Genomic DNA, 218,474 nt, shown 5'->3' with positions numbered 1-218,474 from the left:
TGACAGCACGAAAAAATTTCGGGGGGGGGGGGGGCTGAAGCCCCATAAGCCCCCCCCCCCCTGGCTACGCCCCTGCCTGCCGTAAACCAGCTTAAACGGCGTCATCTGTGTGGTTTCTTGCACCGCCGTGTTGTAAGCGAATGTTACGTACGGCAGGACGGCATCCCACGTCTTGTGTTCGACGTCCACGTACATCGCTAGCATGTCGGCGAGGGTCTTATTCAGCCGCTCCGTAAGACCATTCGTCTGCGGGTGGTAGGCCATTGTCCTCCTGTGCCTTGTCTGACTGTAGTTCAGAATGGCTTGGGTGAGCTCCGCTGTAAAGGCCGTTCCTCTGTCGGTGATGAGGACTTCTGGGGCACCATGTCGCAGCAGGATGTTTTCGACAAAGAATTTCGCCACTTCGGCTGCGCTACCTTTCGGCAGTGCTTTAGTTTCAGCGAAGCGGGTGAGGTAGTCTGTCGCCACGACGATCCACTTATTTCCGGTTGTTGACGTCGGAAAGGGTCCCAGCAAGTCCATCCCGATCTGCTGGAATGGTCGGCAAGGAGGCTCGATTGGCTGTAGTAATCCGGCTGGCCTTGTCGGCGGTGTCTTGCGTCGCTGACAGTCTCGGCATGTTCTGACATAACGGGCGACGTCGGCGATCAGGTGCGGCCAATAATACTTTTCTTGTATCCTTGATAGTGTCCGGGAAAATCCTAGGTGTCCAGCGGTCGGATCGTCATGTAGGGCGTGCAATACTTCTGGACGAAGTCCTGACGGGACAACAAGAAGGTAGTTGGCGCGGACTGGGGAGAAGTTCTTCTTCACGAGTAGATTGTTTTGAAGCGTGAAGGAAGTTAATCCACGCTTAAATGCCCTGGGGACAACGTCGGTGTGCCCTTCCAAATATTCGACGAGGCCTTTTAGCTCCGCGTCTGCCCGTTGCTGTGCAGCGAAGTCTTCCGCGCTTATCATTCCGAGGAAGGCGTCGTCATTCTCGTCGTCTTGCGGCGGCGGGTCAATGGGGGCGCGTGATAGGCAATCGGCATCGGAGTGTTTTCGTCCGGACTTGTAGGTGACAGTGATGTCGTATTCTTGTAGTCTGAGGCTCCACCGCGCGAGTCGTCCTGAAGGATCCTTTATATTCGCTAGCCAACACAACGCGTGATGGTCACTGACGACGTTGAATGGCCTGCCATAAAGATTAGGGCGAAATTTAGCTGTAGCCCAAACGATGGCGAGGCATTCCTTTTCGGTCGTAGAATAGTTGCCTTCCGCTTTTGACAGCGACCGGCTAGCGCAAGCTAGCACCTGTTCGACTCCGTTTCTCCTCTGGACTAGAACGGCACCGAGGCCTAGGCTACTGGCGTCAGTATGGATTTCCGTATCGGCGTACTCGTCGAAGTGCGCAAGTACCGGCGGCGACTGCATGCGTCGTTTGAGTTCTCCAAATGCGTCGGCCTGCGGTGTTTCCCACTTGAACTCGACATCACATTTCGTTAGATGTGTTAGCGGCTCCGCGATGCGTGAAAAGTCCTTGACAAAGCGCCTATAGTAGGCACACATGCCAAGGAACCTACGCACTGCCTTCTTGTTGATGGGTTGCGGGAACTGTGCGATTGCAGCTGTCTTTTGCGGGTCTGGACGGACACCAGATTTGCTGATTACGTGGCCTAGGAACAGAAGCTCATCGTAAGCGAAGCGGCATTTTTCCGGCTTCAGAGTAAGCCCTGACGACTTGATGGCTTCTAGTACTGTCGCAAGCCGCTTGAGGTGATCGTCGAAATTCCCGGCGAAGACGACGACGTCATCCAAGTAAACGAGACAAGTCTGCCACTTCAGTCCTGCTAATACTGTGTCTATGACGCGCTGGAACGTTGCAGGCGCCGAACACAGTCCGAATGGCATAACCTTGAACTCGTAGAGGCCGTCTGGCGTGATGAAGGCGGTCTTTTCGCGATCCCTTTCGTCGACCTCGATTTGCCAGTAGCCAGACTTGAGGTCCATCGATGAGAAGTATTTAGCATTGCAGAGCCGATCCAATGCGTCGTCTATCCGTGGGAGGGGGTATACGTCTTTCTTCGTGATTTTGTTGAATCGACGATGATCGACGCAGAAACGCAGGGTTCCGTCCTTTTTCTTCACTAAAACAACTGGAGACGCCCACGGGCTTTTCGACGGCTGGATGATGTCGTCGCGCAGCATTTCGTCGACTTGGTGTCTTATAGCTTCGCGTTCTCGCGTCGAAACTCGGTAAGGGCTCTGGCGGAGTGGTGGAGCGCACTCTTCGGTTATTATGCGATGCTTTGCGACTGGGGTTTGTCGAATCCTCGATGACGTCGAAAAGCAGTCTTTGTATCGTCGAAGCAGACTTCTGAGCTGTTGCTTCTTAATCACGGGGAGACTTGGATTTATGTCGAAGTCTGGCTCGGGAACTACGGTCGTCGGGGTAGATGCAACAGAATCCGAGAGGACAAAGGCATCGCTGGTTTCCTGTATTTCCTCGATGAATGCGATCGTCGTGCCCTTGTTGATGTGCTTGAACTCCTCGCTGAAGTTTGTCAGCAACACCTTCGTGTTTCCTCCGTGCAGTCGAGCGATCCCTCTTGCGACGCAAATTTCACGGTCAAGCAGTAGACATTCGTCGCCTTCGATGACGCCTTCTACGTCAACGGGTGTTTCGGGGCCGACCGAAATGGAGCGAGGCGGGATGCTCACTTGATCTTCGAGCACCCTCAAGGCGTGGTGACTACGAGGGCTCTCCAGCGGTATCGCTTGATCTTCCGACAGCGTTATTGACTTCGACTTCAGGTCGATGATTGCGCCGTGTTGGTTCAGGAAGTTCATGCCGAGAATGACGTCTCGTGAACACTGTTGGAGGATAACGAAAGAGGCAGGGTAAGTCCGGTCATGAACGGTAATTCTTGCCGTGGAGACTTCAGACGGCATGATGAGGTGTCCTCCAGCATTTCGAATTTGAGGGCCTTCCCACGCAGTCTTAACTTTCTTCAACTGGGCGGCGATGTGTCCACTCATGACGGAGTAATCAGCCCCTGTGTCGACTAAGGCAGTGACTGCGTGGCCGTCGAGAAGCACGTCGAGGTCGGTGGTTCTTTGTCTGGCGTTGCAGTTAGGTCGTGGCGTCAGATCACGGCTGCGTCGTGTTGAACTGAAGTTGGAACGTCGCGTCGTCAAGTCGTCGTTCGTCGGTGTAGTCTTGCCTTCCTGACTTCGTCGGGACGGCGGCGTGTCGTTGTTATGTCGTCGAGATCGTTTCGTCGTCGTCTTCGTCGGCGGCGGAGGATCTTCGTCAGTTCGACGAACAGCAACCGCACCTCCATCGGTTGATGCTTTTAGTTTTCCGGATATGGGCTCGCTGACCGGCCCCGGGCTGGGCCAGTGTATGGTCGGTGCTACGGCGAAGGTAGCGGCCTGGTGATGGCGAACGGGACGGCCGTCGAGGGCTCCACTGAGTAGCGGCGAGGTAATCAGCGATGTCACGTGGGCGCTCGCCAAGCTGTGGACGCGGCGCGTTGACGGCGAAACCTCGCAGTCCCATCTCTCGGTATGGGCATCGTCGGTAGACGTGACCTGCTTCTCCGCAGTGTTAGCAGAGCGGGCGGTGGTCAGGAGCACGCCAGATGTCCGTCTTCCTCGCGTAGGTGCGCTGGGCGACGGGTGGTCGTGCTGGCGGCGGCGGCGGCGGACGACGAAAATGTGGCGTGACAGGGCCCTGGCGCGGTCGCGGAGGGGGTTCTTGACGGCGTGCGACGGCGGCGTAGGTCATCGCTTGCGGCTCACGCTGCGGCGATTCAGGGGCTACTCCAAGTTGTTGTTGGAGTTCCTCACGCACGGCGTCGGCAATCGAAGCCACTTGAGGCTGTGATGATGGGAACAGCTTTTGTAGTTCCTCCCGCACGACAGCTCGGATAGTCTCGCGTAGGTAGTCGGCGGCCAGTGACTGAACTCCGGCGTAGTTTGTCGAGGTCGTGCGGCGGTCGAATTGCCGGTTTCGCATCTCGAGTGTCTTCTCGATGCTGGTGGCCTCGTGAAGAAACTCGTCGACGGTCTTCGGTGGGCTTCGTACCATTCCGGCAAAAAGTTCCTCCTTCACACCACGCATCAGCAGGCGGACTTCCTTCTCCTCGGGCATTTCAGGGTCGGCGTGGCGGAAGAGACGGCTCATTTCTTCCGTGTAGATCGCGGTCGTCTCATTAGGTAGCTGCACCCGGGTTTCCAATAGCGCTTGGGCTCGTTCTCGGCGTACGACGCTTGCGAATGTCTGCAGGAAGCTGCTTCGGAAAAGTTCCCAGGTCTTTAGGGTGGCTTCTCGGTTCTCGAACCACGTCCTGGCCGCGTCTTCCAATGCGAAGAAGACATATGGCAGTTTTTCGTCGCTGTTCCAGTTGTTAAACGTAGCGACTCTCTCGTACGTCTCAAGCCAGCCTTCCGGGTCCTCGAAAGTTGAACCAAGGAACGTCGGAGGCTCCCTGGGCTGCGGTAGCACGATGGGCGATGCCGGGGCTGCCATTGGCGTGGACTTGGTGGCAATCTTTCTTGTGGTCTCAGGCAAAAGTCCGTGCTCCGGGGGAAGTTGTTGAAGACGGCGGCTTGCTCGATGGTCCGGGACTGCGTTGGTGTTGTCTTTGCGTTCCGGGCTTGGATCACGGCTTGTCGGGGGCGTCCGGTACATGGACCAAAATCACCTCCACCAGATGTCACGTGGTGGTGACGTTAAGAACACAGTAGCAATACTGTGATAGAGAAAACTAACTTTTATTGGGCGAACCTGTGCCCACAAAGCAGGCTACACTTATAGCACAACGATAGCGGCGAACACGGTCGGCGATCGTCGAAAATCTGGGGCGCGATCGGAGATATTTTGTTCGCTGCGCGTTCTGTTCAGTTGCTGCAACGTCACGAATGACGAGGGGACGGAGAGAGCAGCCAATCAGCAAGCGGTGAACTCCCCGGACGTTGCGTTGCCTCGTCTCTCGTCTGCTTGGGGACCATATACTATAAACCGAAATGGTTTTCGCTTTCTAATAAATCAAATGTCTGTATCAAAAATATGTAATTTTATTCTCAAGCCTAAACACGTTCTCAAATAGTAATGCGTACGACTATTACAATTTATTAGAATTAGTTTTTCTGCAAGGTCGCTAGGTGGTGTTGCGCACGGCGCGAGAAAAAGAAAAAAAAAAAGAGCGGTCTACTCGGCGCACTTTTCAAAATGTCTTCTCACCGGAACGTGCCGCTCGGCCCCCGGGTTTCGGCGCGTCAGAGGGAGCTCCTCCTGTCTTTTATGGAGGAGCACCCCGCCCTCGTGACGCCGTCGTACCCATTGGGGCCATCGTTCACAAAGGCCGATAAGGACGCGCTGTGGCTCCAGCTGAAGGCGCTGCTGGATGCCGAAGGCCCTGCACGCAAGACCGTGCAGCAGTGGCAGGCCTTCTGGCGGAAGCAGCGATTCTACGCGGACCAGGCGCTGGCCCTTCTGAGGCAGCAGCAAAGGTGAGCGTGCGCGGATTAATTTCAGCCGGTCGTCTCATACGCTCGGTTTGTTATTTACAGGGGCACCGGAGGCGGTCACCTTGCTGGGTTCCACGGCCGCATCCTGCAGCTAACCGGAACCGCGCGGGTGGATGGTGGGCGAGCCGCTGTGTACGGGCGGTCGGAAGCGGTAAGCACTGGCTTAGAATACTATTATCGCCTAAGTGTTTTGAACTAGCACTTTGTGACCGTCAGAAATTCGGCAAGCGAGGTTCAATGCGACGCGGCCTACGGTGACAAAAAGCGTATTACGGTGTGTCGTTTGTCGCGACACGGTGTGTAGCTCACGTTAGGCGTCGAAAATATGCGCTTGCGTGTCGCGTCGAGACGGTAAAAAGTGGGTTCATTTGCCTACATACGTTTAGGAAAAGTTCACGCTAGGGCGGTGTTGCTTAGACCTTTGTAGGAAACGGTCGAATCTGCAGGGGTGAAAGGACGCCCGTGAAGTTAATTTTGAGGCATATTAGAGAAACCTACGTGCTCGAAACTGTTTGAGACCATCGACTGAGGGCCATAGCCAGTGTCTGGCGCACCAAACACGGCGCCCCCCCCCCCCTTCTCGAAGGTCTTTGTGTGGATAGCATGCTATGTTTTCAAACACCCCTCGAAAAGAAAAAAATCTTGCTGCGCACTACCCCCATTACGTGCAGACTCGCTACATTGAACCGTATCAGTTATGATTAGTAGCTGCTGGCACAAACATCGCTGTGCGTGCAGAGAAGTTTTGTGACACATTCTCAACACATGCTTACAGTTGGTCCCCCCAGATGAGAGCCTGCAGGCGCGAGCTCTCGCTGGGGACTTCCGGCGCCCTCAGCCCTTCCAGCCATTGCCCGCCCAGCCTAGAGTTTCGGTTGGCGAGACGCCCGGCACCAGTGGCTTGCAGGTGAATTTGCACACATCACATTTCTTTTTTTTTTCGTTTATTGCGCTTGGTGTGCATAAAGCAGTGTCTTACTAGAACGGGCTTTTCAGAGCGTTGCACGCGGTGCCGGTGGTGTGGCCGCGCAGGATGCGGGCCAGGAGTGCCCGAGTGCTCCAGCTCGTAAGTTGGAGTTGCCTTGTCCTGTTAGCTGTACCAATATTAAGTTTAATGGAATCACCCATCGGCATGTGATGCTTCTCACCGTGTCATTCCTTTTAAACATAAGTTACATAGGCTTCTGCTGTGAAAAAAATAGCATAACTTGTATGCTTTCAGCACCACAACGCCAAAGGCGCCGCCGAGTGCCGCCGCCAAGTGCCCGAGAAGCCCTCCCACGCCTAGTGGAACTGCATACCCGGAGCAGCGAGCAGCAGCTGCAAACCAACACGGTTCGTGAATACTATTTCTGTGCACTGCGGATATATCTCAAAAAGAGATAGGATGCAAATGGATGTAGCCGAGAATTTTTCTTCAATAACTTTGAAGTGCAATAAACAGCCATTCTGCCTTGAAATTAAACAAAAACATTATGGTGAATCTGGGCAAATGGAACATAAGAACATCTATGGACGAATATTTGCTATTTTACAATATTCGATGGAGTGTCTTCCTATTAGGTATTTTCTTCAAAATTAATTCGTACCAAACATTTACTATTTGCACACTCCTACAGAAAACCAAACCTAAGTATGTAAGGAACTAAATCCTCAGCATAGTCACCAAGAACAAATGTACATTTTTGCAATTATAACGTTGCATATGCACGCCTTCTTCGATCATTGGTTGGGGTATGTTTTGCATGCTGGAGGGGGATCAGGACAGAGAATCGCCGATACTGCACAATCGCCCGCCAGGCAAACTGGTGCGTAGCCCTGAAAAGGGCTGTTTGGTTTCTTCTTACGAAGAGGTGCTTGGAGGTGTGAGATGCGTTTGAGGAGGTGACAGAAAATGAATTCTGACACCACTACGGTCTGTCCGAACAACGGGAATTGGTTGTGCGCTGAACTCGGCACCATTGACGGATGCCGCTGGGTCAGTGGATTTTCAGCGGAGAGGATGTGTTGTGCACGCTGAGACTCCATAAACAGAAGCTCCCAGCGAAGTGTCGGTAGCGAAGAATTCCGAGGTGACATTGGCGACATATTTCTTCGTTTCCAGGTGATTGCAGAGCTCCGGGATGCGGCCACCCGCCAGGCTGTGGCCCTGGAACAGCTGGCAGCAGAGGCCAGGCTCCACAGGGAGGCTGCAGAGAGGCAGGCTACAGCCCTGGAGGCCATCCTGCAGCAACAGGGCCAGGCTCTGCAGGAGCTGCGAAGCGTGGGGGTGCTGTCACGGGCCATTGCAGCGGCACTGAGGCGGCCTGCAGAATAATTTAAAATTGTGCTATATTTTTTTTTATCTGCAGCAAAGACTGCTGTAGTTTTTTTTTATCTGCATCAAACACTGCTGCAGTTTTTTTTATCTGCAGCAAAGACTGCTGCAGTTTTCTTTTTTATCTGTAGCAAAGGCTGTTGCAGTTGTTTTTTAAGTCTGCAGTGCAGATTTTTTAAAATCTGCAGTGAATGGTGTTGTGTACAGTTTTAAACCTGCAGCGAAGGTTGTGTATAGTTTTAAACCTGCACCAAAAGGTGTTGTATATAGTTTTAAACCTGCAGCAAAGGTTGTTGTGTATAGTTTTAAACCTGCACCAAAAGGTGTTGTGTATAGTTGTAAACCTGCAGCGAAGGTTGTTGTGTATAGTTTTAAACCTGCACCAAAAGGTGTTGTATATAGTTTTAAACCTGCAGCAAAGGTTGTTGTGTATAGTTTTAAACCTGCAGCAAAGGTTGTTGTGTATAGTTTTAAACCTGCAGTGAAGGTTGTTGTGCATATGTTTAAACAAGCACCAAAGGTTGCCTTTTTTGTATACTTTCAAAAATATCGCATTCCACATGAGGGCACTTAAGAACTTGGACTGTGCACTAGGTTTTGTGTCGCGACTTCTGAAATACTTGCGGGAGTTCGTTTTTGTGTATTGCTTCGACTTTGTTGTGCTATGTGTATGTGTCTGTGCAGAGGAGAGGCAGGCGCCTCTTAACGTCTGTACGTATATTAGAAAATGACTCTTTTTTTTTCTTTTTACCTTACAGTAAGGGCAACTTTCTTTTACTCAACTATATTATATTGCGCAGTTCTGATAGAATTTCAGTTCTAAGATGGCGCTCGTGTCGAGCATTTAATTTCTTAAAGCATGATTCAGTATTCCGACTTGCCAGCATTGCAGTCCCGATTCAAACAGGCTTTTTCGGACTACCCGCTAGTTTGTGGGGTGGTCCCTTCGGCTCGGTGACAAACTCCGACACCGTGTCCCATTCACAGTTAGGCCGCTGCTTGTGCATAAGTGTTAGGCAACATACTTCACAGGAAGGATAGCAAGTTATTGTGTGCTAAAGAGGACAACAAAGAAGCACATGCCATATATGCTTATGTTATGCTTCTTACCTTATGCATAAAAAATATGCACAGTTCATCAGGATGGCATTGTGTACAAGCTTGTGCAGCCATAGGGTCATTAATGAAAAGAACATGGTTTTATTGAGATGGGTAGCTAATGTACAAGATGTTATCATGCCAAAAATATTGCGCCAGACTGGAGAACATAGTAAACTGAGTCGCAGCGTGATGCTCTGGGGAGGAAACAGTGCATTGTATTGCTTGACGTTGACTTGATAATAAGTGACTAATAAATTCACCGTGGCTAATGAGCCCATGCCATTAGTGTGTGTGTAAACTTTGGCATACCGACAGCATTCGTGTCACTTTCTTTTCCCACCTGTGGAAAAAAAAATAACGTACCAAGCAGTTGCAGCATTACATTGGCTGCTGCCGACGAGGTCGCAGCAGGCGGCGGCGTACCCTCCGGAGGTGGTGAGTATGCACTCCGCGTGGTCCTTGGAAAAGGTTCACCACACGGTTGCGCTGCTGTAGGCCCCTCAGGTACAGCTCCTGCGGTTGTGGGACACGCATGGGTGGTGCTGGCGGGTCGACCAGATCAGCATTCTGCTGGGCAGCTGGAGCAACGTCACTGTCGTCGTCGTCGTCCTCCTCTTCCGGGGCAGGCTCACGTGCCGCCAAGGCTATGTTGTGAAGAGCTGCACAAGCAGCAATGATGGTCGCTGCTCGATCGGGGTTGTAGAGCAGGGTCCGGTAACGCTGCAAGCAGCGGAACCTGCTCTTTAGGACTCCGATGCACCTCTCCACAACATTGCGCATGGCGGTGTGCTCCTTGTTGTAGAGGCCCTCAGGGGTGCTGCCAGCTGGATGCCCCGGCACTGGTGTCAGGAGCCACGGCTCCAAGGGATAGCCGGAGTCTCCTGCGCAAGGGCAGGGTGACAGTTTAAGTGATATCTACTTCATTGTGGCGCACATTTGCAGCACTTACCAAGCAAACATTCGCCAGGGCGCAGTTCTGCTTCGAGGTATGCACGAAGAGGGTTCCTACGCCACACCCATGAATCATGGCAGGACCCCGGGAAGCAGGGGTTGATGTCTTCAATCTAGAGGTCTGCATCGCATGTCTGCAGATTAAAAATTAGTGCAAACAGTTGTCGTACAAGTCCTTTAAAGCACTTTCTTATATGAACTTAATTGAATATCCGCACACTGTGACAGACTGTTCGAATACTGCTATGAGAAAATCTCGGTCGGACATGGTTCGTTTCGTAGTCAAAGTTTCAACACGCGGACTTGTTTTCGCCAGGGCACTGTCAGACAAGCCCGCCGGTTAACTGCTCGGAACGTCACAAATTGCTGGCACCCCCGCGTTTACCCACATTACTATTACGTGTTTCAGCTAATGTCCCGCAACAACTCCAACATGAAAAATTGCAGGCACAAAACCGGAATAAAAGAACTCCTTTAGTGCTATTAAATGGCAGATGTATTGCAAGATGTAGCGCCCATCATTAAACGTGTGCAGGACGGCAGCACAGGACAGCGAGTACTACGGCATAATCCAGCAGGAGCGGCGTTTTGAATCCATCGAAATCGTGAATCAAGCTTCGGGGATCCTCCGCGTACCCGCGATCGAGCAACGTCAATTTCATGCGCTGTGGAGACCGCTGAGCCGCAGTGTGTCCCGCGCCGCAAGATTGCGTCACTGTTCCATCGCGATGTACCCTCGAAAGGAATCAATTCCTGTTGTGGATAGATAGAGAATACCGCTCCTACTACATTCTGTTGCAACAGACCGAGTGAAATGGAAAATTACTGCGAGACAAACGAACAAAAATATATCCCTAAGGATACAATGCAAGAATAATACTTACGATCATGGTGTTCATGGCGTAGAATCCCTTCCTCGACATGTAGCTCTGTGTATCCCCGGGGCTCAGGCCTTGGGGCTGCTTTATGGCGATGAGAGTGCCATCGACGCAGCCGAGCACACCGGGGATCCGTCCGAGCCGCGCAAACGCCGCCTTTGCTCTGGCCTTCGCGGCTGTCGTCTGGGGGAAGTCCACCCACCGCTTTTGCCCGCCAACGACAGTTATGGCGTTTGCCACTTCGTGGATGGTGTCGCTGACGGACGACTGCGACAGGCCGATGAATTCTTCACTTCCGACGCCCCGCTGGAAGCTTCCCGTTGCAAAAAACCTCAGCGCGCACAACACCTTCCGCTCGGTAGAAATTCCGCTGGCTCGCTGGCACCCGATGATGGGGTCGAGTTCGCCGCACAACCAACGCACCGTTTCTTTCGAGAAACGATAACGACGCCGGAATTCACCTTCTGTCATCTCTTCGAACGCATTTCGCACCTCCACCCGCTCTCCTTCCTCCTCAAGCAACGCCAACGCAACAACCGAAGTTTCCAGCGCAAGCGCCATTTTTCTCGAATTAAACTATGGATTGGATCCGAACGTGCTAGTCCGCTGCCGAAGCCGCCTTCGGGTCTAATCCAATCTGTCAGCCGCGCCATGCCAAGCCGGTCGCGTAACGAACAATGATCGCTCCAAACTTCTCAACTCCCGTCGCGTTCGGTCGAAATGCTCGGTGGGCGGATGATTGACAGGAGGGTGTTGCCATTTTGACGTCACCAAAAACGGGGCGGCGCCCCGCGGCTGCCGACGTCGGCGCGGAGTAGGCCAATCGCGCGCGCCGGTAACCGAACGAACGCGCCGAACAACCATCTCCGATCGCACCCCTGATCAGCGGTTCAAGCGCGTCGGCTTTTATACACAATCGTCGAATGTTCCAGACTAATCGTTGGGACCCGCGTGCCTTCCATAAAGTTCTACATCATTCGCGTCAGGCGAATAAATCAGATAACACAAGGTTCGGCAACAACAGACTGCGGATAGAAGCATCGATAACTTTCCAGAAACTTCGGATACATGCAAGCGCGTCCCGCGCTGTGCGATAAGATTTGTTAGGCGGTGAAACCTGGTCGCCCGATAAATATAAATACACGTGTCAATACTACCTACATTTCAGAGTTTCAAAGCTTCGCTAAAATATTGTCTGGTAACCTCTGATAATTTTGCCTAATAAATATTTGTAGTTTCATAGTCACCTAACTAATAAGTATCACCCGTTCTTTTTTTTTTCTTGCACTGTTCAAATTGCGCCACATTTCTTTTCTCTTTGTTCGTTCTCTTTTTTTCCTCTTTGCCTTTAACAATTGTATAATTTTTGTCACTTCCGTTGTTATTTCTGTAACACTACATCGATTAGAGCATTGTTTGTTGGGTTTTTCATTCATTATCATTTGCTTTTCTTGCAACTAATATATTGTTATGCTATCCACAGTTACGCTGCCCACAATTTTACAATTTTGTTGTAGTTACTAACCCAGGGTCCCGTTTTCAGTATTATTACTTTGGGACCCTCGACCCTCGTCAGTATATTACATTTATGTACCTACGTTTTGCATATGAATAATTCAACTTCAACGTCCCCCCACCCCGCATTTTTTAACAATTGTCGTTTGAACAACCTCCGGAAGGCGAATGCTATAGTTTTGATTTCAAGGAACATGTGCACTCCTAGCGGTTGCCGGGCATCCTATAGATCTGGTGTAACGAAGTAGATGTTCGCATTTCTTGCCTCTCGCAAGTTTTTAGAAATAGACAAATTTTAGCGAAGGGCAAGGACATCCTTTTTGTTTAGTTATTGTGAATATGCGGCAAGTGGGTCAACTTCGTGCGTCCGTTGAGCTTGGTCGAGCTTGCCTCCTCTCTCCCTTGCCACTCACTCGCTCAGCGATATCACAAGTCGGATCGCGCTCGGTCACCTGCTTCGGTTATCGTGCGAAGTATGAACTCGGGAAAGATAAGACAAGAGGCGTGCAAAGAACGGAAGACGGTCGGGCGAAGACGGCTAAATCGGGGCGTCACGTCTAAAGCGACTCTGCGGTGTTCTATAACACCGGGGTTAGCAGCTCTGCGAAGTTTTTCAGTTTTCCTAAAGACAACAGGTAAGTGCGAATATTTCACACTATTTTCTGAACAGATAGTCATGTTGTTAGACTAAACCATCTGTGCATGCATTAGAGCAGACTGGTATAAGAGCAGTGTTGCCCGACTCGTTCGTCATGACAGCAGCCCATGTGCTTCCGGTGAAATACTTGTAATGAAGGGCTTGAGTGCGTGTTTGTCGGGCTATACATTTTGTTGACTCTACTCTGTCGACATATAGAGCCAAGGCTAAAGCATCTTATCAAATCTTATCACATTTCAAGAGCAATGACGGCAAAACGATGACCGCGCGTGATTCCTTGTCTGATGCACCACTACTAAGATAAGAAGGTTTAAGCTGTCTATTTTTCTTCTTTTTTCTGCAGATTTATGGTGTCGTAGTACGTGGAGATCAGTCTTTATCCAGTACGAAATGTGTGAATAAAAAGGAGAACGTTCCGACTTTTACTCGTGTTAAGTTTTGGCTGACTGAGAAATAGGCCAGCGTTAGTTGACCCACTTCACAACTCACGAACAAAATTAAGGAATGATGGTGCCAGCAAGTTATTGTCTTTATGCTAAAGCCCCTACTATATCTGTAGAGCTGGTTGAGCTGTGGCCCTAAACTTCACCGCACGTTAGGAATTTCAAAGCGACTATGCCTTCACAAAATGACGAAATGTCACATTTTAGCTGCGAATTTTGGTAGCTAACGACGGTTTGCTCAACGTTTTTAGGTTGGTTTACTGCATAAATATTTCTCATTATAATTGCTTGGCGCTGGTGTGTACTAGCGATGTCCCAGTGCTTTAAAAAAAAGTGAAAATCACGCAGAGAATCCTTTGGGAGTTGCCTAAGTATGCGTAAGCATTGTGCCACTTGCTCATTCCACGCAGCCCGGTGTCATCATCGATGTTGTGAAGCTTGATCCAGCGAGTACAAACGACAGCGCAGCGGCGACACGAATTGGTGCGGACAGCGCCGCAAGGAGCATTGATGACGCAAGCAAAGTATGACAGGTGGCGGCGTCAGGTGCGTTGATGACGTTCCAATCGTTATAGGCTGTTATCGCTCTTTAGCGCCTTATCCATCCACGTGGAACCATTATGAGTCGTGGCCGAACGTACTCGGGCGGCGGTTTCGTATGGCACCAGAGTGCGGGTCGAACATTGAAAGCGATCTGCGACGCCGACGAAGAGCGCCGACTGCTGATAGCTTCGCGCGCTGTGTTCTCGCCGCTTGCTGAGCGTTGAAGAGGGAAGCGCGGACCCGCCGTGGTTGCTCAGTGGCCATGGTGTTGGGCGGCTGAGCACGAGGTCGCGGGATCGAATCCCGGCCACGGCGGCCGCATTTCGATGGGGGCGAAATGCGAAAACTCCCGTGTACTTAGATTTAGGTGCACGGTAACGTACCCCAGGGGTTTGAAATTTCCGGAGTCCTCCACTACGGCGTGCCTCATAATCAGAAAGTGGTTTTGGCACGTAAATAAAACCCCGTAATTTAGAGGTGCGCGGGCCCGTATCTTCAAAAGTGATCTACGAAAGTGGCTGAGTGCGGCGCGTGCTGAGAGCTGCGTGAGCGCTGTGTTCTCGCCGCTACGTTGGCGTTGAAGCGAGCGGTCAGCGGCACGGAGGTGAATTCGCTCGCTGCTGCGGGTGCTATGTTGAAAGCGGTCGTCTTACAGGACGTATGGATGGAGGGATGGACGGACGGTTCTTATCGTTGGGTAAGCACGGAAATGCTTACGCATTTGATAAAAGCTTGCAAGGTAAACGCGGCAGGAAAAAGCGCTTCGTAAACACGGCACACTTCAACGAGTTCTGCTCCGATTTCGCCAATGTCGCCGCGTAGCCAGTGGACCTGCAAGAGAGCACGACGCATGCCGCCGGCATGAGAAGAGGGAAAGAAAGGGTTGCGCGGCAACCCTACTCCTCCTCCCGGCTGCGCGCCCTCTACCTTGTGACCTCATCAGCGACGTCATGAAGGCATTGTTTGTTATATCATTTGCATAGGCATTGTTTAATATAGCATTTATATCAGCTGCGAATGTTCCATGAAACAAAACCACTTATCTTTTTGTTTTACATATTTAGTGCTTTGTGAATAAATGTACAAATATACGCTGATTTCGAATGATGCCGTAACCGCATATCGTTATTCCAATTACGCAAAGCACGCAAATAAATGTATGAAAGCAAATCTTGCGCGACACTTCTGCCGGTTGCGTGAGACTGTCTATATAGTTTACGCATTTGTATACGCCACATCATGCTTAAATTACATTTATTTGCCACACAATTCGAACCAATTCGAACACAATCGAACGTAGTTAATATAAATAAAAACCAAAACATATCCTTACGAAGGAAAAATTTAGCTTACCGAAAGGTGCCATTTCGATAAACTGCTCACCCCAAAGAAAGCTTAAATTGGAATATGCATGTGGGCGCTTCGCCACAGAACACGCGTCAGTGAGGTCGGATACTGAAAGCGTAAGTGAAACCGAAAGGAGACCCTCCACCGGCGCCTTTCGTGAATGTCACATCACGACTGCTGCGCATGCGCACACAGTTCACACCGAACACCAGTGGCCAGATGAGCGCTGGTAGTAGTGTTCCGCGTCCCTTATAAGGCAGCATAGAGTTTCTCACTACATTACCTAGAGGGAAATCTGGCGTTGCTGCGCTGTGGTATGCATGGGAATGCCGGTATATTGTGGGTTCGGATTGGCATCGTTCTCGTAGAGACAGGACACCTTGAAGAGCGCTTGGCAAGTACCGTTCCGTCTGTCACAATGATTCATTTTCTACTAGAACAGCACGCGGAAAGCTGTTTTAGCTTTATTATTACGCGAAAACATGTTTTGCTTAACTATGAGAACTTGTTATTGTGTGTACGACTACATGTTACATAATGAGTATCAGCGGGCCGATAAAGTTGAAGGACAGACGATGAGGTTCGCGCTCGCTTTGCAACAGTTTGCCGTCTGTTCTTGCATTTCTTCCCTTGGTCATGCATCGTGGGTGAGTAAAGATGTAATATGCGTGAATGGAAACATTTTATGAAGATTTTACTTTGAGAACTCGTTATTTGCGTAGCCATATCCACGTTTTAGACGAAGCCTCTTACAACACCAGCCAACACGAGCCTCGCAGACACATGTACCGTCATTCCCATGACGGCACGGTGCCCCGTTAAGAAACTCCCATAGACGGTGGTGCCAGATTACCCTCTAGGTGTTATAGTGAGAAACTCTATGTAAGGCAGTGCCCATTCTTCATTCAACTTCTGTGGCTCCGCCGCTTCGCTCCGGCGGCTGTTCTGGCGCAGCGCGTGCGATCTGAAAGGTACGTTCGCAAGCAGGCGCATGTAACTAAAACCACTTTACCATCTGCGTCCGTGGCGGTTTTCATTTATTCCATCAGTATTCATATACGCGGCGGCAGTGACACTTCGTTATATTGACATCGTGTATAAGCACACTTCGTGATATTGAGTCTCAAAATACATGGTGTTCTACGGACAAGTTATGTAAAGAGTCGAGTACTACGTTAACCGATAATTTCGTTCTATTAAAGTTAGTTATATTGAGGCTTAACTATACTGATGATTTCATTCTTATATCACCATCGTTCTTACCTTACCGACCGCGGACACAGAGCGCGGAAAATACCTATTGTATTTGCCGTTTCAATATCCACTAATACACGCTATCGCAATAAACCTCTTCAGAAAGTCACGCGGGCCCCTAGCGGCAGCCCGCTGAGGAGCTCAGATGAAAGCGCGCCAGCTCCGCTGTCGTCTGCTACCGCCATGCGCCCGTTATAACGGGCGCAAGCAACATCAAGCGTTTTCTTGCTGGTTTAGGTCAGCAATTAAGTGCTGTGTAAGCTTCCAAAGTTTTCCCCGCAAATATTAGCTCATATCGCTACAAAGCTAAAGAAAATGTAAGTCAACACCTTCTTACGTTGTTTGCTACGTAGATGTACGTTTTCCACTTCAAATTCTAAAAAAAAAAAACATTTTGCGCTTACCGCAGCTTCGTTCTTGCTCCCATTTTGCAGAAGGATCGATATTTTTTGGCCCGGATCGTTCAATGTAACACTTGCCGTTGTTACTTGCATAGTTTGTCAAGAAAGAACTGCGAACTTGTGTACGCCTGGACCTCTCGGACGAACCCACGAGTAATTATTGTAAGCGAATCTCGAAGACCATTTGTCTGCCGTAGTGCAGACGGCGTAAGTGAAATTACAGTCCGTAGTAAAACAGCTCCAGAGAACACGAGCGACCAGACGAAGAAGAACGACACGTACAGAGGGCGCTTAAATTACAGGCGCGTCTCAGACATTATTAATTACCAGGAGGCCAAAACGAAGGTAAATTCGTAGCTTTTTTTTTGACAGACCAATCAAGCTTAATATGTATAAATATAATGTATGAAAAACGCCGTCTGTGACTTTTACATCGTCTGCGATGCGGCAGAGCATCGCAGACGCTTGATGCTCGCTATCTTTAATTGCTCGGAGGTGCGTCTGAGAGGTGTAGGCGAAGCCAAATTCGCAGTTTTTTTTCTTGACAGACTGGAGAAGTGACCATGCCAAGTGTTACAATGAGCTATTCAGCTTATAAAATATGATATTTCTGCAAAATTTTAGCAAGACCGGAGCTTCGGTAAGTGCAAAATCATTTTTCTACTATCGTGTGCGTTTCATAATGGCTGCTCTGAGCTTCACCGCAATACAACTATGCATTATTGTGAGATTATTTACTGCGCGAAAGTAAAAATACCGACAAACGGAATCCCCAGGAGAGCTCACGAGGTTATGATAAAGCCGATGGTGCGGGATCTCAGGTGGGGTCCGTGGACTGCCAGAGCGTAGCGGTGGTATTTGTCGTACAAGATCGGCCCGTCCGCGATTCTCACTTCACGACAATACATCGTGTACGCTTTACTGTATTACACAAGGGTTATGCGAAGAAGCTATATAAGCGCCTTGCGTAAGACAGACAGAGAGAGAGAGAGAGAGAGAACACGTGCGGAGCAATAATGCTGAGGAAAGCTAAACTGGGGTATGACCTAGTCTGCAGCATTCTGAGTGTGATCGCCTGACACCTGGAGGCAGTAAAGTAAATGTAAAATGCTTGTCGAAGGTTCCACAGCATGCTCATTAGCTGCTCGCAACCGACAACCCCAAATGATATAAGCCAAACTTCGGGAACAAAGAGGAAGAAAAGGAAAACGAAAAATTTGCGTGACCCTTTGTTCACGTTCGCATTGACGGCAGCGTTACGGCGCACCCTCTCGCCAAAAGACGGCACCAGGTGAACGCGCTGCGCTGCACGTTTCTGCAAAGGCGTATTACGGCCGCGTTTCGGAAATGGCGCATTGCACACGCAACCACGACAGTGTTTCTCCACCAGCTTGACCAGCTTCTCCACCAGCAGCGTACTTCATCTTGAAAGAGGCATCGGGGCCCTGGAAGAGGGGTTCCACCCGCAGTAATCAATGCACACACCTTATTTCGATAAAGTTATTGTTGTGTCTCTCTCATTGAGTGGACGGGACAGTACGTGTGGAGCGTACAAAACTTCATCGCTTTGCACGCTAGGGAGGCACTCGATTTACCACTCAACACAGAACAAAGCATGTCAAAATAACTAAAATAAAAAAAAAAACTGGATTGATCACGCGTTGCAGGAATCTGTTCTTGCTCAGATATCGTTTGGTATGTCGAGACCACACGACCCAGATGGACACGTTGCGCTCGATCATGCATATGCATGCCATGCATAACGACGGAGTAATGAGAGAGAGAGAGAGAGACCTTTGTTGTCTTAAAGGATTTACGTGCAATGCTCGGAGCCCCTTTAGTCCAAGGCCCCGCTGGCCTCGGCGTCCCGCTTGACCTGTCTTATGAAGGACTGTTGTCCCGCCGGGTCCGAGCTGGTTAGCTGTGCCTCCCATTGCCAGACGACGAAACGACCGCGACGCCATGACGGCAATAGAATCACTGCGGCAAAACTATGATGGAACTACACCGACGCCATGATGACGATGCAGATATTGTATTTGCATGACGAAGACGATGGGACGACAACGGTGGGAAGACAACATGATGTGATTGGTAGAATGATGCCATTGGTATTACTACGACGGCACGATAAGGACGGTGTGACGAAGAGAGTCGCGGAGTGACGTATAGACGGCAAGACGACAGCACGATCACTACGCTAAGGTGATTACGATTGTATGACGTCAATAGTAAGGCAATGCTGAAATGACGACGACGTCATATGGCGACAATGAGACGACCATGATGGCACGATGGCTATTCGATGACGACGATTTCATTGCGACCGACCCGTCGTGGTTGCTCAGTGGCTATGGTGTTGGGCTGCTGAGCACGAGGTTGTGGGATCGAATCCCGGCCACGGCGGCCGCATTTCGAGGGGGGCGAAATGCGAAAACACCCGCGTGCTTAGATTTAGGTGCACGTTAAAGAACTCCAGGTGGTCGAAATTTCCGGAGTCCTCCACTACGGCGTGCCTCATAATCAGAAAGTGGTTTTGGCACGTAAAACCCCATAATTTAATTTTGATTTCATTGCGACGGAATGACGACCATTGGATGACGACACTGGAGTAACGAGGAAGGTTTGACGACGACAGTGTGACGACCATGTGGTGCTGTTACTAGCGTGATATAATCATATCTTCCATTTCTGTGTTGCTGTCACCTCCCTTCTGAAGAGTATAGACAGGCGCCGTGCCCCTTCCGGTGGCAGTTTCCAGCCTGCTCCTCGCTTTCCCTTTCCTGTTAATGGTGTATATGTTTTCAAGACTAATAATAATCGATGGTATCATGACGACGCTGTGGTGGTGAACATATCTAACGTTTTGGCACACGTTACGTGAGACACATCTGTAGTAAGCCCAGAATAGCACCAGTCACCGGCTGTGTTCTCTACGGAATTTAATTTAGAAACAACAAACGGTGACAAAGCATCCTCACTAACAAATAAAATCCTCCAAGAGCTTCCTAGCTTTTATAATCTGGGTTTAGCACGTATGCTCGGTTTAACCCATAGTGTTTCTCAAAACTCTGTGCCATAGTTTAACCTGTCGCAGAGTAAAATGTGCCAACACCGTCGGCTGATCCCTCCCAGAGGCAGCGAACAGTGGCCACTCAGGTCACGCGGCGAGGTCACGTGATTGAGCCCCTACCCTGTTGGGCTACGCGATTGTCCTCGCTTCGCCTTTTAAATATGGTTTACATAAAACACCACTCAAGAAAATTCCAGAAGATTTCAAAGAAACGAACGCGCACTTGGACGATCATTATCGACGTTTTCCACCGGAATATCTTATTGATTTTATTTTGGATTTCATTATATTCTTATATTTTTTTCTGCCAGCTTCCATCCGCCATTCTAACGTCAAGACGAAGTCGCAAACTCTGTGCTCGCCATTCGCGCATCGGCCTACACGGTGCGCTTTCCTGGTGCGCTTTCCTGAATGCTTGCTGGTCGTCAGGGGGCCATCGCCGTGCTTTGCGCCGCAAAACTTGTGTGTTGTGGAGGCCTATACCCAGGAGGCTACACGGAGAGAAATGAGAGAGGGAAAGAAAAGCACACAGAAATGGTGTTAAGTAGAGGAAAAGAGAAAACCGATAAAAAGAAAGCCGAGTAAGGAAAATGTGCAGACACCATCGATGATGGTAGGTAGCGCTTATCGCTTCATTGCGCCTAAAGAGCAACAGAAAGGTGGATGGGGAATTTTTCATGATGACCTACAATTTTTTTATTGACAATTTTGCTCTGACTATAGTGTTTGAGGAGTTACTTAATAACTAATTATGTCATTAGGCCAGATACAATAAAAGGCTGACTTACTCCAAGCGACGGCAAACAAAATTTCTTTGGTTCTGTACAGCTACGTGGCAATCGCATATATTTAAATTTTGGTACAAGTTACGTGGGACACCATGTATATGCGGGGTCGAGAATTAAAAAAAAGATGTATGAACTGTGACAGCCTACCTTTTATAACCAAGTTAGAAATAGCAAGGAATGCAGGACATCTGTTTGCCTGAGCTGTGCACACACTTGACAACCTCTGAGATTTAAAATTCGTAAAACCCGCCTAGCAAAGATAGGGGTCCGGGAGAGGGGGGGGGGGAGGGGCGTGTTAAAAGCTCGCTCTGGACGCGTGTCTTTTCAATGATATATACGCGCTTTTTAAGGTTATTTTTTTTAAGGTTATTTAACTCTCGACGCCGCACAAAAGCGACAACAAACCTTGTGCAGCACATAATGACAAGTAACACTCGTTTTAGATTACAGTAGGCTTTTTTCGCGCCTGCTTCTAACGCTTGTCCGTATAAACTTGCTCTAATGAAGTGCCTCCTGCGGAATTATTTCACCATGAATCGAAAAACTTCCAACGGAGGCGGGTTGAGGGAACGAAAAAATTGGGGAGAGTTGGTAGGTATGGCTACGTATATGCGGGGATGTCCCGACTATCGTGCACGAAGATTTAATCTGAGTATCCCCAAGCGACGGCAAACAACATTGCATTGATTCTATCCAGCTACCTGGCATTTGCATGTGTTTAAATCTTGGGGTATGATAGTTGGGGCACCCTGTATAATCCCTTCCGCACAGCACGCTTCCGAGGCGTTCAATTCCGTGTCTTCGACACGTATAGGCCGTCGTGCCACCATCGTGCCGTCATCGTGGTGCGCATGCCCGTCTTGAGCGGCAGTACCACTATATAGCTAGACTCTCGGTTACCTGCTTTCGAATGCTTCCCAATTACACCTTACATAATTTTGTCAACCCACGTCGTTGTGTCATGCTGTAGACCACATAATAAGGGTCTACGATGGTGACCGTGATGTAGGTTGACGACACCTACCAGGGTTGGTGACGTCGTAAACGATGCAGGCGGCGGACGCACTGCAATTCACGGCGATCTCGGGCGCCGTGTACCACTTCCGGGCGGCGATGTCGTAGCGCTAGACGAGCGGCACAGTCTTGTTCCCTGTTCGAGGAAAAGGAAGTGTAGTGTAACCGAGGTGTGACGCGCAAAAAAAAAAAAAGTGCCACTTCTATGCACCGTAATTCTTGCCTTTTCCTATTATCTCGGGAACTACTGCTAACTATAGCGTCCCGTGTCCACTCTTGCGCTCGTCACATCATCTAAACCGGAGACAACTATCATGCGCAACACGCAAAATGGGAACATCGGACGAGCTCCGTTATTACGGTAAAATCAGGCAAGAGCAGAAACAGCACCCGGACAGGCGTCTCACAATGCTGGCGTAAAGAGCAACAGCTGCCACTGCCTTTGCAGGCGTCGCACATACATGGCGGGCAACGCTATGGAAGCTACGCAAGAAGCATACGGCCACCAAAATTTATCGCTCTGCGCGCTCCGTCTATACTTCGCTGCGCGCCAGGAGGCGTTTGCTCGCGCGAGCATGCATGTGAGGCTGCCACGACGGGCTGCAAATAAAAAAAAGAAAATTGATCCAGAACAACGCGTAATACCAGTCGTATGAGTACGTGCTTTGTTTGTTTCTAAGGGTAAGTTCATTTTTTAACGCGATAGCGTTAAGGAGCTCGTGTCGCAGAAAAGCCGGTGTCGTCGGTGTCGGCGTCGGCGGCGTTGGCCGTGAGCGATAAATCCCAACAGGCACTTCATGAATAAAAAACAACTTGCAAGATGGGCTGGGTGGGAATCGAACCAGGGTCTCCGGAGTGGGAGACGGAGGCGCTACCACTGAGCCACGAGTTTTTTTTTTTTGAGCCACGAGTATTTTTTTTTCTTTATTACCGGCTTGGCAAAAGAAGGTACAATGTGAGTATTACATGGCCATAAAAACAACTAGTCAATGCCGGATCAGTGTGGTGTGATAAGAACGGTGTAGGCTAGTCACTTTGTCCAAAGCACTTAGCCAATCAGGAGGGTCACTCTGTGCACAGAAAAATTCGCGTATATATAACACACTTTCAATGAAATATTCATGTGCAGGGGCCTGAACAATGCGCTCATGTCTAATATCCATACGCGTTCGCCACACACTGTGCATGCACAAAAGCATTAACAGATCGACAGGCACTCCCTCTGGTTCCGCGCATGGCAGGAAGCGTATTCCGAAAGCACTTAAGGGCAACTCCTTTTTAAGGCTACGTTTTAGAATATCCCACAAAAACACTGCGTCATGACAGTCCAAAAAGATATGCTCAATCGTCTCCGGTTTTTTGCATATAAAGCAATTCACAGACCAAGGTACAAAAATGCCTTTGCTTTGCAGCCACGGTTTCACTGGGAGAGTGCCTGTATGTAGTTGAAAAAAGAAAGATTTAACAGAAGCTCTTACCGGCATTCGTTTAACTCTCTTAAGAACATCTCGTTCTGAACCTAAAACAAATACTGTACGATACAACGGTACAGGCAAGAATACATCAACAAGATCTTTGTACAACTTCTTACTAGTAACAACGGCCAAATATTCACTGGAAAATCTTGCTTTTAGTATTCGGAAAGATGCGACCACTTCACGCAAAAAAGCACTTAAAGGCATTGGCCCCGTATGCATGGACGACACTACATAATCAGGCAATGAATCACGCAGTCTAGCTTGAATCATTGTTCTCAGAAAAGCATCCTTTTGATCACGCAAAAAAAGAAACCTGCTTACAATCTGTTTGAGGAACAAATGTGACAACCCCAGCCCCCCATTCAACACTCTATGGAACAGATTACTACGACTTGTACGTTCCCATGTTGAGGCCCAAATGAACATCGCAAATACTCTATGTAGCTTTTGCACAGACATCCTCGTCAGACATAACGCTTGCATCACATAAAAGATTTTCGCGACTAAAAACAAATTACACACTGTGGCTCTTGCAAACATTGAAAATTTATGCCCTCCCCATTTGCCGGTCTGGGTTTTCATTCGCACTACTTCATTGTCCCAATATTCTTTGCTATCTCGATAATGTGCGAGGGGGAGACCTAGGTAGGTGCCTGGAGTTACTGCCCATTTCATGTTACAAAAAGTCTCGGGCTTGTATTGCCAATTCCCATGCCAAAAACCAAGACACTTGTTCCAGTTAATAGCACTTCCACTTGCAGTACAAAATTTTACAGCCTCCTGTACAACCGCTTTAACACTGTCATGGTCCGTACAAAACACTGCTACATCATCAGCATATGCTAAAACTCGAACTTCAGTTTTATGAAAAGTGTAACCCCGAATGTTTGGGCTCTTCAGCAGCCGCAAACAAAAGGGCTCGAGGTAGAGAGCGAAAAGCAGGGGGGATAAAGGGCAGCCTTGTCTCACAGACGACAGCACAGGAATACCATCACTTAGCTGCCTATTAATTATCAGCTTCGCTATACAACCATTGTACATCATTTTAACACCTTCTGTAATAACATTTCCAACATTGATATGGTCTAGGATCAAGAACAGAACTTCATGTACGACTTTATCGAACGCCTTGTGGAGATCTAATTGCAACATGGCCACGCGCCCATACGTTCCGTCACAGCATTCAAGGACAGTTCTAGCTGTGTGAACATTGGTAAAGATTGACCTGGCTTTTATGCCGCATGTCTGATGTGGCCCTACAAGTGACTTAATAACACTTTGAAGGCGACGAGCTAAAATCTTCATGAATATCTTATAGTCCACGTTTGTTAGACTGATGGGACGGTATGATTCAACAGACTGTAACTTAATCGGATCAGTCGTTTTAGGAATTAGTACTACGTGGCACGCTCGGAAGGATGGAGGACTTGTTTTCGTTTCATAGAATTCACTAATTAGTCTTTCAAGTGCGACTGCCATTTCTGTTCTAAAGGCTTTATATAGAGATGCACCGAGACCGTCTGGCCCAGGTGACTTGTTAGAACTAAGCTCCAGAATCGCTGATTCAATTTCCTCAGCCGTAATACTGGCTTCTAGAGCACGCACAAGGTCATCCTCTAATCTCGGCATCAGCGATAGGAATTCTGTTCTGAAGTAGTCAGTGTCCGGAGTATTAAGGCTGAAAATATCTGTGTAATGTTCGACGAATGCTTGTTTGATTATTTCTCTTCGATTTGTGATTTCGTTTTGATAGCATATTTCCGTTATCTCTTTCGACAAAGCGTGCCTTTTTTCATCACTGAGCGCGCGTTTGGTAGGCGTCTCTCCGGACCACAGTTTCTCGTTACGCGCCCTTATCACTGCGCCACGGTACATTTCTTCGTCTATTGCCTCGAGCTTACTTTTAGTCTCTTTAATTTCCCTTGTGAACAATCCCGGCTCGTAGCACTCCGTACTTAGCATAAAATCTAGAGCACTCTGCAGCTCTTTAACTCGTTGTTTTTCTTTTCGCCGGAGCGCACATGACCTATCAATAGCGGCTATTTTAATATCGCATTTGAACTGCTCCCATACTTGCATAAAACTTCCGGAGTTACTTCGCAGCATGTTCGCTATATAATCCTTGACTTTAGTCACGTACTCTTCATCTTCCAGTAATTTATCATTAAACTTCCACAAGTCCCAATTAAATTTCGCAGCTATTCTCTTCGTACCGATTGTAGCCATGACTAGGCAGTGATCACTAAAAGAGACATAGATCGTCTGGTAGTCAGAACATAACAGCGAACATTCGACAGGAACATATATACGGTCCAATCTAGCATGACTGCCTCCCTGAAAGTGAGTGTACATTGCCTGGCCTTCATGCGTCGATATCAAGCCTACATCTTCAAGGTCGTGCTCACCTACAATTTCGGACAGTAACTCGGCGCTCCGATCTCGAAAGGAACGGCTTGTTGTCCTATCCTCTGGTCTACAGACGCAATTGAAATCACCAAGCAAGATCACCCGCCTCTCAGTAAGCAGGACAGGCTTCACCTGTCGGAAGAAACTCTCCCTTTCAGCAATTGCATTCGGAGCGTATACACACACAGCTCTCCAAGCCACTCCATCCGATTCAAAATCACACATTACAAGGCGCCCACTTTCACGCGAGAACACAGTATCAACAGCCCCAATACCATTTCTTAAAAAAATAACGCATCCACCCGCTCTTCCAACAGCATGACATACGCAAACGCTGTATCTGCTACGATAGACCGCTACCATTCTGTCTGTTTGTTCTTCGTCTTCAATTTTAGTTTCCTGAACCGCGAGCAAATCTATTTCGTTTTCTAGCAGAAGGCGGTTCAGTTGCAGTTGCCTTCTACGCGCCGACAGGCCCCTTACATTAAGCGTAGCAACACGTAGGCTGGACGTGAGTTTGGTAGCCATCTAAGGAAAAGGGAGACGCCGATCAGTCTACTCACACATCAAACAGGGTGAAACCATATCCATTAAGGCGTTTGAGCTTAGTACTGACCCGATCAAAGACCGGGCTTCAACCGTTGTGGCAAAGGTAGCCTCCGCTAAGGCGGAGGGAGAGCAGACGCAGTACTGCGTTCCGGTGGCAATTTCGGTTTGGGCTTGAACGGTCCGCGGCGCGTTGAAGGTGCCTTCGGCGGAGGCTCCTCGCCGCGTTCACCGACCAATCTCGGTTCCTGATTATCCGAGTCCTCGTGAGCCCGCTTCACTGCTACACTTGACGCGGCGGGCATCTCGGTATCGGCGTCTTCCTGGTTGTCGCCCTGCTGCCCAGTCGTAACCAGGCTTACAGCTGTCACGCTATCCGCTTTTTCCGGAAGGAACGCTGGCTTCGATGCGACGGCCGGCTGGGTTTGGTCCTTACCGGCTTGGCTGGTATCTGCAAGGGGTGCGGGTGCGGTTTCCTTGGATGTTGACTCCTTGGTGGCATCATCTCCCTCACTTCCGTGGGTTGCTTCAACCGCGTCTGCTTCATCCATGATGTGTTCGGCCACTTCATCATTTCGTGCCTGGCCCGTAACATTAGCGTAGCTACGCACGCACTGGCTCTCATCGTGGCCGAAACGCCGGCATAGCCCGCAGCGTGGCACCCGACACTCACGGCGTATATGTCCTTTTCCACGGCACCGAAGGCAGAGCGGAGCCCTGCCAGGAACATGGACGAGAGCAACGTCCTCACCAACACGCAACTGATGGGGCAAGTCCTCGATGGTAACACCCACCTTCAGTTTCAGTGTAACCGACCGTGTTGTTGAAGCCTTGTCAACGCAGCCTTTAACCCTCCATTTATCGCGGGTTATTTCAGTCACTTTTCCGAACGCTGCTAATGCCACTCGCACGTCGTCGTCTTGCACACCGTGGAGCAGCCAAAACAGCTTCAGCCTGACACCTCGGTTGGTCGGGTCAATAACCACGCAGCGGTGGTCTTTTACATTGAAAGCTTCGGCCTGCAGAATCTTTGCCTTCGCTCCTTCGCTGTTGAAAGTAACGGCCCACAGGTGGTTCATCTGATATGCCCCAAGGGCAACCACATCCGGCAGCAATGACAGACGCGCTAGGGCGTCGCGAAAATGCTCGACGCGATATGGCCTGGCGGTGACATCACCATGCAAAAATACTGTGTTCAAAACACTCGAACCTGATGGCAGATGGGGAACAACCATTTCATAATCCTGGGCAGGCATTTCAGTGCTCCTGATACCGCGACCCGGCTGGGCCGCTAAAGCCGCTCCTTGGGAGCCCATGAAGCACACGTCCGTCACGCTCGGTGGCCGGAAGTCGTCTCCCACTGAGCCACGAGTTCGATGCTTCGAAGCGGTACAAAAGCGCCTCTAGTGAATGTGGTGTTGCCTTAGCAACGAGCTGTTTCTAGGCTCAGGCGTGCGTCGCTTGCTCAGGCGCACATTTCGTTGCCGCGCCGAACGCTGCGTTGCTCGACGCTCACCGCGTCCGATGCGGGGCGCGTAATGGCTGCGCCGTAGCCCATTGTCTTACACACCTTGGCGGGTCGACGGGAACGCTGTCGCGTTCCACTCTTGAAGGCGAAGCTTAAGCGTCCTCCAATTTTTTCTTTCAGAAGAGAGCTTACAATAAAAACATTTTCTTAAAATCGCTCAAAAAGCACCTCTTTCTAAGTGAGAACGTAGCCTCCACAGAGTTGCACCTGATGCATGAACCAGAGTGCGTACACTGTAAAATAATTTGCACCCTTAAAAGTTAAAAATAGTGTAGATGTGTCTATAACTCGCAACCTTAAGGTGTCCGTTGTGTAAATAACACCCTGAGGGTATGAGGTATATACAGATTTACACCTTTCTTACACTTCTAAAGGTGTAAATTATTTTACAGTGTAGACACGGCCGCTCCGTTAAAACGCTCAAGGGGAGATCGACGGATAACCATCGTGCATTCGTCAGCGTTTAAGCGAAGTAATAGATAGGCTTCGCTTGACGTCTGCTGTGCTTCCGCTCAGACCAGTGTATGCATCACGGCGCATGCGCACAGCTGAGCAGCAGGAGCGTGTGCGCGTCCAACGCTCACGCCAACACCGGATGGCAGAACCCTGCGCTTTTATGCGAAGCATACTAGCCGCACAACCACGCTCTTCCTTGCTGCGCCGAGTGCGGCCGCGTAGCTACCATTGAGGGTATGAGCCATTGTTCATTGCTGCGCGTCTCATATGTGGGTCTATTCTCTTTTAAGTTTGCTATGTTTGTTATTAAGTTGCTTCTATTTTTATGCGTTGCATAATGCAATCACTCAGTTCAGCCCTTAGGCGCGGCCGGGCAGCCACCATTGACCTTTAGCGCAACCACGTGACGTGACGTCACGACAGCCGGAGGAAAAGCTGGGCCCCAACTCGCGCAATATGCAACGCATTCTTGGCTTAACCAAGCTAAGTCTGGCCATTTTTATGTGAAGCATACTAGCCGCACAACCACGCTCTTCCTTGCTGCGCCGCGCGCGGCCGCGTAGCTACCATATGATGTCATAACAGCTGCAAAAGCGGAGGCTCAACTCGTGCGCTCGCTTGCGGCCGCGTAGCTACACTATAGCCGGGTCTCAGCTCGTGCGCTCGCCTGCATGAGTTGTTTCTTCGTCTAGCCGAACCAAATATAGCCAAGCAACAGCAGTTCACCAGGCTAAACAGTGGTTCAACAACTAAAATAAAGGCTAGTATGCTTCGCATCCTGGGCTTAACCTTAGCTAAGCCACAGCCATTTTTTTTCATGTACTTCAGAACCAATCCATGGTGCGGAGCCAGACGCATATAGCGTTTCGCTCGCGTCTCTGGAGATCTTCTGAACCTCTGCGCTGGAAACGAGCATGCGTACGTCGATACCGTGAAAGCACGGCAACGGGGAGGACCAAATCGTGCCCGGAGCACCTGGAGGGCCGGTAAATTGCCTATCGCAATTACGATCTTGGCTTCCTCACCCTGGAAAGCAGCTGCACTCGCGACAGTTAACGTGTAGCGCGCTTCTGCCGCCTTGTCCTGCAGCCGTCTGCGGTTTAGTGAGCAGTGGGTTACTAAATTTTGGGTGAATGTGCAGCGGATTGTTTAGGAGTGTAGCGCAAGCGTCAGTCAGAGGAACAACAACAGTTGTCGCAGTGAAACGATTTCGAACTCGCTCAATCCGTTCTGCACAGGAAACAGGACAGCGTTCCGCCTTCCGTTGATGGCTTGATCTCAGGGCGAGATGAATCGTAGAGCAGACGAATCGGGTCCGACTCTCAAGTTGGCGCAAACGACGCTTGATTTTGCGCCATGCCAACGTCCGCGGTTAACACGCGCATATGAACACGTTGCCTCTATAAGAGAACAGTTAGTGAGGTTGGCTTCTCTGCACAGTAACTCATAATGCGAAAAAGCCAGCTATGGCGAGCTAGCAAGACTGTTCTCGACGTGCGTGCTTGGTGCTATATTCTCTAAAAACCATCGCGTGGTAAATAAACCGTGCTAACTTTCTTTTGTGCATTTTCGCCACTTCATCACCGCATGAATTTCGGTGGGCCGTGTAGCAATGCGCTTGCTCACAACATTTAACAGGAAATTTTTTTTACAGCCGAGTTGTGCATGGCTAGCCGATTCGTCCGTCGGTCTACGTGTCGCCTGTACGCCGATAACTCCTCCGGCGCAACCCCATGCGCATGCGCGAAAAAGAACAGGGAAGAATAGGCGCGCCATTGGCTGCGCCAGTAGTGATGTAGTTGCTCTCCGTCGCAGCCGAATGCGCGCGCAGCAGTTTCTCTCCGGCTTCCAAATGGGCAGGACACGTGTCATACCTACTGCTGAGCAGCAGGCAGCTTTCGATCAGCAACTCCGCGAGCATAAACGGGAACGAGCTTGTCGACGCCGCGCCGATGCTGCAGCCCGGGCACAAGAAGAGGCTCACGTAGCCGAGCGCAAGCAGCAACTGCGTACCGAGGATACGGCAGCCTACCAAGCCGTCGTTTAATGAGCCGTCGGGATTAACCCAGTGATAAACACCGGGGCTGCGGGTTTCAGCTTCACTGGTTAACCATGTGTACGGGGTGTTTGGGCGATGATTTTTTTTCGCGTATATAGAGACTATCGTAGGGACTTCTGAAAGCTCACGTGAGCGCAACAGCGAATTTATGGAAGCGTCCTCTGGGTTATTGACAAAAAGAAAAAAAAAGGTTGACAACGCCGCGCGCGATTCGAACAGCTAGGCCCATTTGCCGCTCTTACCACTGAAGCCTCCAATTGTGTAGATACAGCCTTGAAGTACGACGGCGGCGAAGTTGCTCTTGGCGCGGCGCATGCTGGGCAATTCTGAGCAGTGAACTTTCCTCAGGTCGAGCTGCTCCACTGAAAATCGTTAACGAAAAGAATTGAGAGAATTAGAAAGGTTGAGCGCACGTAACGAAACCCGATGCAGCGCATAGGGCGAGTTTCTTTGCGCTTTGGAATAGACAGAATTAAAAAAAAAAAGCTCCCGGATCCCCATTGCTCCAGTCGGGGAATGCGAAGCCTTCACGTTCACTCCGCTGGTGCACTATGCGGCCTTATTGCCGGTGAGCACTGTGCCTCCAGTTTAATGTCCAACCACAAGGAACAAGGTTCCGATGGATTTTCGATGTTTGCGCCGGCCGGCGTCACGTGACGTCGGACGACGTCGGTCGTCGGCGGCCGGCTTTCATACTTTGCCAGCCACTTTGGGCGTTGGCGCTGTGATCTGGCATGAGCAGACTTGGGCGTTGAATGAGCCTCACTCCCCAGCATCGCAGTGTTCTTGACAATATTGGCCTACGCCTAAAATCAATAGGAAACGTATTGCTCGCGGTTCGGGCTGCATACTTCACTGTGCCCGCACAGCCTCATGACGTCATCGCGTGCACCAACCAATCGGCGCCGCTTCGCGCCCTCCCTGCTCACGGTGACGTAATTGTAGGCGAACCGAGCGATCTGTTCGCGCGTCGTCGTCCGAAGCCGTTGCTATAGTGGCTGTCGCGCACAAAATCGCTCTCGAAGGGTTTGAGCTTTACTTGAGGAAAGTCGCTGGGAACCGTTGTACCCGCCGATGACGTAGAGCATGCCCTTGTGGGCGACCGCCTTGAGGCCACTACGCGGCGAGGACATGGTCGCCACCCGGGTCCAGACGTTGGTCGACGGTTCGTAGCACTCCACGGTGTCCAGAACCTCTCTGCCCGTGTAGCCGCCCACACTGCGCCAGAGAGAGAGAGAGAGAGAGTATAATCGTAATCGCCATAACCACTGTTAGGTACGCGGCAGGCATGTAGTACTATTTCCGAGGTCAAAGCGAGCCCTGTCCTGCATGCGTGAGCGCATACGAAGAACGTGGAATACCCACGAAGAAAATGTGACGAGTGAGCCGCGGTGCGCGATACGACTTAAGAACAGTGAAATAAAATAAAAGCGGACCAATCAAAGCAAGACAGGGTACGTTTCAGTTTCAGTGCTTGTTCAGTCTTCTTTCGCGCCACCAATCTTTAGCCGTCCCTTACAAAGTATCCATGCCAGTCTGCCTACTTCTTGATGATGCAAGCGCTCAAATGAAATGAAATGAAATTCCCATTCCCCCATGACTGTCGTGGTGCGTGCCATCTCTTCGCTTTCAAGGCCAGTCACTATATCATCATCATTATCATGCTTATAAGGTCACATCGCAAAGATATTCAACCTGCCGGAACCGGAGAGGAAATCCACTTAGCCCAAGTGATAGGGTTCAAAGACGATGCGAGCGGGTGTGAAGAGCAACTGACGGTAGTTGGGAGCAGACCTCAATAAGTCGACTACTCGTATATATTAGCCCGCTCTAGATATATTTGTCGTCGCCGGCAATCAGAGAAAATACCAATGGCAATCACCACAGTCGTCATAATCATTGGTTAACCACTCGTCGTTGGAGTCCATGAAGAGTTTCGAGTCGGAAGTCTCAACAGATTCACCGATTCGGTGAATAATGCATGCAAACCTACATTCCTTACAAGCGATTGGGAAATAGATGAATCCGAAAGCAGCCTCACATGTAGATGCGTCCACATGCCGCCGCGGCGCTGGCGTCGCTTCGGACGTCTTTCATTCCGGCCACCATGAACCACTGATTTTTCTTGACGTCATACCGCTCCACTGTATTGGTGCGCAAGCTGCCGTCGAAACCGCCCATGGCGTAGATGTAGCCCTGCGACATGACGCCCCGTTTAAAGAAATGCTGCAGTTTGACAAAAACGCCTGCATGCCTTTCCTCTTCTCTCTCTCTCGATAAAAATGAATAATGGTGTCACTAAAGTAGTTGCATCAAAGCTGTAAAGCTGTAGTTGACGCTGACGTAACCAGCGCAAGAGTGGACACGGGACAATAGTAAGGCAACAAGGACAAGCGCTGACTTCCAACTATCGTTAGCGCTTGTCCTTGTCGCCTTACTATTGTCCCGTGTCCACTCTTGCGCTGGTTACATCAGCATGGAATACCAACTAGCTCGGTCTGACACCTTGTAGTTGATGACAGGCACCGTACTCTTTTCCACTATTATTCACGGATAGACAATATACCAGGCGTTTCTTTTTACGCCCAACTCTTATCTAGGCTCCTGCTGTTCCCGCTGATAAGCTCCGTTATGAGAACATTAGGGACAAAAATATTTTCAGCTATAGTATAATTATCAAACTGTGTAGTTTAATTGAATTAAATCGAATCCGAGGAGTGGCGAAGGGATGTCTGCTTAGCAGAAATCCCAAGACCAGCACCCCATTCAAGATGTGCGACCTTAAAATGGGTTAGCAATAGTATATGTTTCGAGACGACATTGCCTAGAACGCAGAGGCAATATTTAGCAGATTTCTGCGATCGCGAAAGTGGCGCTACTCTGCATTTCAGCTAAGCATGCGTACGCTACATCACTACTCCATCCACATACGTCGCTTATATGAAAAAGACTCTTAACAACCCCTCGCCCCCCCCCTCCCGATATTTATACGGATAGTCTAAAGCTACGGTTCACCAAAGCTCTCTAAGGTTAGTGTTTTGCAGCGCTGGTAAAGTGGCTGCTTGTTGTCGACCATAGTATACACTTGCCTGGAGAGCGGCGACGCTGACGTAGCAGCGCGAGATATTCATGTTCGCCTTGTCGCTCCATTTGGCCAGAGAGACGTCGAAGCAGACGACAGAGTGGTAGCACTGGCGGCCGTTGAAGCCGCCCACGAAGTAGATGCACTGGTCGATCACTGCTACGCCGTGGTACGCCCTGCATGCGGTAGACGTCGTCGCAGAGCCGCGAGTACCTTTTAAATACGATCATTTCTTTGCGTACCCAGCCCGACCAAGTTTCTAAATCTGGCTATATTGCATCGAAGCTTCATAAAATTATCCACGCTGTAGGTTTTGCACCTAGGTAGTCAAACTCCAATGGCATAATGTGACGAATACTTTAAACGCGGCGATATGTGCAGCGGCATTTCTTTTCGCACACTGTAAATTAATTTACACCCTTAAAAATGAATAAAGGTGCAAACGGTATACCACTCGCACCCTTTTTAAATTGCACCATTAGCAGTGAATAAGGGCGCAAATTATTTTCTTTATTATTTATTTTACTTTACGCCAATGGAAACAAAGCTGGATCAACGAAAAAGAAAATGTCCCAAGGCTGCGATGCTGGGTCCCCGCTAATGTTCATTACTGCTTCACAATCTTAATGAAATGGTTTCAGCAGGACCGGTCAGATGTAGTATCACAGATAACATACTTTTTTCTTTCGTGATGGAAAATCAAATCTAATACCAGATGGAAAGACCGAACGTGTAATCTTGCATAGACTTGACAAATCACCGCTGTTGCCCCTGACATCTCGGTGCGCGCACTTGTGATTTCCCCGCACTTTTTGCGTGGCTAGACATATGACGCACAAGAGGCTTCAGACAAGGTGATACGAACTAGCGCAAACACTATGGTTTTGGTACAGCAGACGTCAAGCGCTCGTCAAAGCCGTTTGTCATACAACACCAAGCCGCTTGCACTTATTCCCCATTATTTGGATGAATGACCTTATCTCCCACAAAAAGAATTCCATGGTGGGGTTCTGGGTATAACATGTTGCGCGCAGACAACTTGACCAACCCTAAAACCCATCAAAGGCACCAAAATGAAGGCGGGCGCTCGCATGTGGCTACACAAGTGGGTAGGCGTCAATTTACAAAAAATGTATCTATACGAACGAGAAGTAATACATTTTATTAAATTGAAAAACAAGTAGGCAGTGTGCACAAGGAAATATTAAATTTGTACGTGAGCATTACAGATTAGCTAAAGCATCTTATACTAAAAACTAAAAAGAAGAAAAAAAGCCATAAGATTGCGCTATATTCAGTAGAGCACAAACTAAAAAAAAAGTCAAATACAAACATTGACAGGAACTAGCATCTGCGTACTATTTATGAGTGTAGATGTCTTTGCCAGCGCCGATTCTTGCTAGCACGTTCCTTCGCCCTGCCAACTGTGCCGGCTCCCTCATTGCCAGAACCTGAAGACATTTTCGCCGACAGAACTATACCTGCGACAATACCTGCGACAATAAGCATGCGAGAATGAGCTGACACGCTACCTGGGCATGGTGCACCGGTTGCCCATCACGCGCCACTTGGCGGTGTTGCAGTTGTACGTGAGCATGTCGTTGGTGGCGCCCCCTGCCCAGCCGCCGAAGAGGAACAGGATGTCCTTGGGCACGCGAGGCGTGAGCCACAACCATGGGGACAGGTCGACGCCGGCAACTTCGCCAACCGCCATGGACCGCTGGGACAGCGTCTGCGGGGAAAAACGTTTTTTTTTTCTATTTAGGGCAGAAAGTTGCGATAGTTGGTAGCGAGCGTAATAAGGCATGATTACTAGCGTAACGAGACCAGGGACTACGGTCCGTGTTCTTTCCTTAGTCCCCCGTCTTGCTGCGCTAGTAATCGTGTCTTATTCACGAAACGTTATAGGCAGGTACTCGGTTAATAAGCAGGCCGTGCGGATCTGGAGGAAAGAAGACGTGGGCTAAAGCAATGTTATAGAGTTACAACTTGTCCGAGTACGAATTACTCTTCGCGGAAATGCCGTGTTACCGGATCCGTATAGACGTACGCAGCAGCGTTGGCGGCGCCATCGTGTGGAGGAGGGTTTAAACCAGCCACTTAAGACACGGAGTGGCCTTAGAACGACAGAAAGCTGAGCTAGTTGGTAAGGATTCATTATGCAAAAAAGAAGTGAGGCGTGCAGACAGGACACAAGAGTAGAGAAGTGGACAAGAGTAGAGAAGTAGTCGGCGTTCGTGTTGTCCACTTCTATACTTTTATGTCCTGTCTGCACGCCTCACTTCTTTTTTGCATAATGGGTGACCGCTAGATTCGACCGCACATAATGGTAGATGTAGAACACGTCATTAATTTCTGGGGACCGAACTAACAGACACACAAATACGTACGTCGAGATCAATGCGTCACCAACCGCGAGGCCAAAACAATTTTAGACAGCGCTTTTTCCGTAACCGTGTAGATTAGTGGCTATGGCACTGCGCTGCTGAGCTCCAGGTCCCGGGTTCGAACTCCACTGTGGTGACCGCAGGTGGGGACGGAATGCAAGAATGCTCGGTTGCCGGTGCATTGGGTGCACGTTGAAGAATTCCAGGTGGCCAAAAACTAACCCGCAGTCCCTCACTACTGCGGGCATCGTAAATATATTGTGGTTTTGACACAGATGTTTTTTTTTTGACAGCAAAAATGTTGATCAGCAATAAAGCAAGCCAACATCCGCTGTTAAGATATTCAGCAGCTGACCTGGTAAATTGCATTCAGCACCTCCAAGCTGTCTTCGTCACCCTGGACTTGTGGGTGATTGATGATTTTCTCGAAGTCCCTGCAACGAGGCGTGGAAAGAAAAGGGGCCGTGACGCGTGCGAAGCGAAACAGCGGGTGACCCGGCCTCTGGTGTCCCCACGTGACACGATACTGCAACCACAACTTCCGATACGATCCTAATACCTTGCACCTAAAGACGGAGCACGTGGCGCACCCAAATATGTCGCTTGCGATTCGAGAACCGGCCCAGGAAGTGCGATGAAATTGAAGGGACTTGTTATGAAAGTAGTCTTGATAGTCTGGGCCTTCCTGCAGTAACATATGCAAGGTCCCTTCAATAGATCCATTTCTAGAAGAGTATGGAACCTATAGTGCCAGCTATAGAAGCATGTTTTACAATAAAGCGGGTTCATTTTCTCCTGCTGGCTTGCACAAGCACTATTCCTAAATCTCGGCAGTCAAATACCATTGCAGATTCTTGAAATTTCCACGAAACAACACCTAAAAGGCGCAGAAAAGAAGGTAGGGGTGGAGGGAGGGTGGGCATCAGGCACGCATATATTTATTAAACCTCGCCCTCAACGCAAGCTTTTTTCAGGGTAACATACGTACTTTGTTTCCGCGGATTTAAGCTTACATGCAGCACAAAAGCAGCAACATACTTGGCATAGCAAACACTGACAAGCAAAACGTCGCAGCTACATTGCTATCATCGATTTCGATCGCCTGCTTCAGGAACTTGTCTATATTTATTATAGATCGAAGCAAGTACTGCACTTTTGTCCTTTCAGCAACAAAAGATTTCCAACGGAAGGTTCTGAGGCAGACTAGCGAAACTTTCCCGCGAGTGGCATTTTTTGCAAAACTTGGCGCAATATTTGTCAAATCTTATAGGTCAAGCCTAAATTTGTAAACATTATGAAAAAAACGTCACGCAGAAATTCCTCTGGGAGTTTAAGTAGGCAAGCATTCTATCACTTGCTCATCTACATGCAACCCGTTGTCATTATCGATGTTATCAAACTTGCTACGACAGGTGTCAGCGACAGCTCTGCGGAGACAGGAACTGCTGCGGACGGCGGCGCAAGGTGAACTGATGACGCAAGCAAACAACTGCAGGTGGCGGCGCCACGTGCGCTGACGACGTTCCGATCATTTTAAGCTGGTATCGCTCTTTAGCGCCTTATCCACCCGCGTCGAACCACTATGCGCCGCGCGGACCATATCCTGAACAAGATCCGCGATGCAGACAGCGTGTGCCGACTGCTGATAGCTTCGTGTGCTGTGTTCTCGCCGATTCGCGTTCAAGAGGGACGCGCGGACACACATCTTGAAAGCGATCTGCGAAAGGGGCAGGGTGCGACGTGTGCTGAGAGATTGTGAGCGCTGATCTCGCCGCGTCGTTCGCGTGGAAGCGACAGGCACTACCAAGGTAAAGCCTCTTGCTGCTACGGGCTCTATAGCTATATTGTATGCGGGACTCCAAAGAATGTATGCGCTTTTCGCTTCACTTTGCTGAGTGTTTGAAGCCTGCTTTACCTCCACCGCGGTTTGGCCCGGCATCTCCGGGATCGACCCATATATTTGTCTTACGTGACGGACGATTTGCTCCTTGGGTAAGCACAGAAATGCTTGCGCATTGAAAATTCGGCTGAGTTGGCAAGTATCTTCAAATAATGTGCACGTTGACCTTCGCTTTTGGGGTCCCTTAAAGACAGTAGCTTTCGATGCTGTTTGTGCTTAGACGCGTTTGCATGAGTTCGACTATAGAGCATTGTGTTTATTACTATATCACAGTAGTGCGCTACCTGAAGGTGCAGAGCTTCAAATGCTGCGCGATGGCTGCGGAGCCGAGCGCCTCTAGGACACAGTGCGCCCACGATGCTCGATGCCCACGAGAGCGTTGCGTGTTAGACCGCTTAGGCGCCCGTTTCTGTGGAGGGCGTCAGAGTCGGAGTCCCTCGTAACCGAGCGGACGGGCACAGCGAAGGATGGAAGAGCGAACGGTGATATATCGAAAAGCGCGGGAGCAGTAAAGCGGAGTGGGAGGGTATGGCGAAAGCGTGAGAAGAAAAGCGTAGTGCCGAGCATGACGAGCTCTGCGGCGACGACGGCTACGAGATGGCGTCAGAATAGCGCGCGACGTATGTTAACCGATGACGCCATCGATAACGTACATGGAAACAAAGCACTGCATGAGCGGAGGTCTGTGTGCGGCGGCTACTGCGAATCGCGGCCACGCGTCACTCACGCGCTGCCTCTCGCGATCTCCCGGTCAGAGAGGCAGTCGCGCCACACTTTTGTTTTGTTTTTTTGTTTCCTTATACAAGAAACTTTGCTCCGTTTGTAACGTGCTGCACGAGACAGATTGTCCACGTCAGCCAATATGTCGGGAAATGAAAACACGTATACAGCTGCGCTTAAATTTCGCATTAGGGATTGTCTTAGTTGTCGGTGAATATTTTTTCCCATGCTGCTCCGCCCATGATCGCGCTATCGGATTGCGCTGTACCGGCGTTATCAGTCACGATGTTCGGCGCACTTTGGTCGGGATGTCGCAAGTGAATCCGGTCAATGGTAATCGCGTCTTATAATCGGGCCCGGTGACTTCCATTAGACACAAAGGGCGGTGAGGATTTCAATATGTTGAAGGAAAAAGCAAGTGTTCTTCTGAGTGGAAGAGTTATCAAGGCCTCCAGAAAGTTTCACGGCGCCTCCCTATGTAGGGGTAATCCCCGTTCACGCGACTGCGCTTCGGCGGTAAGATGGCACGATCCGCTGTGTGTCGCGTTTCATTGTGTGTAATTGTGCGTCATTGTGCGTCATTGTGCGTTTCATTGTGCACGTCTTCCAGATTGACGTTCATTGTTGACACGCCCTTCTTGCCGCAATAATCTGCATTTCATTCCTCTCGTTCCTACAACAAGCGTCAACTAGAACCCCCTTTCCGGTTTCTTCGTTTCCCTCGTCGATGCAAACGGATGCTTAACAATTGTAAATGCATCCCTATATACTACAGTCGGTGACGATGTAACAGTTCAGTATATAGAAGATTCACCCACAAAAGTGCGCAGTGCCTCAGTCGAAATATATTTTCAGCCTCGTCTGTGACGTCATGAAATTGATCGAGGCCCCGTGCACGACGACAATGTCGTCGCAACGTGCATCCTTCGCTTTTTTTAATGCTTAGATACAGAGTTGCCAAAATGCTTCCGGTTAAGCCATCCGGAACAACTAAAGTTAAAATAGTCTAAATATATAGAACTCCTCAGCTGAATCCAGTTTTGCTGTATACTTAGAAAGTTTAACAAGTATATTTTACTGCTAAGCACAACAAGAAATCTGCATACATGAGCTCGACGAGTGGGACATGTTCCTTATATCTGAACACATAAAGAACATGCTGCTATAGTATACTACGCGACTGAATACGTGTTTTCTCTGGGGGTCACGAACACAGTGCTGCCACAGCGCGGATGAAAGGATCTGTAGACGCGGGGATGACGTTGAGAAGGCACGCTCACGTGACGGAGCAGCGTGCGAAGCGCACGAGCGGCAGTAACTTGGCGAGGTAGCTCTTTCTTTTGTCGATGTCGGCGGAGATCCACTTCAGGATGGCGTTGAACTTGTGCACCACCTCGCTGGTACTGTAGAGGCGGTCGTCTTCCAGGATGGTACGCAGCTCCTCTGGTGTCAGAGCCTGGAACTGGGCGCTGCTCTTCCACACCTGCGCAACGAACAGACCACCTCCAATTCTTACACAGAAAGATGCCGGAATACCTCCGGTTCCGCCCTTTGAAATCATCACTAATAACCGCAACATTAGGAGTATAGGAGAGTTTTGTTTTTTCTTTCTTTAAATGGGCTTTTACGTGCTAAGACCACGATCTGATTATGAGGCACGCCGTAGTGGAGGACTCCGGACATTTGAACGACCTGGGGTTCGTTAACGTGCACCTACATCTAGGTACACGGATGTCTTTCGCATTTCGCCCCCATCGAAATGCGGTCGCCGTGGCCGGGATTCGGTCCCGCGACCTCGTGCTTAGCAGCCCAAGAACATAGGCACTAAGCACCCACGGCGGTTTAGGAGAGTTACGTAGAAAAGTTATTACAGGGAGCTAGCACTGTGGTCGTTGAGCAACCTTAGGCACGATGTGCAGCACGTGAACTTTTCTCTTCATGTGTTTAAGGATTGCAGACGTTCTTATGGCTTGAATTTCTTAAGCAACCATTTTTTTTTCTCTTATAATGCGTGAAGGCGAGACGTTTCTGCGCGCATACGAAATGCGAATGGTTGCATTTATGTTGCGGTATTTCGTTGAAGATGATCCATTTCAACGTTCGTACCTCGTCGAAATTGCGAAGCAGATGCCGAAAAGCTTCTTCGGCGAGGTTTTCGTATCCGCAACGGGAGGCCAGCTTGTAAGTGTCCAAGCAGCTGTCCGGTTCGAGATTCTGGCTGAGGGTGTTCAGGCAGTGATTCTTAATCCGGAGTATCTGCGTCGTAAAGTGTGAAGACGCCGTTGAGCTTCGTATAACTGCACACCGATAGACGTGCTCTTCGTTTGTGTACACTTTCGAATTGAATAGATTGGTTTTTAGAGGTTTAACGCCCCGAAGCAATACTGCGGCTATTTGAGGCGGAGTAGTTGAGGGCTTCGGATGTTCTTTAACGTGCAGCCAGATCTACGCAAGTTTTCGCGGGTTTGGCTCCCAGCCGCCGCATCAGGGATTCCTAACAGCCGACAGCTAACGCCCTCGAGGGATATTAAAGATCGGCAGTTGCATCCTAAGGCGAAGCATTGAAAGCAATAGAGAGAGAGAGAGAGAGAGAGAGAGAGAGAGAGCCAGCGCCTCGAGTGTGTAGGCGCTGACTAACACTCCCATGGTTAGTTCTAGCAGTAAAACATAAATATCCCATGAAGTGGATGGGGGAAACGGCGCCGCGGTAGCTCAGCTGGAAAGAGCATCGCACGCGTAATGCGAAGGCGTGGGTTCGTATCCCACCTGCGGCCAGTTGTTTTCTTTTCATTCATTTTCATTTCCATCAATTTATCATTTCTTTAATTCACTTAGTAGGTACAATTGCCCCTTTGTTGTCTTAGGTGTCTGTGTTTGTTGGCTCCCTACGATACGGTTTATAAAAATCGGGCTCCTCGGTTCCCTTTCTTCTCGTAATTTAATTTAATAACACGAAGTCTCCGCTGCCCACGACTGACCTTCAGGTTCTCGGCGAGCTCGAGCACCTTGGCGACATTGTGCAGGCCGATGCTCTGGTGCAGCGGAAGGCGGTAGGCGAAGTCGACGAGCACCTGGATCATGTCGCTGTCCAGGTCTTCCACTGTGACCCGGATGGGCGGGGCCCACTCCTGGTCGGGACTCATGCCTCTCTCGGCGAGATTGAAGAGCTCGCAGCAGCCAGAATACCTGCACATGAACGCAGCGACAGCATGGTGCTTCAGCATTGTGTAACGACGATTAACAAAGCGCAGTCCTTGCAACTCCTTTTTATTTCCTGCAAAAGTGGTTTATGGCTAAACATGCGTGTCATTCATTTTACGTACCTTCCTCAATATGGACGGATTGTACGCTGCAAGCACCACGGGAACTTGTTCTTTTTTTGCGCGCGCCACGTGACTTCGGCTCGCCCTGATCTTGCATTTCGTCGTCGTCAAGATAACGGTCATCTGCCATCAGTACGTGAGAGTTTTTCGGCTAAATTTGAAAAAGTCGCAAAAACAAAACGCTGGATCATTTTGAGGGGAATGACCCAGTACAATATCTGCTATTTGCTTAGCAGAGGATTGCAGATGTGAAAGTTTGAGTAAGAAGCAAAACCGGCTACATTAATGCGTCTGCGAATTTGCTTTGATTCACGCCGCACAGGTATCGCACTACAAATCAAGGAAAGATTTTCGCTTCAGAAGAATTTTTAGCTGGGCGATTTGGCATTGTATTCTTCAGGCAAGCAGAGCGAAAAAGTGATTTATGACGTAGATTGCAGCACTGTGCCCGTCTTCCTTGCCTTCGTGTGAAATCTTTTATTTTGGACTGTCCACCTGGAGATCTCTACGTTGGTCTCTGCGAAAGGGAGGACGCTGAAGAAAATGATATAGCACAAGAAGACAAGTACAAAGAGACGTCTGCTAGACATGCGCCAGACCAACCTAGGAAATGTTTTGCAACCAATGTCTCAGCCTCTAGCCCTATGCTTCCGTGCGTTTGCGTGAACTCGGTTCTATCGAGTCGGTTGGCGTGGCCGTTCCACGTCAAAGTGAGTTGGGCGTGCGAGAAAGGGCCTGCGACAGTACAAAGCGAGGCCGCACACTAGCTTAATTTGCTTACGAACAATCGACGCGAAAGAGTTCGTTCAAAAGTTGGGCTGGTCCAGACCGACGCGAACACATTTACACGCATTTTGTTGAGCGGATCCAGCTAGTTATATTCCATTCCCAAATCACCACAACAGACTGTTTTCCGTACCGAACAACAACAAATTTCGGTCCGACATGCCGATTTGCTATAGACCTTATCGCGTTCACGTAAGCGTAGCTACTGCAAGGTGGCTACACGGCTGGAGTCGGCGGCACTTTTCTCACGAGCAGCTTGCAGGCGAGTTGATTCGACCATTTGACTGATCGTTCCCGTGCGCTAAGTTTAGCACGAAGCAAAAAAAAAAAACATTGTTGCAGAAGCCGTTGAAGAACGATTCTCAAAGTAAGCGAATAGCCATATGCGGACTGCAGAAACCAAATGGACACACTAGCAATAGTTCAGATGCGTTCTCCCGATGTTGATAACGGTGTTTGATGGACACGTTTATATATATATATATATATATATATATATATATATATATGTGTGTGTGTGTGTGTGTGTGTGTGTGTGTGTGTGTGTGTGTGTGCGTGTGTGCGTGTGTGTGTGGAAAAAATTATGGTGGACACGGGGGGGGGGCAGAACAGTGTGACAACAACGGAGGCGATGCCGCGTCAACGAGAGCAGCACAACCAAGACGGCACGACGACGGTACGACGACAACGTGCCGACGACTGCATGGCGGCGACTGCACAACGCGTGCGATTTCGTCTCCGCTCGTTGGCTCCGCGGAGAGCCAGATACTCATCCGGCCGTCCGCTGTAAAATCATGCGCATTCGATGCAGCGAAGGAATCGGTCTACGCTAAGCTGCGGGGAACCGGCAATACGAAACGGCGCACCTGGACGAGAGAGGCGCACTGCCGACGAACGGACTCCGCAAGCAAGTTGGGCGGCGGAGAAACGCGTCAGAGGTACCGCCACTGACCACAGCCATCTAAGCCTTCAGAAGCAACAAATCTCTCGCGTGAAAGCGCCTGTGCATCGGCCCCATTGCACCGGCGAGGAAAATCTCGCCGCAGACTACAAAGAAAACAGGCGAAAGAGCTAAAGAAAGTCGTTCACTTTAAAGCTACTTTCTGAACCGACCTTTTCCTTATACGTGTATATGCACATTAACTCGACAAAGCATAGGATCGAGCGGGCTTATCAGGCCGATATTGGGTCGCCGGGTTAACGTATCCGGTCGAGGAGAGCCGGCGTCGGGTAATATTTAATGACCTGAATGAACCCTTTGGAAAAGACCAGCAGGGATGGTGGTCGCTCACTGGATTACCTGTTGGAAGAGAGTATATACGCGGCGGCGCGTCGTTATCTCCCAAACTAATACCCCATGTTTCGCACGGCCCGCTTCAACGCATCACGGTCCAGCACAGAAACTTCAAAGTCGTAGCGGTTCAGCTTGAACTCGCCCAGGTCGCATTCATGAATGAAAAAATATTGTGCTATCAGACCCACTGAAACCGGCTTCGTTACTTCGTCTAAACGCGACAGTTGCTGAACCGGGAACATCTAGGCGGACCCGCCGGTCTACGCGACCCGCACGTCTACCTCGGGTCCACATTCAGAACGACGCAGGCGACTCGTGACTACTGTGCACCGACTTTATCAACAAGGTGCGGCACCCGAAAAAGCTGTACTCGCACAACCGCTATGCAGCTGTGAAAGTCAGTAGAACATCAACAAGCACGGCGTTATAAGCGCGACAATCCGACAAGCGCAAAAAGGCAAGCGGGAACGAGACTCACTTGGCAGCCATCACGAACCGGTGTGCCCAGATCTCCGAGCCGTCGGTAGCCCGGAACACGACGTCACAGAACTTACGCTTCTTTCTCTAGTCTCGCAGTCCTGGCATGGCCCTGCCCGCTGTGGCCGGCGCGAAATCACGCCGCTGGCCGTAGCCTTTGAAGAGCAGCGCAGCCTCCGACCTCACGGTGACCATGTCGCCACCTCCTGTCCTGTCGGCAACGACATCGACGTCCATGGGCTTCTCCGCGGCCTCGATGGCAGAGCACATATTTGGCTATAGCTGCGAAAGCGCGGTGGTCAGGACAAGAGGACCAAGCGAGCGAGCTGGCCACAGGCAAGCACCACCTGGCCGGTCACCGACCGCCACACCGCCGTCGCGCCCAGACTGGGGCGCACCGGTCTCACCGAGCGGACTAAGCCATACGCCTTGGCTTGACGGTTCAAATGGCCCGCTACCGGCTATTTGCACGCGCTGCGTGCCACGTATAGTTCTCGACTTCCTCGTCTTCGTCCTTCGTTGTTGTTGCTGATATTTTTGCGAAAGCATTATATGTGGCTCATGAGGCGTGAAGTCCGGCGTAGTTGTCTGTGTTCGCGTGACCAGCGATGGTGTGAAAGGTCATCGAACCCTCGACCTCTGGTTCGAGTCAGAACCACGACCTTTGGTATGAAGGCGAAGTTAATTATGGTAGTTAATTAAAATATTGCTAATTATAAGGCACTCGAACCTATGACTTTGGGGGTTAATTAAGGCAAAGGTAATTAAATCACGGTTGATTAAGCCATTCGAACCCACGACCTTTGCTGGGAGTCCAACCCTCAACCTTTGGGGGAAGTTGAGCCCACGACCTTGCGTTGTGGCATAATGTCTAAGCATCGCGCGGTGGCTGCAATGCCTTCGCATTCATCCACGTATAGGGATAACTAAGTGCCCTTGAATTTATGGTTCTATTGGCTAAGTGATTTTCTGAAAATCTGTCTTGGGGCTGTGGCCGTTTAAGATTCGTGTGATCAAGCCCGAGACTCTAAAAAAAAAGAGATCGTAGTCCGCGCTCTACAGGAACAACGGTGACCGCTGCGTGACGAGTTCGTAGAGGCTATGTTGAAGTTATTGCGGGCGATGCCGGACTGCGCACGTTTACAGTGATACTGTTAAAGGAAGTCGCGCGACGGTTTTTTGTGCGTCGGCGTGGTGGATTTCAAATGTAACTGCAACGCAACCTGTGTCAGAGCCCCGACTTCGCTTATAGAAACGCATTGTTGAATCGTTCTAAAGTAAATGTTACGTTGCGTACATCTCATTCGAATGACAACCTATATGAGCGTTTTTTTTTCAACCAGCAAATTTTTTCTTTCTCAGATCACCTTATACCGGCTCAGCGTTAATACTGTAATACCATACAGCTGCCGCGGTGAACGCTGGCATCGTGTTGCTGTAACCAAGGCAGTTTCCTTGGCTATAACGCAGCACTTGCGGGAGCGGCGACAAAGACCAGCCAGCGACTACAGCACGCGAGCGGATTCGAGCGACGCCGTGAGCCAAGCAAACGTGCACCTTTAGTCCCGTATTGAGAGATGCGCCTTAACTTGAAGCTCATGCTTAACTTGGCTTATAGAAGACACCTGCAGCGTGAACATGCCCGAGATACTCGTTGCGTTTCCATCGGCGCTTTCATGTCAGACGTTACCAATACAAGCATGAGCTTCAATTTAAGGGGGCGTTTCTGAACACGCAGGTTAGTATACTTCCAAAGGACGCGATGACGCAGCTTCGTTGTCTTTTATTATCAATTCTTAGGTTGGCACAACACTATGGATGCATTAATCAACAACACTAAATTGGATGCATTAATCAGAAAAGCCATCAAGGCTGCGCTTGGTCTGCCTATGACTACGTCAAACGATATGTTGTTACGACTGGGTTTGCATAATACTTTAGATGAAATTGCTGAGGCTCAACGTTCCGCACAGAGGGAGCGGTTGCTAGGTACACCACCGGGTAGGTATATATTAGAGTCAATTGAAGAATCGGTGGCTGTGTCGCACGATAGGGCGCCCCTACACGAGTTGAACGTGAACCTTAGGGCAAATATCATGGTTCGTCCATTTCCGCGGAATGTGCACCCCGTGCACAATGTAGGGAGGCGGGTCGCGAGAGCTAGGGCTTTGTTACGAGAGGCAAAGGATCAGGAGGAGGAGTCTGCGTTTGTTGACGCCGCATGGATTAATGGTAAAAATGCTTATTCGGTGGTGGTAGTAGATGGCAAAGGGAGCGTTAGAAATGCTGCTTCCATTTATACCAAAGATCCGGGGGTTGCTGAACAGGTGGCTATTGCTCTAGCACTAATTGATTCTAGAAGAGTTTTGGTGTTTAGCGACTCGCGATCTGCGATTACAGCCTTCTCGAGAGGACTTGTTGCGGAACCGGCTAACAGACTGCTGCAGGGTAGGGATATCACTTCGCATACCGTTACTTGGTTCCCGGCGCACATGGGGACAGTGGAGGGAGCCCCGCGTAACCTCAACGAGGTGGCGCACAGGGAGGCACGAGGATTAGTGTGCCGTGTACTCCCTGAAGGGGCTGGATCTCCCGCTCCTGAGTACAGGGACCAACTGTTAACCTACAACGAAATCACCAAGCACTATTACTTAGGGCGCAGGGCATTCCCGTTGCCACATCCTAAATTAAATAGGCCGCAGGCGGTTACATTAAGGCTTCTGCAGACACGGACGTACCCTAACCCTGTCATCATGAATAAAATTAATCCGGACTGCGGGGTTTCAGTCTATTGTAGTAAGTGTGGGGGTTTGCTCGATTTACAACACATGCTGTGGCGCTGCTTGGCGTTGGCCGGTGATGGTTCTCGAGGTGAACAGTGGTGGCAGCGAATGCTGCACAGTGAAGTGCTGGCGGACCAGCTCAGGGCTGTCCAGAGGGCCCTTGTGATAGCAGAGGGGCTCGGCCTCTCTGTACCGACGTGGGAGCGGCCCGCATCAGTCCCAGACTGATCCCTCAGGACCTCAATAAAGTTCTTCATACCATACCATACCATACAACACTATGCAGAATTTTTTTTGTCTCAACTATACTGCTTCCTTTGCGTTTCGCTAAATCCGTCCAATTATACAATAACATAAACGTTGCCGCTGTTGTTGGTGGGAATCCAACAACAGCGATCCAGTTGCTGGAATCCAATCCAGCAACTGGATCTTACAGTGCGCTTTGGCGGCTTCAAACATGGGTCCCTACCTTTCATTCCTTCTTTTCCTCCTCCTCAAGCATGTACCGCCCTCTCCTTCCCCTAAAAGAGCACGCGGAACTGCAGTAGAGCATTTGCTTAACGGTGTTTTTTTGCCCCTCTTCTGTCGATAACTTTCACACTATATGGCGCATACGCACAATCGTGGAGATGTCACCGGCGTCCCCGTTGTCGTCGCCCCTGTGTCTGTTTCCGTAGGTGTGCCAATGTGAACACATGGGCTAAATAAATGAAAAAAATAAAAGTGTGCGAGGGAGCGAATCTTACTTGCGCTTTGCAGTAACAAGGAGGACATTGTCGGTCCACGTCAATGTCCCCCGAGTCGATGTCAAAGTTGCCTGAGTCGTCCCTGCACACGACTCCCGGGACCACTCAGAGCGCAAGCAGGTACTAAGAGCGGCAGAGTTTGTGACGTTAAAATCTTGCTACCGCTTTGAATACGTCACCCTTCGGACGAAATATTCTTGCCACTGTCAGCGTCTCGAAGGGGCAAGCAGTCGCAGAGGGAGCCGTCAATATTGTTTTGTAGCAGCATATATAGCAGGAATACGTTGCCAATTCTATTCTTGTTCCGTAGACATGCGTCCATTTTCATCCTCGTTATTTTGCATTGTGTGCTTAGAATTGGTGCTTAGTGCTCACGGGCAGCTCGACGACGTGACACGCACAGCGGCGCCAGCTACGTTGGTGATATATGTTAACTAATATGGCAGTATACTGTTTTGCTCTTAGCCTATCGGTGACGCGCTCTGTGGTTATCCCTGGTCTAACGGCTTCGTGTAGGCCATATATATGCTGCTTGCAGATTATGTCGCGCCCAAAGACGCCGGTGAGCACAAGAAACACAGTTCACTGACCGCCAATGCTAATAGACGGGATGTGGTAAACATAACATAATGCATCGGCTTGCATAACAACGGCTTATATAACATCGACTTGTTTACCAGAGCCACTGACCGGTTCTGTTGTGCAAGAAATTTCGCAAAGAAATGGCAAGCAGTACCGAAATATCCAAACAACAGCAAAGAAAAGCGCTAATAAAGCGCATATCTCGTTTAATAAAGACAAGCTTTCTTTGCCTTCCTTCCCCCGATTTTGGCGCCCCCCCTCGGCTGGTTTAATTATCGCCGAGCGATAAGTGTACCGGCATCGACGACAGCGTAATTACTAACTAGACCGATCCCGGATCTAAGTTACGGTGTGTTTGAAAGCTTGCATCGTGCGGGGACACAAGATGGCAGGAATGATGTCACCGGTCAGCACGTTGGCACCTTATTTACGATTGTATCCCGACGTCTGCTATCTTGATTAGTTCTGACAAGGTGTGTGGGAAAACGCACTTGCAGAATTTCGCATATCCCCATATTTTTATTCGTTGTCTAATGCGAGAGTAATAAAAGAGTGATGCAGGACCCATGTATTTTTTTGCTTTTTTCTTGGCGTCAATTATTTTACGACATTCAACACCGCGGTCGCTTGTAGCGCATCACGGTTCACGGTTTCCGGAAAGGCGACGGCAGGCTTGCAGTTTGCGAGGGTCGATCGTGCTGCTCCGCGCCGCACGACTGATATGTGGCGGAGGCCTATGCTCAGGATGCTACATGGAGAGAAATGAGAGAGGGAAAGAAAAGCAGTTTAGAGAGAAAATGGGTGCTATAGACGAAACAACGAGAGCGAAAAAAAAGAAAGAAAAAGGCTCAGAAACCATCGACGATAACTGTCAATGCAAGCGAACAGCCGAACGCAATAGGAATCTATTGGCTTTATTAATGGAATGAAACGCTTGAATGCGTACATTTGTTGCAGTGAGTATACTCGGTAGTGTAGTCACAGGCGTTAGTCAGCACATCTGCAGAAGGTGGCTATAACGTAAGCCTATTCATCGTATTCATCGGTCTAGCCTATTCATCGCTCTAGTCGATTAAGAACTCGTCGAGAGCCGTTGGCGCCGCGGGCCTAGGTCGTACAGCGAGGCTCTATAGAGGCTCGCCGTGCTGTAGTCGCAAGCTGACAACTAGATTCACTCTCCACAAAGCGATTCGGAAGCCAGCGAATCCGGAAACGGCCTCACATGTAGATACGTCCTGCAGCTACGGCGGCGCTGGCGTCACTGCGGACGTCATTCATGCTGGCCACCATGGACCACCGGTTTGTCTCGACGTCGTACCGCTTCACCGTGTTCGTGAGCGTGTGGCCGTGGAAGTCTTCCATGGCGTAGATATGGCCCTGCCAGGAAGACAGGACGACACGTTAAGCGACTGCCAACTGGCTGCAAAACCTCACTCGAACTCATTGGGTTACAAATCATCGCAAAAAAAAAGCAGCAATACTAGCAACCACAGAGATAAATTAACAGCAACGTAGCAGACGACAGGCTTCGCTAGCGGTGTGCCGCGCAACTACACAAGAAGCCGGATATGACGCAGGCTTACACTATACGTGAGTGAAGTAGCGAGAAGCCACAGTGGTTCTGGTGGGGAAGTCTGCGTTCTACGTCACTTCTCGCAAACTCTAATCGGGCGGCTGGGTAGGAGGGGCTGTTTACGGCTTCGGTATGAAGTTTCTCACATAAAATCTATCACTACAAATATCACTGCAAACATATGCCAGCAACAGCGCCAACTACCGCAATACTTGGCGGCAATTAGTATTGGGGCATTCGGGCCCATGATCAGCTAATAATCGCAGCAATGAATTTTTCGGGTACAATAACCATAAATATCCAATTTTCTTGAAGACAACGTTATGATAGGTGGACCTGCCTTCGTCAGGGCAACAACGGATTTTCTTAGCAGCGTTTGTGTGCGCGTTGCTCACCCTTTCCCCACCCTCGACGGAGGAGGAGGACAAGGGGCCCGTGCGTAGAATACGGTGAGAGAAGTGGCTGGGGCTGTTTAGCGGGGATTGAGGTGAACAGGTAAGGATTCTTTCAAGGAATGGGGACGACATAAACAGCACCATAACGTTCGCGCTCACATCGCGAGAAACCTGTCTAGCTATGTTTCCATAGTGGCAGTTTGTTCCGTACATCTGCACCAATGAATTCAATAACTCCCATTGAATACAGCCATACATTATACAGTTACTGCTCAATCCAGTATCTCGACAAACAATCGTGTGCTGCAAAATGTTCCCTTCTGATCTCGCATCCTATTTAGAGCCAAAATTATTATTGGAACACGCATTTCACGCCAGCAGCGGCATATTACAACCTGTCCACTGTCTCCGTCGTAACAACGTCATGGCCGCTCACTTTACAAGCGCCTGCGTCCAGTGAAAGAAGGTGCGCGGCTTGTGTCTTCGGTAGGTGACCATTTGTCTACGGTAAAATAAAAATAATAATCGGCTGTGTAATGCGGGGGAGGGGACGGAAGAATATGCAGAGACCATTCGGATTCGTAGCAGTCTTTAAAGACGAAAACATCTTTACTTTCAGGAATGTGGAAGCAGCTTTTTTTTTGTTGTTGTTGTGTACAAAAACCATAAGGTAGTACATAGAGTAAGCACTCATTATCTATTTTAATTGAAATATCGCTTTATCGTGATTCGCAATGTATTGCATGCAATTTTGACAGCAATATTCGAAGCGTAGCTCTACCGTCCAGCTCGGTGTACCACACCCGATACCCTTTCGGTTCTAATAAGCTTGCGAATAGCAGCATATATTCTTTCCCCTTTCGCGAGAGCAATCATGCAACACCACTTTGGTGTTGCGTTTAAACGAAGTGTCGAGAAGTGTCGCTTCTATCTAGTAACAGAAGAAATTAGAAGGGAAAATCTGTACGACAACACAAAAGGCAGTATCTTGCTATTTGAGGCTGAAACCGGTTGCCTAAGGACAAAAACATACCCAAGCCAATATTCGCTACAGGATGAGGTATGTGTATGCTGCAGCAAGAATCCGGAGACCAATCAACACCTTCCAGAGGCGCTTGGAAAAAAATGTTGACGGAAGCATCAACCGGTCAGCAGCGTAGATAAGCAAGAGACGTTTAGAGTATTGGTGGGAAAAAAACAGGGCAGAGCTTGTCACGACCAGGTCCGTTACAGGCACAGGTAAAAGTTTTGAGGAACAGAAAACAGGTTAAGGAGATGTGTGCAAAAAAATGCTAAAACGAAAAGCATGTATAGCTTGCCCGATCAACTAACGCAGTCGCAGCCCCGATTCAAAGGGGACGCCAATAAATATTCATCATAACTGTCAACGTTCTTTATGTGTACGACAACATACGGATATAGCTATAACCACAGTTCGCGAAAACTCGCACCAACTGCATGGCTTTGCAGTTGTGCTTTGCAGTTGTGATTTGCAGCTAGTGCTTTGCAGTAATAGTAAAGTGGCTGCCTCTCTTCGTTCATGCTTGCCTGGAGGACGGTGACGCTGACGTAGCAGCGCGCGAACGCCTTGCTCGCCCTGGCGCTCCGTCTGGCCAGCGGCACGTCCAAGCAGACGACCGTCGGGTGGTAGCAGTCGCAGCGGTCGAAGCCGCCCACGAAGTAGATACACTGGTCGATCATTGCGGCGCCGTGGTACGCCCTGCAGTGGACGCGTCGGCGAACGTCTTTTAATGCGCGATGTATAGTCAACAGCGAAAGTTTACGGGATGCGTTTTATAATAATAATAATAATAATAATAATAATAATAATAATAATAATCTGTATTTCCATCACAGCGATGGTGGGGCTGTGGGCAAAAGCTGCTGAACAGCTTGGCAAGAGCCCACGGTCCCCTCTGAGATAAGGCAATACAGGACCATACATGAAACATACAGGAATCTAACAACGCAAAATTGATTCAATTTAACGCATTACAAGGAAATCAATATTAAAATTGCTCAACGACATAACATATCACATGGCGCAGTTCGCGAACTGTAGTAAGACCTAAATCAATTTCACATTTATTCAGCTTATTAGGAAGTCTAGGCAAAATATACGATAGTGTACCCATAGAATAGTTAGCACGGGGGATGACCACCTTCCAGTATTCAGACTGACACATAGTTTCTTCTTCATATGTGAGTTCCTGCACTGTTAAGGCATGACACTTCGTATTTAATGAATCACTGTGTAGGTGGCGAAGGCTACTACGTGCCGGGGCATTTAATTCGAGATTGTGTGACCACGCTTCGCGAGAATTCAGTTTCTTGGCAGATCCTGCGCCCGGCAAACTTTTGCGGTTGACTGTGCTACCAAACAGCTTTTGCAAAATCTGGCTATACGCTATCTGGCATTACTACGTTATCAAAGCAATCTCCTTCGCACTCACAACCATTCTCTTGCATTGTCTAGCTATCTGGTGACGAAACTGCGCCAATGGCTGTTATGCGAGTTCGCAAACGTTCTGTAATCTCACTATCCTAACCAAGGTAATGGTTGTACGGGTGCATTAAACGCGTTTGCCATCATAGAATGCGAATGTTGCGTAAAAGCTTTCGTCAAGACCACGGTTTCTCAACAATACGGAGCCGCATCACTTCTTCCCCTCGTTTGACATGCGGCCGCTTGCATCTGTTGACTTTTTTATAGCGATCCCGCGGGCGCCGCCATGTTTTATCACGTGGTGGCGCGTCCATTGCTTGCCTCAGCCGTTTGTTTCCTCCGTGTTTACAACGGATGTGCATAACGCAAGTGCTCGGAGCTCATTACGCCTTGTATAGGGCGTTTCTACTAGAAGCGGGGCTAGAAATGTACAAGCTGTCTATACTTTCCGCTTCTGAATCAGGATCAGTGTCTTTCGCTCTTAGTTCTTTATTTGCCGAAAACTTTGAAGCAGCGGCTTGCCATATGTGTTCGACTCAGTAACGTTCCTCGCTCAGTTGCGGTATATTTTTTTCTTGAAGCGCACCATACTTGGAACGTAGATGTTCTATACTCTTTTAATGACTTGAAGCAAAGCAAGCTTGCCACTCACTTACTCTGTGGACTGTCACGAAAGTAACAGCTTCGAACATTCGTATGCGTGAGGCGTAACCCATGCTTCGGCGCATTCATTAGAGCGCACCCACTCAATCTTCACACGTGAGTGATAGAGTGGGCGTGATTGTGAATTGGGTGGTTTCTCGCACGTGGTGTAGATAGCGCGTGGGAAAGCTGCTATAGCAGTGAGTGACGCTACTCCTTTTGTTACTGTGTAAGGAGCGGCTCTAAATATTGCCGACGCTCCGGGGTCGAAGTCCTTTCTTATTTAGTTAGTGATGCAATGCTGGCGGATAAGTGAAATTTCTTGTAAATCCACGAGCGCAGTCGTTCATCGCAAAGGGCCGGGAACAGTATCTGTGTAGCAGCGGTCCGTGAATTTGGCCACACAGGTTCATTTCATACCAGTTACTATATTTTGGCAGCCATATACTGCACGCGTCATCTTGCAGAATGAATGACGCACAGTGCGATAGCCACCACGCGATTGCGTTTCCGACAGCTGGTCGCACAGTAGCAGTGTGAAGCGGCAATGGTTTCGAATTCGCGCTTTCGCCTGAGGCATCTGCGGTGCAACGCCGAAAGCGCCATCTCGTTCGTCTGGAGCAAACTGCTCCGCGAAAAGAGTCTACACGTAATACTTGTGCGTTTGAGCCTCTCAGCTATAACGGCGACCTCTTTCTGTAGCGTTATATATGAGGCGCGCTGCTTTTCTCCGCAAACTGTGCGAAGACCTCGATTGAAACAACCTGAAAGCAATGTATGGCTTGTCGTCGAGCGGATACCAATTACCTGGACGCAGCGTACTGCTTGCTTATGACGCGCCACCTGTCGGCGCGGCAGTTGTACGTGAACAGGTTGTTGTTCGCGCCCGCTGTCCAGCCGCCGAAAAGGAAGAGAATGTCCTTTGGCAGGCCAGGCGTGAGCCACAGCTTCGGGGACAGGTCGACGCCGGCAACTACGCCCGCCGCCATGGACTGCTGGGTGAGCGTCTGCGCGAATACAGCACGTTTTTACTCGTGTGTTTGATTAGCAAGACCTGACGTCCCGAGATTTCGGAAACGCGACAACGCTGGAGAGCCTGACCGTCTGCATATAACGGGCTAGCCGCGTCTGCGTGGACAATAAGTAACCTCGTAGGTCACGGCAAGGAATTAAAAAGAGCCAGGAACTGTGCTGCTGTTCTGCCCAACACAAACAAAACAAAAGACGCGTGTGGCTTTGTTGCGTGCTGCAATTACAATCTATGCCACGGGACGGCGCCACCAACGCTGCTACGGGCGTTTACGTAGCAGCCGCAGGGCATGAGGGCCGTGGCGGCGCGAGTACTTGCGAGACTGCGAAGATCTTAGCGTCTACACAACGCGTTAATATGCAAAGTCTTTAAGTATGGCGCAATGGTACTTTTGACGAAAATGACTTGCTAGCTACGCAAAAATCTACTTGATCAGGAGTTTTATGCACTTTGGCGGACACAATTAGCGCGAGAAAGTAAGAGTCGCCAAACGCAGCGTAATTGTCAGGCTGTTTCTTGTGAAAACGGGGGCTTCACGTTGTGTCGAGATCCCTGCCCTTGAAGTATGAAATTAGCCGACCGACGGTCGAATTTGACGATGTTATCTCGGAACAGAAGCGCACTCCAGGCGGACCAAACAAAGTACAGTCATCGTCAAATATCATTGTCTTAACTTTTCAAATATAAACACATATCATAATCGTTGTAGCAAGAAAGTTATTGCTAAGTGGCATAACCTTCCTGGGCAAACAGTATTTTGCGTAGCTAGCACCGCGTGTTTATTAAAATTATACGGTTAATCTTAACTTCGAGGACTCTGTACAAGCACTATTCAAGCGCGGGACAATATTACAGACGCATCACGCGTGCCCCTGTCACTGACAGCGCTAGCATATATTTTATGAATTACTAATTCGCAAGAAGATCTTCGTAGTTTTCGGTAGTGTCTACAGGTTCCGACCAACGCTCATATGGCACGTGTATATGCGCGTGATCGCAGTACGCAGTGGCAGTGGGGTGCCGCATACGGTAGTCGAATCGCGACAGTACTGTTTCATGTGACGTCACGGAGAACAAATTGAGGCCACTTTCGTATCTCCCAGCGCAGACCTGCCAATGCAATGGGAAAAAAGTGCATCAAATCAAGGCGACGCACCTCTCAGCGCTACAGTGAGTCCAACGTGGCCACCGAGATGACGCGAGTGCAAACCACGTATCACGTGTCACGAGTAAATATACCTGCACTTTCCCGTGTGGTTGGAGCCATCCTGTTCAGATCGCATTAGACTGAATTGTGCCTGTGAATGCAGCCACGTCGCGATCAGCACGTCATCATCTGTATGCCCGATGTACAGCCATGTGCTATCAGTAATGAAGCAAGCGCCCGATAGAAAAGAAGAGCAGCTAACCTGGTCGATCACGTCCATCACCTTCAGGCTGTCGCCCAGTACTTGTGGGTGAGTGGCGACTTTCTCGGAAGTCTCTGCAACAAGACGCGAATGCTGCTGCATAGAAAGCAGAGGAATTGAAGTACGTATAGTAGGCGACCCGGCCTCGATCGCCACACTCCACTTTGTGTGGTGATCCCACACGTGACGCGCTATCGAAAGCACCCTTTTTCTGGCTCGGCGCTTGTAAACGCGGAACAGTACACGGGGCATCGTACCTTTAGAGCACCGACTCGGTGGCCACTAATCTATACAGAGATCGATCCATCGCGCCCAGCGATCGCAGAGGCAAACCGCGCACACCACGCCCCGTCCCATATTATCGACAGTGAAATGGCCTTAAAGGTGAACCATTTCAGCAACCCGCCGTGGTTGCTCAGTGGCGATGGTGTTGGGCTGCTGAGCACGGGGTCGCGGGATCGAATTCCTGCCACGGCGGCCGCATTTCGATGGGGGCGAAATGCGAAAACTCCCGTGCGCTTAGATTTAGGTGCACGTTAAAGAAACCCAGGTGGTCGAAATTTCCGGAGTCCCCCACTACGGCGTGCCTCATAATCAGAAAGTGGTTTTGGCACGAAAAAACTATAATTTAATTTAATTTTAACAATTTCAGCAGGGTATAAAGTGTAGCGTCCTTCGTTTTTTCGGGGGTTTTACTTGCGATGTCTACTTCCCCAAACAAGCACGAAGCGCAACCACCTTCACGGTTTCATAATTGATGCCATAGGTTCAACAAAGCCTGTATTCTTAATTTAATTTAGCTCCGCCACATCGCGAAAATCCAGTGCAAGTTCTGTGCACCAAAACCGCACTGGGATTCCACCTCCGCCGCGAAGTCAAGAAATCAAGTAAAATTCGAAGCGCTGCGATTCGATGCACGAGTGGACAAGAGGCGTTCTTGCCACGTCCACGTGTATGTAGACGTGCGGCTTATGACGTCAAGAGGGTGCGCTCACGTGACGGAGGAGCGCGCGAAGCGCACAAGCGGCAGGAACTTGGCGAGGTAGGCCTTCCTCTGGTCCACGTCGGCGGTGATACACTTGAAGACGGCGCCGAACGTGTCCTCCACCTCGTCGGGCGCGTGGAGCCGGTCTTCCTCCAGGATGGCACGCAGCTCCGTCAGATCCTGGAACTGGGCGCTGCTCTTCCACACCTGCGTCACGTGTACAGACACCCCCCTCCGCTGTTTGCAAACAAAGGCGCCGAAGAACTTCCGCTTCATTTATATCACCAGGAACAGCGACACAGCCAAAGCGGCATGCCAAAATCTTGTTTTGTGTGAATGTAACTATACACTCAAGTTTTTTCAAGTTTTGTGAGTGAGTGAGTGAGTGGGCGAGTGAGTGAGAATGAATGAATGAATGAATGAATGAATGAATGAATGAATGAATGAATGAATGAATGAATGAATGAATGAATGAATGAATGAATGAAACGCTCTACAGCGCGCGTTTTTCATTTTTGGCATGAAGAACTACTCTAGCGAGCGTTCCGAAATTACAGTATTTCGAACGTAAAATTTTCCCAAGGTCGATATCTCCACCTTCTCAAGCTATACCTTTTGCACGGTTAGAAATTGCAGTTGGCTTTAAAGACGAGCTGCAACTTCCTATCGCTTCACCACCACTTACTTGAGAGCAAGGCACTGAGACGATCAATCAGATGCGTCGGTATTTACTAATTGTAAATACCGACAACACTATAGCTACTGTGCGTGAAACAAGGGTCTGCATACATACGTAGACAACAGCTGGTACAAAGGGTAAATCGATACATTCCGATGCCGACATCGAGTATTTAATTCTCAGTACCGGTGCGAGCACAACATTTCTAACAAAATAAGGCCCCAATTCCTCAGTTACATGCTCCTTAAGCATTAGAGAAAATTAGTGAAGTGAGGTAACATTATGAGCAATTACTGGGCACATTGCGATGCCCGGCGCTGCTAAGAAGCGTATATGTCATTAACAAAGTTTTGTCTCCAAACCCCGACTTTTAATAACAGGATTGTTGTATAGTCGTCACAGAAACGCAGTTATTGTGGTCCGAGCCCGCAAAGAACTTCCGTGTTCGCACCTCGTCGAAGTTCCGCGCCAAGTAGCGAAACGCTTCTCCGGCGATATGCTCGTATCCACGGCTGGAGGCCAGGCGGCAAGTGTCGATGCAGCCGTCTGCTCCGAGGTTCTTCTTCAAGGTGGTCAGGCAGTAATCCCGTATACGAAAGATCTGCGTCGTAAACGTACCGAGGTGCGACAACTCGGCTGAAACTTGCCGAGGTTTACGTCGACAAACGTTTTATTTAACGTGGAACAAACTCAAGGTGCGCGTTTAAAGAAAAGGGCGACGCGGTCGTCCTGGACAGTGCACTTCGTAGTCAGATTCGAGAATTCTATATTGCGCGGAAACTTCGGGCACGTAAGGCCATTTGCTCCAGTTGCACTGTATCGCTATCACAAAATCGCGCTATCACACTAGGGCCGCTATATTGTACACGTTCAAAAAGCCGACGTTCGATTTCGCCTAACGTGATTGGACTAGATTCGCCTAGGCCGCGATATCGGCGCAGCCTGGACAATCGCGCGAGGGGAAATTGAACGTCCGCTTTTCGAACGTGTACAAGATAGCGGCCCAGGTATCGCTATCAGATCATATGATCGATATATCGATGAACGACCATCTGGGTTTCTTTACCGTGCAAGTGAATTTAAGCACACCTCGTTCTCATCGAAATGAGGTCGCCGCAACCAAGGAACCAAGCCCTCGACTTCGTGTTTGTATTCAGGATGTTGAAGCATCGACGCTACAGTCTTTTCCAGTCGGACCAGAAGCACCAGAGACGTCTGCTCGAGTTCATACTCGCAGGATGACAATACACGCTCATTCTTCACAACACAGCGGGTTGCACCATGCATCGGAATCCCAGGACTTACCCGAAATCGACTTGATGATGATGATGATGATGTCCTGGATGAGTTTGGCGCTTACCCACTCGCGGGGATTGGCCAAGAGTCGGGCAGACTTTGCTTATGTGTTCAGAAAAGGAGGTAAAAATCTAAAATTTTGTTACATGAATTTAGGCGAGGGAAAATCGAAACGGTTCAGTAGATTGTCATGCTACGTAGAGGAGAAAAAAATAATAATAATTATCTTTAATATATCAGTGAGGCAATAGAGGAGGAATGAATAGAATAATATGGTCATCAATGAAATCGGTTTGATTCAATAAGAAATTTTTCTAAGGCGAAGCACACATTCCTGTGTGAGTGCCCAAGCACAGACGCTCCGAAAGACAGCAGTACCGGAGTGTTCAATGGCAGACCAAGTTGTCGCACTGTAATTTCTAATGTCATTTTCCTCATGGAGGAGAAACGCCGGCATTCCAGTAGGTAGTGCTCAATCGTCTCTAATGCATTGCAAAAATGGCACAATGGGGATATTGCCAGACCAGATCGGTGCATGTAAAAATTTAGAGATGGGACTCGACAACGTAGTCTCGTTAATGTAACCTCCGTTTGTCTTGTTTTGCAAAACTTCCTGCTCCAAGGGAATTGTAAGTGGCGTAGTTCCAATGATGATTTGAGGTTCGATTGAGATGTTAAAAGGATGTATCTTCTGAACCTGGCGGACGTGATAAAGCCCGTTGTTGGAAGAAGGGGACGCACTGGGCCGCTGATAGAAGCCTTGGCCAAGCTGTCTGCCACCTCATTCATAAATATGCCTTTGTGGCCAGGTACCCATATTAATCGTAAACTTCTCAAATGACTTGGAGCCAGTGAGTTCAAAGTTTTCAATATGTGTGTCTCGCCGGGAGCAGTAAGTGAGGTGCACAGCGACAAAGAATCTGTGATTATTACCGCCGTTGACCTGGAAGACTGTAGCTTTCGTAAAGCTAGGACAACAGCTAGGAATTCCGCTAGGTATATTGGAGTGAAGTCGGGAAGCCGAATAGAAAAAGACCAGTCCAATGATGATGAGAAGATTCCAACTCCTGCCTTTTCATCAATCTGCGAAGCATCCGTTGCTATAATTACGTTAGTGTGGAGTTGATTTAGGTGATCCTGGACTAAGCCGTTAAGAATATGCGAGGGAAGCTGCTTTGCATTATTTGGGTATAGGTCATCATAAGTAATAACTAGTGAATTTGAGATGCTGTTTTCCGTGATTATATCATTTATATTTACGCCTAACGGATTCAATAATGATTGCGATACAATGACTTGTGGCGTGTGAAACCGTGGCCATCTGACTCCAAAAAATTGGACTCGTTGTTTGATGAAGATGGACTGAGACCTTCTTAGTGGGGATTCATAGAGCCTTATAAACGCTTGAACGGTGAGTATTTTAAATCTCATTTCAAGGGAAGGTAATCGTGCTTCCTTGTAGAGTACAGCGTTGGCTACAAACTTTGGAAGCCCCAGACATAAGCGAAGCGCTTCCCGTTCTAGCAAAACCAGTGGGCGTAGCTTGTAAGCCGCGGCGCCGGAGAATAATACACAACCGAACTCTAGTATAGGTCGAATGTACATGCGGTAAATCATTATGAGTGTGTCTCTGCGCATGCCCCATCGATAATTACTTACCGTAATAACGGGCATCCGACGCCGATTCGAATTCTTCTTCTTCTTCTTCTTGCAGAGCCGCTTAAGCTGGTCGAAGGCACAATGGCTGGAAAGAAAACGATGACGCCACGTGACGCAATGGTGTGTACGATTATTCATTATTGAATATTTTTAATATCTTGTCTTTGATTGAAAAAAATATTTAAATTGTTGTTTTTATCCTACCGTCCGTTTCATAGCCTATTACCCGTAGTGGGTGGAGCCATATCACCTCGGATCAACCAACCAACCATTTCGCGGAAGCTTGAACGGCTTGAACACTTGTCTTAACAGAAAAGCACTCAGGCATATCTTTGTGCTAACTTGTACTAGTGATCTGTGTAAGCGACTTACAAACTGTGTGGCTAACTATGCAGCTGTGTAAATGTCCGAGCCACTACGTGACTCATAACCTCAATGAGTGACTAAGTAGTGACTATTGACTGTTTGAGCAGCTGGGTGACTTTGAGCGACTAAGTGACTGTGTGAGTGACTGTGTGAGTGACTGTGAGTGTGATAGACTGTGAGTGTGATAGACTGTGTGAGTGACAGGCTGTGATAGTGACAGACTGTGTGAGTGACTGAGCGTCAAAGTGACTGCGTGAGTGAATGACTGTGTGATTGACTGACTATGTGAGTGACTGTTTGAGTCAGTTATTAACCCGGCAGCAAAACAGCCGGGCCGTGGAATACGCTCGACGCCACCACAGCAATGCCGCCATCGAGCGGTCCAGATTCGAAACAGCGACCTCTCAACGTCCTGCCCGATGATCATAGACAGGGTAGAGCTCTCATATATGCTTGCTAGCGGCAACGTTCCTCTACGCACGAAGTTTCAAGGAACCCGTTCACCAGCACTGCAGCCCCGACTTCGTCCACCAGCACCGCAGCACCCGATTGACCTTTAGCTTCTCGGCGAGTCCGAGTGCCTTGTCCACGTGGTGCTGGCCGATGAGCTCGTGCAGCGGAGTGTGGTAGGCGAAGCCGACAAGCAGTTCGATCATGTCGCTGTCCAGGTCTGTCATCACCGCGCGGGTGGGCGGGGTCCGCTCGTTCATCCGCCTCTGCTCGGGGCTCATGCCTTGCTTGGCGAGAGTGAAGAGCTCGTAACAACCGGAGAATCTGCATTGCGAGCGAACCGACAGCTATTACATAGTTCGCTAGCATAGGGCGCATAGGCTGAACAAAGGTAATTCTGGCAACGCTTTCTTTTTACGAAAGTTCGTTTTCGGTTCTTGCTCCAGCGCCTCCAAGCCAGAGAGCAAACGGTCAAGTCAGTCAGCCTACTGATATAGGTTTGCTTGACCGAAATCCGGTAAACACAGGCGGACTGGGCGTTTTATCGGATGGACGAGAGGCGTAAACGTGAGTGGCCTGACAGGTGGTGTCACCTCATGGCGCAGTGCTGTCCTGTGACACGGTGGCATGACACGATCCTAGGCTGCACATGTTCGTGCAGGTCATGAACAGCATGCGCGTGTCCTACGACACAGTTGATACGCGCATGCTGTTCATGACCTGAAAGTAGGAACAGCGCTAATTGAAAGGCGGGTTCTACTGTCACCATCAGCTGCAATTAAGTGGGTTGATCAGACTGCTCCCTCTTCCGAAGCTAGCGGTGGAGCTGCTAGCATGAACAAAAGAAAACAAAAAAAAAACAGTTTTTGACCCGACTTTTTTTTTACTTGTGTAAACTCGGAAGAGTCGGGTCGATTCTCCCTGTTCGGCAGAAATTCGGGCATCGAGTTCACGCGAACACATCGTATTGAGGCGAGTTTGCGTCAACCCGCACGAATCCCTCGGTAAAAGAACACGTAAACGCGTTCGAGTCTGAATGGCGGACAGTGAGAAACGAGTGCGAGGCGGGTCTCCCAAGTTAGTCTCATGCGTCGCGCTGCCCGAACGCGACACGAGATGGCAGATAAACCCGACAAAGTCGTGGCGAATCGGCTTTCTGTCGGGTCCAAATCTGTGGTCGCCGGATTCATAGAAACGGCAGAGAGCCTGGCGAAGCGAGCGTCGTCGGTGAAGGCCGTAAAATCAGTCCGACTGCGAGGGTCGGTTGATTTGCTAGCCCCACTTGGCGCAATGCATGCAAACGTAATCGGACCGTGAACTAGACACGTTCGCGTTGCGAACTCGACGAAGCTACAGCCTGCTGGCGGACTCGATGTAGAATCAGCTTCGTTACTTCGCGTGTAAACGGGGCACATTGCGAACCGCGATTACCTCGATGGGCCCGTTGGCCGACTATACCCGCACGTCTCAGGTCCACGTGTAAACGATGCCGCTATCACCGATGACTTGCCGTCGAACTCCGACATAATAAGTAATGAGCGACGCGGAACAGCACCCGGATGCTGACTCGTACAAGCGCTGCGATAGTGAACGTCTGCAGCGCGTTCGCAAGCCCCCCGCGCCGTAAGCGGAACCATCCTACAAGAGAGAAAACTATGCTGCGAGAACTGCGCGCTCACTTGGCGGACATTACGAATCGGTGTGCTCAGCAGATCTCCGCGCAGTCGGCGGTGCGGAACAACACGTCTCAGAACTGGCGGGCTTTCCTTTGGTCCCGCAGTCCCGTCATGGCCCTGGCCACCGCGCCCGGGGCGAACTGGCGTGGCCGGCCATATCGTCGCGGAAGATCTGCGCCGCCTCGAACGAAACGGTGAGCATGTCGCCGGTTTTGTCGGCAGCCTCGTCGGCGCTGGTCACGGCTCTGACGGTAGCGCACACCTCGGGGATAGCACGAAAGAACCCTGGGCGCAGGGCGGAGCGACCAAGCGGGCGCCACAGGCAAGCGTTGTCCGACAGGCACTTCCTCTCCAATCGACGGAACCAACGCTGGTCCGACAGAGCCGAATGGGTGGCGGTACCGGGGCTTGGCGGTTTAAGTAGCCCGCTATGTACCGGCTATTTCCACGCGCTGCGTGGCGCCCAGTTCCCGCCTTACTCGTCCTCTTCTTCATTGCTGCTGCCGTTATCTACACGGCGGCCCGATGATCATTTACGCGTATGCGTTGCCGAATACCACGGCTTAATTTATATTCCCATAGGTCTGGTTTGGCACCTTCTCCTAAATGTTTTTTTACTGCAATGAACCCAAAACTATGGATCATTTCTTTATAGAGTGTCGTAGGTTCAATGTGCATAGATAACGACTTCTAGAAGGTCCCTTCCGCCAACTTGGATTAGCCGTTACGCTACCTGTCATTCTGTCTCTGGGGGCGTCGGCACTAGGACACTGTAATAGGAACGTATGTGATGCCATATATAATTTTGTAGTGGAAACAAGGAGACTTCCATGCTAATTTTACTGTTTTATTTTCCACAGCAAGAAACCAAAAATATAAACTACTAATTTTAAGAAACTATAGCATGAAAATTGTTATTAACGATTAGAATTCATTTAATATCTCATTTTCAGTAAAAAAATAAATACCTATTTAGGTATTTATTCTTTTTCGACCCACTGCCGCCCGATTCATGGCCAATGCCCCGTAGTGGGTTGTGCTATATAACTACAGGCTCCAAACCAAACCAAACCAAACCAAACCAAACCAATGATCAAGGGAAGCGGTCTTGATTCGAGAGTTCTGAGGCTATACGTCAGCTTCTCGACATCCGTTCCAGCTGTGCCTCTTAAGGTTCCTGTCGGATAAGATTCAAGCCGCTAAAGAAAGTTCGTAGTGCAGCCCGACGTACACGACGACAGTAACAGCTGGGTGACAGAAGCTTGCAGAGACGACGTTGAAGTTTCTGCTCGATGCAGAACAACTGCAAGTTTTTTTCTTAGTTTTGTTTTGCTTGACTTCCCCGCTAAATTCTTCCGAGGAAACTTATGGGTAGATGTGGGTGCTGCGCGCACTTTTTAGCGTTGACCATTTCCGACTTAGCTGTCGCTGAGGGAGAGAAAGCCAGAGAATAAACTTTATACAAAAAAAAATAAAGAAAGAAAAGCATGCAGGTAGCTCCTTCGCTCTGCAGTGGGTGGTCTCCTTAGTCCAGAAATCCAGTAGCCTTAGCTGTCTCCCACGCTCGGTTGACCAGGTTGAGCTGGTCCGTCGAATCGGAGCTGGACGGCGCTGCCTGCCACTGCCGTGTGGTGGGTTGTGACGTGGGTATGAACTCCGGTGTACTTGCGCAAGCCATGCGGTAAAGCGTTGCGCATTATTCGCAGTGTGGCCATTTATAAGAGTACGGCGCAGGGTGTACGGCATGGCAGCGACTCAAATGCGGACACGTGTTTGTCTGGAGTTTCCGGCGTACTACGGCTTGCTCACGCGTGAGAGCATTATGAGGCAGTGCTATTGCCCTCCGCGAAAGGCGGCAGTGTTGTAGGATGAGCGTGTAGGTCAATGGCCTTTGGGTGGAACTGCTCGGCGCGTCCCGCTCGCGGCTGCCGGTGTGCACGCGTTCGGGGGGCGTGTGCCTGCTGACTGCCGCGTAGGGACTCGCGCCCCGGAGTCCACCCTATTTGTATCCACGGTCGGAGCTGGTGCGCTCCACTCAGAATGCGATATGTGGCCCTGAAAATTTTGGCCCTGGAGAGAGAGAGAGAGAGAGAACTAAACTTTTATTTTCCGAAACGGTAAACCGAGTCAGAACCCGGTTCACCCTAGGTGGGAGGATTCCTTATTCCAAGAACCCTCTGGCTTGGGCTGCCTCCTTGGCCCGGGCGACGAGACTGCGTTGGTCGTCCGGGTCATCGGAGGAAAGCTCAGCCTCCCACGTTTCAGTTGTGTGGATCTGAGGCGAGTTGGAGCGCTCTTTTATTGCTTCTATGGGGCGGCTTTCTTTGGAGTCGTCCTGTGGAGCTTGTGAGGTAGGGTCTGCGGCTTTGTCACGCAGTGGGCAATCCTGGACCATATGTTGCCGGGTGTCTGGAACGTCGCAGTGGGGGCATGTGTACGAGTACTGCGCAGGAAAAAAAAATTCTGCACGCCGTCTCAGAGCCCGCCAAAACTGTGACTCACTCCCAGTGCTCTCTCGTCGTGATGGCTAACGCCATCGCTAGTTCCTGTGCCCCTGCAGTGCTCTCTCCGGAAACCCACGACGCATTTATTTCGGTTCCGTGATTGTCCATCATGTTGGTGAAGAATGTGACGATTCTTGATGTTCTGGCCGCGTCCGCGTATACAAGGCATTGGGATGATTGATCCTACGCTTTCTCGCGAGTGCCTGCGGTCGGGCTCGACGCCGTCGGATGTGGAAGGCCAGTGCATGTTCCTGGACATCGGTGAGACGTGCATAATTTCCTGCATTCGTGTGTGTTTTTTTTGTTGGTGCGCTGTCTTCCGTACGGAATATCCAAGAAGTTTCAGGACGTAGCGCCCGCGCTATCGTGCGTTGTAGCCGATCTTTCTTGCCAGGTGAGCCTCTATGATTTCGTGTGCCTTGTGTTACACCCCTGTCTCCTCAAGGCGAAAAGTAGCCGTTCCGGGTCACCCGGGACTTCGTTGGTTCAAAATGAAGAGTTAAATATGCCAAATGTTTAGACTGTTAAGGATCGGGAATCTGCAAAGTAATGTTGGTAGGCGTCCTTCCTGGTATAGAACACTGATTGCTATAAACCATAGGAGTCCCAGGCACAGGCGCAGGGCTTCACATTCAAAAAGGACCAAAGGCTTTACTGGCAGGGTTTCCCGAAAATACAACACACCCGAATTTCAGCGTAGTGCTAATATACATCCTACAAATCATTAACGGAGCGTCGCTCCGTAACTGACGCAGTCGGTTGCTGAGTACGCGAATCAATTCTACAAGACAGTCATAAGGCTGTTTCACATGGCGCGATTTTCAGTCAGCGACCCAGCGAATTCCGTCGCTCAGCGACCGCCGCGAGGCTGTGGGGCTCTCCGCGGCTGGATTGCGACAAGTTTTGTCACGCCGTCGCTCAGTCGCAGCGATCGGCACGATGTGGGAGGGGCAATGTGTGACGAAACAAAGCGCCATCGAAATAGGCGCTTTCCTTTGTTGCTGCGCGTTGGTAGCTCTGTGGAGCAATCCATACGCAAGCCTCACGCGAGCGCAAGCCTCGATCCTGCGTCGAATCCAAACTAAATCGTTCCCCAGCCACATTGGCTAGTCATAATTACCAAAGGGCAATGGAACCCAATGTGTCAAAATTGCACAAATCAAACATTGGCTACCCAAAATCACATTCTTTGGGGGTGCGAGGGCTTACCCCCTCCCAGGTCGCTCCTGCCAGCTCCCTCACAACAGACGTGGGAGGAGCTGCTCAGAACGCCGGATGAAAAACTACAAAAAGCCCTCATTGCCTGGGCCGAAAGGGTCGCTCCTCGTCAGGGGCCATTCTAGGACTCGGGCCTGCCAGATCATAACTGAGCAGAGTATCAATAAAGTTGTCACCACCACCTATGGAGCAATGCCACGCGCCAGTTTTAGTTATGTTTTAATAGGACATACCCACCAGCGCCTGCGGCTTAGGAGCTTCATAAACTTATTTTTTTCTTCCGCTTACACAATTCGTTTAAAAGGAGAAGCTGCACGCTTATCCAGGTCGCGAGAAGAACACCGCTTCATCACAAGGTGCGTAGCCACTTCATCGCCATCGTCGTCAATCTCTTCATCGCTTCAAATTGTCCCAGCTGCTTATATGCACTCAACAGTACCTTGTTCTTCTGCAAAAGCAAATACTCATGCAGGAAAAAATGTTGTGGCTTCACACAATAACAACGAAACTAGAGTGTACTAAACAGAACCACCCCACCGACGCCTCACAAGCCGTACGCTCATACTTGCGGTGTTGTGCAGCACCTCATTCACCGTATGTGCAAGCTGTCGTAAAGTCTCGACGCTTTTAAATGTTAAAAATGGTGTACTTATTCTATTGCCGAATAATAATAGGAAAATTCGAATATTTAACTAGATTCCGTGTTGTTTTTATTTAACTATGCAGGCGTGGATACTTGGTGAGCAGGGGGCAACCTAAGCTTTGAGCATCACTGCGACGGAAATCGCGCTGTCGCAAACGCATGTGAAGGCTGTCATCCAAAGCCGCCCAGTCACGCCATGTGAAAGAGCCTATAGCCTTGGGCGCGATAAGCTTAATGTAATGAACTCCAATTGAGCTTCCCATCACATGTGACAGCCATATGTTTAATGGATTCAACTTGGGGAATAGGTAATTGGTTAGTAAAAATACAAGAATTGCCCTCTTCACTGATATTTTGTCGTCGTCGTCGTCGTCGTCGTCATCGTCGTCATCGTCATCGTCATCGTCATCATCATCATCATCACCATCATTTCATTTCCACTGTAGGACGAAGGCCCTTCCCTGCGATCTCCAGTTTTCCGCTAACTGATTTCAACTTGCGCCTGCAAATGTCCTAATTTCGTCATCCCACACAGCTTTCTGACGTCCTCGACTGCGCTTCCCTTCACTGGGCACCCAATCTGGAACTTTAATGGTCCACCGGTTATCTACCCTACGCATTACGTGACCTGCGCAGCTTCATTTCTTGTTTCTCTTAATTTCAAGTAAATATCCCGAAACCATAATTCAGTCATACAAATGTGTCTGCAAAGTGTGATAAAGGGTGTGCGTCTCACTGGCAGACGCAGAAAAAAAATGCGTTGTCATCTGCCATATACATAAACTTCTACGGAATTGTAATCCAATCCACTTTCTCGAGTCGAGGCCGAGCGTTGAGTATAGTGGAGGATCGTTCCTGAATACGGGGATTAGTAATGGCTCTTACGCAGGCTGCAATGCAGGCAAGAAAACCTCCTTGGTTGCAGCAACACGATGCCAGCTGTCACTGCCACCGCCGTGTAGTATTAGGCGGTGGCAGTACAGTAGCACCTAGGCGTAACGCGACCTGAGAAACAGAAATTGCTGGTTATACTGACAAGAAATACATAATGGAAATCACCCAGATAAGAACTGTCTACTCAAACGAGATACATGTGAGGTAATTTTTATATTGAACATTGCGGTGCGAAGCGAACTCGGGGCTCCGGCACAAGTGGCGTTGCATTTACATTTGATATCGACCACGGCGACGCATGTAAACCGTTGTGCAACTTACCTTCACAGCTTCGTTGTAGAAGTACGCAGTTGTCTCCAGCCGAAAGAATCTTCAGCATCTCCGCGAACTTCAGTCATCCAACTGCCACGGTTGCTTCTCTAGAGCGCGCGCTATAGTATACGGCTTTTTTTAGAGGCTCGGAAGTGACGTCGCTAATCTTAAAGGGCACAATCGGAACTAGGTGTTCAGAAACAGACGTAGCCACAGTGCGCTGGCATCAAGACCACTTTTCTCGATTACCAAGCTACAGTAGAAACGACAGAGAACCAACGTGGCCTGGTGCCTGAGCTCCCGAACACTGGTTCTGGTCAAGTAGCTGGCGGTTTTCTTTTATTCTGTCTCTTTAACGTAATACACGCAATAACGTAATACACGTAATACACTAACTTTATACTAACTAACGTACACTAACTAAAGTAATACACTTTCAAACTTTCAAATAAAGTTTGAAAGTTTGAAAGTTTGAAAGTTAAACTTTGTTTGTGATCTTTTGTTTCAATATCTGCTAACCTTCCAGAGTAATTACTTGTTTCTTTGCAATGTCACTCTCATCGCCAGGCCAGGAGGCTTCCTCTTGGTCGGCTTCTGTTCCTAACTCTGATTTGCCGGTGGAGCTTTTCTTACGCAGTGGGACGAGCAGCGTTCCTGTGGCTTTGGTTCCGAGTGATGGCGGTGTGATTCGCATGAAGAATCCCAAAGCAATTCAAAGCGAACTCTGGATGGCCTCGGCCAATTTTCAACAAATCACCGAGGTTCGACAGTTCGGCTGAGGGGACATTCTTTGCTGCTCGTCTGACCAGGCTTGTGTTCAAGATTTACTGAAGTGCGATGTTTTCGCGACACATCCGGTGAGCAGTTTCATTTCTCATCACCTTGCATGTACCAAAGGCCTAGTTCGCGGTGTCGACGTAAGTCTATGTCCGGCAGACATCTTGGAAATGTTTTCAGCGGCAGGCGTGATTTCTGTGTATCGTTGCAGCCGTGTCGTTGACAATAAGCGCGTACCCACAGAAACAGTCATTGCTACTTTTGCTGGAATGAACCGCCCATCGGAAATCAAGGCATGGCCACTTATATACCGAGTTGAGCCTCTATCACCACATGTCCTTCAGTGTCTAAAGTGCTGGCGGTTTGGACACCCCATAAAAGGCTGCAGGTCAAACACACGATGCCGAAAGTGTGGAGAAGGCCATCATTCAAATGACTGTTCTTCCCGAAATGAGTCCTGCTGCCTTTGCAGTGGTTCCCACCCAGCAGATGAGCCTAATTGCCCTGCAAGGTCTAAAGAAGAACAAATCCTTGAAATAATTGATAGACGTCGATGCTCTCGTCGTGAGGCCATTGGAGAAATTCAGAGCAGATCTCAAGGGTATGCTGGCATAACGGCCCGTCAAACATTGTCTATGGAAAACTCAATCTCTGAGGCTGTGGCAGCTTCCGTAGAAAAGGCATTGGAGAAAGCAATGGAGCGTATCATGACAAATCTCACCGACTCCCTTGTACAGGTGCTGTCTTCACAACTAGCTACGTGGCTTCAATTAAATAACAAAGCCAATATTGAGGATCTGGTGTCGGGTGTACCGCAGACTCCACCAATTGAAATATCGACCACGCAGACATTCACAAATAACAATTCATCAAAGCCATCAACTTCTGAGAGAGTCGACCAAACCTGTTTCTCCGACATAGATGGGATAGAAAATCAAGATGTAGATATGGACCCCCGATCTCTTAAACGAACAAGGTCACCGACAGAGAAAAAACCTAACTCTCCCACCAACTCCAAGGCAAAAAAGTACGTTAAAGAGATTCCTACTAAGAAGGACTTCTTAAAAGAGAGCGTTTTAGACCAAGCACTCTCAGCTGCTCGGATTTATTCACAATAGGAACTTTAATAGTAATTCAGTGGAACTGTCGTTCCATACTTTCCGCTGCAACAGATTTATTATATCTTATTTCTAAATATTCTCCAGATATTATTGTTTTACAGGAAACTTGGCTTGTTGCTGGTCAGACTTTTCATCTAAAAAATTTCCGATGTTTTCGATTGGATCGCCTATCTCGAGGCGGTGGTTTAGTTTGGTTTGTGTCATAAAAAATCTGCCATAGAGCTACTATAGCATACCAGATGATCTCCCCAGACTGTGAAATCTTAGCACTGGATATAATACTCCCTGGCTGCACACCTTTTTCTATAATAAACACGTACTTCCCCGCTGGAGTGCAAGATACCCGCTATCTGGATATCTCTATTGCTCGCAGTCAGAAGAACATCATATTGGTGGGAGATTTTAATTCTCATCATGTGTCGTGGGGTTTCCGAACGGACACTTGTGGAAAACGGTTGTGGGATTGGGTCTTAATGAATAATTTCTCTTGCCTAAATTCGAGAGCACATACTTTCGTACGGGGTCAGTCGCGATCTGCCCTAGATCTTACGTTTGCTACCTCGAGCATGTTTGTCACCTCCTGGATGACTGTAGACTCCGGAACTAGCAGCGATCACCTCACTATAATTTTTGAACTGCTTACCCCATTGACTAGTTTACATAGTAATGTGCGCACTTTTGTTAATTACAAAAATTTAAAAATGCGTTAAAATCAGCTTTACACGCTCAGGAGGGCATGGAGAGAGATATTAAAGCAATGAGCCTATGTTCAATTCTAAAACAGTCATCAAAAAAAAGCTCAGTTTATCGTGCAATCTACTAAAGGTGGTTCATATTGTCCCTGGTGGAATTCGGACTGCGAGCGAGATTTTAGACGTAGAAAAGCTGTGTGAAAAAAGCTTTTATACAACCAAAGTCCTAATAATTGGGCTGATTATACATATATATCTAATACATTTAAACGAACAGTGTCAAAGGCTAAGGAGGATTATGATTCCAAGCACTACACATACCTTTCGAAATCTTGCAATAAAAGGGCACTGTTTAAATTTCTTCGATCTCGTAAAGTTATACCGGCGCCCGTGAATGTCGATTCTGTCGTTTTAACAACAAAAGAAGTATCGGAATCACTTGAGAAAATTGCTAAAGGACTTGCGCAACGTTTCAAACATAAATTGCCATTAGGCCTACAGAAACCTCCCTTAGGAGACGACTTTGAAACAGTAACAGTGACAGAGCTTCAAGGCATTATTAGTTCGTTACCGACGTCAGCCCCCGGTCCAGATGGAATTACAACAGGAATGCTAAAAGTTTTAATTGATTATGCGCCTCAGGACCTCCTAAAAATAATAAATTTCTCTCTCAAAAATGCATGGGTTCCAAGAGAGTGGAGAATAGCTAAAATTATTCCATTATTAAAGAAAAAATCAGCAGGACTTGACTTAGACAACATAAGACCGATTTCTCTTACTTCCAATGTCGTCAAATTAATAGAAAGAGTACTTCACGGCCGCATAACAAATTGGATGCAGGATGATACTCTTCTCAGTCCTTGCCAGATTGGATTTCGTCCCGGTCACTCCATATGGTGCGCCCATGTAGATTTAGAGAGTCGCATTAAACTTGCTCGCCGCAAACGAGAGTACGCAGCTTTGGTAACACTAGATGTATCAAAAGCATACGACTCTGTAGAACATGGTATTTTATTCGATAAACTTCAGTCTACGAATTTTCCTAAATATATAACCGCTTGGATCTATGAATTTATAAGAGATAGAGAGTTTTATTGTTACCAACACAGTATTTCGACTTCCCAACACAAGCAGACAAGAGGTGTACCACAGGGTTCCGTTCTTTCTCCTATATTATTTAACATTTTGCTAAGCACAATTCCTTTGTCTCCGGAAGTCCGTGTTTATGTTTATGCCGACGATATCGCATTTTTTTACGTCTGCAAACAATATACATTCACTACAACAGTCGTTGCAGAATTACTTAGTAATGCTGGAAACATGGCTAGAGGGGTTACGTTTGTCGTTAAATATTAGCAAAAGTGCGGTATTAGTTTTCCCATTAACTGCACAGGTGCATATATCTTTACAATACCGACAGGAAATCATTCCCCAAGTTGACGAAGTCAAGTACCTTGGTGTCATTTACGATGGCAAACTCACCAATCACAGTCACATTGAATATATTAAAACAAAGGCAGAACGAGCCATAGGCATGCTCCGCCGGCTCAGCCACCGACGCTCAGGACTACCCAGGGATACTTTACTGATGATCTATAAAATGTATATTGGGCCCATATTAGAATTCGGCTGCGTAATATTTTCCGGTGGCCCGGCCTACAAAATTAAACCTCTGGTACTTTTAGAAAGAGAAGCTCTACGGTCATGCCTTGGGCTACCTAGATTTGTTGCCAACGTTGTTCTTTATCAGGAAGCTCATATACCCACCCTAGATTGCAGATTCCGCATACTTACGGTTCAGACATTTTTAAAAATTTACGATTATTTCAAAAGGCGTACGCAATATATATTTATCACTGAACCGTCTGAGTTTTTCCAAGTATCGTGGTCGAGATTCCACAGTCCTCAGGTAATATTCGTTCAAGAACAGTTACAAAAATTGGATGTGTCCCTACACCATGTTTACCATTCAAATGATGCCTTCCCAGACCTCAAAATTCAGTTCGATGACAAATTTCCAAATCATGCTAAGCTATTACCAAGACGAGATTTAATTAATATCTTAAACGGCCACCTACACCAGCTAACCACTGACAATGTAATAGCTACGGACGCTTCTGTGTGCAATGAGAAGGCAGGAGTGGGGATCTTCTCTGAATCTCTTCAGTGGTCTTACTCCCTTCGCCTTCCCGACTTCACGCCTATATTTCAGGCAGAATTATTAGCGATAACACTAGCATTACGAAAACTGCCCCAAAATGACCCATTAGCTGTTATTGTGACCGACTCGCTATCTGTATGCACAGCACTAACTGCATCTTTAAATTCAGCAATTCAAAGAACATTTCGTTCGATGGTGCCTCCGTACTTACGAAAAGTACGTTTGCTTTGGGTACCCGGACATCATGGGTTGCATTTGAATGAAATGGCTGATTCTCTCGCACGAGCTTCCCTGAACGGCCCAATCATATCTGTTTTGCCGACATTGGCTTATGTCACCGCGGCTAGGTACAGAAATTTCGCTATATCTCAAAACTCTGCAATATCCATGCTAACATCCTCTTCTGATTTCCACCATCTTGGCTTCTCATGGAATACTAATTGGTGTCCTTCAACGCAATTGGAAGTTTCCTTTACAAAATTGAGATGTCGCATACCTCCTCTAAATTTTTACTTACACAGGTCTGGTCTCGCAGTGTCCCCTCTATGTTCTTTTCGCAGTGAGCCTGAAACTGTCGAACATTACTTTCTCTCGTGCCGCCGCTTTCTAAGACAAAGAAAACTATTAGAATACTCATTTACTAAACTTAGCCTTTCGCTATCCTCGCCAACCATTCTTTCTTTTCGGGCGACTTCACTGGGATCCAGCGACAGGGATGCTTTTGTAGCAGTTTACAATTTCATCAGAGACACAAAAAGAGTACCTTGCTGAATTTCTAAAATTATCCATAATTTATATTATTTCATTTCTTCACGTTTACTTATTTTATTGGAATTCCTAACAATAATCAATTAAACTTCTAATTTACAGTACTATCGTCCCACGCTCCACTATACAAATCTAGATTGTCTCTACTTCTAACCATACGGAAAACCGCCTGCTTCTTGGCCAATCCCCCATAGTGAGTACGCGCCACTCTCGAGGCCACAAGACAAGACAAGACAAGTGTCATCAAGAGTGCGTCGTCATGGCCAGGCGAAGCCGTAAAGCGCTCGGTCTACTCGATCCAATCATAATAACACCAGCGCCGAGCCGAGAACTTCGACGAAGACCCAGACGGCCGCAGCTTGATGACCTGAACTCCCCTTCGGAAATTCGCATGTGGCTGCCAGACATCAAGAAAGAAATCGCATTCTGCGTTCGAAAAGCCAAGGACCCGCGCCAGCCAGATGGTCGGGCGGCCAAGTTCGAGAGGAAAGCACAGAAACTGAGGGACTACTACCGACTGTGCTGATCCAGGTTGCGGGAGATTGATGTCCCCTACTATGAGGACATACAGTCGTCCCCGTCTGCTACAGAGTCCATCTCCGTAACCTATCAAGTGGATGACGGCTCCAAGTCCCTGGAATCTACTTCAGAAACTTCTAGGCTGCGACGGGCGCTGGCGCCACTCGCCGACGTCCTGCCAGACGACCGACTGGACACGTACTCGAGCTACTCCTCCGGTTCATCGTTTGAGGACGTTCCGGGTGAATACATTCGCAGGGAGATTGACATTGACGTAGTCACCGAGAGCGACAGCCCACCCAGCAGATATTCTTCACTAAGCGACGACTAAGGACTTGCTGCACATTGGTAGACTACGTGTTAGCTTCCGCAAGCACAGTATTTTAGAGCGCAGCTCTTTGGCGTCCGTTCCTGGGTTTCGCGTCGGCGTTGTCGTCGGCCTCGTAACCAGCTCCGCCCCCCTTTCATCCCCCCAGCGCTAGCAGCGACCGACTGATACCGCTGGATGCCGCTGACGCCGCTAGAGATTCAAGATAACGTGACTGCATAGAACACCGTCGCCGCCATGCAGAAAGAGGACGAAAGGGTCCCCCCCCCCCCCCCCTGTTCTTGTGTGGCGGATAGGGGTTGAGTCACTATCGGCGTCAGCGGCATCAGTCAGTCGCTGCTATCTCTTCCCTCCTCCCTTTATCGTGTTGTCCGCTTGCTGCGCGCGCTTCTGCCCCCATCGTTTGCCGCTGGGTGTACACGCCGCCCCCCTCCCCCCTCTTCCTGCGAGTCTCGGGTTGTGGGAGAATGCGGGAGAACATCCCGTTCCTCTCGCTCGTAACGCGTCCCACGGCTGTGACAACCTCGCGAGGCACTTGTATAGATCTCGTCTTTGAGAATCAAGCATTGGTGTACCAAGTCGAACATATATCAACCTATTTCTCCGACCACAAAGCTTGCTTCATGACTCTCAAGAACTGTTAGTGGAGTCTTTGTTAAAGGAATACGTGTGAAAAATAAAAAAAAATACTGTGATAGCGCATACATGTGTTGCTCGATTTCTTTGCCTCAATCTATCGAAAAGGTGAAACAGCTTATTTGCTGCGCTCAAATTTCGCATTAGGAAGTAACGTAATCGTCGGTAATTTTTTCTAGATTTACGATGGATGCGTCTTTGATCACCTCCTGTGGGTTCATAGCGTTCCTTAGTTGAAGCGCTCATGGCAAAAATGAAGGTCGATGTGCCACTTGATTAAAAAAAAAATCACTGCGAGGCAATCTACTTTACAGGAAGACAACTTGTCGAAACTCATTGAATCGGCCGTGGAAAAAGCAATGACAAAGGCTATGCAACATATTGTCACAAGTGTTACCGATTGTCTTTCCCAAGTGTTTACTGCGCAGATGACACAGCTATTGCAAACAGCTGCAACATCAATCACCAAATCGATTGCTTGTGCTGCAGAACAGGTAGCCAGTTCAGTTCTAGTGCCGAGTGCCACATCGGACCCAACATTTCTTGGATCCGATCCTTGTCCTTCGCGTCAGTCAGACTCGCAGGTCGACATGGAAGCATGTCATTATACCAGGCCGCAGAAGCGAACTGGGTCTCCAGTGACTGCTTCTTGTCCATATACCAAAAACAAAAAGGGTAATCAAATTTCTCATTCTGGCATCCAAGAAAGTTCATTGCGATGGTGGTCGCTGAAGTAACTGTATCAATTAGATCATCACCACAGCTTCTTTAAAAGTGCTACAGTGAAACTGTCGTTCCTTGTTTTCTGCTTCAACAGACTTATACAGGCTTCAACAGACTCATCTTAATCCTCACTTCATAATCTTACAAGGAACCTGGCTTACTCCTGAGAAAAATTTTCATTTTAAAGATTTTCAATCTTTTCGATTAGATCGCCTTTCACTAGGAGCTGGTTTAATAATTTTGTTGTCATCTAAATTCTGTCATAAGGCGAAAATAGCTTTCAAGTTAATGTCTCCGGAATGTGAAATTTTGGCAGTGCACCTTAGCAACCCAGGCTAGCGTTCATCTTCTATTATAGATGCTTATTTCCCTACGGGCGTGCACAGTACATACCAATTGGATAGTGCGCTTGCCAGCTGCAAAAATGAAGTCGTCCTTACTGGTGACTTCAACTCGCATCACGTGTCATGGGGTTACAAAACAGATGCATGTGGGACACGTCTATGGGACTGGACCATAGATAAAAATCTTTCATGCCTTAATATCAGACGACCTACATTTGTCCGCGGACAATCTTGCTCAGTGTTAGATTTGGCGTTTTCTAGCACAAGTGTCGCTGTGACATCTTGGACAACGATTGATTTCTGTACAAACAGTGATCATCTCCCGGTATACTTTGAAATTGCATGCCCTTTAACATCAGTTGAACGACAAGGCAGAATATTTGTGAATTGCAAAAAAATTTAAAGACTGCTTGCGGTCCACCATTGCGTCACTAACTAATACCAATGATGAAACAAATTGGCTTGAATATTTGTTCAGCGTTAAAGATGTCCCGACAAACGTCGGAATTTGTAATTCAGACAGCTAAGCGTTCCTCATCTAGTCCGTGGTGGAACAGCGAGTGCACACGAGTCTATAGAAGGAGGAAAGCTGCTTGGAAAAAAACTTCTACATTATCAGAGCCCGCAAAATTTGAAAGATTATCAATTTATTTCGGCAACCTTCAAACGTACTATTAAACATGCAAAAGATGAGTACGATAAAAACCATCTTGATTATCTATCTAATTCCAAAAACAAACGTGCTTTATTTAATTACCTTCGTTTTAGAAACAAACTCCCAATGAGCATTAATGTGGACTCAATCGTCTATACCTCACAGGAAATGCAGGAGTCCTTAGAACTACTGGCTAAAGGACTGGAGAGCCGGTTCGCAACGCGCCTTCAAACTACTGTTTTTTCTCCTGCATTCTCGAGCTACAAAGAGATATCCTATTCGGAAGTAGCACAGGTTACGTTACAGCTGCCAACTACAGCGCCTGGCCCGGACGGCATAACAAATGCAATGTTAAAAATTTTCTTTCAAGAAGCTCCACGTGAGTTTCTCAAGTTGCTAAACTACTCTGTTAGTGATGCATGGATTCCACAAAAATGGAAGATCGCCAAAATTATTCCGTTACTTAAAAAACAAGGGGCAGGGTATACTATCGACAACATCATGCAGACCAATTGCGTTGACATCAAACATAGTGAAACTTATTGAAAGAGTGCTTCTCGGACATATAATAGAGTTTATTGACGACAATCGATTGTTGAGTCCGTGTCAAATTGGATTTCGATCTGGCTATTCAATATGGCACGTGCATGTAGACCTTGAAAGTCGCATTAACATCGCCAGACAGAAAAAACAATACGCGGCTCTAGTTACCTTAGATATATGTAAAGCCTATGACAACAGTGAACCTACAATTTTAATGAATCGGTTACAGAGCCATTGCTTTCCAGGCTTATTGTAGCATGGGTGCATGAATCTTTAAGAGACAGGGAGTTCTATTATTTTCGAAGCGGCTATTCTCTAGTAAACATAAGGAAACAAGAGGTGTGCCTCAGGGATCGGTACTTTCTCCAGTATTATTTATTATTTTACTGAGCAGAATCCCCGTTCACCCAGGTGTCAGTACGTACGTTTATGCTGATAACATTGCCCTTTTTGGTATGGCTAGCGACATCTACTCTCTTTACGAAATACTGCAGTCGTATCTAAGGGAACTGGAAGGCTGGCTGGATAGCTTACACTTAAACCTGAATGCTAATAAGTGTGCTATCCTTGTTTTTCCCGTTAAAGACCCAGTATACATATCGTTTAACTATCATCTCGAAGATATCCCACAAGTAGTCACTAAAATACCTTGGAGTGATTTACAACGGAAATCTTAACTGGCGGCCGCATATTGAATATATTGCGACAAAAGGAGCTCGTACAATGGGCATTTTGCGCAAGTTGAGCAATCGAAGAACAGGTATTGAAAGAAAATCCGTCTTGATGGTATATAAGATGTATGTTCGTCCGGTGTTGGAATTTGGATGTGTTTTACTCTCAGGTGTTCCAGCATTCAAGCTTCGGCCGCTAGTTTTGTTGGAACGAGAGGCGCTACGTCTGTGCTTAGGCCTCCCAAAATACGTTTCGAATGCCGTATTATACCTGGAGGCAAGAATCCCACCCATATTATGCCGATTTCACCTTCTGGCCGTTCAGACTTTCTTAAGGCTATAAATCCCCATTAAACCGTCTTCAAATTATTTTGCTCTCTGATCCAGAATTATGTTTTCCTATTCATTGGCCCAGGTTTCATAGACCACAGATTATATTTGTGCAAACGTTACTTGAACCACTAAATGTGCAAATTCGTGAGGTGCTTCATAATAATACGCATTCAAATTACCCAGAGATCAGGTTCGATGACATTTTCCCAAACCCCGCGAAACTACTCCCTTACGGCATCTTAAACGCCATGTTGCCAGACCACCTAAGCACCCTAGAAACAAACATTATCATTGCAACAGATGCCTCTCAGTGCGAGGAAGAAGCTGACATTGGTATATATTGTCCTGCAGTCGACTGGTATTTTTCTTTCGGATTGCCTGATTTTGTGCCTATTTTTCTGGCCGAGTTGTTAGAAGTAATCCTAGCTTTACGTAAATTACCTAGACCCAACGATTACAACGGCTGCCATTCTGACTGACTCCCTTTCTGTATGCCGTTGCCTTACCGCTGCTAATGAGTCACACATGCTAAATCTCTTCCACTTACTAGTTCCTGCCCATGTGCAATGTGTTCATTTGATTTGGGTGCCTGGCCATAAAGGTTTGTTTTTTAATGAAACTGCCGATTCACTGGCAAATGGATCAAATCACTATCCGGCCCTGTTCTTCCTATTCTACTAGTGACAGCACAGAGCACGGCGGCAAGATTTCGGATGCGATCAATAAGATTAGCCTTATCAAACCCACATTTGACGGCTTCTCCAGAATATAAGCACAAACCCACAATTGACGGCTTCTCCAGAAGATAAGTACCTTGCATTTCCCTGGCATAGCGAATCCTGTGACACAAAGATGCTTGAGGTCTGCCTCACCAAATTACGCTGCCGCATTCCCTCGCTGAATTTCTATTTACACAGGTCGATTTTGGTTCTCTCCCCCCCCCCCCCCCCTGTTCTTTTTGTAATGAGGAAGAGACGATACACCACTTTCTTCTATCTTGTCGCCGCTTTACTGCGGTGAGAAAAAGGTGGTTGGAAATACCTTTTCGAAGAATTGGCCTGGACTTGACAGAACCTACAATTCTTTCGTTCGGAGCGTCCACTTTCGGATTCAGCCACAGGGATGCATGCTTCGCTGTCCGAATATTCCTTACGGAATCTAAACGAACGCCCTGCTAAATTCTTTCCTTTTTGTTTTTACTTTTAAATTAATTATTGCTCATTCAATATGACTTTCCTGATTTTATTTAGCAGGTAATTCTGCGCACTTCAATGCTATTTCAATAGCTATTGGGAAATTTATGCTCCATAGTAATTTCGAATAATCCACCCATTTCTTGGCCAATCCCCCATCGTGGGTAGGAGCCACACGCATCACAGGCTACAACAACAACAACAACAGCAGCGCGTGCAAATAGCCGGTAGCGGGCTATTTGGACCGTCGAGACGAGGCATACATGGCCTAGTCGGCTCGGTGGAGCCGGTGTTCCGCGATCTGGGCGCGACGTTGGCGCTACGGCCGCGTGACCCTGCCGGCTGAGGCTCGCCCGTGGCTGCGGCTGGCTCCGTCGTCCTGTCCCCGCGAGCGCACCTTCGCCGCAACCAAGATGTGCGCCGCCGTGAAAGCAGCCACGCCCACCGACGACGCTGCCAGCAAGACCGGAGATGGCGACGCGATAACGGTGAGGGCTGAGGCTGCGCTGCTCTTCAACGACGACGGCGAGCGGCGCGACCTTGCACCGGGCGCGGCCGCCAGGGCCCTGCCGGGACTGCGGGACCAGAGGAAGGCCCGCGAGTTTTGCGACGTCGTGTTCCGCGTGGCCGAGGGCGCGGAAATCTGGGCGCATCGGTTCGTAATGTCGGCCACGTGAGTGTGTGGTTCTTTCGCGGTGCTTTTTTTATGCGAAGCATACTAGCCGCACAACCACGCTCTTCCTTGCTGCGCCGCGCGCGGCCGCGTAGCTACCATATGACGTCATAACAGCTGCAAAAGCGGGGGCTCAACTCGTGCGCTCGCTTGCGGCCGCGTAGCTACATAGCCGGGTCTCAGCTCGTGCGCTCGCCTGCATGAGTTGTTTCTTCGTCTAGCCGAACCAAATATAGCCAAGCAACAGCAGTTCACCAGGCTAAACAGTGGTTCAACAACTAAAATAAAGGCTAGTATGCTTCGCATCCTGGGCTTAACCTTAGCTAAGCCACAGCCATTTGTTTCTTGTATACGGTAGCTGCGCTTACGCCATTTGCCGTTGATCTCGCGCCCTTCGCGGCCAGTACTCGATTCTGAAGCACTGTGCAGTCACTGTGTTCGCTGCGCAGGTATAGTGGCTGCTGCGAGCTCTTCACTGTCGCCGAGAGAGGCATGAGTCCCGAACAGGAGTGGACCCCGCCCATCCGGGTGATAGTGGAAGACTTGGACAGCGACATGATCGAGGTGCTCGTCGACTTCGCCTACCGCGCTCCGCTGCACAAGCGCATCGGCCTGCACAATGTCGCCAAGGTGCTCGAGCTCGCCGAAAAGCTGAAGGTCAGTCGTGGACAGCGGAGACGTTATGTTTTTTTTTTCTTCATTTAGTCCCTACCGAAATTGGCCAGTCGAGGCTGGGGACGGACCAGTGACCTCGAGGTTGGCAGTACAATGCCAAAGCCACTGGGCTACCTTGACGGATGACTTCGTGTTGAGGAGGGTGTACGCAGAGAGGCGTTGTCATTATCAGTAAAAGGCTTGAATTGTGTTCTGTACACGATCATTGGTCAGCGTCTTGCACCCTGCCCCCACCTACAACGCCCCCCCCCCCCAAAAAAAAAGAAAGAATGCGACAGAAATTCCGAGAATTGTTTGTTAATGCATAAGCATGCTTTCGCTCGGCTATTATTTCGTTTTCGCCCACTTGCTTTTCCTACCATACGCATATCTACCCATCGCTTTTCCGGTGCCAAAGAAATGAAATACGTGTACTGAACGGCGTGGAGGTGAGTTGCAAGGAAGCTCCATGACCACTTCAAAGCGATCGTTTAAACTGAGCCGGAATGCCGTCACAACTGGTCTCACCGCAGTTGTTCGTTTCCCCTTGTTTTCTTTTTTTCTTTTTCCTTTTTTGTTATGACCTCGACGTGGCGACGGTGATGTCACTAGTCTTTTAACACCACTTATTTATTATTATTATTATTATTATTATTACTACTATTATTATTATTATTAAGCTATTTTCACATGTGTCAGTCAGTTATTCTTACTTTATCTCAGCAGCCCACAGCAGGCTTCTCTGCACACACACCCGTGATGCGAAAAAGTAAGCTTTGAAGGCGGCCTGACCAATTTGTTTTCTTTAGATTGTTCCTTATCGCTTATAAAGCTAGCAATAATCTGGGTTTACAGCAGTATAACGATTAAATGCCTTAACTTCGCAAATAACCTACTTTTGTGTAGATACAAGGCGTTATACTTTTCCCAATTAGCTGTTGCGTAGTTTGTGCAACTGCCACGCTCAATATATTTCCTTCCGCCTCATCTCGTGCACCGCCAAAGTGCGATGTATGGAACAACAACCCTGGCGGCGCATGCGCCATCGTACTGAGACGCCTTCAGCGTAACGCTAACCCTTGCTTTCACTTTCAATGCTTCGCCTTCGGGCGAAACTGCTAATCTAATATCTCTCGAGGAAAGGGCGTGTATGCCAATCCAGCGGAAGGTAATGGTTGTTAACTGTTAGGAACCCCAGCTGTGGCGGCCGGGAACTATGCCCGCGAATGCACCAGCCTGTATGAGCGCATGTGAATAACTCAGCGATGAACGCTTGTGTGTGTAACAGTGCTCAGTGTGAACTTCTCTCTTCCTTCTCCTCTTTCAATCCCCTTTCTCTCTTCCCCAGTACAGGGTTGCCTACAGGGTTCAGCCTGGTTAACCTCCCTGGCTTTCCCTTATGTCGCCCCTCTCCCTCCCCCCCTCTCTCTCTCATGTGCGTATATCGGCTGCACGTTAAAAAGCACCCTGAGGCCGTCAACTACGCTGGCTCAAGTAACCGAAGTATTTATTCCGAACGCTAAACCTCCCGAATCAACTCGAATCAAATAGAATAAGTTGAACCGACTAAGTTATAAGGTACGCACACGAGCAGCGCATCTCTCGGTATGTAGCTCTCCTCTCATTTGTCAGCAAAGAGCACAGTGCTGACGGACGGTGTTGCCTATTTTTGTAACCGGAGACTTTGACAGTTAGCGCTATGCGAAGTTTGCCGAAGTTTAGCAGAGTCATAACACAATATGATTCGATATGATTTTGACAACGCAGTTATACCGACTACGGGATCACTGCCTAAAGGTCCTCAATCGGCACCTTGAAGCGGAGAGCTGCATCGACACTTACCGCCTGGCATCCAGCCGCGGCTACGGGAAACTCGCCGAAGACGCTTTTCGATATCTGGTTCGGAACTTCAACGAGGTACGAAACATTGACCATATTGAACAAAATAATGCCATATAAGTGCAGCAACTAGCATTTCTCCTGCACCCCGAAACATTTTTTTTTTCTTTTCGTGCATGTAGCGTCGTCATCATCGCGCAACCCCGAGTGCAATCAGCGTCGTGCGTCTCACGCGGTTCCGGTTGCGAGCATCAGATACAGTCGAGCGCCTCTAAAGCGAACTCCTTTACAACGAAATGAGCTATGTAATGAAGAAATAGTTACCTCCCGGTTCTATTGCGAGCTGTGCGGTGAGCGACTTTTCCGGTGAGGAGACCTGCATCACGAGGGATTTCGGAGGCCCCAAGCACTTCGTTATAAAGGCGTTCGACTGTAAATGGCACACTCGACTGTTTCCTACGGCACTCCAACTCGGTTTACGGCGATACGCAGCGCTCCCGAGATCGGGGCCAAATAAAAGCCTTCCCTATCCTTACGTGCTAGGTGCTCCCAGAGCAACGGGTGGAGTCACGCGCATCCGGATTGCGCCGGATCTTGGCCGCGCTCCCAGCTCGAAAGTGAGAGCGCCTCCGAGCTCCGTGAGGTGGAGCGGGGCGATCCGACAGAATTCCAGTAAAATGAGCTTCCGAGCACTCGAGCTCGACCAGCCGAATGTGAAACCGTTCCGCTAGAGCGCTCTAGAGCGCTCGAAAGCTACCAGTCGAATATGCCGAAGGAGAACGCATGCACACTCGTTTTTCGGAGGTGCTGGATGCCGCTGCAGGCGCGATGTCCCTTCACTGATTATCGCCCTTCGCGTTCCCGAATAAACGTGAGGACGACAGCACGCCTTGACGGCCGCTGTCATGTCGTCCTTACCATGGTGACACAATAGTCTTACAATGGCTATGAAAAAATAATAATAAAAAAAATGGCTGTGGCTTAGGTAAGGTTAAGCCCAGGATGCGAAGCATACTAGCCTTTATTTTAGTTGTTGAACCACTGTTTAGCCTGGTGAACTGCTGTTGCTTGGCTATATTTGGTTCGGCTAGACGAAGAAACAACTCATGCATTACTGCTTCGCCTTCAAGAGTGGAACGCGACAGCGTTCCCGTCGACCCGCCAAGGGGTGTAAGACAATGGGCTACAGGGCAGCGACTACGCGCCCCGCATTGGACGCGTTGAGCGTCGAGCAAAGCAGCGTTCGGCGCGGCAACGAAATGTGCGCCTGAGCAAGAGACGCACGCCTTAGAAACAGCGCGTTTCTAAGGCAACACCGCATTCACTAGAGGCGCTTTTGTACCGCTTTGAAGCGTTGTACTCGTGGCTCAGTGGTAGCGTCTCCGTCCCACACTCCGGAGACCCTGGTTCGATTCCCACCCAGCCCGTCTTGCAAGAGTTGAGCCAAAGCCACTTCTCCTCTGTCGTGACGTCACGGTGTCACGTGATTTCATGGTCACCGCCGCGCCTGAGGAGCTGGGTTGAGCCCTCGTAATATGCTTCGCATAAAAGAGATAGTGGTTAACTTCTATAGTTGACGTCAGCGAAAGACAGTTTTCCTGGAGGGCGAGTTGGGCGTGAGTGCGTGGTATATGAAACCACGCAATTTGTTGCAGGAGTCGCATTAGAGCGACGTTTGATCGACGTGAACTATAGGTTGAATAGCCTTCCAGATCTTTTGTCATCAGTGATCATCATTAGAATCGTAGTCACGACAAAAAAAAAATCGCTATTTTCGTTCTGGGTCGCAGCAACGTCGAAGACAGCAGGAAATGGCTGCTGGTGCAGTTATTAGACGTCTCGGTGGTCATACCGTGACAGGAGACGGCGCCTACGTTTATATTTAGGGAACACGTACTACGTCACGTGACAATGGCCCTCTTCCACTCTTAATATGTTGTTAATTGTTGTAACTGCCATTTTCCTGCTAAGTTGCTTGCCTAGATTTTTTTTTCCAATTCATTACGTGTTAAGTGTTATCTTTGGTTTCACTGCTATTTCATGTATAACTGGTTATTTACATGTTCTTCACTGCTAGTATCATGTTAATTAACTGTGATGTGAAAACATGCATTTTTGTTCCCAAACTCAGCTTCGTTTTTATATTGCCATCCTTGGGAGATTGGTTTCTTTTTTCCCCCCCTTTTTTCATTTAACTGTTCTGCCTAGATGCATACTGATATACATGGATACTGTATCACCCAACTGCCACGCTCTCAAATGAGAGTAGCAGTATTGCAAATAAATAAATAACTAAATAACTAACTAACTAAATAAATAAATATGTTTTGTCTCATAACACAGCTACATAGCGGCGAAGCTGACTTAGCAGAGTCGGCCATTAGGCGACGCTTACTAGACCTTTGCTGCACGCGCATTCTTCAACCAATCAGAAGCGAACTGAGTTAGGCCTACACTGCCTAGGCACAGATCGTTTGGATGTAAATCTGATTTTGGCTAACTACTTAGCGCAAAATGGTCATTACGATGCGGCTGTGCTCCATGACGCGTTTTTTTTTTTTGTTCTCTTGCGGGGAGGGGAGAGGTGGTAGGGGCAGCCTTTTGGGCCGATTTGAGGCCGTAGCCGTACAACAATCGTTAGCATTGGTCAGAATCTGAGAATCTCCCGGGCAAAGCGGGAGAGTTGGGCAGTGTATATACACACAGAACAGGGGAGGTAACTCACCTTGAAACACTCCGTTTTTTTTACAATGGTTGCTTGAAACTTCGGAACGATAAAGTTTAACAATTCCCGCCACGAGAACATCTGAATGGACAAACACGAAAAAATTGCTACGGTGCATTTGTACAGGACCGTGCGCGTAGGAGGGAGACGGAAGACGAAGTGGTAGACTGTCTACTGGCGCTGTGACCGTTCTACCAGCCGGCGCGTTTACGACTAACTTTTTCCTATGTAAATAGTTATAGATACGTTTGTGCGTCGGGCTCCCTCTTCGTAACGTTTGCACCGTAACGATATCGAGAAATTCATGTACTGCGCGTCATATCTGCGGTTGCTAAACGACCACAGCGCTAGCTCCCTCTGGTGACTTTTCTACAGGAAACTCTCATCCACTGTTAATGTTGCGGTTCTTGTGATGACGTCAAAAGGCGGAACCTGATGTCTTCGTCTCATTTGTAAACAGTGGAAGGGCTACCTGTACATGTGACGCAGGTGTGGAAGGACAGCGCCCAGTTCCAGGCCCTGACGCCAGAGGAGATGCGTACCATCCTGGAAGACAACCGGCTGTACGCTCCCAAAGAGGTGGACGATACGTTCCCTGCGCTACTCGAGTGGATCTCCGCCGACGCGGAGGGGAGGAAGGCCTACCTCGCCAAGTTCCTGCCACTCGTTCGATTCGCGCGCTTTTCGGTCACGTGAGCCCACCCTCTCGAGTTCTCGACGTCATCCGCGCGTCTATAGAAGATAGCGTCGACTTTGTCGTCGCCTATGGAATTTAGTTTCAACTCATGGACTCCGAGTTGCAGAACACATTTTGGGGCTAGTTGGCTCATGGCTTTCAAAAGAAGAAGCGCCAACAGAGACAGCACGCTAAGAAAGAACAAAGACAGGACAAGGCGCTTCCTGTCTTTGTGGCCTTGTGCTTTGTTCTTTCTTAGTGTGCTGTCTCTGTCGGCGCTTCATCTTTTGAAAGACTCAGAGTGGATAACCTGAATACATTGTCACGGGAGTAGCGTGCATTTACAAATTACTATGATATACAAGGGAAGGGAAGCGCACTAGAGGACGGCAGAAAACTATAGGTGGGGTGAGGAAATGAGAAATTTTGCAGGCGCAAGTTGGAATCAGTTGGCGCAGGACAGGGGTATTCGGAGATCACAAGGAGAGGCCTTCGTCCTGGCAGTGGACATAAATATAGGCTGCTGCTGATGATGATGATGACAGTATACAAGTTTACGACAGCCACAAGCAGCGACAACGAATACAGGTCGTCATCGTTGATGTTTATCTGAGTAGTTGTGTCGCATATCCACTGTGGGGGATCGGCCATGAATCGGGTGGTTAAATTAGGTCGATAAAAACAAGGTAATTAACCATTTGAATTTTGGAACTTAGAATGTAAAATTTTTGCCCATTCCTTCAAGGTATTAAAAGCATCGGCGCTTTTTTCTGTCTATCGTGATTCGCCGGTAAGACATGATTAGAATTCGCCGGATTCTTTTGTATATACCCTCACTACCAAAGTGTGAGCAGCATTATGACCTATGACGACGGTAGCGCAATCAGATGGCAGTGCTACCTGATGAAGACTACTGAAAACACACAAGAAAAGACGACACTCGCGAGTGCCGTCTTTTCTTGTGTATCTTGACTGTGTCCGTGTCAGTGCGCTGCTTCACCAGCAAGGTATGAAGAAGCCTCGTGGCTCTTGCAAAGACGAGGAGAGAAGTGCCACGAAGGAGCTCTATATCGCATCCGAGGCGCTTTAGCATTTTAGAAAAATGCGCACGTATAGGAGAGTGTTTTTATTCTTCTTCTTTTTTTGGTTGATGCGATGACCGCTGCGTGGCAGTGCTGCGGGGTGGAAACAGAAGGAAGGCCGTAGATGCTTTTATTGTTGTTGTTGTTGTTGTTGTTGCTGCTGCTGTTGTTTTCATGAAAAAATGTGTCTCGAAAGAAAGCCGTTCTAAAGGACGCAAGTTCGCAAGTTTCAAGGCTTCGCCAAAGTACCCGGAAAACCGCACGGGCATCAGACATACACCTTGCCTCCTTTTGTAAGTTGAGCTTGCGCATTTTTATACGTTTCCTAAATGTACGGTTTTGCATGGCATGAGTGCGCTAGAAAACGCGGCACTTGCTGTTGCATCGTTCGTGTAAAACGTGGACGTGTCGAAGCTGTCGGCTTCGACACGTGCTGGTGCAAGGCGAGGCCCGCTATAAGGCGAGGCCCGCGGTATAGGCTTCGGCGTGGCTTTAGACGTTGTATTCACTGGCGGAAGTTGTGGCCTGTTTTTGTGTGACACTTGAAGCTGAAGACGTTCTTTGCACATGTTGCTCTACCAGATCACAAGCTGACGAGGCCTTTAGTTGTAGTAAGCATGCCCACAAAGCAAGGGGTTCGCGAAGATGTGATCGGTTAAATTGTTGTTGTTGTCGTCGTCGTCGCCGTCGTTGTTGTTGTTGACACCATATTGCATTTTCACTGTTGACGCGCATTGTATTGAAGGAGTTCGCTTTGGTATCAATTAACTGCTGATACTTTAGAACAGTGCGTGGTGTACAAGCCAACAGGAAAAAGTTGACCGACATCACGGTGATTTTAGCTATACCTATATATGTGCCATTCTGTTTGAGAAAGTGGCTTTTGTAGGGATCTTGAAGTTAATTATCGTATAACGGTTTAGACTACTTTGGTTACAGGTCCCCGCGATTTCACCACACTTTCTGAATCGGTTCACGAAGTCCTGGCAACATATTTGCGTTTTTCGCGTGTTCTATTTCTAGATGTCACGCGGAAGAATTGTGCCATAATTTAGTGGTCGCAGTAGTGCGTCGCGCAGAGAGACCGGGTCGCCTGTTGCTTCGATACGCTTCACGCCGCTTCACTTTCCACCGCATAGTTTACGATTTGTTGCAGGGACTTTGAGAAAGTCATCACCAACCCACAAGTCCAGGGTGACGAAGACAGCCTGAAGGTGCTGAGCGTGATTCACCAGGTCAGGCGCTGTGCTTTTTTTTTTTGTGTGTGTGTGTACACAGTGGGCGCTCGATGGATTGATTTGTGGTTGAACAACACATCACTGTCCGCGATTGCATTGAGCATGCAGTTGGCGAAGTGCTTATCGCGGCGTTAAGATTGAGAGTTAATTAATATTAGTAAGATTAAGAGTTAAGGCGTGCTCGGGGCTCGGCCAGCAGAAATAAATTATGTGTTACAGCGTATACATGAACCATTATCGGCAGCAGGATAATTACAGATTAGGAAAAGCTACGAATGGCCTTCGCGCGAAATGAGAAGTTAATGCATGCGCTGTCAAAGGGATGTTGGCGCACGCTGCGTTGACAATGTAGTCGAGCTCTTTTAGACCGCGTTTACGGGCGCTATATGCAGACTCCGCGCTAGTATTTCGCATAACCCGCGAGATCCATAAAGCCGCCAGGCGTCGTTACGAACACGTCTACTTATACTACAGGTGATCAAAGTGTTTACATTTATAGAGTTTCCGTGGTTCCTGTGACGCGTTCACAAAATTTAGAAAGAAAAGTGACACTCCTCGTGCTTAACGCAGCATATAAATAAAGCAAAAAAAATGGCTGTGGCTTAGCTAAGGTTACGCCCAGGATGCGAAGCATACTAGCCTTTATTTTAACGCTACAGCGTTAAGGAGCTCGTGTCGCAGAAAAGCCGGTGTCGTCGGTGTCGGTGTCTGCGGCGTTGCACTTCATGAATAAATCGTTGTCGCGCCGAACGCTGCGTTGCTCGACGCTCACCACGTCCGATGCGGGGGGCGACGCCGCGAGCGACGGCGCGAGTTGGAGCCCCGTTTCTCCTCTGTCGTGACGTGACGGTGTCACGTGGTATTGAAGGCGACACCGCCGCGCCTGAGGAGCTGGGTTGAGCCTAGTAATATGCTTCGCATAAAAGAATATAGATGAAGCCAGATAGACTGATCATCAGCGAGCTATGCCTCCATCCATGTTTCCCAGAAAACTTGCCTTCTCGGGAAGTTGGTCGTGTCCACAGAAGGCCGCATCGTCTGCGTGGTCCTGCGGCTGCTGCGTAGGTGCGAGCAGAAGAGCTGGTATAGCCATCTTGCGACGTTACGTTAAACCCCGGCGCATAAAACTATTATTGCAGTGACGGTCTATCTGCTACTAACTTGCTCGTGTAAAGGCGCCGGAAACTGCATAATTACAAACGTATAATAGCCTTCTTCTTTTCTCCTTACTAGAACATCGTGAAACTGCGGATCCCATGCTCATTTATAGATCTTATCAAGCTTTCTGCTACTCTTTCGCAAATGTTAAAGCAAATGTCATGCAGACGTGTCGCTAATCGTGAGAAAGCTCGTACGAAATGACGCAAACGCAATGTAATTTTACGCTAGTGACGCAGATGCGATGCAGTGTTTGTTTATTGAGGCACACACACAGTGGCTCACGCTCTTCCTGTGACGTTCGCCAGTAACGTGGAAAAAATGCTCAGTAACCCATGCCCCCATTTTCGCATACCCGGATGCTCGAGTTGTTATGCTCGGACACATAACCACTGCAGCATACCTATAGTGGTCCATGTTTCTGATGGCTTGTGGTTGAGCAACTCATCGCATAAGGTTGCTAATGCGCTGCCGACGATGTTTACCGTGTTCCGATATTCTATAAATAGCAGTGAGTACACTGGCACACAAAAATATCTCCGTTGACTCAGTTGCTTTCCAACAGAATGTTTCACCTTCCCAGTGGACGCACTACAGTTAACAGAACGAGTTCGTATACGGACGTAGACGGCAGTCAAGACGTTAGTAGCGGAGCCTTGGGACGCTTTGTCGATGCACAATGAGTTAGAAACATTTCTGTGTTACATGCGTGTTCTATTCGAAGGAAATAAAAAACAAGAAAATGCACCTTAGCGTAGCTGCCGATGCTCTGCAGAACACCTGTAAAATATGATTGGTCACTTCAATAATGACTGTGGGCCCACACTGGTTAAACCCTTCACCACTCGATGGTGCCACCAACGCTACAGCTTGCATCTACATCTCCCGTAACCCTGCATGCTGTGAGAAGTACACGCACAAAGTCTAGCTGTATAATGTTCCTCGAGTATTGTTTTAGCGCTTGTCTCCTTTCCGTCAAACGGGGCACGTTCTGCTAACCGGGCGCCTGCTTAATACGTCCATCTACATCTCCCGTAACCCTGCATGCTGTGAGAAGTACACGCACAAAGTCTAGCTGTATAACGTTCCTCGAGTATTGTTTTAGCGCTTGTCTCCTTTCCGCCAAACGGGGCACGTTCTGCTAACCGGGCGCCTGCTTAATACGTGCATCTACTTCTCCCGTAACCCTGCATGCTGTGAGAAGTACACGCACAAAGTCTAGCTGTATAATGTTCCTCGAGTATTGTTTTAGCGCTTGTCTCCTTTCCGCCAAACGGGGCACGTTCTGCTAACCGGGCGCCTGCTTAATACGTGCATCTACATCTTCCGTAACCCTGCATGCTGTGAGAAGTACACGCACAAAGTCTAGCTGTATAATGTTCCTCGAGTATTGTTTTAGCGCTTGTCTCCTTTCCGTCAAACGGGGCACGTTCTGCTAACCGGGCGCCTGCTTAATACGTCCATCTACATCTCCCGTAACCCTGCATGCTGTGAGAAGTACACGCACAAAGTCTAGCTGTATAACGTTCCTCGAGTATTGTTTTAGCGCTTGTCTCCTTTCCGCCAAACGGGGCACGTTCTGCTAACCGGGCGCCTGCTTAATACGTCCATCTACATCTCCCGTAACCCTGCATGCTGGGAGAAGTACACGCACAAAGTCTAGCTGTATAATGTTCCTCGAGTATTGTTTTAGCGCTTGTCTCCTTTCCGCCAAACGGGGCACGTACTGCTAACCGGGCGCCTGCTTAAAACGTGCATCTACATCTCCCGTAACCCTGCATGCTGTGAGAAGTACACGCACAAAGTCTAGCTGTATAATGTTCCTCGAGTATTGTTTTAGCGCTTGTCTCCTTTCCGCCAAACGGGGCACGTTCTGCTAACCGGGCGCCTGCTTAATACGTGCATCTACATCTCCCGTAACCCTGCATGCTGTGAGAAGTACACGCACAAAGTCTAGCTGTATAATGTTCCTCGAGTATTGTTTTAGCGCTTGTCTCCTTTCCGCCAAACGGGGCACGTTCTGCTAACCGGGCGCCTGCTTAATACGTGCATCTACATCTCCCGTAACCCTGCATGCTGTGAGAAGTACACGCACAAAGTCTAGCTGTATAATGTTCCTCGAGTATTGTTTTAGCGCTTGTCTCCTTTCCGCCAAACGGGGCACGTACTGCTAACCGGGCGCCTGCTTAAAGCGTGCATCTACATCTCCCGTAACCCTGCATGCTGTGAGAAGTACACGCACAAAGTCTAGCTGTATAATGTTCCTCGAGTATTGTTTTAGCGCTTGTCTCCTTTCCGCCAAACGGGGCACGTTCTGCTAACCGGGCGCCTGCTTAAAACGTGCATCTACATCTCCCGTAACCCTGCATGCTGTGAGAACTACACGCACAAAGTCTAGCTGTATAATGTTCCTCGAGTATTGTTTTAGCGCTTGTCTCCTTTCCGCCAAACGGGGCACGTACTGCTAACCGGGCGCCTGCTTAATACGTCCATCTACATCTCCCGTAACCCTGCATGCTGGGAGAAGTAGACGCACAAAGTCTAGCTGTATAATGTTCCTCGAGTATTGTTTTAGCGCTTGTCTCCTTTCCGCCAAACGGGGCACGTACTGCTAACCGGGCGCCTGCTTAAAACGTGCATCTACATCTCCCGTAACCCTGCATGCTGTGAGAACTACACGCACAAAGTCTAGCTGTATAATGTTCCTTGAGTATTGTTTTAGCGCTTGTCTCCTTTCCGCCAAACGGGGCACGTTCTGCTAACCGGGCGCCTGCTTAATACGTGCATCTACATCTCCCGTAACCCTGCATGCTGTGAGAAGTACACGCACAAAGTCTAGCTGTATAATGTTCCTCGAGTATTGTTTTAGCGCTTGTCTCCTTTCCGCCAAACGGGGCACGTTCTGCTAACCGGGCGCCTGCTTAATACGTGCATCTACATCTCCCGTAACCCTGCATGCTGTGAGAAGTACACGCACAAAGTCTAGCTGTATAATGTTCCTCGAGTATTGTTTTAGCGCTTGTCTCCTTTCCGCCAAACGGGGCACGTTCTGCTAACCGGGCGCCTGCTTAATACGTGCATCTACATCTCCCGTAACCCTGCATGCTGTGAGAACTACACGCACAAAGTCTAGCTGTATAATGTTCCTCGAGTATTGTTTTAGCGCTTGTCTCCTTTCCGCCAAACGGGGCACGTTCTGCTAACCGGGCGCCTGCTTAATACGTGCATCTACATCTCCCGTAACCCTGCATGCTGTGAGAAGTACACGCACAAAGTCTAGCTGTATAATGTTCGTCGAGTATTGTTTTAGCGCTTGTCTCCTTTCCGCCAAACTGGCACGCTCTGTTAACCGGGCGCCAGCTTAATACGTGCATCTACATCTCCCGTAACCCTGCATGCTGTGAGAACTACACGCACAAAGTCTAGCTGTATAATGTTCCTCGAGCATTGTTTTCGCGCTTGTCTCCTTTCCGTCAAACGGGGCACGTTCTGCTAACCGGGCGCCTGCCTAATACGTGCATCTACATCTCCCGTAACCCTGCATGCTGCGAGAAGTACACGCACAAAGTCTAGCTGTATAATGTTCCTCGAGTATTGTTTTAGCGCTTGTCTCCTTTCCGCCAAACGGGGCACGTTCTGCTAACCGGGCGCCTGCTTAATACGTGCATCTACATCTCCCGTAACCCTGCATGCTGTGAGAACTACACGCACAAAGTCTAGCTGTATAATGTTCCTCGAGCATTGTTTTCGCGCTTGTCTCCTTTCCGTCAAACGGGGCACGTTCTGCTAACCGGGCGCCTGCTTAATACGTGTATCTACATCTCCCGTAACCCTGCATGCTGTGAGAAGTACACGCACAAAGTCTAGCTGTATAATGTTCCTCGAGTATTGTTTTAGCGCTTGTCTCCTTTCCGTCAAACGGGGCACGTTCTGCTAACCGGGCGCCTGCTTAATACGTGCATCTACATCTCCCGTAACCCTGCATGCTGTGAGAAGTACACGCACAAAGTCTAGCTGTATAACGTTCCTCGAGTATTGTTTTAGCGCTTGTCTCCTTTCCGCCAAACGGGGCACGTTCTGCTAACCGGGCGCCTGCTTAATGCGTGCATCTACATCTCCCGTAACCCTGCATGCTGTGAGAAGTACACGCACAAAGTCTAGCTGTATAATGTTCGTCGAGTATTGTTTTAGCGCTTGTCTCCTTTCCGCCAAACCGGCACGCTCTGTTAACCGGGCGCCAGCTTAATACGTGTGTTCTTCATGCAGACGCTGTCCCAGCCGTCCATGGCCACTGGCAGAGTTGCCGGCATCGACCTGTCCCCGAAGCTGTGGCTCACGCCTCGCACGCCCAAGGACATCTTGTTCCTTTTCGGCGGCTGGGCATCAGGCCCTACTACTGACATGCTCACTTACAACTGCCGCGCCACAAAGTGGCGGATGATGGACAAGCAGAACACCATGCCCAGGTAACGCATCCACTCGCTGCCGCACGCATTAAGACATTGTCACAGGTAGTTGTGGCGATAAAAATGTTTTCAGGTTGGGTCAGTAAGGGACCTTGCACAGTCGGCAGGGCAAGAAAACGTGCTAGGAACAGTCGCCACCGGCTAAGACGTCTACATTCATGAAAGCGACCCTGAAATGATTTTGCCGATTTTGTACAAACGTGTTGACTTGTTAGGGTTGACCTTTCTGATAATTAAGTGACGCATTTAAACGCTCCACGTAAAGGGTGTAATTTATTATGAGGTTATAAATGTACATCGCTACCGATTGCAGCACGCCACTCCCCTGAGTTTTTAGTTGCCCCTGACCAAGTGATGTGAGGTGACCATGTGACGCCAGTAGGGCGAGGTATTTGATTGGCTACCCAGGGCACGTCATCGATAATTTTTTTTTTCAACTTTATGGTGAACAAGTGTTGTCCGTAACAGTTGGAACATTAGTTGATTTGTTTCTATAAAGAAGAAAGTAACGGAAAGAGAATGTGCAAGGACAATTTATCGCTACACTCAAGCGTTTCGAGCACACAGCAAGTGTCGTCTGCTTGCGTTACAACGTCCTCGGTCTTGACGCGAGGTTCGCGGTTTGTGTTAATGGAACAGCCACGATTTCTCGAGCACATGCTAGTTGGCGCTACAATACCGGACCGCAAGAAAGAGATGCTGCATGAAATCGCGAAGACATAACCTTGCTGTTGCGAGCATTTTTTTTAACAAGGTAGGGGCGTGCACGAAGCGGCAGCCTTTCAGGCCAGCCGGAAGTAGTATTCAATTTAGTGCTTAAATGCTGGAAGCCGCCATTTGTGGATTGGTCTCGTGCTCGTTTGTTTCGTCCATAATAAATGGCACCACGACATCTTCTGCTGCGATGTTGGCAAAAAAAAGAAAAGGGTGGGGGGGTGGGGGCGCAAATTCTCTCCTTGACTGAGCGTCGGCACCGCCTGCCATTGTTAGGGTTAAGCTCACTTCCGGTATTGTGGCTATCTTATACTTCCTTACATTCCTTACACTGGCTGGCGCCAGCGTTGCGTGTGACGGTGCGATAGTGCTTCAGCGTTACGTCCCATTATGAAATGATTTATCATTATCTTTTATAAAATCTTGAGTATGGGCAGCGATTGTGCTTGCTAATTATTCACTGCCCTATCAAGCTAGCAGAGGACTGCGTACGCGAAATAACATTACATTGATTGTAGTTTTGTACTTTCGATTGTAATACCTTCGTGGGAATATGTGATAATTTGCACTTATCGCGTGCTTGTAGCGATAATTCTGAGGTTCAAGGCACTTCCGGTATTGTAGCTATCTCATACTTCCTTACACTGTCTGGCTCCAGCGTGTCGCAAAGATGACGTCACGAAAGAGTATCTTGTGTGTTACCTTCGCCTTGTGTCTCGTTCGTTGTGCGCGGTGCAGTTTCATAATGAAGAGTATTTGTATGTTGTGATATGCTATTTCTAATGCGTTCTGTGGAAGCCAGTTTGTAAATTAGGAATTCTTAAGTAAGGTTGCAAAATATCCCTTGGGATCCGGTACCACAGCGGTGGTGCCTGTTTCTTTTTTTTTTATACGCTCATGCAGCTTTGTGGCCAGTGGCGGAAAGTGTGGAGTATGCAAAAGACGTGCTGCCACATACAATACTGCTTGTGAACTGCTTTTCATGCTATCCTTCTGGGTTGACTACGTAGGGGAGCTCTAGTGACAAACGGCCTATACCACGCAGATTACGTTACGAACATGTTTGCACAGCGCAAAGACGAGGACTGGAAGAAGAACACAACACAACACTTCCTTCGGTCCTCGTCTTTTGCGCTGCGCAAACATGTCGACATTGAATCACCAACTCGCCCAAGCTTCCCCATTATCACGTTATGAAGCTTCAGTGCAGGATAGCCAGATTTAGGAAATTGATTGAACGGTACGCAGAGGAGAAATGACCACATTTATGACCAATGACCAATGACCGTCGCAAATGACCACATTTGCGGCGACGTCCACCGCAGGGCGTACCACGGCGCCGCAGTGGTCAACCGGTGTATCTACTTCGTGGGCGGCTTCGATGGCCGCGACTGCTACCACTCGGTCGTCTGCTTCGACGTCTCTCTGGGCAGATGGAGCACCAAGGCGAACATGACGTATGCGCGCTGCTACGTCAGCGTCGCTGTTCTTCAGGCAAGTTGCATCGATCTCGAGCAGCCACTTTACCATTACTGCTAAGCACTAAGTTTAAAGAGTTTATCTGCGCATACCAGGTGTTTCTTTCCGTGCGTTTTTCTTTATTTTTTTTTGCTTTTGCGGATATCGTCGGTATGGGCACACTGCAGTAGAGAAGTCACGTATGCTTAGTTTAAATCCGACGGCTATAGCACCACTCTCCATATATCCATCCTCAATATCTCTGCTAAAGAATGCCTCCTCGTTCCAGGGGAGGTCGTTTCGAACTATATCAGTAGCGCATTTTAAGGTCACACGTTTTGAAAGCGGTGTGTAATTCTTAGGGTTATTGCTGAGTAGATATTACATGAATATTCCTCGGCTTCAATTGAAATTTAGTTTCGTTGGCATATTTTGGTTTATTAGAGAAATTATTGCAGAATTTTTCTTGCTGCTAATTTCCGCCCATCCATGTAGCCCATATCAGCAAAAATGACGGGGATATGATGTGGGTGTCTCTTTTTCAAGTGTTCCACATAAAAGAGACACCAGGTGTATTGCTTATGCGCATATACGAGTATAATACCGGAACATAAGAAAGGTATACGGTAACATCATTGCTCGCAGTAACATTCAAAGCCCCTAAGCACGCGTTTCCGCCGAAAGCTGTGGTGTCGCGTGGCTGGAAGGGCTTCCAGAGCGCAAAATTTGGCCTGCTTGCATTGGTTATGCGTAGTATCTGATAACCGCGTCTTGTGCCTAGTTGACTTACTACGTGGCCCTTGCTTTCAAAAGGACATTCCACATCCGATGCCATCATTGCTATGGCTCTTAGTAGCGCCGGCTAACTTTATACCAGGGCTAATCCTACACACATATACGAAAATACCAGAGAAAGTGGACGGGAGAGGATGGCCGCCGCAGTCGCTTAAATGATAAAGCGCTGCGCGAAAACAGCAAAATAAAGAAAGCAAGTACAGCTCACCGAAAATGGCGTATAGCCCAGGCTCAACCTTACCCGAGCCCTATATATGGTTGCTCGCTATTTTAGGCGCACGTAGTGTATGTTGTGGCAGTGCACATAGCTATAGGCTCCCTGTCGTCTGCTACGGGGAAAGATGAACGGCGTTAATTCGATATATGCGTGTGCTTGCTAGCCTTGTACGGGTTTGCCTCAACTTCATTGGTGGCAACTCAGTTTTTTTTTATCAGACATGGCTCGAGTGAGGTTACGCAGCAGTTCTTTAAATGGGCGTCGTGTTGTCGCAGGGCTACATCTACGCCATGGGCGGTTTGCACGGCCGCTTGCGCACCAATACGGTGGAGCGGTATGACGTCAACAAAAACGTGTGGTCCATGGTGGCCGGCATGAACGAGATTCGGAGTGACGCCGGCGCCGCGGCAGCATGCGGACGCATCTACATGTGAGTTCGTTTTCGGATTCACCGATTTACGAAGCGCTCATAAGGACAGAATAGAGCCTCGCGATGGGAAAGCTTCAGTGAACCGACTTGTTCAGTGAATCTGGCCTGCATGCATTCAGACTTTCGACTCGAAGCTCTTCATGGCATACAGTTTCTCCCGATAATACCTAGAGGGAAATCTGGTGCTGCTGCGCTGTGATATGCATGGGAATGCCAGTATATCGTGACTTCGGATTGGCATCGTTCTCGGAGAGCCAGGCAAGCACCGTTCCGTCTGTCACAACGATTAAGTTTCTACTAAAACAGCACGTAAAAAGCTGTTTTACCTTGATTATTACACAAAAACATGTTTTGTTTAACTATGAGAACTTGTTATTGCATGTACAATTATATGAAACGTAAGAAGTATCAGCGAGTCGCTAAAGTTAGAGGACAGACGACAAGATTAGCGCTCGCTTTGGAACAGTTTGCTGTCTGTTCTTGCTTTTCTTCGCTTGGTTATGCATTGTAGGTGAGTAACGATGCAATATGCGTAAATGGAAACATTTTATGAAGATTTCACTTTAAAACGCGTTATTTGTGTAGCCATGTCCATGTTTTAGATGAAGCCTCTTACAACACCAGCCAACACAAGCCTTGCAGACACATATACCGTCATTCCCATGACGGCACAGCGTCCATTAGGAAACTCCCATAGACGGTGGCGCAACATTTCCCTCTAGATGTTATAGTGAGAAAGTCATTCTTCCTGGACTCCAAGGACGAGTGCTTCAGCATGATGATGATGATGATTCTACATTTGAGGTCGTATACAGATTCACCGATTAACGGAGCGCTTATAAGGAGATAGTAGAGCCTTGCAATTGGAAAGATTCACTGGATCGACTTGTTCTGTGAATCTGTCCCTGCATTCAGACTTTCGACTCGAAGCTCTTCGTAGACTACAACGACGAATGCTTCACCAATGATGATGACGACTGTGATGATTGCTATTGGTATTATCTTTGAATACGGGTGGCGATAAGGAGATATCCAGCACGACCTAATGAAATTTTACTGTCTGTTGAACTCTGGCGTTCTTCCTATCTCTACTATATATTGCCTATGCCAGTGAAGACCACTGTGTCATTATTTTCTTAGCTGTGTTTTTTCTTCTTCTTTTTTCGCCAAGATTTCACCTCTTAGAAGTTAATACTCGCTTCAGTTTTGAACGCCGTCGCTTGCGCAAGGTGGACTTCCCCTCCAGCTCTGGTTGGGCGGATACCATTGTTATGTCATAGATATTTTAGATATTTACAGACGTCCTGGGAGTTATTTTTCATGAGCGTGTGCTAAGGGATCCGCGCACCGAAGTTGTGAGAAACAAGTTTAGCAAGGCATTCAGAATTCCTAGAAGGCGTCAGTCGTTCCTTCCAGTTACCCAGGAATTGATGAACTATAAATCACTTTTCTGTTAGCAATTGCGATATGGCCGCTTTGCGTGGGGTAACAGGCAATTGGCTATCTAAACAAAATTACTCGTGCTTGAAAAGAATGCATTGCGCTCTACTGCAAACGTCGAAGTCAATGTTTATACTTCGCCTTTCTTTCAGAAATACAAACGCCCGCCGAAGTTGCTTAGTGGCTATGGTGTTGGCTGCTAAGCACGAGGTCGCGGGATCGAATCCCGGCTGTACGGCGGCCGCATTTCGATTTGGGCGAAATGCGAGAACACCTGCGTACTTAGATTTAGGTGCATGTTAAAAAACCCCAGGTGGTCCACATTTCCGGAGTCCACCACTACGGCGTGCCTCATTATCAGGAAGTGGTTTTGGCAGGTAAAACCCCATAATCTAATCTAAGAAATTTAAACTGATTTGATCGTATCTACGAATACTTTTTGATAATTGCTCATAAGGCTGAAGTTAACAAAAGTTATGAAAATCTTAGCCGTAAGGCACGCCTAGAGCGAAACGCCTCATCCCGATCCACAGTGAGTACTGGAACATTCCGATGTGCCGAACAAACAATGGTTTCCAAATATCAAAATTCGCACTTCAGCATACACTTAACGAACGTAATGTTACATCCGAGCAATTAACCCTTATTTCGCGAAATGACAGATTTAATATGTTGTTTGATAGTATGTTGGAAATACATTCTTCTGTGTTAGCTAATACCAGCAAAACGTTCATTTGTGTATTTTGTTTTTCTCGTGCTATTTTTTATATAATAAGAAGCCAACAAACAGTGACACTAAGGACAGCATAGGGGAAATTACTTGCACTTAACAAATGAAGTAAAGAAACGATAAATTAATCGAAATGAAAGTGGATGAAAAAACAACTTGCCGCAGATGGGGAATGATCCCACAACCTTCGCATTTCACATGCGATGCTCTACCAATTGAGCTACCGCGGCGCCGTTTCCCCGTCCATTTTCTTGGGTATTTATGTTTCCTAGCAGAACCCTGGGAGTGTTAGCCAGCGCCACCACTCCCAGACCTTGGCGGCGGATGTCAAACATCCTTTCTGCTGCAGGCATCACGAGAACGGGATTTTTTTGGGTGAAGGCAACCGGTCAATAAACCCGCACATGCTACCTGAAGGCATCAATGTTGCCGGAATCGAGACCCTCGATATGTAATAAACGAGAAAAAAGGGGGATCGTTCCCCACCTGCCGCAAGTTCTACGAGGACACGACAAACTGAACCAGAGGTCAAGGGAGAGGAGCTATGGTCCCGTGGCTAGCGTTGCTAACTTGCTGCTGTGATTAAAATCTCGTGCTCGAAGTGCAGTCAGTACTGAATTATTACTGGGAGGAGTTTCGGAAAGCGACTAACCTGATGCGCTCAGAAAATCTTCAAACAAAGTAGTACAGGTAGACATCCTTCGAAGCTCGGAAGGTTACGAGCAAAATCTGTTCCGAAAAATCTCCAAGGAATACACGGGAAAGCATGTGCTTGGCTATAGGTAGTTAAGCAGCTGGACTTGATAAACACGACCGGGAAGCTAACCAGTATCGGTATCAAGGTAGCGTCGGGGTCAGTGGCATAGAAAGGCGTGTTTAAGTCGGGCATACAGGAACAGTATTTCGGGGGTGGGCACAATTGTAAGGAAGCCGGCTGTAGTGCGAAATCGAACAGCTAAGGAAAGACATCACAAGAAAAAACTCGGTGCCCTCCCACTCTGTGAAGAAGGATGACTAGCGAAGCCGTGCTTGTTGCGCCCCTTAATGGCGAACTGCACCTTCGCTGCGGGTCGGCCCGGCATTTCACTGCCTTCGGGATTGGCCCACGTATGGGGAGTGCTTAACGCCTCCGTCACCTCCGGCTTGGGTCGGCCCGGTATTGCACAATCATCGGGGTTTCTTTTTCTACACGCGGACACGATAGTGGGGAACGTAGCCCTTAACTGCTTCGCTGTAAAAATGCTTTATGATGGGTTAAAAGGCGGGACCTTACTCTGTTACGCAAGAAACAAACTACAAGAAAAATATTTTATAAGGGTTCAAAAGTCAGGGACCTACTCTGTTAAGTCGCCATGGTGTTTAGAGAGAGATAAATTAGAAGGAAATGTTGAAGTGAAGAAGATTCATGCGCAGCGCGTGCAAATAGCGCAGAAACAATGGGACCGTCTCGGGTCAAGCGATACAATATCCATCCAGATACCAATGTGAATCTCATCACCCGGCCCGAGGTTGTGAGTTTCAACGACGGGTAACGGAAATTCGATTTCATTTATTTGCTTGCAGTGTCGAGATGTAGACATGCCGTGAAGACCTTGAGGGCATGGTGGGAAGATAGGGCAGCACGAAAGGCGACAGAACACGCATTTAAACTTATGCGGAATCTTCAATTCAACGTTCCGTCTTCGTTTGATATAATTGACTTTATTTTATTTCAGCGTTCTAAACTAGTATCACGCACTAAGGTTCCTTCGGCAGATTTCTTGGGTAGTGCACGCTGGACAGGACCAACTTGAGGCTCCAATAATTAAGTGGACTGCGTCCCTACAGCGTATACCCAACTGTGCTGATGACGATTACGATGATTCTCCCGCGCAGTGTGGGCGGCTACAGTGGCATGCAATATCTGGACTCCGTGGAGTGTTACGACCCGTCGACCGACGCCTGGACCCGGGTGCTCACAATGACCTCACCGCGTAGTGGCCTCAAGGCGGTTGCCCACAAGGACATTATATACATCATCGGCGGAAGCACTAACGGCGGCTTCGCGCAACTCTCGTCCAGTACGCCTCTATTCGCTTGTCAACACTCTAAACATGGTGCCGCGAGGTAGTGTGAGTAATAAATAAAGGGGCTCTGAACCACTTTTTATCGAAGCGGAGAAAGGCATTTGAAGTGTATAGAGGCTATTTCATAAATGCTTTGCCGCAAAAAGTACTTCAATGCATTCAGCAGAAGCGGCACTCAAACGCGGCCTCCGCTGTGCTCCCGTTCCTTCTTCAGTTCCTTGCAGTGCGAAGCCTACAGCGCAGTGGAGCGTGCCCGCAACACTCCACCTTCGAATTTCGCTTTGAATGTTACCGCAGACGCAATGACTTTCGCCTTTGGTGCCTACGGCGCGCTAAGCGTAAGCCAAGCGCGGTTGTCCTCAGCGAGCCGCAGTGCGCTTAGCCAGTGGACTCGTGGCTGGACCCCGCGGCGGCCGCGGCATCTACGCCATGGCTGCTCATGACGTCAGCTATCGGCCAATGGGGAACCAGCGCTGGATAGGCGGCGCGTCAAAAAGAGTGCGTTGCACGCCGCCCTGGCGACGAAACGCGGCATATTCCAGCCGCTCGACCAGACGACACGTCCGCGGCCGTTTTATAGTTCGTATGTTTCCGTTTTCGCGCCTCTTCAAGTGGACAGTTTTCGTAAGGAAGCTAGCGCCATCAAGTGAAGAAGTGACGAAAGAAGCTTTTTAAGCTTTATATATTTTTCACAGGATGTCACGGCGAGCACGTGTGTTTATTTAACGGTTGCGCCGTGTGCCGTTGACATGCTTGTGTGGCAGCCTGCCTCGCAAATCTAGCAGCTATGGCGCCGGTCGTGCTGCGCTGTGGTTTCGGAACTATTAGTTGGCCTGAAGACATTCCATACTTCTCTGGCTAGACATAAAACATTCTGATGTTACTTCGCCACAGCAGTCAATACAGAAGAAAACTTTATCGCACCAGCTGACTAGCGCAAGCAAGGTTTGAATGTTCCGCTTCTTGGTCCGTAACAACCCTGGCTACATTTAGCACTAATTACATAAACTTACCTGATGCATCTCAGCGCCGAGTCCTCATCCGCATGCGCATGTTTAAAAACACATAGGCGGCTTAGTCGCGCGTGTGCTCGCAGTATGCGCACACAACTCGTATTACAAGGCAGCTTCCCTCCCACATAATTCATAGCAATGATTGGATAATATTTACCTTTCGTATCGTTCGTTTGGTGCAGTGGCATGGGAAGGGGCTTGGCGGTGGTACTGCGAAGGAAAAATGGTTGGTACATATATGCCAGATGGTGCATGCTATTCCATATTTTATTTACGACGAAATGCGGACTGCAGATTCTGCTGTTTGGTACTGGCTGCCACGGCTGACCGTCTTCACTATCGAATAAACCAAGCACACACGCTATATTCGATTTAGAAACCAACCAGACACCGCTTGACAGGGCGACAAGACGGGAACTTACTTCGCTCGCCTGACTGCTTGGATCCAACGCCGCCTCCGTTTTTGTTCCTAGGGTTTAGATGGAAAGACGCAGGCAGGACGATACATCCTCCCTCATCCCGACGTAGTTGTGGCACTTGTATGCGCAATAGTGTCATCGGCGTCCTTTTGTTTTCCTTCGACTTTCAGCGCACGCAACGCCACGACACCACTACCAGTAGCAATTTTCGCCCGCGGAAGCGGCTGCATTGTGCACGTTCTGACCGCCAGGGCGGCGCTGCAGGCGTCGTGAAAACTCCAGCGCTGGTTCCCCATAGCAGCAGTCTAAGGTAAAGGCGATATAGTGCGTCTAGAAGAGAGTGAGGACAAGGCATCCTGTTGGAAAGAGAGCGTTTGAGACAAAGGTAACTTGGCGATCCGCTTGCGAGCTCCACGCAGCACGTACGACAGAAAAATTTGGCTTAGATGTTCAACGCAGCGCAAGATACACGCGGACTATGCTGTTTCACCAAACCCGAGGGGTGGTTCAGGGCCCCTTTAAAATGTACAGTGGGTGACCTCTTTTCTAGGCCTCGTACTGTTTTAGGCTTCATTATTTGCATTTTTGGGGGGCAAGTATTAGCACACTTACGGCCAAACTACACGTATACGCTTGCCTGCACGCTTGCGATCGCGCCCCTACGCATGCGCGAATGGTGCAAAGCGCGAGCATGGATATCGCCCCCGGACATATATCGGTGCTGCCGCACAAAATTGCTAAACGAGGTCCACCAAGACGAAAATAGTGAGCCAAGTGGGCTCTTCCCTCGAAGGTTCAAACCGCCATTCCTCGCGAGGCTAGGCAAACGTAAGGCGCGCAGGCGGCAACTTTCGCGCGCCGGCAAGGCTACAGGTATATTTGGCTTTTAACGCGATAGCGTTAAGGAGCTCGTGTCGCAGAAAAGCCGGTGTCGTTGGCATCGGCATCCGCGGCGTTGACCATGAGCGATAAATCACGGCAGGCACTTCATAAATAAAAAGCAACTTCCAAGATGGGCTGGGTGGGAATCGAACCAGGGTCTCCGGAGTGAGAGACGGAGACGCTACCACTCAGCCACGAGTTTTTTTTCTTTATAGCCTGTTTTGCACTTCTATATCAAACAACAAATGAAATTTAGAAAACAAGACAAATTTGCAAGTTTTCAGCACCAAGTGTTAGCCTGATAGGGCTGACTATTTTAGAATTCTTTGAGCGTGGTCAAGGGTTCGACCCTTGACAGCCACGCAGGTACACAATCTTGTGCTTTCTGAATTTCCACAAATCTCGACATGCATTCTCGGAAAAGCATTCGTGCAGGCAGAGCATCCGGATCGCAGTGATACCCCGCCATACGGGCGCGCCATAGACAGTGAAGGCCAACTAGCATAATAAGGTCGAATGGCAGTCCGTCATCGTTTTCTATAGATAAATATCTAATACCCTGTGGATCTAAAGGAAAGTCCTTTTTGATAGTCCTCTGAAGTACATCCCAAAAGAAGACACCCGCCCAACAATCTAGAAATACATGATCTATAGTTTCTGGTTTCTTACAGATCAAGCAATCCGAGCCCCAGGGTAAGAAAAACCCACGATCTTCTAAAAAGGTTTTGACATTCAACGTACCCGTGTGAAGCTTAAAAAAGAAAGACTTGGTCTCTGGCGTTACTTGCATTCCTTTCACCCGCTTAAGCACGTCTTCCCCTTGACCTCCACTGTATATGGCCCTGTACATTGGCACAGGGAGAACTACATCGCATACATCTTTGTACAATGTTTTGCGTTTCACTGAAAAAAGGTACTCATTTGAAAATCTAACGGACAAAAACCGTACACTTAAAATAACTTCTTTAAGAAATCCACAAACAGGACCGCTCATATTGTCTGTGCAGACTACATAGCCAGGTAACGCGCTCCTTAGCCTCACTTGACACACCGTTCGCAAGAAAGGATCGCTTAAGTCGCGGAAAAATAAAAACCGGTTTACTACCTGTCGTATAAAAAGGTGCGTCATTCCCAAACCTCCGTCTTTAACTCGCCTGAACAAATTCGTTCGACTGCATCGTTCCCAATTCGAAGCCCACACAAATATTGCGAATACTCGGTGCAACTTCTGTATATGTACCCTTGAACAATGCAATACCTGCATGACATACCATAATTTTGCGACAAAAAATAGATTGCAGACTGTAGCTCTTGCAAACATGGACAGATGTCCAGCTTTCCACTTGTTCGCTTTTATCTGTGTGTCTCTTGTTTGATCTTGCCAATACTCATCGTTATTTTTGTAATATTCCAGCGGGACGCCTAGATATTTAACGGGTGTCGTCAGCCACTTGACATTGGCGAAAGTGACCGGGGTGGAAGGCCATTCTCCGTGCCAGAAGCCAAGACACTTTCCCCAGTTTACCATGCTTCCAGTTACCTTGCCAAAACCCCTCACTACAGCGATAGCTGCAGCTACACTCTCTTTATCTGTACAACAAACTGCGACGTCATCCGCATACGCCAGAATTTTAACTTCCGATGCATTTAATCTGAAGCCGTGAATGTTGCTGCTTTCAATGATCGCTAGGCACATTGTTTCTATGTATATACTGAACGGAAGGGGACTCAGTGGGCAGCCCTGGCGTACAGAACGCTTTAGGTTAATGGGGGCCCCCACTGACTTGTTAACAATGAATCGCGTAGTGCAGTTCCGGTACGCCAAAGCTACCCCATCTCTAATGATGGATCCGACATTAATGTGGTCTAGGATGTCAAGCAAAATACCATGAGGTACACAATCAAACGCTTTCTCGAGATCGAGCTGTAGAATTGCCACCCCTGCCTGCATAATGTCGCAGCACTCCATCACGCACCGCATCTTATGTATATTAGTCACAATCGAACGCCCCATAATTCCACATGTTTGGTGAGGACCAACCAATTCCTGAATTACTTTCTGTAGCCGCCTTCCTATCACTTTCATCAAGATTTTATAATCACAATTAGTTAATGATATAGGCCTGTATGAGGAAACCAATTTTAACTTCTCTGTCTCTTCCGTCTTTGGTATTAATACAGTATGTGCTTCCCCAAAAGACCGGGGCAGGACATCTAGTTCGTAAGCCTCATTAAAAAGGACTGTAAGCAGATGAGACAATTCTTTTTTGAACGTCTTGTAAAACGAAGCGCTCAGACCGTCAGGCCCTGGGGACTTGCCGAGATTCAGGTTATCTATAGCCTTTTCTACTTCCGTTTGTGATATGGGCGATTCCAACTCTGTTCTGGTGTCATCTTGCAGTCGTGGCATTCTCTCAAGAAATTCTTCTTTAAACCTCTCTGCATTCACAGGTCTAGAAGCAAAAAGCGCTTCGTAATGTCGAGCAAAAGCACGTCCTATGCTGTCATTGTCTGTCATTACTATCCCGTTATCTTCAATGACATCTATATGGTTCCGCCCGGCGCGACTTTTTTCGAGTCCAAGTGCGCGTTTTGTTGGACATTCATCTATAGCCATCGCGTCTACCCTTGCTCTCACTTGCGCTCCGCGATAACGGTTCTCATCATAAAGCTCCAGTTTCTGTTTGATACTACGCAGACCTTCGGCATACACACCTGGCGTTTCGCTTTCAAGCGCTGTTAGCTTTTCAAAAATCATCTTAAGCTCTTTCTCTTGCTTTTTGGCTTCAAACGATAAAATGCTGGATCTTTCTATCGCTTTAATTTTTATCTGTTGTTTAAAAATTTCCCACTGCTCTCCTATTCTTTCCCCACTATCTTCATGGATATTCTTAATTGCACGAATCACAGCTGCATAGGATCAAGGAAAGAGAGCAAGAGTTTTTCATGGGAGCAATGGAAATTGAATTCCAATTTATTTACTCAGCCACGAGTTCGATGCTTGAAAGCGGTACAAACGCGCGTCTAGTGAACGCGGTGTTGCCTTAAAAACGTGCCGTAGAAAGTTATACTGCGGTGTATATCGGTAATTACGAGCCTGTAACTTACAGAAGTCGCATTTACACGATAGCGAAGTACGTTTCCGCTACATTTCTTCTGCGCTTACTGCACACGCAGAGCCATCTTGCGGCAAACACAGAAGACCCCCTCCTCTCAATGTACGGCGCTGCCCCGACAGGTGGCGCGCCATACGCGCATTGGGGTAAAGCCCCTTAAACTTCGTAAAGTAGTGCCACGCTTTGAAGAATGCCGCCTCCTCCTCCAGCGCTCTGGCCGAAGCCGACACCGCGTCGCTATTGGCCTAATGGCATCACGTGGCCCCTTGCGCCGGCTTCGTTTGTTTACAGTCGCGCTTCAGTGCCATCTTTGCTCGAGAAGCGGCGCTTGTTGTCGGCATTCCTTCCGTTCCTGTCCTGTGTTGTTTTGATCTTGTGAACGCCTTGAAGGATGTTTTGTAGCAACTGCGACGTCGCTTCACGTCATTTTCTGTTACCATGACCTGCTGCGCGTTTGGATGCCAATATAGTTTTAGCAAAGGCAAGAATATGTTCGCGATACCGTCCGGTAAGCGCAACGGGTTAAGAAGAAAGACATGGCTTCACCGAATCGGGAGGGAGAACTTCCGACCAGCTTCCTCCGCGCGACTATGTGATGTAAGTTGTGACTCTCTCAGAGTATTGTATGTGCCAGGCTTGCGTATTGTGCTGCGGGCGATAACGTAGTAGATATTGCACAGTTTACTGTCCATGTTGTCATTTGTACGCACGCTTTAACATGATTTTTACGCAACGTCTGCTTTGCTTATATGCGCACTACGTGGTCGTGTTAGTCATATTTGGTGCGCTTAATCGTTTTGAACGCCAACCGGCGTGAGTTCGCGGGCACGCGAGGTTGCGTGCGATAACGTGATTACGAAATTTTTAGGATTCAGCGCAGTCCTTTTGATAAAATTTCAGTCTCGATCATGATAGCGCCTCAGGAGAGCAACTCTCTGCCTTTTGTGGTTACTTACTAGCCTTCTTTAGATAGACTAGCTTTGTTTGCCACATTTGTTCGTGTTCCTCGTTGGCGGTCGCCCGGTGGATTTGCGATACAGAGGCACCAATGAAAAGCGTGCGTGCTCTCCCGAAACCGTGTTACGCGGTGCGTTCTTCGTCGAGCGACCGCATCATAGGTAATTGAGACGTATGTGCTAATTCGCGTGAGCTTTAAAGTGTGCGAAGCTTAAGATGCGGCGGTGGAGCACTCGCAAAGAAAACGTGCGGTCGCCCGCCCGTTCCCTGGCTGGTTTAGTCGTCGTTCGTGCTTAGTTGTTTGCTCGTTCGTTTGCACGCTCGTTTAGTCGTTTGCTCGCTCGTTAGTTCGCGCGCTCATATAGTCGTTCGCTTGCTCGTCTATGCTACTATTAGTTTCTGCAGTCACTATGGCTTATTGAGACGCGCCTGCTGTAGGACTCTTAGGCTGGTGCGTTTATTTACGCAATGAGACAATAAATGGTGCACACGGACTTGTGACTGCAAAGGCAAATCTGTAATGCATCTATGTGAAAATAAACTTTTAACTTGCAACTCGAATGCCGTTTCATATCATTTTAACCTATGGATAAAACCATTTCACTTGCCGCAATTTCGGCCGCGTCATGGCGGGGGGATTCTTTCCGCGATCATGACTTCACTAATAAAGTCATATCTCGCAAATGTTACTTCGAAGGGAGTGCAAGCGTCCTCAATGCATGCACCTCAGTGCAACTCGGTTCGCGACAAGTACGTCACTTAGTAAACGGACGAACCAACGCACGATGAAGTGTTATTCGTGATAAGTCATTAGCCTCAAAAAATTACTGAAGGCCACAGTAGTCTTGTTTGAGACTGGGTCAAGCATTGTTATCGCGCTCCCGCTTCGCGCACGAATGCTAAAAACTCATTTTATTTTCTTGTGTACGCACGGTCCCGACTCGATGATCGGCCGCGGTATTTCTGTCGGCGTTGAGACACGAGAGACATAATAGAACCAGCGCCCACCTAAGAGGCCTTGCGCGCGCTTAGATTGGCAAGCACGCACGTTGGCGGCACTGTACTTGTAATACACTTTCGAGCCTCCAGAGCAGTGATCTCCGTCAGCCTTTGTACGTCATAGCTGATACGCGCCGCGAATTCACATGGTAAGGGCGGCGCGGATTCTTTAGGCTGAGGGCTTGCTGGAAGCCAAGAGGTTGTCATTCGATGGTAAACGTGTTATTTACAACCATTCGCAACAATATCTTGCGACACGCCCTTGACAAATGTTGCGTACCTAATTGTAGGGCACGCGATACATTCGCAGTCGTCAACGCACAGCGTTAACACTCCGTCAGATACTTTTTTAAAAAATAGTTATCAAAAAATGAAACAAAAGCTGCCGTTACCGAATTTGTATAAGCATCCGACTAAAGATTCTATGCTGTACACGAAGTTACGCGGAGCTGGAAAGCCAACGTGAACGCCTAAAGAGCACTGCCTTGCTATGCGTGCATTCACTCTGCGAAAGGTCGTCTGCTGAGCTCGAGCAAGTAGGCGGTGCCATGGTCGAGGAGGGAGCGTGAAAGAGAGGAGAAACGAGGAGCAGTGAAGGCGGAGGAGGAGAGTGGCACTACTTTACGAAGTTTCAGGGGCTTTAGCATTGGGGCTGTGCGCGGTCCGGTTTTATTCTTATCGTCGCGAAAGAGTACAGCTTACTAATAATGTGGAAAATACGCGGGTTATTGTGTTTGTAGGGTGGGCTTAATCAGAGCCCTTTAATACTTTTTCACTGGTCACGAAATTACACCGTCATGCTTTGAGAGCTTAGTACTCTGTCAACCGCCGCCGCGCGGTGGTGCCACCGGTCGTTATGGGGGGGGGGGGGGGTGCGCTCGGTAAGCAGCGCAGCAGCTGACTGGGCGTGGTGTTGTCGATGCGTCTGAACGCGCTTTCTGCATTCTACCATGTGCGAAGTTCGAATGGGACTCGACGAATTATACCGAATGCTTGCTGTGTACCGCGCAGTCGCTACGACTACAGAAGGATGGACTAAATTGTGGTCGTTCGCTTTGCCCAGTGACTCTGAATGGCGCGAGAAGTGGAAATGGGCTATACGGCGGCAACAAACTTTTATTTCGACTTTCGAAACGTTCACGTGTGCAAAAGGCAAAGGAAATACATCAGGGCGCACTCACAGCGTTAGGTGCGGAGTGGCGCCAGCGGTCATAATCATTTGAAACCGAAACTGGTTTCCGAAACAGCATATCACAGTCGACACCTCGACCGTTGCAAGTTGAAATTGAAATCGCAAGTTGAACACAGCAGCCTGGTGCTTTTAGAACATATTATTTTTAGAGCGCAGCTCTTTGGCGTCCGTTCCTGGGTTTCGCGTCGTCGTCGGCGTTGTCGGCCTCGTAACCAGCTCCGCCCCCCTTCGCTGGAGTGGGAGACGAAGGACGCGAGCCGCGAATGGCGGAGACCAATGAGAGCGGCCCCTTCAGTGACGTGCGCGCGCGATGCTGGTGTCATGCGGACCCTCCTTACGGCTCGATGCGCACTCGTGTCTGGTCTCAGCCGATCCGCTCGTTTCGTACTATCGTCTGCTCGCGCCACAGCTCTCGCCCGCGCCTGTTTGCTTCTGTTGGGTCGGTCTCGTTCGCGCTTGTTTTGGTTGTTATTTCGACAACAAACGGTTATAAATATCCCTCGAGGCCAGCGCACCTTCCACAACTTAATGCGGTGGGTGTAAGACTCGTACCAAGTCGAACATATATCAGTCTATTTCTCCGACCACAAAGCTTCCTTCATGACTGTTAAGAACTGTTAGTGGAGTCTTTGTTAAAGGAATACGTGTGAAAAATAAAAAAAATTATGTGATAGCGCATACATGTGTTGCTCGATTTCTTTGCCTTAATCTATCGAAAAGGTGAAACAGCTTATTTGCTGCGCTCAAATTTCGCATTAGGAAGTAACGTAATCGTCGGTAATTTTTTCTTGTGTGTGTGTGTGTGTGTGTGTGTGTGTGTGTGTGTGTGTGCGCGCGTGCGTGCGTGCGTGCGTGCGTGTGTGTGGGTGTGTGTGTGTGTTTGTGTGTGTGTAAAACTCGGATCGAGATACCTTTGTCTCCCACTCTGTGCTGAGAGCAGCAAAGGTAGTGCAATACGTCGCGATCCTACTGGAGCACAGGCACGTACCCAGGGGGGGGGGGCCCGGGGGGGCCCGGGCCCCCCCCGAAATCAAGTGGCATAACCCCCCCTCCCCCACCCACCCACGCCACCACTCCTCACACATTCCTAAAGCGCCGCCAGATTAATGTTGAGACTTGGCAGCTGCTCATCGGTCAGCCTTATGCTGCCTTTTTCACTCCTTTTAGATGGCGGTAGTTATCGGCCTCTCTTTAATGTGAAGGACAGTTTTCTCATAGATTCCGCACCCGCGCGATTAACTCGAGATGCGCTCAGTGGTCACCATCTATTCAACCGTCACGCGCATAGCTGTTGCTTTTGTTAGTTCAACCTTCTTTGTTTAGGTTGATCCTGGGACCAGGAGAAGGATGCGGCTGTTACTCAGCTGATCTGTACTCTCATGGAACGAGTTGCGGCCGGAGAAAACACCAATTGCGTTTAACTTTTCCCTTTGCTTCATTATTTCCTTGAGTTACGGCTCGCCGCGACGCTGGCAGATGCCCGGAACCACAGACACGTGATATGGGTTAGATAAGGTGGGAAATAAAATGATGTGAAAGAGCGTCCATCATGAAACCCTGCAATAACCCTTAAACCCATAAGCAAGATGGCTGTCGCCAGTTACCTCGTCTGTTTTTCCTTAGTTGTATAGCACTTTTCGTGCAAAATTGGAAACCGGAAACAAAAATCGCAAGGAGCTGAGAAATTAAGCGATCTACTAAGGGAAAGAGCCAACGCAACAACCAAACTGCAAGCAAAAGCGAATAATAAAAATGTTAACCATTGTTTATGAGAATATTTATGGATCGACATCTTTTTATTTAAAAAGGAAGTAGAGAAAACGCCGCCGGAAGTGGAGAATAATTACTTGCTTTGAATGACGCTTCTACAGTTATCGGTCGAACCGCCTCACGTAGCCACTTCTCTGCTGTGCTTATGTGGGTGTTTTTCTAACCTTTCGCGGTGAGCGCAGTACGTCTAGAATCGCAGTCCTGCGCTCTATGCGGTTGTATGGGACTGGCGGCCGCACAGCATTACGCAATTCGTGGAACTGTCAAAACTGATCCACAAGGCGAATATAACTGATATTCGAAACTATAACCTGTGAAAGACTCAAGAAGCCGTAAAAAAATGAACGCAGCCTGAAATCAGTAAAAAAGAAACCTGGCATAGGACAAACCATGATGTATGCACTAAAAGAAAAGAGGGATAATATCATAAGCATTCTCGAAGACACAGTAAAAGCAGCGGAAACATTCTAAGCTGACCTGTATACAGTACCCAGAGGAGTCACGATACCTCACTCAGAAACAGTAGTGAACAGGATACAGACACTCTCCTATAACTGGCGATGAGGTCAGAAGGGCGCTGCAAGACATGAAACGATGAAGAGCGGGAGGAGAAGGTGGAATAACAGTCCATTTAATCGAAGATGGAGGAGACATAATGCTTAGAAAACTGGCGGCTCTTTATACGAAGTGTATATCGACTGCAAGGGTCCCAGAAAACTGGACGAATGCAGACATTATACTAATCCACAAAAAAGGAGACGTTAAAGAAATGAAAAATTATAGGACCATTACCTTGCTCCCAGTATTATATAAGACATTTACCAAAATAATCTCCAATATAATAAGGGCAACACTGGATTTTGTCAACCAAGGGAAATGGCTGGCTTCAGGAAGAGATACCTTACAATGGATCACATCCATGTCATCAATCAGGTTATCGCGAAATCTGCAGAGTACAATAAGCCTCTCTATGTGGCTTATATAGATTACGAAAATGCATTTGATTCAGTAGAGATACCAGCAGTCTAGAGGCACTACGTAATCAAGGAATACAGAACGCTTACGTAAAAATCTTGAAAAATATTGCTACATGCGTGTGGTATTTGTTTGTTTGAACGAGGTGCGTGGGCGCCATCACTCCAGAAAACAGGAGGAAGAACGAACTGGGCTCGCGCTGTGAATCTAACCGGTCAGCGCTGCAACTGTTGTTGTAAACATAATCTGTAAATAGTTTCTCGTCTTACTGGCTCGTCCTTCGCGTAAGAATATATACAGAGGTTCTACAGCTACCTTAATTCTACACAAGAAACGCAGGGAGATAGCTATAGGGAAATGGGTCACACAGGGAGACGCAATTTCTCCAAAGCTATTCACTGCCTGCTTAGAAGAAGTCAAGCTATTAAACTGGGAAGGCTTAGGAGTAAAGATCGACGGCAAATATCTCAGCAACCTTCGGTTTGCCGATGACATTGTTCTATTCAACAACAATGCAGACGAGTTACACCAAATGATTGGAGACCTTCACAGAGAGAGTGTAAGAGTGGGGTTGAATATTAATATGCAGAAGATGACGATAATGATAAATAGCCGTGCAAAGGAACAAGAGATCAGGATCGCCAGTCGGCCACTAGAGACTGTGAAGGAGTACGTTTGCCTAGGTCAATTAATCACAGGGAACCCGGATCATGAGAACGAAATTCACAGAAGAATAAAAATAGGTTGGATCGCATACTGCAGACATTGCCAGCTCCTGACTGGAAGCTTACCATTATTATTGAAAAGTAAGGTGTGCAATCAGTGCATTTTGCCCGTGCTGACATATGGGGCAGAGACTTGAGAATGAGTTAAGGACCGCGCAAAGGGCGATCGAACGAAGATTGCTAGGCATAACGTTAAGAGACAGAAAGAGAGCGGTTTGGATCAGAGAGCGAACGGGTATAGATGATATTCTAGTTGACATCAAGAGGACAAAATGTAGCTGGGCAGGTAATGTAATGCGCCGGTTAGATAACCGTTGGACCATTAGGGTTACAGAATGGATACCAAGAGGAGGAAAGCGCAATCGAGGACGACAAAACACTAAGTGGAGCGATGAAATTAGGAAATTCGCGGGCGCTAGTTGGAATCGGTTGGCGCAGGACAGGGGTAAATGGAGATCGCAGGGAGAGGCCTTCGTCCTGCAGTGGACATAAAACAGGATGATGATGATGATGATGATGATGATGATGATGATGATGATGATGATGCTGATGCTGATGGAGGTGGTGGCCCCCCCCCCCCCCCGAAAAAAAATCCTGGGTACGTGCCTGCTGGAGCAAGTCTGTGGCGATGCTCCGACGCGAAGTTGGGTAGCGAGGTCATTGCAAGCACGGCGCAGCTGCTTCCAAAGGCATCTTGTCGCGCGATGGTTGCTGCTTCGAGCTTAGCTGTGACGCCATCTCACAGTGCATGGGACTTGCATGGTTGTCTGTGTCTTTAAGCTGCGTAAGTGGAAGCTCTCAACACTCTATATAGCATGATTGTATATATATATATATATATATATATATATATATATATATATATATATATGCCCATTCGCACTTCGATTTCAATAAAGGCTCGCCTGTGCGACTTTTATCCTTCTCTGTTTTCCAGTGGTGATGCTGGACGTTAGGAGAGCTCGCTTCGCCGATCTCCCCAACATGCCGGTAGCGAAGTGCAACTTTGCCGCAGTCGTTCTCGAAGGCCAGATATACACCATCGGAGGATATAGCGGTAAGACCATGGGTGTGGATCTGCTTGACATCGTGTCCAGCGTTGCCAAACATTTCTTCCTTTTTCGAGAATATTTCAAAAGACCGCTTCAGATACAGCGAAGGAAGTGCCTCCCATGTGAGTGTTAAATGGTCCTTAGCATGTCCTGTAAAAACGGAACAACCACATTAGCTATGTCATTGCGTAGAACCCTGCTCAGCATGACCTGCAACGTCGCTTCGATGCATTTCGTTCTCGTTTTTCATATTCTTATCCACTTCCCTCTGCAATACAGTTTGTTGCGTTTGAAATAATTAGATCAGCAAGGACATGACGCAATGAAAAGCGCAAGTAATGAGACGGTTTGTCAAAATTAGTATGTGATTGCCGGTTGGTACATTTTTTACGCGATACAGCACTGCTGATGCACTTCGAGAAATGTGTGCGCGTGCGTATACCTTTCCTGCTCGACAGCTGGCTTTTTCTGCAGCCAGAGGCCGGGCTTGTGCCAGAGAAGCCTCTGTGCGTGTGTTAAGTGGAGACGTTGGCATGGCAACGAGAACCGTTGTTATATATATACAATAAACAAGCAAATTCGCATGGGTATGAAGTGAGCGCGGCAACTCGCTTGTAGGAACGGGAACTCTCGACTACTGCGCTCTCTTCTGACTGGTTGGCTGAGACAGAAAGTGAGATAGATAGATAGATAGATAGATAGATAGATAGATAGATAGATAGATAGATAGATAGATAGATAGATAGATAGATAGATAGATAGATAGATAGATAGATAGATAGATAGATAGATAGATATATAGATAGATAGATAGATAGATAGATAGATAGATAGATAGATAGATAGATAGCCACTTGCAACTGGATTAGAGTTCGCAAATTTCTATTTTGGCGAAATGAAGTTGATTCGAAATGACGCGTATGTACCTACAGCCGGTATATACGCTTGCTCACGACGAGATTCCAGTGCAGACGGAACGGACACGCGAAAGACGTAGTAACACTGGTAAAACTGCCTCTACAGCTTTGGCCAGTATTGTGTCGTCTACTACTTCACTGCTCACCGTGGTGGTCTAGATAGCGGCTGTCTGCGGCCGCTGTCATCATTATGAACAAGCGAGCAAACGCCGATCAGACGGCGCTCAATGGCGGGCGCTGTCACGTGACCAAATATGGCAGCGCCAGTGGTTATGGTGTTGCGAACTGTCTATAGGTAGCAATGGACCGGCGGACACAGCAGAACACCTTTCCAGTTATTAAGTGGTGTTGGGTTAAAACGAGGGCTCGCCACTGTGTCAACCTTGTAGTTTTTAGGTTCAACTTGGAGTCACTCACACAAGTATTAGCATCGGATGCTGAACAAGCCACTGTCCTGGTTCTCGTTCTCAAGTGACTGACACGATTAATTGATTGAGGGAGGGAGTGCTTGATCGATTGGATCCATTGATTTCAGCGCGTCGCTCGAAATTTGGTGGAGTGCATTATTTGCAGTGTTTGCCGAGAAGTCACATTTCTGAACAGCCCCCTCAATTCGGTGTCATATTAAGTGTTAAGAAAACTTTCACATATTAAGCTTAAGGAGTCTTTCCCGGGCAGGACATTTTTTTTTTGCTTCGGCGGATCTCTGGTATTATCACTCTTCTTTATCTCTTCACAGGATATGGGACCGTAAAGACGGTGGAGTGTTACGACATCGAAGCCCGGACCTGGCACTCGGTTACCGAGCTCAGCATGAGCTGCAGCGCAGCCGCCGCTTACGTCGTTCGCGATGTAGGCAACGTTGGTCGGTGTCATTAGCATCGTGAGCATAATCATCATCATCCAAATTATGCCCAATGTGCCATCGGCAGTAACTTTAAGGAACGTGAACAGCTAAGCATAGGATTGCGGCTCTTAGAAAAAATTACCGGTTCACGCTATTTATGCGTTACCTTTCGTCACGTTGGCGTGACGAAAATGCTCTGGAATCGCAAATAGTTCTGATCCAACGCACATATGCCAATCTGCATGTGAATCGAAGCTTTTGTAAACTGCTTTTTTTATGCTCCAAGACTGCACCGCGTTCTACAGCGTAGCGGTTACGTGCCTGGTGGGCAAGCTGGCAAGACGCGGAGACGCCCCACCAATCAATCCACACTACTGTAGATTACACTGTCTTTGGGTAGGGCGCATCTATCTATCTATCTATCTATCTATCTATCTATCTATCTATCTATCTATCTATCTATCTATCTATCTATCTATCTATCTATCTATCTATCTATCTATCTATCTATCTATCTATCTATCTATCTATCTATCTATCTATCTATCTATCTATCTATCTATCTATCTATCTATCTATCTATCTATCTATCTATCTATCTATCTATCTATCTATCTATCTATCTATCTATCTATCTATCTATCTATCTATCTATCTATCTATCTATCTATCTATCTATCTATCTATCTGTCTGTCTGTCTGTCTGTCTGTCTGTCTGTCTGTCTGTCTGTCTGTCTGTCTGTCTGTCTGTCTGTCTGTCTGTCTGTCTGTCTGTCTGTCTGTCTGTGTCTGTCTGTCTGTCTGTCTGTCTGTGTTCTGTTCTGTCCTGTATGCCTGTCTGACTTGTTCTGTATGCATGTTTGTCCTGTCATGTTCAGTCTGTTTTGTACGCATGTCTGTCGTGTTCAGTCTGTTTTGTACCGACCACGGCAGCCGCACTTCGATGGGAGCGAAATGCGAAAACACCCGTGTGCTTAGATTTAGGTGCACGTTAAAGAGCTCCAGGTGGTCGAAATTTCCGGAGCCCTCCACTACGGCGTGTCTCATAATCAGAAAGTGGTTTTGGCGCGTAAAACCACAGAATCTAAAATCTGTTTTGTATGCGTTTCTGTCCTGTTCAGTGTGTTTTGTACGTCTGTCCCATATGTCTTTCTGTCCTGTCGAGCCTGTTCCGTATGTCTGTCTGTCCTGCTGAGTTTGTTTCGTAGGTCTGTCTGTCCCGTTGAATCTGTTTCGTATGTCACTCTTCCCTGTTGTCTGTTTCGTATGTATCTCTGTCCTGTTGAGTATGTTTCGTATGTCTCTCTGTCCTGTTGAGTCTGCTTCGTATGTCTCTCTGTCCTGTTGAGTATGTTTCGTATGTATCTGTCCTGGGGTGCGATCGGAGATGGTTGTTCGGCGCGTTCGTTCGGTTGCCGGCGCGCGCGATTGGCCTACTCCGCGCCGACGTGGCCACCCGCGGGGCGCCGCCCCGTTTTTGGTGACGTCAAAATGACGACACGCTCCTGTCAATCATCCACCCACCGAGCATTTCGTCCGAACGCGACGGGAGTTGAGAAGTTTGGAGCGATCATACGGCTTCGCATGACGCGTCTGGTGGATTGGATTGGATCCAACAGGCGGCCTTTTCGGCTGCGGAATGGCACGTTTGAATCCGATCCATAGTTTAATTCTAGAAAATGGCGCTTCCGTTGGAAACTTAGGTTGTTGCTCTGGCGTTTCTAGAGGAAGGAGGAGAGCGGGTGGCTGTGCGAAACGCGTTTGAAGAAATGACAGAAAGTGAATTCCGGCGTCGTTTTTCTTTCTCGAAACAAATAATTCGTTGGTTGTACAGAGAAATCGACAACATCATCGGTGCCAGCGAGCCACTAGGATGTTATCGCTGACTCTTGAAAAGTGCGCCACTCTTCCCGTCGTTTGTTTTTCTTTTTCCTTCTCTATGTGCGCAACACCACCTAGGGACGACGCAAAGAACCTAATAGGTTTAAATTGCAGTAGTCACACGTACTGCTATTTGAAAACGTGTTTGGGCTTGAGAAGAAAAAATACATTTTTTTAGACAAAGATTTCATTCAATTGGAAGACGAGAAACATTTGGCTTTGTAGTATACTGTTTGCAAGCAGACGACAAACGACGGAGGTAAACTTCCGGGGAGGTAACCGCTTCCTGATTGGCTGCTCTCTCCGCCCCGCTGTCACAAATTTTGCATACTGCAACTTTGTGACGTTGCAGCAACTGAAAAGAACGCGTATCGAACAAAATATCTCCGATCGCGCCCCTGGTGAGTATGTTTCGTATGTCTCTCTGTCCTGTTGAGTCTGTTCCGTGTGCCTGACTGTCCGGTTCACTGTGTTTCGTATGCCTATGTGACCTGTTCTATGTCTGTCTTGTCTGTTTCATAACATTTCCAACTGTTTTTTTCTTCTCTCATTTCTCTATCTAGAGTCATGGATATGAGCCAGCCACGTCATGCTCACCGGCGCGACGTATCTGCGGCCACCCGTCGGGTCTCCCGATTCAAATTGAAAAGCGTTTTGCTTCATAATATTTATATGTTTAATGCTCTTCCTTCATTTTTCTTCTCACCAACGTAATCCGTGTTTTCCTGTATGAATTACAAGCCGACGTGTTATGTGTAGCACGCCGTCCCGTCCCTTAGATTCAACGGTCACAGACTAACCAACCACCCATTGCAGGATTGAGTTGTCACAAAGGTCCTTCTCGCGTTTCTCGAATAGTTAATTTGCCTTGTTCCAGGTGACGAGGCTTGCCAAAAGATGGAAAGTCGCGCTAGAAGACGACGCGGCTTCTCACTGCGTTTTTTGTGGTATCGATGGCGTCACTGGGCGCGTCAGATACAGCAAGCAGCACATATAGACAAAGCGGGTAGCTTAAAGATAACGATGCACTTTTGTATGACGAGTCATAGACCAAAGACAGCGGTGCACTTTTGTACGACGAGTCATAGACCAAATACAACGGTGCACTTTTGTATGACAAGTCATAGACCAAAGACAACGATGCACTTTTGTATGACGGGCCACGTATGACGAGTCGAAAATATCATGAATTCAGCTGTATAGGTTCTATATACGAGGTCTGTCGCAAAAGATTGTGCAGTATTTAACAAAAATATTTCAGAAACTTTCGGATGCATCAACGTGTTCACCTGCAGAAAACTCACATTCGACACAGCACGCTGGTTGCACCTTTTCTTCCATCGCTAGAAGCACCATTGCAACTCTTCTGTTAAGCGCTTCAGCAGCGATGTTTTGAAATGCCGCCCTGAAGCACACGTTTTTAAAGACTCTTAATCTATCGATCATACTGAGGGTGTTTCAGACAGCGATGAAATTTCGTGTCAATTGCGAGCACTATCAATACAAAGCTCGCGGGGGTATATCATCGTGGTGCCGAATCTGGCACTCTCGTTTCAACAGATTCGGTCGCACGCGACGCTCATGACGTTTAGACGCTTCAGGACCACTAAAGGCCGAACCACACGACGGACCGAATTGCTCTTTTGGACCGCGGTCCGCGAATCACGTGATAGGACCGCCGTTGGCCCGCGCAAGACCGCGGCCCTCGCGGTCCAACAAATCGCCGAGGCTTTTCCCGCTGCAGTTTTGGCGGTGGACCGCATGCAAACCGCAGCGATTTTGGCGTAGCCAATGAATGTTGTCCGGCAACAGAGTGTCTTCAGCCAAATCCAATCTAGTTTTCGGCTCAACAAAGGCCAGTCAAGCCAGTCGTTTCATGCCCGCCGTTCCGCCTACACGTGCGTGCAGCAAATATATTTTTTTAAACACAGTGTCCTCTTGCAGTGACGAGGAGGTTTTTTTCATTTTGTATCGCTCGTTGAGCAGTTCCCGGCTTTGTGGGGCTCGAGCCGGAATGATAACAATGATAACACTCTGGCCGAGAGTGTAGCTGGTTGGTGTGCTCTGCCGTCTGCTATGGCGGTCCGCCGAGTGGATGTGCTCTGCGCCGGACCGGACCGCGGCGGGCCGTGACGTCGCATCACGTGACCGATCGGCACGCAGACTTGGTCCGTCATGTGGATCGGCTTTAAGCAGAAGGCTGCATTGACAGTTTGTCCTTCAGATAAAAATTCATGGCGCATCAATTGAGTGACAGTAAAGAGAAAAAATAGTAAGTAAGCTATCGATCAACGTGACTTTGATTCTTGTTTTGTTCTAGCGCACTTAATCATTTATTTTGACCTTCGCTCATTTTTTTTTCACTTGCATGCTCTGTGGCTTCAGCTGTATATCACATTCGTAAATGCACGTCTCATGACGACCCTCTGCAAGAACTTGCTTAGGAATCGGACAACTTCCACACCATCTTGGCGGAACGCTTGTGAACTTCAAAAGCTAATTTTCTATACTGCAAGTCGCTTTGCGATACCATAGCAGGTGGACATGTGATTGTGTGATGTATGGTTTATACAATGAAGAATAAAGCGTGTACATATTTGAATGAATGAATGAATGAATGAATGAATGAATGAATGAATGAATGAATGAATGAATGAATGAATGAATGAATGCTTTATTCAGACAATACATTGTCTGGGATGTAGGGGCTAAAGGCAGATGCAGCTGCCTGACAAAGGCCCCCCTACCCGTACATTGCTCAGGGGGTGGAACATCATGAAAATACAGTGCAAAAATGTAGAAACAAGAAACGAACAAAATGTATGCGTCAAGCAATCAAGTATACAAAGAAGTAAAATTGTTACGCTTTATACATAACATGCCATCAGTAATGCGCGGGAACAAGGGAATATTTCAACAAGCAAATAATACTGATCAAAGCTACAAAACATTATATAGCAAATAGGAGAAAGAAATGTAAGAAAAAATGACCAAAATTAAAAGAAAAGTGATCGAGACTGCAAGGACAGCTAAGTACCAATCATTATAACTATGACTGGGCCCAAGTATTACTAATGAGAAATACCAAATAGCATATTCAAGGCACTTGTAAAACTTCAGTCAGAGTCCGGTAGACGGACGAGCCTGCAAAACCGAGTACTTCTGCTATAATTCTCGCAGTCGTTCGGCGGTCATTTGTTCTTGTGTGCAAACGCTGGCTCATGCCCACTATATGCGGAGGCCTGGCCAAGAAGCAGGCGGTTTCACGTGTTTTTATTAGAATTATAATACGGATAAAATTTGCTTGGCAGAGCGTGGATGAGAGAAAGATAAATTTAGAAATTAAACAATTAAACAAACAACTTTTTGAATGTTCCTTTGTTACTCGTTTGTGTTTGTATGTTTTTTTGTTTTTGTTTTAATCGAATATGCGATACTTTTCAGCACACAATTATTGGCCAATCCCTCAGTGTGGGTATGTGCCATAATGCGAGCCCGCCACCACCACCACCACCACCACCACCACCACCATCATCATCATCATCATTATCGGCGCGCCACGCAGCTCGTGCAAATAGCCGTTGCGGTCTATTTCAACCGTCAATCACAGGTACATGGCTTAGTCAGTTCGGTCGCGCCGGTGTGCTGTCGTCCCTGGGATAGCCGCTGGCGGGGTGGGGGGCGGTGTACGGTCGGCTGGGCGGCTCTTGCCTGTGGCCATCTCGCTCGCTTTTTTAGCCCCTGCCCTAACCGCCGATCCTTCGTTGTAGCCTCCAAAGATGCACGGTGCCATCGAGGTCACGGAGGAGCCCATGGACGCCGACGACAACGCCGCCTGCGAGACGGGCCGAGGCGACGCGGTCACCGCGTCGTTCGAGGCGGCGCACCTCTTCCGCGACGACGGCCGGCAGCGTGGGCTCGCGCCGGGCGTGGTGGCCAGGCTTATGCCTGGACTTCGAGATCAGAGGAAGGTCCGCGAGTTCTGCGACGTTACGTTTCGCGCGACAGACGGCGTGGAGATCTGGGCCCATCGGTTCGTGTTGGCAGCCAGGTGAGTGTTGTCGCGGTGCTTACCTTTTTGTAGGATTGTTGTTTACGCCCATTCTTACGGACGCGCGCAACTGCAGCGCTTGCACGAATACGTTATTCGAGTGCTGTTACGTGTTACTGATAAGTTATAGTAGCGGAGTTTGATTGGCGAGTCCTGCAGTGGCCGCGGTGTCCCTTAGGCATGGAGCCGAAATGTGCGGATGAACATCCCCATGCCTCAATTCGACACGTTTGCATATCAGCCATAGACGTAATTTCGGTCCGTCAAGATGAGTCGACACGACCACGTCGAGTTAACGCAAATACAGATATTCGAGGCAGAAACTGGTGTTTGAGCTCGAAACTGCGTTTTTGAGTTCATGCTAGCTCTAGAACCTATGGAGAATGGGAACAGTTCTGTTAACCTTTCTGCGGCTGATAGTCACAGAAGAATCCGTTTTCCGTAAGCGACCTTTCTACTTAACGGCCACGGACAGCATGCGCGTACGACTGTGACAGAACCTTTATGACAGGAGAGCATATACAGGGTTTCCCAACTATCATGTAGCAAGATTGAAAAATATGCAAATGCCACGTAGCTGGACAGAACCAAAGTAATGTTGTTTGTCATCGCTTGGAAATACTCGGACTATTTTTTGCCTAATTACGTAGCCTTAATTAATCAACCTAATAATACGGGCTACATAAAAGTGTTTTTCCGAGCCTGAAAGAAGCCCGCGAATGCACGCAAAGTGCCTTGAGCGGCCAGTCACGCGTTACTTTTGCGTGTATTCGCGGGCTTCCTTCACGCTCGGAAAAACACTTTTATGTAGCACAACAGAAAGATGTATCGGGTATTTTTCATCTTGCTGCATAATTTTCTCATTGACGGTTTTTATCTAATTATAGTATTTGAGAAGTTAATTAACTAATCAAAACTAGTTATTTAATTAGCAAGCATGCAAACAAAAATCCGAGTATCTTCAAGCGACGGCATAGAACATTACCTTGTTTCTGTACAGCAAAGTGGCATTTGGATATTTTTAAATATTGGTGTATGATAGTTGGGACACCCTGTATAGTGATCGCAGAGCGGTAAAGGCAATACTAAAGGCAAGACTAAAGGCAATGCATTAAGGACGGGTAGCCAAGACTGACGACGAATGTTTTACTTGGTGTCAGTGTTTGTTGGCTTCCTATGTTATGACTAATAAAAATCGGGCCCCTCGCTTAACCCTCTTTCTTCCCGCAATTTAATGAGTCACAGTACTCACTTTGGTTACTCAGCAGCCCAAGAGGCTGGGCATGGCCACGTCCACTGGACAAAAACGGAGTTCGTTACAAATGGCATAATGACCTGGGACTGAATAGTCTGCCAGCTTCGGATGCGCATTGACATTCGCGCGGCCATGGCGTACGGTGGGGCGCCCGAATTGATAGACGGTCGTTGTCCACTGGCATAGTGAATTAACGCAAACTAAATGTGATGTATCCTGAATAAGATCTATGCCGAGCGCAGCCTCCGTTTTCTTGACCATGATATCGTCTTATTGCAATACATAAGTCAGTCCACGAAACACGACTAAGATTATTACGTTATTATTAGCCGCAACACAACATGTTGTTACCTCCTTTAGAGTGTGCACTTATCCAAATATATGCCAAGGAGTTTTACGTGCCAAAACAACGATCTGATTATGAGGCACACCGTAGTGCAAGACTCCGGATAAGATTTAACCACACGAGCATCCTTAACGTACATCCAATGCCAAGTAAAAGGACGTTTTGTGCATTTTGCCCCCATCGAAATGCGGCCGCCGCGGCCGGGATTTAATGCCACGACACCGGGCTAGACAGTGCATAAAAGCTTACGAGCGGGCTTTAAAATGTCACTTTTATAGCCTCATGCACACGAAGTCTACACGCGCAGGTCGAGTCAGCCGTTCGGGCAAGTAAAATTCACCTCATCCACACGTTTACACGAATTCGATTCTTGTGGCGCTTGTGGAGATGCGCGACTCTCACGCGTCCCCCGACATGTTCTTTTCCCGCATAGCTCCCGTCTCCTGTAATCCAGCTTCGCCGCGTGGCTGGGTGCCTGCGGCAGTCAGTCTGGTAGAAGCGCATTGCGAGAGATGGCGCGAGTGAGGCTCTGCTAATAAAACCCCTCAATTTTCCAAAAGTAGCGCCATTCTTAGATCTTTCCGCCACCCCGCTCACCCAGGCGCTTCCTCCTCCACTCCTCCTGTCGCCCCAGCCTCCTCCGCTGCCCCATTGGCCAATCTGTGTCACGTGAAAGCGGGCCCCGCGCTTTTGTATATTTTTTTCTTTCCGGCGCAGAGCAGGCGCCGCGCTTTTGTATATCTTTTCTTTCCAGCGCGCTGCGACCCCCAATCTTGGGCCTGCGACCCCCATTTTTGGGCCTCCGCGACGAAGTACGGCAGGCGGTTTGAAGGAGCGCGGTAGTTTTATACAATGTGTTAGGGCCGAGTGCTTAATTGCGATGCCGTGCTGCTGCGCCTACGGTTGCCACAACAGACCCAGTGACGGCAAAAAGCTTTTTGTTTTACCATCCGCCGGGCGCAACGCAAAACGAAGAAAAGTGTGGATTCACAAGATCGGGCGGGCTGACTACGAGCAAGTGGCAAAGAACGCGCGGCTTTGTTAAGTGACACGGCTCCTCCAACCTCTTCTTTTGACGCCCGTGTCAAAACGGGCCCGTGTCCAGTGCATTGGGGGTGCGTTAAAGAACCCCAGCTGCAAAAAAAATTAATCCAGAGCCCCCATTATGGCGTGCCTTATGAGATCGTGGTGTTGGGATGTAAAACCCAAGAATCAACTTTTCTTCTGTCTTGTGTGCCTTGACTGTTCCAGTTAACGCAACACTGCTTCCTTGTGAAAACTTACAACGCAAAAGAATACAGACGCACGTAGTATACAGAGATAAAATTAGCACTTCAACAAAAGTGTTGCTGGTGCCAATGAGGGAGGGGGATAATTATTTTCTGAACCTCTTTCCAGTTGTCCCATCAAGTTCCTTCTTTCTTTTCTATCAAATTCTAACCATTTGCACTGTAATAAATAAATAACGATTTCATATGCTGGTAAGTTGTTAAAATTATCTATACCGCCTATGTGTGAAAACGTTGCTCATGGCCACCACAACCTGTGCATGAGCTACGTACATCTGTAAAAGGCGCGGAACAGAAACGGCCCTGCTGCCAGGCATTGCTGACCGCAGACAGTCGGAATCTCTCACGCGCCGGCCGAACAAAAGCATCCTGCAGGTACGTAAATTAACCTACGAAACCACGTGCACATACTTTCGCGCTTTCAAAACCTGAAACTCTGGTAATTACTCGCGTGTCTGAGCACACCGCGTGCTTGTGTCGTGTTTCAGCAACACGAACTTTCAACGTGCGCGCGCTTTACGCCTTAAATACGCCTTGAATAATGGTGCTTTTCTCTATTTCTTCCGCAAATCCGACACGACATTCTTAAGGCCAGTTACCGACTGACAAAGCAAGATCTAGATTGAAAAAACTGCTCCGCAGGACTCGAACGAACTTTTCCGCGGATTTCCTCCCGTAGCGTGTTAGCCGTCGTCTGCTACGGCAGGCCCACTGCCGGCGGCGCCACCGTCGAGGCCGCGCCGAGCGGAGGAGGAGAGAAGTGAATGGCGCTACTTTGGGAGATTGAGGGGTTTTATCTGCTAACTCCAAATAACAGCGGGGTTACTCGGGCGCGGAAAGGAGAAGGCTCTCTTTCTTTGGCTCGGGCTCGCCAAGCGGCGTTCTGTTCGTGCGCCGATCCATGCTTCTGCCAGACCGTCACGTGAGGCCTACCCCGGAATAAACGAACACGATCATTCGAACGACCAGGCGTTGGTGTCCAGCATGGGGCGAACATAATCGCACACTATCCGGTCGTGGTGAGTCGGACTTCCGCGATTTGTCGCGCGCCCATGGGCATCTTTTACAGATAGCAACTCGACTAGCAGGCATTACTCTATGAAAGGTGCAATAAATGCCCTTGTGATTGTTTGCACTACTCTGTTGTCGTTCCTTTGTCCCAAGAGCATGGGTGAGAACCCCACACGCTGTAGCACGAACCCAAAACCAACCTCGTCGGGAAGTGTACGCGAACATGTCAATATCGAATCAAGTGTCGGAGAGGAACGTAAACTTCTGTAAAAAAAAGCCAGTTACCAGAGGTGCCTTTGTTGCACGTATGTATCCTACGCGGTCAATCACTCTGTCGGTCCCTCCGCGTTGCAGGTTCTCCGGCTGCTATGCGCTTTTCACCCTCGCCAAGCAAGGCATGAGTTCCGAGCAGAAGCAGATGAACGAGTGCACGCCGCCCATCCGCGCGGTGATGACAGACCTGGACAGCGACATGACCGAACTACTCGTCGGCTTCGCCTACCACTCTCCGCTGCACGAGCTCATCGGCCAGCACAACGTGGCCAAGGCACTCGGACTCGCCGAAAAGCTAAAGGTCAGTTGGGTGCTGCGGTGTTGGTGAACGAAGTCGAGTGCTGCGGTACTGGTCAACTGGTTCCTTCGTCCTGGTGAGGAGGTGGGAGCGTTGCCGCTAGCAAGCATGAACTCTGTCCTGTTTATGACCATCGGTCAAGCTTCTAGGGACGTTGAGGTCACTGTTTCGAATCTGGATCGCTCGATGGCTGCTTTCACACGGGGGAAGGGGTGGGGAGTGAGAGAGAGAGAGAGAGTCGTCGAGCCTTTTTCACAGCTTGGCTGTTTTGTTGCGAGCATACTGAATGACTCACTAGTGGCCCACACGGTCGCCTAGTCACTCAGTTACAGTCGCTCACACAGTTCCTCAGATGCTCGCGCAGTCACTTCGGCACTTAGACGGCCGCGCAGCAAGTTTAGTTATTAAGCCAATCACTCAGTCACTTGAAAAATCTCTGTCACTTGCCAAATTAATAAGTCACTTCATCAATCACATGTTCACTTGATCAATAAGAGAGTCGCTTACTCAGCCACGCGGTCACTTGGTCAATCACGCAGTCGCTAGGTCGATCCCACAGTCACTAGCACACTGATCCAAAGAGTTGTGCCTTCTTGTCTTCCTTGAAGAAGGCAAGTATTTAAACAGTTCACGCTTCCGCAAGTTGGTTAGTCGATTTTAGGCTCTCTGATTTGGCTCAACCCACTACAGGGTGTAGGGCATAAAGTGGGTGACAGTAGCAAAGAGTGTATAGCCATTTACGTTCTTACAGTTTTTCGCGCACTCTCCGGTATCTACCTACCTGCCTGTCTGCCTACGTCTCCAACCGTTTTCCCGGTAACTTGTCACCGGGTGGGTAGCCCAAGGTATAATAGGTAAATATTTGTGCTTGTGTGCCTAAAGAACGAGGTTCGAAACCAACCATGTAGGACCAACTCTGTATATGTGTCACTTGGTATTTGTCGACCTTCAACGAACCTCACTAATGCCACCTTATGTCACTGGGTATATGCCACTGGGTATGTGTGGCTCTTCAGCGACAAAAAAAAATAAAAAATAAATTGGAATTTATCCGCTGCAATTTGCAATCGAAGCCGCGTCGTATATGTTCAGACAAAACTTTCTGCACGCGGAATTCGCAGCCGCGCCACGAGATATCGCAGCCAGTCCAGAGGAACGTATGTATACGAAATGAAACGTTATGCATGGTAAACATGAATAAATCAAGCGGGCTAGGGGACTATTCGTCGCCGCCCCGTTTTATAGGGGGATGCCAATAAACGGTCGACATCATCAAAGCGCAAGAGACGAACCTTACTGCAGTCGCACCTCATGTATGACGCGTCTCCACGGTGGCCATTTACGGGGTGTCTCCACGTTGCTTCATGACGATCGCGTTAGCGTCGAAAGCACGTGCGAGACGTGTTCAGCCGGTATTAAAAAAAAAGAGCAAACTTAGGATAAGCAAGGCGTATTATCGTATACAAAAAATGAATACTCATAATTTCGATCCACCGCGTCATGCGGCGTCAGCTAGTGTTCCTTTGACGAGTTTATACCCGGCTTTAGAAGTAGAAGAAGACGAAGAAGAAGAAGGTGTTTGATGCCTGGTGTTATGGTAAGTTCCGGAATTCCCACCATTAAGGGCTGGACATTTCTAAGCGCACAGTGCAACTTGCAGTATCACTGAGGATGTGCAGAGAAGCGGCTTATAGACAAACTTTCAGTTTCAGAAGAGCGCACATATTTCGTCCCGATGCGGAACTTATTCGTCACTCTGGCTAGGAGGCTACAGCATTCCTGATCCGAACACGAGGTCGAGGGTTTTGGTTTTCCAACCAAATTTTGTAGTACTCCCGCTGCACGGAAGGGGACGCGCAGCATTTTGCAAGTCGTCTATTGGTCCGTTATGCCTCGCGAAACAAATATGAAGGGGTTGCAGCGGTTTTGTTTTACGTTTACGCGGGTTTCAGAGACGAGGCGAACGTGAAGCATGCACATTTGTATAGCAAAATTGAATGACGTTATGAATAGCCGTTATCGAATAGCTAATAAGCTAATAAGTCACACCACACCAACGAGGCACTTGCAAATCAACCGCGAAACCTACCGTCGGCAAACCATCGCTACAAGTTTTCTGTGGGCCACAATCGCCAGCAGCAACCTGTCTCCCCTGTTTGCCGGTGTTCGCTCCACTTATATCGCCAACGTTAGGAAAGTGTTATCTGGGAACATTTCACGAAAGCATTACCTTTTACAATCAAAACAGATGGCCTTGCGAGACCGGAATCTCTATACGGCATGGAATTTTTCTGCACTGGGGATATACGACATGCACGTCTTCAGGACGGCCGCGTTGCCGTACGCCTTGAAATTGATCACGTCAAAGAAGAAAAAAAGTTTTTTCGAAGTTTTTCACAGCGAGGTTCAGCATAGGGTTCCACAGACCATAATTTTCTTATGACGCAGATATTCCCCCTACGGGATCACTGCCTGAACACGCTGAAAGAGGACCTCAAACCGGAGACCTGCATCGACACTTACCACCTGGCCTCCAGCCGTGGATTCGAGCATCTCGCCGGGGAAGCCTTCCGATACCTGGTGCGGAACTTCAACGAGGTACGAACATTGACGTTCTCCACGAGCGCAGATCCCGTATTGTGCGGTTTTATGAAGAGTGTTCGTCTATCCAATTATTCAATGTCGGGGACCGGAGACAAAATTTTGATGACAGTGCTTTTCAGCAGTGACGGGAATCAAAATTTTTCGCGATACTCGCGCGTAAGAGTAACCTCTTCTGCTACTTTTATCTGATTCATGAAGGTCATGTCGTAATTATAGAATTAGAACCAGCTTTGTGAGACATTCGGGGTTTCGCGCCGGTATTGAGTAATAAGGAATGTTCGATATCGGCAGCGAAATGCACCTTTTTTGCCTTTATACCAGCTGTACTCTTTGTGTATCAGAAAAACCCTCATCGCTTATAGGGTTCTCAGCAACTTATCGCCACAGTGAAGTCAACGCCACCTAGAAAACGTAATGCGGTGACGTTAGAAGCAATGAGCAAGAAAGGAGAGAAGAAAAATTGGACGACATGGTTCCATGAGGCATGTATATACCAACTCTCTAACAAGTTTTCTTCCGCTGAATCCCCAGACCCGTCACCGACTATACGGTGCGTCCTAGCTAACGTTAGTGAAGCTGTTTAAGGTGCAAAATACGATTATAAGACTTGCGGCGTTAAGTTATCTGAGGTCTGACGACCGAACACCGTCGACATTAAGGTCGTGTCCCGCACCATGTGTTTTAAGCCTTCTTTCTTTATTTTTTTTTTCAGCAGCTTCGCTAACGTTAGCTGGTATATATAGCCTTGCTTTCATCTACAGTATATCTACACTGCTACTGGTATTGGCAATCAAGTAGTAAATATCGGCGCGTCGGAACAATCGTACGTCTTAGCGCCTCGCCTTCAAGTAAGCGACAATGATCGAGGCGCTTGGAAGTTGCAGCTGGACTTTAAAGCCGACTGCAACTTCGAAATTTATAGCCGGGCAAAAAACATAGTTTGAGAGGTTGTAGGTATAGAATAGCCTCGAATGAAAAATTTTACATTTGGAGTACTGTAGTAAACTGTGCGTCTCGAAAGGCTTGCCAATGTCGTTTTTCATGCCGAGAATGAGAACGACACAGGGGAGAGCATTAATTATTAATTAATTAAAGATATACCCATCTTAAACAGAACTCACGTTGTCGATAGGGTAGTGGGTGTAGAGTTAACGGTCACACACACACACACACACACACACACACACACACACACACACACACACACACACACACACACACACACACACACACACACACACACACACACACACACACACACACACACACACACACACACACACACACACACACACACACACACACACACACACACACACACACACACACACACACACACACACACACACACACACACACACACACACACACACACACACACACACACACACACACACACACGCACGTATATGTGGACACAAAAGCAGAATATGCATGTCGGTGAGCTAATGCCGCTGTTGATGATATGAGAGGGTGGAACCGGAAGTCCACCGGCGCCTTTGTGTGCAAACAGCGTGACGCACGCACGCGTGACGCAGGTGTGGAAGAGCAGCGCCCAGTTCCAGGCCCTGACGCCAGAGGCGCTGCACACCATCCTCGAGGACGACCGGCTCCACGCGCCAAACGAGGTGGAGGACACGTTCGGCGCCGTCCTCAAGTGGATCTCCGCCGACGTGGGCAAGAGGAAGGCCTGGCTCGCCAAGTTCCTGCCGCTCGTGCGCTTCGCACGCTCCTCCGTCACGTGAGCGCACCTACCTGACGTCATACGCTGCAAAATAATTTGCATCCTCAAAAGTGAATAGGAGTGCAAATCTGTCTGTAACTCGCAGCCTTACACCGTAAAAGGGTGTTAGTGTGTGAATAATAGACCAATATGCGCCCTTTCCCACTTTTAAGGGTGTAAATCATTTCAGAGCTGGTGCAGCTAAACATGATGAGCATGGAAACCAAATGCCGTTATTGCTCGCGAAGAATGGACGTCATTGTAAATATTGCAGCGACACAGTTCGAAGACGCTGTGTCTGTATCCTATCTACGACACACGAGCAGCGACGCTCTCGCTTCGCGTTTTTTTTTTTTGAAGCGCTCGGGCGAGAGGAGAACGAACCGTGAGGCGCCACCACCGGTCGTGCCAGAGTCGATACGTTACGCGCATGTCGTGTCGCATTGAATCGATGCGCTAAAAAGAGCGCGACGAACCGTTTTCGCATACGCGTATAGACGAAGCTGCGTAAGCGTTGTCGGCTTCTTGTTGGTTCCTGTTTAGCGCGAGGTCCGATAAAGGCTTCGATGTCGTATATACTTCAAAGGCGGAGCCTGTCGCACACTTACTTGTTTTTTTATGGGACACGTGAAGCCGAGGGCGTTCTTTGTACGTTTTGCAGGTAAAGCTCACTCTGATTTGCCTGTATATTAACCAGCAACCGCGTTTGCGAAGGTATGCACATTTTTGTAGAAAACATCTGTACAGCCGTGGCGTTGGCGTACACTGTATCGAAATCGTTCACCTTTGATGCAATCTGGCGTCCGGTGATACGGAACAGTGGGCGTGGTGGACACACCTGACCTCCGAGATCGCTCTGCGCGATGCACTGATCTCGGTGGCCACGGCGATAACAAAGCGCTGCTAGAAATGAAGGTATGATCTGAGGTGCAGTCAGCCGTCCCAAAGGGTGAAGTGCCGTGTATATACAGTGTTCCGCGTTGATATGCGCCGGGCCGTTAAAGTGCGTTAGAAAACGTGCTCGCAATAGCGCGCGACGTGGGGATCACCGCGCCAAGTGCGTTAACCTTGAGATCGAGTCGCCTGCTGCCTTCGCGCTGCTTAGCGCCCCTTCAATTTCTACAGCAGATTTTTTTGTTTGTCCTTGCAGAGACGTCGAGAAAGTCGTCACCGACCCACAAGTCCAGAGTGACCGGAACAGCCTGAAGGTGCTGAACGTGATCCACCAGGTCAGCTGCTGTTTCTCTACGCGGCGGGTTCTTGCTCTTATTACTGATTGCACGTGGCTGTCTAGGATTGCATTAAACATGCGGTTGACGGCACGTGCAAATAAGGGTGTAAGGGTGTGGGTTATACACCGCTTTACACCCTTATTCACTTTGTAAGAGTGTAAATCATTTCGCAGTGTAGACTCTGCGTTGAATTAAACCTTGCTTTGCACTCACAGGCACGAGAACACGGCACGAACACGCACACCCAGCTCAAGCGCGGGTGCGCGTACACATACTGCACGCAATGTAGATGTAATATCATATGATGGTTCCTATAGCACACGACTCCTCCATGGAGTCTATAGCACTATAGACTTCTCCATTTGCCGTTCATGACATCACATTAATTCTATCGATTGCAGGAAATCATCTGTTGCAATTCGAGAAACATTTTGGACTGCCCTAAGCGCTGCCCCACTGCTACGGCAGCTCGAGTGGCCATGCCAGTATACCTACTTCCTTCCAGCATTGTACACGTGCCAGGAGCGGTGGTCGGTCTTTAGATACTATCGGAAACTGCGACTACCGCGCGAAGTAAGAAGAAAATAAAGCATGCGATGTTAAAGACAGTAGCGCATGCCACGTCCGTAATGTCGTCGATTATTAGCGTTTATGTACTGAACGCGCTATGCATAGACGCTCGGAACATCACAGCCTCGCAATGTATCGCGCCGCGAAGGCCTTCGGGCCTTGCGGCTGCTACGTAAATGCGAGCAGTAGCGTTGGCGGCGCCATCTCGTGACTTAGAGCGTAATTAGAGCGCACAGCAAATATTTGCTTGAATTTGCGGGTGCAAACGCGCCGCAAGCGTAAATCGTAAATTTATGTCGCCGTTCGTCTTTTGCGTTGTGAAGAATAGCGCGACAATTCTGACGCTCTGTGGCTGACCTAAAAGCGACTCGATGACTCTATCAGCCTTTTATTACGTTACTATAGGACTTTCGATGAGGCTGCTGAGGTCTACGTCTTCGGTGTATATAACCCTGCATACTAGACGGACAAGCTAACGGTCTCTAATATTCATCGCGCTTTACTTACCGTATTCTTAAGGCTATAGACCCCAACTGCTGTATAGTCCACAGGGGCTAATTTGGGCGTGAAAGTAAAGAAAGAAAGGTTTTCTTAGATATAGTCAGCACCCTGTGTACGGTCCATTGGAAATTGGATAGAAATTAGGTGGTTTAGTTAGTCTACAACCAGTGGACGGTAGGTAAGCAAAAGCTTATTGTCAAGCAGTAAAAGCCAGTATTCTTTATTAGGCTCTATAAGGTAGTCAGTACTAAAAGCCGTCAAAATCATTCTCTCCGGGCTGCCAGAACAAAATAAATCAAACATGTCGGATTCCACGAACGGTTCCTCCATGCCTTCATCGCCTTCATGTTCTTTGGTTTTTGAGCACGGTCGACTACACTGAGCCTGAATAATGCGGTGAAGGTGCAGCATTCGCTTGCATGCTGTTACGTTGTTTCACATCTTACGGCTTATACTCCATAAAACCTAACGATATCCCCGAACTGCTAGAATTAGGTGGACATATTGCTCTTGCGCAACGACGACCATTACAGAGCTGATTTTGATAATTAGTGAATTAGCACGGAAAAAGCGTTTGCCCGCGCAGAGTGGCCTTGTTATTCTTCAAGCTCGCTTCCGATCTTAAAAGATAAAGCCGCGTATAGACCGTACCCATATATAGTCGGCGGCGCTCCACAAAATTTCAACTCTCCAACTTTTATAGCCCGGGGACTATATTCCGGAAACTACAGTGGTTATTTCCTAGCCCTTATCTGTTTTTTTTTTCTAGATCTCGGGACGACAGGTCTTCCTAATCAGACGCATGCGTAAAACATGCTCGTAATCGCGCAGACGCTCAGCCAGCCGTCCATGGCGGTGGGCGACGTTGCCGGCGTCGACCTGTCCCCGAAGCTGTGGCTCACGCCTCGCCTGCCCAAGGACATCCTCTTCCTTTTCGGCGGCTGGACGGTGTGCGCGACCAACAAGATGCTCACGTACTACAGCCGCGCCGCCAAGTGGAGCGTGATGGGCAGGCAGGACACCACGGTCAGGTGACGTTGTCTTCCGCGACTATAAGTTGTATTGTTGTTAAGTGGTGGTCGGCAACAAATGTGTTTTCGAGTTGTCTCAGTAAGGGGGATTTTAAACAATTTGCAGACAAATGCAACGCGCTTGAAAGAGTCGCCGCTATCTGACAGTTCTATGCGCACAAGTGATGCGACTCCGAATTGTTGATAACCCTGCAGCCTCGACGAACGTGCGCTTTCACAATGGCTTTCTGTCATGGCGTCCAGGTAATTAACCCATAACGCAATTGCCTCATCAGAGTAGGATTGCAAAACGGTTGCGGAGTATAGTGGCAAGCACTGGCAGCACAGCCGTGGAGACCCGATTTTTTTCTTCAAGTTTTCCGTTTGGGCAGTTCCGTGGGAAGATAGCTGCACAATACATTAAGGTTTGCAGGAGTACCAAGGACATACTATGTAGAATACAGTGATAAAGCTTCCAGGCTGGAAAGACAGATGCTAGGGTAAACTGGGGGGCGGGGGGGGGGGTGATAGGTACACGACGTTTAAAAAGCGTTCGCCGACGTCCCCCGCAGGGCGTACCACGGTGTAGCAGTGGTCGACCAGTGTATCTACTTCGTGGGCGGCTTCAACGGCCGCGAGTGCTACCACTCGGTCGTCTGCTTGGACGTGCCGCTGGCCAGATGGAGCGCCAGGGCGAACATGGCCATTGTTCGCTGCTACGTCAGCGTCGCCGTCCTCCAGGCAAGCGAGAGCGAATAAAGGCCGCCACTTTACTGCTGCGAAGCCTACAAAGCTATGCAGTTGGCACGAGTTCTCGTGAACTATAATTTTAGCTGTTGGTGTTTGACGTGAAACTTGGTAAATGGATAACAGTATTGTGTACATGATGGGAAAGTTATCTAACTCAGAGACAAAACTAGCCAGGTTTTCTTTTTGGGGGGGGGGGCGGGGGGGGGGTATGTTACCGAGAACGTTCTGCCGCTGTTACGTGAAAGAGATCCTTTATCGTTGCTGTCAGCCCCAGTCCTTCGAAGAACTCGATAACAACTAAACGCACGCCTTTTGTGTTCTTCTTTCAACTTTTCGACTTCCCTTACCCTGCATCACGCACCAGCCAGTTATTCTCCTTCCCCATTGAGAGTGGGGAAACTGAGCAACGCGTATGTATACTATAAGAAAAGCATTTGTTCCATGCAAGTTGAGTATCTCTTAATGTTGTCCCTGCAGAATTCGTTGCGGTCCCTGAAGAATGCGCAGGTATACTTGGTTGATGCTGGGCTAACTACGTAAATAGTTATCACGACGAAAGTGCCCGAAAGCCAACTATACCGCCAAAGAGAATACAGGGAAGACGCAATGCAAGATTATGGGCAGAATGGGAATAGATGCATCAGAAACTACTGTAAACCTTGGTGCCCTTATTACCATAACTGTAAACAGCCCCTCCCGTCCCCCCAATAGAGCCAGAGAGAACTGACGTAGAACGTAGACTGACCCACCAGAACGGCTGTGGCTTCTCCCTACTTCCCTCGCGTGGTGTAACCTTGCGTCATATCCTGCTTCTTGTGTAGTTGCGCGGCACACCGCTAGGGGAGCCCGTCGTTTGCTACGTTGCTGTTAATTTATCTCTGTGGTTGCTAGTCTCGCTGCTTTTTCGCGATGATTTTTAACCCAACGAGTTCGAGTGAGGTTTTGCAGCCACTTGGCTGTTGCTAAACACGTTGTCGTTTCTTCGCAGGGCAAGATCTACGCCATGGGAGGCTTCGACGGCCACACGCGCACGAACACGGTCGAGCGGTACGACGTGGAGACAAACCGGTGGTCCATGGTGGCCAGCATGAATGACGTCCGCAGTGACGCCAGCGCCGCTGTAGCTGAAGGACGTATCTACATGTGAGGTCGCTTCCGGATTCGCTGGCTTCTGAATCGCTTTGTGCATCGCGAATTGACGGATCAGGTTGTGACTTGAGCTTCGCTGTATGGCCTAGGCCCGTAGACGCCAAGGGCTCTCGGTACAAAGTAGATTAATCGAGTAGAGCAATGACTGTTGTTGCTACTGATTATTATTATTATTATTATTATTATTGTGACGATGATTGCCATTAAAATCAGGTTGGCGGGGAATATTCACCTAACTTAAATGAGCTAATTAAGCTTTTTACTACATCTATTACAATTTAGCATTTTGTTTTATGCAAAGCGTGCGGAGAAGAAGAGCTCCTTCGAACGCTCACGGTATATATCTAGCAATAAATGTGCAAGTAGTTAGCCTGCTCAAGAATTTTAGCTTCACAGAAAGTTTGGAGAACGTAAATGAATCCACTGTGGAGGCTTTGAGACCGCTGAGATATTGGTGGGGCGAAAAAGAACGGGGTGCGACCAAGTTACCGCAGAACGGGGGTAGTTATGGGATATTTGCGAGAGAGGACACGTACTATATATATCCCTAGAGTGTACTTAGAGTGTATATATATCCCTAGAGTGTATAGTGTAGAGTATATATCCCTAGAGTGTACTGCGATGGTGATTATGATGAAACTCGCTTTCGCGCAGCGCGGGAGGCTTCACGGGCCAGGAGGTCCTGGACACCGTGGAGTGTTACGACCCGTCGACCAACGTCTGGACTCGGGTGTTGACCATGTCCTCGCCCCGTAGTGGCCTCCAGGTGGTCGCCCACAGGGACACGCTGTACATCATCGGCGGGTACAACGGCACGGCGCGGCTCTCCTCCAGTACGCCTCTGTTCGCTGTAATCGTTACCGTTCTAAGTATGGCCTTCGTCAGCACAGATGGCACCATCGATGTTGTTGAAATTTTGCGCAGGGAAATGTGCGTCTAAATTCGCCCTCAGTCGGCATGTCATACGTGCTGAAACGTGACACGTGGCTCTTTGCTTAGATTTTATTTATTTATTTATTTATTTATTCATTTATTTATATTGCAGGTGGGCATGCATATTTTTACAGTAACGTATTGAAGCAAAACAAACAAAAAAATACATCCACACAAAGCCTTCAATAACAAATATACATAGCAGAAAATTATATCATCACGCCGAAGACCATAACAGATTATTAATTTAAGCGCTAGAGTTTTAAGCGCCGAGTAGAACCCAACACATAAAGCCGCTAATTAATGGATGTGTGCGTCAAACAATGACAAGGAATCCTGTGTTACTCCAGATGGTTATGGCTTAAACATATCAAATGAATATTTGTAACAGTTCTTGTTAACAATGGTTTTACTGAGGGAGAATGTCGCATGCCCGTAACGTAACCACTGAAACAAATAATTATTTGCGATATGTCGATGTTGTAGTGTCCGTTTATTAACTGGAAAAAGAATTTCAAGCGAAACCGTAACTGACGGTAAACCGCTTTTTCTTAGAAGGTCCGTGATTGATGTGCGACCACAAAACTATAGATCAATCTCGCTGTTTTCTTTCGCGATAGCAATTATGTGGACACTCCAGGCACACTTTTGCCGTCGCCGTGATGTTCTCTATTAATCCAAAGGCGATAACATGGTCCCCACGCGCCGTACGCCGTACGTGCGAGGGAAAGCATGCGAGGGTGAGCCGATGATGGCGGTTCTATCTGGTGCGAGCACGGAGGAAGGAAACTAAGGAGAGGCCCTGACGTCACTCTTTGTGAAGCAAAAGTGAAGCCGGAAGTTGGCGTTGCTCATGGCGATGCTCCGCCTTTTGTGCCACCCTCCTCTCTTGGTTACATCTTTCGCGAAACCACGCCGCGCTGCGCGTGGTTTCGCGCACGCTCGCGCAACATCCGGCAGAGCACGGTGCAGGTAACACAGCGCAACAAGACACGGTGACTAACGCAAACCCGCCCAACACAGCGCCTTTGCCACGGCACGAAACCTACCAGAGCAACACGTGCGAGCGCTCAAACAACGCCGCCATTGTGGCCCAAAAGGCGTGGCCATACAGCAAAAAATAAAATAAAATAAAAATGCAGCAAAAAAATGAGAACCTATACGTCATTTCCGCCACACTTTTCTCCTAGCGCGCGGAGGGGGTAGGGCCTCTCCTTAGTTTCCTTCCTCCGTGGGTGCGAGCAAGGGAGGAAAACGGGGAGGAAGCGCGCCGTCTTTCGTCTCGCATAAGGTACCGGGAACAGGGGAGGGAGGGAGAGAGGGGGGCGTTCTACTCCGCCGTCTGCTGCGTATGGCGCTGCCGCGCGGGCCATATCTTGAAAGCGATCTGCGATGTGGACAGAGACTAGGCGTCTAGGCGCACCGAGGGCCGATATCTTCGTGTGTGTTTTCGCCGCTTAGTTCGCGTTGGAGCGAGAGGCAGCACGAAGGTCGATTCGCTCGCTGCTGCTGCCGCGCTTCCTCACTCCAGCGTTTGGACAGCGAGCTTCCGCGGTCATCGAGTGAGATGTGTACATGTTTGCTTGTGCGTGCGTCACACCATACTTAGTAAGCGAATGTTTACGAGCGAATGTTTACGGCTCATAAAATTAGTGTCCTCACTTCGTATAACTGTCTACTAATTTGCTATCGAAATCGATGCTTCGCCTTTCGGGCAAAACTGCGACTTCTTTTTCACTCTTACTACTATGTAAATACAGGTCTTTGTATAGGCGTCTCAGATTATTACTGCATATTCTAAGATTGGTCGTACAACAGCGTTATAAGCAAGGAACCTAGTTTCAGGTGTAGCAAACCGTAATAGGCCCCTTATGAAGAACCTTGTTACCTCATGCATATTAGGCAACATATTAGCAGCTTTGGGGGGCAGTTTACCCTTAATTAGTATACATTTATTCTTATTTAAGGCAAGACAAGCAACGGGGGTGGCGGCAACGTTCCTATACACCTTTCTGAGCAATAGACGACGCAGCGTGTTTTCTTCATTATTATTTTTTGCAGGCCATATATGAAGGGGCTCTGAAGCACCTTTAGAACACGTTTAATAAACCAACCTAATCGCTACATAATGCTTCCATAAAGGACCCGTTCTGCATTTTACTCCTGCGGCAGACAGCTGAACAGACGCAATTTGTTTCGAAAGAACGTCTGCCTTTTAGCGACTCGTAATGGCCGCGTATTTTCGCCGCATATTGTGTCGCGCCAATTAACACGACGGCATTAGGCTCGGCTTGATTAGACGTCTCGGCTAAATAGATGGCTTTTTTTGTCGGGACGTCTTGGGCCTAAAAAGAAGGATATGCTGCCGGCCTCTTTAATGGGACGCTAAAGTGGTGATAAAGGAAAGGGGCTGCGCCCGACAGGAGGAAGGCGAGAGGAGAGACAGTTTCGTAGTGCCTACTGGTTGGCGCAAGAAATGACGTCGTTGTGCGAAGGAAGGACGCTGAGCGATGCTGATTGGTTAGCGCAAGCACTGGTGTCACTAAGACGCGGTGGCTGAGGGGAGTACACAGTAACTTAAAAGAACCTGCCTCGCTTATTGTTCTCTTGTAGAGGCGACTTGTTTATACGTGTGTGTTAACCGGTGCGAGAAATGTGCGTATAGGACCGGCATCACTTTTGTAATTGTGCGTATGCTCAAGGCTTAAAGGAACTCCGTGCTATACCATGTCTGTTTTGCGCTGCAACATTGATTTTCTCGTTCCTGAAGACGAGCCAGGCATTCTGCAGTGACTCGGCCTTGCGAATTTTCCTTTGCGCTTTTCAGTGGAGCAGCTGGACGTGAGCAAAGCGCGCTGCTCACGATTGCCCAGCATGTCCCACGTCAAGAGCAACTTCGCTGCAGTCGTGCTGGAAGGCTGCATCTACGTCATCGGAGGCTTCAATGGTAAGACAGGCCAATGGGGCTGCGTTACCAACCCCGTTTTGCGTGTGACTACCCCAATGAACCCCTTCATGAACTCCGAGTTGCATCCAAGCGAGCAAGTCCGTAGGGCGATCTGTACACACGGAACGATAAACAGTAGTAATGTCACTGCGCACTGAGCGCTATGGCAGTCGTTTTATTTTCGTGATCTGGAGGAAAGTATGGCTTCGAGGTTTTCGGGAATCGTGGGCTTTTTACGTACCAAAATAGCGATTTGATTGTGAGGCGCCCCGTAGTGGGGGACTCTGCAATTTTGTACAGAATTTACCTCGAATAAACCAAAAGAAAGAAGCTTTGACCACCTGGGGTTCTTTAGCAACTACCTAAATGAAAGTGCACGAGCATTTTTGCATTTCGCCGCCATCGAAATATGGCCATCGAATGCACGACCTGAACCCCAGCATTGTAACGCCACTGCCGCTATGCTACCGCGGCGGGTATCTTTTGAACGTAGGTAATCCAGCGCGTGGCATGACGCTACGGAAAATGTAGGGTGGTAGTTTGGCGAAAGTACATTGAAGAGGTTATTGGCAAATAATGGGTTATTCGAGAATATGGACGGGAGCACACAGCTGGCTTTCCCGCATGAAGAGAGACTGTGCAGAGAAGCCAGACCTCAATGACTGTTCTCTTATAGAGGCGACGCGTTTTATAAGCGTGCGTTAGCCGTGGACGTTGGAGTGGCGACGACAAGCGTCGTTCCCGCCACTCTTTGCTAATAAGCCAATTCTTCTGCTCTACGATTGACCGGGCTGTTAACTCAAGTCGGGAACGGAAGGCGGCCCTGTTTCCCCCGCAGAACTGATTGAGCGAGTTTTTTACTGCGGTGACAGCGCTACGTCATACTCGCCAGTGCAGCTGATATCCAAGGTTAGACGAAACAAAGATATTATTGCGACAGCAGTTACGCGGGCACTCGAGTCGCGTTTTCGCCGTCACCGTTGACGACGCCGTGCTGCCACGGTATCGAAAGCGCGTGAGAAGTCCAGTCGCGGTAGTTTAGATCTCCAGATACGCGAGCCAAGCGATCGCTCAGGAAAACCGGGCAGCGTCCTGCATTCCACTGCTTGGCACGAGAGGTGGCGCTGGTTGTGCGAGCGAGTAAGAGGCGATTGGAAGATTGGTGGAAAAGTACGGAAACGACAAAAAAAAAACGCAGACGTACAAAAGCAAAGTTCGCAACAAGCGGTCAGAAAATTTGGTTGTGGGAGTTCATAGTGCTCTTTTTTTCGTTTTTCTTTTTTAGCCTAGGTAGCACATTAGGCAGTATAATAGCAAGAGCTTGGTGGCGCAACCCACCGCCCCGTTCCAAAGGGGACGCTCATAACATCCATCCATCCATCCATCCATCTATCCATCCAACACGCTAGCGTTCGTGCTGATCTGCCGTTTGCTTACACTCTAGTGTACATATAGAGTGGTCTCAGCGGAACGGACAGCGCAGACGTCAGGCTAAGCCTGTCTAATCCTTGGGTTAAGCGCTGACGAATGCCGATGATTTTCGGGCGGTCTCGTCTCGCGTGACACCAGCGTGTGATGCCCGCTACTGCTGTGGTGGGGCGTTGCTCGTTGCGCCAGTGTTGTGAGACGCCTGGTAGCTGCCGGGGCGCTGTTTCCTGACGTATTGCGTCACCCCTACGCGTCACCCCGTCTGCACTGTTAGAGCACTGCCCGAGAAGCACGAGCGTAACGCTAATTGACCTGCCAGTTGGTGCGCGCATCATCATCATCATCATCATCAGCCTGGTTAGGCCCACTGCAGGGCATAGGCCTCTCCCATAGTTCTGCAGCAACCCCGGTCATGTACTAATTGTGGCCATGTCGTCCCTGCAAACTTCTTAAACTGCCAATTTCTTTAAAAAAGCGCGGATGAACTTCACGTTCCGAGGCGAATGAATCATTGAAGACAAAGAAGCACGTATGAGCCAAGCTTTTGCGACTGTGCACTGCAGTGAGACAAATAGACCGACGGAGGAGCGGAAATATGGCATGCTAGCTCATTTTCGTGCTCGTAACTGATGTCGCGGTAAACACGGGGCGCGTCCATTGTTCCCCAATTTGCGTGTTGTGCACGACACTTGATCCCGTGGACCTTCGGTTCAACATTATTTCATGCATGGGACGACCCGCGGTCACACACTATAGACGTTGTACTGGTGGGACCCGAAGCTTTGATTGCGCTCGATAGATTTACCTGGGCTCGTTGGTTACAGTACTGACCGATTAGATCACGCGTTCCCAATAGCGTCTCTCGTTTGCACCACACTTCCTTTCTCCCCAACAGGAAGGACGACCGTGTCGCTGGTCGAGCGCTACGACATCGCCACCCGGCAGTGGTACACGGCACCTTCCATCGGCATGAACTGCAGCGCTTGCGCCGCTTGCATTGTTCACGACGTCCCCAACCCTGGTATGTCACCAACGTCGTAGTCATGTACATAACCCTCCTTATCATCTAGCTTACAAAATGATTGCGTGTTGAAAAAAATATTAAGTACGGGCAAATGGGGAACAATTAGGAAGCAGGTAACCGACAGTCTAGTTAGAGCAGCAGCGAGGTGGGCGCAATATAGGAATGATAGATTGTTCGTCGCCGTGGCGGAACTGCCGCTGAAAAACGGGCAGTCGACACGATGACGGTGACTATGGAACGACGATGACGGCACCACCACATACGCGTCAAGCACACGGGCATGACTATATTGCGCTTAGTGTTACACTGACGATCTTAAGTGAAGGACAGGAGGCAGACGTACGTTCACGTCCTATATATATATCCTTCACTTAAAATCATCAGCGTAACACTAAGCGCAATATAATCGTGAACGTCCACCAACTAGCCCCCATCATTGCTTTACTAAATGTTACAAGCACACGGGGTTGAACGCTCGCGGACGTCTCGAGTTTACGGTCGGTATTTCCAGCTCGCCTATAAAGCACTCGGCCATGTGTCCTGTCGTGGGCTTCCAACTTGATACAAGCTGTTAAAGCCAATAGCTTTCTTCGCATCTTTCGCCCGTCTTCGTCACATTCACCGCTCATGCAAATGTGCCGATACAGAAGGGCGCGTTCTCTCGCGCAACTGAGGCGCGCGTTCGTCGCCAACGAGCTGTGTTGAGATGAACCGCAAGACATTATTTTAGAATGCCTTTTCGCCGATCTATTCATTCCTATTGATTGTTGAGAACAACCGCGACCTGTGTCAACACTGCCGTACGTGGGCGCGCCGCGGTAGGCCTGTTTTTTCCCGCCGTGTGTTATCTACGCAGTCCCTTTTATACCAGATGATCAAAACGATATTGTTTTCACGTCGAACTTGTTTGCTGTCGCATGCACATGACGCGCCCCGTGCCCATCTGTAGTCATCGCCACTGTCAGCGCTTCTCAGGATCAGTCCGCGGTGGCACATTCGTGGACATATATAGTCGTCCCCCCGTCCGTGCCACTGATGACTTTCGATAAGCCTGCGACTTCGGAGCTTTTCACAGCAACGTCTGAAGCAACCCACACTACACAGGCTTAATTAAAGTGAAAGAAGAGGCGCGCTTTATAGCGATGCCTTGAAAGCGTTAGCATTTCGTAGCTCGTTTCGACGAGAGGAGGTTGAAAAGAAATTTTGTTTGGGGGCGCACATCCCGTCGTGCTATTATTTTGGGGCGTCGTTTAGAAGCTGTGGTGGAACGCTCGAGTAGGAAGGCCTTACTCCTCTTCTCCCGCTACCCTCTCCATCTGTGGCGGCTGCAGGAGGGGAGGATGACTGTTGCTTGCCATGGCGGCGCCACCTATACTATACCGCTGAAGATGTGCTAACTAACGGTTCTGTTCTCTACGGAATTTCGCATTGAAACGACAGACGCTACCTAAACATACTTAACTGCAACAGATGCACGCCATTAAGCCCTTCATTTAAGGCGACCAGCTTTCTAGAAGCGTTCTGCCGTTCGCTTGCTTTGACAATCGTCATCCGTGGCTCGTGCACCTTTTTATGGTGGCTGCGCTTTGTTCGTCGGGAACACCCATTATCTCTCTTACTTATCTGATTTTATTTTCCTCTCTCATTTCTCTCCGTGCAGCCGCCTGGGTATAGGCGTCCACGGCATGTCGGTCATGCGGCGCGACAGATCCTGACGACGCGCCAGCCCGCCGTCTTCTTCCCGGGAACGCTAGCCGTGGCGGTCGTGGCACAGCTGACGCTGAGTTTGCAAATTCGCCCGGACCGAAGAATGGACGAATGGAAGAAAGAAAAAAAAATATGGATGAAGATAAAAAAGAAGACATGAAAAACTAAACGAATAAAAAAATTTTCGGGAAGAATTAGTTGGTAACGATCGTCAAAGAGTGCGCTTGCTTCTTTCAAATCTGCTGGAAAAATCCGCTGGTCAGTATTGTCAAGCGCCGGAGCATCCGGGTAGAGACTTCATCACGTGACCTCAACGCGTGACGTACGCGACCGCTGATTACACACCGGGCAGGCATACTCACCTCAGTCAGACAATCGATCCAGTAGAAGCGCCAAAACCGGTGAAGTTGGCAAATACAGCTTCGCTTCAATAAATGAGTTATGTGATCGAAGGTTTTCTATTTGCTGCACTGATGCGTGCTGCCGCGAACTTGCTGTGCAATGCAGCATAAATGTTTTGGAATGTGACTGCGCATTGGCCTCCTCGCACAGCCTGTGACATGGATCTGTGCAGTCTCCTGAACTTCTGCCTGCCGGCAGCGACTTCGTGTTCAACGAGTCCTTTTACAAGTCGGCCTATGGAACGGTCATGAGTGCTTCAGTCTGAGAGGTGTGCACCCATCTTGTTAGAAACTATCGAAGACTCGGCACTGTCCCTTTTCCGCGCGGCTCCCGCGTTTTTTGTTCACTGCTTCGACTATTGCCTTCGCACAATTCGTGGCAATTATGTTACATGAGTTTTGGACCACTCTATTTAGGCTAGTATCTAATTTACCTTGGATGAAAAGGAAGAAAGGTTGCTTTACGTTTCTGGACGTTCTTATTGACCGTATCGGCAAAGGGCGCCATGCGATGCTGTTGGCAAACTTGTTAAGTGCAGGTGTTTATATATATATATATATATATATATATATATATATATATATATATATATATATATATATATATATATATATATATATATATATATATACGCTCTTCGAAGCTCTCTCATACTCACTCTGCCAATAGCACGTTATCGGCTTCCCACTCTTCACATAGACACACACAATTTTTTTTTTCATTTTGACAATCTAGATGCTCACGCGTTAAAATGTGTGCAACTCTGCATCCCGCAGCTACTTCAGCAGAACCTCGGCCAGCATAATTTACCCCCAGCTGTTACAGTTATTGTTTCATCAAAACATCCTGCAGAGCAGATTTCACTACGACCTTCCTTTTTTTTTGTCGAGTATGATTACACGAATCCTAAAGGGAACAACCGGAACAGGCGTTGAGAAAGAGACGTCGCCACAGAACCCTGGCATTATGACCGATTCTCTCTATATCATCATGCTACAGTAGCAACAACCATAGAGTTTCTCACTATATTACCTAGATGGAAATCTGGAGCTGCTGCGCTGTGGTATTCATGGGAATGCTGGTATATTGTGGATTCGGATTGGCATCGTTCTCGTAGAGACAGGACACCTTGAAGACGCGCTTGGCAAGTACCGTTCCGTCTATCACAATGATTCATCTTCTACTAGATATAGCATGTGAAAAGATTTTTTAGCTTTATTATTACGCGAAAACATGTTTTGTTTACCTATGAGAACTTGTTATTGTGTGTACGACTACATGTAACGTAAAAAGTATCAGCGGGCCGCTAAAGGCGGAGGACAAACGACAAGGTTCGCGCTCGCTTTGAAACAGTTGGTCGTCTGTTCTTGCTTTTCTTCGCTTGGTCATGCATCGTGGGTGAGTAAAGATGTAATATGCGTGAATGGAAACATTTTATGAAAATTTTACTTTGAGAACGCGTTATTTTCGTAGCCATATCCACGTTTTAGACGAAGCCTCTTGCAACACCAGCCAACACGAGCCTCGCAGACACATATACCGTCATTCCCATGACGGCACGGTGCCCCCTCAAGAAACTCCCATAGACGGTGGCGCCAGATTAGCCACTAGGTGTTATAGTGAGAAACTCTATATGGCAACAACAGCAATAACAGCAGCATCAACGATGGCGGAGACGAGATAGTCGGGAAGCGCGTGTCACGCAGCGCGTTCAAATAGCCGGTAGCGGTATACTTGAAGCGTCAAGCCCCAGGCACATGCCTTAGTCGACTCGATCGGACCGGTGTGCTGCTATCTCCAAGAGTGCCGATGACGCGGCGGGCTGTGGCCGGCTGGGCAGCCCTTGCTTGTGGCCAGCTCACTCGCTCGGTAGCCTCTGCCCTAACCGCCGATCCTTCCTGGTAAGATACCCGCCGTGGTTGCTCAGTGGCTATGGTGTTGGGCTGCTGAGCACGAGGTCGCGGGATCGAATCCCGGCCATGGCGGCCGCATTTCGATGGGGGCGAAATGCGAAAACACCCGTGTGCTTAGATTTAGGTGCACGTTAAAGAACCCCAGGTGGTCGAAATTTCCGGAGTCCTCCACTACGGCGTGCATCATAATCAGAAAGTGGTTTTGGCACGTAAAACCCCAAATATTATTATTATTATTCCTGGTAAGACAGAGATGTGCGCCGCCGTCGAAGTCGTGCACGCCGACGACGATGCCGACAAGACCGGCGTTAGTGACATGATCACCGTGGAGCTCGAGGCAGCGCAGCTCTTCCACGACGTTGGCCGGCAGTGTGGTTTCACACCTGGCGTGGTGGCCAGGCTTATGCCTGGACTTCGAGATCAGAGGAAGATACGTCAGTTCTGTGACGTCGTGTTCCAGGCTACCGATGGTTTGGAGATCTGGGCGCATCGGCTCGTGTTGGCTACCAAGTTAGTGACGTTCCCGCTTGCCTTTTAATGCGTGAACATTAGGAGTTTCAAAGTGAAAAAGAAAAAAAGCATGTGAAGTGTGGGAAGCAGATCACGTGATAGGGGTATATAGTGCAACTGATGGTGGCCTGCTCCGCACCACCGTCAGTTGCACTTCGCTCCTCGAAGAGGTGAGGACGTGTGTCGAGTGAGCTCCCGAAAAACATATGCAATGTGGCAACCGCAGTATAAGGCATGGATCCAGTACCTCTTAGAGGTGCGATGTAATGTTAAGCCATTTTCTCTCGGATTTACTGCTGAATCGCCCCTGAATTTTTTTTATTTGTTGGATTGTCGTGCGTATGCATACGAGCGCGGTATTCGCGTGTCGCTCTTTGTTCACAAATGAAGCACCGGCCCTTAAGTACACAAGCCCACAGTGTCCGGACTCGTTTGCACGTGGTCTCGAAATGTGCTGGTCGACGTGACCGGCTGGTCCATCTGGACGTTTCCGGCTCAACTGCCGCGTTTAGACAAAGTACAAGAAGCCGATTATTTTGTGACTCGGACGTGACGAGTTTAGTTTGCGTGATTTCGACCCGAGCGAGGCGAAACTGAATCGCGACGAGTTTGTCGGTTCCATGTTACGTCCTACCCGCCGTGGTTGCTCAGTGGCTATGGTGTTGGGCTGCTGGCACAAGGTCGCGGGATCGAATCCCGGCCACGGCGGCTGCATTTCGATGGGGGCGAAATGCGCAAACACCCGTGTACTTAGATTTAGGTGCACGTTAAAGAACCCCAGGTGGTCGAAATTTCCGGAGTCCCCCACTACGGCGTGCCTCATAATCAGAAAGTGGTTTTGGCGCGTAAAACCCCACAATTTAATTTTTTTTAATGTTACGTCCTGCGTAGAGACGTGCCGTGCGAAACGGCCGGTATACGCTTAGGAGATAACGACGCGCCGTTGCGTACTCTTTCTTTTTTCTTTTTCAGCGTTTTTCGAGTGACCGGCCACGCGTCCCGGCTCGTATATATGCACTCGATTGCATGCGCGTTTCGCCAGCGGTTCATTGTGAAAATATTCATTCGCAGATTATACCTAAGTTCGTGCGCATAGCTTGGCGGCGCATGTGAAAAGCGAGCCCATGTGACACACATATATTCCTTCTGTCGCCGAGGTGCCGTGGTACTAGCAGAGCGCTGAAGACGCACAGCGAAGCGTGAAGCCTTGGGCCAGCGCCAGATCCAGACCAGAGCATTTATTTCTCCATATCTGGCGCATTTATTTCACCCTGGTCTCCATAATCCACAATGTACCACCTGCCGAGCGCCCCGGGCAGACCTTTCCCACTGTCTGTGGAGCTGCCCCACGCCCATGGCGGTAGAGCCTATTCCCAACCCTTCCTTTTCCTCGTGGGAGGCCGCTCTTCGGGCCACTTGCTCGGATGACCAGCTCCGGCTGGTGGACCGTGCTTGCCTAGAGATGTCGGCCAGGGGGCTCCCAGACGTCTAGGAACCCAACCGCATTCAAATAGATTCAATAAAGTTTTATCCATCCATCCATCCATCCTTGGGCCACGTGTGCCACAGTGAGACGGATCACCCGCTGACAACAAACAACTGCCGCTTCGCTATTGCAGACCCTGCACAGGCCGTTATGGCCCCGTTTGGATAGAAGTTTAAGCGGCGCTTACACGCGGGGTATCGAGCAAAGTGCACCTTCCTCTGTACTAAGTAGGCAAGCGCACATTTTGTTTTTGTTTGTGTGTATACAAGCAAGAATGCCCAGCAAAAGGTCCCCCAGTCTCGTGAAAGCCTTCAGCAAAAGTCCCCATAGGTCCCTCTCGCAACTCACGCATGCGCACGACGCCAGGGCAAATACGAAAAAAAACTCAAGTGCGGATCTCCCGCCTCAGAGTAGTAGAAACAAATTACCGAATGGTATACTTTCGATGGCTGCAGGAGCCGGAAGCAATTGCAGAACCAGAAATGTCATGGGCGCCATGTTTTAAACAGCGTCTATTAGTTGCGGAATTAATTTGTAGAAAGACGGCGAGGTCGGCTCGAGTTTGTGCGCTTTAACGTGCTACTCCGCACATGGGAAAGGGAAAGGGAGGAACAAAAGAGGAATAGGAGATGGCTACAAAAATAGTGGTGCAGTGGCGCTAATCGTCAACACAGCAGCATAATTAACGTTCGGAGGCTGAATAAGTACGAAGCAAAATTTTGTAGCTCTGAGACTGAGGTTTGGGCTAGTTAACGCGCAAAGCATTATTGGGGGTTGCGGAGACTGAAAGAAGACGACGACGAAGAGGTATTTACTGTAATATTCCATATCCATTATTATTATGAGCATGTACCAAGAGTTTATATCGATTGTTCTGAATTTCTTGTATTATATTCTGTTATGTAGTGTGTGTGGATTTTGTACATTTTTTGAAACTTTTGACCTTGTTGTATGCCATGTAGGGGGGCTCGGGCTCCCTCAAGCGAAAATGGTTCGCTTTTTTGCCTGAGCCTACCCAAATCATAATGATGTTAATAAAACTGACTTGACTTCACTATTAACTTTCATTTCACCATTGTGAGTTGCAAATTTAGTTTCGATTTATTTTCCCTTAAATTAATCTATGTTTTTTAAACTCTTGCACCGCCTGATTCATGATCGATCCCCCAGAGTAGCTTGTGCAATTTCCTGTTTTGAGGGGACAACAACAACAACAACAATTTCACTAGGCACAGCCAGCCAACCGAGGCCACATGGCGCGCGGGGGAAAGAACAAGCGCCTGCGGTGCTAGCATGCAATGCGCACGCTATCTTCAAGGTGGGCAAAATGAGGGACGTGCGTCTTTATGAACTCGCTTGTCTTCTACCAATTCAGGCGTTTCTGTTCCATTGTGGCTTCTGCGGTTAAAAAAAAAAAGATAAGTTGCAGGAACTCGTTTTGTTCATCGCGGATACGTAATGGCCAAGCGCTACGTTGTCACTATCGGTCATTTCGCGTGAAGGTGTTCTGTATGCTACGTTCTCTTCACTCTCGCCAAGGAAGGCCCGAATCTCAAACATTCCAATAGCGAATCAAGTATAAGGGAGGAACTTAAGCTTTTGTAAAAAAAAGAAAGGAGCTACCAGAACTCCTTTTGTTCCTGTTTTGCACCCTCTGGTAAGTCACCATGTCGGTCCCTCTGCGATGCAGGTACTCGGGCTGCTACGCGCTCTTCACTCTCGCCGAGGAAGGCACAAATCCCGACCGGAAACGGAAGAACGAGTCGGCCCCGCCCATCCGGGTCGTGGTGGGAGACCTGAACAACGAGATGATCAAGCTGCTCGTCGACTTCGCCTACCACGTTCCGCTGCACGAGCACATCGGTCTGCACAATGTCGGCAATGTGCTCGAGCTCGCCGAGAAGCCGCGAGCTACCCGAGGCGCTTCTGAGTCTTCGTTTCTAGGAGGATGGCACGCATCTCGGAAGCGTTGCCGTTAGCACGCCCCACGTCTACCGTGATCACCGGCCAGCGTTCTAAGCAACGGGCCGAGGTCACGGCTTTAATGGCGGCGATTGCAAACCGCGATGATGGCAACTCGAATTTTTTGAACATGTGTTTATATATTTGCGCAGCGCAGGCGCGGTGGGAAGTCTAGCTGAAGGGGAGATATACCTTTCCTGACTGTGTTAGTAGGGTTGGGAGTTGCATAACACGCAGGGAGTGTGGCGACCGGGTGTAACCGCTGAAAGCATGTTAGAATGCAGCAGGCAGGATGGAGGGACTCTTGAGTTAGTTACAGGTGACGCGGCTAGCCTCGGCTGTGAGACAGCAGGCAGCATCGAAAGGGGCCACGTTATGGTACTGATCGTATAACACACTTCACTTTTTGTTTGCTTAGTCTGTCAAGCTACCGAAATGAGACACTCGCGATGAGTGGTGCCTAAAAAAGCATGGCGTCTGTAACGTCACCTAGCCAATTGTGTCACCTGCATTACGGCAAAGCATGCCCTTGAAAGTCGAATGTAGACATCAGGGACCCCAGCGAAGGCAACGTCACATTTATTTTATTTACTATTGCTATTTTATTGTTTAACAAACCAGACAAGTATAGCATTGCGATGAGTTATGCTGTGTCACGCTGCACTACCAGCAACCACAACATGAAATCTTGCCTCGAAATTCGGTCAACGAACATCTCGCGGTTTGCAGCAGTAGGCACAAAATGTACTTCAATTTTGCTGAATCTTTTGTTTTCAGATAAGAACAGCGTATATAAAGACGCTCGACGTGTCATGGGCTTGCCCCAAAACAAGAAACTATGTTTCTTCAGTGCCAGCCTATAAATGCGACCTATTCAAGTGGTTACATCTTCGGCGAATGTCACTCAACATTCGAAATCGTCGAAGTCTGCGCACCCAATTGTGCACCTATAGCAGAACGTGATCGCTGCTTCGTGGACCATCGTGTTTGCTCACCTGCTGTTGTCGACTGACGAAACGGCACGTGCATACAGATCGAGCGCAGTTTAGCGCTGTAATGCTCGCTGTTCCACCTGAAAGAAAATTGCAGCAACTTGTTCGCCTTTATTTCTGGCAGTGGGGAGCACGTTTGTTCGCTTTGTGCAGGAAACGCTGAACTGTTGAGTTAAAACTTAGCTGGTATTGTAACTAACTAATGAGTAATCGGTTCGTTCAGCTATCCACAGGCGAAACTTAACTCCCGTATACTAATATGCAATGACGGTTCTGCTTAAAAATCTCTGAGCTTAAATCGGCATTTTGATGTATCAAACTCGGCGTCAAAACGACGGCCTCGTTTGAGGCATCAAAAGAGGGAGCAAGTGCTTAGATTCGGCTGCACATTATCAAAGAAAATGTCAGGTGGTTGAAATTACTACCAAGACCTCAACTACGCCGGCTCTACTAGCCGCGGTGTGGCTTCGGGACGATTAACTTCACAAATTAATCCAATCGACCTAGAGTACACTAACGAAGAACACATCTGTCAGTACGCAATTCTCCTCCGCTTTGTCAGTGAAATCAGTGTGCAGAAAGAGGGTGTAGCCTGTCTTCTTTTTTTTTTTTTGCAACCACGCTCATTGACTTTCGTATTTTGCTCTTTAAGACTATATACAAAGTTTCCCGAAGCTCAGCAGAGACTTCCTCCGATTTGATTTTGACGGCGCAGTTAATCCAGATACGGGATCACTGTCTGAACACCCTTAAGCAGAATCTTGAACCGGAGAGCTGCGTCGACACTTACCACCTGGCCTCCCGTTGCGGATACGAGAACCTTGCCGGAGAATCTTTTCGCTATCTCGTTCGGAACTTCAGCGAGGTAAGGGTGTTGAAATGAATCATTTTCAACTAAATAATGCATTATAAAGTTAACATTTCGCATTTCCCATTCTCGTAGAAACTCGTTTCCCTTGATGCATCATAGGAAACAAACAAAAAAATAGTTGCTTTGAACTTCGGAAAGATAAAGACTCGATAACGTCCGAAATCGCAAACACGAATATTAGACAAATTCACGTACTGCACGTCCTATCCGTGGTTGTTCAACGACCGCAGTGTTAAATCACTCTAGTAACTTTTCTAGGAAACTTTTCACTATTGTCAATGCTGCGGTTCATGGTGATATCATTGGACGGAGCCGGATGTCCGTGGTCCACTTCGTAGAGATTGGAGAGGGTCCATGCGATTGCAGGTGTGGAAGAACAGCGCCCAGTTCCACGCCCTGACACCAGAGGAGCTGCGTACACTCCTGGAAGACAACCGGTTGTACGCTCCGAAGGAGCTGGAGGACACGTTCCCCGCCATTCTCAAGTGGATCTCCGCCGACATGACCGGCAGGACGGTTTACCTCGCCAAGTTCCTGCCGCTCGTGCGCTTCATACGGTGTTCTGTCACGTGAGCGCACCCTCACCCACGCGTCTTTAGACTGAAGCGACGGCTGCGCGTTGCGTCGGCTTTGTCGTCACGCACGTGATCTCATTCCATTTCATGACGTCACAGTCGAGCCACTGAACGTATGGATGGATGGATGGATGGATGGATGGATGGATGGATGGATGGATGGATGGATGGATGGATGGATGGATGGATGGATGGATGGATGGATGGATGGATTAGAGTTGAGTGGAGTGGAGTAGTGGATTGGAGTAGTGGAATTGGATTGGATTGGGACGGACGGACGGACGGACGGACGGACGGATGGATGGATGGATGGATGGATGGATGGATGGATGGATGGATGGATGGATGGATGGATGGATGGATGGATGGAGGCGACATGTGGGCGTGTGTCACGTGTTCAGCTTCTAGGTGCCGGAAATCGGAATTGTTTCGAAAATTGTTGTTTGCAGTAGCGCTTATGCGGGGCCCCCAGAAGCCGGGTCACCTGCTGATCCGCATCTCTTCAAGCCCCTCTTGTTGCAGGGACTTCGAGAAAGTCATCACCAACGAACAAGTCCAGGGTGATAGAAACAGCCTGGAAGTGCTGAGCGTGATTCACCAGGTCAGCTGCTACTCTGCTGCACAGCTTGCACTTGCTCGAAGTTTTCGCTGATCGAGACAATGCTATTTGCGATCGTATTGGCGTGCAGTTGGTGACGCATTTATCGCGATGTAGGTATACGTGTGCTGTAGGCTTGCTCGCCAGAAACGTATGACGCGTTCCAGCATGATACACGTGCTAGTATGGGTAGCACACGCGAAATGCAAATGTAATGCATGTGCTGTTATAGGGATGTTTGTGCATGCTGCGTCGGCAATATATGTCGTGCTCCGTTAGTGCACAGTTGCAAACGCCGTATGCAGACTCTGTGCTATTATCGCACGTGACCCATGCAACCCGCAGAGTCACTAGGTTTCGTTATAAGCACCTATACACAAATTACAGGTGATTGGATGATTAGAAATACCGAATTAGCGATTCTCGTGATCATAAAATCTAGAAAGACAGGCGAACTCTTCAAGTCAATGCAGCATAGAAAACGAAACATGTAAATGAAGCTACGAAGACTTGTCAAGCTATAGTGTCATCCATGCTTCCAGAATACATTGCCGTCTCTCGAGGTTCTCGCACCGCAAAATCCCTTGATCCTACCGCTCCCGCCTATATGGATGCGAGCAGCTAGCAGTGGTGGTAGTGCCATCACGTGACCTTATCTTCAAATTCCGAGTACTAAGCTATCTGCTGACTCACATGCTGGTTATAAGGCGCCGGCAAGAGAACTGTGTCATGCGGCTGTTAATGCACTGCTTTAAATCATTTTGCTTTTCGTTGTCTAACTTTTCTGGTTTCACATTGCCAGCCCATCGCGGAAGCCTCGCGGGAAAGCTCGCACGTGTACAGCTGTGACCGCGGGAGTTTAACCACTAAGCGCGAAGAGTAATGCATTTTGATGACCCAGGTTCTTGCGTAGCTTCCACAGCGTTGCACGCCAATAAGGAACGGAATATGAGTAAAATATGATACGTCAATTCAATAAGAAATCGTGTCCTCACTGGTTAAACCGTCTGCAGTGACAGAGTGTATTGTACGTCGCGCATAGTGGTTGTTGTTTCAGCCCTTGTCCGGATTTCCGCCAAATCGGCGCGTCCTGCAGTTCGTCGGGCAACCTGCTCAAAACGTTTTATTTTTAACGCAGACGCTGTCCCGGCAATCCATGGTTGTTGGCGAAGTTGCCGGCGTAGACCTGTCCCCGAAGCTGTGGCTCACGCCTCGCTTGCCCAAGGACATCTTGTTCCTTTTCGGCGGCTGGACGATGGCCACTACCAACAGGATGCTCACGTACAACTGCCGCACGGCCAAATGGCGCGTGATGGGCAACCAGAACACCCCGCCCAGGTAATGCGTCCACTCTGTCGTTCGCTCACGCACTGAAATATTCTCGCGCGTATACATAGTTTTGGCGACAAAAATGCTTTCACGTTGTGCTAGGGCAGGACAACTCGTTAGAGTGATTCGCCGCCTGGCTGAGACGTTACGCGCGTAAATAGATACGGAGATGATGGTTGCCGCCCGCTAAACAATGGAAATAAGTGAAACGGCTTCGCATCGTGGAGAAATCGGTCTTCATTAATTAGTTTAATTATGGGATTTTACGTTCTAAAACCACTTTCTGATTATGGAGCACGCCGTAGTGGAGAACCCCGGAAATTTTGAACACCTGGGGTTCTTAACGTGCACCTAAATCTAAGAACACGGGTGTTTTCGCATTTCACCCCCATCGAAATGCGACCGCCGTGGCCGGGATTCGATCCCGCGATCTCGTGCTCAGCAGCCCAACACCACAGCCACTGAGCAACCACGGCGGGTGAGAAAACGGCTTTGACGAGCGCTTTTATTTGTGACAGCTAATCACGATGCTCGCGCTGGTTCGTGTCACTTTGTCTGAAGCCTCTTGTTTGTCACATGTCCAATCAAGCGAAATGAGATGCGGGGGAAACGCAAGGGTGTACATATCCAAATCTCCGAGGCAACGGCCGCGATTTGTCGAGTACACTCTATAGGTGGAGCCACAATACTGTGCCACAGGAGACATGGATACTGCCGTTGCTATCGCGAGCGTTTGGGGCACTTTAGCAAGATAAAGGTGGGCACGAATGGACGGGGCTCGTCGCAGGTTGTGTACACAGTTTAATTCTGAAATGAGGGAGAGGGAGGAAGAAGGAAAGCGGTCAGGGGGAAGGTTGAGTGCCTGATGGAAGCACGCAGCAAAACGCTCTAGCATTGTTGAGTTTTTTTAGTTGAGTGGTTGTAGGCTACCGTTGGGATTAGCCTTGCAGTTGTAGCATTGTTAAAGGCATTCGCCCGCATGCGCCGTGCGGCGGCCGCAGGGCGTACCACGGTGCCGCGGTGATCGGCCAGTGCGTCTACTTCGTGGGCGGCTGCGACGGCCGCGTCTGCTACCACTCGGTCGTCTGCTTCGACGTGCACCAGGCCCGGTGGAGCGCCAAGGCGCACATGGCGTTCGCGCGCTGCTACGTCAGCGTCGCCGTACTCCAGGCGAGCACTATATATATACATATATACCGCCGGGCATAGAGTTTCTCACTACATTACCTAGAGGGAAATCTGGCGCTGCTGCGCTGTGGTATGCATGGGAATGCCGGTATATTGTGGATTCGGATTGGCATCGTTCTCGTAGAGACAGGACGCCTTGAAGACGCGCTTGGCAAGTACCATTCCGTCTGTCACAATGATTCATTTTCTACTGAAACAGCACGTGAAAAGCTGCTTTAGCTTTATTATTACGCGAAAACATGTTTTGTTTAACTATGAGAACTTTTTATTGTGTGTACGACTACATGTTATGTAGAAAGTATCAGCCGGCCGCTAAAGTTGGAGGACAGACGACAAGGTTCGCGCTCGCTTCGAAACAGTTGGTCATCTGTTCTTGCTTTTCTTCGCTCGGTCATGCATCGTGGGTGAGTAAAGATGTAATATGCGTGAATGGAAACATTTTATGAAGATTTCACTTTGAAAACGCGTTATTTGCGTAGCCATATCCACGTTTTAGACGAAGCCTCTTACAACACCAGCCAACGCGAGCCTCGCAGACACATATGCGGTCATTCCCATGACGGCACGGTGCCCGCTTAAGAAACTCCCATAGACGGCGGCGCCAGATTACCCTCTAGGTGTTGTAGTGAAAAACTCTATGCCGCCGGGTGTCGTGCCCCATTTTGAAATTCTGGAACATGGCGAACGTTTGCGCCACCAGCGTAGCGCTGGTAGCGACATCTTCCATAGAGGGGAAATGCGGGCTGCTCGGTTTTCGTCATACGTGGTCATCGCAATGACAGGTCCCGTCTCTTCTTTGCCGCGTCCTTCGCGTTTAAGAGGAAGCTTTTGCACGGGTGCTCCTATCTAAATACGTGTAAAAGGAGAATTCGTTTTTCTCGGCAACCACTGCACCAAATTTGACGAGGTTTGTTGCATTTAAAAGAAAAGAAATTTAAATCTAGTGACTTTTGGTTTCGAATGTTTTATTGAGGCCATTTTTTTTTAAAGATTGCCAAAAATCAAAGATTTTCAGAAAACGGGACTGCCAGGTTTACAACACTCTAACTCAGCAATGAAGAATGATATCACAATTCTGTGAAGTGCATCTAATAGTACATCTAAAGCGGACAAAATTGATGGTTACACATGAATCTAAAATATTTAGTAATATGGAAATACAGCTTTTGCAGAACACTTGTAAACGACGTAACACATTCACGTAAGATGTGAAACGACATATCTAATTTGTCCGCTTTGAGTGATCTAATTGATGTCTTTTGCAGAACCGCGATGCCTGTTCTTGATGCAAAGCGATGAATTTGTAAACTTCGTGCTTCTATTTTTTTTCAAACTGTCGAATATTTGAAAATGTTTTAAAACAAAATTCAAACCCTAAATCAAAATTACACTTCCAACAGTCACTACAATAACTTTCCCTCTCAACTGCAGCCAATTTCATTAAAATCGGTCAAGGGGTTATCGCAGAAAAACGTTTTTGAGTTTTACATGCATTTGAATAGGCCGCGTCGGAGTTGGGCCCGAGCTAAAGCTTCCTCTTAAGGCGGTCACTCGGTAGAAGCGGCATCTTGCGGCGCTTTGTTTTACCGCAAGGCTTTAGAATTGGTAATTTCTTGCGTGCTTTTTTTCACCGAAGGATTATTTAGAAGAAAAAAAATGCTGCTGTATGTTCAGAGTGTTTTCCGCCTGTACATAATATTGCAGTTTGCGCAGTGTCAAACTCTCGCACACGTATACCATTGGGCAAAAAAATCATTGTTACGTTTAGGTTTGTCGTGACCCAGAAACGGCGCCCGAGAAACAGGCTTGACTCCGCATGGGGTCCACCGTGTATCTCAAACGCGGTTCACAGATGCGATAAACACCTCCTGAAAACGAGCGATATTTGTGGAGAACTGCACATCGTTGTAAGCGGTAAATCGCTAAAAGGGGAGAGGCTCCAATACAGTCGTATACTGACGCATGCTGCTCTCTCGATCGGCGCGGGAGATCGAAAAACGTACGCTTAAACAAAGCCGCGCTCGATACCGATGGCGCGTAATTCTGCTTAAAAACGGTCAGAACTCGCCACGAAGCAGCAGCCACGTGACCGAGCGTTGGCAAGATTAGCGCATGGCATCGGAGAATGGGCGCCGCGTGCACCCAATCTCTGAGGCCTCGATGATGATTTATTGGCATCCCCTTTGAAACGGGGCGGTGAGAAACAGTCACCCAGCCTGCTTGATTAAATCAGGTATGCTGCACATGTTTTCTATCCCAGCACTCTTGTGCACATCTCCTTAACCTCATTTCCTTTCTTTCCTCAAAACTTCTCTTGTCTTCTGTGTACCACTACCTATGTCAGTACGTGATCCGGTCGTGTCAATCTATTCCCTGCTTTTTTTTCCACCAATATTCCAAACACCTCTGGCTCACCTCGGCTGCTGATAGGTTGATGTTTCCGTCCGCTTTAAATCCAAGCGCTTCTAGAATGCGTACGTTGTGTACTGGTCTCGATGGTTGAATCCCTTGGCATTCCATCAGCATGTGCTCAGTGGTCTCCGGATTTGGAATGGGTGAGTCAGCGCTACTCACAGCTTTGACAGCGGATGTAAGAGTGCCGCTATTACAGCTCGCAGGAAGTGACGTACCACCCGGACTCAGCCTATCCCGAGCCGGCCGTAGTGGCTGCCAGGTACTTTTCACATAACCTAAACTAACGTAACGTAACTAGCGTGCTATTCCAGAATTATGTGAAAAAACAATTGTATCATGCCGAGTGCGATACGTAAATTGACGTCATATCCGTCACACTGTACATGGCTTCCTGGCACACCACTAGGGCGCCTGTCGTCTCCAATACTGTTCAATATAGTTACGCGAAGTACGAGTCAGTAAACGAGCAACTATTTACAGATTATATGAACGCTGTTCATGCCTGTGGTTGCTTTGACGCAACCACTTTGATTACGCTATGGCTCGTTTTTTTAAAAATCAAATTGAGATGAAGTGAGATTACACAGCAGTCCTTTAAACGGGGCGTCGTGTTGTCGCAGGGCCACATCTACGCCATGGGCGGTTTCGACGGCCGTGATCGCCTTAAGACGGTGGAGCGGTATGACGTCAAGAAAAATCGGTGGTCCATGGTGGCCGACATGAACGAGGTCCGCAGCGACGCCAGCGCCGCAGCGGCCTGCGGACGCATCTACATGTGAGGTCGCTTTTGGGATTAAGAAAAAAAAAAAGAAAAGAACTGGCTTTCGAGTCGCTCGTGCAAAGTAATGGCTTGCGTTTTGGATGTATTCACTGAAATCGAGGCAATGTGGACTTCTGCTCCGTCTCAGGCAGGGTGGATTTCTTTGCGATGTGTTTTCACAACCATGATGGTCGAGTTGGTTAACCTTGAAAACGGGGAGGTCGCACGTACCACGAAGTCCCAGCGTACCGTTGATTTTTATGCAAGTTTTCATTTGTTCCACTAAACAGTCAGTGTACCGCTTTTTATTCGCCGTTACCCTGGTCGAACCTAGTGTAAAAATTAGTACGTGGCCACAGGATAATGTAATCGTGCGGTTGTTATTTTCACCGCTCCAATCATTTTTGCATATATGTGTAATTGTCCCCGCAGTATTTATTATTGTTATTATTATTTTCTTTCTTGCCTGCTGCTCGCAGGTCAACTTCTTCTGTAAGCCCCTTGTAATGTAATCGCCTTCCTAAACAAGGCGTCCCTTGGCTGAAAAACAAATTGAGCTTCAATAATCGGGGCGTCCGAGACCTGAAGTGCTCTTGACGTTTCCTGCATGCGGCGCCCGATCTCTGAGGCCTTTCATTAACGCCGCATGATGAATCCTACACAACGAGGAGCTGCCCCGGAGAAACACGCCTTCGCGCCAGTGCATATGCGTTGTCGTCGAGAGCAGCAGATTTTCATTAAATTCTAGTTAAGGAATCGCCGCGGAGCCTCACTGTAGAACCGCGTCAGTCGAGGGACACCATAGGACAGCCAAGAAACGGTGCCGCCATCGACTTTGCTAGAGTTCCATTGACTTCTACGGAGGAGCACCGAACGTGAAGTACAGGAGTAAGGGGCAGGGCTAATGGTTCCCGGGCTTGCGTTTTCTTATTCCATACGGTGAAGTGCGGTCGACATTGGATGTTAATCACCGGAATTTTCGGAGACTACTAGTGTGTCCGAAATATGCAAATTGAACAGTACACGGAGACATGGGCTGGGCGTCCTTAGAAGCTCGCAAAATATGCTTCGAAGAGCGTCTGAGCTGTACAAATAAGAATATATGAGCGGCTAGGTATCTTAAGTAGCTGTATATGACAAATAAGATGTGGAAGCTACAACGAATAGCTATTACGCTAGCGTCGTGACCTTTGGCATAGAAAAATGTGGTAAGCATTGTCAGGTCCACAGAAAGAGTATAGTAAATTGGCACAATGCAGGGGAAGTCGGCTGTGGAAATGTATCGAACCGCAAGGAATCATATCAGAAGCAAAAAGGTTTGGCGACAATTCAGAAGGTGGTGCCCTGCTGTTCGAATACTGAATGTCATGTGCGAATGCCACAGAATCCACTGAATGTAGCTATTAAAACAGAGGCGTAAATTAACACACATAGACAGCTGATGAACAGATAGGAAGAGCGCCACTACCAAGTTTTCTTTATTAGGCCTTCGAAATTTGCCTGTAATGCCGCAGACGACGCTTCGAAGACCTGCGCAAAACTACAATAGAACAGATGGAAAAGAGGAATGAAACAGATACATGGTTTTCCGCGTTCATGTCACAGGTTCCACCGAGGCGCTTTCTAAGTGGTACTTGATGCATATGCAGTCGATTCTAGTTAATTTAACTCGAATTATTCGACTTTTCGCTTAATTCAAACGCACTGAAAAGACCCGGCAAGATAATATACATTCTTATGGAAGAAATACTCGCTTACTTCGAACGCGATAGCATGTCTTTTCGGTTGATTAGTCCCCCACAGATGCCCCTCACGCGCTTAGTGGTTAATAAAACATTCAGAACACAAGAAATTCACCAGACGGCGTTGTTCTTTTGTCTCTTTTGAGGATTTTATCAGCGCCGACGACAGTGCCGAGGTTTGTGAACCACACACGGACGACGGCATTGACAGGAGCGCGACAGGCCAAAGCCAAGACAGCGTTTAAATGTGTCAGCGCTTTTCGCCGCATCCTGGGTGATTCGCGCTTCAAGGCGAACAAGAAAAGGACTTTACAGACTACGTCAAGCAATATACACAAAAACAATGTTGAGTCGGTTAATTTTGCCAGCCATTTCTTAATTCGATATTTAGAATAACTCGACGACATATTGCCATCCTGCAAGGGTCGAAATAAATAGAGTCGATGGTATCTCCTTTCTTTCTTTCTTTCTTTCTTTCTTTCTTTCTTTCTTTCTTTCTTTCTTTCTTTCTTTCTTTCTTTCTTTCTTTCTTTCTTTCTTTCTTTCTTTCTTTCTTTCTTTCTTTCTTTCTTTCTTTCTCTCTTTCTTTCTTTCTTTCTTTCTTTCTTTCTTTCTTTCTTTCTTTCTTTCTTTCTTTTTTCGAGATACGTGCATCAGTGACACTATAGTGGCAGGGCATGGGCAGTAGGTGCATGAAATATATCGACAGGAAGTGCTCGTCCTGTGTATATACTTCATCTGCCCATGTGCATTACCGTGCTCTCCTCTAATAGTTATGTTCCACCACCTAGCCCAACAAGAAGTACTACCGTTGAACACGTTCTGCTAAAGTGTTGCAGTATCCATGCTACTGTCAATTTATTTATTTATTTATTTATTTATAAATACTGCGATCTTGTAATGGGGAAGTAAGTAGCTTTCCGGAAGGTTTACGATTTAATAGCGGTCAGGACAACGTAAACGAACATTTCGGGGAGATTGGGTGGCGCAACAATAGGGAGAAAACGCATTGAAGTTGAAGCGAACTTTTGAATCAAGCACTTCGTCTTGATTTCATTGAGTTGTCTTTATCTCGTTTCTGTGTTCTAAACTTGACTTGCACACCGCGGCTCACTCGCCACATTCCGTAGTATGTGTACGGAATTACTTCCCTATAACGTTCGAGATAAAGATTTATATGATCCTGCCAGGTCTTCTCAATGCGTTCGAATAAAGCGAAAATTCGAGTTAACTGAGTGCAGAACTAACTGGAGTCAACTGCATATGCATAAAGTACCACTTGCAAGGCGCCTTGGTGGGACCTGTGACGTGAACGCCGAAAACCATTTATCTGTTTCATTTCCGTTTTCCGCCTGTTCCATTGCAGTTCTGCGCAGGTCTTCGTGGTGTCGTGTGCAGTAATAAATGCGAATTTCTAAAGCCTAATAAAGAAGGTCCTCGTATTCACGCAGTACAAGGGTCAATAACGATCCTATAGCATGAGAACGCTATACCCACAGTACACTTAATATGATGGTGAAGATGATTACGACACTCCCCCTCTTGCACAGCGTGGGTGGATTCACGGGTGAAGTGACTCTGGACACCGTGGAGTGTTACGCCCCGTCGACCGGCGCCTGGACTGTGGTGCTGACTATGCCCTCGCCGCGTCGTGGCCTGAAGGCGGTCGCCCGCAAGAACGTGATCTACCTCATCGGCGGCGTCGGCATCCGGGGGCAATTGTCCTCCAGTACGCCTTTACTCGCTAGATAGCACTCTAGCCACTGTCGGAAGGTTGCAACAGTGTTAGTTATTATTTGTACTATAGACTATATGCGCAATTCTATACCTCGCTCCCGTCAGATTGTGCCTCACATTTTACTCGAAATACTTCGCCGTCGTTGTTGCATCGCTTGCGCTATTTCCGTCGCTCTTCCCTTTCAATACTGCACGTCCGCGTGGAACGCAATCACTGTTTCCGCTAGCCAGGAACGAAACTAGCTACCGCAGAGTGAAACGCCTGTCCATGCAGCTGCGGTAGAGCCTCCGACGCGACACGCGTCTGGCCGGTGCGCGGAGCCGCTCATTCGGGTGAATGCGACGGTGGCGCCACCAACATTTGAATAAAAGACGCTTGGTCGTGGACCCACTCCCCGTACCTAGTAAACTCTAATACATGTTACAAGTTACGTGCTGTTGGGTTAATGAAAAGACACACTAAAGAGTACTTTTATTCGCGCATATTGTCAGTTGTCTCGTTTTTATTTCTTTACTTTTGTTACAATGTATTGTAACCCTGCCCTGCTTTGGGTGCCATTAAAAGGCGACTGGCAGTATTATGTAAATCAAAAAGTATATATATGAAAATAATAATTTCTTATGTTTTACTTATTTGGCCGGAAATGGCTTATCAATTCCTGCTCTCACGGTATACGAGTGTCGGCTTGATTACTATGGCATGATTAAATCTTCGTTCATGTCTTCCTCTTATCGAAAACAAAAGAATTCGGCACGAGCTCGATAGAGGATACCAGCCTTCGCGCATGGTCGCTGCAGACGTGTCGCACCTTCTGACTCGTTCTTCCGACTTTTGCTTCTCTGTTTTTCCAGTGGCGTTGCTGGACATCAGGAGAGCCCGAGTCTCCGATCTCCCCCGCATGCCGTTATCGAAGGCCATATCTACGCTATAGGGGGACATGATGGTAAGATAAGCCTACGCGTTGGTGGACACTACTTGCGGTGCTGCCAGACCATTTTCCCTTACTTTTTTTGCAACTACTTGAACGGAACAGTCCAGAAATATCCACGTTCCCACACGCAAGCCCTATAATCCGGAAGTGTGGTTTTACCATATGGCTCGAAAACAGAAGTATGATGTGATTGCATACTGCCGCGATCACTATGACCTGCAACTTTCTTTTGATACATTCGTTTGTCCTTTTTCGCATTTTTGCCCACATTCTTCTCTGTTGTAAACTTGATTTAGAGTTTAAGATAATTACATCAGCAGCGAGCACGAGTAAACGAAGAAAAAAATGTACGCGATGAAGGCTGGACAAATTCAGTACGTGATTGTCGACTGGGAGTTTTTTTTTTTCGCAGTACAGCACTGCTGATTCGCGTCGAGAAATGTCCGGGCGTGCGTACCTTTTCTTTGCTCGACGGCTGGCTTTCCGGCAATAGCCTTGCTTGCGCAGAGAAGCCACCGTTGGCGTGGCTAGACGTTGGCATGACAACGAGAACCGTCGTCATGCATGCAAGAAAGGAGCAAAGTCGCACGTGCTGGAACCGAACTCGAGTACTCTCGTTTGCGTGTCGGCCGATAACTGCGCCTCACTTCCAGCTCATTTACTGTCACCGTATTTACGTGTAGCAAAATAAAACAAAAAATAGAAAGAAAGAAAGAAAAAGAAAACGAAGCACGAGTAGGAGGAAGCACACACGACTTACAACTGAATTACAGCCGCCCGCTTTTTTTTCTGTTTTGCTGAAGTTCACTTGCTGTGGCAATTACTGTTCCTCTGTTTTCCATGCATCGCCACCTTTGTGCTGAACTGCTGCAATACGTCTGCGCACCAACCGAACCACTGTCTGCGACCGCGACTAGAGGACAATGACAAAACGACAATGACAATGACACCTCTCCGACCAGCATCCGAGAGTGCGAAGCGGTGCCTTCGCAAGAGGAACGATGAAAGTGGCAATACGTTTCCGAGCGCGAGGATGCGGGTTCGATCCCGGACGCGGCGACCGAATTTCGAACGGGGGCGAAATGCGAGACCACTCGTCCGCTCAGATTTAGGTGTACGCCAACGAATCCCCAAGTGCTTAAAGCTAAGTCAGAGTCGTCCACTACGGCATGCCTCTCATTGCGGACATGTTTCTCAACCCGATGCATACTCCCCACTCTGCAAAGCGTGCGAGGCCCGCGCTGACCTCGATCATATTATCTGGCAATGCCCCAAAGCCTCACCCACCAACACCTCCCGCACTAACACGCGCATCATAACTACGGTCGAGCAGTGGGAGACATTGCTGCTCAGCTTGGACCCAGGGGAGCAGTTCTGGGCCGTCCGGATGGCCGAAGACGCCGCCAGAAAGCAAGGACTGGCCGCCGTCTGAGGAAGGACGGCTATTGGGGGTTAGTCTCCCGACCCCCGCCACCCCTGAGCCCCATCAAGGACATACTAAAGTTTTATCTCTCTCTCTCAGCCTGTGGACTCTTCTGTGTTTTTTGGAGACGCACCTTCCCCTGGGCCACTGACATGTGAGCTACGGCCTGAAACGATAACTACGCTTGTAATAAGTCATTTTAGTCGATAGTAAGCACTCGTCCGGTATTGTACGGCGGTGGCTCACGGTGACGACACAGCGTCACCATAAGTTAATGGCCTTAATTAATCGTCCATAAATTAATCTTTAGGAGTCTTTCGTGCACGATAAGTTTTTTTTCTTACGATATCTTTACGCGGCTCTTCTTTATGTCTTAACAGCAATGATGGTGGCGCGATACGACATCGAAGCCGCAAAGTGGGACTTCGCTCCAGCGATTGACACGTACTGCAGCGCGGCGGCCGCCTTCGTCGTTCGCGACGTGGGCAACGTTGGTAGGTGTCATCAGCATCGCGAGCATGATCATCACCCCAGTTATGTCCAGTTTGCCATTGTGAGTAATGGTTAGGAGCGTGAAGCGATAATTAGAAAAAATTGCCGGCTCATGTTATTATGTGTCACCTTTCGTCACTTCGGTGTGATGAAAGCGCTTTGAAAAAAAATATGCTGATCCAACGAACATCATCATCAGCATGGCTACGCCCACTGCAGGGTAAAGGCCTCTCCCACGCTTCTCCAACTACCCCGGTCGTGTGCTAATTGTGGTCATGTTGTCCCTGCAAACTTCTTAATCTCATCCGCCCACCTAACCGAACATATCGAGATCTATATGTGAAGCTAACATATTGTAAAGCCTTTTTTTAATGCTATAAAACTGCAGCGCGTTTTGCAGCGCAGCGATTACTGCCTTGCCGGCAAGACGCAGGTACCCCCACCAAGCGACCCAAGGGATCAGGGATTACAGATTTACTGGGAAAGGCTGAATACACAAATATAAGTATGTCCGTGTTGATTGGTTCCCTCCCTCCCCTCCCCCAATGCGTGAGGGCTAAGATTAGAATTTTGTTTCCGTTCGTACCATAACTGACCACAATGCGCGAAAAAGAAAGACTATATTAAAGCTTTGAGATATAAATGTAATAACCAATAACATTCGAAGTTTTGCGTGTGGTTCAGACGCTGTGACGCGCCTCCGATTCAGGACTCGATCAAGATACTGCTGATCCTGCTGCGCGGTTCTAGAGACTTGTTTCAGCTTCGGCTAAAATGATTCTTTTTTTCCGCACGTCCCATGTTTGTTTGTGCAAACGATGCGTGCCTTCTTTCGCCTTTATGAATCAGGATTTGATGCGAAGGAACGCTTCGCGGGATCACTCCAAGAACGAGAAGAGAGGGGGTTAACAGAGGGGCCCGATTTTTATTAGTCACATCATAAGAAGCCAACAAGCACTGACTGCCTATGCTGTCCTTGGTGTCAGTGTTTGTTGGCTTCTTATGATGTCCACGGAAGAACATAGCTCGTGTCTCAGTGCCGCCGAACCGAGGTGCGCGCAAGGACACCGCTCACTCACTCATCATCCACGTGACTGTCACTGGCGTACTGAATCTGTGGCGAGCAATTGCCGTTGTCCAAATCCAGGTTAACAAACCCTTTTGCTGAGCTTTTTGTCGCGTCTCGAAAGGAGCGTTTGTGCATCCGTCCATTTGTCTGTCTGGTCTGGTCATGCCTTGTCTTGTCTCGTATTGTCTTATCTTGTCGTCTATTGTCTTTTTCATAACGCTTGTTTCTCCTTTGCTTTTCTTTTCTCATTTCTCTACCTAGAGGCATGGACATGAACCAGCCACGTCACCGTCGCCTGCGGGATAGGTCTGCAGCGATCCATCCCGCCTCCCCAATCAAATTAAAAACGTTCCCGCTGGGATTCGAAACGTTTAACTATCTATCTCTTTTCTGCTTTCATTTCTCTGTCTTGCGTCGTGGATGTGAACCAGGTCTATGTCGCCCATTAGTTCTGTGGCATGATGGCATGAAATGCCGCAATGTATGCTTATGATCTGGATGCTGTTGTCTCTCCTGCAACGCGGTCGATGTCACTCAGTGACCCGGACGCAAATGCGACGTACGTCAATATAGGCATATATATAGGAGGCAGCGATGAACTAAATCAGAGGTGAACGTGGCCTCCAGTGGGCTTCCATCTATAGTGTCCTCTAGACGGAACTGCAAGGTGCTCATCTGGCTTTCACTCGCGGGTCTCACGTGAATAACCCAGGGAATCCACAACTGCTCGAGCACGAATACAAAGCTTTGATTAGTACATGCCTGCGTTCTTTTTCGCAATGACTCTGTATTTACACACCCCTTCCCTGAACTTTACCCTTAAGTGTTTATCCCCGTGACCTTGACAGCTTTATTTCTCACTTTCACCTGGCTGATTTTAGCTTGCCAAAGAAAGGTGATGAATTGACAACATGATACAATGATGTCCATGTGAAGTTTTATGTGTTAGCGTTCGGCAGAGAACGACGTTCCGAACAAGTGCTTAGTATTGAAGAATATAGAGACATTTCCCAGTTCCGAAGTAACTAACGTAGATGTGGTATATCTAATACTTGCCAAGTAAAATTATCGATCACAATCTGAACTGATTGGTCAATGTATTTGTGTCGTGAATGTTGATGTTGAAACGCTGTGTATTATTATGTGGTTTAGTGCTTGCGATTCTGGATCGCTAATCCGGGACACATGTATTTCTATCTATATTTAAAAATTTCGCAACCACGTATCTCTAAATCAGCAGAAAGCTGTTCTCCTTACTGCGGATCGGCGTCGTATATGCAAATGACGAAGTGCCCTCTTCGTCCGCTGAGGAGCAATAGAGAGGCTACTAAAAATAAATATGATAATAAAATAGACAATATCCAGCCCTTCACTTTTTTCAGGATAGCTTCGTTAGTATGTACTACTGAATTATAACTAATTTGCAAAAGCGAAAAGTGGTTGCATTAGCCCTTAAAAGACCCTAGAGAAAAAAAAGTTAGGCGAATATCTCGTGGCGAAAAGTAAAAGACTGCTGGAGTAGTGGCGTAAGCGCCGGACACAAGCAGAATGAACGAACGTTATTTGTTAGTTTAACAAATTTCTTCGAAGTTACGTGGTCAATTAGCATCAACCACTGACCTTTAAGACTGACAATGAATGCAGCGGAAAGGTCAAAATAGCCAGCTTGGTAGCGGCAGCCACCAGCCCGTTTCGAATGGGATGTAAATGAAGTTTGTTCGTACATCTATTCAAGCAAACCGAAAGCCTTTCTAAAGCGCAATTAGCTGTCTGGCGTGCGTACACAGCGGTTTGCGCAGTTACATAAAAAATATTTTAAAAAAAAACGGGCTTTGTTCTTCTGTGGTAAAGTGGGCTTCACCACGTTTGTGTTATCTTGAGGAGAAGACTGCTGTAGTGGTCATTCTTGTTATCGAAATTATTTGTGCATTCCAGTTTATTGAAAACGACTTCCTTTTTTCTACTAATAAAGAACATTAAAAAAGAACGATCGAAAATACGACTTTGAAATCCGTGACGTCGCACTGACGTACCTGCTATGAAGTTTCGACGTGAAGTTCCAAAATCGATATTTCACTTTCATTCCCTCACTTTCATATTTCCCTCCTGCCCTCTCCCTCTTTTAATGCCATGTCCCCAGCCTGCTGGCGCTAGGCCGTGCTCCCGCATGGGTTGCAGAAAATAGTGCTAGCCTTTCCTCCTTCCCCACACTAACCACTTCTCTCATTTTCCCTTCTAAAAAAAATCTTATACCGCTAAAATAAGGAAAATAAGAGTTCTGAAGGAATGCTTTATCAGTGCGCGCTGATTTATCGATTATCTTTAGTGTCCCTTTGATATACGTAGCCTGCACATTTGTACCGCGAGCGAGAGCTTTAAAAACTGCGCCCCCTGTCCCCCACTGGGCGTTTTATAGCACGAAGAATGCGCGTTAATGATCCCGCGGCAACAGCCACATTTTTTTTCCTTCGCCGCTCTACGAAAGAAAGTCAAATCCTACCCATGGCAACGGGTGGGTAACAGAAAACCGTGTCGACGCGATGAAAGCGCGACGCGGCCCGCTCGAAATGACACTTGAAACTTTCGAAGGGGCAGGAGAGGGAATGGAGTGGGGGGTGGGGGAGGGGGGGGGAGAGTGGCGCCCCAATTTGCATGCAAAATCACCCGATACCGCACGGGTGAGCCACTGTTGCCACGCCCGCGCACCACGGCTTGCGTTTGTTCATCGCACGTCGCGCGCGGCACCAAGCGAGACATTTTGCGACCGTTCCCCTGAAATTACAGCGCGTTCAGGTCTGCACCCCCCCCCCCCCCTTTTGCGGGGAATATTAACAGCTTCGTTGAAAAAAAGAAGAAACGATGAACAAAACAAAGCAACGTCAAACAACAGAGACAGAACACTGACCGAGGCGCGTCGTTGCGGTCACCTCGGCGCGCGTTCCCGGCTAAATAATTCATGAAGCCGCCGCGGCGTGGGGGTGAAACGCTCCGGCGCTTGTCGCAAGATGGCGCTAGCTGACAAACCGCCGTCGACACGCGCACGGCCCTGAAAACCGCTCGCCCTATCGACGCGAACATCGTCGGCCCCCCACCCCCAACCGTCATGACAGTGGCAGTCGTGTCAAGTATTCTCTATTTGGTTCTTGTTGCGCGCTTGTGTGCTTGACTTCAGACAGAAAGAAAGAAAAAAACGAGGCTCTTCGTATTGACGCTCTTAATATGTTATGAACTCCGTCTACGGTCCCCGGTCTTTATGTACGCAACGTTTCCGAGTTATCGTCGGTGCCCTCTAGCCGGTCACGCGAGGAGTCACCCCACGGGTAAAGTGATGGGTGTTAGAAATTGGCGCGGGTGCAGCAAGTGTCCGCGTATACTTGCACCAGAAAGCGAGAAATCGCGAGGGCGTAGGGGCGACGAGACGACTGTAGAGCGACCGGTAATCGAACACTGCGCCCATATATATATATATATATATATATATATATATATATATATATATATATATATATATATATATACCGGCTACCACGTGATCGTCCCCCTGATGCCGAACTCTAAAGCTGAAAGACGTGGCCAGAGAGACTTATATGAGTGTCTGTTTGTATGTATATTGAGAACTGTAAGACGGTTATCTAAAAGAAATCGCGTCTACGAAAAAATTGGAGGACGCTTAAGCTTCGCCTTCAAGAGTGGGACGCGACAGCGTTCCCGTCGACCCGCCAAGGGGTATAAGACAATGCGCTACGGCACAGCGATCACTTACGATGCGCGCCGCATCGGACTTAGCGCCCACCTATCACGCGGTGAGCGTCGAGCAACGCAGCGTTCGGCGCGGCAACGAAACGTGCGCCTGAGCGAACGGAACGAACCAAAGAACTCGGTGTCTCGGAGGGGAAACGATCTACGCCAGCCAAACGTCGTGATCGGCACGGGCAGAGAGATAGATAGTAATCTAAAGAAAGGAACGGCGCTTGATTCTGCAACCGGGAGCACGGCGAAGCGTCGTCAGGGGAGAGGGAGTCGGGACTGCAACGCGCCTGGCAGCGGTCCCAATGCGCGCACGGCGCGCCTCCTGTCGGGGCAGCACCGTACATTGAGAGGAGTGGGTCTTCTGTGTTTGCCGCAAGATGGCTCTGCTTGTGCGGAAAGCGCAGAAGAAATGCAGCGGAAACGCACTTCGCAACTCGTGTAATTGCGGCTTCTGTACGTTACATGTTCATAATTACCGATATACACCGCAGTATAACTTTCCACGGCTCGTTTCGAAGGTAACACCGCATTAACTAGAGGCGCGTTTGTACCGCTTAGAAGCATCGAACTCGTGGCTGAGTGGTAGCGTCTCCGTCTCACACTCCGGAGACCCTGGTTCGATTCCCACCGGGCAAATCTTGGAAGTTGCTTTTTATTTATGAAACGCCTGCCGTTATTTATCGCTCACGGTCAACGCCGCGGACGCCGACGCCGACACCCGACGCCGACGACACCGGCTTTTCTGCGACACGAGCTCCTTAACGCTATCGCGTTAAAAACGGTTCAGAAGGAGCGCAAATTGTCGGGGACGGACATGCAGGAGACCAAGAAACGCGCTCCCCTGTCAAGATAATGAAACGCTTTCGAGGTTGATCGGATGTAATGGGTGTCTTATCACTGCAACTGTTCTCGTGTTCTGATCTTTTTTTTTCTTTTCGTCTTTGACTTCCGTTCTTCGGAAGCCACGCTTACTTTTCCTTTCTCCTTCTTTTTTATATTTCTGTTGGGGTATTCGGGCTGTAATGCGCGTATCTGGTGCGAGATTTTGGGCACGAAATTTGTTTTTGTAACGGCTATACACCTCTCTGCATCAATCCTTCTCACTCTCCCTGTTTTCTGTGGTTTCGAAGGCATGCGAGCGATCGCCAGTGAAAAATTGAATTTTAAATGTGAAGCCCACGCTCTGTGGAAGTGTCCTCATGATGACTGCTTTTCACCGTAGTTTCGACCTTTAGAGCTATATCCTCGCACGCAATCTTCAAGTCAGGTTGTCCTGTATGGAATAGTTTTTTTCGTTCTTTTTTGTTTTTTTGGCACGTGTGCGTGCTGATGGTATTCATAGAACGTAACAAAATAGGCAGTGCCACTGAGCACAGTTAATTGGTTTTCATGATCGAGGTACTCACGTATCAGCGGTAAGGAAGTTGACGGTGTCTGACCGGTCTGTAGCTGTTAGTCCGTTGTAAGCAACAGCACCTCAACGGATGGAGGATAGAAAAAAAAAGAAAGGGAGACAAAGCAATGAAGTGCAGTATGCAAGTTAACGCCAAGAAGCTGAGGGAGGCACTGTCAACGCTATACTTGAACACGCCTGAAACGCCTTTATACTTCACCTACGGAGGGGGCTGGAAATTTCTGGTTGTGGTGCCTTGAATGTGCTATAGCTGAATACATCTTCCTTCCAAAGCATTCAATGCTTATTTTACTTTTTACAGCCGTGTTTGTTAAGGTTAAGCCAATTAGATGTGTCCTAATTATTCAGGTTACGTATGGCGGAGGCTCTACGCTAGACAATTGCTATGACAGCGTCATAAATTGCAAAGGTTCAGCTTCAACTGCAGCTCTCTGGAAAATTTCATCACAACCCTTCTGTCGCTTCATCCTCAGTCACCGCTTGCAGATCGCAAGCACGCTTCTGAAGAACACTGTCTCGCTAGGCAATTATGACAAATGTAGTAATCATTCGTACTCGCCGTAATTACATCAGCTCATTTATAAAAAAAAAATTAGAAAGCCGTATTCGATCTGTCCCACACATCACACTGTTTGTGCAAAATATCAGGTTGCTATACCCCAGTTTCTTTGTCTTCAGCGATAGCTTGAAATCGCCGATCAAGTTCTGTGGTTCTTTGGTCGCGTGGCAACAGATGGATGCGGACGAGGCTCATAAAGTTCCAAACTCACCTTAAATCATTTTGTTTAAGCGTTACCATTCTACTGCTACCGATTCCCCCCGACTGCGCGTAGGCAGTTGTGGGAAGCAGTAACGGTAATGTTACGCTAAGCACTGAACTACTGGAGAAGTAACACATGATAACAACGGCGGGAGGATGGCAGAAGCCTCTTTGTACAAACTGGCTTGGAATGTAGCAGGAAGAGGCTAGGCATGGGTAGCGTAAGTGATAAACATACTCTTAGCTCAGAAAGGCCATACACCCTGGTTATTCACTGTCTAAAGTGTTCGTGCAGCCCAGTTGCCTTAATGAAGTGACAGCGGGCATTCCTCAGCGAATTTGTTCTCAATGACTGACTCTTTATTATTTGTCTTCTCTTCCCTTCCCCCTCCCCAAGTGCAGGGTAGCCAACCGGCCACGTCCTTCGTTAACCTCCATACTTTTTCCTTTACGTTTTTTTTCTCTTTCTCTAGTTATTTGCAATTTGACGACGCTATGCTAAAACATCCATGTTCTTGACATAACTCCTTAATGCAACACTGCGAGTTTTGTAATTCTCCCTAATGTTGAAAAAATGTGCTGGCCGAAGTCGAGGACGCAGCTAGAATATGTACATTACTTAGAAACTCAGCTGTGGCTCAAGCAATGTCAATGTGGATTTTTTTTCTGTAACATAAACATCGCATTATTCTCGATCAAAATGTCACTCATTGCTATTCTTATAGGGAGTACCTGCGTCTTTTTAGTGGAGCCTTAAAGTTTAACAACAAAGAACTTTCACTTCGGTTTTAAAATTTTATTTTATAAATGATTGAGTAGTATAATACCACTAAAGTAATTTTGGCAAAGCTGCAGGGCTGGTAATTGCATAGTTTTCTTGTTACTATATCTATATATATTACTATACTATACTATACTATACTATACTATACTATACTATACTATACTATACTATACTATACTATACTATAGTTACTATACTATATCTATTTTCTGCCTAACCGCCTGCGGATGCGCTTAGTTACGATGGATTTGTTCTTGCTCTGTACAAGGCTTGCAACAGAAGTGAAGTGATGGGAAGGGATTCTTACGGCAGTGAAGTTGCGGAGATGCACCAGCAAATACATCAAGTAGTTAACCTCTCCGATAACGCGCTAACTTGGGCTACTTTGGCACATGTCTGAAGAAAATGAGTAATAGCGCTGGACAACAAAGCTTTCGTCTGTCTCAGAAAATGGCACAGAGCGCCGGTTAGTCATTTTCTTCAGTTAACCTCTCACTGCGTGCATGTTAATTTTCTAGTGAAAAAAATCTTTTACAAGCCTTTCCGCAAGCCATATATGCCTATACCAAGCTCGCGTTTATAAACAGACGATTGGTTGCGACTATATTATGCAAAATTGGTCGCGTATCATATGTGATACGCTATGCAGTTACGCGTGTATTTTCCGTCTGCGAAAATACGTTTGACGTGCAGAAAACTCGCAAGAAATATCAAGGTCGCTTCAAAAAAGCTTTGTGCAAGAAACGGAGCGCGTTTCTCGCAGCTCCAGCTATATAGTTTCACTAAAATTGTATGACGTCTTCCTGGAGCGACTAATTGATAGCTTCAACATGTAGGCTGGATCCCTTGTGGAGATTTGTTTTGGGGTTAGTTTTACATTACATATCCTTTAAGTGGTTGACGCAAGCTGAAAGAAAACCTACTTCCCTTTCTTCAGATAGTTATATGTCACTGCTGGGATTTTTTCTTGTAATGTGGCAGGCGGCACGCTATGTTCATCGTGAACACTGTTGGAATTTTAATTTCCTTACCTATATATTCTGCACCAAATGATGCTAAGAAAGAGTACAGCCCGCACAAACATTATATTTTGCCTCAAATTTGTTCTTTCACGAGGGTAAAAACATTCCCGCTCTCATACACCCAACCCAAACACGATATCGCGGCGTATAAGTTTAAACCAAAGCATTCTCTTGCTTACGGCCGAATATGAAGTTTTGTTATCGAAGGCTGTTCATCTATTTTGGCTCCTCTCCCTACGCACATTTTTAGCCTTGCTTTGCGTACCTCTTTGCCTTTCCTTCTTGTTGGAAGAATATAATAGTCGTGCTATTTCATCAAAGTGGCAGCATGAGCGGCATGAAAACTTATCGCCCCGTGTTTTCCTCCTTCTCTCCGTTTGCAAAAGTGTTTGAAATAGCCATGTTTACATATCTGTCGTTTTTTGTTAAGCATACGATTAGTATACGCCAATATGATTTTGGTCATGGTAGGTCTGTGGAAACAAACCAATTGTTTCTTTTCTTGATTCTGTGGGACCCGCAGTTGCTAACCGAAGACAATTACGCACCGTGTACTTCTATACCTGTGAAAAGCATTTGACGTTGTTTCTCATGACCTTCCTATCCATAAACTTTTGAGTTACGGCGTTAGTTCCAGCCTGTGCATGCTGATTAAAGACTACGTGTCCTTTCGGTTAAATTACGTGCAGCCTAATATTTGTTTTCGCCATTTATCTAGCAGATATTTTCTTTTATTCGGTCAATTTCAGCGCGTTCGTATCTTTCTTTAAGACGACGTTCGTGGTGCTGCAGTGTTACACTTGCCTCCTTCGGGCATTTGGTTACACGTGCCGTTGCTGTCTTTCATTGTTCAACAAAACGAAAGGCTGACATTGTTTTCATTGTTGTCATCAGAAGGCTGACATTGTTGTCACGTCATGGCGTGCCAGGTGCACGACAATCTTTCAGTTTCGCATTTACGATCTCCCCAGTTAGTTAACCGGAAGTCCAGCTGCGAAGAGCATTACGTGTACAAAATGGCGTAAATAATAAGCCCTCTTCTTCTCTTTACCGAGCGGACTCTACGTATGAGCTTTATATTTCAGTTTACTTCGGTATTCTCTGATAGCAATCGGAATATGCAGTATTCGATTAGTTATTTGAAGGTAGTTTCTCTCAAATCGGCTTATTCCACTCTACGCGAAGGTTTCACCCCTGGAACGCCCATAAAATTAAGTAAAGCAAAAGGAATTCTGCAATGCCTTTTTCTCAATTCCTACGGGCATAAAGGGGACTTACTATCGGTAAGGGTTACGGAGTGGATCCCAAGGGTAGGGAAGCGTAGCAGGGGGCGGCAGAGAGTTAGGTGGGCGGATGAGATTAAGAAGTTTGCAGGGACGGCATGGCCACAATTAGTACATGACCGGGGTTGTTGAAGAAGTATGGAAGAGGCCTTTGCCCTGCAGTGGGCGTAACCAGGCTGATGATGATGATGAATATCGGTGCACACGGACAAGAGCAATCGAACAATATTTGCCGGCACTTACAGACTGCTGCATGACGTCAGGAAAATAGATAAATAATAAATAGGAGATGAGCCTGGCAGCAGAGGCGCACTTCCGCTCTCACAGGGCGCGATCGTTACAATCCTGCGCGTAAAAAAAAAGAAAGGAGAGAGAGAGAGAGAGAGAGAGAGAGGGGAGGGAGGGCGGGAGGGAGGGAGGGGGGAACTGAAGGAGGAATAAAAAAAACGAATGTATAGAAGAAATCACTCTCACTCGATGGACACGTATATTTAGGAAGGCCGCCAGCGCCAATGAAACGTACTGCGGCCGCTCTCTCGTGAAGCTGGAGGGTCCTAGACGACTCACTGGGTAGTGATCACTACATTATCGAAATCACCAGCGCCTCGGCCAAACTACGCCGACTCCTAGGGAAGGCCAAAATTACAAATTGGCCTAAGTTTAGGGAGAGGCAACAGCTCGATTTAGATATAAGTCTACCCTTGCCGGAACATCAAGGCCGCTTAACCACGATCAAGGAGTGGGCCCAACGCATCAAAGAACTATATGACGCCAACACTAAAGTGTACCAAACCGATACCGACACGCCGGCAATCGACAACCATCTAATGCACTTATGGGAAGCATGCAGAGGCCTCACAAGAAGATGGCGCGAACAGAAGCTAAATCGCAAACTTAGACTTAGGATTTCAAACGTCACTAAACAGGCCACCGATTATGCCCTGAAGGTTCACAGGGACAATTGGCGCACGTTCTGCGATTCGCTTAAAGGCACGCTAAGCACCAAAAAGACATGGAACATACTCCGCAGCATCATCGATCCTTCAAACACCAAAACAGAAACAAACACAACCCTACAAAAATTCGTTGGCGAATATCCGGGAACCGAGGATGAACTCATACAGGAACTCCAGCAAACGTACACGGGAATCCGGACCGGGCATCCGAAACCATACCCTCAATATCCGGGAGCTCCGAACGAGATATTTGATGCACCCATCACGTATGCGGAGGTATACGCGGCAGCACAGAGCTTCAAGAAAAACACGGCACCGGGTCCCGACGGGATCACCAACGCCATCTTGAGAAACCTAAGCGATGAGACCCTGCGAGCCTTTACAAAGCAGCTGAACGAAGAAATATGGGCACCGGGCGGCACATTACCCGAGGAATGGACTACAGCTCACATAGTCCTTATACCCAAACCAGGAAAACCGCGCAGGCTCGATCAATTACGACCGATCTCCCTTACGTCTTGCCTAGGCAAGCTTCTTGAACGAGTTGTACTCACTCGAATGGAACAACACATGGAAGAACATGGACTACACCCCAATTGCATGTACGGATTTCACAAAGGCATGTCAGCACAGGATGTCTTCCTCCTCCTCAAGGAAGAGGTCCTCAACCCACAACCGGGCAGCAACAACAACATACTCCTAGCCCTCGACGTAGAAAAAGCATTTGATAATATAGCACACGAAACCATCCTAGATGGCCTCACCGCCATAGGATGCGGAGAGCGAGTATACCATTATGTCGTGGCTTTTCTCAGCCACCGCAAGGCTCGCATCGGCATAGCAGGCGTACAATCGGACATATATGATCTACCGCAGAAGGGTACTCCGCAAGGGTCAATATTATCTCCTTTGCTCTTCAACATCGGACTTAGAAAACTTGCTTTACAACTGGAAAACATCCCAAAACTCGGATGTGCCTTCTATGCCGACGATATCGCTCTATGGGCAACCAAGGGTTCATACGGCGACAGAGAAAACACGTTACTCACAGCTATCGGATACATCGAGTCATACCTAACCACAGCAGGAATGAGGTGTGCCCCACACAATTCGGAGTACCTTCAAGTCCGGCCTAAGCAAACTAAGGAACATCGAGCCCCGCCAATACATCTCGAGATTGCCGGGCAACCTATAAAGCGCGTCCCGACCGCACGCATACTGGGTATGCACATCCAGGAGAACAACGGCATAAATCTAGCCTCAGAGAAATTAAATCACGTCATAAGAAGCACCGCATCACTCATCGCCAGAGTAGCGCGCAGCAAAGATGGTTTCACAGAGGACGAAACCTTAAGCCTGGTACAGGCCCTCGTCATCAGCCGTGTCACGTACGCGTTACCGTATCAAGTCAAGCGCAAAAGCGAGACAGAACGCATGGACACTCTTATAAGAACGGCGTACAAAACGGCCTTACAGCTACCGTCAAGCACAAGCACAAAGAAATTACTAGCGCTAGGCGTATACAACACCTTTGAGGAGCTAGCAAGTGCCACGCTCATAGCGCAGAGGGAGCGCCTCAACAAGACTCAACAGGGAAGACACCTTCTTCAACGGCTAGGGTACCCGCTGAAACCTCAGTACTGCAAAGAAGAAACACAACTCTTGCCTAATCACATTAGAGAGAACATTGTAGTAGACCCAACCCCCAAGAACATGCACCCCATCCACAATCAAGAGAGAAGAGCAGCGCGTGCCCGCATGTTGCACAAACGCATGTTTCACAGACCCCGATACGTACTACACGGACGCTAGCCCGTATCCCTCGTCGCCACGTTGCGGGCCCAAATACACACTCGCCGTGGTCAATCAGGGGAACCTGGTAGTCTCTGCCTCCATCCGCGCCACATGCAGCGCAGCAGCAGAAGCAGCAGCAATCGCTCTCGCACTTCGCGACGCTGAGAGCAAGGGAAGGTCCGCCCGTGTCCTTACTGACTCACAAGCGGCTTGTCGTTTATACTTGAATGGAACACTCCCTATACAAGCCATTCGAATCCTGGGTCGCACACTACAATGGACCTACGGTATCGTCTGGTGCCCCGGGCACGAAGGCCTGCGGGGCAACGAAGAGGCGGACTGCGCAGCTCGAGGTGCCGAGCGGCAGATCACACCGTTCTTCAGTCCCCGACACACCGACGAGGGACCCACGAGTTATTAACGACAGGTCAACAAATACTACAAGACCAACGGCTCGGAAGAACGCAATACGCTCCCCCACACAAAGCTCTCAATAAACTCCAGGCAAGGGACTGGCGCCGCCTGCAAACTAACACATACCCACACTTGTCTCGTCTACACGCAATCTACCCAGACAGTTATACGTCCAGAACATGTCCCTGGTGTAGCAACCACACAGCGACACTCGCGCACATAACACACGAATGCACCGACCGTCCGGGCGACGCAATTTCGCCACGAGTCACAACACACACACACTCACTACGTGGTCTTGGGAGGCGAGACTCTCCGAACTGGACCTGGGAAGCCAACTGGCGACCCTCGACCAGGCCCGGCGAGCCGCGATCGCCAGTGGAGCCCTGTCAGAGGGAACCACCCAGGAATAAACCGCGCAACGGTTTCTGCAATAATAAAGTTCCTCCTCCTCCTCCTCTCGTGAAACACGCACCCATGCCGACAAACGGCGTGGGATGCATTGTCTCTCGGCGCGCGCACAACAACAACGGACGGCGGCACAATTGCAGCGAAACCGTATATAGCCCGGGTCTTCGTCAGACCTCTCAAACTAACTCACACCTTCACGCCTCCGTTCACTTTTGCGTCGTTTTATCTTTATGTATTTTGTTTTACCCATCCACTGGTGCGCGAATAAGCACCGACGCCTAGGTTACCCGACGCTCTCTGTGCAGAGCACTCGCCGACACTTAACGCTGTGCCGATATAGTTCGGTGCAGTGACTGTGAAAGTAGTCGGGGCGGGTTGACCAATGTGGAGGCAGGGGTCGAGGTTGCCCGCGCAATAAGACCCATTTCGCACGGGTTCGATCGCGATGGAGCCCGATCGGGAGGAAATTTCTCGATCATAATTGGCTTCCTCGCGCAAAGGCGCCGAACGCGATCGGCGACATTCGATACCGATCGGGCTCGATCGAACAACGTAAGTGGCCCCCGTCTGACTGGGGTATAACTCCGCCAGCAAGTGAATACACTTCTCCTGCGTTCTGTTTTAAATCTACAAAACAGTATATTGCGCGTTTAAAAAACATTAATATATTAGTAACAGAAACGCATTCGTTGCCCAGTTTCTCCTGACAAAACGCTTCTGCGCACTTAGGGCAGGAAAATTTGTGGGGCCCCAGACTGGCACTCCTATATGTGTGTACTAATACCACTTTTACCCCCCCCCCCCCTTTCCTCCCCCGCTCGCCCCCGCACAGGCAAACACACGCACAGATGAATGAATGAATGAATGAATGAATGAATGAATTTATTTCCATAAATATGCAAGTTTATGGAGAATATAAGGAAAAAAGTTACAAAAGAGCAACTTGACTAGTCCTTAAACCTTCTCGTGACACGATATCGTGACACGAGATCCATATTTGGATCGTAGTGCACGCAACTATTACAAAGGAGCCAGGTATAGTTCTTCCATCTCGTCCGGTCTCGCACTCCTGCCTGTTTTGCCCGGCGTGGTCGACGCTCAAGCCCGGTATCCTTTACCGGCGCGCGCGCTCAGCGGGTGTGTGAATGCGCGCGCGCGCGCAAAGAGAGACCGGTGCTAATGCTTTCTGCGAGGGATTGGTACTAAAGTGAGGTAGGGCAAAGGGGGGAGTTCACGGTGCGAGTATAGGTGTATAGAGTGGTGTGTCCCGAGTAGCGCGCGCAGGCTGGCCACTGTCCGTCCCGTTCAAGGGGCGCGTTGGGGCGTGCAACCCCGAAATCTATTCGCACTTTCCAGCACCTATAGGTGGCGCGGAGAACGTTCCAATATGGCGGGGATAGAGGTGATGGAGGCGATACGAAAGCGTGCACATCTGCAGAAGCAGGCGGCTTACGGGCCTCTGTTATCTCTAAGCGCGATCCTTAACATTGCTAAGGAAACGCAGAGATGTGTTGTAGAGGGAGAGGCTACGTTTAACGCTGGCCATATAATATGGTGTGAAATACGAAAGACGACAAGCGTGGCTGTTCAGGTCGAGTAACTCTGCCTGCAGACAAGCGCCGTGAGAGGCCCGCCGCATACTATAGAAGTTCAAGTCTGCAGTGTAACCGGCGCCGTAAAGGTCACTATGTATCCTTACGTTTCGTAATCTATACGCGATGTACAAGAATTGACACCAAGCAGTTAATCGGTAGCGCTCAGATGTAAACAAAGCGCAGTATGCGCTTTATGCCGCTGCATAAGGTAAACGTTGGGTGCATTCGCGATGAGATAAATGGCTCGACGCACCGGCTTATATACGGAATGCTTGTTAATGATGCCAGATAATACGTAAACATTTCAGTAGTGCCGATTTACAATATATGAGTGACACTATGACGTGTGCCAGCGCGCCCCGTTTTACAGCACGATTAATGTTTTCGCGTGCTGTAGGGAAGCTCGCATGCGCATTCTTCATCAATGACCGCTTCAGGTACGTAGTCCTGGCCCTTGTTTCTTGCAACATTGTTATAGAAGAGATACTTTAAGACCAAACAAAACTACAAAATCAGAAACACGTGCGCTCGACCCCCGATCAGTACACACCTTTGAATACAGCAAAAGAAAAAAAAATCAGCGAACGCCTTGTGCATAGACTGTTTCGTTCTCACACAAAACGACTATGAACAGTTGCGGAATAGGTTCTCTAGTTTGCAATGCGCGCGACGCAGCGTCAGGCACCGTCGCAGAGTATTTGCCGAAACAGCGCGAGTGCAGGCAGAAAACTTAATAAACGGTGACACTCGTGTACTTAAATTTACTTTGGGAATCTGTAGAGGGCCATCTTCGGCCAACGCTAGGTCTCAGTTACACCATGGTCTCAGTCTTGCTTCGTGGGACCACAGCGGGATCTTTTGCGAAGGCACAGCGTTTCTCTTCAGCCGCTTTCGTAAGAGCTCGCCACAAAAATAAAATGAAATCATTGAGCAACAGTCAAGTACACTCACCACGGTGGCCCCAAAAGAAGTTTTTGTTGAAATTCTCGCTACATATGACTATTTCTTCGCTCACTTGCTTCCCGATGCGGAGCTTGATCACCCACAACTTCCTGTCTTTTTTTTTCTTTTGGAAAGTGGTGCTTTTCCCAATACTTTTCCCAATATTGCACGATTTGTGCATTGTGGCACACTGCACATGCGGTTGCTCTTCGCTCGTCGACTGTCTTTTTTTCCCCATATCAAAGAGTACCAAAACGCCAACACAGCTGCAGAAACCGCGTGGGCGGGAAATCCATCACCCCCTCCCGGGTTCCGAAAAAATCCGCGCGGCGGCGCTAGCGTATCTGGAATGCGCGAATACCCAAACCATTAGGTATGGCCGCTCGCAGGAGCACTATGCCGAAGGGAACGCACGCTGCGTCTGGAGCACCGATCGCTTTTCAACGCGCGGCCCTTCCCCTTCCGTTTCTCGCGTTCCGCTTCAAGTTTCTTCGGGTTAGCTTTTTTTTATATTATTGTTCGGTGGCCCACTAAATGCAGTGCCGCTATGGCGACCTCGAGTGTATCTATATATATGTCCGTTCACTTTCGTAAGCGCTGTTCTATAAGGTGAACGGTAGGGCCGCTTAAAGTCACGGGTATGCCACGTCAGTTATAACGCTCACGTATATGTACAGACAAACGGAGACCTGGATGCAGAAGTATAGCGTTTTTAGCGTAGCGCCAGTGTTCGACGTATGTAGATACACCCTGTCATCGAGTACGCATGCACATTGTTTGTCGCGCATGCTCAGCTAGGGTTAAGTGGCATTTGGTAACGGTGGTACAATGGTTACAGACATACTTTTATTATTTGTTTACACATCTCCAGACCCGTTCTTTAAGCCCGGCAGGATGGACGCATATGAATATTGAGAAACGAAGCACACAGCCTCAAATAGTTGGGTATGAAGGGATAAAACACATACGTATGACAAAATAGTAAAATTTCTCATGCTAAGATCTTGCTGACGCTGCGAGTGGGAAACTTTAGGGAATTTGCAGTGGATGTGTCTCGCCAGCTCAATTATTATAAAGGTTTAACCACGCCACGTAATTCTTATCAGTAGTACAACAATGCTTGATCCAGTATGGTGGTGGTTTAACTATCTCTTAGTGAGTTTTAGCAACACGGTATTTCCTCACAGAAAAACGCACCTGACCGTAAGGTGAATCTTCCCGCCCGACAAAAACAAAGCATGTGCAACGCAGGCGACGGCTGTTTCTAATGTACGCCCAGGAGGTAGCAGCCAACAGTATAGCAGGAGAGCACTACGACAAACTGCCGCAGTTTTTTGCAGCGCTAAGATTATCTCACTTTAATTGCACCATACGCGTCTATCTTTGCCGGCCAACTGAGAACAATGAGCAAAGCGCACTAAATGCTGTACTTTCTCGATACGGCTATCGGTGCAAGGTTGGGATACTCGTATCATCGGTACGGCAACACGGGAAAGTTATGATTATTGATTACGCAGAGGCGCTGACTGCGATATGCGCGTACGTGTTAAACTTGTGTCGATGCGCTACGATATGATCAGCAAAGAAAAGTAGTTAGGAGGTGAGTACTGAGCATACGTCGATACTTGTTTAGAGAGCTCAGCTGCTTAACATGCTGAACGCGAAAATTAGCAAACACAACTAAATAGAATTACCCTTTCAACAGAAGTCTCAGCGCCAACTGTCTGGTTGCCTTAAGCGATGCGCACGGGCAATTCTGCGTATATTTTTGCTTTGTGTTTACCGCGTCTTTGTGGAGCTTTAAATGTTTCCGGTATATAGTCCCTCGTGCTCGCTATACGTCCGGAGATTTGATTTCGCATAAAGCGAAGGAAGTGCTTTCTCGCATAAAGCGACGCATGTTACAACAACGGGCGTCTGATCGTTCGTATGACAGCTAATGCGAAGGGGCGTCAAACAGTCGCTCACAACACCCAGTATAGGCGGATTCCGGGAGGAGATGGTGCCGGAGTGAGGATGGTGAGCCACAGTATGTATGGGCGTGAGAGTTGAGGGGGGATAGCATAGCAGCATTCGTTTCGGGTCTCACGTATACACGCGCATACACAAAACCAAAGGACGAGAGCTCGACACCGCGTCCTTTTACAAGCGTTCACGAGCTCTCAACGGTTGACTGCTCTCACACGCGTCCGCTGGGACACCTGTGCGTGTTGGAGATCACAAGGTCCTCGTGGCGCATTTGCAAGGGGGGCTCTGGCGCCACGCCGAGAGAGTGGTTTTAAGTGCCGTGTTTTTCCTAGGAAACGCTTTCTCTCTCTTTCATTGTGCCCAGATCGTTGTCGCGATCTCTCAACCTTTCAAACAACCTTTCAAATGCGGTGCGTACCCGCGAGTTGCCGCGCGAAGGCTGCGAAGGAAAGCGGGTTCTGCCCGCGAGGGGGCGCATTGATCGCAATGGCGGCGGCGAGATGCATTCGGCGAGGATAAACGCGCTTTTGTCGGAACGGTGTCGCGCGGCGTTCAAGGTTGGTTGGTCGAAGGTCGGTGCGTAATCGGCACGGAGGTGCGAGGTTAGTTTTTCACGGCTTCACAGTTCCGTCTGCTGGCCGTGGAGACAGCGGTGTGCGGGAAGCGTGGACAGATGGCTCTGGCGTCTGTTTCGCGGTAAGGTGTGCGAAAATTGGGTTCGGACGGTTTCCCGGCCTCCTTCCCTTTAAGGAAAAGTAAAGCTTGTCGTCTGTTTCGCAACATGCGTTGTAGCTCGCCATACATTCAGAAACGTGCGCGACTTCTGTTTTCGGAACAGGATACCTTGTAAACATAATCGGTCCTAGAAGTAAGGTCGTAGTGCTAATTTACATCTATGGGAATTATGCTGGCATGCATATACTTCAATGACTGATGACGTATTCTCCATCGATAACTTGTTGGGGATATTACTTTTGAGCGCACGTTAATTGGACCATCCAGCGGAAGCGGATCTGACGAAGCGAACATGGGGATCCGTGGTCAGCGTTAGTTCAAAGTATCGTGTTTCTCGAATGAATTTAATAGAATGCAGTAAGATGATAGATAAGATGACAGATATTATGTCACGCAAAAGAGGATATATATATGAAAGGGGTCTCTTCGGAATAACAGCTTAATCACTAATGCGAAATCAAATGTTGCGCTTGTTGCGTTAGCTCGCTTCCGGAGAATTTTCCTGTGCAACCAAATCGATCGCCGCATTCTCTGCTATTGCGACCCTCCGTTACGATGTAATAACAGTGCTGACTCAACTTCCTCTCAAGGCTACAACACTTCAACAAATGATACCCCACAACGATATATCCTGATCTTTTTTTTCTTTTTTGTGCAGGCTGAATTTCTAAACTTCTCAGATGCCCGCATTTTGACATCCATGGAGAATAAAGCTTTCCGACTTCCTGAGATTTCCAACTCAATCCTTCAAATGGTCCTCGCGAAAGTTTACATTTGGGTACCGACGCTGGAACGAAATGAGGAAGTCAACCTTATACCACCATCGTTTGTACGTGTCGCGCACTCCTATCTGCATACACCTGTCCTCACCATTCTTCCATCGACAGACTTCAAGCATCGCTTTCATACTCGCGCACGTCATTCCGTCGACGTCTGACAGCGCGCATTCGCATGAACTGCGCGTTCAGCATTTCCATGTAGCTTGTGAACTGTGTACTCCATAAACATAAACATTGCGTGACATTAAAATCGCGACCTGGGCGCCGCAGGAGACTACGCGTCGCACTATACGACAATAAATACTACCGTGCACGTCACATTTAATTTTAGAGCATTAATTAATCGCTTCGCGAATGCTTCTCTCCACACACATTCCAACATGTGCGCTATATGTGCATAACTTTTAATTACGATTTATACGCTGCTCTTTCTTCACTGCGTTCCTGGAGCACGTTAATAGTGCTTGCAGCCCTATATATTAACTGCGCTTAAAGGAAGCTTCGTGAATGGAAATTGTTCAAAATAACTGCAGTTCTGTGCTTTCTGTGCCATAGATTTCTGTGCCAGCGACGGATGTGGTCAGAGTCCAACAATGTTCGCTTCCTATCGAAGCTATATCGCTTGGCATGACACTGATTTTCCTATGTGTTCTGGTCAATTTCTCTTTATAGTTAAAGCAAAATAAATCCGTCACCTCAAAGCCCTTCCTTCCATCATTTACCAAGTGAAACTTATTTCATCACAAAAAAGACGAAAAAGAAACCACGATGACGTGGCTACCAGAGCTCTAACTCTAACAACACATCACAAGTGTGTGTGCGTGTGGGGAGAGGGGGGAGGTAGGAAAGTTGAGGGGGGTAGGGTGGTTCATTTCAGCTGCGTATGCATATTTCTTCTGCCTCAACCATCCTCTGTTGTGATGATGTCTTCAAACGTGGTTAATCGAAATTGATCGAGGACTATAAACGCAAATCAGACGCCCATCTTTGCTAAATGCAGTTATCTACGTCTCATCAGTACGTTCTCGTGAGCGACATCTATCGAGCACAACGACATTTCCTTAATATATGCGACATGCTCGCCTCCCTTTCTCTCATTACCCGGGATTTTGACAGACCCCACTGAGGACAGCGTGCGCGACGTGACACTCGCCGTAGCGCGCTCTCGGCCAAGCTGACCTCCACCCCCCACCCCCCTCCCCTCCCTTAAAGGTTATTCCGTGCAACTGAGTCCAAACGTAAAGCCCCCAGGGGCACTGCTTCTCAAGAATAAAGTTTGATTTCTTGGCAATTTATCAATGACTCAAGGTGCTATAACTAGCGAGAAGACAACTATATATAGACGTCTTTGTGCTTCGCTTCTTCCGATGCGCTGCTTGTACTGTCTTCTTTTCTTTCTTTTTCTTTTTCCTTCATTGTTTCAAGAGAGTTCGCTATTGACCTACTCGGTACATGGTATTTAGAACGAAAACGGTGCAATCTAACGGGATACTAAGAGGGACGCGGTGCTGTCTGTCTCTCCTCGTTTATTTATATCGCACTTTTTTCGTTCTATTTTTTTTCTATGAGCCATATGTAAAATAGCTGTCGCTTTGAGAGTAGTTGTAGTAGCAGTAGTAGTAGTAGTTGCAGTAGTCGTTGTAGTCTATTAGTAGTGAGTAGGTAGTTAGTGGTTGTAGTCGTAGTAGTAGTGGTAGTAGTAGTAGTAGTCGCAGTAGTAAAATTTTATTGGCCTTTTAATACTTATTGATGTTATAGAGTATTCTACGAAAATAAGTCCCAGCGTATAATACCGTCACTTATTTTGCGCGCTGTGTCCTAATGGCCACCAGACGCGTAAACATTAAGCCAGCAGACTTCAGCAAGCGGTTAGAGAGGCATGGAGGACCGATCACGTGGTCTTGCAAGAGCTGCAGCGAGCAACCCGCCCTCCGTGCAGAGCAGGAGGTCACAGCGGGTTGCCACACCAATGCACGCAACTTCTTCCGCAGTGAAACAGACTGTTGCCCCCTGCCCCTTCCCCTCTCCCTCCCCTCTTTAGTTGCCTTCGGTAGCACAGACTTGCGGCGTTGGGTGTTGAGCGCCCGCTTTTAGAATTCACTGCCGCTTTGAGTTTGTAGCCCATACCCGTCTTCTGTCAAAACCTCCGGCTATACGTACTGCTACACGTACAGCGCTGCTGCCCCTCCGCATCTCTCACACTCTCCTCCCTCCTTCACGCCTTCAATTTTGCGCGCAATTATCGCGCCCGAACAGTGGGGAACACGGCGCTAACAGATAGCAGATAAAGGAGCGGAGAGACATAGCTTGGGATGACAAGGGGACTGGGGACGAGGAAAAGAAAACAGAAAATGGACAAGGGGGAGGTGAAGCGTAAGAGGGCTGCCGGGAAAGACCAAGGGGGGGGGGGAACTGTGGTACCGCATAAACGCGGATTTAAGCCCCGCTCATGGCGGGTGACGCGAAAGAGAACACGGCGAAAAGATTGGGATACTTCAACTATTCGTCCCGTTGTAAACCCGTTCACTGCGACTGCATCTGCAGGTCGATCACAGCTGAGCACCACCGTAGTCTCAAGAACTTTTCTTTCTTTCTTTCTTTCTTTCTTTCTTTCTTTCTTTCTTTCTTTCTTTCTTTCTTTCTTTCTTTCTTTCTTTCTTTCTTTCTTTCTTTCTTTCTTTCTTTCTTTCTTTCTTTCTTTCTTTCTTTCTGTGATGCCGCAACGTGGTCTTCGTCCGCTACAGTACTGCGCATTGTGGCCCCCCGAAATACGCGCACAGGCACCAAACCCTCCGAGTCTTCGTGGTGCCCGAAACTTCGCACAAATTACCCTGCGCCGAGAGAGATTTAGAAATGGCCTCTTGAAGATTCATTGCCCTAAACCCAAACTCATCTGCACGCCTTTTGGGTTCTTTTGTAAGCCCGGCCGATAGCGTGCCTTTGGGTCACCTACTTCAAAAGCTATCTCAGGTGTTAATCCGTTCGGAATTCGGCTATATAAATTGCCTCAGCGGCAGCACACCATCGGGCTCATGCGTAGTCACGCTCTCTAGAGTCCAGATTCACTTACATTCACACCAACCGGCACTGACTCACATATATATACATAATAATCTCATCCACTCACACTCGCCTGCTCGAGTAAATTGAGTATAAGAGCAGGCCTTTATACTCAAGCCCACTGACACCCTTTGTCGCTCACTAATACTATCTTATACGCATGTCAGATAAGTGCGGAACAAGTATGAACTTCAGTGCAGTCGTGAATGAGTGTTCCCACCTATGGTAAAGTTTAGCTTTCTTTTGTTGCCCTGCGTGTTGATGGAGAAGGTGAGAAGCGGGCGGTCAAAAGAATAGGTGGTGTAATATAATAAGTGGTTGCGCTACTTTCGTATACCGCCCGGTTCTCACCTTCTCCATCACCATCGGGCGGTCAAAAGAATAGGTGGTGTAAAAGAATAAGCGGTTGCGCTACGTGCGTATACTGCCCGGTTCTCACCTTCTCCATCACCACCGGGCGGTCAAAAGAATAGGTGGTATAAAAGAATAAGCGGTTGCGCTACTTTCGCATATATACCGCCCGGTTCTCAGCTTCTCCAACACCACCCGCTGGTCAAAAGAATAGGTGGTGTAAAAGAATAAGCGGTTGCGCTACTTTCGTATACCGCCCGGTTCTCACCTTCTCCGTCACCACCGGGTGGTCAAAAGAATAGGTGGTGTAAAAGAATAAGCGAATTAGGAAGGAACAGCGCCAACTAAGACAATCACGAGAGGGAGAACGACACAGGACAAGCGCCAACTTCATCTATCTTTATTCACCGAAAAATCAGGAAATATGAGGAAAATCACAGACATGCGCACAATGACCATCATGCATCATCTGCCAAACCATTCTAGATAGGACATTTCGCTTTTAAAGAGGGTCACAGTAGTATCATTAACACAGTTTTTTTCCCTCTTTTTTTATATGGAATGCTTCCAAAACCTCACGTGCCTTTGTTTCCCTGCTTCTGCCAAGAATCTTTATCTCTCCGAACCGCTGTTCACACTTCATGCAGTACTGGCATTGTTTTTCGTGGCAAATATTCGCTTCTTTTTTCGGGGCGTATATACGGGAACCGAAACTGGTTCTTGAAAGCAGGTATTCTGGGTAAGTTATTTAGGGCGCGTACCAGTATATTTCCAGCGGTTTTATTGTATTGGTCTTGATTTCACGCAAAAAAAACGACAAGTCGAGAATTTCATGCTTGTTTCTTTAGCTACTGTCACAGTAAGGCGCGGGCAGCAGCAGCACTTGTCCTATATTTCCTGCTTCGCAGTCTGTTTTGTTTGCGCTAGCAGGCTTGAACCTCTGCGATCTGGTGCAGTTTTCTATATACCGTGCTTCTGTACATTACTCGCTTAAGCACCGCATTTTTATTATCGCTCAAGACAGGTCCCCTGCAATTAGGTTAAAGCTGAGAACAGTCATAGACGCATTACGTGTCTCTCATTGAAAGCTATAAAGCGGTTAAGTTTTGACGATGCCTGACGCGCTATGTACTAAAAGTTATGAATTTGCAAAGACTGTAGGCGTGTTGCACGGACACGCATCCATAGCAGCAGCAGAAGTGTGCATATTTGGATGCATAAGCTTGCATACGTGCACTCGGTAACGTTATAAGCTTCAATGAGTCGATTCACGTAAAGTGAAATGCGGCGCTCCACCTGTTCGTTGCTCTTACTTACAGGCTGTGCCTTTGTGTGAGCTCTTCTCAGTCGCGCTCTAAGCTTATTAAATGTTCACATGCTTTTTTGAAGCTTCCTAAACGACGCTTCGCCAGGCCTATAGTCCCAAATTTCAGTTGTATGTAACCGAAACTACGAACTTGGCCTGTTTAATAGGAAGCTTTTTGAAGTGTATAAATGCTGGAAGTCAGAAAACGCCGTCCAGGGAGCAATCTACGTCAACAATTTTTCGCTACGGTTAAGTAAATTATGTTTCATGCCCTTCGCCATGACGTCACGGTAATGAACAAACCTGATCTGCTGGTGCGTCTGTGGAAGTTATCCACGAGTTGAACAGCTGTGTATTTGCTGCTGAATTCTCATGCTGTCAAGAGTATGTAATGCCAAATCTCGCGTTTGGGCACGCGATGCAACGAACGTGTTATAACGCCAGCAGCGCAAAGAGCAGGCGATCAGTTTATAATCCCATTGGCCGTCATTTTCGCTCAAGGCCTCTGAAAGGCTGTAGTCGGAACAATGTACGGCTCTTCATTTCGGGGGGAACGTGGATCGCTCTGTCATTTACTATAAGCTGCAGTGCCGTGTTTTCTTAGTGAATATGCAGTATGGTAATGATGCGAACGGAATGTCCATGAGTCCACGGGCACTCAATGCACGCGCCACGTATATATAGTCGCTGGACGGCTTTTGTCTTTCGTTTGTCTTTTATTCTCTTCGCGCTTCTGCATTTAAACATCCTTGCATTAATGTGATCGTTAAAGTGACACGTGCAGTCAGGAATTCGTTATCATTTGCCCATTAACATTCGCGTTAATCTTCGTGTGTGCCGTAGTTAAAAACGTTATATTGACACGTTCGTTTGAAAGAGGATCTCATGTTATCATGTCGGATTGTTGTGTAAATGGCTTGAACTGACATCATCGTAGCCGCCATGCTGGTGCACCGGCACGCTGAAAAGCTGGGTCCGTGGCGTCATGTGAAAACTATCAATATAAAGCACATACCATTTCTTTTTTAGGAGAAGAGGGGGGGGGGGGTACAAGGTTCGTTTTACTGCTCTCTATAGCCCCTTCACATCAATTGATTGAGGTTTAAGCTTGGGCGAAGTGTCGATTAATGATCGACGTGTAATGAATCGCGCAAGCGAGCATAGCATAATTTAATGGGGCACTAAGATTGGGCACTCCAAACTTTCTTTTTCGCATTAGCGTAGAGCATTCCAGCGCTGAATTCGCGAAAGCTTTTGTTTACAACAGTTATTCATGATTGGTTGAACCGTCTTCGCCAATATGTCCGACATAACGATTGGTTGGCACTGGTACCCAGTTTTATCATAAGAACTTTGTTAATACGGGTTCCCGTCCTCACTATTGTGAAAAAGGCTCTTACAAGTTTCAAGGAAGCTAAGATAAACAGTGTCGTCTAATATGCGTTCTCGGCGCAAGTACACTGTAGCACTGGCTGATCGGTGCGGCGGTCCGCGGGATGCGCCAAAAGGAAAATAAGCTGGTAAGGAACCTGGAAATGAAGTATCAGGCAGCCGAAAGCGTAGGTTTGCATAGTAGAGGCACATCGAATGGAAAAGTGAAGTACTTACGATAGCTTACGCTAGCACAAGCCCCCCAAAATAAACGATCCACATCTTTGTCCAGTTGTTTGAGCGTAGCTCACCTTTGAGCTTGCCATTCTGCCGCCAAAACCAAAGACGGATGTGACATCACGGACGCGAAAAACAAAGAATGAATCGACATCCCGGACGTGACGTTTGGGTGAACCTAACGCCGGCGTTCCGTTGACCGGGTGAACGCAGACACTTTCCCAACACACTGGTCACAGGTAGCCGCTAAAGCACGTCGGCGTTGTCTTCTAATGGGCCGCTCTACTGGTATTCTGCCGTGGAAGTGATGTTTGCGCTTACTTTAAAAACGGGCTAATGACAACTTGCACAAACTTTGTACAGCCGCGGCCCAAGCTCCTTGTGACTCTGATCAGCGATTTCCATCTGGAGCACACATGTGATCGCTGCCAGTGGTCGCCCAAATCTGTGGTCGCAACATGTTCTTGACAGTAGCCGTCTGCTTTTTTGTCGCCTGGCTCGTTGTGCAGTTGAGTGAGTTCCTTCATCAAGTCACAATGTACAGAAACAAAGTGAGTTCTCAATCTCTGTACACTTTTCTTCTGTTTCTCAGTCACGACACAGCAATGCCTTTACATAAGCTAACACCACAGGACTGCCATCATAGACTAGCTATATCAGTAGCAGCTCTAACTCCTGCACTGCATTATAAAAGCACAGAACTAGTTATGCCTGACATTCCACGCTTGCAGTGCCCCTGCTTTTTTTTTCTTTTTCTTCCAGGCGTTATCCCCTGGACATGGCAGGTTTCGCCGCGTCCCTGCGGCTACTTCTTGACAACCCTGACGCCCAGTTCCGACTTCGGCTTCCCCGTGGTCAGCAGGAATCTTACTTGCTGAAGCAGCTTCTGTCTGGGCCAGAGGAGTTGGAGCCTCGTGCTGGAAACTGCACTCAAGTTCTTGTGTGGCACACTCGCACCGAGAAGCCCAAGCTAGATCAGGGACGCCCCAGCAAGGCTGGAAACATGAAACAACCAAAGCAAGCCGCTGCAAAGCCACGCCTCCAGGCGTAGGTGCCTTGTGAAACGACTGATGTTTGTGTGTGTTAAAACAGTGCAGCACAGGACACTTGGTTGCCATGCCAGCAAGCGCCTGTGCTCAACATATGCTTGGACTACAGTTATGCTCGATTATTTAGGCAACAGACCCTTCAGCTTTCGTGCAAAGAGACATAACATTGCTCTACTGTTCCGATGAGCACCTGGAGTGGTAATCTAGGTCAATCACTTTTGGGGCTATGTGCACTTTCATGATTTTTTTGCGTGGCTTGGCATCAGACATTAGAGTGTACAAGGAATATCATTCTTTGCACTGTGCCAGCATGCCCAGAACTGTGCGAGATACTGTTGCCCTCAGATGCTGACGTGCTGGTGCTGAGTAATTTGGCCATACCCACAAAAGTAATTGACCGAGAATAATGCCCTTGTTTGTGCAATGGTGCTCCTGCCGCCCATTTAGTCAGCATATACATACAATGACGCAAGCAATGCTGATGAAGTGTTTGTCCAAGGGCAAGTTTCTTTTTGCTTTTTTTTGCATCTCATTTGGCTTGTTTAAATAATGATTACTAGTCCAGTTAGGCTTTTTTTTTAATCTCCGAAGGTCACAGATTGAGAATATGGCTTTGCTTTAGATATTTTATCTACACCTGCCCACATAAGTTTTCAGAATGTGAAAGCTTCAGAGCAGCTCAGTGACTTCAAGGCCTAAAACCTAGAGCCAGAAGTTTTGACATGCACTGGCCTACTCTAAAATTATAGCTCATGAGAGTTTCACACGCGCGCACATGTTCTAGAGTTGTACCATTTGTAACGCTTGCCATGGCTATATTTCGATAAGGGCAAAATGTGAAAAACACCAGTTTACTGTACATTGGGGGCACATTGAGGTACCCCAGATGGTCTAATTATTCCGGAGTCCTCCACTACAGCACGCCTGATAATCAGATCTGGTCATGGCACGTAGAACCCCAGAATTAATTATACCTGCCTATTGGCCAAGTTCACAAAGGCCCGCCAGTTGTCAAAACACCTGGGACCAAAGGTATCTGCAAACTACTGTGCTACTTCATTGAGCACAAGATAGAGGAGCCCTAAAAGTCCACTGTAATCAAAATGAAATCATCTTTCTACTTAACTTTTTTGAAAAGTTGGGCTTCCCATTTCAAGGAACTTATGGTGGTAACAGACAGATCTGACGAAGCACTCTAGCAAACTTTCACTTTATTACTAGTCACGTGCCAGTCAACTAAACCCGGAGGATTGGCCTCCAGGTATGCTCCGAGTTACAAGCAGAGTTTTTAAACTGGTGTGATTGAAGAACTGTGGTGTAAGCTGCCATCACCAGCTCTTATGCGTGTCGATGCATTTACTGGCCCAAGTGCTTCCATGAGAATGTTGGCATCACTATTGAGAAATGCTAACGCTTGTTCACTATTGCGGGACTCTCAAGGTACTGGCAGTATCTAGCCAGCATGATCATTACCAAATATTCTACACACTGTTTCAATGCATGTGAAAGGTGTGGATGGCTTGTGCCAATAGTGCTTGGTGCTTAGTAGAGTCAAGGAACCAGCCAACAGTGTTGTGCCAAAAGTTTCATGTGCTTAAAATATATCAGCTTAAGCCTTGTGTTCTTTGCTTTTCTCCAATGTTTTCTTGTATGACATATCGAACAAGAGCAATGTATTATCTTACATGCGGCTACACAAACTTGCAGCCAGTGGAAAGGAAGATTAACGCACTCAAAAAATATGTATACCATTTACATTAAATTTGCATTTCTCTCTGGCGCATTTAAATATATGCCAGCAATCCATTCTACATTAGTTGTAATTTCAGCTAGCAAAGATGCCTTTTGCTCCAATTTATGTAACTCAGCACTATTATACTGACAGCTAGATATAGACTTCGCAATTATGGTACACATTAACAGTGATGTATTGATTGGCTTTATTATCATGAGAATTACACCATTGGTTAAAGCAACAACAAGACAATTCTGAGATGACTAAATTCCACACTTTCAATAGATGGCTCGGTCACTTCATAAAACCAACATTCAAGTGTGGGCAGTACAAAGACTGTATAACGTGTTTACTGTCACAGCAGGCCATTTCTACAGCCACAATGTCTCTGCAGTAAACGAGGCCACAACCGGAGTCACCATCCATGATGGCAAAAGGCCACATGCATGCGGGCACTGGTTGCCAAAGGGTGGAGCACCAGCTTCCTTGGGCTGTGAAGACAACTTTACACACAAAGCGACTACGATGAACTTCACGCAAACCTAGTCGTCCGATATTTCAAGTGGCTGCTTGGTTATGAGCAGTCCTTTGTCATAGAGCAGGCTTGCCAGTTCAAGCCTATCAAGTGGGTTATCCAGAGGGAGGTCGTCCACCCTGAGATACCCCGGGTAAGCATGCAAAAGTGCCTCCAGGGCGGGTGCTTGATCCTCTTCCAAGAGAATCCACTGTGGATCACGCCCCTTGTATCGCCGGCTGTTGTCGAAAGATTGGTACAGGCGCACATCCTGCTCTTCTACAACCAGCCTGGAGGTAATCAGCATCCCATCATCAGTCAAATTAAGGACTACTAATTGCAAATGTTTTCACTTGTGGTTAGTGATGAGAATCACAGTGTGTGCGTGTTGGCAAAGTAACTGCAGCAAAGTTGTCAGTCTGGTCACTGCACCGCCTTTAAAATTTAACAGCATTTGCACATCACAGCAACAGATGGTGAAGGTGTCCTATAGTGTGTTTAACAACGCCTGGCAAGGTTGACACTATCTGCACAACTCCTATCAAAAGTGAAGCCACTGTGTGCATGATTACAGCTACGCCAGAGACGTCTAGTTGGCCTTCTGTCCACCGGCACTGTTCAAAAACTCTGGAAGCGGAGGGGAGCTCTCGTCATCGTCACCACCCCGTACTCTGGCAGACAGCCAAAGACGCAACACATCACAGACAGGAGTTGGCCAAACTCAATTCGTTTGACGAGAGCTGTACACTTAGTCATTCTACATCATAGGCCGTTTTGTCCTCTCAACTTGGCAATTTGCTTGCCATCTCTATGTGCTAGAGTGAAGCATTGGCGAGCGAAGCTAAATGCATGGTCCAATATAGCTGGACGTTTACATCAGTAGCAGCTTGAGAATCAAGATGCCTATGTTCTGCATAGTCTTCAATATCTGCTTCTTGAATGCAATGCCAAAAATATGCAAAATGTGCGAATGCTTGGATCATGATACAATAAAGAGTCCTTAGAAAGCACAGCACACATGAGCTGCCTCACAATTTCCTCATAATTGCCTCATAATTCAAAAGACCTACCTGACTGCATTCCTGCGAGCGAGCCGCACTTGGACATCCGGATCCAGCTCCTGTACATTCACAACTTGGCCAGAGTGCCAGTGTTCACCAGTGTGAACACTACGCCTACGTTCCTCTGCACAGTTAAAAAAAAATCCTCAGTAGTTGCTTACACTTCAAAATTTTAATAGCAATCATCACACTGTGGATCACAAACTGGCCCTTGGTCTGTCATCAAAAAACGATTCATTAAAAAAAGAATCCTCATTAAACTTAAATTATTGAGGACACATCTTAAAGCAACTGGCAGGTTATGAGGGATGCCATAGTGGGAGCCTTGAAATTAATTCAGCCACTTGGAGGTTGTTTAACAAACATCCAATGCACTATACGTGAGCGTTTTCACATTCAAGCCTCGTCGGAATGCAATCGCAGTAGCAGGGAATTGATCCCGCAACCTCTCCTTCAGTATCAGAGTAATATAGACACTGCACCATCATGGCAAGCCAAATATCAAAAGGTTTACCACAAGGGTAAATGTTAGAAAATTTTGTGCAGCAGAAGCAGCTGCTGCACGTGCTTTCTTGAAAGTCAACTCTGACTGGGATGCAGAAGTGTTGCCAGCTACAAAGAACATTATTATTTGCATTGCTGGAATTGGCCTAGTTTTACAGTCCAAGGAAATAAAAGAGCCTCTGCCTTTACAGCAGGTGGGTTCTGCCATTTGTCATCTGCTTGTTCTAGAAATGGGTGCTTTCATTCATTGTATGATTTAATTTAAAAAACATTTTGAAAGCCTCATGTCGCATTGCGTTACGCAGTTGCCATGACTGTTCGCCAGTCAAACTGCAAATATTTACTGTTGTGACTGTAGTGTAGCGTACGTCTTGACCACAGTGAAAGATACAGAGACCATGCTACAGCAGATGTGCCTGGAACAGATCGAGAAGGGCACGTGCCTTTTCACAGTCCAATTTTCGATCTTCTGCTCTTGTAATTGCTTCCTATTGAATGGTCCAGACTCGCTGGCACACATCCACACAATTACCCTATAGACGGGCTGCAGGAAACTCTCTAGCTATTTCCAAGCAAGCTCTGGTTCCTTTCACTTTTAGTTTTCCCTCAAGCAGACAGCTCTCACTGAAAATACTTTTGCTAGAATTTACTAAAATGTAGGCATTTTAAAACGAGACACAATGTTGAAAAGTGTCATTTCATCTTTGCTTTCACTTATGCTCTATGCTCTTCACATTTTCCAAGTAAGGCTTTGGCCACAGCAAACTTTGAAAGCCTGGAATCAAGCATTACCAGGTGTTTTTTTTGCAAATAATCATGCACAACCTAGCCAAAAATAAGACTTGCCCTGATGAAGAGAAGCCCTTCTATTGAAAGGTTTGTGCTTGGCGACATCATTTATTCGACCAATGTTGATCATTTTAGGTCACCATATTCCTGTGGCCATCTGTCGTGTCTAAGTTGTTAAAAAGTAGCTTTAGAGACCTGGCTGTGCAAGATGCTGCAGCAGGAATTGGATGCTCACCCTGTGAAAGGAGTGGCGGCAGCGCTTCGTGCAGGTGAGCTTTGCCACATTGGTCAACAGCTGCGTCAACAGGACAATAGTTTACCAACTTCTCCACCAGGTGTCGCACTTTTTCCAAGAAGCCTTCACGTGCATCGCTCACCTGCACAAGTTAAAGAAAATGTACATTACCATAACTCCCATTTGTGTCCAGACAGCTTCAAGACATTCGCATAGGGTAGATGCTGCAAGAGAACTAGCATCACTGGCTTGCGACGTCACGCTAGTCAAACACAACTCCAATCATCTCTTGAACTGTCACCTTCTCTATACTTCTCTGAAGCTGCAGCTACCACAACTACCCACCAGCTGTGATACAACATTGCTGTGCCAACTGTGGCTGGATGCACCGTTCAGAAAGGCTAAACAATTTTTTTCGCATCTGAATGGAGAGCACACATCCATGAAACAGTTGCAAGTGTGTGGAGGTACTTGAACAGTTTCTCTACGTATGTCCCTGCTACAACGACCAGTTCGTACTCTGTACCATGTTAGATCAGTTGGACTCGGAAACACTCTTGGTGACAAGGGCACCTGAACTGTGGCCATGTTTGTCACAAGCTCGTAAAGCAACATGTGCACTGCTGCAGTTCCTAAAGTTGAAAGACTTCACTGACCAGATGCTGAATATAACCGCGTTCAATAACCTGGACTCAAGAACATTCCTGGTGACAAAGGTGGCTACAAGCAACATGTGCATTGTTGCAGTTGCTAAATCTCAAAGATTTCATTCACCAGAGGCTTAAGAATGTTCCATTAGGTAACATGAAATCATAAACATTTGTGGTGACAAAGGTGGCTACATGCTACATGGCTACATGCATGACAAGCTCAAAAGTGACATGCACATTGCTACAGTTGTTAAAGTAGAGAGCATTCAGCTACCAGTTGTAATTTTGATGTACAGGAAAGAACAAAAACATAACCAGTATTCTCGCTCCTTTCTTGTTCCTTTTGCGTCCCATACAAAACAACATCAATAGATACTGTCTTGTATGTCGCAGCTCCATTTGCAGGAGAAAGCGAAAGCATCTCTACACTGAAGTATATTACCACCATTTTATTGTGCTGTAAGTAACTTCACAAAACAAATTCATTCTGCCTTATGGGTACTGTTTAAAACACCTGTTTCATTCAACATTCTTTTCATTCAAGCAAGGCTGGGACCACTTATTGGCACATGCATAGGCAAGTGTGAGGCAGAGCCTTTTTAAAAAGACTGTAAAAATGTCACATGCACGGAATAAGCCAGTTCACTGATGTGCACCAATGCACCCCACTTTTGTCTTTGAGTACTAGAGAAAGATTTTGTCACTGCAACAAAACATTATGAAAAAATATTCTTGTCATATGATCTAGCAAGACAAAGGTGGTCAATATTTTCTTGCCCCCCACTTGTAATAATCGGAATATTGTTACTCAACCTAAATTGACTGTATGTGTCTAGCTCAGTGAATACATTTTCCCCCCCACCCCAATTTGCCTGCCAGTTCTTAACCGTCATTTGTGCTTTCATATTTAGATTCCCAGTGTTTTTCAATGCTTGTTTTGGTAAATCTACTACAATCAGAACAATTCAACAAACACCTTCAGTGATAAAAGAAACATGGAAATTGAGGTTGAAATACTAGTATTCAAAAAGAATTCAAAGCATTCAACAGCACCTTGTCACAAGTACTGCAGCTTTACAAGCTTTGCTAATCCGCGAGTGCTAAGGAGACAGCAATTTTGTGTACTCGGAAATTGGCAGTTGTATTCTCTCCTTCCAGGCATTGGGAGCTAAGTAAGAATTTGAATCTGCCTTGAGTTTACCAGTGTGTTACCAGTCTGTTGCTTGTTATTTGGCAATCTTCAGCTATGATAGTCTAAGCTACACCTTCTGTGCACTGTGCATGGCAACATTTCAACAGTTGTAATGCAGCACACGAAGTTAATTCTACAAACACTGCAAGAAAGACAAATATGCATTTGTCCTACGCAATGTGCAGTACACTTGCTGTGACAGCTCTAGGTTTGATGGCCTAAATATGTGCCCTTTCACTTACACCTTTGTTTACTTCCATTTTGCACAGGAAGACCGTGGTCATTGAGGTGAAAAGCATATGGCTTTAAATCTAAAATTAAAATTTTTTGGCTTTACACCCCAAAACTTGGCTATGAGAGGTACCGTAATGGTAGCCTCTGAGTTTGTTTCGACTACGTGGCGTTCTTGGCACCCTTAACATGCACTCAAAGTTCATTAGCCCATCAGAATATGGCTGCTGTGATTAGGAATTGAATTCGCAACATTGTTCTGAGCAGCAGAACAACACACTCTGTAAGTTATCGAGGCAAGTCACAAACATATGGCTGACTAACAAAGGACACAGGTAACACTTGCGCTAGCAATATGCTTTGCAAGCAAACAGATAAATCCACCACAATTCTTCTTTCCTTGGTTCACATGTTCTGCATTTGGCACACAAAGTAGGGCGCAAACGAGAGTGGTTAACAGACACCTGTTGCAGCAACATTATGTTTAAGAGCCATACCTGTTACTGCAAAGAAACAAAATGTTGTAAAAAAAATTATCGTGTTTAACGTAACAAAACTGTACTGTGGGTTATGATGGATGCTGTAGTGGAGCACTCCAGATGAATATTGACCATGTGGGATTCCGTAAATTGCAGCCAAAACATGGTACAGGAGGGTTCTTGCATTCAGCTTTCATCGGAATGTGGCTCCCTCAATCGGGAATCGAACTCGTGACCTCGCGCTCACCAGCAAGGGCTTTGTAATGCTGTCCAGCTATCAACGACACATGCAAGACCAACGCATGAAGGATTAGAAGGCCTACAGAGGCAAAGTGCGTTTGGCTCCAAAATCGATGAAGCCAAGTGGATGCTTCGCTCAGTCAGGTCTGTCGCTTCCACTGCTCTCATGAATGCACACACATTAGCGTTCTTTCTGAACAGCTGTGTAAATACCATACCGTAAGGAATGTCAAGCTAAATTTATGCAATACCCACCTTTTTTTTCTTGGACACTGACGAACACCGACAGTTTTCGTTCGGTCTCACCTCATGCGTCATTGAGTTGCGACACTGCTGTCACACTGCACACCATGGCAGCGTTCCTAGACGTCTTCAGTGCAATGCTAAACCTTACTATTCGCCACGAGATCGAGCTGTAGGTGACAGCACCATTGCTGCGTTAGTGCGGACAAGCGATTCTCTCTCTTTTTTTTTACTACTCAGTGATATTCGCGCCACCTCATTCGTGTTGCATGGTATCACAAAGATGGCAGAGTGACGAATACATTGCAACAAATCGCTAAAGCACAGCGATAACATATCGCTGCACTCATTAGATTTCTTTAAAACAGCAAGGAAAAATGTTTCTTTGGTTTAATAGAAACACAAAGCGATAATAAAATTGCTATGATTGTGGCGAACAGAGAGCGCAACGATAGCACATTGTATGCTTGACATGGGCAGTCACTGATTTCACTCCAGCACAAGGACAGCGAAACGTTAAATGCTTCTGTACATCATAAAAAAATCCAGACAGCATTTATGGCGGTGCTACAATCACAGAAGAAATTGGCTTTAATATGCAAGCTGCGTGCGCACATGTAAACACGTAAGGCATAGGAGACGATGCACGGTGCAATTCACACTCTGTGGTTCAGCCGGTGCCCGCCAGCTAGTGACTCTGCTTGATCTTGCAGTCAATAGCTTTCAATGCTTCGCCTTTACGCGAAACAGACAATATTTCTTTAGACATTTCAATTAAGAAAAACAGTTAACTTCCTTGGCTTCACTTCCTTTCTTCATATGGTTATAACTAACAAACAATGGAACCCCTCGGTCCGCCTTCTCATTCATTTCACTCCAATTGTACAGCAATCCACGTTTTTCACGGCGCAACGGTGCATGCGCCCTGCCCTAGCGGATTAGTTCTGAAACGTTTCGGAAGGGACGCGCGCGCGGCCACGCAGCCGGATATCGGGAAAAGCTACCCCGTAAAAAAAAATCGCATGGATGCTCAATGCAGCGAACACTTGTGCCGTGTACCGCGTTGAAACTCTTCTGGTAGCTCGACGTCGGTGTGGTGCCGGAAACGCGCGTAAGACCAAAGAGCCAGGGCTTCATAGTTGCCGCCTTGCATTGACGGCTGTCAAAATTATCGTTAAACCCCTGCGTTACAATTGGGCGACACTTAAAAAAACATGTTGCTGACGCAGTCTTCTTGCAGCGTCGGCCCACTGTTGCTGGTGGTGGCAGCGCGTGCCTGGCTTCATGTACTCTTTTAAGGCATGGTAACACTGCGTCGATACGAGACTGACAAGGCGCTGACACCGACAATTGGCCGACAATTCAGCATAGTATCACTGAGACCATTTGATCATAATAGGCCAACAACGACGCAACCGAAGGGTGCAAGTTGTCATATAGTGGGACGGGCTTTCTTGTCAACGGCACCGACAAAATCAGCGTGCCGACCATGATAGCTAGACCGAACACAACGCGATCAGCCATTGAACCGACAACACGATAGCTGCAGCTAATTCACTTATAAATATCATTATTTGAGCTCAAAATGGGTGATATGCCTTCGAAGTTGAAATGCACGAGCTTCAATCCTCTCATGCCGTGCACGTGAAGTTTGAGTCAACGTTGATCCTGTTTAGCGAGAGTTGGGCTAGGCTTGACCCTGTCGAGATCGTGCAGCCGCTACCGATGGAGCTGAACTTAAAAAATAAGCAGTCAGGACGAAGTAAACTGCTCTTATAGTTAAGTTGTGGCCCTATAGCGATTTGATAACTACTACAGCAATTTGATAACTACGTACACAATAAGCGGCAAGCGGCGGCACAGCGCTGTGCCAGCATCTTGTATTTTGGTCACCGTTCCCGAACGCCGGCGGTCGCATTCCCATACATGGTGGGCGTGTGTGTGTTGTTATACTGACACATTTCTTAGTTCCATAGAAGCACTGTTTACCTCTGCGTCAAACGGGAAAGAAGAGAATAATCATTCGGCACAGCAGCATAAGCTCGCTCAGTTGCCAACGGTGTCAGCGATGGCATCCATGGTTTCGCGAGAAAACTACATGGCCTATAAGTTGGGGCTTATGCCGAGCACAGCTGTCTCTAATAATCCTTTATAGCACGTACAAACTGTAAATATGATGAAGTTAAACAAGAGCGAGAATCAGTAAGTAGTAACAGCCCGTAATATATATGCGTCTGGATCACAGTTGCAGTTGATTAAGTGACTCGGCCGCTCATATTGGCTCGTCTCGGGGAGGAACAATGCGGCTCACATGTGCAGATATCTACGTTTTGCTACGTTTTGAGATTATTTCACATCAGCGATGCACCGTTTCTACAATATCCGAAGCTAACAGCGATCTGAAGCTGTAGATGTAAACAAATGCACCGCTTTGGCAAATCCTACGTGGAAGGCTGCGCTCGAAGGTTTCTGGAATATGCGAAATGTTTAGTGAATGTGTAAAAGGAATGCAAAAAGCGATGTGCAATCGCAGGCATCAGCGATAACAAACTCTAAGACAGCCGCGTCAGCAGACGGAACTCGGCGCGCCTTTATTAGCCGCGCTGTTACCACAACGGTGCACTCGGGCCTATTCACCCACTGTAGTCAATGGGTGAACGACATGCTGCCCCGGAGAAACAATTATTAATTAATCGCGATCCACGAGACGCACAACCGACACGCACTCAACATGGGCGCAGGTACACAAATCAACCGGCGAAATCGCCGACACACTCCCAAAACGTTTCCAGCGGCATGCGTCAGAGGGCAGCACAGGAACATGAAAGAGGGGGATTGTATCAGTTCCCGATTCTCAACCTGCAATACAGCAGTTTTCATGCAAATAGCAGCAAATTGCTCACTTGAAAACGTAGTAGATTTCATGCTGCAAGGCCCTGTTTGAAGTTGCACACACACTATTTAACAACAAGCAAGCAGACAAAGATTACAAACCACATCTGCATTGGCCACGCCCATTTAGTTTAGGTAACCTCTTGGTAAAGATTTCCTGTACTCTACATCTTCCTCCATGGCCAGTTGCAATGCTTGGGGGATCATCTGAAAGAGAAATATTGAAACCAGGCACGTACCGAAGATTTTTTTTCGGGGGGGGCCCACCACCTCCATCATCATCATCATCATCATCATCATCATCATCATCATCATCATCGTCATCATCAGCCTGTTTTATGTCCACTGCAGGACAAAGGCCTCTCCCTGCGATCTCCAATTACCCCTGTCCTGCGCCAACCGATTCCAACTAGCGCCCACGAATTCCCTAATTTCATCGCTCCACCTAGTGTTTTGTCGTCCTCGATTGCGTTTCCCTTCTCTTGGTACCCATTCTGTAACCCTAATGGTCCAACGGTTATCTAACCAGCGCATTACATGACCTGCCCAGCTACATTTTTTCCTCTTGATGTCAATTAGAATATCGTCTATGCCCGTTCGCTCTCTGATCCAAACCGCTCTCTTTCTTTCTCTTAACGTTATGCCTAGCAATCTTCGTTCGATCGCTCTTTGCGCGGTCCTAACTTGCTCTCAAGTCTCTGCCCCATATGTCAGCACTTGCAAAATGCACTGATTGCACACCTTACTTTTTAATAATAATGGTAAGCTTCCAGTCAGGAGCTGGCAATGTCTGCCGTATGCGATCCAACCTATTTTTATTCTTCTGTGAATTTCCTTCTCATGATCAGGGTTCCCTGTGATTAATTGGCCTAGGTAAACGTATTCCTTCACAGTCTCTAGTGGCCGACTGGCGATCCTGATCTCTTGTTTCTTTGCCCGGCTATATATCATTATCTTCATCTTCTGCATCTTAATATTCAACCCCACTCTTACACTCTCTCTGTTAAGGTCTCCAATCATTTGTTGCAACTCGTCTGCAACGTTGTTGAATAGAATAATGTCATCGGCAAACCAAAGGTTGCTGATATATCTGCCGTCGATCTTTACTCCTAAGCCTTTCCAGTTTAATTCTTCTAAGCACGCAGTGAATAGCTTTGGAGAAATTGTGTCTCCCTGTCTGACCCCTTTCTCTATAGGTATCTCCCGGCTTTTCTTGTGTAGAATTAAGGTAGCTGTAGAACCTCTGTAGATATTCTTACGCGAATTCGGACGAGTCAGTAAGACGAGAAACTATTTACACAATATATTTACAACAACGGTTGCAGCGCTGACCGGTTAGATTCACAGCGCGAGCCCAGTTCGTCCTTCCTCCTCTTTTCTGGAGTGATGGCGCCTACGCGCCTCGTTAAAACAAACAAATACCACACGCATGTAGCAATATTTTCCAAGCTTTTTACGTAAGCGTTCTGTGCTCCTTGATTACGTAGTGCCTCTATGATTGCTGGTATCTCTACTGAATCAAATGCCTTTTCGTAATCTATATAAGCCACATAGAGAGGCTTATTGTACTCTGCAGATTTCGCGATAACCTGATTGATGACATGGATGTGATCCATTGTAAAGTATCTCTTCCTGAAGCCACCCTGTTCCCTTGGTTGACAAAATCCAGTGTTGCCCTTATTCTATTGGAGATTATTTTGGTAAATATTTTATATAATACTGGGAGCAAGCTAATGGTCCCATAATTTTTCAATTCTTTAACGTCTCCTCTTTTGTGGATTAGTATAATGTCTGCATTCTTCCAGTTTTCTAGGACCCTTGCAGTCGATAGACAATTCGTATAAAGATCCGCCAGTTTTAGCATTATGTCTTCTCCATCTTTGATTAAATCAACTGTTATTCCACCTTCTCCTCCCGCTCTTCATCGTTTCATGTCTTGCAGGGCCCTTCAAACCTCATCGATAGCTATAGGAGAGTTTCTGTAGCCTGTTCACTACTGTTTCTAAGTGAGGTATCGTGACTCCTCTAAATACTGTATACAGGTCCGCTTAGAATTTTTCCCCTGCTTTTACTATATCTTCGAGATTGCTGATGATATTATCCTTCTTATCTTTTAGTGCATACATGATGGTTTGTCCTATGCCAGGTTTCTTTTTTACTGATTTCGGGCTGCGTTCATTTCTTACGGCTTCTTCAGTCTTTCTCATGTTATAGTTTCGAATATCAGTTATTTTCGCCTTGTTGATCAGTTTTGACAGTTCCGCGAATTGCGTAACGCTGTTCGGCCGCCAGTCCCAATCAACCGCGTAGAGCGCAGGACTCTGCGATTCTAGACGTACTGCGCTCACCGCGAAAGGTTAGAAAAACACCCACATAAGCACAGCAGAAAAGTGGCTACGTGAGGCGGTTCCACCGATAACTGTACGTAGAAGCGTCATTCAAAACAAGTAATTGTCCTCCACTTCCGGCGGCGTTTTCCCTACTTTCTTTTTAAATAAATAGATGTTGATCCATAAATATTCTCATAAACAACGGTTAACTTTTTTATTGTTCGCTTTTGCTTGCAGTTTGGTTGTTGCCTTGGCTCTCTCCCTTAGTAGATCGCTTAATTTCTCAACTCCTTGTGATTTTTGTTTCCAGTTGCCAATTTTGCACGAAAAGTGATATACAATTAGGGAAAAACAGACAAGGAAACGGGCGACAGTCATCTTGCTTATGGGTTTAAGGGTCATTGCAGGGTTTCATGATGGACGCTCTTTCACATTATGTTATTTCCCACCATATCTAACCCATATCACGTGTATATGGTACCGGGCATCTGCCAGCGTCGCGGCGAGCCGTAACTCAAGAAATAATGAAGCAAAGGGATAAGTTAAACGCAATTGGTGTTTTCTCCGGCCGCAGCTCGTTCCATGAGAGTACAGACCAGCTGAGTAACAGCCGCATCCTTCTCCTGGTACCAGGATCAGCCTAAACAAAGAAGGTTGAACTAACAAAAGCAACAGCTATGCGCCTGACGGTTGAATAGATGGTGACAACTGAACGCATCTCGAGTTAATCGCGCGGGTGCGAAATCTATGAGAAAACTGTCCTTCACATTACAAGAGATGCCGATAACTACCGCCATCTAAAAGGAGTGAAAAAGGCAGCATAATGCTGACCGATGAACAGCTGCCAAGTCTCAACATTGATCTGGCGGCGCTTTAGGAATGTGTGAGGAGTGGTGGCGTGGGTGGGGGGGGTATGCCACTTGATTTCGGGGGGGGGCCCGGGCCCCCCCGGGCCCCCCCCCCCCTGGGTACGTGCCTGATTGAAACAATTATGAAAAATAACAGAATGCCAACCAGAGGTGCCTGAAATAGATTACTGAAACAATTAAGCTCATTGTTTCAAGCCTTTTGATCTAGTGAAAAAGGCGGCTGGAAACATAACCCCTCAATGATCGCACACTGCTATGATCACTGCCATTAAGTTTTTTTTCTTTCCTCAAATGCAGTATAAAGGAGGCTATATTAAGGCGCACGCATGGTAACTGCAAGCCAGTGCTACGCACAGCATTGCTTGAGTGAAAAAGCCAGACAGAAACATTTCCAAGATATGTGAGAACTTGTACAAAACTAATTAAACTAAGCGCACAAAGGTAAAGCATTTGAACGCAAGAGAAAGGACACAATACGGCACTGCATCCACAGAATAAAGGAAATCATTGAAACATCCGAGATGATACGTTGCGACACCAAATGCTTCACCAATTGTTATATCTGAGGAAAAGCTTTCGAACTTGGAATGCAGAATGTCCATAAATATCATAGCATGCATATCGTATTGGCTTAGCCAACGTCTTTTTTGGTGCCTTTTGTGTATACTTTGTTCATATCACTTCCGTTTTCTATTTTTTATCTTTTCATCTCTTAAGCATTTTATTTTGTTAAATTTTTTGTAGCTGCCCGTCAGTTGTAAAAAAGCATCCGTGTCACATAGAATGAACTAGTTGGAAGTCAGCGTTGTGTTTGATCCCCTTATATTCTCTGGTGTCCAAGTTTTACTTTCACACTGTTAGTTTAATTATGACCAACCAACTACTAGCCCAGTCTTGCACCCTATTTTACCGAACTGCACACATTACGACACCAAATCATCTTTTCTTGCATTTTTTCCATCTCGCCTTGGCTTGTTTCCTGCAACTAAAATGACAAGGACGATGGCCATATATTCATATACCACCACAAAGTTCTAATGTCTTTTGATGGGCTACATAGGTTGTCCGATTAATGTTTTTTTAAGCAAGCAGGCTTCCAGCAAAGTACTGACAGTTGAAAACTATTTTGCACACACACAGTAAAATTTTATAGACAGGCAAAGCAGACACATACACACGCAGCACCCTGTGGATGTCTGCCTCGCTTGCCTTGTCTTTTGTACTATTCCTTGCAAAGATGTTGCCGTACCAACTAGCTCGAATTTAGATCTTAGCACACTGTAAATCATGTGTTCTGGGTGAAAGGCATGAGTAGCAATCACCTTTTGCAAATACATAAGTAAAGACGTACTGTTCACCAAAAGTGGTGGTATTCCAGGAGATGCTATGCATACAGCTGGTTCGAAAGCTATCCATATTAATCACCAAAAACAGTGAAGCCAACGATACAGCAAAACCTCGACATAACGAAAATGGATATAACGAATTATCGTGTACAACGAAGTAAATTAAAAATTTGGTTGGCCACGCTTTATTTTAATGGGCTGACCTACGGCTATAACGACATCAAAACTACAAGACCCAACGCAACATCAGATATAGCGAAGAAAATATTTGCTCCCTTGTACTGTGTCATTCAAAACTTGTTTCTTGGGAGGCAGGCAATTTTGGGGGGACATGGCTGCTTCGCATGACTCCGAACTGAACATGTTGGAATCTATGAGCAACAGCATTCCTGGTATTTACAAAATACGTAGCATGCTTGACACTGTGCGAGAAGCACTATCACCCATAGGTTCTAACCCGCCGCGGTTGCTTAGTGGCTATGGTGTTGAGCTGCTAAGCACGAAGTCATGGGATTAAATCCCGGCCACGGTGGCCGCATTCCGATGGGGGCAAAATGCGAAAACACCCATGTACTTAGATTTAGGTGAACGTTAAAGAACCCCAGGTGGTCAAACATTCTGGAGTCCCCCCCCACTACGGCACGCCTCATAATCAGAACGTGGTTTTGGCACGTAAAACCCTATAATTTAATATTTTTTTACACTTCCGGTGCCGAGCCATCAAAATCTCACAAAAGTGATCTTATCGCCGAAAGAAACTGACCAAGAAAACAGCCCCATGGTACCATAAACTAGAATATACAGGCAGCGTGCCAACCGACGCATGCCGCATCTTGACACATAGAGTAGCGTGCATGGCGGAGTGTTGTTGCCCACTAATGAACATGTCTAGCAAGCGGTAGCTCCAAACACAGCCTGTCTGGATGTGCGCTCCAGACCAGCCGTGCTTCAGTGCACAACGCACTTCACCACTATGCACCTTCAATATTCAGCGACCGCAATCATGTCTTTTTCTTTTTTTTTAATAAACTAACATTTCCAGGTGAGCTAGCGTTCCACGTCATGCCTCAGTCTTATTCGCATGCAATTGATCAGTTGGTGGGCGGGAGTGATTTTTTCTGGGCTCTTGACGTGGCTGACACGCTGCCATATAACTGTTGTAGCGGGGATCGACCACACGGTCTGAGTGGTCCGACCTCCACATGACCGAGTGGCCGACCTCAGCAATAAAGGCAGCACAGCACCACGAGCGCGTGTAAAAGCTGCGGCAATAAAAAGTGAAAAGTTAAATGCAAGCAGGCAAAAAAACTGTTTGGCGACTGCAACTCTGGCTTCGCCACACAAAGGCTGCGTATGCGGCGCAGCCACCTTTACCCCCTTTACAAGCCAACTTTCCAGTGACTCAAAACTGTGCATGCACCCTGGCAACGAATATTAGCTGCATCAACGTAATTTTCTGCGCCGCTCTAGTCAGTTATGCTTGCTTGGTTAGTTAATTGACATCAAGTTGTTATTACGGTTGTCGAGTGGGCATTGTCTGATACTGCGAGTTGGTTAGGTAATGCTAGAAGTAAACGTCACCTGTTTATTATTATTATTAATAATAATAATAATAATAATAATAATAATAATAATAATAATAATAATAATAATAATAATAATAATAATAATAATAATAATAATAATAATGATACGAAAGCATGAATGCTGTAGCTTCCTAGCATAGAGTGCGACATACGTAGCGAAAATAATAATGTCTTTATTTGTGTCCCGTAACAGTACACGATACGGGAGACCTGCAGTAAAAGCTGTCATGAATGACAGCTTGACAGAGCCGTAGTTCCCCCATACAAGGGGCAGTTACAAACGACAAAAAAGACATAATACATTGTCACAATTGAAATTACACATTCCGAGCCTACAATGTAACGTACACAAAAAATAAGGCAAGATAGAAATACAAATTGCAAGTTCACTCATACAATAAAACATCACAGTCAACTACGGGGTAGTCACAAAAGAAATAACATAAATGCAGTTTCACTTATCCGCAAGAAATAATAACAAGAAATAACTAAGAATGTGTGCAGTGAATCTGTCGTAATTCACGTTTAGATAGTTTAAGTAGGTCAGTCCCGGATTTTTTGCAGTTGTTTAATAGAGTTGGAAGTGTGAAGGATAATTTTTCCATTGTGTAATTGGTTCTAGGAGTTGGTACAATCCACTCCTCTTTATGACGGGTAGTGTAAAACACAGTGCTCTTTTTCAGTAATGACAACTCATGCAGATATTTAAGATGATTTTTTAGTTCGCGCTGGAATGCAAGTGCTAGCTTAAAATTGTAAAGATTGAATACTGGTATTATGCATGCTTTGGAGAAAATACCTTGCGAGTGACTGTTATATGGTAGATTAAAAAGTACTCTGATAAACGTTTTTTGAAGTATAAAGATCCTTTGCAAATTTGTATACGTGGTTGTGCCCCAGACCAAGAAACAGTAATTAAGATGAGAGTAAAATAGGGAATTATAAAGCAGGATCTTTACTTGATACGGGAGATATTATCTGTAATGGGAAATAATGCCTACATGCTCGAGCTAACTTAGTTAGAACAGCATCAATGTGACTATCCCATAGCATGTTCTGAGAAAATGTAACACCCAGAATTTTAATATTATTTGTGATTTCTATTGGTGCGCCACCATAACTTAAGCTTACATGAGAATTTAGCGGCCTCAGTTTAGGTCTAAATATTACAGCTTTCGTCTTATTAACGTTTATGTTCAGATGGTTTACTACTGACCACGTTTTAAGCTTAGTAAGGAGAGAATTCGCATCATTGTGTAAGATATGACAGTCTGGAGCAGATAGAAATACACTAGCGTCGTCGGCATACAAAACATATTTAGGATTAGTAGAGAGGTTAGTGAGATCATTTCTGTAAATGTTAAAGAGAAGCGGACCAAGAATGCTGCCCTGAGGAACACCTTTAACTATGGATTTTAAATCAGAACGATACGTTTCAATTTGAACGAACTGCTGTCGAAAACTGAGATATGATCTAATAAGTTCAAGAAAATGACCTCGGATTCCATAAATTTCCAGTTTCTTCAGCAAAGTTAAGTGATGGATACAATCAAATGCTTTAGAAAAGTCGACATAAATACCTAGCACAAAGTTCTTTTTTCCAAATTCGGACAAAATAAATTCCTTCTGTTCCAGCAAAGCTAATTCGGTCGATTTGTTCTTCCTAAATCCATATTGAGCATCTGAAATAAGTTTGTGTAAATCAAAGAACGAGCAAAGCTGATAATGGATAAGCTTCTCCAGGCCTTTGGAAAATATGGGTAAGACAGAGATGGGTCGGTAATTATTCATATCATTAGGATCACCCTTCTTGAAGAGCATAGTTACTTTAGCGATTTGCATTCGCTTTGGAAAGCATGCACTTGTTAGGCAAAGGTTAAAAATATGGGTTAAATGTGGACATAAGATATCCAACACATATTTCACCGGACGTGTCTGAATTCCTTCAGCGTCGCAACTTGAACTATTATTTAAAGAAGAAAAAACTGAGGTAACTTGATCTTCTGTTACAGGGCTTAGAAAAGCAGATGAATTATTTCTAGCGGGCATAAAATTGTGAAAATCTACAAGTATACCTTGATCAGAATAATGAAGTAAATACTGATTAAAGGAATCTGCAAGGGCGCAGCCAGACACTTCACAGTCCTTTATTGACAGCTTCTCGATTCTAGGTGAAAGTTTCGTGCGTTTAAAAACGGTGTTCAACTTTTTCCATACGAGGTCACTTTTCTTTAGGCAGCTATGGAATTCAGAGTAAATGTAACTAGATCTGCTTTTTTTAACCTGCTTGTTTAATTTATTTCGGCACGCCTGGAATTGCTTTAAGGTATCAGGATCTTTTGTTTTAATAAACTGATGGTAAAGCATATTTTTCTCATTGATTTTTCGGCGCAATTCTGGAGTTATCCAAGGTTTGCGGATTTTTTTACCTAGCTTAAAAGTTTTCATTGGAAAATGTCGCTTGTAAACCTGCAGGAACTGGTTGATAAATTTTTCATACCCTTCGTCGGCATTTTTTATCTTCATTACCCATGTAAAATCTGACTTAAGTAGCTCAGTCCTGAAGCTGTCTAAATTTGACAGAGTAATAGATTGAAAAAAAAATGGGTGATCGGCTTTTGCATCCTTCTAAATTCTGCTTCTTTACCATAACAAATATCGGAAGATGGTCGCTAAGACCACATGATATAGCTCCTGCTGTGATGTCTGTATTATCAAAATTTGCCACAAAAAGATCTAGCAGTGTTTCATTGTCTTTCGTAATTCGGGTCGGTAGTGTGATTGCATTATCGCAACCATTTGATGTAATGAGCATTTTCATGTTTCTTTGTTCGTTAGTGTTCGCTAACATATCTATATTAAAGTCGCCGGCTGACGTGACAGAGTAACCATTTGCAGAAACAAAATCGAGAAACTGCCCGTAAAATAAAAAGAAGCTTGACACATTTCCATGTGGGGGCCGGTAACAAACAGAAAACACATGCTTATTTACACGAACTGACAATATTTCAAAATCATCACATAGCACAGAAAATGAAGGAGGCAGTTCACACTTTACATTCGGCTTCATCAATAGCATGACTTCACCACCACGACGATTTTTCCGGTTTAAGCAGACGGATTGATAACATAAAAACTGAAAGTTATCATGGTCGTCTTTACACCAAGTTTCGGTTAACATGACCGCGTCAAACAAAAAAGAAAAACTAGAGATAAAACAATCCAGTTCTGCTTCCTTGTTGTAAAGTGAGCGAACGTTTAAATGAAGGCATTTTAGTGAATTTTTGTGCTGGTTCGTTGCAACTGCGTTTACATCCTTTGGAAGAAGGTAATTGTCATTAGCCATTTCAAACTCCGACAACACATTTTATACCCATTTGTTGGACATACTGAAATGTGCTATGACGGAAGGTCACGCACACTACGCACTACGATTGCCGACTGGCCATCTGTTTTGCGCATGAAGATCTTCCCATTCCTGTGCCAGACATACTGATATGCATTTTGTTTTGCCCAGTCCTTCGTCAGTCGCAACAGATATCGGTTATGACTAGTCATATTTTCCATAATGGCAATGTTGCTTTTTTCGTCCCTCAGTTTATTCTTTTTCTCGAGCCACTTATCTCTGACAGCTTGCCTGGTGTATCTAACTATTATTCCTGGGATATTATCGTGCTTTGCAGGTAGCCGGTGCATTCCATCGACGTCTGCGCTCGAAAGCCTTGAAACTCCTATCGTGTCAGCCACAGCGTTTACCTTGTCTAGCAGATTTTCAGGTTCGGTGGACTGAATTCCATGGAATTCAAGGTTCAGCTTTCTGCTCCTCCATTCAAGATCATTGACGTCACTTCGCAACGTTTCATTTTCTTCTTCTTTTTTTCCGACCTTTCTCTCCAAAATTTCCAATCTCTTTTGAATATCTTTTGTCTCTTTTTCCTGGGTAGTTAGCCTTTCTAGTACTTCATCATACTTTTCCGACATTAGCTCTACAGCTGTTTCAATGCTAGCTACAGTGTCTTTAAGCGGCATCAGCTCGTCTAATTTTCCATTTATAGTAACGAGTAGGGTTTTAATGTCGGCTATCTCGTCATCAGACAGCTTTTCCCCTTGGTTGTCTCCTTTGCCGCTTCCATTTTTGCATGTGGGGCATGCCCATTTCTGCTTGGCTGACTACGATTTACTTTTGTACTGCTTTACGGTAAGCCCAGCACAGGTTCCGAGATGGTACAATTTGTTGCATACAGTACATTTGGCAGAAATTTCCTCGGGCGTAAACTTGTTATCGCATGAGGAACAAAAATCTGTCGACATCGTGCGTTCAAGACAGTAGCTTCAAGCAAAACAAGAACAACAACAAAAAAAAACGACAATAGCAGAATACTAGGGCGGCGGCAGTGGCAGCAAGCAGCACATATTCTTAAAATCAATCACAAGTAACGACACCAACCTGCCAAAAAGCAGAGCGGTGTTCAAGCGATGGTCTTTCGTATGGTAGCGATGGTAGATGGTAGCATGGTAGCGATGGTAGAAAACTTGACAGTGCCTGATCATGTAGTGCCACTGTCGATAAAATACTACGTTTATACACTCTTCTTTCTTGTTATTTTTTATTACTTTCTTGAATCGATTTTCACAAAAGGCACAAGAACGGTGCATTCATAAGAAGTCAACAGAGAATGACTCGAAGGAAAGCATAGGGGAAACATAAATAAATGCATAGGGAAACAATAAATAAATGGAAACGAAAGTGAATAAAAAAGCTGACCGCCAGTGAGATACGAACCCACGTCTTCGCATTACACGTGCGATGCACTAACAAAGTGAGCTGCCGCGGCGCCGTTTTCCTGTACATGTTCTTAGTACGTATGTGTGTGTGCTAGATCTAACCCGGGGAGTGCTAGCTAGCGCCACCATTCAGGGCCTTGGCAGTGGAGTGTGAACATCCTATCTACCGCAGGCATCACGCAGTACGTGAACTTTTTTGGGTGAAGGCAACGGATCAATAAACCCTCGTACGCTGCCTGAAGACATCAAAGAGCTCTGCCGGATTCTAGGACCTCGCTATGCAATGAAGGGGAAGAAAGGAAACCGAGGGGGCCCGATTTTTATTAATCGCAATCATAATAAGCCCATGGACAATGACACGAAGGAAAGCGCAGGGGAAATTATTTGTTGTTGCTACTGCATGCGCGTGTAAAACGTGCGCGTGCAAAATAAAGACAAGCGTAATTTCCACGAAGGAACCGGTAACTTAACAACGCATTCTAACTACGCTTTGTTTTTGTTGTAAAAAGTTATTCTAAGAAAGAAAAAAAACAAACCACAAGGTGACAGTGTTTCAAACTATACCCCCAGCTGAGGATTAGTCTCGTAACCCTGGCCTCACCATTTACGGCAATGGCGCCAACTTGGGTCGCAGACACGCCACCGGTGGCGTTCGCGAGTCTCATTCTGCCTCCCGCCACCTACCGCGCCGAAACCAAGCGCAGTGAGCGCTCAGTCGTTGGCTGCGGTGGTGGTAGTAGGCACCGGCAAGACTATATAGCTAGTGATTCTGCCTTGACAGCAGAAATCGGGCTAAAGGGGGCGTGTCATTTAGCAGGCGTTGTGATGATAGAACCAGATAACTCGTAGCGAACTTAGTCCATATAAAGTGCATACAGTCCATATAAAGAAATAAAGTCCACATGATATGAAATTCCCGATTGTCTGCGGGCTGTTATAACGGACTTAATGGGGAGGCCCGCGCACAGGCGTTGCCTCTGATGGAATTAATATGCCATTGGCAGGACTATATAGTCAGTAATTCTACCTTGACAACAGCCACCATCGAAATGAGTTATTATCAGGCGTGTAACTAGAGCGGAACAACTCTTTCCCACATCTCCATGAAAGTTCGCTGCCATCTGGTGCCGCCACCGCGTATCCTGGGCGTTGCCTCGAAAATGTAAGGCCTGTCTGTGCGTGCAAATGCTGACAAATGCGTCTCGTCTCGTGGCAATCTGGCTATTTTCTTGCGCATTGCGCCGTTTCTTAACTCGAAGCGAGAAGACTTATACCAGACGAACAATTGACCGCTAAGTGTCGTGTGCGGGCATTAAGTGAACGGGCGTGTTAACAGCGATATCAACAGAGGCATCGGAGGTCTGCACGAGTGTGGCGATCGCGTGAGAACCGCAGCTTCCATTGTTCGTGACGACGACCGAGGCGGCGCGAATCTCCGTATCGACATAATATTCTACTTGTATTCTGCCTGCGTTGACATATATTAGAGCGCAGCTCTTTGGCGTCCGTTCCTGGGTTTCGCGTCGTCGTCGTCGGCGGCGTTGTCGTCGGCCTCGTAACCAGCTCGCCGACGAATCTGCTCCGCCGCCGCGCATGCGCGCTGTCGGCTCTCCGGGCGAGGGAGGATGATGGAAGGGAGGAGGAGAGACTGTGGAGGAGGGCTGGCTACACAAATGGCTCTTTGGCGTCCGTTCCTGGGTTTCGCGTCGGCGTTGTCGTCGGCCTCGTAACCAGCTCCGCCCCCCTTTCATCCCCCCAGCGCTAGCAGCGACCGACTGATACCGCTTTCGTGAGTCCGCTACCGCACTCACGAAAGACGTCGTGCACTTCCTGCAACTCGCATTAACCGTCCATCGATCCACACCGATGTTAGTAGTGGGGGACTTTAATGTTGACATAAAGACAAACAGCAATTTCCTAACACTTATGCGGGAGAACATCCCGTTCCTCTCGCTCGTAACGCGTCCCACGGCTGTGACAACCTCGCGAGGCACTTGTATAGATCTCGTCTTTGAGAATCAAGCATTGGTGTACCAAGTCGAACATATATCAGTCTATTTCTCCGACCACAAAGCTTCCTTCATGACTGTCAAGAACTGTTAGTGGAGTCTTTGTTAAAGGAATACGTGTGAAAAATAAAAAAAATTCTGTGATAGCGCATACATGTGTTGCTCGATTTCTTTGCCTCAATCTATCGAAAAGGTGAAACAGCTTATTTGCTGCGCTCAAATTTCGCATTAGGAAGTAACGTAATCGTCGGTAATTTTTTTTTCAGCGCTGATTTCCTGTGTTTGGTTTGAATGTCGATAATCGTGGTGCATGAGTAACTCCCTCTTACGCCCGCCTCCTCCTCATTGTTTTGTCTACCACATTTGCCTTCTCTGTAGGTTTTGTCCCGCGTGTTACTCTTTAAGCGCAGAAGTACGAAGGATCCGTAGCTGTTCCTGGGCGCTATAATAAACATTCATTATTATTATTAATATTATTATTATTATTATTATTATTATTATTATTATTATTATTATTATTATTATTATTATTATTATTATTATTATTATATAGCGAAAGAATAGACAGTTGGGCGAGTTGGTACGCTAACATTATTTTGGCTTCTAGCGCGAAGTAAAACACGGACACAGAAAGGAGCAGACAGGACGAGCCTGCTCCTTTCTGTGTCCGTGTTTCACTTCGCGCTAGAAGCCAAAATAATATTATATAGCCTTGCTTGACTACGCAACGACAAAGCAACCTCCTCACCTCCAACTCGCTTGCACTCAGTTCACTTCTTCCAGTGGACTGTCCGCCGCACCAGGGTCGCAGCCTGAAATGGGAGGGGGGGGGGGGGGTACGCCGAAATTTCCCTGTTCCAGGATGCCACCTGTCGAGCCCCCCCGCAAAAAATGAGTCCCGTAACGACACTGCACCGCACTGGCACAGCGCGCAGCCTAATCAAAGGCTCGTCGCTCACGCTTCAAGAGGCGCGTTATTCCAGCCCGCAGGTGGCACAAGGGAAGTCCAGACCGTTTCTCCGACGCTGGCGGCAAGCACTTATCGCGTTAGACCGGCGAGCATGCGCGAACTTGTTCCAGGATGGAATCGCGAAGGGAGGGACGCGGGGGGGGGGGGGAGCGATTAAGCACGGCCCACGGAGCAGCGTATGCGAGCGTACGCGCCGAAAGCCCACCGCTCCGTAAAGCGAGCCCGTATCCCGTCGG

At 47.8% G+C, this 218,474-nt stretch overlaps 9 protein-coding genes and 2 non-coding genes across 27 annotated transcripts; 5 read left to right on the top strand and 6 right to left on the bottom strand.

Annotated features, from left to right (window-relative positions):
• Positions 1–5,218: 5,218 nt before the first annotated feature.
• On the top strand, positions 5,219–7,834 carry LOC139051943 (uncharacterized). The gene is made up of 6 exons (XM_070528991.1): positions 5,219–5,499; positions 5,560–5,668; positions 6,293–6,424; positions 6,514–6,583; positions 6,740–6,852; positions 7,622–7,834. Exons 1-6 carry the CDS (start codon positions 5,219–5,221, stop codon positions 7,832–7,834), a joined length of 918 nt encoding a protein of 305 aa, XP_070385092.1.
• A 1,479-nt stretch (positions 7,835–9,313) lies between these two features.
• On the bottom strand, positions 9,314–11,325 carry LOC139051942 (putative nuclease HARBI1). The gene is made up of 2 exons (XM_070528990.1): positions 10,767–11,325; positions 9,314–9,816 (listed from the first exon to the last, which is right to left on the bottom strand). The coding sequence occupies exons 1-2, from the start codon at positions 11,323–11,325 to the stop codon at positions 9,314–9,316; spliced, it is 1,062 nt and encodes a 353-aa protein (XP_070385091.1).
• An 8,916-nt stretch (positions 11,326–20,241) lies between these two features.
• LOC139051957 (kelch-like protein 10) lies at positions 20,242–44,714 on the bottom strand. 4 transcript variants are annotated; one of them, XM_070529013.1, is made up of 13 exons: positions 44,244–44,714; positions 41,686–41,836; positions 41,341–41,548; positions 40,469–40,618; positions 39,643–39,845; positions 36,098–36,176; positions 34,888–35,087; positions 33,363–33,531; positions 32,315–32,469; positions 31,313–31,491; positions 30,516–30,635; positions 21,811–21,936; positions 20,242–20,489 (listed from the first exon to the last, which is right to left on the bottom strand). In XM_070529013.1, the coding sequence occupies exons 3-12, from the start codon at positions 41,503–41,505 to the stop codon at positions 21,911–21,913; spliced, it is 1,446 nt and encodes a 481-aa protein (XP_070385114.1). In that variant the 5' UTR covers positions 41,506–41,548; positions 41,686–41,836; positions 44,244–44,714; the 3' UTR covers positions 20,242–20,489; positions 21,811–21,910. The 4 variants fall into 4 exon arrangements, with proteins under 4 accessions (XP_070385114.1, XP_070385115.1, XP_070385113.1 ...); XM_070529014.1 differs by having other exon boundaries at positions 41,686–41,808; XM_070529012.1 differs by lacking the exon at positions 41,686–41,836.
• Positions 21,949–30,502, bottom strand: LOC135898262 (uncharacterized). The gene has a single exon (XM_065427108.2). It carries the CDS (start codon positions 27,544–27,546, stop codon positions 26,347–26,349), a length of 1,200 nt encoding a protein of 399 aa, XP_065283180.2. The 5' UTR covers positions 27,547–30,502; the 3' UTR covers positions 21,949–26,346.
• TRNAT-CGU (transfer RNA threonine (anticodon CGU)) lies at positions 41,064–41,136 on the top strand. The gene has a single exon. It is a non-coding gene; the product is annotated as a tRNA-Thr (tRNA).
• A 4,104-nt stretch (positions 44,715–48,818) lies between the features above and the next one.
• LOC135914347 (kelch-like protein 10) lies at positions 48,819–56,978 on the bottom strand. Its single transcript, XM_070528976.1, has 6 exons — positions 56,844–56,978; positions 55,849–55,922; positions 54,217–54,416; positions 51,870–52,041; positions 49,576–49,730; positions 48,819–49,101 (listed from the first exon to the last, which is right to left on the bottom strand). The coding sequence occupies exons 2-6, from the start codon at positions 55,864–55,866 to the stop codon at positions 48,951–48,953; spliced, it is 696 nt and encodes a 231-aa protein (XP_070385077.1). The 5' UTR covers positions 55,867–55,922; positions 56,844–56,978; the 3' UTR covers positions 48,819–48,950.
• A 23,184-nt stretch (positions 56,979–80,162) lies between these two features.
• Positions 80,163–119,787, top strand: LOC135914407 (kelch-like protein 10). Of its 4 annotated transcripts, none has more exons than XM_070528963.1 (13): positions 80,163–80,667; positions 81,117–81,324; positions 83,089–83,238; positions 86,375–86,577; positions 87,844–87,936; positions 88,800–88,878; positions 94,306–94,505; positions 96,545–96,713; positions 97,965–98,119; positions 102,165–102,349; positions 115,341–115,460; positions 117,112–117,224; positions 119,664–119,787. In XM_070528963.1, exons 1-13 carry the CDS (start codon positions 80,408–80,410, stop codon positions 119,763–119,765), a joined length of 2,037 nt encoding a protein of 678 aa, XP_070385064.1. In that variant the 5' UTR covers positions 80,163–80,407; the 3' UTR covers positions 119,766–119,787. The 4 variants fall into 4 exon arrangements, with proteins under 4 accessions (XP_070385064.1, XP_070385066.1, XP_070385065.1 ...); XM_070528965.1 differs by having other exon boundaries at positions 117,112–117,237; XM_070528964.1 differs by having other exon boundaries at positions 117,112–117,255.
• TRNAS-UGA (transfer RNA serine (anticodon UGA)) lies at positions 100,447–100,519 on the bottom strand. Its single transcript has one exon. It is a non-coding gene; the product is annotated as a tRNA-Ser (tRNA).
• Positions 119,788–122,572: 2,785 nt separating the features above from the next.
• LOC135914411 (kelch-like protein 10) lies at positions 122,573–145,395 on the top strand. Its single transcript, XM_070528962.1, has 13 exons — positions 122,573–122,710; positions 122,871–123,151; positions 127,407–127,626; positions 130,072–130,221; positions 131,766–131,968; positions 133,101–133,179; positions 135,085–135,284; positions 135,836–136,004; positions 137,002–137,156; positions 137,817–137,995; positions 140,923–141,042; positions 143,366–143,491; positions 145,155–145,395. Exons 1-13 carry the CDS (start codon positions 122,588–122,590, stop codon positions 145,166–145,168), a joined length of 2,019 nt encoding a protein of 672 aa, XP_070385063.1. The 5' UTR covers positions 122,573–122,587; the 3' UTR covers positions 145,169–145,395.
• Positions 145,396–147,278: 1,883 nt separating this feature from the next.
• Positions 147,279–195,197, top strand: LOC139051925 (kelch-like protein 10). Of its 11 annotated transcripts, XR_011509611.1 has the most exons (12): positions 147,759–148,026; positions 151,203–151,375; positions 153,182–153,331; positions 153,704–153,906; positions 154,435–154,513; positions 155,649–155,848; positions 156,841–157,009; positions 160,063–160,217; positions 163,495–163,673; positions 164,534–164,625; positions 166,417–166,530; positions 167,859–167,972. XR_011509611.1 is itself a non-coding variant. In XM_070528958.1 (10 exons), the coding sequence occupies exons 3-9, from the start codon at positions 153,839–153,841 to the stop codon at positions 164,611–164,613; spliced, it is 930 nt and encodes a 309-aa protein (XP_070385059.1). In that variant the 5' UTR covers positions 147,759–148,026; positions 151,203–153,331; positions 153,704–153,838; the 3' UTR covers positions 164,614–164,625; positions 193,292–195,197. The 11 variants fall into 11 exon arrangements, 1 of the variants encoding a protein (XP_070385059.1); XR_011509612.1 differs by lacking the exons at positions 147,759–148,026; positions 151,203–151,375 and adding an exon at positions 147,279–147,504; XR_011509607.1 differs by lacking the exon at positions 147,759–148,026 and adding an exon at positions 147,279–147,504 and having other exon boundaries at positions 151,203–153,331.
• A 304-nt stretch (positions 195,198–195,501) lies between these two features.
• On the bottom strand, positions 195,502–201,555 carry LOC139051934 (ribosomal oxygenase 1-like). Its single transcript, XM_070528984.1, has 4 exons — positions 201,464–201,555; positions 198,417–198,558; positions 196,898–197,012; positions 195,502–196,117 (listed from the first exon to the last, which is right to left on the bottom strand). Exons 1-4 carry the CDS (start codon positions 201,524–201,526, stop codon positions 195,856–195,858), a joined length of 582 nt encoding a protein of 193 aa, XP_070385085.1. The 5' UTR covers positions 201,527–201,555; the 3' UTR covers positions 195,502–195,855.
• Between the last annotated feature and the right edge of the window lie 16,919 nt (positions 201,556–218,474).

The sequence above is a fragment of the Dermacentor albipictus genome, unplaced genomic scaffold (assembly GCF_038994185.2).
Source record: "Dermacentor albipictus isolate Rhodes 1998 colony unplaced genomic scaffold, USDA_Dalb.pri_finalv2 scaffold_16, whole genome shotgun sequence".
NCBI classification, from domain to species: Eukaryota; Metazoa; Arthropoda; class Arachnida; order Ixodida; family Ixodidae; genus Dermacentor; species Dermacentor albipictus.
Note: the sequence above shows the minus strand (reverse complement) of the source record. Positions and strands in the feature narration are given on the sequence as shown.

What these genes read in the sequence shown, in the direction of transcription:
- LOC139051943 (XM_070528991.1), top strand. Translation starts at nt 5,219, where the DNA reads ATGTCTTCTCACCGGAACGTGCCGCTCGGCCCCCGGGTTTCGGCGCGT. An exon ending in GTGCCCGAGTGCTCCAGCTC is followed by an intron (nt 6,584 to 6,739) that starts GTAAGTTGGAGT and finishes GTATGCTTTCAG; the next exon opens with CACCACAACGCCAAAGGCGC. An exon ending in AGCAGCTGCAAACCAACACG is followed by an intron (nt 6,853 to 7,621) that starts GTTCGTGAATAC and finishes CTTCGTTTCCAG; the next exon opens with GTGATTGCAGAGCTCCGGGA.
- LOC139051942 (XM_070528990.1), bottom strand. Translation starts at nt 11,325, where the DNA reads ATGGCGCTTGCGCTGGAAACTTCGGTTGTTGCGTTGGCGTTGCTTGAG. An exon ending in CATGAACACCATGATCGTAA is followed by an intron (nt 9,817 to 10,766) that starts GTATTATTCTTG and finishes GCCCTTGCGCAG; the next exon opens with GAGACTCCGGCTATCCCTTG.
- LOC135898262 (XM_065427108.2), bottom strand. Translation starts at nt 27,546, where the DNA reads ATGGGCTCCCAAGGAGCGGCTTTAGCGGCCCAGCCGGGTCGCGGTATC.
- LOC139051957 (XM_070529012.1), bottom strand. An exon ending in TGCTGAATGCAATTTACCAG is followed by an intron (nt 35,088 to 36,097) that starts GTCAGCTGCTGA and finishes TTTTCCCCGCAG; the next exon opens with ACGCTGTCCCAGCGGTCCAT. An exon ending in AACCGGTGCACCATGCCCAG is followed by an intron (nt 33,532 to 34,887) that starts GTAGCGTGTCAG and finishes TACCGCATGCAG; the next exon opens with GGCGTACCACGGCGTAGCAG.
- LOC135914347 (XM_070528976.1), bottom strand. An exon ending in AAGCAGTACGCTGCGTCCAG is followed by an intron (nt 52,042 to 54,216) that starts GTAATTGGTATC and finishes CGTCCACTGCAG; the next exon opens with GGCGTACCACGGCGCCGCAA. An exon ending in GCTGCAGGACGTATCTACAT is followed by an intron (nt 49,102 to 49,575) that starts GTGAGGCCGTTT and finishes CTCTCCATGTAG; the next exon opens with CATCCTGAGCATAGGCCTCC.
- LOC135914407 (XM_070528963.1), top strand. Translation starts at nt 80,408, where the DNA reads ATGTGCGCCGCCGTGAAAGCAGCCACGCCCACCGACGACGCTGCCAGC. An exon ending in TGCTGAGCGTGATTCACCAG is followed by an intron (nt 88,879 to 94,305) that starts GTCAGGCGCTGT and finishes TTCTTCATGCAG; the next exon opens with ACGCTGTCCCAGCCGTCCAT. An exon ending in CACCATCGGAGGATATAGCG is followed by an intron (nt 115,461 to 117,111) that starts GTAAGACCATGG and finishes ATCTCTTCACAG; the next exon opens with GATATGGGACCGTAAAGACG.
- LOC135914411 (XM_070528962.1), top strand. Translation starts at nt 122,588, where the DNA reads ATGCGAGCCCGCCACCACCACCACCACCACCACCACCACCACCATCAT. An exon ending in TCAGCGTCGCCGTCCTCCAG is followed by an intron (nt 136,005 to 137,001) that starts GCAAGCGAGAGC and finishes GTTTCTTCGCAG; the next exon opens with GGCAAGATCTACGCCATGGG. An exon ending in CGTCATCGGAGGCTTCAATG is followed by an intron (nt 141,043 to 143,365) that starts GTAAGACAGGCC and finishes TCTCCCCAACAG; the next exon opens with GAAGGACGACCGTGTCGCTG.
- LOC139051925 (XM_070528958.1), top strand. Translation starts at nt 153,839, where the DNA reads ATGACCGGCAGGACGGTTTACCTCGCCAAGTTCCTGCCGCTCGTGCGC. An exon ending in GCCTGCGGACGCATCTACAT is followed by an intron (nt 160,218 to 163,494) that starts GTGAGGTCGCTT and finishes CCTCTTGCACAG; the next exon opens with CGTGGGTGGATTCACGGGTG. An exon ending in CCGGGGGCAATTGTCCTCCA is followed by an intron (nt 163,674 to 164,533) that starts GTACGCCTTTAC and finishes CTGTTTTTCCAG; the next exon opens with TGGCGTTGCTGGACATCAGG.
- LOC139051934 (XM_070528984.1), bottom strand. Translation starts at nt 201,526, where the DNA reads ATGACGCATGAGGTGAGACCGAACGAAAACTGTCGGTGTTCGTCAGTG. An exon ending in CAGTGTCCAAGAAAAAAAAG is followed by an intron (nt 198,559 to 201,463) that starts GTGGGTATTGCA and finishes TAACTTGTGCAG; the next exon opens with GTGAGCGATGCACGTGAAGG. An exon ending in GCTCGCAGGAATGCAGTCAG is followed by an intron (nt 196,118 to 196,897) that starts GTAGGTCTTTTG and finishes GATTACCTCCAG; the next exon opens with GCTGGTTGTAGAAGAGCAGG.